Source organism: Saimiri boliviensis, chromosome 15, assembly GCF_048565385.1.
Source record: "Saimiri boliviensis isolate mSaiBol1 chromosome 15, mSaiBol1.pri, whole genome shotgun sequence".
In the NCBI taxonomy this organism is placed as follows: Eukaryota; Metazoa; Chordata; class Mammalia; order Primates; family Cebidae; genus Saimiri; species Saimiri boliviensis.
The window spans coordinates 90,072,806-90,352,913 of record NC_133463.1 but is presented as its reverse complement, the minus strand read 5'-3'; the positions used below and the strand labels follow the sequence as shown (position 1 = coordinate 90,352,913).

The 280,108-nt window shown below is 59.0% G+C and overlaps 2 protein-coding genes and 1 long non-coding RNA gene across 18 annotated transcripts in view; 1 reads left to right on the top strand and 2 right to left on the bottom strand.

Annotated features, from left to right (window-relative positions):
* The window catches only part of ADGRB1 (adhesion G protein-coupled receptor B1), a 95,947-nt gene extending 13,470 nt beyond the window's left edge, over positions 1-82,477 (bottom strand). For 2 of the 10 annotated variants that reach the window (XM_074387230.1, XM_074387232.1), the window contains exons 1-25: positions 81,856-82,477; positions 68,152-69,148; positions 57,504-57,668; positions 55,908-56,018; positions 55,326-55,490; positions 54,927-55,091; positions 54,419-54,583; positions 53,404-53,568; positions 53,087-53,188; positions 51,509-51,615; positions 51,159-51,353; positions 50,329-50,397; positions 49,593-49,701; positions 45,679-45,822; positions 45,075-45,150; positions 44,767-44,869; positions 43,441-43,484; positions 21,641-21,785; positions 12,990-13,093; positions 10,218-10,320; positions 9,071-9,221; positions 8,497-8,566; positions 6,989-7,055; positions 4,732-4,817; positions 2,767-2,865 (exon numbers count right to left, since the gene is read on the bottom strand). In XM_074387230.1, coding sequence (XP_074243331.1) covers positions 2,767-2,865; positions 4,732-4,817; positions 6,989-7,055; positions 8,497-8,566; positions 9,071-9,221; positions 10,218-10,320; positions 12,990-13,093; positions 21,641-21,785; positions 43,441-43,484; positions 44,767-44,869; positions 45,075-45,150; positions 45,679-45,822; positions 49,593-49,701; positions 50,329-50,397; positions 51,159-51,353; positions 51,509-51,615; positions 53,087-53,188; positions 53,404-53,568; positions 54,419-54,583; positions 54,927-55,091; positions 55,326-55,490; positions 55,908-56,018; positions 57,504-57,668; positions 68,152-68,929 — 3,488 coding nt within the window. In that variant the 5' untranslated portion in view covers positions 68,930-69,148; positions 81,856-82,477. Of the gene's footprint in view, positions 1-2,766; positions 2,866-4,731; positions 4,818-6,988; positions 7,056-8,496; positions 8,567-9,070; positions 9,222-10,217; positions 10,321-12,989; positions 13,094-21,640; positions 21,786-21,896; positions 22,066-43,440; positions 43,485-44,766; positions 44,870-45,074; positions 45,151-45,678; positions 45,823-49,592; positions 49,702-50,328; positions 50,398-51,158; positions 51,354-51,508; positions 51,616-53,086; positions 53,189-53,403; positions 53,569-54,418; positions 54,584-54,926; positions 55,092-55,325; positions 55,491-55,907; positions 56,019-57,503; positions 57,669-68,151; positions 69,149-81,855 lie in introns of those variants that run through there. The other 8 variants (XM_074387233.1, XM_039464574.2, XM_074387231.1 and 5 more) reach the window with 7 other exon arrangements.
* Positions 82,478-118,272: 35,795 nt separating this feature from the next.
* On the bottom strand, positions 118,273-121,483 carry LOC141581417 (uncharacterized). The gene is made up of 3 exons (XR_012514001.1): positions 119,825-121,483; positions 118,788-119,721; positions 118,273-118,658 (listed from the first exon to the last, which is right to left on the bottom strand). It is a non-coding gene; the product is annotated as an uncharacterized LOC141581417 (long non-coding RNA).
* Positions 121,484-121,860: 377 nt separating this feature from the next.
* On the top strand, positions 121,861-245,947 carry TSNARE1 (t-SNARE domain containing 1). 7 transcript variants are annotated; one of them, XM_074387227.1, is made up of 14 exons: positions 144,359-149,314; positions 169,870-169,996; positions 179,255-179,404; positions 180,596-181,102; positions 190,679-190,756; positions 191,541-191,610; positions 203,008-203,098; positions 205,963-206,037; positions 206,479-206,535; positions 221,571-221,729; positions 237,497-237,569; positions 238,546-238,718; positions 238,803-239,004; positions 243,757-245,947. In XM_074387227.1, exons 1-14 carry the CDS (start codon positions 149,162-149,164, stop codon positions 244,356-244,358), a joined length of 2,517 nt encoding a protein of 838 aa, XP_074243328.1. In that variant the 5' UTR covers positions 144,359-149,161; the 3' UTR covers positions 244,359-245,947. The 7 variants fall into 7 exon arrangements, 6 of the variants coding, with proteins under 6 accessions (XP_039320594.2, XP_074243328.1, XP_074243327.1 ...); XM_039464660.2 differs by lacking the exon at positions 144,359-149,314 and adding an exon at positions 121,861-121,927 and having other exon boundaries at positions 238,546-239,004; XR_012514195.1 differs by having other exon boundaries at positions 238,546-242,594; positions 243,757-243,839.
* Positions 245,948-280,108: the final 34,161 nt, after the last annotated feature.

The window sequence follows — 280,108 nt, the reverse complement described above, 5'->3', positions numbered from 1 at the left end:
TCCCTGGCCCTGGAGAGCCTGCCCGCTCCCCACCCCACAGCGCCTGGGAACTTAGGCAGCCGAGAGGCCTCCCTTGCGCACAACGGTGCCGCCCCCTCCCCGTCCAGGCTGCAGCAGCAGGCAGGTCCCCCAGCTGTCGCTCACTGCTGTGTCCCTGCACCTGGCACAGGGCCTGTGACCGCCATCAATGTTTACATAGCCAAGGAACGGCTGACACGGAGCAGGAGCCCTCGGCTTGGGCCTCAGTTTCCCCCATGGCGGTAAGCTGGAGGGTCTCTCCTCCCTTCCAAGGCAGGTTTTCTTTGAGCTGGGACCCTGGACTCCTCTCCTCACCCGGGTTCTGAGGGCGGAGGTGCAGAACTCCCGGCTCTCCCTCCCCATGAAGACACACTGCCCGCCTCAGTCACCACCACTGCTGCCCAAAAGGGTGCTGGGTCTCCAGGCCTGACATTTACAGCCCGATCTGCTGCGGCTGGCAGGTGGCCCAGGGCCTGGGGACCAGTCGATGACTCCCACAGCGCGGCTGCCTCTGCGGCTGGGAAATACTGCTGCAGGGAGCGGTGGGAAGGAACCAGAATGCCCGGGAGCCGCTGAGGGGAGGCCGGGGAGCACCCAGCTGCACGGCGCCTGCGCCCGCCTGGAGAGGCAGATGCCTGGGGGTGGGGGGAGAGGCTGAGTGACTCCCCAGGCAACATCCTCTGGTCCCCACTTCTCTCTGACGGAACGAGATGGGGCGTATCCCACAGCCCCCGTCCCATGCCTGGGGCGGCACCCCCTATCCCTGCTGTTGAGATAAAGAAAGGGCAATGCTAGCGCCAAGGAACTGGCACTTCCGGGGACCTGGCAGGCCAGTGTGGATGCTGCCCCCGATCCGGGCTCGCCCCTCTCACCCAGGCTAGCCTCTCCCCACCCGCATCTCACAGCGCCAGGGTCCACAGCCCTTTCTCCCACGGCTCCTAAAACTCTGGGCCCCTAGATCTTGGCTCAGGGAACAAAGCAGGAGGGGATGGGGTACGAGTCCGGGGATACAGCCCTCACCCTGGGCTGAGAGAGGCAGGGTATGGACAAGATGACCCCTTAGGCTGGGAACTCGAGGCCAACGGCCCCACCCACCTGAGCCCACAGCGCCCTGCCCTACACACAGTCCCTGAGGCTTCCCAAGGTCAGCAGAGCAGCCCCTGATCCTGAACCTGTCCTTCACTGTTTTCTTGGCCCTGGCTGCCTCCTGCTCTCAGGCACATATGCATACACAGACACACACACTCACCCATAAACACACTCCCACATACACATTGCTTACATGCACACACACACACACACTTGCACACGCCTGGCCATATATACACATACATATACACACATTCACACTTACAAAATACCAGATTGCACTCACACACAAATGCACACTCACACATACACCAAGTTCCACTCATACATGCATACATGCACACACACCAGGGTGCACTCACACACATGTGCACTCATGTACACACCAAATTCACACACACACACCAGGCTGCACTCACACACACATGCACACACCCACACACCAGGTCCCACTCATAAGCACGCACACACCAGGTTCCACTCACACACACAGCAGGGAGCACTCATACACATGCAGACACTTGTACACATACCAGGCTGCACTCACACATGCACACACACACACCAGGCTGCACTCACACACACTCTCACACACAGGTTGCAGTCACACACATGCACGCTTGCACACAGGCACCATCCAGGCACGTTCTCACACATGCACACACACTTGCACACTCTGGCATCAGAGGTGGCATCAGCAGCAGAGGACTCCACACTTGGTGCACTTCAGGGCACGCCCAAGGGGGTGCTGGGTGGCTGGATGCAGGGACACTAAAAGGCTGAAATGAAAGTGCTCTCACGTGGGCACACACGTACACACTTGGCCATGCTCTCTCCCACACGAATGCACACTCATGGACACACATATGCACACACCTGGTTACACACATGCATATGTGCCCACACACCTGGTGGCACATGCACAATCATGCTTTTACACCCCTGGCCATCTCCCACACAGATTGACACTCATGCACTCACATATGGACACACACACACGTGGTTACACTCACATGCATACATGCACACACACCCAGTGGCACACATGCACACACATGCACACCCGATCCTCTTTCCCACATGGATGCACACTCATGGACACACATATGGACACACACACCTGGCCATGCTCTCCCATGCGTGCTCACGTGCACTCACAGGGAGGGAGCCTTCCCATCAGGCAGGCCACGGCCAGTCTCCTCACCCCACCACAGAGCTGTGGGGGTGCCTGGGGCGCAGACCCCTGCCCAGGCATCAGCGGTCTGGGGCTACATGCCAGCAGCACCAGGGGTGGTGGTGGGGGTCCCGCTCCAGAACCAACAGACCGCAGCTTGCAGCCCACTACACACTAGGGCCCTGGAGGGCCAGGACTGACCACCGCTCCTTCCCAACTGCAGCCCGGCCACAGCTACACTCTGCCCGTGCCCAGGCCCGGCCCCATGCCCTGTACCCGCCGTGCCTAGTGCCACCAGGCCTAGAGCGGGCCTGCGGGGAGGAGGAGTTGGGGGCAGTGGGGGGGACGGGAGTGGCCTAGAAACCCAGAGTGGACAGCCGAAAAGGAAGAAACGAAAGATAAACATAAAACAAACAAAAGGTGACTGAGAGAGCGCAGAGCCCCAAGGGTGGGCCCAGGAGGGAAGTGGCAGCAGAGGCACTAACATGGCGTTACTGGTGGCATCGGAGGTGGCATCGGCGGCAGAGAGGACTCCACACTCGGCACACTTGAGGGCGCGCCCGAGGGGGTGCCCGGGTGGCTGACTGCAAGTGAAGTTAAGAGGCTGAAATGCAAGGAAGCGCTCTGCGCCGGGGGCCCGGGCGGGGGGCGGGGGGCGGGGCTGCTGTGCGAAGCCAGCTACTCCGGAGCCCAGCCTGACCCGGCAGGGATGGTCCTGAGGCCCTCAGCCGCCTCACCAAGTCAGGCCTGGGGTGTGGGCACTGTGGCGGGCAGAGCCATGGGCTGCACGTGGCAGGGGTGGGGGAAGGCAGCACCGGGTCCCTGTGCTGTGCTCAGCTGAGGGTGGACTCTGCCTCCATCCGCACAAAGCAGCAAACTTCCCAGAGGAAGGCCACTGTGTGTCTGCGAGGGAGCTGACCTGGGCAGGGCCCTCGTGCAGGTCCCCGTGGCATGTGTATGCCCCACACGTGTGCCCACGTGTGTGGGTGCGTGCACGCAGACCAGTGTACTTGCTGCCCCTCTACCCCCAGCCAGCCCCTCCCTGTGTAGGCAGCGAAACCTACAGGGTCACACAGGCAAGCCCGGGAGTGCTCCTGGGCGTGTGTGCCTCACGCAGCAGGCCCGCTGCACACACAGGCAGTGGGGGCAGAGTGCGGGCCGCCTGGGCTCGGCTCTAGCGTGTGGCCAAGCCCAGCTCCAGCAGCGACTCACCCTCCCTAAACCTCCATTTGCTCAGCAGTAAGAAGCGAATGTAACCACAGAACCTGCACAGTGCTATTCCAAGCAGCACACAAAACATCTGCACCAGGAAGCACGAGATCGAGGCTGCATCGTAAAAATGGTCAGGTCGAGGCAGGCGGCCTGCCGTGTGTACACCCCGAATACAGCCCTAGGGACCTCTTCGGAGTGTGACCGCCGTCTCCGGAGCAGTGTGGGACAGGTGGGGCAAGGTTGTAGAGAAGGCTGCTCCAGCCTCCACTTCCCAGGCCTGGAGACAAAGCGTCAGGACTCCCACCCTGAATGACAGACCCCAGGGCCACTGCATGCACTCAGGATTGAAGGCCAGCTCAGCTGGTTCCGAACCAGGACCAGAACCCACAGGCACCCAACGGGAAGGCTTCCTGAAGCTTCTTTCACTGAGGACAGCAGGAGGAGCCAGGAAGAGACAGGAACAGAGAGAGAGACAGAGACCGAGCATCCAAGCAAGACTGGGACAGAGGGGAGGGGCCACACAGACACCAGCTGGGGCTGGACAGCACAGAGCAGCAGGCAGAGGTGAGGAGCGGGGGCCGGAGGGAGCGGGAGGACAGAGCGGCTCGTCCACCCTAGTCAGCTCCCCACGCTCTGCAGCTTCCCCTCTGGGCCCAGGGCCCTGACCCTGAAAGGTGGGCACAGCCACACATCCCCAGCGCCTCTGCCCTGCCCAGCGACTGTGCTGAGAGCAGTCCCTGGGCTTGGACTCCCTGGAGGGAGGAGCATGTGCTCCACCTTTTGCCTGAACTGTCCTCCCCACGATGGAGGTCCCACAGGGACAGGGAGTCCCTGAATGGAGAGGCGACATCCTCCCCGCAGCCACACAGCAAGGCTTGTGGCGGGGGAGTGGGAGGCCAGAGACCCCAGCCCCAGCCTTGGGGGTGTCCTCCCGACACCCTGCAAGCCCGGCAGAGGCGGTGTCCCTGCACAATCAGTTTCACAGCTTCTGAGGGCTTTCCGGGTCCCAGCCTGCCCCAGGTCAGATGGAGACGCTGTGGCACAGTGAGACGCTGCGGCTGGCTGAGCCTGAGGGGCCTCTGCACTCGGCACCTGCGTGTCCCCACAGGTCTGGGATCCCTAGCCCTGCAGTCTCGGACTGGGTGTGGAGCGTCCTCCATCCCCCGGGAGCCTGGGGCTGGGTGGACTCTGGGTCTTGCGCTCCGGGGGTGTGGGGAGCTGCGTGGCCCCGGTCCTACCCTGCCCGCTCCTTCAGCTTCTTGTCCGTGATGCCATCTTTGGACACCAGCTTGTTGAACACCAGGATCCCAATGACCATGTTCACCTGCCAGGCAGAGAAAGGTGGGAGTGTGGGGTGGGGCCGCCGCAGGCCGAGGACTGACCTTGGCTGGACCGACACCGGCTACACTGACCACGACCCCCTACCTCACCCGGGGTCAACTCCCGTGCCTCCATCATAGGAACCCAGCACCCAGTGGGCGTCAGGTGACCTCCAGTCCAGCTGCCCACTGTGCAGAGCCCTCCCGCGTGTCACCGCACCGTCGGCCTCTCCGCTCTGGTCCTTGCATCCCTTCTACCAGGGGGCTCCCCACCCACAGGGACTGGAGACCCTTGCCAGCCTGCAGCTGGAACTAAGGAACACCCCAAATCCCGGCCCTCCCGGGGCCACACGCCTCCTGCCTCTGCTTTGGGCAGGCCGCCTCCTCTCCCTAGACTTCCTTCCTGATCTCCGCCTCTACTCCCATCAGACTAACTGCCCGCCCCGTAAGGGCCCTGGCCGGGCTCCTGCACCCAGGGGACTCTTCCTGGGCTCTAGCCTAAGTCTCCCATGCCTGCCGCTGTCCGGTCCAGGCTGCCACTCAAGACAACAGCTGCTCCCGGAGCACCTCCGGTAAGCTACTGGCCCTGAGCATCCTGGGGTCTCTCCGTCTCCTGGCCCTCTCTGCTGGGGGGAAGGAGGGGTCTCAGCTCATACTCCCCCACAGCCAGAGGGTCCCTGATCCTCCTCCTGCATTCCCACTCTGCAGACAGGACCCCGATGGGCAAGGCCTGAATTCCTCAGGCCCCGGTTCCAGCAGCTGGAGGCTGGAGACCTCAGGACTCCATGGACCCCTAGACCAGGCATCCCACGTCCAGAGGACCAGGGTGGTGGACGGTGTTGCTCCTGATCGCACACCCGACCTGCCTTCCACAATGGATGCAGAGTGCACGGACACCCACAGCCCCGGCCAGCCTGATGGGCTGCGGCCTCTTTCCCGGGCAGCCTAGTTTTCTGATGTGGCTGGAGCAGAGAAGAGAGCATGGGCACCGGCAATGGGACACTGCCTGCGGCAAGCTCTGTCCAGACTGCGCCACGTGGCCCAAGTACAGGAGGGGCCGCTGGGGTGCAGGTCCCACAGCCCTCAGGGTCAGCCGCCTTCCCGACACATCCTGGGGAGACAGGTATGGGGGTGGGGCTCCTGTCTCCGTCCCCTTTCCCCCAACCTCCATCCCCAGGTCCCTGGGGCACCGCCCTGTTGGCACTGAGCCCAGCCCTGGACAGGTACCGCACGCCTGCCCCTCCTGCGTCCCACCTGCAGGAAGGAGTAAAGGAGGTGGGTTCCACAGGCAGGATTGCGGGGAGGGGTCTGGGGCTGCCCAGGGATGGCACCCACTGCCCCTCCAGCCCTCACTAGGCTCCCCAACTGCTCTCTGCAGGGCTAGCTCTCCCTGCCACCAGCCTGTGCCCGAGTCCCACTAGGAGGCGTGTGGTCCTGCGGAGTCAGTCAAGCAGCAGGAGTGACCGGACATGGAGCGCCCCTCCTGGGGCGAGACAGGAGGGCAGGGAGGGTGGGTGTGAGCCCTGGAGCTCTGCCAGAGTAGAGGGGCAGGGGCTGGCTGAGCAGGCTCAGAGCTGGACCCCGTAGAGACCAGTGACCCCAGGCAGGTCCCTCAGGCTGCTGCAGCTCACCTGTGACCCGGGGACGGTGACCCTGCCTGCCACTTGCCACAGTCTTGCCTTCCTCCACAGGAAGGTGGGAGGAGAGCGGGAAGGAAAGTCCAAGGACCCACACAGGGAAGGTCCTCACTGGCACCCCCAAGGGGGGCAGGAAGCCCCAGCCTCACGTCTGGCGCTATGGGGCCGGACACCCACAACCCAGGCCCAGCCTACAGCTCCCGGCTACCTGCATCCGCCGTCTGTCCATCGTCCCCAGCTTCCTCCCACGACACTCACTCACCACACCTGTGTGGACCTCCTGGCAGGTACACAGCTGGTGCCCACTAATCAGGCCAGCTGAGACTCACAGGTGTGGAAGCTCACTCTCCTGGCCCAGGCCCTGCACTGCACGCCGAGCGCAGGTCAGAGTGGGGCTGTGGGCCCCCAGCCCCTGGTGATCAGGGCCCCCCTGAAGGGACGGGGGGTGCACGGCTCAGGGCAGGAGAGAGCACTGAGGCCAGGAGGCAGGTGGAGGGCCCAGCTGCGGTCACGGGCGGGGGGCCCGGGCAGGTCAGTACCAGCACGACGGCGGCGGCCGGTCCCACGAAGGCATAGAGCAGTCCCCCCTCCAGGGAGAGCCAGCAGCTGGGGAGGAGACAGGCCATCAGCGCCGCCCCGCGTGCAGAGGGGTGTGCAGAGGGGCGCGGCTGGCCTTCCAGGAGTGGGGAGGAGAGCTGGGCAGTGGCAGGACGAAACTGGCACTCATGAAGCGCCTTCTGCAGGGGCACGTCACACTGCTCGTCAGCCTCAGAGGCCTCAGGAGGTCCCAGGCAGCCACTGTCACCCCCAGTTTACAGATGGGGACCAGAGTGGGGGACCCACCTGCTTAGAGCCACACAGCAGGAGGACCAGGCTGGCAGGACAAAGGTCACCTGACTGGCCCTCCTTACCCTTCTCTTGGGGTCTCTGGCGGACCCTCCCTGACGTGACGCTCAAATACTGGGCTGGGTCCCGGGGCCCACAGCCTCAGGGCCTGCAGCCTCAGCACCTGGTTCTGCGCTCACACATCTGCCCTGGGCCCTCCCTGCCACCCACCCAGGCAGCAGCCCCGCATTCCCCAGCTCTCTGGACACCACCCATGGCGTCCACAGAAATCGCAAACCCAGTAAGGACAGTTCCCTCTACCCTGAGCAGCTAAGCCATGTTGTCTGTCAAACAAACTCCTCTTCGTCCTTCAGAACCCCACTTCTATGTCCCCATCCCCTCCTAATCACTCCCTGGTTCCAGCAGGCTAAGTATCTCCCTACCACCACTCTGACAGGGTGGTGCTCTAGGGCCCCGCCACAGCCTGTCCCCTGTCCCCGGGGCTCCACAGTGAGCCAGGCGGGCTCTGACGCTCCCACTGAGCCGGCATCCAACACTACCTCCTGCCTCTCGTTCACCCTCCCCCGCTTCCCTGCAGCCACTCCCTTCCCCCAAGCCTCGGCTCCCCTCCCCCACCCCAGTTCTTCTGCCCATCCCGAGCCCCAGACCCTCTCTCCCTACCTTGGCAACCATATTGCCTCTAGGATGACCCCAAACTTCCTGGCCTGTCACTTAAAGCACCAAGGACCTGGCCCAGTTGACCCTTCAGGGCCTGTGACTTCATCTGTGACATAAGCCCCCGACTCCTGCCCTGCCCGCCACAAGCCTGCTGCGGGGGTGTGCCCAGAGCTGTTGAATCTCAAACAGCCCTCCCTCTCACCAGCACTGTGCAGAGGTGGGCTCCCCACTGAGCAGACGGGGAAACTGAGGCTCAGAGTGGCCAATGGACCTGTCCAACTGACAGAGGAGAAGGTCCCGATGGCCCGACTTCTTTCAATGCTGCTGCCCACGGCTCACTGCCAGGGAGAAGCTGGCTGACCAATGGGGAGGGGCTGCCCAAAGGGGCTCAGCCAGCAGCCCCTGGGGCCCCACCCTCCCTGAGCCTCTGTGAGATGGTCAGCCCCACACAGGGGGACGACACAGCCGGCCCTTGCCTTCCAGGGAGGCGGAAGGCTCTGGGGGTCCATGTGGCCATCCACCACACCCCCAACCCCCGACTCACTAGTTCATGGTGCTGTACCCTTTGGCCTTGGTGAATCCCACGGAAATGGCCACAACCAGCGCAGGGAGCCCTGGAGAAGGAGCAGAGAAACAGCGTTGACGCCACCCAAGTCCCGGCCAGACTCCACCTTCTCCCAGCCCTGCCTTGGAGGCTGGGGGCCAGGCAGGCACTTCTGAAGCCAACAGAGGATGGGGCGGAGCAGGAGATGGGGCAGAAGGTGAACAAGGCGAGGGCCCTTGGAGCCGGGTGCCGGGTGGACCAATGGGCAGAGAACACACGGGGCGCCAGGCCCACGTGACTCGCAGAAAAACCAGGAATCGTCTTTCTGTGAATGTACGTCCCGAGCGGTGCACTGGACATACTTGTGCCAGAAACGTTTTCATTATGTAGACATGAAAGGGAACTGGGTGTCCCACGGAGAAATGAGGGCCCAGAGGGAGAAACCCACCCAAGCGGCTGCCGAGGCCCCAGGGGTCCGCAGGGGACGGGCAGAGGAGGGGCTGCCAGGGCAGAACAAGCAGCAGGGCCAGGAGGCAGGATGCCCGCCGGGAGGGTCGGGGAGACCGCCGCTCACCCCAGCCCAGACAGAGGAAGCGCTTGCGGATGAGGCGGTTCCGGAGGTGGCCCGTCACGGCCATGTAGGACTGCCAGGCCTCGGTCAGCACCCAGCAGAAGGAGGACAGGAAGAAGAAGTGCAAGAAGGCGGCCACCAGCGTGCACACCACCTGCGGGGGGCCAAGGGCGGGGCAGGCTGGGCAGGTGCTCCCTGGCTCCACGCCCGCCCCGACGGAGTGCCCATCTGCAGCTGGAGGCCCAGCACCCAGCACCCTGGCCGGGATCCGACCAGATCCCCAGGCAGAAGGCAATGCAGAGGTCCCCGCCCCGGCCCCTGCCCTGAGATGGGCTGCTGACCGTCTAAGCCCCCCTGGGACAAAGAGACCCTCCCTCCCCCGTCTTCCTGAGCAGCATTCACAGCCACGTCAAATGCTAAGCCAGGGGCCGTCTCAGAAGTCCAGGTACAGGAGGGGGTGAGCCCAAAGCCCAGGGAGGGCGTGTCATACCTCAAGGACACCCAGCAAGTCACAGACAACCTGACCCACCCCGCAACCCTGAGCTTTGCTGCAGCACGCACAGGCCCTGGGGCCAGGCCTCCTCTGTCTCACTGCAGGCCTTCTGGCTTGATCCTCTCCCCTACATTTTCAGGGTGGCCCCTTGAGGAAGCAGAGGCCCCCACCCAAAGGCCGCATCTGCCAGATTTAGTGGGAAGGGGAGTCTGGGGGGCGCAGGCAGGAGCCCACCGTGAGCTGTCAGCTTCAAGGCTGGTAAGGGTTGGGTAAGAGGGTGGACCGTGGGAGCCTCTGTCACCACAGTGTCATTTGTCTTTGGTGCCACTCCCTAGTCCTGAGGCAGCACGAGCTGAGGCCGAGTCCACCGCCCACAAGGGCCTGGGTGGGCTCATCCTGGAGGGCCCGTCCAGCAGAGACGCTGGGACACAAGCTGCCCTTCTCCGCCAGCTGGCCAGCCTCCCACAGGCCCCTGCAGCCACAGCAGAGGGCGGGCACTCCCTGCAGCTGGGGCAGCCTCCTCCTGCAACCTACCCCCCAATGCCCTCTGCCTGTCTGAGTTTCCCAGAGATCCTATGGCCCAGGCCCCTCCCAGGGTCCGTCCTCACTCCACCCGAGCGTCCTGGGAGGTGCACGGCAGGACGCCAGGCTCCCTACCTTGTTGCGGGTCTGGGTCTGCCCAATGAGGATGAGGGCATTGGACGAGATGATGGACAGGCAGAAGTTGATGAGGATGACAGACCGTTCTGAGCGAATATACCTGTGGGAGAGTGTGGGGGCCCAGGATCGCCACCCGACAGAACCCCGTCTGCAGACGCCCTGAGGTCCTGTGGCCGGCACCAAGGCCAGGGTCCCACCCCGCTTCCTGCAGTCATTGTCACCAACAGCACCACCACCACCATCACCATACGATCATTGCCACCGTCATCATTATGAATGCAACCTTCGCCACCCTCACAGTCACTGCCAACACCACCACCACCGCCATCACACAATCATGGCCACCATCACCATTACCAACACAACCATTACCACCATCACGATCACGACGACCACCACCACCACACCATCACCATCATTACCATCACCACACCACCATCATCACTCATGACCACCATCACCACTACCAACACAACCATCACCATCACAGTCACAATCACTAACACCACAACACCATCACCACCATCACCATCATGACACAATCATTACCATCACCACTAACAACACAACCACCACCACCACCAGACCATCAACACCATCGCAAGCACCACACCACAACCATCACACAATCACTACCACCATCACCAACACAACCATCACCACCATCACCACCATCACAATCACTACCACCAACACCACACCATCACCACCAACACCATCCCCACAATCACCAGCACCACCACCATCACTCCCATCACCACCATCATCACCATCACTATCAACACAATCACCAGCACCACCATGACCACCATCATCACCACAAACACCACCACCACCACCATCCTCATCACCACCATCACAACCACCACCACCATCACCACCACCAGTCACCATTACCATCAACATGACCACCAGCACCATCACCATTACCACTACCATCACCATGAACACCACCACCAGTCACCATCACCACCATCACTATCACCATCACCACGAACACCACCACCATCACCACCACCACCATCATCACCATCACTATCACCACAAACACCACCACCATCACCACCATCACTAACAACACAATCACCAGCACCATTACCATCATAATCAACACAACCACCAGCACCATTACCATTACCATCACCACAAACACCACCACCATCACCACCACCATCACCATCATCACTATCAACACAATCACCAGCACCATCACCATTACCACCATCATCACCACAAACACCACCACCACCATCACTATCAATACAATCACCAGCACCATCACCACCATCACCACAAACACCATCAACACTATCACCACCACCATCACCATCACCACCACTATCAGCACAACCACCAGCACCATCACCATTACCATCACCACAAATACCACCAGCACCACCACCATCACTGTCAACACAATCACCAGCACCATCACCACCATCACCACAAACACCAACACTATCACCACCACCATCACCATCACTATCACTATCAACACAACCACCAGCACCATCACCATACCATCACCATCACCACCATCACCACCACCACAATTACCATCACCATCATTATCAATATAATCACCAGCACCATCACCATCACCACCACCACCACCACCACCAGCAGCACCACCAGCAGCCCTTAGGGACTGAGGTCCACCCAGGTGGAGAGCAGAAGGCCCAGAGCTGAGCCTCAGGGGCTCTGACGTGGCCCTGATGTGCTGCATGACCTTGGGCAGGTCACGTTCTCTCTCTGGGCTCCCACTTCCTCATGGGGGACTGTAGAACTGTCCCTGCTGGCAGCTCCCGGGGCACAGGGATAGCCAGGAGAGCTCACCAAGGGGGATGCTTTGAAAATTGTAGGCAGAAATCCTCCTCAGAACTCAGCACATCAGAGGTGAGTTCAGAGCCCCTGAACCCCAATCCCCAGACGTTTTATGAAATTGAGGCCTCGGGGAAAGGCAGGCCCAGGAGAGAGGAAACGCCATGGTTCCCCTAGAGCCCGGTGGACGCTGTGCCCTCGGGCAGGACCACAACCCGGTCACTGTCTGCGGGAAAGCTGGGCCACCCTCCCCGCCAGCCACATCGACCTCTCGGTGCCCGACCTTGGGCAGCAGCCAAGCAGTCAGTTCCGATTATCGGCTGACATCGTGCTGCCTAGGGAGCTGGACCGTGTGTCCTCTGGACACGCTGGGAGTCCCCGCTCAGCCCCACGGGCAGTGACCTTGAGTTCTTGCTCCCTGTCCCACACCTGTACTCAGTGAGACAGGAGCAGGAATCAGGGAGATGGGACGAGTGCCTGGAGGCACACCCACACACTCACAGGCATCAGCGGCCTGCCCAGGCCACGGGGTGGCCCCAAACACCCGCCCAGCACACTCGGAACAGACAGCAGCTGAGCTCTGTGGCCCTGGGAAAGGGAGTTTAGGTGGGGAGTGAGCAGAGGCTCCGGGGACCTGCTGGTCTGAGGACAGACAGGGCAGTGAGGAAGTGCAGGCAGAGGGGGAGGGAACACAGGCTGGCATCGCCAGGGAACATGTTCAGGGAGGACAGTAGCACCCGGACCCGCCCCTGCATTTGGACATGGCCGAGTATGTGGGGCACCCTTGGAGGGGCCACAGCCCGGCTGCGTCTGTGATACAGGCGGAGGTGACTGGGAGGTGAGAACAAGGGAGGGAAGGGCACCCAGACCCCTCCCGTGACCTCAAGGGGAAGAGGTGTGGGTGACAGGTGCCAAGGCCGCCCATGCCCAGCACCTGGGGGCACCCACCTCCACACAGACACGTAGATGATGACCAGCATGAGCAGGGTGAGTGAGGACACGCCACAGCCCACGATGAGCGTCACGGACGGCAGGGTCGCCTTTTCCATGTTCTGTGAAAACCGGGGAAAGACCTTGGGGAGTGATGCGCCCCGCACGCCCACTCTGCAGACCTGAAGACTGAGGCCCGAGAGGCCTCAGCCCCCAGTCACACCCCCAGCGTCCAGCCCAGCCCCTCCTCCACCTCCTCCGCCCGCCCCCTGCAGAGGCCCCCAGCTCAGGCCCTCCAGAACTCCCTTTTGGGGCTGTGCCCTGTGAGGATGGGCCCTTCGCCCATGCCCCAGTCACACGCCAAGTCCGATGGCAGATGAGTCTTTGCCGCCATCATGCCACGAACCCCCACCACTTCCAGGCAGGCGCCACCCCCACACTGCAGATGGGGCCAGGGAGGTCCAGGCCCACCGGCTCGCACTGTCCTCTCGGGCCCAGGCTTTGAGACACCCGGGGCGGAGCAGCGGCTTTGGCTCCAGCCCACCCCCATCCGAGATGCCATCCAGCCAGGCGGACACCCCATGCCCACCCGTCCCCCACAGCTCCGACGCATCCCTGTCAGCTTCCTTGCACCAAAGCCCCCCTCCTCGGCACTGCAGGTACCTCTGTGTCCCTTCCACAGCCCCTCAGTCCCCTGCAGCTTCCAGGCCCAGCCGCCAGCCTACCACCAGTCACCGCCCCCACCTCTAGCCCTGCCCCCTGCAAACGCCTCTGCAGGTGCAGGGGAGGGACGGGGAGGGGTTTACCAGTGCACAGGAGGGCACCTCTGCCTGCTCAGAGGCCGAGAGTGTGGCAGCTGGGTGCCATCTGGATGCTGGGGTTCCTGAATAAAGTGGGCCCTTCCTCCTCACCACCTGGGAGGTACTTAGTTGAGGTGACTGCCCCTCCCTAGGGAGGGCCCCCACTCCTCCCTGACTCTTCTACCCTGGGCATCGTCTGAATGCCACACCTGGCTCTGCAAAGGCCACCAGGCTGGCCCTGACCCTGGCCAGCCTCCCTCTCTAGCCCCCGAGGCCTCCTTGGCCCCCTCAGGGCTCTTTCCTGGCGGTACCCCCAGAAGACCCTTCCCACTTCCCATGGCTGCGCCTCTGACCACGCGGCTCATCCCCTCCTCAAAAGGACCTGGTCCAGCGACAGACCCCCGCTTCCTGACCCCGTGCCCCACACAGCCCCGGCACGCCAGGCCTGAGGACGGACCGGAAGTCAAGTGGCTGAAGGGGCGTGCACGGCTGGGGAGGGGACTCAGGCTGGCATCACCTCTCTACGGATGAGTTCACCCTGAGCCACGGCGCAGCCCGTCACCCAAGTCGTGAGCCAGGCTGAACTGCCGTCCCGGGGCTCACAGGCACACAGCAGGCGGGGATATGCGTGTGGGGGCGTGAACAGAGGCCCCTGCACACAGAGCTTCAAGATGGCTCCAGGAATTCAGGAGAATGAGCCTGCAGTCCCTCTTCAGGCCCTTGAAAGGAGGCAGAGGTGATCGGCCAGCCAGGAAGGCGAGGCCTGGGGAGGAGGGGGTGCTTAGGGCACCCCCCACCCTGAAGCTGACGCCTTCCTGGACCCCACCCCAAGTCTGCTGACCCTGGCATGCTGCCCTGTCGCCTAAAGCCCCGGGCAGCCCTTCTTGCCCCTGTCCCCGTGTGCTCGGCATCCCGAGCCTGCCCGGTGGCCGTGCAGCCCCACCCACCCCAACCTGGGCCCCCTTTCCCCTCAGCCATGCCTGACGGCGGCGGTGCTCTGTGCTCTCACCAGCAACATAAGCTCCTGCGCCTGGACTGCTCTTCCCTGCACCGCCTCCTCCAGGCGGCCTCCCCTGCCTCCCAGGTCCTGCTGGTGTGCCCCCGATCCAGTTCAGAGCCCCTGCTGTCGTGGCTGCTATGCCCACGGCTGAGTGTCCTCCATGCCCCTGAGCCCCAGAGGGCCCCGCCCAGCAGGGATGCTCAGTCAACGTCACGAGCCAGTTGAATGAAGATGGGGAAGGCAGAATCCAGAAAAGCAAAGGAGCTGGTTCAGCGTTACCGGACGGCACCGCGGAGGGTCCCGCTCCAAAACAAACCGAGGTTTCCGGACGGTCAGCGTCATCGCCAGGCCTCCCGGCTCAGCCTCGCTGGCCTCTGCCCTGGCTGGGTAACCTCAGGGCCCCACCTGTCCCGGTCCTGTTCAGTGTGGGCTGCCTCGCTGCTACCTCCCGGGGCCACCCGCATCCTCCCACCCTCCTGGACCTGCCCGGCTCACAGCAGTCTGCACTTCGGCCTCCATGAAGCCGGCAGCGGCACCTGAATCAGAGTGTGCCAGTGCAGCCCTGGGGAGTGCCAGCCGAAGCCCCGGCCCGGTGAGGGCCTTGGCCATGGAGGATCCTCCACCCCCCATCCTCCCTTGCTCCTCCCGCCTCAGCTCCTCCCAACTCCACTCCAGGCCCAAATGAGGCCTGAAGTCACACACTTGAAGCTCTGTCCTAGGGGTGATGCAGGCCACAACCCTGACAACACAGACACACACACCCAGGGCCACACACACACCCCTGGGGCCCACACAGACACACACACCGGGGGCCACACGCGCAGGTACCTGGAGCCATACACACACACCCGGGGCCACACAGACACACTCGGGGCCACACAGACACACCCAGGGCCACACACACACAGCCCCAGGGCCACACACACACACACCCGGGGCCCACACACACACACCCGGGGCCACACACGCAGGCACCGGGGCCACACACACACACACGGGGCCACACAACACACTTGGGGCCACACAAACACACACACTCGGGGCCCACACAGACACACACCTGGGGCCCAGACACACACACCCGCGGACACACACACACACACACACACACACACACCCAGGGCCACACACACATACCCGGGGCCCACACAGACACACACACCCGGGGCCCACACACGCAGGCACCCGGGGCTACACAGACACACACACCCGGGGCCACACACACACACTTGGGGCCCACACAGACACACACACTGGGGCCCACACAGACACACACACCAGGGGCCACACGGACACACACACCTGGGGCCTCACACACACACCTGGGGCCCACACACGCAGGCACCCAGGGCCACACACACACACGGGCCCTCCCCCTACACACATGCACACACCCAGGGCCACACACACACACCTGGGGCCACACAGACACACACACCTGGGTCCCACACAGACACATACATCTGGGTCCCACACATGCAGGCACCCGGGGCCACACAGACACCCTTGGGGCCCACACAGACATACACACCCGGGGCCACACAGATACACACACCTGGGGCCCACACATGCAGGCATCCAGGGGCCACACAGACACACTTGGGGCCCAGACAGACATACACACCCGGGGCCACACAGTTGCACACACCAGGGCCCACACAGACGCGCACACCTGGGGCCCACACACACAGGCATCCAGGGGCCACACACACACTTGGGGCCCACACAGACATATACACCCAGGCCCCCCTACACACGCACAAACCTGGGGCCCACACAGACGCACACGCCCGGGGCCCACACGGACGCACACGCCCGGGGCCCACACGGACACACACACCCACGGCACAGATGCACACATGCAGGTCCCGCACAGACACACGACTGACACCCCCACACCTGGCACTCGCCTCCCGGGCCAGGCTGTCCTGCCTGAGCACGCCAGGTGCCACAGCTCCAGCTGTGCCTCCCCGGAACAAGGCTCACCTTCCCTTCGTGCACAGAAGCCCTGTCCGCCACCAGGCTTTCAAAAGCCGCTGCCTGCACGCAGGCCCCTCGAGCCACCCAGGTAGCCTTGCTCACCTCCACTGCCCACACTACGCTCTGGGCGCGCAAGCTGGGAACAGCGACACGGAGCCCCGTCGGAAAGCCTGCTCAGCACCTCTCCTGCCTGCCACAGCCTGGCGCTCAGGCCTCCCTCTAGTGGTCCTCTGGGATTGAAGTCCTATCGCAGTGCCCCTGCCAGCTCTCCCACCGCCCCCCTGACCCCTCCCCTCCCCGCCTGGCTCGTCAGCCCCTGGTAACTTCACCAGTGCAGAACTGAGGCCCAGGGCTAGGAGGCCAGCTGGATAGGGACAGGTGGGAGACAGGGTGACCCCGGTAAATGTTTCCAAGACACTGGGCTGGCCTGAGGCCGGCATGCCACGAAGGTCACAGGCGGCCGAGTAAGTGGCTCACGCCTGCTCCGAGGCTGGCTCGGGCCCAGGCCTCTGTGGCCATCTGCTTCCGCCTGCCCTCCTTAGGCCTGGCAGCCGAGAGCCCGCCAGCTCTCCCGCCGCCTGCCTGAACCCTCTCCTGCCCGCCTGGCTCATCAGCCACTCCCCACGGCCCTTGCTCAGCAGCTTCTGTTCCAGGCGACGGAGAAGGGACGGGCAGTGGCCCGGGCAGGCGCAGGGGTCCCAGAACTGCAGGCTCTACTAGGAGGGCTAGGCTGAGACCAGCCTCAGCTCACGCCGAGGGGAGGCAGAGCCAGGCTGGGCCCCTGCCGGAGACTGGTTCAAGACAGGCGCAGCCGCCCAGGCCCCCGCCCACGCCAGGCCCCTGCCCTGCACGCTCTCCCTGACCGTCAGGTGCCTGGCTCTCCTCTCGGGCGGAAGTTGCCACCTCACAGAGGCCCTCCCTGCACACTCGGTCTGAACCAGCCCTCGGCTCTCTGCCCCATCACCTTCACTTAACCCTCTCCAGGGTCCCGGCCGCTGCCCCCACCAGTGGCTTTTCCTGGTTGGTGACAGAGTGACTGCCAATTTCCACCCCACAAACTCCTGACTCCCAGTCTTCTCCTGAACACTGTATCCACCCTGTGCCCCCTAAGGACTCATTTCTACCCACAGCACCTTCGTCCCGTCACCACCCCAACACCATCTATGGCTCCCACATGCTCACAAAACTAATTCCCGACTCTAACCACAGACTAAGCCGTGAACCCGTCGTACACTGAATCCTGACCTGGATCACATCCCGAGCCCCAATTCCCATCACACCCTGGTCCCTGAACGCAGCCATGCACTAAACGCTGACCCAAGTACATTCTGACCCTGGATCTCAGCCATACTCTAAGTCCTGACACTGGTCACATCCTGAGCCCTGAGCCCAGTCACACCCTGAGCCTTGATCCCAGTCAGGCTGTGAGTGTTGCCCTTGTGCACACACTGAGCCCTGATTCTGGTCACATGCCGAACCCTGACCATGATCACACCCTGAGCCCTGACCCTGGTCACACACCGAGACCTGATCCTGGCTGCAAATGAACTCTGACCCTGGTCACAACCTTCTAACACAGTCTGAGGCACATCACAGCCGCAATACCGCCAACAACTGGCTTTTCAGACCCTTTACTACACCCCAGCCTGTGTCGAGTGCCATAAATACATCACCTAGTTCAGTCCCCACCACGCTGAGGCAGGTGGCATCATCCGCCTGACAGGTGTGACTCAGAGCGGTTACTCAACCTCCTGGCCGTCACAGGCCTGCAGCGGCAGAGCCGGCATCTGCACCAACACCCTGGCTCTAGGCCAGCGATGGAGGGGGCTCCTGGCTCTCACCTCCCCTCGTTCCACCACCCTGCCCGGATCTCATCCCACCCGGGATGCCTACAGACCAGCCTCTACCAGCACCTCAGGCCATCTGGTCAGCAGCCCCTGCAGCCCCTCGGAACCCCCAATGCCACAGCCTCTGCCCACTCTGACCAGAGTCCCCACACCCAGCATGTCCATCCAACCCTAGCCAGGCCGAGCTGGGCAGCAGCCCTCTGTCTCCCCGTCCAGCCCAGCTCACTGGGGTGCCTCCCCACTGGTCCGCTGGGCTAACGCTCGTCACTCTTGCTGGGACCCCGGGGCACCCAGGCCCACTGCTCTCCCCTCGCCTCCCAGCCTCCCCCCAGTCCACTCTGGCTGCTGGGCTCTGTGCCTCTCCTCGCCTGTGCCCGCTTCCTCCCCCTGCAGTGGCTGCGACTCACACCACAATGCTTGGCTGGTGAACTCCTGCACACCCCTCAGGACCCCACTCCAAACCCCGGCCCCACGCACACCTCCCCACACCACACTCAGGAGGGGAGGTGGCTGTGGCCACGCACCCAGAGCCCACCCAGAGCCCTCCTCATTCCCCCGGGCAGCTGTGGACCTGTGTGTGCCACACCCGCCTCCCACATCCGCCCCCGCACCCCAGCCCCAGGCCCTCGGAGGGACTGGCGTGGTGGACAAAGGAGCACGCCAGTGGCGGGCTGCACAACAGCAGTCTCCCTTCCCTCTCGGGCCCTCCCCGCAGCATCCAGGGCCAGCCCTTGCCGGGCAGGCAGAGGTGCTGCGGAAAGCAGAGGAAGACTCCAAGAGGCTCTGGGGCCAGCAAGCGCCTGCCAGAGGCTGCGCCCACCCTGGCTTCTTCCTGGGATGCTGGCTCTCAGCTCACACCCCTGCTGGTGCCCAGAGCCCAATCTGAGCCACAGGTGGTCTGACCTTGCAGTGGAGCCAACCACCCTCCCACCTCACAGATGAGGACACTGAGCGGCCCCTCGAGGTCCAGGCAGCCTGCCCTCGGCGCTGTGGCTCTGCGGACACTGGTAGCCCATGCCCCGGCCTCAATGCCCTGTCTGGGAGAGGGGAACAGGGCACCCACCATGCCTGCTGGCATCCTGCCCTGTCAACACCAGTGTGGGTGAGCTGAGCTAACTCTAGAACCCCCCCCCCCACTAAAAAGGTCCAGGACTGTGCATCTGGCTGCCTCCACCCCCGACTGCCACCCCGCAGAGCAGCCGCTTCCCCCGCTGGTGCACTGCGGCACGCAGGTGGGGGGCTCCTCCTGGGAACAGCCCCTCAGCATCCAGCTCCCCCCTGCCCCTCTCTGAACAAGTCCCCTCGGCCAGGCCCACTCTGGAGTTCAGTCTGGTGACCGACTGGGACGCCACCCGCCGGGACTGCCCCGTTCCGGCACTCTCTCTGCGTCATCCCTCTCCCTCCTCGCAGCCCCCCCCTCCTCGGGTAGTACAGGTCCCCTCCCTTTCACAGGTGGGGAAACTGAGGCTCAGAGAAGCTTAAGGTAGGGCCAGTCCAGGGTCACAGTGTGTCAGAGACAAACCTATGTCTCAACACCCCAACGCTGAACTGCTGCAGGCCTGACACTGGGCTGGGAGGAGGGGCAGAGGGGCACCCCCCCCCCGCACCCCGGGCTCTCTCCTGCCTAGGTACTCTTCCAGCACCCACAGGAAGAGCAGCACCCAGAGACCAGCGGCTGGGCCCTGTCCTGCCTGGTCCAGCCTTGAAGGGGCCCAGAAAGTCCACGCATCGAAAGCCACAATGTCCAAGGCCTTCTACACAGAAGGCCACCTCTTCCAGGGAGCCACTGGGATGGCTCTGCCAACTGCTGCCTGAGGGGCTCTGTCCACAGAACCAGCAACATCCAGAGCCCCGCCTGAGGGGACAGCCCAAGCAGGGGTGCACTGGGGCTGGGGGCCAGACACAAGACTCCTGCCCAGCCCACTCACCCAAGACCTTGAGCAAGGCTCTCTCTCCCTGGGCCTCAGTTTCCCTGCCTGTCAATGGAGGACTTTACTGGCAATGGCCTGGAAGGTTCTATCCAGCTCTGGCACTGTGGGAAACCCCAGCTGACAATATCACCTGCTCCCCCAGTGTCCAGACGACACAGCCGGGAGGCCGGAGGGTCCTCTAAGAGGCCAGACTACCTCCCACATGGACCCCAGGGTCCCACGAGGGCCAGGAATGCCACCTCCAACTCCCAGGAAGGCCAGGCCCCTCCAAGTGCCCCGTCCACCCCCGCTGCCCCCCAGGCTTCCCCTCAGGTCTGGGCAGAGGCACCGGGTGAGCCCCGGCCGAGGCCCCGTGCTTCTCAGGGGGCCGTCGTGGCCTGGTCCTGGGACCCGGCAAGGGGCTGTGGCCCACCTCAGGCCAGGTGTGCAGCTTGGCCGGCTGGAAGCAAGAGGGCCCACCTGCCCCAGCGGGCTGCGCCCAGCACCCAGGTGCCCTGCCAGCGGCTGGCCCTAGATGCCGTAGCCATAGAAACCAGCAGCCCCCACAAGAATCACAGAACAAAAAGGAGGCCCCGAGGTGCTGAGGCTTGTTGGGGGTGGGGGGGCGGATCTGGGCCAGGGCCCCTCCCTGGGGCCCCCAACACCGCCACGGACCAGGCTTTACTCGGGGTGGGTCGAAGGGCTCTGCCAAGGCGGCAGCTCCTCCTCTTCCCGCTCCCTGGCAGGCGGGAGGACCAGGGGAAGGGGTAGCCCCTCCACCGGCGACGCCTCCCCGCCCCCAGCTCAGGACCCAACCCAGTCTCCCCTCAGGCCCAGGCTCCTTCCGAGCTCCCGGGCCTCCAAGGCCAGGGGAGATGGGACCCATCCATCAGTCACTTTCCGGGGGTCCCGGCTCCTCCCAGGCCCGTCCCCAAGTCCACGCTGCCACCCGCTCGGCGCGCACCCACCCTCTCCAGAGGCTCAGGGACCCCGCCGGCCGGGCTAGGCCACGGCGGCTGCGGGGCGCAGCGACCCCTCCGGGACAGGACGGGTGCGCGCCCCCCCGCAGGCCCCGGCAGCCCCGCCCGCGCCCCCGCCCGCGCCCCTCCCGCCGGCCCGGCCGGGGTCTCACCGCGTCGGCGCTGAGCTGGGCTAAGATGGCGAAGGTGGAGAGCCGGTCACAGAGGCAGCGCGTCCGGAGGGCGTCGAGGGGCACCGTGCGGCAGCCGCGCCACGACCAGGGCCCGAGCTGCGGGGGGGCGGAGGAGGAGGAGGGTCTGGGGGCGGGCGGGACACGGGAGGGAGACAGGCGGAGCGTCAGCGGCGGCGGGGACGCGGGCGCTCCGGCCCCCGAGCGGCGGCTCCGCGCCCCGGCCCCGGCCCCGCACCTGCACCCGCGGCCGCGCGCCCGCCCGTCCGCCTGCCGCCGCCAGGCCCCGCGGCCCGGGCGCCCATGCCGCGCTCTGCGCCCGCCACCGCCGCCGCCGCCGAGAGCCGCGGAGCGCAGCCCGAGGGAGAGCCGGGCGGGGGCGCCGAGCGAGCGGGGGCGGGGCGGGGGGCGAGAGCTGGCCCGGGGCCCGGCAGCCGCCCGCCCGCGCCCCCGCCGCCCCCAGCGCCTCCCGGGCCCGCGCCCCCGGCCCGCGCTGGAGGGAGGGGCAGGCCCGCAGGGGCGCGTGGGCGCACGTGGAGCGGGGAGGGCGGGTGCGAGCCGGGTGTGGCCGGGGGGCGCGGGGCGGGCTCGGAGCGCGGCGAGGGGCCGCTCCGGAGCCGTCCGTCCCGCGGCCCAGGGCGCCGGCTGAGAGCTGGTGACCTTGGGCCCGCTCCATCCCCCGCCCCCACCTCCCCCGGGCCTCGTCACCCCTGCTGCCTGCAGCTCATCTCCTGGGACAGACTCGGCCTTCCCCGCAGGGAGGCCTGCCGCTGGAAACTTCCCTCTGCGGTCTGACCCAGCCGCCCGCTGACTACGGGCCGCCGCTGCCCCGGTTTCCATCTAAGCACGCATTTCAGCACAGGACTTGTAACTGGGCGCCAGGGACTGACCTGCCCTGCGAACCCCTCCTCCTCCTCTCCACCCCAGCCTCCTCCTGTTCTTCCTCCTCCTCCTCCTCCTCCTCCTCCTCCTCCTCCTCCTCCTCCTGCTGCTTTGGAGCCGAATTCCCCCACCTTTCGAGGCAGCCCTCCTGTCCGGAAGAAGCCACCGTGTCCCTCCTTCCCAGACCTGGCCCTGGAGCCAGGCCTGCCTTCCTCCCTGCTGGGGCTTGGCTGGCGGGAAGTGCCCAGGGGGTCCTCTCAGGGGCTGAGTCCCCAGCCCCACCCAGAGTCCTGGGCCTGCCTGGTGGAGGAGGAGGCCTCCTGAAGAGATGAGCCCCAAGAGCTTGCGGCGCAGCTCTGCAGCTGCGGAGCCCCAGCTGCTGGTCTCCCTCCTACTGTCAGCTGAAAAGCCCTCAGCCCTCCCTAAGTAGCTGCCACCCAGCCCCTAACCCCGGACTTCGGGAGAAAAGCCCAAGTGGAAGGTCTGCCTATGGTCTACCCTAGAGCCTTCATGCTGCTGTTTCACCCTATTCCCCACCCAGGGATGAGGGCGGCCAGGCGCCTTGCAGTCTTCAGCTCACCTCTTCCATCCCGCCCCCACTGTACCCACCGGGGCTGAGGCTGGGAGCCAGAAGGGGCCTGCCCCCTTGCCCTTTGGGCTGGCGCGCTCTCCAGCCTGCGGTCCCCAGAGGAGCCTGGAGATCCGCCCACACGCAGCCCTGACCGCGCTCAAAAAGCCTGGGCGAGCAGCCTCTGATCAGACATCTGGCTTTGAACTGTGCCTCGGCTGTGCCCTAGCTCTGTGACCTTGGAAAGCTACCTACACCACCTCTTGCTTCAGTCTCTTCATCTTTAAAATGGGGGTGGGGGCGTCCAGAGGGAAGCACTGGGTCCGCTCCGGACAGCGCTGAGCCGCACAAGGCCGGGTTCAGAGCACGCATGGGTGGGTCACCAGCGCCCACATCTGAGAGCCCAGAGCAGTTTCTACTGAATTAGGGATGTTGCTCAGTCTCCATCAGCAGCCGCACATCCTGAAATTCGGGTCCGGGGAGAAGGGACAAGCTGTGAGCGCCCGGGAGACCCCCGAGCATGCCCTTAGCGTCTGCTATTGTCTCTTGGGTCTTCTCTGCCTCCTGGAGGAGGACCTGGTCCCGTTTTGCAGAGAAGGCAAGTGCAGCGGAGATCACAGACGAGGCAGAGCCGGGAGGAGGCTGGGGAGCCGGCCTCAGGCTCTGCAGGGCTGGCTCTGGGCTGTGTCGCCTGGGAAGCCCCCTCCCCTTGCAAGTGCAGTGTGATTCCAGGTTCTTATTTCAGGGAGCCAGGGTTTAGAAAACCGAGGCTCACCTATCTCTGGGACCCTCGGAAAAAGGAGGCTGCAGAGGCATGTGGGAGTCCCGGAAGGGACCTGCATCGTCAGGCTCCTTGGCTCCAGAGGAGGCCTCTGCCTGAGCCTGCTGCCTCTGCCCATGTGAACCTCACAGGCTCCAAAGGGCAGCCACCCACCACGCGTACCCAGCCACTGGGATGACCGTCAGGGACGCAAGCTGCCCTGTGATGGCCCAGAAGTCACAGACCTTGGGTAGGGACCCCTTCAGCTTCTCCCTGAGCCAAGTGTAGATCCTGGTAACCACAGATAGAATCCAGGGCCCAGGCAGGCTCTGGGGCTATGGAGGGAACATGAAAGGGGGTGTGGGGTCCCTGAAGTCCTGGAGATCCAAGTGACACCCTAGATCCTATATGCTGGCCAGAAGGTTTTCCAAGGCCTTACTCAGGTGCCCCAGGCACACCCCACTCACCACCTGCCTCCATCCCCCACACTCTCCAGGGCAGAAGCCACTGTCCCCACACAGCAGAGGAACAGGTGGGACAGAAGCCTGAGACCCACCCCGGGCACAGAGCCACTAAGCCCTAGCTGGTGACCGTGCAGCAAGGGAGGCTCAGGTAACTCCCAGGAAACCTGCATTAGCTGAGCCTATTTCCTGGCTTAGGATAGGTCTCAGTCTCAGGACCTGCAGGTGAAGTAAAGGTTCCGATGTAGGCCCTGGGTGGGAGAGGAGCAAGCAGCCAGGCACATAAACACTGCAGTTCAGGCCCACTGCTGTCTTGCTGTGTGACCTTGGATAATCGCTGCCTCTGTGAGCCTCCCATCTCCCACCGAGAGGACCTATCTGCATGCCCGGGGGTGGGTGTGCAGCTGTGGTCTATGCCTGCCAGCCTCTGACCAGACACCAAGACGGCCAGCACAGCACAGGCCAGAGGGCACCCGAAAAGTCCTGCAGACGGCTTCTCTCTGTGCAGCTGGCACTGGGTTCCAGTCCCAGCTCTGCTTCTCACGGGCGCAGCGCTGCCTCAGCCCTCTGTTCTGAGCAGAGGGGCCCGGAACCGAGCTGCCCACCTGCCTGAGGGTTGCTGGGAGCTGGGCTGGCTAGGGCCAGCAGCCTGGCAGGTTCCCAGCTGCACTGGCCAGTCTGCAGGACGCCAGGCCTACAGCTGCCGGCTACTGCCTGGAAGCCAGCGCCCGGGCCCCAGGGCTCCCGCTGTGGGTGCTCATTTGCTTATCAGCTTCTGGGGGCAGAAAGAGAGAGGGGCTGCTGCCCACTCTGCTAAGAGTCAGGCCAGGGCCTGCCCCTACTGCCTTAGGCCATGGAGGGCCCAAGGAGGCACCTGCCCGTGGTCCAGAGACCCGGCTGGTCAGGCTGGCAGCTCTGGAAGCAGGCAGCTCCCGGCCATTCCGTAAGGGCCTGGATCCTGTGCTGGGGCTCACTGGGGCCTGCAGGCCTGCGATGCAGATGCCGGGGCCTCAGCCTCTCTACCTCCTCCAACGTCGTCCTGGCTCCACCGGCCTTGGCAACGTGTGTCGGGGAACAGACTCCCGACACGCAGCCCAGGGACAGGGACTCTCTCCTCGCCCTTCCCTGCACTTCCACGATAATGGCTTCTTCGCTGTGCTAAGAGCTTTCTGCCAGTTTATGATTTGATTTCTGCAGGGACCCTTAGGTCAGCTTTGTGGATAAAGAAACCAACGCTCAGAGAGGCAGCGATAGTCCAAAGCCTCACAGCAAGACAGTAGCAGGCCCAGAACCTGCTTTCATCCGCCTGGCTGCATGCGCCTCCCACCCACGGCCTACCATGACTGTCAGGGGCAACCTGAGACCCATCGCAAGCTGGGAAATAAACTCAGTCAATGCAGGTTTCCTTGGAGTGACCCGAGCCTCTCTTGCTGTGCTAGACCTCAGCCGAGGACTGGCCTTTAGCAGGACAGATAGGGGTTGGCCCTGACCTGAGACCCTCGTGGGCAGCTTAGATGCATGTCGGCTTGGGAAAGGTAGCAAAGCCTCAGACCTCCCTCTCAACAAAATCTCTAGGAAGCATTCTCTTGTACCAGATCCTGACTTACAACATTGGGATGTTCTGCAAGATGTCTGACTGAAATCCTTCCTGCTGCAGGGGACACTTTTCCCATCTCTGCAGACAGGCAAGTCTTCCCCTTCCCTGGCACACAGCAACCTCCCTGCACGTGGGAGACCTTTTGCCACCTCTCATCTAAGCTATAGAAACTTGGAATATCTGGGTCACAGAGCAAGGTCCCCTCCTGTGCCCAGGCCTGAGGAATCTGGGTCAGTCACACCTGCTCCCCACCCCCATGGGTCCCAGGGTGAGAGCAGGAGCTGGGGCAGTGACACCACCCAGGACCAGCCAAGCAGGGGCCTGGCTAGAGCAGGTCCTCTTCCTGCCCAAGAGGAGTGGGGACCTAGAGGGACCTGGGACCTTCAGATGGGAATCCCAGGGCAGGGCTGTGCCTTCCCGCTAGACAGGGCCCCACAACAAGTCCAGCCACTGCCCATCCCTCTGCAGACCACGAGTGACCACCACCATCGGGACTCTTCCCACTTGGCTCCTGCCCAGGTCACCAAGGACCTCCATGTCCAGAAACCCAAGGGGCAAGTTCCTGTTCTGTTTACTCCACCTTGGGGTGGCTGGTGCTCAGTCAGCACCCTGTTTGCACATGTGGCCCCGGGGGCACATTCTGGTGCAGGACAGTCCTGCAGGCACCCACAGCTGCAGAGCAGGGCAGGGCGCACAGCCAGGACACCCGTGCATCAATGAATGGGGAGGGCACGGCCAGCCCGCCATTGCTGACCTGGAGCCTTGGGTCCCCCCTTCCCCTTCCCCACCTCCTCCCGTCAGCTGCCCACCAACAAGTCACACCAGCCTTTATCTGAAAATGCTTGGAGAACCCCACAGGGCCCACACTCCACGGCCACCACTCATGCCCATGGCTACTGCGGCCACCGCCCCTTGCCCTGCTCCACTGGCCTCCCAGGGCATTGGTCACTTGAAATATGTCAGGCCACATGGCCCAGCTTAGCGCCCTGTAGCGCTTCCCTCTTCACTCACAGCAAAGGCCACAGTGCTCCCATGGCGCACAGGGACTGGCCCCAACCTCCCTGACCCAACCTCCCGACTCACCCCTTTGCCACAGTCCTGTCAGGAACCCCGGCTCCCAGCAGCCCCCTCCAAATCAGTGCAGCTCCCCGGCAGCCCCCAGCCCAGGGTGGATCCCCACCTCATGTCGCCCTGAGCACCAGTGCAGGGCCACAACCTTGTCCCCATGCCCCAGAGGAGGGTGGCTCAGCGAAGGCTTCCCCAGCTGGCTGGTGGGGAAGGGCCTGGGCCCAGCCCTGCTCGGAAAGTCCCCACAGATGCCTCCGCTGGGCCTGGGGCAGGTGGGAGGCCTTGGGAGAGCCCACCGTGGCTCCTCTGCTCTTGGGGCCCCTGCCCTGACCCCTCCCGGCAAGTGCCCGGACGATGCTCGTCCAGTCCCACCCGGCAGGGGTCCAGCAGCCAGGCTGATTCCCACCCTCCGAGCTCAGCTGCCTCCCCTGTGAAGCGCGCCCAGATCCTCACCCCGCACCTGTCCATGGGACGGCAGAGGCACGCTGCCTGCACAGGGCCCACAGGCTCATGGGACATCAGGGGACAGTGATGGGGCCTTGGCGTACAAGATCCCACCTACCCACCCACCCACCAAGCCAGAGCCTTCACTGCATTCACGATGCCTCCTGCCGGCCCACGAAGCAGGTGCTATTATGGGACTGTGCACCGTCGGGGTCCCCTCGGATTTGATGGGCTAATTCACACTCTAGTGTGAATGACTCACAGGGCGGCCTCCCACATAACAGAAAGCAGCCAGGAGTGGGCACAGCACACTGCAGTGGGGGAGCTCAGGCGCGGGCAGGGAGTGGAAATGCCGTCTCTGCAGGCAGGGGCTTCGGCTTCCAGGCCTGGCCCTCAGGACCCTTAACTGGCTGGCCCCCCCCAGCGCCACTGAAACCAACACGCAGCTCCGCCACACCTGGGGACGAGCCCCTCCGTCATGCTTCATCCAACAGGAGTGCCTGCCTCCCGCCTCTGCCTATTGACTTCTTGGCCATAGACGAAGACTGGCATTGTGTCCTCCTCCAGGAAGTCTACCTGGATAACCAGACTTCCTCCCTGCCCTTCCACGAGCTCCTGGGCATTGCTCCTGGCCCTCAGCCGGACCCTTCTCCGCTGCTGTGCTGGGCTCCCCTCCCTGTGTTCTGCCTTGCCCGGCAGCCAGAGCTCCCTGCGACCTTTATCTGAAAATGCATGGAGAGCCCCATAGTGCCCACATTCCACAGCCACCACCTGTGCCCCTGGCTGCTGCAGCAGCCTCCCTTGCCCTGGTGGCATAGGCCAGCCTGGCGGGAAACCCGGCAAGCACACGCCCTCTGTTGCCTCCAGGCCCCGGTTCTGGTTGGTCCCCTGGCCTCTGTGACTCAGCCCCTTCCTCCAGGGCTCCCCCAAGAAGCCTCCTTGACGCCCGCTCCATGCCCGGGCCCTGTCTGGCTTCTGGTCTGTGAGGATCTCCAGGGCAGGCCTGCATCAGCTCTGGCCCCTCCCAGCTTAGGGCCTGGAGCAATGCCTGGGATCCTGAGGGGACTCTGGTCACTGTGACCCACCGACCCTGGCGTTTGAACACCTGCTTGACCTGGGTTTTGCTGAACCCAGCTGCCAGACGATGCTGGAACCTGCTCAGGCCTGGCGCCCTGCCTGTGTGGCTGGCTCCTGGGCTTCTCCTGGAGATGCTCGGTCTGAGCCTTCCTCAGCACCAACAGGTCTGTGACCAGGGCCTCCAGGGCTTCTTGTGTTCCCTACGATGCAAGATGCCAGTCTCCTGGCTCCCACCTGGTGCCACCACACTGAGGCAGGGCTTCTGGCCAAGGGCCTTCCCTTGGGCTGGAAACCCAGCCCTCCCCAGCATCCAGCAGCTCTTCTCCTGATCTATTTACCCACCTTGGCAGAGGCAGAGAGGCCCCAGGCTGTCTGCAAGGCAGAATGGGCTCCTGAAGAGGGCAGAGTGCAAGCTGCCCAGCCTGGCAGAGAAGTGACCTGGCCCAGGAGGGCTGGGGTCCTGCGGGGCTGCTCAGCCTGCTGCCCCTCCGCAGTGGGAGGCTGGCACTCAGAAGCCTGCCCCGAGTCCTCTCCCCTCGTGCAGACCCGCCACTGCTGCAGCTGTAGCCCTGCTCTGCCTGGCCTGTCACCCACCCTTGCCAGTGGGGGCTGCTGCCCAGAACCCACACCCTCTTATGCTCCTGCCATTGGTGCCCAGTGAGCAGGTCAAAGGCCAGCACAGTCCCTCACTCTCTCAGCAAGTGCCTCCCTGGTCTGGCCTGTGCCAGGCCTTGTGCTGGGCACTGGGCACCCCCGCGAGCACTGCCCTGGCTCTGGCAGATCACAGACCTTGCCCTGACTACAGCCAGCCTAGCTGCATCTCCTCCCAGACCGTCGTGACCTCAGAAGCGCCGCCTTGGCTCTCCTGTTTCTCCCTGTTTCCTCGCCCACCGGGGCTGCTGTCTGCACGGCTGCTGGGCTCTGGCTCCTTAACTGTGTCACAGGTGGGACTTGCTTCCCTTGGGGGCCTTAAGCTGCAAATTCACCTAAGAGCTGGGCCTACCACCACCACCGCCACTTGTCACCACAGCCTCTACCCTCAGAGCTACCACTGAGGCCAATGACTATCAACACCATCTACAGTACAACCAGAACCACCGCTGCCATCCCCACCATCACCCCATTGTGTTATCAACACCATCATGACCACTGGCCCACCACCACTACCAACAATTCCATCAGCCATCATCACACCATAGTCATTACCTCCAGACAAGATCACCAGCATCACGCCATCAGCAATACTGTCACGACCGCCAACAGCAGCAACTCCTGCTCCATCATCATCAGTGACACAACCATTGCTACCACGCCTTCACCATCGATGACACCAGCACCGTAAATACCACTCTTTCTGCCACCACATCACAACCACCACCACTAGCATCCCCACCATCAGCACCAACACCATATGCTACCAACAATGCCATCCTCACTACCACCAGCCCCAGCATCACCATCTCACTATCACCACCATCACTACCCCTATCATCGCTACCACCCCCACCCCATCATCACTACCACCATCCCATCATCACCGTCACCACCACCATCATCAAAACCACACAATCATCACCACCCCCACCCCATCATCACCACCAGCCCATCATCACCACCACCACCCCATCATCACCACCACCACCCCATCATCAGCATCACCATCATCACCACCACCATCACCACCACCACCCCATCATCACCGACACCATCCCATCATCACCATCACCACCACCATCATCACTACCACCACCACCCCATCCTCAAAACCACACAATCATCACCACCCCCACCCCATCATCACTACCACCACCCCATCATCACCATCACCAGCCCATCATCACCATCACCACCATCATCACTACCACCACCACCATCACTACCACCACCCCATCATCAAAACCACACAATCGTCACCACCCCTATCCCATCATCACTACCACCACCCCATCATCACCATCACCAGCCCATCCTCACCATCACCACCACCATCATCACTACCACCACCACCACCATCACTACCACCACCCCCCATCATCAAAACCACACAATCACCACCACCACCCCATCATCACCACCACCACCACCCCATCATCACCATTGCCACCACCATCACCACCATCACCACCACCATCACCACCATCACCACCATCACCACCACCACATCATCATCACCACCCCATCATCATCATCACCACCACCATCACCACCACCCCATCATCACCACCAACACCCCATCATCACCATCACCACCCCATCATCACCACCAACACCCCACCATCACCACCCCATCATCAAACTCACACAGCCATCACCACCAACCACCCCATCATCCCCATCACCACCCAATCATCACCACCACCACCACCCCATCATCACCACCACCACCCCATCATAACCACCACCACCACCATCACTACCGCCACCCTATCATCACCACCACCAGCCCATCATCACCACCCCCACCCCATCATCACTACCACCACCCCATCATCACCATCACCACCACCATCATCACTACCAACACCACCCCATCATCAAAACCACACAATCATCACCACCACCACCCCATCATCAAAACCACAAAATCATCACCAACACCAGCCCATCATCACCACCACCACCCCATCATCACCATCACCACCACCACCACCACCCCATCATCACCACCACCCCATCATCAAACTCACACAACCACCACCACCCCATCATAAAAACCACAAAATCATCACCAACACCAGCCCATCATCACCACCACCACCCCATCATCACCATCACCACCCCATCATCACTATCATCACCCCATCATCACCACCACCACCACCATCACTACCACCAGCCATCATTACCATCACCAACCCATCATCACCATCACCACCCCATCATCACCATCACCAGCCCATCATCACCATCACCACCCCATCTTCACCATCACCAGTCCATCATCACCATCACCACCCCATCATCACCATCATCACCCCATCATCACCATCACCACCACCATCACTACCACCAGCCATCATCACCATAACCACCCCATCATCACCATCACCACACCATCATCATCACCACCCCATCGTCAAACACAACCATCACCACCAACCACCCCATCATCACCACCACCACCCCATCATCACCACCAGCCACCCCATCATTACCATCACTACCCCATCAACACCACCAGCCACCCCATCATCACCATCATCACCCCATCATCACCATCACCACCACCAGCCATCATCACCATCACCAGTCCATCATCACCATCACCAGCCCATTATCACCATCACCACCATCCCAACATCAAAACCACACAACCATCACTGCCACCACTCCCATCATCACTACCACCACCCCATCATCACCACCAACCACCACCATCATCACTACCACCACTACTATCATCACCACCCCCACCCCATCATCATCACCACCCCCCATCATCACCATCACCACCCCATCATCACCACCACTACCCCATCATCACCACCACCACTTCCATCATCACTACTACCACCACCATCACCACCACCACCCCATCATCACTACCACCACCCCATCACCACCACCACCACCACCACCCCATCATCAAAACCACCCAATCATCACCACCAACATCCCATCATCACCACCACCCCATCATCACCACCACCACCACTTCATCACCATCACCAGCCCACCATCACCACCACTAGCCCATCACCATCACCACCCCATCATCACCATCACCACCCCATCATCACTGTCACCACCCCATCATCACCGTCATCACCCCATCATCACCGTCACCATCACCATCACCACCACCAGCCATCATCACCACCACCAGCCATAATCACCATCACCAGCCCATCATCAAACTCACACAACCATCACCACCCCCACCCCATCATCACCATCATTGCCCCATCATCACCACCACCATCACTGCCACCAGCCGTCATCACCGTCGCCACTGCATCATAACCATCAGCACCCCATCATCACCATCACCACCACCACTCCCATCATCACCATCACCACCACCAGCCATCATCACCATCACCAGCCCATCATCACCATCACCACCACCCCAGTATCAAAACCACACAACCATCACCACCACCACTCCCATCATCACTACCACCACCCCATCATGATCACCACCACCATCATCACCATCACCCCATCATCACCATCACCACCACCATCATCACCATCACCACCACCACCATCATCACTATCACCACCACCCCATCATCAAAACCACACCATGACCACCACCACTGTCATCATCAAAACCAGTGATGGCTGCGTCACTACCATCACCACCACATTAATAACACACTCATTACCATCACTGACACCACAACCGTCGCCACTACTGTCCCTTTGCAGTCATCACAATTAGCACTGGTCACTCACGGTCACCAGCATCACCCCCACTATGAGCACGTTACCATGCTCTCATCACCCGCCCTGCCATTCGCCTCCTCAGAACCAGCCCCATGACTGTCCCTGGGACTGACCCCAGCCTGGTAACAACAGTCACCAGCATTCCACAGCAAGTGCTTATCCCATGCTCACCACGTCCAAGGCACAGTGCGAGCAAACCAGGCTAGCAGGAGAGACGGCCGCCACCGCCATTGCTGGCAACAGGTGAAGTCTGAACTCAGGCAGCCACACCATCGCCACTGCCCGTCACGCTTGACAGCCCTGCCCTCCAGGAATCTCCCTGCCGACCCAGCTCCCAAAGCTACAGTCACCTCTGGTGACCTCCAGGTCAATCCACCATCCCCCTGCTTCCAGGCACCTCTGCACCAAGGGCAAGAGAATGGATACTCGCAGCCACTGTGCCGTCCCCGCTCACAGGGAAGCGCTTCCTTTTGTCCACCCCTGTCCTGCCTTCCCACATCCTTGGGAATAGTCAAGTCGCCACCTCCCTTCCTGACCTCAGGGTAACTGAGTGGCCTGGGAAGGGGGGCTTTGATGAAGCCTTTCCTGCTGCCCTAGATGAGCCACTGTGCTCCTGGGTGAGGGACGGAGGGACACGGGCACTGAGGAGAGGAGGCTCACAGCCTCCCAGGCCCATCCCCACGGCCCGGACCCCTGCGGCCGTCCCTCTACCTGTCCTCACCCCCATGGGGCATGGCTGAGAGGGGCTCCCACGGTGGAGGAGTGGCTCGGCGGGGCAGGGGGGAGGGTGCGGAATACAAATGTCCAGCCTGCCTGTTCTAAACCGGAGCATGCCAGGCAGAGGCCATGAGACTGGCGTCTTGCATCGTGAGGAACATGAGAAGCCCTGGGGGCCTTGGTGGCAGACCTGTCGGTGCCGAGGAGGCTCAGACCCGGCAGCACAGTGAGAGGCACAGAAGCCAGCCCCACAGGCAGCGCATCAGGCCTAGGGCCCGCTGAGATGGCTGCTGGGAGCCATCTAGATGCCAAGGAGCCGGGTGGGCATTGAGGGGTCACTCCACGTGGGCCCAAACCCATAAGCCTGCTGTGACCCCATTCTCAGTGCCAGCTTCTGGTCAAGGTCTGGGCCCGTCTGGCTTGTCCAAGCTCCTGGCAGAAGGCCTGGCACTGAGCAGGCACCCAGGAGGTGGCAGCCCTCTCCTTGCACACCCCTGCCACCCCCACAATTCCACCTCTATCATCTCCAGGGCCAGAGAACTCACCCTGTCTGCTTCTAAAAAGCAGCATGGGACGCAGGCAAGGGGCCCCGGAGGCCTGAGCAGCCCTGTCTACCCCAGCCGCTCCCAAGCCCACTCCCACCAACAGAGGCAGCCTCTGGGCCTCTGGGGCTCCTGGGGCCTGGCTCCAGCTCCCTCTTAACAGCCGGCACGAGTTCGCTTCCTCTAGGAAGTCGACTCCCACAGCTGGCCCCGGATCCCAGCACGCAGGTGGCTGCAGCCCAAGTCTCCGGCCCCCAAAGATGGCACTCTGTTCAGTGCCTGCTTGCCATCCTCTGGGAAGCCATCCTGGACTTCCGGGGTAGGACAGGGCCCACCTGCTGCACAGCCCCACCCCCACTCCTTAACTCACAGTGGGCCCGCCTCACAGACACGGAGGCCAAGGCTGGAGGAGGTGAACCACCCCACGGCCACCCCGCAGTGAGGAGCATGCCGGCGCTGCAGCCCTGCCCCTCCCAACTGCCAAGCTACCCTGTGTGTGTGCTGGGCTGCCTGCAGTGGGCACTCCCAGCCCACTTGGCACAGCTGGGGTGGCTGGGAGACGGATGGCACTGCCCAGCAGGAATGGGCTGGGCAAAGGCCTGGCGGCCTGTGGCTGGGGCAGGCCCGGGAGCCACATCCAAGCTCCAAGAGGGAAAAGGAGATGGCCCCCGGGGAGACAGTGGCCCCAGGGGCCTGGCAAGCGGACTGGAGGCTCTGTTATGCCCACCGGTCCCCTCCTCCACTGCAGAAACCCATCCCAGCCATGCCTCACGGGGGCTGCCACAGGCCACGAATCAGGCACTTTCTCTAGAAGAAAAAGAACCGTGTAGGCAGGCAAGGCGCGGGCCAGGGCGGTGCAGCAGCCCTGGGTTCTCGCTGGTGGCTGGTGGCCTCCAGTTGCCCAGGAAGCGCCCTGGACCGGGAGGAGGGCAGAGGCTCTCACTGCAGCGGCCCTGCGTCTCCTGTCCCATTGCACAGTTCAGGAAGCTGAGACCTGGGTGTGCACAGCCAGTGTGGCCAGATCCAAGAATTCTGTGCTTGAGGGAGGGGCCACCCTGGCTGCCAACCCCCACTGTAAGACCTGCAGACCCCCAGCCCTCAGGACACAGGGGCCCAAGCAGGCACCCAGGGCAACTCACAGCCATGTCCTGGGTAGCCCGGCTCCAAACCTCCCTCCTCAGAGGGCCCCCTCCCCACATCTCACGGGGTCAGGAGCAGCGGACTTCCCAGGGCCAGGCATCCCTGGCAGTGGCCCAGTTGGGTATGCGGTGTATCACCCTGACAGTGAGCCCTTGCTGCTGGGGTCCGATCTGTTCAAGGAATGAGCGTGTGAGCCAGTGAAGGCGGATAGGGAGTGACCTGTTAAAATGGGGCAACACTCAGACTCCCCGAACAAACACCTCCTGAGGGCTGCTGTGGCTCCAGAGCCATGGCAGAGACCCAGGCCTGCCCTGGGCAGACAGAAGGCAAACACAGATCCCCGGACTCGCTGCAGATGGGGGCCACTGCCAGAAAGAAAGAGACAGGGTGGGGTCACAAGGCAGTGGGTGGAGGGGCCTGCAGCAGGTGGGGAAGAGGGCACAGGGCAGGAACAGACGGGCATCCCAGAGTTCCAGAGCAGACCCTGTGGGAGTAAGCGGGCCCGGGGAAGCTCAGCTGAGAGGCCCCTGGGCTAGGCAGAAGATGTGGGTCCACCCCAAGCTGTGGAGACCTTGGGTGGGCCCAAGGGTCTGTCCTGAACTAGGAGGAGGCTGGCCCACTCCAAGTTCAGGCCATGGGGGCTTGCCCACGGCTGTGACCTCAAGACCTGGTCCATTCCCTCCAGCTCTGAAAACTGCCATGAGCCCCTGCACTGGCGAGACCCTGAGCCCAGAAAGAACAGGCCCGTGCAGGCCTCTGCCAGCCCCTGCTGCCCCCACCCAAGGACCAAGCAAGAGGACCTTTAGAAAGGGGGCACTCGGGAAGGGACTGTGCAGGGCCCAGGGCTGCTGCAGGGGCAGAAGCTAAGCAGGGTGGGCTCACCTCTGAGAGTGGCAGCCCACCCCTTCCCCATGCCCAGCCCCCACCCAAGTCGGGGGAGGCACATCCTCCCTTCTCCCTCCTGCCTCCTCCCTCCTCCGTCATGGTGCAGATACTGAGGCTCTTCCCAGGCCACCAAAGAGGCCTCTGTGTTGGGTGCATCCCCTCCCCCTGCACCCCTCCCCCAGCCTCCTCTGCCCCCATCGGGAACCGGCCGGCGTGGGAGAGACTGAGCTGGGAACCTGCTGCTGACAGCGACCCGGGGACCCTGCCAAGTCTTCCTTCCGCTTCCCCCCCACTCTTGGCCTGCCCCCTCACTGGCCTCTCCAAGGAAACCAGGAAAGGGGTGGGCGAGGGAGAGGCTCTTAAAGGGACCAGGATGCTCACTTGGGCAGGGGCTCCAGGGAGGGGCCAGGGTCTGGGTCCCCAGCCAGGACAGCCGAGCCTGGCAGGGGCCCCACGGGAGGTGGGGCTGGAGGTCCACCCAGGCCAGACGGGAACAACCCACGAGGTGGCCCTGGGCCTGCCAGTGAGCACCCTGGGCCTCAGTCTCTTCAGTGGTCAAATCAGTGAATAAGGACGTGCAAGCCCAGAAAGCCTGTGTGCCACTGAGCAAGGCAGCTCTCGTGGTGCCTGGCCTGGGCTGAGCTTCAGGAACGGAGCCCAGCAAATGTCCCTGTCACACGTCTGTCCTCCTTACACACACACCTGCCAGGAGGGGACCATGTCCGGCAGAATAAGGGTTCTAGGAGCCCGCAAAGTAGGGACACTCCCAACCCAGTTGAACAGGAGCCTCCTGCAGGACTTCCCAGGACCTTTATGGTCAATACGGAACTGGGAGCACATGGAACTCTGCCCTTCCTAGAGCCGTGAGGATGGGCTGACTTCTGGCAGAACCTCCAAAAATGCCAGGGGAAAGTGGTAAGGGCTGGGCCTGACACTACCGTTCCTGCTCCAGGGCTCCACTGAACCACTTTTCAAGTGAAGATGGTGCATATCATCTGTCCACGTCCTGCTAACTCTGACGTTCACGCTCGGTGAAACTCTGGGTTATACACTTGTTTTAAGGGAGTTTTAAAAGACTGCAAGATATTTGCAACTTCTCATGTGTTAAACACCCCGGGAGCTGTCCTTTCAGGACTACAGAACCTAACTCCCAATGCCCATCCTTTCTCCACCCATCATTCACTCATCCACTCATATATCCAGCCACCCACGCACCCACCCATCCATGCCTCCATCCACACATCCAGTCACCCGCACACCCATCCACCCTCCACCCACCTATTCACCCATTCACCCATCTACCATCTACACATCCAGCCACACACCCACCCATCCATACCTCCATCCATACAGCCAGTCACGCACCCACCCACCCATCCACACATTCACCTATTCACCCATCTATTCATCTACAATTTACACATCCAGCCAGCCACTCATCCATCCATACCTCCATCCACACATCCATTCATTCATCCATGCACCCACCCACCTATTCACCCGTCCATCCATCTACCATCTGTACATCCAACCAGCCACCCAGCCACCCATCCACACCTCCAGCCACACATCCAATCATTCACACACTCACCTGCCCATCTGCCCGTTCACCTATTCACTCATCCACCTATCTACACATCTAGCCAGCCACCCACCCACCCACCTATCCATCCATCCACTCACCTGCCCATCCATCCATCCCATCCACCCATCCATCCATCCACTCACCCGCCCATCCACCCACCCGCCCATCCACCCACCCACCTATCCATCCACCTACTCATCCGCCCATCCACCTACCCACCTATCCATCCACCCACTCACCCACCCATCCACCTACCCACCGATCCATCCATCCACTCACTCACCCATCCACCTACCCACCGATCCATCCATCCACCTATCCACCCACCCACCCACTCATGCATTCATACACCCACCTATCTGCTCATCCATCCATCCATCACCCACTTCTCCCCAATATATGTCCAAGTCCTAAACCCCAGAACCTATGAATGTGATTTTATTTGGAAATACAGTATGGTTTTTGAAGATGTAATTGAGTTAGAGATCTTGACTGATACCACGCTGGGTTTAGGGTGGGCCACAGATCCATGATCGGTGTCCTTATAAGAAGAGGCAAGGACAGAGACACAGAAAATAGAAGGCCAGGAAAAGGCAGCAGCAGAGACTGGAATGACATCACCACAAGCCAAGGAACGCCAAGGACTGCCTGCAGCCACCAGAAGCTGGAGAGGCAAGGAAGACATCTTTCCAGAGTCTTCGGAAGGAGCACGGCCCTGCTAACACTTGGATTTCAAAATGCTGGCTTCCAGAACTGGGAGAGAATAGACTTCTGTTGTTTTAAACTACCCGGTTTGTGGTGATCTTGGCAGTGGGTTAGGGCGGCTCTGGGAAACGGATTCTCGATCCCTCTAGCCACCTCCCATCTTGTTTCTTCTCTCAGTCACCCATCCTTCCACCCGTCTCTGGCCTTCCACGCATGCTCTCACCCACAGTCCAGCCACCCGCCCTCTCACGCACCATCCAACACTGAACGCTCGCCCAGCCATACGACTGTTCTTCCGCTGCCTCCCCCTCACCCAGCAACCCACAACTGCACTCCTGGTGCATCTCTCTGGGAAACAGCCGGCTCCCACAGATTACCCACACCCCCGCTTGTCCACACTGCCTATCAAGAGCCCCCTCGCATATCCATTTCTGCATCTAGCCACGTAATCACTGCTTTGCTCGTGAGCCACTGTTGATCAGCACTGGGTCAGCATTCAATTCTAGGGGTACAGACATGGCTTTGACATAGCTGCCACTGTCCCCCACCCCCCCCCACTCTAGCAGAGACACATGTGGCAGAGGAATATGTGGGGGTAGACTACGGTAGGGGCAGTGTCTAAGGCTTGGAACATTTGAAAACTCTGCAAGCCCCCCACCCTGTTCCCCATTTTCCTCCCTAGGATCTCCAGGCCCCAGGCCCTCACAGCCACAAGCCAGGCTGGTGCGGGGGTGTGGGGGAGCAGGAGCCCCTGAGTCATGCTGCCAGGCCATCATTCAGGATGAGGTGACCCAGGGTGTCTGGGCCTGCGAGGGTGGGGTTTGGTTACAGATCTGGTTGCTGGGGTGCAGGGACACCAGGTGCTCCTAGGGCTCAGGGTTGACAGAGCAGGAGCAGATGTCTTGGGTGTGGGTGTTGAGCTATGGGTACAAGTGTGTGTGCACAACCCGGGCCAGGCAGGCAGGTGATCTGCGCTGCAGTGGAAGCCTGTGTGTCTTTCTAGGCTGAGCGGGTCACATGGCCAATTGCTGTATGTGGCTGGAAGAGGAGGCGGCCCTACAAGCATGTGACACACACCAAGTCATTCCAGCTAAGACACCAGAGCAGGGCTCAGTGTATGACTACAGTCAGGACTATGTGTGACTAGGAGCTGGGCTCAATATAAGAACTGGACCAAGGCTCAGGCTGTGACCAGGATCAGGGCTTAGTATGTGGCTAGGATCAGGGCTCAGCCTGTGACCAGGATCAGGGCTCAGTGTATGACTACAGTCAGGACTATGTGTGACTAGGAGCTGGGCTCAATATAAGAACTGGACCAAGGCTCAGGCTGTGACCAGGATCAGGGCTTAGTATGTGGCTAGGATCAGGGCTCAGCCTGTGACCAGGATCAGGGCTCAGTGTATGACTACAGTCGGGACTATGTGTGACTAGGATCTGGGCTCAATATAAGAATTGGACCAAGGCTCAGGCTGTGACCAGGATGAGGGCTTAGTACGTGACTAGGATCAGGGCTTGGACTGTGACCAGGATCAGGGCTCAGTGAGTGAGTAGGATTAGAATTCAGTGTGTCACCAGAGTAAAACCTTGGTTTGAGTTTGAGATCTGGGCTCTATATGTGACTAGAATCACAGTTCAGTTATGAACAATCATTATGGCTCTAAGAGTTCCCTGCTTTTCAGCTGATGGTGACTGATGGCTGTAACTCCCCTCCCCCTACAAACCACTGCATTCCCCACACACAGAACCCCTCCCCAGATGCATAGGACTCTTTCTTATCCAAGTACACAAGGACACAGGCCCACACCAGCCTGGACCCGACCCCCTGGTGCCCTGGTGGGAAGAGACCTGGGTCCCTGCCCATGGTCTCCACTTCAAGTCAGCTGGGAAACTCAGCTCCTCTGAGACAGTTCACAGGGACCGAGGTCAGCTCCAATCCCTCCCTGCCAGCCATGGCCCGTCCACCAGGGCTCCACACTGCCCAGTTCCAGAGCGGACAGCCTCAATCACTGCGCTATGCTTTCAGGGGGGACTGCAGGCGTCTCAGGGTCTCAGCTCTGCACGGGCCGCAGGTCCTGGGGCAGGGTCTGGGTAGAATCAAGGACCCAAGAGGCAACTCGGCACAGTGCTGCCAGGCACTGCTCAGGCCACACCAGCGCCACCTCCCGTCCTGTCCCGAAGCCCTGACCCCAGGCACCAAGACTTCAGCACTCAGCGCATGCAGCTGGAGACGGGGTGAGTGGAGTGCCTGGCATGACTGGATGGTCCTGGGCATTCCCCATACCTGTGACTTTTAGGGCCGATGGAGGCCATGTGGACAAGCACCCTGAGGACTTGACCACCATCCTGCTGCCTCTGCCTAAAAGCAGGCAGACGCTGGCCACACGGTCGGGGAGCCAAGGCTCCCAGGGCAAGGTCTGCCCAAGGCCACACAGCACGTCCTCCTTAGCCACAGCCTGCGCCCCCAGGGCAGTGTCCGTGTCCCGGCTCCCTGGTCAGTCCCCTCACAGCCTGCTGCCCTGAAGGACAAAGGGGATGCTTTCCTCACCGCATGTTCTCACTCACAGGCGGGTGCTGAACAATGAGAGCACATGGGCACAGGAAGGGGAGCATCACACCCTGGGGTCTGTCGGCGGGTGGCGGGCCAGGGGAGGCACAGCAGAGGGTGGGGAGGTTGGGGAGGGATAACACTGGGAGAAATGCCTGATGTAGGTGACAGGGGGATGGAGACAGCAAACCTCATGGCATGTGCGCACCTGTGTAACAATCCTGCAGCATCTGCACATGCACCCCGGAACTTACAGCACAAAAACAACAAAAAAGAAAAGCAATTGACTACGCAGGCTTCAGACAACCTGGGGACTAAGCGTGGGTGGAGCCGTCCACGCGAGGACGCTGGTCACTTTGGCATTTACGTTGGTAGAGAGGGAAGGCCCCCGAAGACCACCAGCAGCGGCTGGCTGAGTGGACCAGGGCGCTGCCCCCTGCCCCCAACAGAGCTGCAGCAGCCGGCGAACAGCCCGAAGGGAGGGTTTCTGCACTGTGGGCCTGTGCTGGCGGCAGGGCTGTGGCTTCAGCGGGTGAGATGGAAGCACCTGCAGCCCTGCACTTCCAACCCCTGAAAATGCAAAGCCAACGGGGGCTTTTTTCTTGCATTTTCTTTTTCCACCCTTACAAGAGCTAGAGAGCTGGGTTCCCAGGGCTGCAGGCCACTCAGCTCTCCCCAGCCCAGCTGCCAACCCCAGACCCAGGCAGGAAAGACAGCAGAGGCCTCTCTGTGGGATGCAGAGAAGGCAGGAGGCCCGGCGTGACCCTGCCATCCCACCTTGAGGCCTGCGCACTGCTGCTCCTTCCCCTGCGATGCTCGTCTCTAGATATCCATGTGCAGAGCCGAGCTGGCCAGGCCCCTGCCTGAAGCTCCCCTCCCCTGCGAGGCGTGCAAAGGCCCCTCCTCATCTGCCCCCAGCCCCTGCCAACCTCCCTTGCCAGCCCATGCATGGCCCACCATCACAACGCTGCTCCGTCTGTCCCTGTTCCCCGCGCCTCCTCACTGGGGAGAGGAGGCTGAGGGCTGGGACCTGTCAGAGGGCAGTGACCTCTGGAGGAAGGGGTGGGCAGCGGGCAGTGGCAGACTGATTAAAGAACAGGCGAACAGAGGAGTGGGAGGATGAGCAGTGGGTGCATGGCTGATGGGTGGTGGGCAAGGGTATAAAGAACAGGTGGGGGAAGGAGTGGGTGGATGGGTGGTGGGGGGAGGGTCATGACACCCAGGCCCCACTAACTGTCCTCCCCCTGCCTTGGCCCCCCCTGCGCCCGACTGCCTCTGCCCGCTCCTTCTGGCCAGCTCCCTACTCCATGTGCCCTCAGCCTCCCTGCCCTTGCTCTGGCTGCCTCCCCCTGAGCCGTCTGCCTCCCTCTCCCTGCCAGACAGCCTTGTTCTCCAATGCCAGCCCCTGGCAGAGCCTTCCCTTGCTCCCAGGACACACACTTGTCACTGCACTAACCACCACAGAAGGGACCATGGCCCATGCCACTGGCACCCTGGTGGCCACGCTGGCCACACATACTCAGCCAGGTATAGGGAGGCCTGAGGGGACCGGGGCTGAGGGAGCCAGAGGAGCACCCTTGGAGGAGATGGAGGTGAGTCCCAGACACCCAGCTCCCTGACCACACCCTCCCCAACGCACTGCCGTCCCTCAGGCTGGAGCCGCATGTCAGAACCCGGCTGCCATTGCCCCATCCATCTCCCATGTTCTGGCCTAGCTCAGCCACGGGCGCCGGCACTGCCGGGCCTTTACACAGACTCTTCCTCTGACTGGGTGGGGTTCTCATTGCTGCCTCTGCCTCGCGGTTCGGGAGGATGGCCCCACTCCGGCACACCTGCCAGGGCTCTGACATGGCACCGCACGGCCTGACTGCTCCATACACAACCTCACGTGGGGCATGGAACCTGCTTCATCTGCCCGCAGCTCCTTGGTCAGCCGGCACCCGACAAGTGCTTGGCCGGGAACTGGCGCAGGACACATGGCCAGTGAAGACCCCAGGCCACGCCCCCATCCCATGAGCCTGAAGTTCCAGCTCCACCCCAGGCTGTCCTGGTCTGCCATGGCGGCTCCCGCAGCCTCTCAGCGCTTGGCACCCACCTGCAGACCCGAATACCAGGATTTCCCCCTGCGGTGGGCATGGGGCTGGGGTGGGGTCAGGCCAGGCCGCCTGCCCATCACCGGGCCTGGGGTTGGACCTCCATGCCTGCTCCTCCTTGAACTGTGGACATCCCTGGGAGGGGGTGGGAGGCGGCCTGGTGGGCTCCAGAGCCAGACAGTGAGTGACAGGTGGTGACAGGGAGTCCCATGCGGGTACACAGACAGCTAGGGGCTTGGCAGTCGCAACCTAAAACTTGCGCCCCTCCCCCACTGGGTCAGCCTCCCACGAGCCCCACCCCTGACCCCCAAGTGAACTTACACATCCGTCTCATCCCACAGGATGCAGGTCTGGTTGGTGGTGCCCTGGGAGAGGCGGGAGAGGAGTCAGGGCCCTGACCGCCCAAACCAGCCCCGACCCTCGGGTCACCGTGGGACCCAGACACAGGTATGCCGCCAGGTGTGCTGCCTGTGAGCGTCCCTTAACAGACTGCGTTTTGCGAGGGGAAACTGAGTCAAGGGTGGAGATGGCAGTGGCCTAAGGTCACCTGGGCTTGGCTCAAGCCCCCACCACCCATGTGGCCTTGGGTAGCTCCTGGCCCCTCCCAGAGCCCAGGTCCCGTGGCCGGGCTGGGCCGAGTGGCTGAAGTCCCTCTCCCGGTATGAAGCAGGGTGATGGGAAGTGAGCAGGGGGCAGCCGGGCACCAGTGGCCTCCGTAAGCACCCTGCACTGTTCTGGCGTCCTGCTAGTGTTCCTGGGACACAGCCTTGCCAGGCATGCCGGGCGCCGGCACTGCCAAGATGGGTCTGTGATAGCAGCGAGGGGCCAGTGCTCCTGAGAGTGGTTCTCAGCGGCGGCCTGCTCCGAGAGCTGTGAGACTCAGTCCTCACCCAGCCCTCCTGCTCCCACTTGATGAGGGAGAGAACCATGGCACAGAGAGATTGAACAGCTCTCCCAAGGTCACACAGCTGGAAAGGACGGGGCTGGGTTCCCCCATGGCTTCCTACAGCCCTGGCCTGAAGACCTGGCACTGCCCGGTCCTGGTGTGGTAACCCAGGCAACACATGCCCTGGGGGCCCTGGCTCTCAGCCCCTCCTCCCCGGGGCCCGATGAAGAGCTCTGGAGAGCTGCAACTAGCAGAGCTGGGACCTGGCTGGGGCCACACAGCAGCGGTGACCTGACGGCCTGGGCTCCCTGCTGGGGAGTTTAGGGAGGATGCTGTCCTGCTGAAATCCCGGGCCCCTGCAGGCGAGGTCTGGCGTCCACCCTGGCGGTGCCGGCAGAGGGCGTACTTGCACCCCCAGCTTCTCGGTGGCCAGGCGTTAGGGGGCCAGGCGGCGTGGGACAGGCTCCCTTTCTCAGAAGGGGAACAACCAGACCAGTGGGGCTGGAGGGTGGAGCGGCTGTAGCCCAGGTGGGGATCCAGGCACAGACGGAGTTTCAGCACCAGGTCAACCTGCTGTGTGACCCTGGGCAAGTCACGCACCTCTGAGCCTGTTTCCCCCCTGCAATTCAGGGGTAAAAGCAGCTCTCGAAGGTTAGAGCTGTTCTGAGGAGGCCCCGGAGGCTCAGGGGCTGAGGGCTGGGACACGGTCTGTGCACACGCGTTTCTGCAGGCACCAGAGTGTGCACGCGGACGGCACTCACATTGTACATGTGGGCAAACTCAATCTCCAAGGGTGTGCGCAGGGAACGAGGCGGCGGCTTCACAGTCACGGAGATCACTTTGGAGTTCAGGACGGTGGTGTTCCTGCAAAAGCCAGGGCAGCAGGCCTCAGGGGAGGCCTCCTCACCCAGGCTCCTCCCGGCCCTTCCCTAGGTGCCCTGGAGGGTCCCTGCATGCCTCGCCACCCTCCCCACCCAGCCCATCGTCCACACTCCCCCAGGACCCCTGGCCTCCCCCTTCACCTCCTGGGCCGTGGTCTTGCCTACCCCACCTGCCCTGCACTGCCCACCTCTGCAGTGCCAGGAAGCTGCCCAGGTTCCGGTAGAGCACGGTGCCCACCACAAACACGGACGCTTCATCGGCCTCTGGAAGAAAGTGCACTGTCACCCCCGGCCTGCCGTCCCCACAGCCAGGGCGAGGCATGGCAGCCTGGCCTGGCTCCACTGTCGCTGCCTCTGCCATCCATCCTCAAGGTCATGTCCAGGGGGATGGCGAGGCCCACCCCACCCAAGAACACAGCGCTGCAGCCAGGGAGCTGGGGGGACAGCTTGAATCCCAGGTGGGAAGAGGGAGACCAGGCCGTTCCCTGGGGCATCCTGAGAGCTGCAGGCAGGCAGGACACGGCTCTCTTCCTAGGAACAGGGTCCTGGCCCTGTGACTCCCCGTCCCTCCCCGAATTGAGGTAGGTCATGCTGACTCCTCTGCCTGGGCCTCAGGGTTGAGCCGAAGGCCCTGGCCTCAGAGAGGGCAAGGAGGGCTTCCTGGAAAAGGGGACCCCCTGGGGAACCGCCCGACTCTGAGGCAGCAGCTGGACTCCAGAAGGGTGGCGACCGTCTGACTCTGGGACCCACATCTCCCATGAAGGCCCCTACCCCATTTCCAGGGCCCCTCACCTGCCAGCCCCGTGGAGAAGACGCTCTTGGACACAGTGACCCTGTCCTCTGGCACCTTGGCCCAGTCGCCCGTGGCCCGCCAGCCCTTCATGGGGAAGCTGATGTCAGTGGCTCCGCTGGCTGGGAGCTTATGGATGCTGAGGACTGCGGGCAGAGGGGCAAAGGGGTGAGAGAGAGAGGGAGGGAAGGAAAGTCACCAATGTGGCGGGGCCTCAGCGGCAGGAGTGGGGTGCAGGCTGGCAGTGCAGGGTGATGCCACAGGGTGCCCATGGCTCAGAGGGAGGCATGTGGGGGCCATCTGCCCCAGCGCCCAGAGTACAGACCCTAATTCCCTGCTCCCCGGGCCCTATGCAGGCTCCGCACTCCTGGGGTGAGCCTTGTCCCCAGACCCCAGTGAGGTCCAGGAGCAGGGACAGCAAGGAACACAAGGCAGGGGCCGGGCCGGGCCTGGTCCTGCTGAGCTGGAGCCTCGGTGATGGGCAGGGGGCCTGCCCCTCTCACCCTCCATGGCTCACAGGTGATCAAGGCAGAGTCTGGGGTCTGTCCTATGTCCGTGGAGGAATCCGCAGGGGCCAGGCACCGCCTCTGCACCCCCACTCCCTCCCAGGACAGGGGAGCCCAGCTGCCCACCGGTTCTGTGAGCTGATCCCACCTCCCCTCCCTCTGTAGAAGGCAAGCAGGGGCGGCCCTGCCTCAGGACTCAGACAGCAAAGGGCTGCACAGGCCGCCATGGAAGAGAGACCCAGCGTTCCCACCCACTCTGGGAAGGAAGGCGTTGGGGGTGCGGAAGGGCCCTGAGCTCAGGGTGGAGGGTCATGGGGATGAGGCAGCAGGTTTGGGGGCAACCGGATAGACAGTTTGAGGAAGTGCCACTGGGGTGGAAGCCACTGTCGGCAGGGACCCCCCGCTCTGGTGGGAACGTGGCCCTGGGGCCATGGCCTCAGCCCTCGAAGGTCCCACTGGAGCCTCAAGAAGGCAGCCCAAGATGGGGCAGGGCGGGCGGCGGCAGGAGCATCAGTAGGGTCAAATGCAGCGGGGACGTGGAGGGCCGAGCACAGGGGCTTGCGCTGCGGATGTCACTGGCAGCCCCAATGGAGGGCAGAGGGCATATGGACTGGGCGGGCACTTGGTGCGGAGTGGGGGGCGGCGCAGGAGGGACCAGCAGAGAACCCAGACAAAGGAAATGTGCCGGCCACCCATCCATGCCCCAGCGTCTGCCCCCATCCGCTAGCACAGCTTCCCAGCAGACACGCTGGAGCATGCGAAGGGGTGGGAGGCGGGACACAGGGTCACTGAGGGGCGGCGGAGAGCTGGCCACGAGCGCCAGTGTGGGCTGTGGCAGGTGTGCCCAGGTAAGGGGCAAGTTTCGAAATCTTTCATTGGAACAGGATGAAAAGTGGCAGAATTATTGAAATAATCGCAGTAAGTCATGTTGAGGCTTCTAGTTGAGACATTTCACCGTGGAAAAATCAGAACTTTGTCTTCTTTTTTCTTGTTAAAGAGGCAGCCTGTCACCCAGGTGGGAGTGCAGTGCTGCGACCGTGGCTCACTGCAGCCTCGACCTCCTGGGCTCAAGTGATCCTCCCGCCTCAGTTTCCCTAGTTGCAGGGGCTACAGGCTTACCACCATGCCTGGCTAATCGAAAGGAAAATTGCAGAGACAGGTTCTCACTGTGCTGCCCAGGCTGGTCTCAAACTCCTGAGCTCAAGCGATCCTCCTGCCTCGGCCTCCTAAATTGCTGGGATTACAGGCAGGAGCCACCGCGCCTGACTTCAGTCTTTAACGTCAAAGGTTAGTGCTAGTTAGCCTCCCAGGGACGTCACAGCAGACATGTCCACCTGTGTTGGACGTGGTGCAGTGGGACTTGGTGAAGCGCAATAGTCCGGCAGCTCTGTTTCCGGCAGCCACGTGTGAATGCCGCCGCGCACAGGCCTGGCCGCAGGGAAGCGAGGGCTGCTTTGTTTAAATGTCCTCGGACTGTGTCTGTTTTAGGCCTGGGGAGGGGGCGCCTCAGGAGTGCCGGGCGGCTTCTGACCAGATTAATACTGAAACGGTTATTTCCACTGGTGAAGCCACTGGGTCACCAACCCCGGCCATGGCAGATCTCTGGGTTTCAGGCTGGCTGGAGGGATCAGAGGTCAGGCCTTCGAAGTCTGTCTACACGCAGCCTCGATGTCACTGTGGCCCACGGCTCGCCGCTCGGGAGGGCTTATTTATTTCATCTGGTTCGTATAAAGAGGCGCGATGGGAAGCCAGTCTCGCTGGCTTCTGGTGCCTGACTCCCAGTGAGGAAGGGGTGTAGGGGTGGGGCCTGGGCAGAGCAGCAGGGTCCTGGGAGCGCGTGACTGGCCTGTACGGACCCACAGGGCGTCTGGGGCAGGCCGCAGCTCGAATGTGTCCTGTGAAAGTTCATGTGCTGGAAACTGAATCCCCAAATTCATCTGTTAACGGTACTTGGGGGTGGGGCCTTTGGGAGGTCATGAGTGTGGGCCCCCAGGATGGCTTTTGTGGCTTTATGGGAAGAGCTGTGTCTCACGCGCTGCCTCCACCGCACTGAGCTGTGGCAGGATGAGCGCTCACTGGGAGCTGGAGCTGTGACCTTGGACTTCCTGGCCTGCAGAACCTGTCATCTTTATGGATTACCCCTCAGTGACAGCCCTGGGAAACGCTATGAGACAGGGCTATGGAGCATGGAGGGTCACCGCGGTGCCCAGGGTTTGAAGTGTGTGCGGGCCACTCTGAGGCCCCAGGCCGTGCCGGGTGCTGCGGGAGCTGGCCACCAATTGTGTCGTGGCCAGCAGGGCTGAGAGCCCCATCCTACACCCACTCCCCATGCAGCCACACACACCCTCCCCTCTCCGGGCCTCTTGTATCTCACCCAGAATATGAGGCCAGGGAAGGAAGGGGGGCACCCTAGAGGGGTGATGCTGGGCCAGGACCCAAGGCCAGCCAGCCTGGAGCCACGCAGACGCCACCCACTGCTGACCTTCCACAGCACCTGGGCCTGAGTTTTCCCACCTGTGAGAGAAGGGCTGGCCCCACCAGCCTCAGAGGCGCACCCAGCTCTGACCTCCGGAATCCTGAGCTCTGAGGGCAGAAGGCAGTGCCAGGACTGAGGACCCCCAGCTTAGGAAACACGGGGATGTTTATCCAGCCCAGGGCAGCTCTGTGCCTGCTGCCACAAGGGCATGAGTGTACGCACTGGACAACGCCCCAGGGTGTGTGTGCTGCCACAGCTCAGCCGATCCTGGTCATATCACTAGAGGTTAAGCATCCTCACAGGGGAGGTGACACTCTCCCTCCTTGGTGTTCTGTGGATCACAGCTGGGGTCAGCACCCACTCCTGGGTCCTCCACTTCAAGGGAGTCTCTGATTAAGGCGGAGAAAGTTTAGGAAATGTGGCTTCTGAGAGGTATTTGAGGGCACTGTGGTGACAGTCATTAAATGGAATTCCTGTGCACATTGGTAACGACAGTCACCTTTCACCTGAGGTTCAGGCGCGCACTCGCCTCATCAGTCTCTACCTCCCCATGAGGTGGGCACCGTTCATCTCATTTTAGAAACGACGAAACTTACTCTACTGACACCACAGAGCTGGGTGGGGACTAGGCGCCCCGCCACGGCCCTGCTGAGGCGGAGACACGCAGCCCGACCTGGAGCGCGCCACAGGGAGGGCCCGGGGTGACAGGCAGGGAGAGCCCACCCCAGTGGGCTCCCGTGAGGCACTGGCTGGGGAACGGAGCTCCCAGGTCCGGTCCCCGCCCAGGCCACGTCGTCGCCCCTCAGGAGACTGAAAACCACCCATCTGAGAAGTCGGCCGGGAGGGCCCGCCGGGGCTGCCCGGTCACCCCCTCTCCACAGATGTGGACGCTGCAGAGCCAGGCGTGGGGGTGGCAGAGGGCGGGCAGGCTTACCCAGGTTGTCTGTCACCTGGTACGCGTCCCTCAAGTCCTTCATGCGGAAGCCAATGACGTCCACGAAGTCCTCCACCAGCCGGAACAGCTCCTTCGCGTTGGGGCCCGCCTGGGGGGCAGGGGGTGAGCAGCCCAGGGAGGAAGCCAGAGCTCGGTGAGCTGAGACCGGCCGCGCCGCCCCTCGGCCCCTGCCCCCTTCCCCTCCCCGTTCCTCCTTTTCTGATCGGCCATTCCCTAACATTTTGAGGAACCAGGGCTGGTGACCTCTGAGGACCCACTTTGGGGATGAGAACACAGATGCCCAGAGGGCCTGCTGTGCCCTGCCCATGGGGGGCTCAGGCTGGGGAGGGGCCTCTAGATACCCACAGCCCCCATGCTGGGTCCTGCCCGGGGACAGGAGTGGCGGCCGGCTGGAGGTCAGCCTGGGGCAGTGAGCACTGCCCGCTCCCTGCCATGAGGAAGGCTCCATGTCCCAGCCGCCTCGGCATGCCCATGTGCTCAGCTTTTTCCAGAACCTCCTCGCTGAGCCCCATGAAATGAACTGTCCTTAGACAAACGAGGAAGTGGACTGGGAACGCTGAGCTTCCTCAACACCGCCAGCACCAGCAAGAGGCCATCCTGGGATGTGAACCCAGAGCACCCAGCGGGGCCCCACCCCAGGCTGGCTGGAGACCAGGAACCGCCAGCTGCCTGCACCCCTCCTGAGGCTGCTGACCGTGGGGGCCCCAGGTCCTACCAGCTGGGCCTCCTCCCACTTTTCCCGGTTCTCCTCCGCCAGCAGGTTGCTAAGGATCTGGACAAAGTTCTGAAAAGAGGAGAAAGAAGGGCCCGTGACAATCACAGCTCAGTGACCAGGCTCAGGATTCAGTGTGTGAACAGGGTCAGGGCTCAGCCTGTGACCAGGCTCAGGGTTCAGTGTGTGACCAGGGTCAGGGCTCAGCCTGTGACCAGGGTCAGGGTTCAGTGTGATCAGGGTCAGGGTTCAGTGTGTGACCAGGGTCAGGGCTCAGTGTGACCAGGGTCAGGGCTCAGTGTGTGACCAGGATCAGGGCTCAGCATATGACCAGGGTCAGGGCTCAGTGTGTGACCAGGGTCAGGGCTCAGCGTATGACCAGGGTCAGGGCTCAGCATGTGACCAGGGTCAGGGCTCCATATGTGACCCGGGTCAGGGTTCAGTGTGACCAGGGTTAGGGCTCAGCATGTGACCAGGGTCAGGGCTCCATATGTGACCCGGGTCAGGGTTCAGTGTGACCAGGGTTAGGGCTCAGCATGTGACCAGGGTCAGGGCTCCATATGTGACCTGGGTCAGCGTTCAGTGTGACCAGGGTTAGGGCTCAGCATGTGACCAGGGTCAGTGTTCAGTGTGACCCGGGTCAGGGTTCAGTGTGTGACCACTGAGCTCTGACCCTAGTCAGTGTGTGATGTGAGATGAGGTCAGGGTTCAGCCTACGGCACGGGCTAAGGCCTGGGCTGTGGCCAGGGTTGGGGACCCGACTCTGGGGTCCAGGAGGGCTCTCCAGACACCTTCCTGACACCCTCTTCCAGGACCGCCCTCGGGGAGCCCACCTGTACGTCCCCAGGGGTGGGGCTGTAGTATGCCCTCCGGAAAATCTCTGTCATGTTCCTCAGGACGTCGATGGTGGACAGCAGGTCTCCGCTGTAGCTGGTCCCATCCTGGGAGATCTCCACCAGCGTCTGGATGACCTCCGAGACCCCTTCCCCCGGCAGCCCCCGCTGGGCCTTGGCCAGGTGCTCCCGGGTCTGGGGAAGACGCAGTGGGCATGTGCCTTCGTCTCTGTGGGACATGTCCAGGCAGCCACCCAGGACCTCCCACACCTAGGGCCCTCTGCAGGGTCCCAGCCCATGTGCCCGGGGTGGCTGGAGAGGGACTGGGGACCCCTGGCACTGGGCCTCACCATCATCTGGATGTTTCTGTAGTCGATGGACACACATCGGATATAGGTGGGGGGCTCCCAGTAGGCGATGCCTTCCTCGTCCAGCTCACAGCGTCGCAGGATGAGTCCTGGGGAGACCCCCCCTTCTCAGGTGGACACCCACTGACTGGCCCAGGAGTCCCACCCTCGGCCCTGGCAGCAGACCCTCTGGATGGACCCTCTGGCCCCCAGAAGCAGGGACTTGCCCATGGCCTCATGCCAAGAGCTGAGCCCGTGCAGGGACCTCGTGCTTTTCACACATTTTGAGCCGCTACTTGCCCCATGGACTCAGGACCTGGCGGGAGCTAAGCCTTCAGGGACCCCACTGCGTGGAGGTGGTGCTCTCGGCCAAGTGGGGGCTTCGGGGTTCAGCCATGGACTGCTTCGGAGCCCCTTCTAACCAACCTGGAGTCCTGGAGAGAGCAGGAACCCCGGCCCCTTGCCTGGCTGCATGCACAGGCTACAGGGGCCTCGGCCTGGCCCGGAGACACAGGGGCAGCCTTGGGGTGCCTCGGGCATTGAAGCGACAACAGCCTTAAACACGGCACACCCCGTGACGCAGAGCTCACTCCCAGGACATCAGAGAACGGGGACAGCTGAGCGTACACAGGGCGTCAACAGCTACCGGGAACCGTCGAGGCCCCGACACCAGATGAGAGTCGTGGGCCTGGATGCAGAACCCGGTTCAGAGGAGGCCAAAAACGAGCAGCACCAGGAGACCCAGCCGCACACGCGGGACGAAGGCCTGGGGGGCGCGCCACCGTGCCACGTGCACACGGGCGGGGCACTCTGTCTCTCAGCATTTGCAATCTGCTACCAAGAACACTCCCTGTTCTGTCATTGGGAGAGCGAGGGCCGAGCGGCAGCCTCAGCTGGCAACACGTGGTCCCCGTCGCCGACCCCACGCCTCCCCACCGCGGCTCCGAGCAGAGGAACCCCGGCGGCCCTCATCCCGCAGATGAGAACGCTGAGGCTCAGGGAGGTTGAGTCCACTTCTGAATGTCACACAGGGCAGAGCCAGAGTTTGAGCCTGGGCTCCCAACCTCCCTGCCTGCGGCCTGTCAGACATGAAACACCTGCACCCCTATTAACAGGAGGGGCGAAGAAGGCCGCCCCAGGACAGCCAGCCCCTTCCCCATGAGCCCGCCCCTAATGCAGGAGCCCCTTCCTCAGGAGCCCGCCTGCTTTCCCCATGCCCCCCAGGCACTCCCTGCTTAGGGCTGGCATCCAACAGAGCCCTCCTCTTCTTGCCCCTGCAGGCCCAGGGCACAGGCATTCACTTCCCTGTGCCTCAGTTTCCCAGCTGTAAGTGGTGGCGACTTCTTGGGCTGCTGAGGCTCCATGGACATCTTGCGTGAGGGCTGAGCACGGGGCCAGCCCCTAGTGAGTGAGTGCTCAGAACCGCGGCTGCAGAGCTCCCGCCCGGTGCCCCGGGCTTGCTGCCCCACTGCCCCGCGCCAGCACATGCAGGCCGTCTGGGCTCTGTGTCTGGGCTCAGCGTTGGCTTCACCATGAGGACAGGATGGGAGCCCCACATACCACGTGCTCTCCAGCCCTCACCTGTGGCGTTGCGGGGACACCGGACGGCAGCCACCTCTCCCGCTGGGGTCTCCTTCCAGATCACGGCACCAAAGTTGTCCTCATCACAGATCTCATGGGGCTCTGCCAAAGGGTGCAGCACAGGGGTTCAGGAAGGGGCACTGAGAGCCAGCAGCTGGCTCTGGAAGGCGCAGACCCGCAGGGTGCCTGGAGTGGGCATCACTGTGAGGACAGGATGGAAGCCCCCCCCATACACCATGCGGGTGACAACCGAGACCAAGCCAGCCTGACCACTGCCAGTCCTCCCCAGAGCCCAGCCCAGGCGGAAGGGGCCTCACCGGGACACCGCTGGGTGCCGCACTGCCGGTACTCATCATGGGGGCCCTGGCAGGCTGCTCCCCCGAAGAAGGGCCCGGAGCAGACACGCTCCCGTCGCTGGCTGCCGGCCCCACATGTGACGCTACAGCTGCCCCACGATGCCCAGGCCTGCCACCTGCCGTCCACTGCAGGGCACGGGCGACCAGGAGGGTGGGGTTCAGGAGCCACAGTGACACGGGGACACAGAGACAGGGGCCCACACAGAGCCGTGCGGCAGTGAGACGCAGGGACCCGGGGTGTGGGGCAGGAAGTCAGGAGAAGGGAAATTCAGACCAGGAGGGGAGAAACCCGCCATCAGCTGGATACAAAATAAAGCAAACACCCCACATGCAGCCGACCCCACCCCGCCATGTCCCATTGTGCACCCCACAACCCCACGGCCACCGCACACACCACTTCCCCCATGGACACCCAATTCCACTGTACACGTCACACCCATTTCCCTACGGACACTCAATTCCCACTATACCACACACTCCGCTTCCCCCACAGACACCCCAATTCCCACTGTGCACCCCACACTCTGCTTCCCCCACGGACACCCCAATTCCCACTGTGCAGCTCACACTCCCTTCCCTCACGGGCACCCCAGTTCCCACTGTGCACCCCACTGCCCCAAGGCTACCCACACTCCACTTCCCCACGGCTACCCCACACTCCACTTTCCCATGGACACTGCAATTCTACTGTGCACCCCACTACCCCATGGCCACCCACCCTCCACTTCCCCCACGGATACCCCAAGTCCCTCTATGCACCCCACTACCCCACAGCCACCCCACACTCCACTTTCTTCCATGGACACCCCACACTCTACTTCTCCCACGAACACCCAGAACCCACTGTGCACCCCATTCCCTTCTCAGTCACATGCCAGGGCCCACGGTCACTCCCACCCCACCGCAGGGCCTGTCTCCTCCCTAGAGGTTCCCGCTTGTGAGGTGCCCCCCGACCCCCGCCCGGCGCACCCCTGACCTGGGCACTGCTGCAGGAAGCAGTCTCGGGTCTCCACCCAGTGGCCCTGGCACTCAGCGCCCCCGTAGGAAGGCCCGTTGCACTCACGCGTGCGCTGCTGTCGGCCCTGGGAGCAGCTGGCGGAGCAGGTGCCCCAGCTCGACCACTCGTTCCAGCTTCCGTCCACTGCCCGGCCCGGGGGAGGAAGGAGACACGAGGTGGCGTGAACACCCAGGACCCCAGTGCCTGGCTCGGGATGTGGGTATGAGCACCCGGGGGGCTGCTGCCTCACACCCAGCCTGGGACATGGGTGTGAACACGCTGGGGGCCACCACCCACACCCAGCCTGGAATGTGGCTGGGAATGCCCCCAAGATCACACCTCAGCCTCCTTCCTGAATCCGGTCTGAGATTCCAACCTCTGAGCACCCTGAGCCCCCAAAGCTGGGCTCCTGGGCCTGGCCAGCGACCCGCTGTGACCTCCCCTTTCTTCCCTTCCTCCCTGCCCCTGCGCCCTCCCTCTCACCTACCAGGGCACAGGGCGATATTGCAGAACTTGGTTTGCTTCTCTGGGCCCTCACAGGGGTTGCCCCCAAACTGGGGGGGCCTGCAGGTGCGCGTGCGATCCCGAAAGCCACGGCCACAGGTGCTGGAGCAGAGGCTCCAGGGTGACCATTCATCCCAGGCACCATGCACTGCAGAGAGATGGAAAGCACTGCTGCCCTCTGCTGCCACCGCCCCTGCTGCCCCGGCCCCCCGCTGCCCCGGCCCCCCGCTGCCCCGGCCCCCCGCTGCCCCGGCCACCCGCTGCCCCGGCCCCCCGCTGCCCCGGCCGCCCGCTACCCCGGCCCCCCGCTGCCCCGGCCGCCCGCTGCCCCGGCCCCCCGCTGCCCCGGCCCCCCGCTGCCCCAGCCCAAGGCCCCACCCACCTGGGCACACGGCAGAGTTGTTGCACAGCCGCTGCTCGCGCAGGGGCCCGCTGCACTGCGTGCTGTAGGAGGAGGACACGCAGAAGCGCGTGCGGGTCTGCCAGCCCTCGCCACAGGTGCTGGAGCACACGCTCCACGGGGACCACTCCTCAGCTGCTGGGTCACCTGCAGGCCCCACTACAGTGTCACAGGCCTGCTGCCCATCGGGCCGCAGTCAGACCTCGGCCGGACCCCACAGCGGGAGGGCCGCCCTGCTGGGGAGCAGGCAGAGGGGCTGGGCAGAGGCCCCGGGCCTTCGAAGCAGGCTGATCTCAAGAACTGGCCATTTCCCCTATAAGGCTGGGAGCTCTAAGGGCCAGCTTGTGCCATCCCTGGGCCTCTGGGGTCTGGCCGGGGACAGGCCTCTTCACCTCACACCAGTTCCCCTAACGCCAGGCAGCCGGGAAACAAGAGTCCTGCACCTAAGGGGTTAGTCTAGTTACGGCACGTTATTCAACTCACTACTCCTAACTAGCGGTGGCTGTGAACTTACGGTGTTTTCCCAAAGCCCTAGTCCTGCCCAACCCCCTCCCGGCAGCTCACCGGTCTGGGGGGCCGGGAACCCGAAGTGCTGCAGCTCGTCACCCAGCTCCTCACGCCGCCGGGCATCTGTGGACCTCAGGGACTGGCTCCGCGAGCTGGTGCGCCCAGCGGCTGCAGGACGGGCTCAGGTCAGCGCAAGCGCAACGCTTTGCCCCCATCATCTCTCTCTGTGGCCACAGTGCTCTGAGCTCTCCAGCACTGGGCCACCTGGCCCCACTGGGCAGCTGCGAAGCCAGGGACCAGACCGCCCAGCATGGCACCAGTCCTCGTCTGGCCACCAGGGGTCCCTTCCTGTGGGTCCTGTCTCCCGTGCCCCGTGACCCCTTTCTCACTGCCTCCATCGCCCACAGACCAGCAGTCACCTGCAGAGCGGCTGCCCTCCCCGGCCTCGCACCCCAACAGCGCCCCTGCCTCCCTCCCGCAGCCCAGCCGATGCCCTGGGGCCCTCCCCAGGCTCCTGAGAGGAGCTCTTCTCCCCAGAAAAGTTCACCAAGGAAAAAGCAACCCAAATAATCACAGTCTCATGACAACGTGATTTAACTTTATGAAAACAGCCAAGAACATGCATGGAGCCATTAGAGAGCCTGGAAGCAGCACCCAGCTGGGGCAAGCAAACTGTCTTGACCAAGGCTCCAGAGCCGGCCCTCCGCATGCCCTCCCAAGACCCCAGTCCACAGACAGGAAGAAAACCCCACCTGGTCCCACGCAGCCCCACGCACCACACTCTTTGGGGTCCTAACCACTGCTCCTCTGGCTAGACCCCACCCCAACGGGCCAGTCCTGAGTTTCGGTCCCGCTTCTCAGAGCCCAGAGCCACCCTACTCCCTTTTCCTGCAGGCCCCGCCCCTCCCTGGTTTTGCCCCAAGCCCCGCCCAGGCCTTGCACCGCCCCTAGGCCCCTCCCTCCACCGGCCCCTTCCGCTCGAGGCCCCACCCCTACGAGGCCCGCCTCTCCAGGGCCCCTCCCCCGCCCGGCCCTCATAGGCCCTGACTCTACAGAGCTCCGCCCCCGCTCCTCCCACCCCCCCCGTAGGCCTCGTCCCCGCCCCTCCCTCGCAGGCCCCGCCTCTCCAGGGCTCTGGCCCGCCCCTCCCACCCAGGCCCCGCCCCTCCCTCCAGGCCCCGCCTCTCCAGGGCCCCTCCCCCGCTCCGCCCTCATAGGCCCTGACGCTACAGAGCTCCGCCCCCGCTCCCCCCAAGTAGGCCCCGTCCCCGCCCCTCCCTCCAGGCCCCGCCTCTCCAGGGCTCTGGCCCACCCCTCCCACCCAGGCCCCGCCCCTCCCTCCAGGCCCCGCCTCTCCAGGGCTCTGGCCCGCCCCGCCCTCCCAGGCCCCATCCCCGCCCCTCCCTCCAGGCCCCGCCTCTCCAGGGCTCTGGCCCGCCCCGCCCTCCCAGGCCCCATCCCCGCCCCTCCTTCCAGGCCCCGCCTCTCCAGGGCTCTGGCCCGCCCCGCCCTCCCAGGCCCCGCTCCGCCCCTCCCTCCAGGCCCCGCCTCTCCAGGGCTCTGGCCCGCCCCGCCCCTCCCTCCAGGCCCCGCCCCTCCCTCCAGGCCCCGCCTCTCCAGGCTCCGGCCCCGCCCCTCCCCGCCGGCACTCACGGCCGCAGGCTTCGCGGTTGCACTGGCGGCCCTCCTCCAGCACCCCCTCGCAGCTGCCGCCCTCCACGCCCTGCGCGGGCAGGCAGGTGCGCGTCCGCGTCTGCAGGCCTCCCCCGCAGTCTCGCGTGCATTCGCCCCACAGGGACCACAGCTTCCAGCCGCCTGCTGGGAAACCAGAGGGCAGGGATCAGGGCAGGGCAGGGGCTCGTGGCCTGGGCAGGGTAAGGGGTGGGGTGTGAAGCCGGCCAAGGCCTGCCCGGCCGGGGAGGGACCGCGGCGGCGAGGAAGGCCTGGCCGGGGAGGACCTGGGGGTCCGGAGTCTCCCCAGCTCCCGGGTTCCCTCTGGAGAGCTCAGGTCAGGCCTGAGCTGGAAGGGTCCCCGTGTGCCAGCTGCAGCCAGGCAGGTTTGCTGCCTGCATGAAGCAGGGGCGACCTCGCCCACCCCGGGGCTGCCTCACAGCACAGCATCCCGTAGAGGGGCGTGGCCGCCAGGGCTCCCGTTCCCCACGTGCCTGGAAGCCCTCCCCAGGCCCCATCCAGTTTCTGGCCAGGGCCCGCTCATCAGAGCCTGTTTCCACACGAGTTCAGTGGCGGGTCACCATCCTCATCACCAGGGCCAAGAATACTCTGGGCCGCCGGTAGTCCTGGAGCACTGGGTAGCGATGGAGGGGTGGCCTCTGTGCTCGAAGCAGGAGAGGGCCACGCAGTTCGTGAGCCAGAGGGGCGGCAGCGCTAGGAGGCCGGGAAGGAGCTGCCCTGTCCAGGCCTCCTGCCCAGCACTCTGGCCTCCACCTTCCGTCAGCAGATGCCTGGGCTCACGCACACTCAGTGCACCAGGGTCGGGTGACTTGGGAAGGGCGTGCAGCCCTCACCAAGGGCCTGCTCCTGGCCTGGCCAAAGTGGCGAGGAGACAGCTGACAGCCCCCACAAAGGGACCCACCATGGAGCCGGGGCCACTGCCCCATGGTGCCACTGGGGGGCACTGAGGATCTGGCCGCTCCACCCCGGGTACAGCAAGGGAGGCCCCAGGGGCAGCAATCAGGCTTACGGCAGGCCACTCTCACTCACCAGAGGGTCCCAGGGCCTCTCGGAGCCTCAGGGAAGGGGCCCCACCTCCCTTGGTGGAGTGTGGACTGCAGGCGCCCCACCCCCCACGATGGTCCAGGCTGTGACCTCCCTGGACTCACTCCCATCATTCGCAGCATGAGGATAGTAGCTGACCTCCCAGGATGGACCAGTGGGAAGGCAAGCAGCAAAAATGGATTTGGAGAGGACCGTGCGTGGGCATCGTCCTTTGGGTCAGAGTTGACTCCCGGGGCCCCACTTTGATTTTCAGCAAACTCAGTGTCCAGGTGACTCCTCCGGCTAGTCCATCCCCCTCATCCTCCCGGCAAGCTTCCCCACGCCTATGCCAGGAATGGCCAGCAGGGGGTGCCAGGGGCAAGGGGATGGGACGAAGGGGCGGGGCTTGACCCGCCACAGCTGCGAGCAGAGTGGGCGCCTCCATCTCCCTGCTGGGGTCCAGAGGGTAAGGGCGAGTCTTCCAGGCCCCACACCTGCTGCAGAGCCCTCTCCCTTCACTCACAGCCACCATCCCACAGGTCCCAGAGAGGAGAGCACCTGGCTGAGGGCGCACAGCAGCGGAGCTGCCTCCGGCACACAGTGCCTGGCCATGCGGCACAGTGGGTGTGGGGGACCGAGCACAGCCTCCAGGGCGCAGGGGCGGGACAGGGCGGCACCTGCCCACAGCACAGGAACAGGTGGTCCCTTTGTGCCTGCCCGGTCACATGCCCTAACTCAGAACAAGGAGAGGAACCGGGACTTGAACTGCCGGTCAGACTCCAAACTCCCCCCACCGCCAGACCAAGGCCTCCTGCCAGGACTGACTGACCGGGGCCCAGGTGCTCCGGGCCTCAGTGGTCTCACCTGCTGCAGGCATCCCACCCCCGATACTGGGGCAACGGTGCAGATGGTCCCTGAGGGGCGGGCCTGGCAGTGGATCGAGGTGGTGTGTCCCGGGGCGCCCCCTCACCGTCCCAGCCCAGCCCCCACGCGGAAGCCTGAGTGACGTGGAAACTGGTGGTGGGTGGGAGAGAGAGGGTGTCCAAGCCAGGCTCATCGGAGGATGCCACTTGGTTCCCATGGCAACTACTGCAGCGAGCAGCCTTTCAGGATAGACCCAGGTTAGGCCTCAGCTGCCAAAACACCCACTCATTTCAGGGCTGGTTACCTTGGTGACCCAGGTGGTGAGGATGTGGTAGGGGGAGAAGGGGTGGGGGCACATCAGGAGAGGCTGTGGAGGGGGAACGCTGGCCCAAGGGATGGACCACCCTGCCTCCGCAAGCCAAGCCCTGAACCTGCTCACAGACTGAGCCCTGACTTTGGACTCGAGCTGAGCCCTGATGCAGGTCACAAGCTGACCCTGGTCACATACTGAGCCTTGATCCTCAACACAGACTAACCTCTGATCCTGGGCAGAGGATTCCTGATCCCATCATGTACGGAGCAGCCACAGACTGATCCCCCATCTCGGCCATACTCTTGCTACTAATGAATACTAAGAAAATGGTAGCTGCTATTTTTATTCTTGTTTTGTTTTTGATGTGTGTCCCCTCACATAGCTGACACTCAGTAACTGTTTGTCCAGCGAGTGCATCAATACCAGAGAGGGAATTAGCCGGGATGGAGCCTGTGGGGTCTGCAGGGCAGGGCGCAGAGGTGTTCAAGCCACCCTTTGCTGGGTGGCCGCAGTGTGTCTGAGCTGGGTGGGCTGTGAGGGGCAGCAGAGGAGCAGTGAGCCGGGTGGGGGGTGGGCTGCCCCTCCAAGCCCGGAAAGAAGCTGCCTTTCTTCCGCCACTCAATGCCGGCTCTGTCTGGAAGCCTCATTTCCATCTCATTAAGGGCATGAATAGAGCCAATTAACGGCCCCAGGCAGCCTGGCCACCCAGGGGAGAGGGTGCTTGATGAGGGGCCTCCTGGTGTCCTTCCCACCCTGGCACCCCAGACTGAAGGCTGTGAGCTCCCCAGATCCCGCACCCCAAGTTGGCTAGGGTGGGGGCGCAGGCGGTGTCCCTCCCTCCAGCTGGGCCTCCCCAGCTTCCGGGCTCTCCTCTGGAGGGGAGCTGTGCACTTCCACCCGCCGCCAGCAGAGGTCTCCCGAGTCCGGCAGGTCGGGCAGCGCTGGGCCAGAGGGTCAGCTCTGCCATTCCCGCGCTGCTCTGCCAGGGCATCCCAGGCACCCACAGCATGCTCCTGGGACAACCCCACCCCAGCCCAGGCTCCAAGTTAGGGTCTGTCCTGGGGCACCCAGACTCCTCCTCTGAGACCCGGACCAGGCCCCCCTGCAGGGAGGCGGAAAGGAGGGCCCTGGAGGGCGGCTGGGGCTCCCTGTGGTCCAACTTAGCGCACCTGCTGCCAGCAGCTCTACAGGAGGGGCCCAAGGGCCGCCCCCTTCCTCTAGCCACAGAGGCGGGCACCAGTGGATCTCAGCATGGGGCTGAGAAGCCGAGCCCACCACCTGGCAGGCCACTTCCCAGGGGAGCCGAGAAGAGCGAGGAGCCTCCCCGAAACCTGTCAAGGCGCCATCTCCTTAACGCTCAGCGCGCGGGCCCTGCAAGCTGGCACTGCCCGGCTCTCAGGAGGGACGAGGCTCCCGGAGCCGTGTCCTGTTGCTTCCTTTTCTCAGCCAGGCAGGTGCTCCTGGTCTGAGAACGGTGCCCTGTTTACGAGGCTGAAGGCTCGGGGCGTGTCCCGGCTGCCCGGGCCGGACCCCGGCTGTGTGCTGACGCTCCACATCTCCTCTCATCTTTCTGGGAAGCGGAACCCAACACAGGCCCTGACTCTCAGCCTCTCCTGCAGTGGGGCAGGCGTGGGATGGTCCTGGCACAGAGCAGAGGAGGTGCCAGGCTGAGGGCATGGTGGGCCCAGCACATCATTCCTGTGGGGCCCATCCTGCCATCCCCATCTGAAATGGGTGTTGTCTACGATGGGGACTGAGGCCTTCTTGTTTTCTAGATTTTTCTAAATTGGCCCTTGTGCAAAAAGAGTGGCTCCCCTGTCCAAGCCAAAACACCCTGACAGTGGCGGCCTTGGCACCTTCCCAAGCCTCTCGGTGCTCCCCGTCACCCTGAGACTACCTGGAGTCCCAACCTCCACTCCAGTCCCGATTCCCCTGCAAATGCCAGCCCGGCTGTTGCCTTTCTGCCATGCTCATCCCACAGAGGTCTCCAGACGCCTCTTCCCAGGACTCCCAGGGCTCCTGGGGTTCCCAGGGTTGGGGCTGAGCCTGACTCTGTCTCCAAGAGCCTCGGGAGTGAGTGTGGGGTCACTGCACAGGTGGGCCTGTGCTAAGCCTGACTCGCCCAGGAAGGTAGGGCAAGGACAGGGAGGTCACCCAGCTCTGTGGCCGGTCACAGCCCCTTGGCCAGTGGCACAGCCTCCCGCCTCCCACACTCCACACCCCCGCAGGACCCAGGAGCCCAGCGGAATGTGTGGGTTCGCACTCCACAATCAGCTCTGGCCCAGCCTCCCATACCCACTCCCTGAGGGCACATGGAGGACACACACAGGGACACACACACACACACGGGCACACACACCAAGACACACAGGGACACACACCACACACAGGGACACACACACACAGGGACACACACACACCAAGACACACAGGCACACACACCACACACACCAGACACACACACACCAAGACACACAGGCACACACACCACACACACCACACAGACACACACGGACACACACACAGGCACACACACACAGGGACACAAGCACACACACCACACAGGGACACACACAGAGACACACACATGGATACACACACACAGGGACACACGGACACACACATAGTGACACATACACAGGGACACATAGGGACACACACAGAGGGACACACACAAGGACACAGGGACAGGGACACACACAGGGATACATACTGGGACATGCAGGAATACACAGGGACACACAGGGACATGCAGGGACACACAGTGACACAGGGACACACATAGGGACATGCAGGGACAGTGACACACAGGGATACAGGGACACGGGGACACGCAGGGATACACACAGGGACACACAGGGACACATAGGGACACACAGGGACATGCAAGGACACACACAGGGACACACAGACACACAGTGACATACAGGGACACACAGGGACATGCACGCAGGGACACACACACAGGGACACACACACAGGGACACACACAGGGACACGCAAGGACACACACATGGACACACACACTTGCTCCCAACCCCCAGGACGCTGCTTTTTCATTATCTTCCATGTCATTTCTGCAATAAAATTCTTTAATTAAAACATGAATATTTAAAACAACCCTTGAGAGAAATGGCCCCATCTCACCCAAGGCAGAGAAATGCAGAGGGAGGCAGAGATGAGGGCCGGAGAGAGCCGGGGAGAGCAGGGCCTGGCAGCCTGAGGGGCGGTGGGACGTGCGGCGGCGTGGGGAGGAGGGGAACAGTTGCTTGGCCTGAGGAGCGTTTGCAGAGTCTGACGCGTGACGTGGCCATGTGGCATTTGGACAGGCCGCGTGGGGGGCAGGGCTGAAAATGGGCCACGGGCTGGCCTGGGCCGCCTGCTTGCTCCCGCACTTGGCCATGCACTGCCTGCTAGGGACAGGGATGGATGGACAAGCCCGTCCCGGTGTCCCTGGGCCCACAGTGAGGGCATGAGGCTCCCTGGGCACATGGCTCAGCGGGCAGGATCTGGGGGTCGGGCCTGCCTCTGCTCAGCTGTGTGTCTTCTGAATGGTCACCTGCCTCTCTGGACCTCATGCCACCCCATCCTACACACACACACACACACACACACATGCACACACACTCACATACACTCACACATTCACATGTGCACACACACATGCACTCACATTCTCACACATGCACATGTACACACATTCACACATACATGCACACACCCACTCACATTCACACACGCACATGTGCACATTCACACACAAACGTGCATGCACACATGCGCACTCACATTCACACGCATTCACACATTCACATATGCACATGCATTCACACGTGCACTCACATTCAAGCGCAAGCATATGCATTCACACATGCACACACATTCACATACACGTGCACACACACATGCACTTACATTCACCCACATGCACGTACAAGCATGCATGTGCACACATTCACTTATGCACATGTGCACACATTCACACGTACACTAACATTCACACACCTGCAAACTCATGCACACATGCACATTCACACATCATGCACAATCACACATGCACTTTCACACACATGGGCACTCATGCATTCACACACATGCACTCATGCAGTTGCACCCACTCATTCACATGTGCACTCACATGCACACGTGCATTCACATGCACACACTCATTCACACATGCACACTCACATGCACACGTGCACACATTCACACACACACACATTCACACATGCACTCTGCACAGGTGCATTCACACACATGCACACACGCACTTGTATTCATACATGCACACACATGCAGAAGTGCACACATTCATACACGCATACACACTCATTCACACACATGCACACGTACACACATTGACACACACACTCATTCACACATGCGTGTGCGCACACATGCGCTCACATTCACACACACGCATGCACACGTGCTCATTCACATACATGCACGCGCACACACATGCACCCACATTCACACACATACATGCACACACGCACAGCTCTGAGCAGAGCTCGCAGCAGAAGGCCAGTGGTGCCACCCGGTGGCAGCGTTAAGTGGCTCTGCCGTCAGCCTGCCACTTACAAGCTGTGACCCTGGCCACTGCCTTAGCACACCTGTGCCTGGCTTTCTCCAGCAAGCATTGACGGAGTGCCTGCTGTGCCCCGGTACTGTTCTACATGCTGGGGGCATGTCAGGGAACCGGCAATGCCTGCTTTGTGCTGCCGGCGTCCTGGCATGAACAATCAGAAACGGACACAACAAATCAGGGGAATGACACAGTGTTGAGAGGTGAACACGTGTGCAGACACAGAGGCAGGATAAGGGGTCAGGGAGCGGGGCCGGAGCTGCTGCCACGTTACACAGGACGGTCGGGGTAGCCTGCATGGAAAGGTCGCATCTGCGTGAGGTTCGGACGGCGGGAACCCCGCGGGCCTCTGGGGAAGACTGTTCCTGGCAGGGGGATCAGCCATGCGGAGGCCCTGGGGCAGACGGGGCCTCCACGAGAGCTATCTCAAGGGCTGCTGAAATGCGCGTGCTGCCAGCACAAAATAAACACTCAATAAATGGTTATTTCTAGCTTGCTGTTGCTCCTGTGGTCCTGGAAGCATCAGGGCCTTCTGGGCACAGGGCATGGGCACTAGAGTCTGAACTGTCTCTGGGCATGGGTGACCACGTTCCACCCCATCCTGTGCAAGATGACAAGCTCCCTGCTTCACGTTGCCAGCAGCCGAGTCGAGGTGCGGCCCCTGCCCCACAGCCTTTACCTGTGTTCCCACAGAGTCGCTGCATGGAGCCCAGCCTCGATATGCATGTGGTGCTCACAGCACATGCATAATTACTGCACATCTGCGCACACACATGTACCAGGCACCCACACTTACATGGGGCCACACACACCACACATACGCATGAGCACATATGCAACACACATATGCCATGCATACATATACACATGCCACACTCACACACACACATGCATGAACACACACACACAACATACTTGCCTGAATGCACGTGTGAACACACATCTTCCCACTTCCTTCCAAGCGCCACTTCCAAACATGCCCTTTCTCAGAACCGCCGGCACCCCCAGAGCTGCTGGAACATCCCTGCCTCTCTCTCTGCTCCCTGAGCCCTCTGGAGTCCCCCCGCCTAAGAATACGACAGGATATCAATAGTTCTTCGTCAACAAGGCTTCTACTTAGAAACACTTCAGCCCAGTTCTCATTCCTCAGGGCAATCTAGGAAAGAAGGTATTTTTACTACTCCTGTTTGAAAGATGAGGGGATGAGAGAGCTGATAGAATTGGCCCAGGGACACACGGCGAGCTGGGTCAGGCTGGGATTTGAACCCAGGCCCCAGGGCTCTGCATATGTGGCTCACAAGCTATTTTCAAGCATCCGTTGCCCCATGCTGGCCCTGTGCTGGTGCTCCAGGTATCAGAGCTGCCCATTCATACGACACTGCCAGCTGGCTGCCTCACTGGCAGCTCACCCTCAGATCTCCAGCCCTTCTCCCCTGCAACCTCCAGCCCCACTCCGCCAACTCAGCTGACATTCTCATTCCTGGTGGGACACCTGGGAGGGGTTCCCTGCCCACGTCCACATCGCTCCATCAGAAAGTCGATCATCAGCGGCACCCCATGCCCTCCTCCTCCCTCCTGCTGCCGCTGCTGCATCCTGACCAGGCCAGCGGCAGCCCCTTCCGGAATCCTGCACCGGCCGCCAGCCCGTCCCAGGCTTCCCTCGGAGCTGACATCTGTTCCGCACTCACACCTCAATCATCTGGCCCTTCTGCCTAAAGCCCTGCTAAGGAAGGCCCTTGGGTTCCCAAGATAACATGAGATCTCCCACGGGAGGCCCGGCCACCTTACACCACAGGGTGCCCACGCTCAGTAGGTGCCCAGTGAGGAGTGAAGCGTGGCACTCCCCCCCACACCCATGTCACACGGTGCCCCAGCCTCTCCACGAGTCCCATGTGTCTGTCCCGCCAGCTCTTTCCAGCAGGCTCCACGCCGCTCCCAGCACTGTTGGGAATGGCAGGGCCGCTGCCCGCGATGCTGCTCATGAGCAGCTCTTCAGTGTTGGGAGTGATCTTGGGCTGGGCCTGATTCCCATCATATCCAATCGGAGGGAAACCCCCTGCAAGGGAGTTGGCATTCTGCCGAGGAAGGAACTGCGGCTCAGCGGGTGAAGTGACTGGGAGTGGCAGCGCGAGATGCGCCGCTGGGTGTGGCAGTGGCCACTGGGCAAGCCCTCCTGCAGCCTCCCACCTCCAAACCGCCAGCTGCCCACCTCTGCTCCCCGAACGGCCCTCCAGACTCTGCTTGGTTCTCTCCCAGTCCCCCTCAGACGCTCGTCCCTGCCAAACCATGGAAGCCATCCTTGCCAAGCCAGTGACCTCCACTCTGCCCGGTGGGAGTCTGGTCCTCAGCCCCTCCCATGCAGCTGCTGGTGGCCCCTGACGCAGCTGATGTGCCCACCTGTCCTGATACAGGACGACCACTTGGGTTCCCGGGCTCCCCACTGCCCAGGGGTGCTGCCTGCCTCCTCCTTGGGCCACTGGAGGAGTGGGCTGAACCTCACCCCTGTCCCTCCTGTCCCCTTGGCCTCTCTAGCCCTACTACTGGCCTCACAGAGGCTTCTCATCTGGGGCCCATGGCGCCAGGTCATGGGTAGAACCAGGCAGCAGCGTAACTGGCTTCCTTCGTGGCTCTGCGTGGCCTAGTTTATGCCTTTAAACGCAAAATTCTGAGGAGTCCATAGGTCTCACTGGCCCCAGAGTTCAAGGCCCCTGGACACCCCTGAGGGTCCCACTGCCCCAGGACGGCCCTCTGGCCTCGAGTAGCAGCCTGGCCTCGACCCCAAACACCTGATGTGTGCTATCAAGCCTCTGCCTGGCGCTGCAAACTCAAACCCTCCAATCCTCCCAGATGCTCCGACCAAAATCCTGGGCCTCCTCCTTCTTCTCACACGTCACCAGTCAGCAAGGGGTCTCCATGTCACAGGTGTGTACGGGACCCAGCTTCTGCAGAGGCCCGCTGCACCCCACAAGGTTCGACCCCGAGGAACCTGTTCCCAGGGAGGCTTCCTGTGTCATCAGCAGGAAAAGCCAGTGTCCCAGGGGCCGGCGGCCCCGCAGGACCAGTCCCTACCCCTCGGTGCTCACCGGGCACAAAGCCACTGCCCTCTTCCTGGCAAGAGGTTCCCACATCTCCCAGAGCTTTGAACAAGGTCCCTGGTCCCAGCGGCCTCCCTGACCTCCACATACAATGGCCGCCGCGGTGAGGGCTGGCCTGCCTGGTTCTTGTACCAGGCTCTCCTCCTGCCCGCTGCATGGCTGCTCGTGTCTTCTTGCCTGGAGCCTTCCTCCCTCCCTTAGGCAGCTCCCTGAGAGCAGGGCTCTCCCAGGTTTTCCCTGCTGTGACCCCAGCACCTGGAGTGTGCTACAGATGCAACCCGTCCACACAGACCGTACTCAGCCCGAAGCCTCATCTCCTGACCACATATCTAAAGAGCCCATCTGCCCACCTGTCCACACAGCCCAAGAGACTCCTGCAGCCCCCAGCCCCGGCCTCTGCAGCCTCCGGCCCATTAAAGTCCTGCCAGAGAGAAAGGGCGGGCGCTCTCCCAGCCAGGAGAATGACCCTTTCCCATCCTGGAGGAAATGAGGCCTCACTGTCCATTCTGTCCTTCAAAGCTCAGCAAGCACCCACTGCCCCGGCAGGCCCTGCACACCTGCAGGGATCCTCACTCTGTGCACAGGTGGATGGAGCAGGTGCCTCGGAGGGTGCCAGGCGCACACTCCCCGGACGGCGGTGCCGGCCAGAGCAGCCCCTCACCCACCTCCCCCATCCGCCCGCCCTCCCGGACCCCCCATCCGCAGGTCTCCCCACCAGGCACTCACCTGTGGTGCCGTGCCCACCCCGGTCCTGGGTCAGGCTGGTCAGACAGTTTTCAGGGCCACCGGCCACCGCATCTCTCAAGCAGACATCCCCGTTGGGGGCCAGGGGACCCGCGGCAGGGCCGCCCGCCTCGCCGCCCAGGCAGGCGCAGGGGGTCTGCATGATGCCGCAGGGGTGCGAGCTGTGGCTTCCGGCCAGACACGCGTCCAGCCAGCGGCACAGCATCTGGCAGGCGGCCCGGCTGGGGTTGCGGTTCCCCACCACCAGGTACTCCACGGAGAAGTCGTCGCCGGGGCCCGCCGGCGCCGCCCGGGGCCCGAGGTCGTGGTCCTGGGGCGGCTGCTGGCGCCGCATCTGCAGGAACTGCTTGCTGGCCTGCAGGAAGGCCAGGGGCGCCGAGGAGTCGCACAGCCGCAGCACGTCGTCGAAGCTCTCCACGCCCAGGTAGGTGCGCGTGGACTCGAGGAAGGAGTCGAACTGGTAGGTGCGGACGCGGCCGGGGCCGGCGCAGGGCACGGGCGCCTTGGCCACCTTCATGTAGAGCGTGTAGCGCCGCGGGTCCGGGTTGCGCAGCGTCCAGGAGCAGCGCGAGGCGTTGGCCGGGAACACCGCGGCCGCCGAGAAGTAGCCGAAGAACTTTCCCTGCACCAGCGTGGCGCACGGCTCGGGCACCGGCCCCGCGTCGGCTCCAGCGGCCGCCCGCGCACGGCGCCCCAGCAGCAGCAGCAGCAGCGGGGCGAGGATCCACACGGGGCCGGGGGCGGCGGCCTGGCCCCTCATCCTAGCTCGCGGGGCCGCCGGGGTTCCGCGGGCTGGGCAGGCAGGCGCGGGCCAGGCCTTGACATGCCAGGGTCCGGCGGTGGGCAGGGCCGGCCCGGCGGGGGCGGGGGTGTGGGGCAAGGGTGGGATGGGAGAGGGCCCCGCTTCCGGTCACAGAGAGGGCAGCAACGGCTTCTGAAGTTCAGGGCCCCGGTGCCTGCCTGTGTCCAGCAGCAGCAGCTGGAAGAGAAAGAGCGGGCGGTCAGAGCGAGCCCCTGGGGACACACAGGCTCTGCGCATGGGGGTGCGCTCTCTCAGGGGAGGCGGCTCAGCCTGCTCCCAGCGAGGGTAGGAGGACTTTGGGCCACAGACACAGGCCCTGGCACCATCCCAGGCACCTGCTCCGTCCACCTGTCTGCCTGCCACCCACCGGCAAGATCACCTGCAGGGCAGCGGCCTAGCTAGGGGAACTAGTGCCTCCACTTCCACCCAGCCCAGGCCTGAGCAGGGAGGGGCGGGCACTCCACCTGGGCCTCTCGGGGGGTGCCCTTTGGCCAGACAGCCTTGCGTAGCTCCCCAGGGGCCCTGGCCGCTCACCACGCTCTGCCGGGCTGCCCCTCTGAGAGCGGAGGGTGCAGCTCTCTCAGGCTTTCTCTCCTGCCGACCTTGGTCTCTCCTCTCTAACCTCCCTCCTTCCCGGGAACATTCTGCAAACCCTGTGGTGGGGAAGCGGCCCTGGAGAGCTCCGGGGAAAGTTCACTCCGCCATTACCCAGCCTCTTCTAAAGGCTTGGGGTGCAGGAAGGAAGGGCAGAGCCTCAACCGCAGCGGGACCTTTGTGGTGAGGTGGGGTTCAGATTTGGTGATCCCAAGACTGCCCTCTGCAGCCTCTGGCAGCATGTGCCCAGCTGGCACTCCTGGCAGGAAGCTCCCTTCTGGCCCTCCCGTGTGCCCCTTGGGCCCTAAAGCTCCAGGCAGAGGGTCTGGGGAGGGACAGCGGAGGGATGGAGCCACCAGGAGCCACCTCACCCCCGCCCTCCCTCTGCAAAGCGTTACTTCCCATCACAAATGACGGGAAAACAGGTGCAGAGAGAATCAGTGATTTACCCAGTCAGTGAGTGGGTGGGAGAACCCATATACGAACCCCAGGCTGCCCCCAAATTTGTGCCACCAGGAGACACCTCCCAGCTCCAGGGGAGGGCCCAGCTTGAGTGACTGTCCACTCACACCGGCGCAGGTGAGCAGAGGCACAGGGAAGGCCCCAGATCGGGAGCTGCCCTGGGCCCAGCAGGCACCCAGCTGGCTCCTCCTACCCACAGACCTCTGTCTCCCCACCACCCCCAAGGCCTCTGGCCAGGCTGCCCATCCCACCCAGCAGCCGAGCCAGAGGGGAGGGAGGGGAGTGGCAGGCAGTCCCCCTCCCCCAGGCCACCCGGCCTCCCGGTGCGGGTGCCTCCGCTCTGCTGACCGCCCAAATGCTGGTCGCCCGCCCACGGGACCCACCGCTTCCTGCTGCCCAGGCCCAGCTGGCCGGAGACACAAGGTCTGTCACTGCTCTGCAGTCCCCTCCCGGCGTCCTTCCTGCACAGCCTTGTAGGCAGAGCAGGGAGCTGGGCCCAGGCAGCCTCGAGGCCTGGCCCGGGCCTGGGCAGAGGCTCTGAGCCCAGAGGAACCGGGAGGCTGAGGCTGGACTCAGGTTGTGCCCCAGATTGCAGCGTGGGTCCGGACAAATCTTGTACCGCAGAGCCTCAGTTTCCCCATGTGTAAAGTGGGGTGGTGCCCCAGTGCTCACAACAAGATGTTAAGAGCTGGGTGGGGAATTGTAGCCGGGGGGTGCAGGAAGTGCTCCCCAAAGGAAGCTGGCTGGGGTTTCTGGATCCGGGGACAGACATGGCCCAGCCCACCCCTCTGTGGTCTCCTTCCTGACAAACATTCCAGGCTCCCAGGAAGGAAGTGTCTTTAAAAAGGGCAAACCTACAATGCCATCTTCCCATCCTGGCACCTCTGCAGCAGACCCAGGAAGATGCCGCCATGCCCCCTGCCTCCTGGAAGCCCTCCTCCAGTCCCGCCCCTAGACACGCTTGGCTGGGTGGGCTTGGACAAGGCATGGTAGAGCCAGGCCGTCCTGGGTGCCCCCCACAATCTCATGGAGCGGGAGCAGTGTGGGCAGGTCCCACAGCCAGGCCTCCCCAGCCTCACCTCACACTACAGTCTCAGGGTGAGCCCAGTCCTGGGTGAGTATCAGCATAGTCTGGCAGAGCCTGGCAGAGTGCCAGGCCCACCTGGTGCTGACCCCATGTGGCCTTGACCCCCTCCACAGGCCAGCCAGCTTCATTGCTCCATATGCCCCTCGAAGTGCCAAGGAGACCCCAGGCAATCCTGTTAGCTCTGACCCTGGGGTTCGTGTCACCCCCAAATTCACCACCTTCCCCCAGAGGAATTCTCACAGCTCAAGATGCCAGGGCCTGCCTCTCCCCTCCTCATCTCAGGCCCTGGCAGCTCCAGCCCACAGCCTTCCCAGGGCAGGGCAGGTTCTGGGGGCCTGCGGTGCCAGAAGGGGGCATAGGAGCCTGGGTGCACAAGCACCGGCTGCCGGGCACAGGGTCTTTAGGGCCTCGGTCATCCCATCTGGAAACGGGCACAGCCTGGCACCTGGAAGGGAAGCGCAGCTCATAAGCCCAGCTGGCCGTGACGGGGCTGGTGTCCACAGTGCTGTGTGGACGGTGCAGGCCGGGAGGGGTGTCCCAGGACAGGCTCCGGCTCACGAGAAAACACAGAGCAGCCCATCCCACGCTCACGGGGAGACAGGACGTGTGCCAGGCGCGCTGTTGCTGAGGCACCCTGTTACAGATCCATTTTACAGATGGGCACGCTGAGGTCCACAGAGGGGCCATGCCTCACTGGAGGCTCACAGTCGGTACCGGGCGCTGAGCCTGGATTCCAGCCCAGGCCTGCAGGTTGCCACATCCATGGTCTCTGCACAGCATGCCCTGGCACGGCCCCAGAGCAGGTGGACCAGGCCCTGTCCCTGCCACTGTCCCCAGGCCCTTGAGAGCTGAGCCGAGTGGAGGCCTCCTGGTGTCCCCCAGGGCCCTGGCATCACTGGTCACCCTAACTGTCTCCACACCTTGAGTCCTCTTAGGGGTGTGAGGTCCATCTGTAGGCAAGAGGTGGCAGAGGGGGTAAGAAGCAGGCTGGCGTCCCCATCAGAATGGCCACTTAGAAGGCCTACCCTGGCAGTGCTGGGGGCAGGCCCAGGCAGGCAGAGAGCTGGCCAAGGCTGGGGAGCACCCAGGGACCCCCTCCTCAGGCTCCTGTCCCCCCAGGCCAAGCCCAGGTCACAGGGCTGCAGTTTTGGCCGATAGTCTGGCTGAGACAGGGTGGGGCATGCAGGGGAGGCTACTGATCCTGCCTGGCCACCAGGGTGGCATCCTGGAGGGGGCAGCCCCTGAATGGCACCCTGAGGATGAGTGAGTCCCTCTGCCTGCCGGGGGCAGGGGCAGGCGGGTGTGGTGTCTGGGCCAGGAGGAGAGTCAGTTCAGACAGAGGGTCACAGGAGACTCCAGTGGGCACATGGGGACAGCCGGTGGCCCCTGCTGAGACAGGAGGGGAGAAGCAGATGTGCACATGTGTGTGTGCACAAGTGTGTCTGTGTGTGCCCAAGTGCATGTGTGTGCACACGTGTGCCTGTATGCATGTGAGTGTGCATATGTGAGCATAGACACACACTCACATGTGGCACGTTTATACAAGGCCACATGGCAGTGGGAGAGCCTGAGCTCTGAGCTGTGCTTGCTGGGATGTGAGGGCAGGCAGCGGGGGGCTGGGAGAGGGGGGCATGCCCCAGAGGGTGCATCTATCGGAAACCACAGTCACGGCCTCAGACAGAGGTCCAGGCCCGGGGCTGACAATGGCTCCGCCCTGGGGCAGCTGCTGTGGCGTCTGCAGAGTGCACCTGTGACCTCGGCTCCCCTGGGCTGCTTCACCCTCCTTCCCTCAGCCACACCAGCTCCCAGGTCCCCTCGGTGGGGATGATGCCTGGTGGCCCCAGGGGGTGGCCGAGACAAACTCCTAGCCCCTCAAAATCTATGCTCTATGCTTCTGTGGCAGGTGCCCTCATTTCCCAGCAGGCTTTGCAGCCTCATCCCCCCACAGGCCTGCTCCACGTGGCGGTCAAGGACCCTGAGGGTTGAGGCCTGATGACCCCTGAGCGCACCCCACGCCAGGCCTCCACTGTGAGGACAGAAACCTCCCAGCCTCCAGGCCACAGCTGACAGGGTGGGAGGGGCTCAGGGGCTGTGCCCCAGTGCCGGGGCCGGTCACTCCTGTCTTTAAGTGTTCACAATTTCATGGCAAACCTGTCATCAACTCTCTTGCAGAGAAGTGGACAACTGTCTTGGTCCCCAAACCACAGGCCACTTCTCCGCTCCCTGGTTTCCACATCCCAGCCTGGGTGCTGCAGCTCCCACTACCCACTGCCCCCCGTTTCACAAGAACAGTGACCAGTTAGCGGCAAAGCCCTCACAGGTTCCTGCCTTTCCCGTCAGCTTCTCCAGGGTCGAACTGCCCTTGTCACCAGGAAGTTCTTCCTGGTGTCTAGCCCCCATCCTTCCTGCCATAGAGGAGGCTGGCCAGCTTCTGTGAGGTGGCCTCAGGGCAAGGTGGGGAGTGCTGCTGGTCTCTGGGCAGAGGTGACAGGGTGAGGGCCTGGCTGGCAGACGGGGAACCCAGAGAGGTATCGCAGCAGAAGCCAGCCACACTGGGCTGGGGATGGAGAGCTGGGAGCTACGGTGAGGGACAGAGGGTACCGACATTCGCTACGCACTGACTGCAGGCCAGCAATGGGCCTGAGATGATACACGAGCCCTTCCTTCCATCTCAGGCTTCTGCCTGTGGCGTGACCCCCATTGAAGACACCTGCAGGCGAGAGGCACGGTGCCCGCCTCCCGCCGCCATCCCTCGCCCGTGCAGACTGCACACACACAGCCCACCCTGCCGCCAGGCCTGGGTTCCCATCACACCCTGCACCTCGGTTTCCCCACCATCCAACCCGGGGTGGCGGAGGCTGTCCAAAGCCCTTCTCTTGGGGGCACTGGGGCTTCTCCAAGAGGCTCGGCACCCCACGCCTGCTCCAGGGCCAGTCCACACCGGACAGACCCGACCCCGGGCTCAGGCCTCCAGCGTCCCTTCCCCGCCCACCCCAGGCCACCAATGGCATCCCCAGACACCAGCCACAAAAGGCACTCTGTTGTCTTGCCGGCCCTCTGAACAGTGCCCGCCTGTGTGTCCTGAGAAAAGGCTGCATGGGGGAGGGACGGGGTGGGCGCCCTCGGCACCGACTGCCCGGGGGCTGGGAGGCAGACGGCTGGCCTTCTCCGCTCGGTGCCCACGGCCCCCACTCAGGCAGCCTGGTCACCGGAAGCAGAGGCAGCACCATCCCCCGCCTGCGAGGTCCTGGCAGGACCCCTGACCTGGGCAGGACAACTTATCTGCATGTCTCAGGGGTTCAGAGCCGCAAGATTGGGGCCAGAGTGTGAGTAACTAGCCAAGGCAAGGAGGGGGTGCCGAGACAGCCTGCCCCCCGAGGGTGACCCCTGGCTGCCACCTGCCCTGCCCCAGCTTGTGCCAACCACATCCCCATGGGCCAACCTGCGGGGTGGCTAGGCCTGCCCTCGGGGAGACCAGGTCATACGCTGCCCACAGTGGATGTGGGCCGGGAATTTCCTCCTAAGGGTGGGCAGGGCTGCCCACAGAGTCGGATCCCCTGGGGTTAGACCCCCCAAGGGCATGGGAGTCCACCATGTTCACAGGGCCTGCCAGGCCCAGTCCCACCCACCTGCCTGGGCACACAGGGGCCCAAAGAATCTGGCCAGAGCCGCTGGCGGGGAGAGAAAGGCTCTTCTTACAGCGATCACTGCTGGGGCTGAGGCGGAGGAGCCCTGTGCTGTGCCAAGCTCTGCTCCGGCCGGCCCCACGCTCTGCCCTGGTACAGACCTTCATTCGACACCCCCGCCACTGGCAGAGGGCAGGGTGATCACAGCCTGCAGCTGCCCAGACCTGGATACAGGTCCGGAGGCACCGACCGACGGCTGGCGACTCCAGGGAAGGCCCGAGCTATTAGCTCTCATCCCGGAACACCCTGAGCCCATGCGGGTGGCCAGCTTTCGGGCAGCCGGTGGGCTCCAGGCCCCACTGCACCTGCCCTAGTCTGGGTTCCGGCATCCCAAGCCACCTGCAGGCCCTAAAGACGCTCCCTGTTTTGAAGCTCCTGGGCCTCTGTCCCCGCCCTGCTGCACCCAGGCACATCCCGGGGCAGGTCAAGGCCAGAGTGAGAAGGGCTACTTCGCACAGAAGGAGCCCCTGAGGGCAGGGCTGCCCAGCCAGGCGGTCTCCAGGTGCCCTCCGGGGACAGGCATGCACATGCATGGGCAGCAGCGGGAGCCCCCAGCAGCAGCATGGGGACCCGAGGAGGAGGCTGTACCCCGGGAGCAGGCCCCGACCCAGGCCTCCACCTCACCATGGTGGGCAGGCAGCTGTGTGGCAGTGGGGACGAACAGCTGCAGCCAGCGCCAGCTTCTAGGAGGAGCAAGACGGAGGGAGAGAGCAGTGTGTCCCGCAGGTGAGCAGCCGCAGCTGGAGGACCGGCGGGAGGACCCTGCACACATGTATGCGTGTGTGCCTGTGGTGAGCGCGAGTGGAAGGTGTGCAGGTGTGTGAGCAGTGTGTGTGTGTGTGGGGGGGAACAGTGTGTGTTCCCTCTGTGTGCACATGTGGCGTGTGTGTAAGGAAGTGTGTGCATGTGCAGGGTGTGTGCGTGTTCCTTTTGTGTGTGTGCAGGCACTGTTCCAGGGCATGTGTGCAGGCGTGTGAGAGCAACTGTGTGCAGAGTGAGCTGCCGGCATGCGGGTCTGCACACATCTTGCAGCTTTGCAAGAGGCAAAGCGGTCTCTGTGTGCATCTGGGTGCGCCGTGGTGGAGAGGAACGCTTCCTGGAAGAGCTGCCCGTGAGGTCTGGGTGGGGCACAGGGACAGGCCCTCTGGGGCGGGGGAACAGGGATGGGGTGCAGACTGCAGGGGCTGTTCCTTTTCTGGGGCTCTGAAATCCCATTTAAATGCATTCCTCTGGGGCAGCCATCACCCCGTGCTGGAAATGGGGCCCCGCCAAGATTTGCCTGGATGGCCCTACCACTCCCTGGCACTTCACAGGGGCCACCCTGGATGCTCGGGAACTCTCCAGGACAGGCAGGTAGGGCCCCCCACCCTCCTGTCACGGAGATGCCAGCGTAGCCTCAGAGAGGTGCTGGCTCAGAGTTGGCCTGCCAGCAGGCAGGAGTGCAATTGCAACCGTGAGCCGCCAGGGCCCGGGAGGGTGGGCCAGGATTCACGGTGTCAGCAGTGGGGTGCGGGCTTTGCAAGGCTCCCTCTCCGCCTGGCACCCAGGCCAGTGCCTGGCCAGCGCTATGTTCTCAGCCTCCTGGTCACTCCTCTGCGTTTCTCACTTCAAGGACCTCTCAACCCTGAATCTCAGTCAAGAATAGGCATCCCCAAAACTGGCCCAGGAATGAGCGAGGAGTGGGGGACAGGCACTGGGACACAGGGACTGCCTCATTTCGAGGTCCACAGGTCTGAGCCCCCAGTCATCCCTGGGTCCTCCTGACCTCAGCTGCACTGGGCCGGGACAGCTCAGTGGACTGGTGGGCTGCGGGGACCGGCCTGCTGCATGCTCCTCTCCCAGGAATGCAAGTGGCTAGGGTCTGACAGGAAGCTGCAGACGGGACTTCCCCCGTGCCCCTCCAGACCAAGCCCGAGAGGGATGCCTGAGACGCAGCAGAACGCCAGGAGCAGGAGGACCGCCGTGGGGGCCAGTGAAGGATTCAGGAGCCTAAGGTGGGGGCCGAGGCGACAGTGATCGTGCTGAGGGAGGTGCTGCTGAGGAGGGTGGGGTGGCAGGGGAGGGTGTATGGAGGTGGGGTCAGACATGAGTGACGGGCAGTGCAGTGCTGGTGGCAGGGTGCAGCTGAGGGGGCCTGGGAGGCAATGGTGGTGGGGGTGATGGGGTGCGGTGAGATGGGAGGGGGCAGTCGGGGTGCTGCTTTCAAAGTGAGGGAGCTGCAGCTGCCACTGAGCAGACTAGGCGCCGGAGGGCTGGGTGTGTGCATGTTCGTGAAACCCCTGCAGGGAAGAAGGAGGAGGGGCAAAGGTCCCCACGGGTCCGTCCAGGCAGGGCAGCCCTGGACAATAGAGCCAGTAACAGGGTGCAGGAAGCGAGGGGCCAGGGCTCTGTGGAGGAAGGAGGCTAGTCCTTTGACACTGATCCTGATTTTTGTTGCTTCTGCAATTAAGGGACATGAGTTAACATGGAAAAAGAAGAGAGAGGGAGGGTGGGGCATGAGTGGAGAAGTCCAGAGACCCTCCTCGGCAGCGTGTGCTCTGTCTGCAGGGCAGGGGAGATCCTCACCTTAACCCCGAAGGGCACAGATGAGGAAGGAGGCTGGGGTCTGATGAAGGTCACAGAGCGGAATGCAGGGCCAGCACCCCCTGGGTCCTCCTGCCAGTCCCTGTCTGCGAGGGGGCCTCCTGCCCACCCCTGGACATGGACATCCGGGCTGTGTCCCCCGGATCATGCAGCCTGTAGGTCTCAGCCGCCCCTCCTTCCCCTCTGCACGTGTGGACAGGTACACATCACAGGGCAGGTGCCACGTGCACCATGGTGCAGCTCCCGTGGTGCTTGTGCTGACCTGCGTCTTTGTGAACCCTCAACTGGGCACAAGTTTTCAGGTGGTGGCGCCCCAGCGTTTCATGTTTCTTGCCTTTGTGGGGACACGAGTGCCAGCTCTGGGTGTCTGCCCGCACCTCACAGTGGGTGTGTACTGGTCTCGGGTGGTGTCAGGGCTGGCTGCTGCCCGCGGTGATGGATGTGGTGTGCATCCGTGCAGTGCAGCGATGGGCACGGCAGCGGCACTCGGCAGGCTGTGCACTCAGCCTCCGGAAGGCCTGGGACCTGTGGCCCACAAGGGCACCTCATCTCTTTGGCATCCCCATCAGACCAAGCCACCAACCCTGCTCAAGACCCTCCTGTAGCTCCTGAAAGCAGCTCCCGGGATGTGGGCCAGCTCAGGTCTGTCCTCGACCCCTCTGCAGCCCCTGTCCTGCCTCCAGCCTCCTCCCACAACTGCACTAGGCCCTGCCCCAGGGCCTTTGCACAGCCGGCAATTCCTCTGCCTGGACCTCTGACCCCCTTCGTCACCCACGCACCTGCCGGTGCCGTTCCCTGGGACGCCTCCTGGGCGAGCTTCCCTTTTAGGCATCTGCAGGGCGCCTTCCTGCACTCCCTAGAGCCTCCCTGGCAGAGCTTGTCAGGGGTTTTCTCCTTTATGTTCCCGCCTTAACACTTGGGAGGGGATTGCCCGGGACCACGCCCTCCCCCTTGCCCACGGTCCTGCTCCCAGTGCGAGGGTGCGCACGTGAGCTGTCTAGTGAGTGCCACTTCCTGTGTGCACTTGGGCTGTCACGGGGGGATCCCTGGCCTGTGCGTGTTTACCCAGAAGTCACAGCTCTGCCGATGGCGCAGCTGCAGCCAGGGAGGCCAGAGGCTTCCAGAGGACAAAGGGAGGGCTTGGGCTGGCGGGCCCGGAGGAGTTACAATACCCCCCAGGTTAGGGGTCTTTGCCGGGAGTCCGGTGTTGGAGCTTTCCTACCAGGGGTCCATCCTGGCATATAGCGCGGACCCGGCGGCAGCCCCGAGCCAGGGCCGACGGTAATACGGAGTTTGAGGGAATCCTGCCACCCGGGGCCACGCACACATGTGCGATCTGCATGCCTGCACACACGTGCCCCAGCCTCCCGGACGGGCGCGCACGTGCATGCGCAGCGCACAGGGAACATGCACGCACACGCGCGCTCGCGCCAGCGCACCGCGCGCGGGGACGGGCCGGGCCGGCGAGGGGGGCTCTGGGCGAGACGCGAGGCGCGTCACGGGACCCGGCGGCGGGAGCGGACGGCGCGCGGGCAGGCGGGCGGGGGCGGCCGGGGCGGCCCAAGATGGGGCCGGAGCCGCGGGCCGGGCGCCGAGGAGACGGAAGGGGCGGGCAGGGCCGCGCGCGCGGTGCGGGCGCCCTCTCCCGGTAGTCAGCGGCAGCGCGCCGGCCCTCCGCCCTCCGCCCTCCGCCACTGCGGCCCCGCGCCGGCCGCCTGGGCCTGGAGCCCCGCGGCGCCCCGGGAGCACGGGCTCCGGGCCCCAAGACCCACTCCCGGACGCGGAGCCGGGCCAGCCAGGGGCGGAGGGTGCGGCGGGAGGCTGCGCGGACCCCGGGCGCTCGCTCGGCCCTGCCCGGGCCCTTCCCGCCCGGCCCCGCGGCTGTGTCCGCAGGCGCGGAAGGTTCGGGACGCGGGCCGCCCGGACGCCGCAGATCCAGCACGCTGCGGCCCCGGCACGCCGGATCTCGGGACGAGAGCGGAGGGTCGCGGCTGGAAGGGATCCGAGAGTAGAGCCGGCGCCCCCGTTTCACGGACGCGGCCGCCGAGGTCCTAGAGGGGCCGGAGCCTGTGCGCAAGGGAAGGGCCTTGGAGGGCGCCACAACTTGGCTGCGCCCCCTCCTTAGCCCAGGATCCGGAGAAGCGTGCCTGGCGCCGAGGCGACGGATCGCCCCCTCTCCGCCCCCGCGCGGGACCCCGGCAGGATCCAGCGCCCTTCCCTGGGATAGGAGGCGGCAAACTCCCGGCTGGATCCCCCAGCGCAGCGCTCGCCCGCGGAGCCGCGCGCCTCTCTGTCGCATCCCTGGGCTTCGGGGCCGGACCCTAGCCGCCCGGGCTCCCGGGCCAGCCTTCTGCCCCCCAGATCCAGGCGCAACAAGTCTGAAAGCAGCGCCGCGGAGCTGCTAGCGAGCCGAGAGGGAGGGCGTGGGGCGCCGGGCGCTCCGGGATCCCCGAACACGCGCAACGTCCCCTCCGGGGACCGGGCGCGGGCGACGGGCGCGCGGGACTGACTCGGAGGGCTGCCCGCACCCCCTTCCAAGGCCCCGACCGTGCGCGGACGGGGGCGCGCCCGGGAACCCCCGCCCCCTGCTTCGCCTGCTTGACCTTGCTGGGTACTCAAAGCCGGACCCGGCGGCACCCCGGCGTGCGGGCGCGGAGTTTCGCTGCCGCCCACGGGAGGCAGCGGCTCGACCTCCCTCGTTGCCTCCTCGGCAGCCGGGGTCGCAGAGAAATGGAAGGCATGAGGGCTCTAGGAGACGTGATAGCCGCCTCCCCAGACCCCACACACGGTACACCACCTCCCTGCCAGATACGAAAACGGACCCAGCTCCCGGTTCCCCCGCCTCCGCCTTCGCGGCCTCTGCTGTTCCCCGCCGCGGCTCTCGCTCCGAGGGGGCGTGTGTGTGTGTCTGGGGATGGGGAGAGCGCTGAGGGTCTCCTTGGGTTCCCGAGGTGGAGCCGGAGAGCCGACCTCCCAGCCCCTCGAAACACAAAGGCCAAGCGGTCCCCTGGGACGGGAGTGCAGGCCCCCTCCCCACCCACACGCCTTCCTGCCTTTCAAGTATTCCGGAGTAGCGGCCGGGAATCTGCGCCCCAGACCCGGAGGAAGAACGGGGAGGTCGCGGCGGGGGAAAAACGGGTGCTGAATGAGGGCTGGCTTAGGGCTCTTCGAGCCCCAGCCTGGGTGCCTGCGCTCCAAGAAACTTAGGAGCCCACGATAAAAGTGGAAAGGGGTAAGGTGCCCAGCGGCCTGGGGCTGGGGTGCCAGGCTAGGCACTCTCTCCAGGCTGCCGGGGAGTGGCCAAGCCGGAGCCGCCGCGGCCAGGAGGAGGGACCCGGGCTCGGAGCCGCAGCCTCCGACAAGCCCTCCCGGCCGCATCGCTTCGCTGCGATTCTCAGCTCCGCCGCCCCCTCCCGACGCCGGAGACGCTCTCTACCCTGCCCAGGGGGCCGCGGGGACCGGGGGAGGGGGCTCCTGGCCGGGTCCAGAGCCCCCCGGCCTCCCCAGGAGGAGGCGGGGGCCGTGCTGGTTCCTCGAGGCAGCTCTGCGCGGCTCCTAGCGCGGTGACGGCGGAGAGCGGGCGGCCTCTGCTCACCGGGGACGCGGACCCGGGCATGCTCGGCGCCCAGGAGTGCTCGGCGCTGGGAGCGGAGAGGGCAAAGGGCCGGCCCAAAGTTCAGAGCGGCTTATCCGCGCGGCCCGTCCGACCCAGTGGAAAGGTAGACACGGAGGGAAGAGCGAGGGCGTTCGCGTGGGGGTGGGGGGCGCAAAAATAGCCCTCCGCCCGAAGTGGGGGGGAGAGGACCTCCGGGAGTCTCCGCCAGCAGCGCCAGGTCTCCCGGCGAGGGCTTCTCCCGGCGAGGGCTTCCAGAAGGAGTCTGGGGGTTTCTCCTGCCTGCCCCGGGCTCCGTGCGTGGGGGGAGGACGCCTCGGGCCCCTACAATGTCTGTGGGGGGCTCTGGACGTGATTAGGAGGAGAGGGACACAGGCTCGGGGGGCTCTCCCGAGCTTGCCGGGTCTATTTGTGGCTGTTGGGGGCCACGGGGGCTCCCTTAGACCCCCGCCAGCGTCTGTGTGTGCGGGTGGGGGGGTGTTGTACAGCGGGAACGCCCTCCCCTGCCTGCCCTATGCATGTGATGAGGAGGGGTGCCAGGCCGTGTTGTGTGGATGGGGAGGAGGCGAGCAGCGCCGAGGAGCCTCTCCTGCGTCCAGGGTCGCCCCCTCCTCAGCCTGCCCAATGCGGGCGCGCGGGGACCTGCCACATCCCATCCCCGCAGCTGGAGGAGGTAGGGGCTGAGCGGGTAGGGGGTGGGGGTCCAAACTCCCGAGCTCTGAGCGCAGAACCTCGGAGCTGCGAAGCCCCAGACGGCGAAGTTAGGAAGTCCGGGCGCCCGCCCCTCCCCGGGCCCCCTTCCACCCTCGCTGCGCCCCCACCCGCCGCGCCCCCAGCCCCCCGCCGGAGCCTTCCTTACCTTCCCCAGCAGCAGCGGCCCCGCCGGCGAGGACTCGATCCGGCGAGTTGCAAATCCCCGCGAGCGCCTCGCGTCGCCCGCGGCCGAGCCGGGCGCCCGACCGGAGGGGGGGCTCCTCCAGCCGCCGCCGCCCCCGGCCGGCTCCGGGCCTCGCCGGGACGCCCCCTGGAGCGCACCCGCCGGCGCACGCAGGCCGCCTCCCCTTCCTTCCCGCTGCAGGAGCCCCCCGGGCGCCCGGAGGGTCCGGATGTCGACGCTGCGGACGACGCTGGGCGCGCGGGCCCGGGCCGAGCCAGGACGCGGCGCGGCCGCCTGTGCTCCGGGCTCACCGGCTCCGCGCTCGCTCCGCCGGGGCCGCCGCCAACGCCGCGCCCGCCGCCGCCGCTCCCTCTCCGGCCGCCGCCGCCGCCGCTCCGCTCCTCTCGCCTGCCCGGCTCTTCTCGCCTTTTTTCCCCTTCCTGAGGGGGGGGCGAGCCGAGCGAGCCGGGGGCGGGGCGGCGCGGGGAGGAGGAGGAGGAGGCCGAGGACGACGAGAAGGAGGAGGAGAGAGGCGAGAGCTGCTTCCCCCCACCCGGCTGCCGGCGCTCCCCAATCTCTCGCTCTCTGAAACTGGATCCCGAATCGGGAGCCAGAGACTGCATTACGGATTACATCAGGCTTTATAGAGCTTCCAGATCACACATTAGAGGGGGAGCGCGAGCGGGGGGCGGGGGCGCGGGGGGAGGGGAGCGAGATAAGGGGGGGCGGATAAATGCACACACGCGCGCACACCTAGGAGAGCCCGGCGCCTGCCCCGTGCAGCAGACAAGCCGAGAGTTGGGTCCCTGCTCTCGGCCTCCTCCAGGAGCAGGGGAGTGGCCCCACTGGCTGGCTGGATGACGGAGGGTGGACGGCAGGACGGACACAGATGAATGGAGGGAAGGAAGTTAGGGGCTGTGCCTAGGCAATGCAGGTGCGTGGGGGGATGGACGGTGGACGGATGAGGTAGGTGGGTGTAGATGGAAGTGGGGTGTACTGATGGCTGGACAGATGACTGGGGAGACTGGCTGAGGACGGGTGGGGTGGAAGGATGGAGGGAAGAGCCCCGCGAGGCTGGACAGGACAGGTGGGTAAGTGGATGGGCGGCACCTTGTGGAGGACTACTTGGCTAGGGGCTGTGCAGGCGCAAGGACCACGCATGGGTGGAGGTGAGAGCGGACTGGGTAGGGGACGGGCAGGAGAGAGCGTGGAGGCATACACTCCTGACCCCATCCAAGAAGGTCAGAGGGTGGGCGCCGGGCAGGGCCATTGCGCTGCTCAGGGGGGCTTGTCCGGTTCTTCCTTATGGGGACCTTGTGCTGAGACGCTGAGGGAGTGGCTGGGGAAAGAGCCAGGGGATGGATTTGAAGGTGAGGGCTAACCCACCACTGACCCTGGGCGGCTGTCCCCAGGCACTTCCTCCCAGCGTCACCATCCATTCTCCGTTGACATGGAGAACCTCCAGCCCCGTATGGGGTTTTGTTCTTCATCGACTGAGGGCGATGGCTTCTTCAGCTGCCTTGAATCGTCCGCCGCCCCTCTTCTGCTTCTAGGACCTCAGGCCAGGTACCCATAGGGAGCCTTCCCAGAAGGAAGCCAGGACGTTGGAGGGGTGACCGCGGGGCCCTTCTCCGCCGATGCTTCTGCCTCAGCCCCTTGCTCCCAGCTCACAGCTCGTGGTCCAGCCTGAGTGCAAGCCCCCAGTGTGGATGTCACGCACTCTGCACACGGAACCATCTCAGCAGGTCACGCGGCCGATGCCGCCCAGGCCCACCGTCTGGCCTGGCTGCTTCTCTCAGCCCATCAGACAGTCTCCACTGGGTACCACCACTGCCACCGCCCCTACTGAATGTCAGCACCCACCCCACCCTGGCCTCCCATGGCCCTCAGCAGCACAATCACCACCATAACACAGGTCAGCAGGGGAGGAGGAAACTCAAGCCCCCTGAACCCTTGGGCGTGGCATGCAGCTCGCCAGACACAGTGTCCATATCAGCCACCTCCACAAGGCCAACCTATGGCCAAGGCTCCTAGAGGTGTCCAGAGGGATTGCCCAGAAGGGGCCCAAAGACCCAGGCCACAGGGCAGTCGGAAGGGTGGGGCGGTCCCTTCCCAGTCCAACTTCTTGGGCAGCATCACACCTCCTTCTTCCTGGGGAAAAGGCCTTCTTCTCCAAGGCTTCGACAGTATTGTTGGCAAAAGGGCAGGGTGCCCGGGCTGCCTCTGAGGATCCCCTGCCAGGCGGCACCCCCTCCTCCGGGTCCTGGTGCCACTGGTCTGCCTCCTCTCCTTGCTGCACCAGCAGTCGCGGCCACCAGGGGGCGGCTGACGTCAGGCCAGGAGGCCGGCAGGCAGCTCTGAGTCAGGACTCAGCCTCCCTCGGTGGAGCCCCACTGGGAGGGTGGCAGCGATCCCGGTGCCTCCACTGGGGAATCCAGCCCAGGTTCCCAGGGCGATGCTGGGGCCCTCTCCGATGCAGCCTTCGAGGGCAAGGCGGGCTCTCCTCTAGGCCCAGCTTCTCCGCAGGCCCGTTCCTCTCCCTGCATGGCCCTTCTCCGCTTCCCTCCCTGATTCACCCCTTTTAAAAAGTCACCCTCTCAGCCCAGCTCCTGATCCAAGACCCAGAAGGTTCCACCTCCCACCCCCACCCCGGCCCAGCCCTCAGCGCTTCCCCAAGGAGGGAGAAGGTCCGCCGTCAGGAGTTGTGCCCACTGGGACCCAGCTCCCAGCTGGGGCCCGGCAGCAGCTCCGCTCACCCTGTTGGCACGCGGTGTCTGAACCGCTTTGAAGGTGTCTTCCAGCCCAGACACTCTGAGATTCCAGAACTCTAAACTGGCCACTGGCTTTCGGGAGCCTTGCCTCAGTGTACACCCTGAACTCGTTCCCCTCACCTGCTCACTCGACCCTCCCGCAGCACCGTGTCACGCCCAGATCAGCTTCCTTTTGGGGATCCATCCACAGCCTGAAGAACCCAGGGTGGGCCCAGCACCGGGAGGCGGGAACTGACAGTCCCTGCTAGGGACCACACCGGGCTGGACGCCAGACCCTAGAACCTCCTCATGCAGCCCAGAGGGACGGTGACCCAAGGCACATGTTCTCCACAGCCACAAACTGACCCCTCAGATGCTCAGCCGTGACTCTGACCCCGACACTGGGCTCATTGACCACTGACCTTGATCAGCTGAACCCTGATCCTGGTCACACACTGAGCTCGGTCACACACTGAGCCCTGATCCTGGTCACACACTGACCTTGGTCACACACCGAGCCCTGATCCTGTCACACACTGACCTTGGTCACACACTGAGCCCTGATCCTGGTCACACACTGACCTTGGTCACACACTGAGCCCTGATCCTGGTCACACACTGAGCTCGGTCACACACTGAGCCCTGATCCTGGTCACACACTGACCTTGGTCACACACTGAGCCCTGATCCTGGTCACACACTGACCTCGATCACACACTGAGCCCTGATCCTGGTCACACACTGAACTCGGTCACACACTGAGCCCTGATCCTGGTCACACACTGACCTTGGGTCACACACTGAGCCCTGATCCTGGTCACACACTGACCTTGGTCACCCATTGAGCCCTGATCCTGGTCACACACTGACCTTGGGTCACACACTGAGCCCTGATCCTGGTCACACACTGACCTTGGTCACCCACTGAGCCCTGATCCTGGTCACACACTGACCTTGGGTCACACACTGAACCCTGATCCTGGTCACACACTGACCTTGGTCACCCACTGAGCCCTGGTCCTGGTCACACACTGACCTTGGTCACCCACTGAGCCCTGGTCCTGGTCACACACTGACCTTGGTCACGCACTGAGCCCTGATCCTGTCACACACTGAGCTTGGTCACACACTGAGCCCTGGTCCTGGTCACACACTGACCTTGGTCACCCACTGAGCCCTGATCCTGGTCACACACTGACCTTGGTCTCACCCACTGAGCCCTGATCCTGGTCACACACTGACCTTGGTCACCCACTGAGCCCTGATCCTGGTCACACACTGACCTTGGTCTCACCCACTGAGCCCTGGTCCTGGTCACACACTGACCTTGGTCACGCACTGAGCCCTGATCCTGTCACACACTGAGCTTGGTCACACACTGAGCCCTGATCCTGTCACACACTGACCTTGGTCACCCACTGAGCCCTGGTCGTGGTCACACACTGACCTTGGTCACGCGCTGAGCCCTGATCCTGGTCACACACTGACCTTGGTCACATGCTGAGCCCTGATCCTGGTCACACACTGACCTTGGTCACCCACTGAGCCCTGGTCCTGGTCACACACTGACCTTGGTCACGCACTGAGCCCTGATCCTGTCACATACTGACCTTGGTCACACACTGAGCCCTGATCCTGGTCACACACTGACCTTGGTCACACGCTGAGCCCTGATCCTGGTCACACACTGACCTTGGCCACCCACTGAGCCCTGGTCCTGGTCACACACTGACCTTGGTCACGCACTGAGCCCTGATCCTGTCACATACTGACCTTGGTCACACACTGAGCCCTGATCCTGGTCACACACTGACCTTGGTCACCCACTGAGCCCTGATCCTGGTCACACACTGACCTTGGTCACACGCTGAGCCCTGATCCTGGTCACACACTGACCTCAATCACACACTGAGCCCTGATCCTGTCACATACTGAGTTCAGTCACACAAGAGCTTCCATCCTGGTACAGACTGAGCCCTGATCCCATGGTAATTTTACTCATGCAGAGGTTTGGTCCCAAGGTAAGTGTAGATGCTGAGGTGTCCTGATCAATGGGCAACAGAAATGGGGGTATGAGGCCTCGGAGTGGGGCAGCAGGAAGTATGCCTCAAAGTCCTGTATTTCCAGTCATTTCACATAGGCCACAGGGGAGCCAGGGCAGTCTAGAATGCAGCTCCCTGACTCCCATCCTGTGGTCCCCTCGAGCTGCCTGCAGGGACCCCCAGGGCAGAATAAGGGCTCTTTGTATTGCCAGTGCTTCCCACAACTGAGGTTGCATGCGGGTGCAGGAGGAAAGGGACCCCTGGTCCACTCCAGGCACTCAGTGAACTTTGCCAGCCAAAGGCTGAAGGGCCTCTGTGTGAGGATGACCAGCATGGTGAGTCACTAGCTGATTCATGTGCAGGGGAGTTAACTGTGGATGCAGCAGGTCCCAGCCTCCCAGTCAGGCCCCTCGGAGCCTTGCCTGCCACCATGCAGGCCCCCTGAGGCCCTGCCCGTGCCCAGCCTGTTCTGGTGCACTCCAGCCCCTCCCTGTGTCCCAGGGACACCCATTAGTCAGCAAAGGCAAACATGGCCAGGGCCCTCCCTGGTTCCTCTGCCCAGAGGCCTCAGCTCCTGCCCAGGCTTAGAGGAAGACAGCAGCTAGTCCCTCTGCCCAGGGCTCTGCACTCCAAAAGGGGGGTGGAGGCAAGGCACAAGATGGCTCCTGGGCAGATCCACAGCCAGCTTCGGTTCTGTGGCGTTCTGCAGTCCCTCTCTGGCCTCAGCCTGCACCCAGGCCAGGTAGGGCGGGGACCGTGGAGGTGACTTGTGGGGTGGTCTGCTCTCTAGCCATCCCAGTTCAGGGCCTGAGTCAGGGGGAAGAGCCACAAGGAGGTGGCCCCTGGCTGCCACCAGCCCAGGCTTCCAGAAAGACAAAGAGGACCCAGGGAGCCTGCCTTTCTTTCCCTTTCCCCATCTCCCATCCCCTTCCCCTTTTCCCCACCTCCCCCGGCCTCTGTCCTGGACTGCTCACCTCCGGACTGGGGCCAGCAAAGGCCAGAGAAGGCCCAGCCCTTATGCCTAGGCATCCGAGTCCAGAGCCAATCTCTGGATGCCTCTGTCCCTGGAACTGCCTATGATGGTGGCAGCATGTCTGTGCTGTCCAGCACGACCACCACTGGCCACAGTGGATACCAAGGGCATGAAATGTGGCTTGTGGACTGGGGCACTGAATTTTTAATTTGATTGACTTTAATCAATTTCCAGTTAGATAGCTACACGTGGCTGGTGGCTACTGTATCGGAGGGTGGTCGACCCAGCCGGTCTGGCCTCCACCCACGTCCTGAGGCTTCCTCCAAGGTGGGGTTCCCGGGCCAGGGGTGCCTGACACTCGTCACGGCCTGGACTCCAGCCAGTGCCCTCCCATGGCTCTGGGTCCTGCTGCCCAGGGCTCCTCCCCACACCAGGGACCCCGGGAACGCCTTGCAGGCAGTGGCTGGGTCCTGACCCCTCCCTGCTCCAGCTGTGAGCTTCAGACCCATGGCTCACTTTGCCTGGGCCTTCCCTGTTTTGCTTGGAAAGAGGCGGCAATGACAGGACCTACCTAGGCTGCCTTTCTCGCTGCTGAATGGTCCAGGCCTGGATCGGGTTCTTGCTCAGCAGCCGGCGGGTGCCTGCTCTCCCTGTGCGCTTCCCTGCCCAGGCCCACCCCCAGCTCCGCCTCTCCTCCTACGCTCACTCAGCCGGGCCGCTGCACTCCCTCTGGGTTGGCAGGTGTGCTGGGCACAGGTGGAGGCTTGACCTCATACACCTTGTCCCTCTTCTGCGCCGCACTTTGAGCTCCTCACCCCCCGCCGCCTCCAGTGCCACAGAACTGCCATTTCCCAGGGACCCACTGTGCATCCCCTTGTCCTAACCCCCTTCAGCCCTATGGGCCCACCTGGTACAACCCACCCCCAAGGGAAGTCTTTGCAAGCCTGCTGAGGGATGCCCCAGCCTCTGCTCCCCTGGAAGGGCAGGGAGCCAGCAGCCCCTCCAGATGCCAACCCATTCCAGCCCTCGCCCCAGCACTCAACCCTTCCTGTGCCTGCCCTCTGCCCTCCTGCTCCAGCCTCAGCCCAGGCACATCCTGAGTAAGGCTCCTCCAGGGCCCTGCTCAGAGGAGGTGGGAACTGATGGGACATTGTTGCCCCAAATCTCAGGACAGCTGCCTCCTCTCAGATTGAGGAAGCCATCTGGGGGACACAGGCCTGGAAAGGCTGGTGTTCCTGCAGCCCATACAGATGTCTGCTTCTTGTGGGGGCCCCAGGGGGATGGGTGCCAGGGCCTGGCTTGCCTCTCAAGGGTTCCCACAGGCTGGGGCGGGGGCAGAGGCAAGGCGGAAGGCGGAGGGCGGAGGGCGGAGGGCGGAGGGTGGAGGGCGGGTTGGGGTTAGTGGGAGCCGGCATCCAGGCCTGCTTTGTACTCTGCCAAGCGCCGCCTGGGACCATGGCTGCCCTACTGATGCTGGGCAGGGGCATTTCCCCATGCTCTCTGGGGAAGGTGCAGAGAGGTGTGGGTGCTGGCTCAGACCACACCACAGGCAGGTCTTGTCCTGGGCACCCAGACCCAGCACAGGCACCTGGGGAGGGAGGGAAGGAAAGGCATCTCTGCAGCACACTGCAGGGCACTCAGGGCCAAGCGTGCTGGGGCTTCCCTCACCCCGTCCCAGGCCCCTGGGAAGTTTGCAAGGCCCAGGGCTCTCTGGGCAAGGACCCCTTGCTGAGGGGCGAGGGGATGCCCAAGCTTCCTCCTGGCCCTGGCGCTGACACTGAGCCCTCAGCCTTCTCCCGAGGCCACGGCCAAGCTTACGTAACCCAAGTGGCCCAGCCCACTCTGCAGGTGCCGTCTCTGCCTGCCCTGTCCGCTCTCTGGGAGAGGAGGAGGAGGCAGGGCAAGGGGTATTTTCAGGCTATTTTCAACCACTCATTTTCACAGCTCTCCTTGTGAGAGCCAGGCGTGATTGGCGGATTTTCCTAACACCCTTGTGGGACTATGCAGAGACGCAGGTCAGGGAGAGACGAGGTGGCACCAGCCGGGCAGCCACTGGGGCTGCGGGCTCCCGAGGCAGGGCTCCCTGGGGGCCTTCGAGACCCCTGCAAACTGTGAACTGGCTGTGCATTCTCCTGACATTTCCTCAGCAGCTGTGCTGACCAAACTGTCTTCGCTTCCTGTCCCCATCTGCCCTCACGGCCGTTAGCAGAGGTGGCTCAGCATGGTCCCATTCCACAGAAGAACCCTGGCTCAGAGGGGTCATGTGTCTTGCTCAAGGTCATGCATGACCAAGGACCAGGACCACTGCAGGGCCCAAGTCATGGACTTATTCTTGGAGGAGAGTGACTGGGCAGATAGGGAAGAGGGGGAATGTTACCTGGGCCTGGGGAACGTAACCTCCTGGGCCGGAAACTGCACAAAACACTTTAGAGCACTGTTTCCAGTCCTCACAACATCCCGGCTGCGGCCTGACCCTCTTCTTAGAGAGCTCTGATACCTTGTCACCACCTGAGCACACATTAATCCTGATTCCTGATCGTTGACTGAGCCCTGACCCTGGACACATACTGGTCCTGATCCCTGACCACTGACTGAGCCTTGATCCCTAATCACTGACCAAACCTGACTCTGGGGACATATTGGTCCTGATCCCTGATCACAGACTGAGCCCTGACTCTGGGCACATATTGGTCCTGATCCCTGATCACTGACTGAACCCTGACTCTGGGCACATATTGGTCCTGATCCCTGATCACTGACTGAGCCCTGACTCTGACTCTGGGCACATACTGGTCCTGATCCCTGATCGCTGACTGAGCCCTGACTGAGCACATACTTGTCCTGATCCCTGATCACTGACTGAGCCCTGACTCTGAGCACATACTGGTCCTGATACCGGATCACAGACTGATCCCTGACTCTGGGAACATACTGGTCCTGATCCTTGATGACTGACTGAGCCCTGACTCTGGGCACATACTGGCCCTCATCCCTGATCATTGACTGAGCCCTGACTCTGGACACGTACTGGTCCTGATCCCTGATCACTGACTGAGTCCTTAGCCTCTGGATATGCTGGTCAAAGCCTGAGGATGGGCACCAACTGCCACTATTTACCCAGTATTTATCATGCCACTCTTTTAGGCTTGGCACCCTGCCCGCACCAGCAGGTCCTTCACCCCATCTGCATAGCCCTTGTTCCCAAAGCAGAGGCTGTGTGGACTTCAGGGCCTGTGCAGGCTACTGCCCCAGCTTCCCCGACAGGCTCCCGTCTGAGCTTAGTGAGCCGTAGGAATAGAGGGTGCCAAGCCAGCTCTGTGAGCTCTCAGTGGAGGGAGATTAAGCGTTTAATAAACACTGCAGTGAAAATCAATGCAATCAGAGAGATTGAAGCGCCAACAGGTGTGGAGGCTGCAGGTGGGGCTCGCCGGCTCTGCACTCTTACCTGCTCACACGCAGTGCACGATGGTGTGGACCGTGAGTCAGGGGGAGGCCGTGTTCTCTCCCAACCTGAGCTGCCTCAGGCCCACCACTCAACAGTATGCACTCCCCCAGAAGACACCCTGTGCCACACTCAGCACAGAGATCCTGGGCATCCGTAGGAGACCCTCGGCCCCTCTTGGGTGTCCACACCCCAGGCTCTGATGTCTGAGCCCCACCAGGGCTTCAGCAGTCACTGGGTGGGGTGACCAGTCTGGGCACCCCAGGACACAGCCAGCCTGGGAGTTGGGTGGACAGAGAACAGGAGACCCACAACCCTATGCTGGAGTGCTTCAGAGGAAGGCAACAGACCCATGGGGGCATGGGGTGCCATTCCGGGGTGGGGCCCGGGAGTCCTCGCAACCCTGAAGCCTGAGAGTGACCCAGGAGAGGGTGGGGTGGAGCCTGGGTCAGAAGACTGAAACCCCCTCCCTGAATTCCCTGAGCCTCCAAGGCAGTGTCCCACCCGGCTGGGCTGTGGTCATCTCCTGTCCACTGTGCCAGCAGGACCTCAGCGGAGGCGGTCCCGTGTCCTCACTGGGTCCCCTCATTGTATCAACAGTGCTGATGCTGAGGTGCAACTACACCAGAGCTGTCATCTGTCCCTCTTATAGAAAGGAGAGCCGAGGCTGGCCCTAGGGTCCCCAGCTGTAAGTGCTGGAGCCAGACCTTGAACTCTGCACCCACCCCCACCCGACCCCCGCCACCCCACCTGCCGCAGAGGGGCTTGCCAGCTCTGGGCATACGTTCACTGGGGAGGTGGTGCCTGATGAACCGCCTGTGATGTAAGACACCCACATCTAACCATGTGCTTAGCAGAGCCCAGGAAGCCTGGAGGCAGAGATGAGGCCCCCATGGTGAAGGAAGCTGAGGCTCTGGGTGGGGAGGTGACCTCCCTGAAGGTGCATAGCCGTGAGTGGAGAATCCTGGACATGAATCCAAGTCCCCATGACCCCGTGAACCCAGGGCATCCCTGCATGCTCTTCTGAATGTCAGAGAGGAAAGGCTTAAGCTCAGAGGCCCGGGGTGCCTTTTTCCCTTCCCAAGAAATGCAGAGGGAGGCGGTCTCAGGAGGAGCTCAGCTCCTTACATCACGGCGCCCGTGGGGCTCCATCCATCCTCCCCCTTTCCTCAGGTGGGTGGCACTGGGTGGCAAAATGGCTGCCAAGCTCCAGGCATCACATCTTCCCAGGGAGACCTCTAGCGCACGAAGGGAAGAAAGGAGGCGAAGGGCTTTCTGCCTGCAAGTCCCCCACTTCTCAGGGGTCACTGGGAAGAGCGCCAAGCCATCTCAGAGGCAGGTGTGGGGGGTCCCATGAGAACGGAGGTTATGAGTGAATTGTGCCCGCAAAGATTCATATGCTGAAGTCCCAATCCCTGTACCTAAGACTATGACCTTATTTTGAAATAGAGTTGAGGTGGGGTCACACTGGAGTAGGGTGAGCCCCAATACAATGCCGCAGTCTTTCTTTTTTCTTTTTGAGACTGGGTCTCACTGTGTTGCCCAGGCTGGAGTGCAATGGTGCAATCTCGGCTCACTGCAACCTTGACCTCTTGGCTTCAAGCAACCTCCTGGCTTAGCCCCTTAAGCAGCTGGGATCACAGGCACGTGCCACCACGCCTGGCTAATTTTTTGTAGAGAGAGGGTTTTGCTATGTTGGCCAGGCTGGTCTCAAACTCCTGGGCTCCAGCAATCTGCCCGCCTCAGCCTCCCAAAGGTCTGGGATTACAGGCGTGAACCACTACACCCAGCCAACTGTGACTCTGCAGAAAGAACATCATGTGGAGAGACAGAGAGGCCACACAGAGAGACGGACACTGAGGGAGGCCACAGAGAGGCAGATGCTCAGGGAGGCCACGCAGAGAGACACTCAGGGAGGCCACGTGGAAAGACAGACACTCAGGGAGGCCACGTGGAGAGATGGACACTCAGGCAGACACTCAGGGAGGCCACGCGGAGAGACTCAGGGAGGCCACACGGAGGGACAGATACTCAGGGAGGCCACGTGGAGAGACTCAGGGAGGCCACACGGAGGGACAGACACTCAGGGAGGCCACGTGGAAAGACAGACACTCAGGGAGGCCACACGGAGAGACAGACACTCAGGGAGGCCACGTGGAGAGACAGACACTCAGGGAGGCCACGTGGAGAGACAGACACTCAGGGAGGCCACGTGGAGAGACTCAGGGAGGCCACGTGGAGAGACTCAGGGAGGCCACGTGGAGAGACACACTCAGGGAGGCCAAGTGGGGAGACTCAGGGAGGTCACACGGAGGGACAGACACTCAGGGAGGCCACGTGGAGAGACAGACACTCAGGGAGGCCACGTGGAGAGACTCAGGGAGGCCACGTGGAGAGACAGACACTCAGGGAGGCCACGTGGAGATGGAGGCAGAGACTGAAATGATACATCTGAAGCCGTAGATCACAGAAGATTGCCAGCAACCTCCAGAAGTGAGAAGACAGGGAACACACCCTCCCCAGAGCCTCCAGAGAAGCCAACTCTACTGACACCTGGATCTTGGACTCGGCACCCCCGGAGCAGTGGGGATGAGTTTCTGAGCTTGCTACTTGTCTACAGCAGCCTTAGGAAAGAAGCCCAGGGAACAGGTCTCCCTGCACCGTCTTCCTCCTGCGTCTCATTGGTCAGAAGGGGATCACGTGCTCCAAGCTGACCAATCACGGGAAAGGGAACAGGGTTGCTTGTCTGGCTCAGATCAATCACGGTTCATCCCTTGGGTGGGGATCTCTGCTGGAAGAGTCAGCCAGGCTCAGGGGGCAATGGCATGCAGGCGACCCCCAAAGATCACCCACATGCCAGGAGACCAGGGCACCTTGAAACCCTTTTCCCTAGGAGACAAGGAGGTGCTTGTCAGAAGGGCAGGAATTGTCAAGGGTTCGGGTAGCTGGAAATGTGGCAGATTGGGCTTTTCAGAAATGACTTCAATGGTAGCTCCCATGATGCCGACCCTCGATCCAGGAAGGCTCTGCCTCTGCCCCCCTTGAATCTGGGTGGTCTTGGGACCGCGTGGCTGGAGGTGGCACTGCATGGTCTATGTTCTTTGGCTCCCATCTGGTCACTAGAGGACTCACTTTTGGAGTCCAGAGCTGCCGTGTAAAAGTCTGACCCCATTAAAATTAAAAACTGCTTTGCGAAAGACGCTGGCAGGAGAATCGAGAGAAGCCACGGGCTGGGAGAAAATATTCGGAAAAGACACACCCAATAGTAGTCATAATGAAAACATCCAAAGAACCCTTAGAACTAAACAATAAGAGAACAGACAGTCCAATTTAAAAATGGGCAGAAGATCGCAATAGATACCTCACCACAGACACAAGATAGCGCATAAGCACAAGAAACAGCATCCTCTATCACATGTCATCAGGGAAACGCAAATCAAAGCAACAACGAGGTGCCCCTGCGCACCTATTCAAATGGCCAAAACCTGAAGCACCACAGCGCCAGATGCTGGCGAGGATGTGGAGCCACGGGAGCTCCTGCTCACTGCTGCTGGGAGTGCAAGCCGAGACAGCCCCTGTGGAGGACAGCACAGCGGTCCCTCGCAAAATTAAACACACTCTTACCCTATAGTCCAGCAATCATGCGCCCTGCAGTTTACCCAAGTGAACTGAAGGGCAGGGTCCACAGGAACCCTTGCACGCGATGTTCGTAGCAGCCTTATTCATGGTTGCAACTACTTGGAAGCAACCACCATGGTCATCAGCAGGTGAGTGGCTGAGCCAACTGTGGTACATCCACGTATGGGAATACGAAGCGTTAAAAGAGCGAGCCGTCGAGACACGAGAACACATGGCGGCCATCTTCAACGCGTATGTCAAAGCCAAAGAAGCCACTCGGAAAAGGCTCTGGGCTGCCTGATGCCAGCTACATGACGTTCCAGAAAGCATAAGAGGACCATGGAGACAGCACAGAGGGGCTGTTGCTGGGGTGGGGGGCAGGGGCGCACAGGCAGACACAGGGGCCGTTAACGCAGCGAAGCTCATCTGCGTGCCACTGGAAAGGTGGATGCATGCACGCGCGTGGGTCAACGCCCGGAGAATGTGCGATACCAAGAATGAAGCCCACTGTGAGCTACGGACTTCAGTGACCGTATCGTACAAACAGCTCCGCAGTTGTAACAAAGGAGTCACACTAACGCAAGGTGTCAAACCTGGGGAAACGGGGTGGGGAGAGGGAGAGAGTATGTGGGAACTCCATGGTTTCAGATCAGCGATAAGCCTAACGCTGCTCTGAAAGGTAGCCTCTCGAACAAAGTGCTGCCCAGAGCTCACCATATTCGAGGAAGCCCAGGCCACTGGGAGCGGCCCCGGGTCCAGGTCCTGGTCACTGGCTGCCGCTGAGGTCCCACATGCGAGTCGTCCCCCAGGCCTGTTGGAAGTCCTGACCCACAACCTCCGTGAGTGCAGCAACGCTGTGCTCTCAAGCTGGAGGGCACGGGCGGACGTGCTGCAAGGTGGCACTGACTGGTGAAGAGGCCTCCGGTGGCCAGAGGGGAGCAGGAGGAGGGTGGGGCAGCCTTGGAAGCTGTGGGTGCCTGGCCGGGGAGTGCAGGCCTGGGAGTTCCCACAGGGTTTGAAGTAGACGGTGATGGTCAGCTCAACAATCCGACAGACTGCTCTGGACTGGGAGCAAAGCAGTGAGACCTGCTAGGAGGCAGGTGCGGGGCAGGGGTGGCTGCGGGTATTCTCAGCATGCACTGTGGGTATCTTCGGCGTGCACCATGGGTATCCTAGGCGTGCACCGTGGGTATCCTCAGCACGCACCCTGGGTATCCTCAGCATGCACCGTGGGTATCTTTGGGGTGCTTGGGACAGAGGTCTGGGCAGGGGTAGGGATTGAGGAAGCATCAGGGTAGGGGCATGAAGTCACCCTGAGACACAGTGTGCCCACGAAGGTGGAGGAGAGGAGGTGACACCACTCTGACCTCCTCTGTCTCCGGGCACAGGCCACTCTTATTTTCCAGTGCCCCTGGGCTTACATGAGGCCATGTGACTGGTCCCTGCTGGTGGAGTGTGGGGCCATGAAGGCTGAGCTTGCAGAAACTTCCCAACCTGCTCCAGGCACCCCCTGCTGCCTGGGGGCTGGTGGTTTTACAGATGAGGAGCCTGGGTCCTGCTGGCTGTGGGGCAGAGACCACCCTGCCACCCTGCCACCCTGCCACCACAACGACCCTGCTGAGTGACAGAAAGCATCTGTGCAGTCGACGCTGTGGCGTATCTGTGGTGTTATTACTCCAGCAGCCCCCGCCTGCATGCCCCAAACCTCACAGAAGATGAAACAAGAGAAAGCCTGGGGTATTTCAGGAGCAGGCAGAGAGGAACGTGGGTGCAAGAGTGCACATGCGAGTGTGTGTGAAAGGGCATGTGTGAGTGTGCAAGAACACACGTGTGTGCAAGAGGGTGCACGTGACTGAGTGCACATGAGTGTGAGTGCACATGTGTGTGTGCCTGATAGTGGTTGTGTGACCATGTGTGTGTGGGAGTGTGTGTTAGTGTGTAAGTGCACATCTGAGTGTGAGTGCACTTGAGTGTGCCTCATAGTGCATGTGTGTGTGTGAGTGCACATGGATGTGCGTGCCTGATAGTGCATGTGTGAGCGTGTTTGTGCACATGTGTGAGTGCACTGTGTGTGTGCCTGATGGTGCATGTCTGAGCATGTGTGAGTGCACGTGTAAGTGCATATATGTGTGTGTGAGCATGGATGTGTAATCATATGTGTGAATGCATTGTGTGTGCCTGATAGTGCCTGTGTGAGCGTGTGTGAGTGCACATATGTGTGTGTGAGCATGGATGTGTGAATGTGTGTGTGAGTGCACATTGTGTGAGCATGGATGTGTGTGTGTGAGTGCACATTGTGTGAGCATGGATGTGTGTGTGTGAGTGCACATTGTGTGAGCATGGATGTGTGTGTGTGAGTGTGTGTGTGAGTGCACATTGTGTGAGCATGGATGTGTGTGTGTGTGTGAGTGCACATTGTGTGAGCATGGATGTGTGTGTGTGAGTGTGTGTGAGTGCACATTGTGTGAGCATGGATGTGTGGGGGTGTGTGTGTGAGTGCACATTGTGTGAGCATGGATGTGTGTGTGTGTGTGTGAGTGCACATTGTGTGAGCATGGATGTGTAGGGGTGTGTGTGTGTGAGTGCACATTGTGTGAGCATGGATGTGTGGGGGTGTGTGTGTGTGAGTGCACGTAACCCCAAAGGATGTTACCCAGCTGTAGCTTGTGCTCCCCCAAGGAGGGAGCTGTGGCTGCCCGGCGCTCCTTCCTGAGAATCAGCCAACTGAGTCTTTCCTGGTGGTGGGCAGACGGTCAGTGCCGCATGAAGAGGAAAGGCAGGTCCCATGCTCCCTCCTGGGGGGGCTTCCACGTGGAGAGGGGAGAGCCTTGGGAACCAGCATCCTGAGATGTTTTCAGGGATTCCAAGGACAGTCCACTCCAGCTCCAGCACTGGGCGGCCATGGTGCCTGTGACACCCCTTACTTCCTCTCCATCTGAGGGTAATCTCTGCCCCTGCAAGCCAGGCAGGGCCCGGGGGCTGTCAGCATTTGACACCTCCATGGTGCTTAGTTCCCAGGTAACTTTCTTCTTTTAAACATTTCTGTAATATTTCCGCTACACTGAAGTGTATGGGGACAACATCACTGGCAGCCAGCCCGGCACCAGCTCTGATGCCGCTGAGCACGCGGCCATATTTGCCTCCAATCTCTTCTGGATTTAGGGGAATAAAGCCAAAGCCGTCTTCTGCCTGGCTTTCCCTGACCCACACACCTCCCCCTTCCTTCCGCTGCCATGGTGCCTCTGGCTCCCAAGCCTCTTTCTTCACCTCTCTCTTCCATAGGCATCCTTCAGATGGTGCACAGAGGGGCTCCACTGGTTCCTAAACTAATCGCACTCCCTGCAGTACTTAGTGTTTGTGCTCAGTGCTGTGTGTGAGGCTGATTTGCAATGAGGCCTGCAGCTCTGTCCCTCTGGCTCTCACACATGCCTCAGCCCTTCCAACCTCTCTTCTGGAAATAAACGTCATTCCCAGGATTTCAACTTCCCAGCTGTTCCGTGTAAGTGGGTGGTCACAGGTGAAACGCAGGGTGCAGGGCCCGGCCCGTGTCTGCCAGGCTTGCCTGCTGCGTCTCCCTAAAGCAAGCAACACAGGGGCCTCCTTGGGTACGTGGGGCACCACTCCCCAGGGTGCCTGTGCGGGAACAGAAGCGCTGGGCAGAGGGCACCTGCAGCCTGAGCTTTACTGGCGTGGGTCCTCTGTCCACAGGGCGTGAATCATGCTTGCCATGTTAGCCAGCCCTGCCTGGAGGTATGGATGGACATTCTGTTGTGGTTTGCATTTGTATTTCCTCTTGGGAGATATTCCATTGGCCGCAGAAATGGAGAGGGACAGGGACAGGGGCTGGAGAAAGAGGCTGGTAGGGCCTGTAGACCCCGAGGCCCACAGGCACTGGGAGTGGCAGGAGGACCCTGGGGCGGGGCTGGTGGGGCCTGGTCTCGTGCAAGTCCGGGTGCAAGGGTCATGTTAGGAGCATCACTCAGGGAAGCAACCATGGCCGGCAGGACAGACAGCCACGCTGAGGCCTAGAGCTTGTCTCTGCCCCGCTGCCTCCAGCCTCAAGCACCCTGGGACTTCCTGACGTTGAAAGCTTCCTTCTTACAAGACTCGTTTCTGAATCCCTAGAGCACCTCTCTCAGCCAGATGAGCTCTGAGTAAATGAATGACTGAAGGGATGGATGGATGGATGGATGGATGGATGGATGGATAGATGAATGGATGGATGGATGGATGGATGAATGGATGAATGGATAGATGAATGGATGGATGGAGGGATGGATGGATGGATAGATAGATGAATGGATGGATGGATGAATGGATGAATGGATAGATGAATGATGGATGGATGGATGAATGGATGGATGGATAGATGGGTGGAGGGATGGGTAGATGGATGGATGATGGATGGATGGATGGATGGATGGAAGGATGGGTGGATAGATGATAGGTAGATGGATGGATGGATGATTGGATGGGTAGATGGATGGACAGAGGGATGGATGGATGGAAGGATGGGTGGATGAATGGATAGATGGATGAATGGATAGATGGATGGATGGATAGATTGATGGATAGATGGATGGATGGATGGATGGATGAATGGATGGATGGACGGACAGATGGACGGATGGATGGATAGATGGACAGACCAATCATGGAAAGCTTTTCTGAGGAGGCAAGCAGTTGGCTGGTTTGAGGATGAAGTCTCTGGATGACCAGGGGACACAGGGATGGGCTCTTGACTCCCTGTCCTCTCAGCTCTCCTTGTCCCCAAGCAAGACAGGTGGCAGGCCAGGTGCAGCCCCTCACCCTTTGACTCTCACGTGTGGTGCTCTTGGTCAAGACTCTAAGTCAGGTCCAAGGATGGTGCTGCAGTGGGGCTGGGAAGGAGTGTCCCAACGGGAGGGATGCAGTCTCTGTGGAGGATGCACGTGGTGGCAGCAGTCCCTGGGTTGGCACAAAGGGTCTGCCTGATGACCAAGCCTAGCAAAGGGGAATCAGGAGCACGTTGGAAATATGCCCGGTGCAGCCCAGGATCCACACCGCGTGGCCTGCCAAGCTGTGAGATTTCTGCCCCCTGTGCAGCCTCAGGTGACTCCCCTTCCCCAGGTGTGCCCCGTGCTCCTCAGATGGAGCCTGGAGAGAGGAAGGCAGGTGAGACCAGAGTGCCTCAGGCTTTCCCCGCTGCCTGGTCTGAGGCCTGGCTCCCGGGCACACTGCCTCCAGCCATCTCTCTGCTCTGCCCGCCGGCAGGACAGCCTGGGAGTCGGGAAGCCTGGTGGCCCACGAGGTGACTCAGACGGAGATGCCTGCCGGTGAGTGCGGAACACTGCCTGCAGATTAAATTAGGCGCCTTGACATTAAAAATACATATTTATTTTAACTGGTTGGGGTGTTTGGAAGGAGATGAAAGGGAGGGGAGATGAAAAATTACAAATGAGATAATTAAGGAAGCAGAGAGGAGCGCGTGCCGAAATGGGAGCGAGGAGGGTGAATTGTGAATTCCCTGCGCCACACCAATTTCGTGGGTAGGAAAAAGGAGTTAGAAGCGAAGAGGAAAAAAATAAACAGGTAACAAAAACCCAGCCCGGCCAGCCCAAGCCGTTCCCATTAGTGTTCACTTAGGAAATTAGCAGAGGGGAAACGCTGGGGAGTGGAGTGGGCCCAGCCTCGGGGACTGCAGAGCCCGCTCAGCCCTGGGTGGCCGGGCCGTACAGCTTTGCCCCAGCGGCCCAGGGGGACCCAGAGGGTGGCTGGGGGAGCCTGGCCGGACTCCGGTACCGGTCCTGGCCGCTCACAGGTGCGAGCCTGGCCTGGCGACTTTGGCGGGACTGCTGCCCCGCAAGGTGGTGCTGGGCGTGTCTGATGAGGGTGCAACGGGTTGGCAGCTAGAGAGAGACGTCGGTGGGATGACGCTGTTTCCCGCGGTCCCAGTTTTGAGGCTTGACGGTGACAGAAAAGGACGTCTGTGGGGGCTACGGCTGCTGTGGAGGTGGCGCTAAAGCCGAGGGGGGTGGCATGCGGGTTGTCAGCAGGACAGTGATGATGCCGTGCTGACGGAGCGTGCCCGGGAAGACGGCGGGGGGGGCAGCAGGAGGGGTGGCCCTGGTGCTGGTGCTGGCAGGTGATGAGAGTCACAGAAGAGCTGTGGAAAGAGGGAGCGAGCGTCTTCCCCGAGGTAGGGCAGGCTCCAATCCCAGCTCCAACGCCGAAACGCCCCGGGCCGGTCCCCACAATCGTGGTCACGCGCGCACAGCCAGAATATCCCACGTGGGAAGAACCGAGGGCCTGGGGGTGGGAGGGAGGGAATGAGGCTTGCAGGCTCCGCGCTGAGGCAGGCTGGCAGTGACGCAGGTGGAGGTGGTGAGCGCCCGCAGGCGACGCAGGTAACGGTGGAGGAGGAGTCCCTCCACAGGGCTGGCTCGCCCGGGCCTGGCCAGAAGGCCTGCTGGATCCAGGCCCTGCCATTGCTGTGTCCACGATCCCTGGCCAGGGTCTGTAGGGGCCGGGGCAGGCCACCAAGCGTAGGACAAGGATGTGCCTGTATACACAGGGTGTGTGTATGTGTGTATGTGGGTGTGTATGTGTGTATGTGTGTGCATATGTACGTGTGTGTGTATGTGGGTGTGTATGTGTGTATGTGTGTATGTGTGTGCATATGTACATGTGTGTATGTGTGTGTATGTGGGTGTGCATGCATGTATGGGTGTGCATGTGTACGTGTGTGTATGTGTGTGTATGTGGGTGTATGTGGGTGTGTATGTATGTGTGTATGTGTGTGCATATGTACATGTGTGTATGTGTGTGTATGTGGGTGTGCATGTGTACGTGTGTGTATGTGCGTGGGTATGTATGTGTACGTGTGTATGTATGTGTACGTGTGTGTATGTCTGTGTGTGTATACGTACGTGTGTGTATGTGTGTGTATGTGTGTATGTGTGTGTGTGTGTGTAAGGAATGCAATCTCAGCACACACCCATGGACACGCCCTCCCTGCCATACCCATACCCCAGCCTGCACTCCTTCAGTGTCTGGAGTGCGTCAGGCAGGCGATGTGGGTCACCAACGGGGCCACGGCTTGTGTAACTCATCCCCCTGGGCTGACCTCCTTATGCCAGGGGCCGCTGGCGACCTGCTGGCCCCAGATTTAGAGGGCGTGAAGAACAGCAGCTCCCAAAACCCTGAAGAGGCGGGGAAGGCTATTTCCCCAAAAATAAAAGGAGAAGAAGATACAAGGCTGTGTTCTGCCCCTATTCCTGTCCCTGGCCATGAGGAATGGCAGTGCTTGGAGCTCGCTGATCTGAGATGTTTCACACCTTCCCTCCCTTCAACCACCACGCGCCCCCAAAGCATGGGGCCTCACCAGCGCCCATGGCAGCTACAGGGTCAGCACCAGGTTGGCTGACACAGACACTGGGATTGTGGGACAAAGGAGATCCGGGTTAGAGGGGAGGGGCTTGGCTCTGTGAGACTCCTGTGAAGCTGAGGTCCTGCTGGGCCCCAGAAAGGAGCCCCCTTCTCTCTCCCAGAGCAGAGATCCGAGCCTGCCGGCCACGTCGCCAGCACTCCCCTGGGATTCAGCCCCACCAGCCCCTCTACCCGCTACCCCCCAACTCCAGCTCTGAAGCCTCACGACCCACGGACACGGAAATCTCCCTGCCTGCCGCAGTCTCCCGACTTTGGTCAGAAGTCGAGACAGGGGTGAGAAGGAGAGGCCCGTCCTGCAGAGGGGGAAGGCGTGGTGCTGGGGTTGCCTGGGGACTGGTTCAGGTCCCACACAGCCGCGGGCATGGGCGCCCATAGCTGGATTCCCGACCTCTGCCCCCAGTCATAGCTAAACCCAAGGCTGCTGGGGGCCTCGCAAGCTGTGCCACAGATGGCCGAGGCAGGCACGGCCCTCTCTTGTGGCTTCAGCTGGTCTTCTTCAGGTCTGGCTGGACCCTGGCTCGCCCCACACCCCCCACACTTCTGTCTCCACTAAATCTGTATGAAGAGTAGGGCGTATTGGCGTGTGCCTGTATGTATACCCTCGTGTATATGTGTATGTACCAGGTGTATGCATGGGCGTGTACAGGTGTGTATACATACATTCATGCGTACGCTTGAAATGCAGCTATGTATACAGCATGCAGACATTGTGTGTACACACATGTGCACCCACTTGTATACACAGACACAAGCAAGGACACACCGTGTGTGCGCACGGACACGCCTAAGACCATGAGTGCATGTGCACACCTTGCCACGTGCACACAGTGTACACGCAGGTGCACAGTGCCTGTGATACACACACAAGGTGCAGGCATGGGCCCTGGCTGTAAACACACAAGGCACATACACCCCATGTGTCTATGTGCAAGTGTACGTGTGTGTGTGTGTGCTGTGTGCATGTGGTCAGAGGAGGGCGGCCTGGGAAATCTGGGAGTGTGGAAACACAGTGGGCAGGAAGGCCCAGGGTCCTGGGGCCACTGCCTGCTGGGGGTCCACGGGCTGGTCTCCGTGGTCTCCACACCCACTCACCCGCCCTTTCCTGACCAGCCAGCCCCCGGCAGCCTGACCTCACCCACCCTGCCCTGTCCAGCCAGCCCCCACCCCCAGCCCCCGGCAGCCTGACCTCACCCACACTGCCCTACCCAGCCAGCCCTCACCCCCAGCCCCCGGCAACCTGACCCCACCCACCCTGCCCTGCCCAGCCAGCCCCCACCCCCAGCCCCCGACAGCCTGACCCCATCCACACTGCCCTGCCCAGCCAGCCCCCACCCCCAGCCCCCGACAGCCTGACCCCACCCACACTGCCCTGCCCAGCCAGCCCCCACCCCCAGCCCCCGACAGCCTGACCCCACCCACACTGCCCTGCCCAGCCAGCCCCCACCCCCAGCCCCTGGCAACCTGACCCCACCCACACTGCCCTGCCCAGCCAGCCCCCCCAACCCCACCCACACTGCCACATCCTGCCCTCATTGCCTCGCCCCAGATCCTAAGAGCCACGGGCAATCGTTCTCACTCACTGGCCATGCAGGAGGCCGAAGCGTCATTTAATGAATTAACAGGTCCTCTGGGCAGCGGGGAGCAAGTTTTTAGCACAACCCAGTTTGACTGCTACACGGAAACAGTCAGCAGGCAGGTGCCTGAGCCCGGCCGCCCGGCCCAGAGTGCCTGTGGGTGCAAAGCCAGCTCCCTCCCTGGTCCCTCCCTCTCCCCCACCATGTAGGGCCTGCAGAGGACCTGAGGAGCATGGGTATAGGTTTCAGGCTCCCGCCCAGCACCCTGGCTGTCCTGGCCCCGGACTGCGCGGATGCAGGTGGCTGGTGGACAGTGTTGGTAAAGAACGAGTCTGAGGGCAGAGCTGGACTCTAGGAGGGTGACCACTGGCTTCAAGTGGCCCTGCATCCAAACCCAGCCCCTCCCGGACTCACCCCTGCCCTCTGGCTCAGTCTCTGATCCCTGTAAAGCGGGACAAGCATCCCCACCTGAGCATGTGCAGATAAGCGAGGTGCCATTCCAGGACCTGGCAGGGGCCAGTGGAGAGTAGGTGCTTAATAAACCCCAGATCCCATTCCTCATATACTGTGGAGAGCTTCCGGTCTTAGGGGAGGGTGGCCCTGCTCTCAGAGAGGCGGGCAGGGAAGACAGAGCAGAGTGGGAAGGCAGAAAGGTGGAGGCAGGGAGGAAAGCCGGTGTCAGGGGCGCTCAGGGCTAGCCGCTGAGTCTGCTGGGTCAGCATCACCGTCAATAATGTCTTCATGGTGACATCACAGCCTCTGCCCCAAATGCTCCCCTGAGGAATGTTCCTGAAGCTTGGCCATCCTTGGGTTCCAGTGAGTCTCTGGCTCTGAGCCCTTCATCTCAAACGATTAATAAAATTTAATTCACATGTGGAGTTCTGTGAGTTTATACATAGATTTTTTTTTGTAGAGATGGGGTCTTGCTGTGTTGCTCAGGCTGGTCTTGAACTCCTTCCAGTGATCTTCCGGCCTCGGTCTCCGACAGTGCTGGGATCGCAGGTGTGTACCCCGTGCCCAGCCTGTGTTTATGTGTAACCGTCAGCATAGTCAGGACACAGAACAGTTTCTTCCCGTACCCCGGGCCTCTGGCTCCCAGCTGGGCCTCACCCCGCCCCTGCCCCCTGCAACTGCGCACGTGTTCTCCGCTGCTGTAGACCTGCCTTTCTGAGAACACCTTGTGGATGGAGTCGCAGGTGGCCTCCTGTTGAGGATGGCTTCTCTCATCAGCATAACCATCAGCAACCACTGCGTTGTGGCACAGCCCAGAAGCGTGTCTCTGTGTCTGTTCATCGCTGAGCTCTACCTCTCCGTATTGGCATGGATCATAACTTGTTAATTTACTCACTTCTGCAAAGATTTGGGTACTTTCTGATTTGGGGCTATTACAAATAAAGGTGCTACGAACGTTTGTGTGCAGGTTTTTGTGAAAGTAAGTCTGCTCGACTTTGGTGAGCATCTCGCGTGAGATTTCTGGGCCCTGAGGCAAACGCACATCTAACTTGCTGAGAAACTACCAAACCATCTTCCAGAGTGGCTGAGCCATTTTGCGTTTCCATCATCATGTGACAGAGTTCCAGTTGCCTTGAGTACGGTCAGTATTTTTTTTTTTAATTTTAGCCATTCTATTTTTTTGTTTTGTTTTTTTTAAGATAGAGTCTTGCTCTGTTGCCCAGGCTGGAGTACAGTGGTATGATCTCCGCTCACTGCAATCTCCACCTCCTGGGTTCAAGCAATTCTCCTGCCTCAGCCTCTCGAGTAGCTGAGATTACAGGTGTGCACCACCATATCTGGCTAATTTTTGTATGTTTAGTAGAGACGGGTTTCTCCATGTTAGCCAGGCTGGTCTCAAACTCCTGACCTCAGGTGATCTGCCCACCTCGGCCTCTCAAAGTGCTGGGATTACAGGTGCACACCACTACTCCTGTATTTTAGCCATTCTAATAGATGTGGAATAGTATCTCCTTGTGGTTTGAATTTGTGTTTCCTTCATTAAGGAAATGAATTATTATTATTCCAATGATGTGGAATATCTTTTCGTGGGCTTATTTACCATCCAAGTATCCTCTTTCTTGAACTCTGTTGATGTCTTTTGCCCTTTTTCCCCCTTAACTTTTTGTTTCAAAATAATGATAGACTCACAGGAATTTGCAAAAATAGTACAGAAAGATAGTTCACTTAGTTTCACTTCATCTGCGAATGTCTGTATTTCACCTTTACTCCTGAAGGCTGTTCACTGGGTATAGAATTCCAGACTAGCTGGGCGCGGTGGCTCAAGCCTGTAATCCCAGCACTTTGGGAGGCCGAGGCGGGTGGATCACGAGGTCAAGAGATCGAGACCATCCTGGTCAACATGGTGAAACCCCGTCTCTACTAAAAATACAAAAAATTAGCTGGGCGTGGTGGTGCATGCCTGTAATCCCAGCTACGCGGGAGGCTGAGGCAGGAGAATTGCCTGAACCCAGGAGGTGGAGGTTGCGGTGAGCCGAGATCGCGCCATTGCACTCCAGCCTGGGTAACAAGAGCGAAACTCCGTCTCAAAAAAAAAAAAAAAAAAAAAAAGAATTCCAGACTATAGTCCTTTCCTTTCATCTCAAAAATTTTCCTCTGCTTCCATCTAGCCTCTGTGGTTTCTGATGAGACATCCAAAGCCATTTGGAGAATTTTTCCCTTTATAAATAATTCATTACTTTTCTTCTGCTTTCAAGATTTTTTTTTTCTTTGTCTTTAGTTTTTCCAAGATTGATTTGATGTGTCTGGGAATAAATCTCTTTGGATTTGTACTGGTTGGGGTTCACTGGTCTTTTGTGTCTGTAGGATTATGTTTTTACCAAAATTGAGAAGTTTGCAACCATTATTTCTTCAAATATTTCTTTCTGTGTTATACTCTTTTCTCCCCTCCCTGTGGGCCCTGATTGCATGAACGTTAGAGCTTTAATATCATTCTGCAGGTCCCACGGGTCTTTTACTCTGACTTTCTCCTGTGGTTCCCATTGGATACTTTCTATGGAGCCATGTTTATGCCCACCAATTTCTTCTGTCATCTCCACCCTGCTGTTGAGCTCGTAACGTTTCTGTTTTCCTTGGGCACTTTTCAGTTCCAATGTTTTCATTTGGTCCTTGTTTGTCTCCTCTCCGCCTCACTGAGCTTTTCTATGGTTCCATTTATTTCAAGAGTGTTTGCCTTTACTTGTTGGATCATTTTTATAATAGATGCTTTTAAGTCTTTGTGTGAATCCTAACAACTGTGCCATCTTGAGTTGGCTTCTGTTTATTGTTTTGTTGCAGGCAAAACACAAGTTGTAATTTTCCTGTCCTTCATCTGCCAAGTCATTTTGGATCGTATCCTGGAAAATTTGAATATTATTGTAGAAGGCCTTGGGTCTGGTCTAACTCCTGTGGAGATGGAGATAACTCTGGTTTCAGCAGGCAGCCTCCCCAGCTTCCTGGCTGCAAAGTCTTCTTCTCCTTCCACAGGCAGGAGCTGGACACAGGACTTTGTTTCTCCTGGGGCTTCTCTTGCCTCTAGGTCACTACAAACAAATGCTGTGGCCAGATCAGCCTCTGCCGTGCTCTACCACCCAGAAAGTCCTTTGGTCGGGACAGTGGTGAGGGCAGGGCAGACGTGCCCCAGGGGGGCTTCCACCCTCCATGAGACAGAGACTCAGAGAGGCTTCCAGACTCCAAGAGCCATGGTGAGGCTACCAGGGAAGGCAAGGTGAGAATGAGTCTCCATGGAGGGGAAGGGACAGCAAAGGGTCCCGGTGACACTGAGCATACCCCTGCCTCCAGGCCTAGCTCTGGGACTCAGGCCCAGGAGCCAGCAAGGTGTCCGTCCCGTGGCCTCCCCAGCCTAAAGAGCCTTCTCCACCTGCACATCACAGCTCCACGGTGCCTCCTCCTGCAGCGCCCCCCGGAGCCCCAGGGCCCCTGCTGCCCCTGCTGCCCCTGCTGTGCCTGCTGCTGCCCCTGGACCTGCCCCAGGCCCTCCTGACCTCTCAGCCCCCAACTTCCAGGTCTCCTCGACGCCATTCCAGCATGGCTCAGCTCCTTCTCTCCTTCACAGCCCCACTCTCACCTCCCAGGTGTGGCCACACCTCTGCCCAGCCACGGGATTTTGTGCTGTCCACACCCCCGCCCCAGGGCATCCCACCCCCACCCTGCAGGGAGAACATGAGGGCTGGCAGAGGCTGTGGCCCAGAAAAGCCAGGACCTGGGCTCTGAGCAGCCTGACCTGGGGTCTCGAGGTCTCTGGGGAGGCCTGGGCTGTCTACTGTGGGGCTCGGTCACTTTGCCCCTTCCAGCCTCAGTTTCCCCCTCTGTAAGATGAGGGGAGCCAGCACCACTGCATGGACTGCACTTTCCTGAGGACTCTGCCCAGCGTTGCAGGACGCAGTCACCCAACTCCCACCTCAGCGCCACGGCCACTTTGCCTGGCAGGGCAGGACACCCAGGTCCCCAAGGCAGAAAGAGGGTCACCAGGGAGGGGAACCTGGGGTCAGCAGGTCTGGCTGCAGGGCTTGAGTGGAGCTGCACCTCCCCTGGTTTATGCTAATGAAGTGACAAGTTCTCTATCAGGAGTATCAGGGGCTGATCAGGAGGGTACTGGGGTGCCTGCAGTGAGGCAGGGGACCCCAATGGCCAGCTGGCTCTGGCTTCTCTCCTGGGCCGCACAATTCTCTCGTTCAGTCACTCAACACAGTAGGAGCAGAGTCACACTCCTCCTGCTGGGGTGAGGGGCTGCCATAGAAGCAGAGGGGACAGGGGGCCCACCATGGTGCAGCCGACGCACCGGCCAAGCCCAGCCTGCTCTCCGTGCCCCTGCACTGTCCCCATCGCCCCCTCTGCCCTGCGCAGACCTGGTCTCCTGGGGCTTCTGGGGCTCCCACTCCACCCAGGGAGCCAAGGTAGCTCTGGCAACGGCCACATCCCCTCCTACATGGCTCCATCCCTCCTTCGGGCCTCCTACAGAGCCTCACCATGGGACCCTGGTCAGCTGATGGCCAGACGCTCCAGCCCTGCTTCCTGGAGCTGGGGTGACGGGCTGTGACGGCTCAAAGCACCTCTCAGCACTTGGCAGCCACTCTCCAATCTCCCTGTGGCTGGTGCGTCCTGAGTTGCCTCAAGGGGCCCAGGAAACCCTTTAGCTTCCAAGCAGGCCCCACTCCCCAGAGCTCGCCACAGCAGGGCCAGGGCCAGATCTCCGCTCAGAGGGAGCAGAGCCCAGGTCAAGCCTGCTCAAGCAACGGGGAACTAGGACCCCCGTGCATTCCCTGAAACAACTAGCCGCAGGTCTGGGTGGATCCAGCAGCTTGTATGTGGCGGATGGGGGTCCCGTCTTGCTCCCCAGCTCTCCAATGTGCTCCCACCTGCTGGCAGGCAAGCTGCTGGCACCTTCAGGACCCACACCCACCGATGCGGCAGCCCCAGCCAAAAGTGTCAGAAAAGGCTGAGAGTCCCTGACCTTGGGGACATCAGGAAGGGTCCACCCAATTCACACAGAATGGGGTCCCCATGGGAAAGGGCTTCTGCCTGGAGCAGACTCTGAGGTGGGCATTTGCCTGACAGACGCTTATTGGGGAAAGCTGGTAGGGGCATCTCCTGTGAGGAGGCAGATGGGGAGAATGGAGCAGGCACTGTGGTCTTGGGGCCTCAGCCAGCCCCATTAGGGCCCCTGGAGCTGGGATGGCCCTGCAGAGCTGTGCCAACCTGGGGCGAGGAGTCCAGGACTGCATCGGCCAGTCCTGGGGTTAGGCTGCCATGGCGGGCAGGGAGAAAGTTCCTTCCAGTTAAAGGCCACTCCCCACGAGGGACCCAGCTAGGAGCTGGCAGCGGCTGATGCTCAGCAGCGGGAGCAGGGTCTCCATGGAGGCCACTCCAAGTCCATGGCCGGCAGGGGACAAGCTTGGAGCCAGAAAGCAAGTGCTCCTGAGGCTTCTGCCAGCTGGGGCGGCTCTCAGCAGAGGTCTGAGTGGCTGCGCGTGGCTCCCTGTCCCACTGAAGCCTGAGACTCACGTGGGCTTGACTTACCACAGCTGAACTCGAAGCAAAAATAGAGGGCGGAATGCAGCCGGTGGAAGAGCCAGGCTCTTGGGAGGACCCGGGCGGGGGGAGCCCACACAGGGAGGACCACACACAGGGAGGACCACACACATCCCAGCATTAGCGCAGCCCGTGGCAGCGTGTAAAGCCCTCGCAGCAGCCCTGTGACGCACAGGGCCCCACGCCGTGGGATGCTGGAAGGGGACAGTTAAAGCCAGGGAGGTTCTCAGAGGAGGGCTGGAGGACAGATCCTGCCCAGGAGTCCAGGATCCTGGACATTCCTCCTACCTCGGGACCCTGCTGAACCTGATTCCGGCCACGCAGGCGGCCTGGGGACGGGAGGCAGAGGGTCGGCGCTGGGGGAGACCCTGCTCCAAGCTTGGTGGGTGCTGGCTACCAGCACAGGAGCACAGGGCTCCACTGATGCCCAGCTGGCCCGCCAGCTGTCCTGGGTCAGCCCCGTCTGGGGTCCTGGCCCCTGCCCCCTTACCCATCCCACCTAAGGCTCTGCACCGGCTGGGAGGCAGAGACCACGCTGCGGAGCACTGCAGTGACTCACGCGGCTCCTCCTCACTTTATTTTTATCTCCATCGAGCCCTATAAATACAGCAATGATCACCAAATACAGTCAATATTCCCAGCGCCTCCCGCCCCCGGTGCTGGCCCACCGTCACCCGGGGGAGGGCACTGAGCAGCCCACGCAGGGGCAGGGGCACTGGACGGAGGGGCGGTGGGTCCCCAGCTTCCCCCAGGGCAGACCGGCGCCCCTCGCCTGCATGGTCTGGGACCCCCTCTTTCTTCTCAGCTCTGGTGCCAAGCACAAATGGCGTCTTTTCTTCTGCTGGTGACTCCGATGTCCATTTTCCCATCTGAGATGGGAGCGAGACTCAGGGTGGGTGGCCGCGGTCGCTCCCAGTGTCTGCTCTGGGTGGGGCGTGGGCAGGGGCTTTGCTGGGTTTGGTAGCTGCCGCTCCCCAGCGCCTGGATGGAGGTCCTTGACACGCGTGTTTTGGGTGAGCGAAGGACGGAGCAAGTGCATGGATGATGGGACAGGACAGCCTTGCGTGCCCAGGATGAGGGGCTAGGCAGGGATGACGCCACAGTGCTCAGAGCACTCCTGCCTCTCACCTCCCGGCAGCCGCTGGACAAGACAGGAATGGTCCCTGCCCCTGTCACAGATGGAAGACCTCCCCACATCTGTCAAGGCATGGATGGAAGACGGGGCCTGGAGGCTGACCTCACAGGGTGGACAGGAGGTACCCAGGTGGGGCTTGGGGCTTGGAAAACCCCAAATCCCACACACATGGCCCCCAACCTGTGCCAGGATTCACAGACATAGGTACACATGGTTGGTCTCAAGAGCCCATTTCCTGGACAAGAAAGTGAGTCCCAGAGAGGTGGAGTGACTTGTTCAAGGTCACACAGCAAGGGAGAGCTGAGGGTTGATATCAGGCTTGCTGAGACTTTTGTCCACTCCCAGGGATGGATCTCCCTGTGCCTTCAGAAGCTGAGTCTCACCAGGGTGAGGCCAGGCTAGGGGACAGGCCACTGCCCAGCCACTCAGACAGGGTCAGGGCCCTCAGCTGCTGTCCTCCACCATTGTCCCTGGGGGTGTCCCCCTTTACCCCTACCCACTGGGTCCCCACAGCCTGAAGCCCTGCCCCGGACCCCTCTCTGTCCCATGAGCTCCACATACACTAGGGGAAGGAGGGGAGGAGGAGTCCTCCATGCCAGAGAATCATGGGGTCACACGGAGCTGCAGAGTCACCTCTCCTGAAGGCTGTCCCGCCGCCCACAGCCCCAGGAGGGCCCCTCCCCTCACCCCAGCCTCCTTAAACAGGTCCAGCCAGGAGCTGGTTCTTCCTTGATTGAAAAGGGGAGCTGCAGGCAGGTCCTTTCCTCTCCTCTGTGCATGTGAGGGAGTACATGCCTGTGTGTGAGAACATGTGTCTGCGTGTGAGGGTGTGCATGTGTGAGAACACGTGTCTGTGTGTGTGAGGGTGTGCATGTGTGAGAACACGTGTCTGTGTGTGTGAGGGTGTGCATGTGTGAGAACACGTGTCTGTGTGTGTGTGAGGGTGTGCATGTGTGAGAACACGTGTCTGTGTGTGTGAGGGTGTGCATGTGTGAGAACACGTGTCTGTGTGAGGGTTTGCATGTGTGAGAACACGTGTCTGTGTGTGTGAGGGTGTGCATGTGTGAGAACACGTGTCTGTGTGTGTGTGAGGGTGTGCATGTGTGAGAACACGTGTCTGTGTGTGCATGTGTGAGAACATGTGTGTCTGTGTATGTGCGTGTGTGAGAACATGTGTGTCTGTGAGGGTGTGCATGTGTGAGAACATGTATGTCTGCGTGTGACGGCGTGCATGTGTGAGAACACGTCTGTGTGTGAGGGTGTGCATGTGTGAGAACATGTGTGTGTGTGTGTGTGAGGGTGTCTGCATGTGTGTGCATTTCAGGTGTGAATGTGTGTGTGTGTGGGGGGGTGTCTGCATGTGTGTGCATTTCAGAAGTGTGTGAATGTGGTGTGCGTGTGTGTGGGTGTGGGTGTCTGTGTGTGCATTTCAGGAGTGTGTGAATGTGTGGCGTGAGTGTATGCATGTGTGTGGTGTGTGTGAATGTGTGTGGGTGTCTGCATGTATGTCTGCTTGCGTGTGCATTTCAGGAGTGTGAATGTGTGGTGTGTGTGCTTGCGGGGGCAGCGTGATGCGTTTGGGGAGGGAGCTCAGCGGGGTAAGAATCTCATATTACAGCTTTGCGAACACCCCAGGAGGCCATCGCACCGTGAGGTTTGGGGCGCATGCTCTGACAGCTTGGTAGGAGAGGCGGGGAGGAGGGAAGTCAGGGGTGGCAGTCGGGGAGGGGAGGTATCCTGTCCCTGGACGGCCAGATGGAGGCTGGGAGGAAGCCACAAGCCATGGGGTCTGAGGTTAGAGGAGGCTCCAAGGGCTGACTCTCTCCAGCCTCCAGGTCCCCCCAGCCCCACCCTCCCCTGCTGCCCTGCTGGAGCCGTGCCTGGCACTTTCCTGGCTGCCTCTCCCAGGAGCTTGGTCTGGGCTTCTCCCTGCTCCAGGCCAGGGCCCACCAGGCTTCACCTACAGGAAAACCGAGGCCCAGGGAGGCAGCAGGAGTGCCCCAGGCTGCCCTCGGCTCCACAGGGCAGTGCAGCGGGTTAGGTCTGCAGGGTTGAAGCCAGGCCCCAGCAGGGATGAGCATCGGGGCCCGGACTCCTAGGTGGGCAGGCAACAAAGACCCCCACAGCCGTGTTGCTTTTCTGAGGGGGACCACCTGGTTTGACCCCCCTGCCGGGAGACGAAGGGATGGTGCCGCACATTGAGAATCAGACCTGAAGCCAAAGCAGTTACTTTCCAGACGGGAAAAGGAAAAACAGTAAAACACCAGTGTTGCTCAGAGCTGTGCCCCTCTGGGCTGGGCTGGACCCGCCTGGGCACCCTCTCCCTTGGCCTCTTGGCACCACCGCTGACATCACCTGGGCATGGCCAGCCCTGCCAGGGGCTGGGTGTTTATCTAGGGTGGTGACTGCTCCTTCCTGGGCCTTTCCCCACATGACACAGGGAAGCTGCACTGGGTCTGCCCTGCTGATCTGTCTTCATGACAGCGGCGAGTTCTCTCCCTGTAACCCTGATGAAAACACAGGGAGAGGCCTGGGCGGTCAGGGCGGTTCCACCCAGAAATGCGTGCTGCCAGTGGGCTGGAGACGGATTCCATGGCCCCTGGTGCCCTGGGAGCTCCTGACATGCAGGCCAAGGAAGCACCCCGGTGAGATCCAGCTTCGATGACTTTTCTCTTGGCTTCCACAACCTCCCAGGGACCAGAGGTGCTTGTCTGTCCTGGGGCTGGGCACCTCCCAGCGCCACAGCCAGGCCCCATGGAGCCGGGGAGAGTGAAGGGGCACAGGTCCCGGCTCACAGGGAAGAATGCCTGGCCCTGCCTTGGCACCTCGTCTGCTCTTCAGAGGCCCTTTCTCAGCCAAGGGGCAGCTGGTTGAGAAAGGGACAATGGGGCTGCAGAGAGCGGTGGGGATCCCGAGGGCAGAGGAGAGGTTATCCTGATGATGGCAGGGCTCTGGCCCCTGGGATTTCCCCACAGTCCAGTGGGGAGGGCAGCGCACTGGCTGGGGAACCAGGAACTCAGTTCTGCCCCGAGGCCGGGTGGCTTTGGGGGCCACTTTCTCGCTCCGGGCCTCAGTTTCCTCCAGAATATTCCAGATGATCCCCAAGACCCCTTCCAGCTCAGCCACTTTATCATCCATTCACTGACCTTCTATCTAATTCATTCATCCAACAAGCACACAACGGAGAGCAGTCACAGCCAGGTGCCAGCAGGGAGGAGTTCCTCCGTTTGGGGACGGGCGGGGGGACAGCACGTTCATTGCGGTGCAGGCAGAAGGCAGGGCCTGTGGAGCTTGGAGGAAGCCCTGGAGCCAGGCTGAGGGCTCAGGCAGGCTTCGTGAGGCAGGCGGTAGAGGGTGTGCTGGCACAGCCTTAAAGGACAAGCGGGTCACCCTCCTGGCAGAGGCCCAGGCTGTGCCAACACAGGAGCTGGAGCCCAGTGTTCGGAGGAGAACCAGGAGCGCTGGCTGCCGTGGTCAGAGGCCTGGGATGCTGGGCTGGGGCGTGGATGTGAGCCGGGCATGACTTGTGACCCGGGAAGACCTCGAGCAGGAGTTTCCTGGGGAGACCAGGCATGTAAGCCAAGCAGAGAGGGGCGCTGCTGGGCAGGGCCTGGGGCCGGGCACACCCCAGCAACCTCGAGGACCCCTTCTGTTTCCATCAACAACCCAGGAGGTGCCCCCACCCGTGTTGCTTCCCGCCTACACGCAGCACTGTCGTGAGCTCTGGCAGCGTGCTCGTGGGGAGGGAGCTCCCGGAAGAGGAAAGTGTTGTGATTCTGTGAAACAAAACGCTCTTCTGACTTTGTACCTGAGTTCATTAGCATCTCATTACCGTGTTTCCCTGTGTGCCGCGGCCGGGGCTGTTCTGGGTTTCCGGGTGGGCACGGAGGCCAATTTCAGCACAGCTTCTGTGAGTGTAAGTACGTTTGTGGCCCTGTGTGAGCCCGTGGGACTGCGTTTGTGTGCGGATGAGAGGTGGGAGGCGAGGGAGGGAGGAGGTGTGGGCGGGTCACCACACGCCATGTCTGGAATAGGAGTTGGGGCAGAAAGTGATGCAGGAGGTGGATGTGGCCATATTCTCCAGCAGTCACGTTAGAGCCACACTGCTCCTGCCTGGCAAACTCCTACTCATCCTTCAGCACCCAGACCAAATGCTCCTTTTCTGGGAAACCTCTCCAACACCCTGGACAGAATGTAGTGTTTCCTCATATCACCTTCTAACAACAAACTCACTATCCAGCGGTGACCCCTTTGACCGGTCTGTCACCTCTTCCACCTCCAACATACCCGAGGGCGTCAGGCCGTGTTCTTAGCTCCCATGCCTGGCCTTGGTGCTTGGCGTCCACTCAAGATGTCAATGGCAAATGCTCACCCACACAGGCCCCAGGAGCTCGCATGTTCCAGGGCTTCCAGGCTTCCCCCGCACCGGCTCACTCAGGCCCCAGGTGGGCTGCACGGAGCTGGGAACTTTTTGGTGTGCATGGCACCCATGAGGAGGCTGAGGCTCCGGGCAGGTGTCTGCCACATGGTGGAGCCCGGGGTCAAACCATACTTCCTGCCTCCAGGCTGAAGGGGCTCCAGGGTTGGCTGGGAGGCTGGGACTTTTGGGGCTCAGCTGTAGGGAGCAGCGGAGCAGGGAGGAGGGAGAGGGGCCCTCTGTCCTTAAACAGACCCTCATCACCAACAGGATAATATGTGCTTTGCAGAGCAGCTCACAGGTGATCTGGTGGACAGCGTTAGCGAAATGTGTCCTGGCACGGGGCTTCTTCAGCTGCCGCCCCTCGAGGGAGGGCCTGGCTCACTCCCCAAAGAAGCTGCAGAGGCAGGGGTGGGAGGGACAGTGCTTGCCTGCAGCCCTGCCCGGTACTCACCAGGTCTCCCCCAGGGAAACCCAACGGTCAGGGCACAGCTTCTGCTCTTTCTGCCCCCAGCCTGGGGGATGGGGGCGTGTCCTGTCCCTCCACAGGCCCAGGGCTGCCCAGGGCAGCAGAGGTGGCCGCCTCTCCATCCCTGACACTCGAGTGATGCCCCCGCCATGTGCTCATCTTCCTCACCCATGCACCAGCTCCCGTCCCTCCCCACTCCATGATGGGATGAGGTCTCTCTCCTGCAACAAGATGGCCCTTCCTCAAATGCCCCACGTAGACGTGCAGAGCTCAGGAAGGGGAGGTGGAGGGCCTGCAGCGGGCGGCGACTTCGCCTCTGTCCTTTTCTGGTCATTCAACCCTTGTCCCCTCAAACTCGGTGACCCCCAAGACAAGAACGAGAGCCTTGGGCCCATTCCCTCCCTCCTGTGGCTCCGCTGCTGCCGGGTGACTCTGCCTCCTGGCCACGGGCAGATGCTCGGGGCAGGATGGCAGGGGGTGCTGCACCCACTCCCGTATGGGGTAGCCACGTGGCCCCTAGACAGCAAGAGAGGCCGGGAGTGTGGCTGTCAGGGGAAGAGGGGAGCATTCGGGGGCAGCTGCTGCCACGGTCACCATCGTGTTCATGCTCACCCTCTGATCGTGGGCACTCACATGTGGGGCCACGCCGTCAGCCTCTCGCACCTTTGTTTCCACTCTCCAATGACTCCTGATGGTTTCTAAGGTGTCCACCAAGAAGCCAGGTGGCAGGGTACACATCCATGATGCTCGCTGTCCCAAAGCATCCTGGTCTCATTCGGGTACCCGGTCTAACTCTAAACAGTGGACACACGAGAATCACACTGTAAAAGAAATGGCGAAAGACACCGTTTTCAAAGTTCCGTCCGAGGCTGGGCACCGTGGCTTACGCTGCAGTCCCAGCACTTTGGGAGGTCGAGGCAGGTGAATCACTTGAGTTCAGGAGTTGGAGACCAACCTGGGCAACATGGTGAAACCCTGTCTCAAATACAAAAAATACAAAATACAAAAACTGCGAGCATGCCCCTGCAGCCCCAGCTCCTAGGGAGGCTGAGGTGGGAGGATCGCTTGAGCCTGGGAGGTCGAGGCTGCAGTGAGCTGTGATTGCACCCCCGCACTCCAGCTGGGGGACACAGCAAGACCCTGTCTCAAAACAAAACAAAACAAAAAACAAAAAAGCCGAACAAAATAAAGTCCCTGGGCTCACCAGTGACTCTGCAGGGCTGTGACCTCCTGGCCGATACAGGCTGAGTGTGTGGAGAGGGGAGGTGCCAGGATGAGGAGGCAGAGATTGGGCCTGGGGTTAGGGGACATGGGCTGGGTTCAGAGTGGCTGGGGCTGGTCTTGGACCCTGTGTCTGCCCCTCCTCTGCTGGGTTCCTCCCTGTGAAATGAGGGGGCAGGAGATGGGGCGGCCAGCCCCCACAGCCCCGAGTAGCTGGAGAGGTCAAGACGTGCCCACAGCGGATGGTGGGACATGGGTGTTGCTGGCTCCTCTCTTGCCGTGGTACTCACAGCTCGCCCCTGGAAATGTACCCCTCAAGTCTCACCCGTTTTGCTCTCCTCACTGAGGGGCCTTCCCCCTGGGCTCCCCCACGCCCCGTCGCTCCCGCACGGCCTCGGCACAGGTTCCCTGAGCACACGTGTGGTGTGCAGGTTCCTGACCCCTGCCTGCCTGCCAGGTGGTACACAGGGCTGTGTCCTGATGCCGAGACTGCCGGGTAACGCCATCCTTCCCTCCTTACTCTGCGCAGGAGTCAAAAACAGCTCTTAGCCAAAACCACAGCCCCTGGGGTAGAGACACGACCTAGCTTCTCCTGCAGCTCCAAGTACCCAAGGGACCCAGCTGTGGCCAAGGGGGCTATAAGTGGAGGTGGTGGGCGCAGAATCCAGCAGCACCCATAAAAGTGTGGGTTGGGAGGTTGGGAAGAGTATGCCAACGTTTCCTCCCTTCTGGATGAAAGCAGGCATGATGGCTGGTGCTTCAGCAGCTGTCTTGTACCACGAGGCAGAAGGCCTATTTGGGGATTGACAGGGCAACCAGATTAAGGGGGCCTGGGGTCCTGATGATTGTGAGGCCACCTCCCCAGTCCTACAGCCTACCTGGACGTGAAAATACAACATGAAAAGCAACCATCTGAGACTTGGGTTTGTTCTGTCGTTAGCTACCAAATCAAACTGGACGGTATCCCCAGAACCTAGCATGCTGCTTGGCATGGAAGTAAGGGTTTGCTGGATGAGTGAGTGAGGAGACAGGCTTTGCAGATGGGATGGACTCTGGCTGGGAAGGAGGGCAGCTGTGGCCAGCAACAGGCCCAGCGGTGGCTGTGCGACCTGGGTGGACCAAGGCGTTGCAGTGCAGAGGCTCTTCCCGTCCCCTGGTCCCCACCTGCTGATCTCAGGCTCAGGGATGCCGGCGGGGGTCCGGCGGGGAGCGTTCCCAGGAAACGTGGCAACTCTCCTTCCTTGGACAATGCGTTAGCAAGAATAGCACTCTACACGCCCGTCCGCGGATTCTCTGTTCTTTTACTTCATTTTGCTTTTCGTCACTCCTGCTCACTGTTCATCACCTCAGGAGGCTGTTCCGCACGTCAGGCTGGAGTTGGTTTCTAAGAGACGGGTGTCGATGACGCAGACCGAGTCTTGGATGGTCTGACCCCTGCCACGTGCTGGGTCTGCGCCAGGCCCTTCCCAGAGACCCCCACGTGTTCCCCCATGACACTACCCTGGCGTGGGTGATGAGGGAATGGCTCACCACCCTCCCACATGCCCCACGCCCCTGGTTCTGCCAGCCCTTTACCAACCTCACTCTTGGGCAGACCTCATGAGTGCTCTGCCCTGCAGTCAGCTCCCACATTAGCGGCTTTGGTGAACGAGCCCAGAGAAAGGGTGCCTCAGGCTAAACATCACGCAGCAAGACAGGGCTTGGTTAGGTGTTAGGACCAAAGTTTCTTCTCCTCCCCATTTTTTATGTTTTAAGACGTGGTTGGAAGGCTGGGCTGCCTGGGGACATGTGGGAAAGACGCACCTGGGAGGGTGTCTCCTGTGCCCTCGCTCCTCACAAGCTCTTCCAGGCCATTTCTCAGGGCCTGTCCGCAAGGAGCCATTGCTGCTGGGGGCCAGGACGAAGCTAACAGAAGGATGTCCCACCCCCTGTGAGCTTAGGAGCCCGAATCAGCTACAACAGAAGTGGCACTGGCTTGAGTTACAGAAAACCTCATGAAATCAAATGAGGCAGCCCCGTAAAGGGAACGAGGGCTTGTTCTCCCGATGGTGATGAGTCTGACAGTGGCCTTGGGGCACCAAGGTGGCTGCTGGGACCCTGGCCCTTGCTGGCCACATGGTTGCTGTTCTTGGGACACCATGACCACATGCCAGGCTGGAGCAAGGAGAAAGGAAGGCCATCAGTGAGGGCGGCCACACCTGCCCCTTCCGAAGGGCCAGGAGGCTTCCTGTGTCTCCTGCAGTCATTCCCTGGGCAAACTGTATCACAGCAGGCTCCAGCTGCTGGCGAGGCTGGGTACACTGATGCCTTGAACAAAATTGGAGTTCTGTGTCCAAGGCACAAAGGAGGCCTGGGTGGCAGTGAGAGTGGGCGCTCCGGGGGGCCGCTGGGTGCCTGTGCGCTTTGCTGGAGCAAAAGCTGTGCCGTGAGCAGAGCGGGAGGTGCACACACCTTCTCCCGTCAGGGCAGGGCTGCAGTGGAGCTAGGGACGGTCCCGGAGCAGGTGATGCTGGAGCCGGGCTTCAGAGGGCAGAGAGGAAGGGTGGGAGGGCAGGGAAACTCACCAGAAATCCACAGGCGGACACTGAGCTGGAAATTCGGCTTAAGCCCTGAGAAGTCCCTGCTATTGTTCACAGAGGGAGTGTTTCTGGGGTTGGCTTCAGTGGGTGCTGCCTCAAGGTTCCTTCTGAAGGCCTTGGAACCACCCCAACCTTGCTGCCCACATTCCCTCCGGGACCTGGAATGGCAGATCCAATTTGGGGGGGGGGGTGCCAGCTGAGGACCAGGCAACCCCACCCCTTAGGTAACAGAACTCACTGTGCAGGGCCAATGCCACTTACTTATCCTGTTGGTCTCGCTGGTTGGCCAAGGGTGGGGCCAGAGCTCTTCCCCAGGATCCTGCCTCTCTGGAAGAGGGAGAGAGCCCAGAGCTGCCCAAGGTCATGTGATGACCTCTTCCAGGGAGAGGCAGAGATGCCGCAAGGGAGGGGAGCCCCGGCCCCAGCCCCAGGCCCTGGGAGGCTATTGGCTATTTCCCTTGGCTCTTCCCAATGACCCCTCAGCATCCTCCTTCCCCTCTCCATCCGCTCAGCCCGAGGGAGTGGGCTCCTGGATCTCCCACGGAGAGGTTCACCTTCTGTGACTTGCTGTGGGATACTCAGGCGGGCTCACCCGATCTTGGAGGAACCAACAGGTATGGAGCCCCTCCTCTGGAGGGCGCAGCCCACGACCATCCCCCCTGCAGTCTCCAGGCACAGAAACAGCCCCATATATGCCTCGTGTGGTCAAGAAAGCAGCTCTTGGAGGTGGTTCGAGGGGAAGGGGGCTTCACCCTCCCCTCGCTTTCACACCTGAGCACGGAGCTGTCAGAGGAGACTGAGTAAGGCAGTGGCCAGAGAGATGGTGCCAGCCACCGAAGGGAAGGTGGGCACCGTGCCAGGCACCCGGCATCCTCAGTCCGGATTGCCAGCTCTCCCACAGGCATTGGTCCCGTCGAACCTTCCCCTTCAAGTGGAAGTGGGGGTCATCAGTCACCGGCATCCTCCGTGGGCAGGAGCTGGCTTCCCTGCACTCCAGCTGACCTGGGAGAAGACTGAAGCCCATCCAGACCCTGGCTGGGTGGTGAGATAGGCACACGTCACTGCCTCCTGGGGCCAGGTGAGACTTAAGTGCACCAGAGCAAGCAGCCTGGGTGGGGCCAGGACAGGCCGGCCTGACCACATGCACGCTGGTGGGTGTGTGCCCCTCTTCCCTCCCACACGTGTGCACACACACATTTGTGCCATTTACTCCTGCTCCCATGCTCGAGCCTGGCACACACGTGTGCCAGCATACACACACTGTGCACTCTCAGGCACACACGTGCGCTGTATGCATACACAGTACCACGCCTTGTCCACGAGTACACTTTTGTGTTCCTGTGCACAGAACCCGTGTGCACACGCGCGCACAGTCCTGGGCTGCAGAGAACCCCAGCCAAGGGGGCAGTGGGGGACGGGGAGGGCACGCCTCTTCCCAGGAGCTCGGCAAGGCTCTTCTCGGGAGCCCAGGGCTGCCACCAGGGCTTCGCGTGGGTCTCACAGGCAGTGAGAGCAAGCGTCCTGGCGCGAGAGCGGCCGGGGAACCTCCACCGGCCGGAGAGAGGCGGCGGGCTCACCACGCCGGCTCTCCTGCCTTGGGTGTGGGTCTTGGTTCACTGCAGGGAAACAGGCTGAAAGCGGACCCTGGCGGCCCGCGGACACACACCCATGTCCCCAGGTTCCTCCCAGGTCGCTTCTCCAGTGGGTTATGGGGACAGTGCCCGCAGGCAGGTCCCCGCGGAAGGGGTCCCTAGGAGGGTCTCCTCCCGGGGGGGGGCTGCGACCTCGGGCAGAGGTCCCTCAGATGTCTCGACACTCAGTTTCCTCGTCGGTGACACTGGGCGTCCGGGGTCCCCTGGCACGGCCCCACGCGGAGCCCGCGCAGCCTGCCCTGGGGCCCCGCGGCCCGAGACCCGCAGGTGCCAGGCCCCCGGCCGAGACGCGCCGCCCGCGCAGCCCCGCAGGAACTCGAGCTTCTCGGAGCCCGTGCGAGGTCCGGGCTCGGCCTGGGCTGGGCGGAGCCCGCTCCCGAAGCGCCTCTGCGCCGGGCCTCCGCCCTCCGCGTGACCTCCATCCTCGTCGTCATCTCCGTGTGCAAAACGGGGAAACCGAGGCCCATCCCCAGGCAGGCTCGCGCGCGCACCCACAGAGGCCTCTTGGCCCAGCCGGCCGCCGTCCGCGCCGCTTCCGGCTCCGCGCGGGGACCTCTGGGGCGGGTAGTCCCCGCGAGCGTCCGGGCCCGGCGGCCATTGGCTGGTGCGGAAAAGGGCGCGCGCGCCGGCGGCGGGAGGGGCCGTCACGTGATGTTTGGGTGCCCGCCCCGCCGTGAGCGCACGGAGCGGCCCGCGAGCCACCGAGGCCCAGGTGAGGCGGCGGCGGCGCTGGGGCTGGGGCCTGGCTGGGGCCGGGCGTGGGCGGCGAGGGCGAGGCGGTTGCGGCCTGGCGAGGGGCCCGGGGCCCGGCGTGGGGCGCGACACAGCTGGAAGGGGTTCGCGGGAGGCCCGGCGGGGGGCGGGGCCGGGCCGGGTGTGGGGGCGCGAGGGGGCGGGGCCGCGCCGGGGGCGGATCCGAGGGGCGCCAGGGACCCGGAGCCGCAGCCCCCCAAGAGCGCCGCTTTTCGGGGGCCGGCCCGCGGGCGTGTGCGCCCCTCAGCGGGTCCTCGCGCGCCCTCCAGACCCCAGATCGGTGGGCTCTGGCCCGGGCGCCCGGTGCCTGCGCCTGGAGGTCAGCACCGTCCCGGGGACGCGCCAGCGCCTGCTGTTGGGTGCACGGATGGTGACCTGCCAGTCAACGAGCGGAGCCCGCCTTCCAGCCGGAGCTGGGGACCCCGCCCCTGGGTGCTTCCCCCTCCACGCCTTTCTGTCCTTTCTCCGAGTTGTAAGATGGTGCTTCCTGGGTACCGGGGATGGGGACATCCCCGCCAGGGGCTTTCAGATGATGCTGGTCCTGCTGTCCCCGCAGAAACTCTCCAGGGGCCTCGTGTTTGTCGTCTCAGGGCACACTTCTCCGGCTCTGGAAGCCCCGTCTGTGGTTCCCAGTGGGGTCGCCCCGAGGCAGGTGTGGCTGTTTACATTGACCTGAACGTGAAGGATTCCGGCCCTCCGTCCAGTGTTCATGTGTCAGACACTCAGTAGCCACACGTGGCTGGTGGCGGCTGTGTTGGTCAGCGCAGGTGGGGAGCACTGCCTACCACAGGAAGTTCTGTGAGCCATGTTGCTGCTCAAAATGGGCCTCGCCCGTGCGTCTCTGCGTCTCTGCCCCTCATCCCGCCAGGCGCCTTTGCAGCCACACCTGGCGCCCTTTCTCTCCTCCCCTGCACACTCGCCTTTAGCTCCTGGCGGCTCCTGGCTTGGCGGCAGCTTCACTGGCGGCGTGTCTCGGCTCACCTTTGTGACCACTCACCTTCCCACAGCGTTTCCTGTTGTGATTGTCACTCATCTGCTTGTTCTGTGTTATCTTTAGTGCCTGTGAGGCAGGGATGGGGACTGTTGCTTAGGATACCCCCCATGTGGACACAGTACTCTGTTAAGAACGCCGGCGTTGGTTGGAACTGGAGTGCTTCAGCTGACTGCGCCGCTGCCTTCACACGGTCCCACCTGATGTGTCACAGAGCCTCCGCAGAAAGCCGGTAGCGCAGTCGTTTGGACGAAGCGGTGCAGGGTCGTGAATGCAGGTGGCTATGGGAGGCCAGCAAATCCAAGAAGACTTCCTGAAGGAGTCGAGTTTTGGCTGGGTCACCTGTCTCTCTCCTCTGCTGGCCTGGCCCCATGAGCATCTGGCAGCCTGTGGCTGCTCTGACTCCATCCAGGAACCTTCCCTGGACACTCCTCCTGAGTCTGGCCCTCTGTAGGTGCTGGGTCAAGAGCCTAGACTCGGTCTAGGGGCTCATGGGCTCATGGGCAGCTAGGTGTCCCTAAGTCCCTTCCACAGCTCCTCGTGGCTTGCAGAGCGAGGTCCCGGGTTTGGCTCCTGCCGGTGGCTCCAGCCACATCTTCAGCCCCTGCTTCACGTCCCTGACGGTGCGGTCTTGTTTTCTGCACGCCATGTGGCTTTTCTCACCAGTGTGCCTGTCGACACGGAGCCTTCTGCTTGGTATGCCCTGGAACTCTGTGTTTTTCTCTCCTGTGTGCCTGCGAGCGCCTGTGGCGTGGACCTCTGTGGTGACACCCTTGCGTCCTGAGCGCCCAGCCCAGCACCTAGAGGAGAATGGGCACCCAGCAGGTTTTGATGAATTCATCAACTAGACCTGTAAGGCTTCGAGGAGAACATGGTGAGAAGAGCAGCTGCGGAAGTTCGCGATGCTGGAGCTTGAGACGGAAGCAGGGAGTCACCTTCCAGCTGGGGAGAAGGGACTTACCTCCACCGTGACTGCAGCGAGCCATTAGCAAAGGCATGGCGGTGTCTGCGCGTGATGACACTAATGATACTAGTCACAGCACTCGGGCGCCAGGTGACCAGCGACCCGTGTTCGTGACTCAGTTTACTCTCACTGTCACCCCGGGAGGAGGGCCTGTTATCCCTGTTTCCCAGATGAAGAGACTGAGGCACAGAATGGTGAACTTGCCGTGAGTTCCTCAGCTGTTGAGTTCTAGGGCTCCATTCATTTGGCGCAGACACATATTTCTTCTGAGGCTGTTGGGCATCTGGTCCCTCCGAATGGTGTTTGGGCCATATGAACAGTTGGCTAGGGGCTAGGCTTCCTCCTCCTCCTCATTTTTTTTTTTTTTTTTTTGAGATGAAATTTCACTCTTGTTGCCCAGGCTGGAGTGTAATGGTGCAGTCTCGGCTCACTGCAACCTCCACCTCCTGAGTTCAAGCGATTCTCCTGCCTCAGCCTCACAAGGAGCTGGGATTACAGGCATGCACCACTCCACCCAGCCAATTTTTAATATTTTAAGTAGAGATGGAGTTTTTCCACATTGGCCAGGCTGGTATTGAACTCCTGACCTTAAGGCGATCCACCCCCGTCGGCCTCCCAAAGTGCTGGGATTACAGGTGTTAGCCACCGTGCCCAGCCCTTTTTTTTTGGAGATAGGAGTGTCTCACTATGTTGCCCAATTTCCCAGGCTGGTCTTGAACTCCTGGCCTTAAGCCATTCTCCGGCTTCAGCCTCCCAAAGTGCTGGGATTCCCAGCATGAGTCACGGCGTCTGGCTCCAGGCTTTCTTTTTAATGCACACGGGCATCTCTGTGGCTGCTGGGTTTGTCTGGATAGCGTTACTTGCTGAAGGTAGATTTTGACCTTGTGGCCCAGTCCGGCTGTCAGTCACTGTGTTCTGCGCGCCGTCACCAATGACGGACTCTTGGGCATCCCTCCTCTGCTTCCTCTGTTTTCTGCTGAGAGGCTTGGCCCTGTCTAAACATTTGCTGCATCTGTGCATGGAGGAGTCGTGGCCCAAAGACTAAGGGCAAAAAAGAGCGAGCAGGGAGTCAGAGAGCGCGTGGCTGGTGCTGGCTCTCCAGAGGCGACAGCCGCTTGTTCAGTGTGGAATCTTATGTTTGGCCCCGCTCTCTGTTCCTGGGGTCTCCTCATCCTGTCCCTCTAGGGTGCATTGAGGCAGCTGGGGAAGATCATCCATCGTTCCTTCTGCACCCACGGTCCCCAGCGCCTTTCCACACCTCCCTGTCTGCCGCCCCACCCACGGGGATCTGTGTGTCTGAATGCCCATCCAGCTGTGGCCCAGGGTCTGGGGTCCAGTGAGCGCCTGGAGATTTGCCGAAGAAGTGAGGGGTAGTGACAGAGCTGCCTTTGACCTTGTGCTGTTCTTATTCCACCATGCTTCCTGTTAGTGCTATACTGTGGAGCCATCTAGAAGCTTCCATAGGAAGAGTTTTCGTGGTCCAAGTCCCGTGGCAAAGAAGAAGGGCCCTACCAGCAATGACAAGCCAGGTGTCCTGAGTAGGTTTCTGAAGATTCCTCATGGGCAGGGTGTCCTCACCCAGGGAGCGGAGTTGGGTGGTGTCTCCTGCAGGGGCCTTGCTTCAGGGTGTCCTGCCTGCCATCCAGGGCATCCTCCAAAGCCAGCTGCGTCTGTCCTGCCTGGCCTTATCCACTGTGAGATTCTCTTGTCACCCTGAGGCTTGCTGAGTCCAGGATGGGGGTGAAGGTGACTCTGTGTGGGCTTCAGATCCAGACTGTGCTGTACAGGGCCCTTCCTTGCTTGTCCCTGGGTAGGTCCTGTTAGGACTTGAACACACTTGGGGGCCATTACAGGCAAGAAGGACAGTCTGCTGGGGGTGCTGGCCCGGACAGGGTCATTGGCAGGTCCCAGTCCCAGCTCCAGCTGTCACAGCTGTTGTCCGAGACGCATGGTGTTCTGGGGGAATGTGCTCAGGCTGTGCTTGGGACGGACGCTGCGGTGAGCAGGTTCATGCTGTCCTGACCTTGCTCAGGACACTGCTGGGCAACTTACGGAGCAAGATCACAGCTGTGGGCAGTGAGGAGGCGGACAGGGGAACTCACTCAGCTGGGGGTACACTTTGGGAGGGCTGGGGTACGCTTTGGGAGGGCTGGGTGCGCTTTGGGAGGGCTGGGTGCGCTTTGTGAGGGCTGGGTGCGCTTTGGGAGGGCTGGGGTGCACTTTGGGAGGGCCGGGTGCGCTTTGGGAGGGCCGGGTGCGCTTTGGGAGGGCTGGGGTGCGCTTTGGGAGGGCTGGGGTGCGCTTTGGGAGGGCTGGGGGTGCGCTTTGGGAGGGCTAGGGTGCGCTTTGGGAGGGCTGGGGTGCGCTTTGGGAGGGCTGGGGGTGCGCTTTGGGAGGGCTGGGTGCGCTTTGGGAGGGCTGGGTGCGCTTTGGGAGGGCTGGGGTGCGCTTTGGGAGGGCTGGTGTTCTGATCAGGCTTCTGACCAGAGGCAGAAGTCAGAGGTCCTGCTCCCCGTTCTGCTGCCTGCCTGCCTGGCGGTCCTGCGCCGCTGCTCTCCAGGAGGGCCAGGCTGGAAGCAGCGTCACAAACATTCCCTGTGAGTTAGAGGATGTTATTAATCACGGCAGTCACCGCACTCGTAAAGCCCTAATCGTGTCCTTCTCTTCCATCTTGAGATGGCGTGCTGGAGCAGAGTGTGGCACAGGTTCGCAGGCTTGAAGGAAGCCATGTATGGAGTTAATATTTCTGGTGGAGAGGGGAGATGGGCAGAGCTCATGACTTGTTCCCGTAGGACTTGAGGCCACGAGGTCGGGGTCGCATGAGCCCCCTGGCGGCTGTGGTTGCCTGTGGATGGGGTCTAGGTGAACGAAGCTAGGGCTTTGGGGCTGTGTGTGCATGTGTGTGCGTGCGTGTGTGCGTGTCCTGAGCCTGACCCTGGCTGTCATCTCAGCGGTGCAGATGGAACGTGTGTGAAGGGAGGCTGGCATTGGCGGGTGGTAGTGAAGGAGTTGAGTGTGTGGTGTGGGGACGATGAGGGCAGTGTTCTGAGGGCATGGGGCATCCAGGCTCAGGTCAGAGAGCCCTGGACAGAGCGGGCCACCTTGCCCGCCCTCCGTCTGGACGCATGATCCATTCTGGCCAAGTATTTGGAAGGGGCATGTTTTAAAAACAGAAGCCCAGGGTCAGTCTCTCCAACATTAGAAAGAAACAGCAGCCTTCTTCCTGGGCCGGCTGCCCTCGGTACCAATGAGGAGCTGGGTTCGGTGCTGGGAGTCTCACCTCCTTCCCCCTGCTGCTTACTTGTGGGGAGACGCTGAAGAGCGTGGCGTGCTGGGAGTGGGTGCGGGAGGTGGAATTGCGCCTGGGGATGACAGCTGCTTCTGCGGCTTCCTGGTACCCGGACGTCTTCTCTGGTCCACGGCCTCCAGCCTGGGCCCCTGTGATCCTGCATCATGCCGAGGGTGGATCTGGCTGGCCACCCCCTGGCTAAAAGTCTTGCCGGCAGCTCCAGCCTCACTCTCACTTGGCATTTGCTTTCCAGCCCCTGGGAAACCTGCCGCGCTGACTTCTCAGGCTGCCCCCAGACTGGCCCTGGGTGTCTTTGCTGGGGCCGCCCTTCTGCCTGGAGTGGCCCCGGCCGGTGACCTACTGGGCTGTGTAAGTCTCTGCTCGGGGCCACCATCAGGAGTCAGCCCATCCGCTCATCCTGAGGGCCCAGTGGCTCCTGGGGAGGCGAGGCAGAGCGAGGGGTGCAGGCTTCGGGGAAGCGGCTCCGTGGGGCCCCCGCCGCGTTGTGCTGCGGTTGTTAGGGTCCTCCTCCAGGGCCAGGACCTTGTCCTTTCTGCCTGTGTGGCCCCAGCACAGGACAGTGCACATGTCGTGGACCGTCCGGGACGGGTAGGCACGTCTGCCCGGGGGTCTCTCGACCTGCAAGAGGGTCCCAATACCTGGAAGAGGGAGTGCGCCTGAGAAAATAATAAAGACAGAGAGAGAGAAAGCGAGGCGTCTGGAGGGCTGATAGGCTGTGCCTAAACAGCAAATTTTATTTTTCAAAGGCCAGGAATAAATACACTTTCTTGGCTTTGGTCTACGTCATAGTAAGAGGAATGTAAATGTATGCCTCACATGGCCTATACAATAGAGAAGTCAGATATGCAATCAATGGTTGTAAAAAGTAACAAAATTTTCTACAATCACAAAGTTTGTTTGCATCCAAACATCATTCACGAGACTTGTTTATATCCAAACATTATTCAGGAATCTCTGAGTCAGGAATCCAAGCCATCCCTTATGGTGGCATTTTTCTTTGCAAATATCAACAGTTAGACCATTATCTAGGGTACAAGGCAGTTAGGTAAGTAAAGGTTAAAACTTATTCTTAAAGTCATAAAAAGGTTAAAAGCAGGAACTGGTTGCTGGTAGGGGGTTACTCGGTCTAGCAGCAATGCATAATTTTAGGCCCAAACGATATTGTGGTTGATATTAGAAACTGATCATTCATCTTTCAGTTCCTGTATTTCTGGATAGCTCGACTGCCTCCAGTAGGAAACTGTGTTTGGGATCAAACTCACCGTATAGTGAGACTCACGCCTTTTAGGGGTCTCACACGGGAGTGTTCCCCACGTGCACACAGCGGGCACAAGATCGTGACGAGAGGAGCTGAGCCTCACCTTCAGGCTGCTCAGCCTCTGATGCACGGGCACCCCACCCCTCCAGGAGCAGAAAGAGGTGAGGGACAGGAACAGCAGATGCTCCTGCGGGCGGACAGGTCCTGAATTCCCAGAGCAGCCTCCAGGGTGACAGCATCACCCAGTCTTCCAGAAGGGAGGCCGGGTCACCTGCCCACATCTCTCCTCATGGAGACTTGGTTTCCAGGGCCCGGTACCCTTTGTGTACCCCCTCAGGGCGCAGGCGCAGCCTGGGGTGCGGCCAGCAGGGGAGCCTTGGCCGGGCACGCAGGGACACGGACGGGTGTGCCGGCGGCTGGGGTGTGAGGAGTGCTGCGGTGACCCTGTGGACCATCCCACAGCTCAGTGGCCTTGTGGCCCTGGTGGCCCTGGTTGGAGCAGGGAGGTGGGAGTCATTTTCTGTCCAACCCGAGAGGTGATGTAGTTTCCAAGCCCAGGAAGCAAACACAGAACAGAGCTGCAGGAGGGACCAGTCCTGCGGGGTCTGGCTGTAGAAAGTGTGGCCTGTTCTTCCCACACTGCCCCACGGGAAGCGGGCTGAGACTGTGGGGCGCTTCCGGGTGACGTGATCTGCTCCTTGGAGTCCCAGGGGCTCTAGTCTCCCTGCCGCCATCACCGTCCTCCCTTTACCCAGAGCAGCTCTGACGTGGTCTTCTGAGGATGATTGTGTTTAGAGAAAAGATTCTGTAGCTAGGAATAGTTCTAGAGCTGGTTTCACTGTGCAGTTTACAGATGGGGATTCAGAGGTCCGAGCTGTCCGGTCCACCCGCCCTGCTGCTGTGCGTGCCCCACACCCGGCTTCCTTCAGTCTTGCCCGATGGTCCGACGGGCAGGGCGCCTCCCACCTTTCTGCGTATCTGCCCCTGAAGCTGTTATCTTGACACCTTAATCCATGCAAGAGGGTCTGGAGGCCACTGGAGGCGGCAGGCATAAGTGTGGGGCCCACGGGCAGACCGCAGGCTTCTGCCTTAGCCAGGGTAGGAGGGCTCCCAGCCCAGCAGGGAGCGGAGTTGGGCAGCCGGCGTGGGCAGAGCGGTGAGTGGATGGGCGGAGAATGTAGCCGCGTAGGCAAGGTTTTGCTTTTGGAATGAAAATCCCCCAGGTTTTAGTAGCCTGAAGCCACAGAGGTGTGTGTCCGTTGGGGACTCACATTTCATTGGCCAGAAGGGACCACGCAGCTCTGACCACAAGAGGATGGGAAGTGCCCCATGCTCCCTGAGGGAGGAGAACTGGACGCCTCGGTGAGCAGCGTGAGCAGTGCCACACCAGCTGTGTAGCCGGCAGCTTGTGCTTCGGAACGGCCACCTTTGCTGCCCGGGCCTTCCCCTGGCTTTCCTCCTGGGACTCCCTGTCCGCATTAGGAGAGGGTGGACCGTCACGCTTCGCCTCCCTCTAGTCCTGATGCTCCAGAAGGTGGTGGTGGAGTGGACGGGCGGGTGCCCGGCGGAGCCAGGCTGGGAGAACATGGCCTCTGTTCTTTCACGTAGCACCCTCAGGTGTGGCGTTTGACATTTCAGGGCCTTTTGGCAAATTAAACTTTTTATTGTGGCCGTTGTAAATTCACAAACGGTTGTGAGAAATAATCTGCAGATCCTGAGCTCTTTTCACCCAGTGTCCCCAGTGGTGGCTTTGTGCAGAACCAGGACAACAGCACAGCCAGCAGACTGGCGGATGCGGCCGCCACGCCCGAGGCCGCCGTCACTGAGAGGAGCCCCGTGCTGGTGCCCGTTTGCAGCGATGCGTGCCTCGCTTCCGCCTCCAGCCCTCCGTGAACTCCTGGGAGCACCAGGCTGCTCTCTATCCCGTGTTGTCGTCACTTGAAGTGAGTTGTGCACGTGGAATCCTGCAGCGTGTGGCGTTGGGGACTGGCTTTATCCACTTGCCGTCATTCCCCAGACGGTCCTCACGGCTGCTGCAGGTGGCGGGAGTGGTTTCTGCCGTTGCTGAGGCCTCCACAGTGTGGGTGTCCCCCAGATTTTTCTCTGACCTTCTGCTTTAGTATTTCGAGTAGTTTAGACAGTTTGATGATGGAAGCATCCAGTTGCAACTGTCCCCATCCCTGTCCGGCCCAGCCCTCATCGCCACAGCGGCCCCTCCTGTGAGTGTCTTACACAGTCACGTGCACATAAGGACGTTTCGGTCAGCGGCGGATGGCATAGACGAGGGCAGACCTGTAAGATTGCCCTGGAGCTGACAAATGCCCGTCACCTAGCGCCGGCCTGGCAGCCATGATGCTGTAGTCCAACGCATTGCCCACGTGGGTGCAGTGACGCGGCTGTGAGCGGACGTGCTGCGCTGCCGGTCAGGGAGACGTTCAGCCCGTACAGTTATATGTGCTATGTAGGCCGGGCGCGGTGGCTCAAGCCTGTAATCCCAGCACTTTGGGAGGCCGACGCGGGTGGATCACGAGGTCGAGAGATCGAGACCATCCTGGTCAACAAGGTGAAACCCCGTCTCTACTAAAAACACAAAAAAAGTGAGCTGGGCATGGTGGCTCGTGCCTGTAATCCCAGCTACTCAGGAGGCTGAGGCAGGAGAGTTGCTTGAACCCAGGAGGTGGAGGTTGCGGTGAGCCGAGATCGCGCCATTGCACTCCAGCCTGGGTAACAAGAGCGAAACTCCGTCTCAAAAAAAAATAAATAAATAAAATACGTGCTGTGTAATATTTTATAATAAACGCTTATGTTACTGGCTTATATATTTACTATACTGTGCGTTTTATCATTGTTTTAGAGTGTACTCTACTTATTAAAAAAGAGTAGGTTGGGCACAGTGGCTCACGCCTGTAAATCTCAGTACTTTGGGAGGCCGGGGCGGGTGGATCACCTGAAGTCAGGAGTTTGAGACCAGCCTGACCAACATGGTGAAACCCTGTCTCCACTAAAAAAACAAAAATTAGCGGGGCGTAGTGGCACATACCTGTAATCCCAGCTACTCGGGAGGCTGAGGCAGGAGAATCACTTGAACCCGGGAGGCGGAGGTTGCAGTGACCTGAGATCATACCATTGTCCTCCAGCTTGGGCAACAAGAGCGAAACTGTCTCAAAAAAAAAAAAAAAAAAAAAAAAAAAGTTGACTGTGAAACAGCCTCAGGCAGGGCCTTCAGAGGGTATTGTCGTGGGATCCTTGGGGTGTTGCTTTGACAGCTGGCAAGCTCTGTGGCCAGCGGTGCCTCTTCCCTGAGTAGTGCTCACACTCACGGGGCTGTTCCACGCACTCAGCTGAGCAGGCTGTGCTACCACCCCAGATCCCACACCGGCCAAGGGCGAGGCAGGTGTGTGACAGCGGGGGGGTGTGGGTGAGCGGGCACTGGCCTGGCCGCTGTGCACAGCCGGGCACACTGGCTGCTGCAATGGGGCAGCTCCAGGCGTTGGCACAGGTGCTGGGTCCGGGCAGGGCCTGCGTCTGGACCAGACGTACTGCACACGGCTTCCCCTGCCCTGTGAGCACCTGGTCTGGATGAGCAGAATGTGGTGGTGCTGGAAGCTTGGAGACGCTGGGAACCACAGAGCCCCGAAGAGGGTGTCACAGGGCTGGCTGGAGGAGTTCCTTGCTCTGGGCTTCCTGGAGGGCTGCCGCTCTTCCCTCCTCCTTGTCACCTGCAATGTGGCACGTGGTAGGGAGGGGATGTGTTTCAGTTCTGTTTGTGTTACAGCTCTTTTAGTCATGCTACTCCGTGGGCCCCAAGTTCTTGTCCTGGGAGAATGAGGTTCACAGATAAGTGGTGGGTGAACAAGGCAGAGAGGAGCTTCCCTGAGTGGCAGAACAGCCCTCAGGAGAGCCGCAGTGGGTAGGTCCTTTCTGCAGGAGGCCGTCCTGATGAGCGTCTGGCCCTCGGTGGAGAGGACCCACGGGCAGCTCCTTCCCACAGCTGGTAGTCCTGACATCTGTGTGAGTCTGGCTGGGTCTGGAGTTTTTATGGGTTCAGAAGGGAGGAAGTGCATGCTGATGGTCCACGGGCGGCCATTGGTGGACCCGGAATAAGCACCATAAGTTCTCAATCCAGGCTGCAGACCTCACCTGGAACTGATGGCCCAGCCCGCAGGCTTCAGGCTGTCCCTGGCTGGAAGGCGGGGCTTCACTGGGGACCTTCCCCTTTCTGCACAGTAGGCTGTTCGCCTCCTGTCGCCATCAATCATGTCATCCATGGTGCCCAGGCTGTTTGCGAGGGGCACCTGCAGTCCTGTGCCAAGCCGTGTTCAGCTGCCCCGCGGCCTCCCTGCCATGCTTGTCGGCAGCCAAAGTCCCGAGGGGGCTGAGGTGGCTGGGGCTGGCATGTCAGCACCTCTGTGAGTGCACTCCCAGCTGCGTTGCTACAGAGCTCAGGCCTGGCTTCAACTTTGCTCCAAAATCGGAGCAGGCACCAGGAACCGGGAGAGGCCAGGCAGTAGGAATAGGCGCTTCCGAGCCTGCGGGGGCAGGGAGGCCTCCTGGGCCCCCAGGAGCGCAGGGTCGAAATGGGCTGTTCCTGGCTCTCGCCGGCTTGGTTGAGCGCCCAGCCCCGCTGCACGTCCCCTGCCGCAGCCGGCATCACCACAGCGGCGGCTCCAGGCAGGCCACCGCCACCATCAGAATGCAGAAGAAGACACTGTTATCCCAGAAGATGGTAGCTCCCCGTGGGTTATTGCCCCGAAGACTTCCCGTGGGACGAGGTGGAGTGGGAAGATGGTGACCCTGTGTAGGCAGGCCTAGGCTGGCGTGTGTGCGCGCATGTGCACGTGTGTGGGTGCGTGCGTGTGCGTGTGTGTATATGTATGTGTGTGTCTTAGTTTTTAACAAACAAGATTAAAAAGTTAAAAACAAATTAACAGGAGAAAGCTTATAGAGTAAATCTGTAAAGGAGGAAAAGCCTTTCGTGCAACTGTATAACGTTTGCATTTTAAGCTAAATGTTACTACAAAAGAGGCAAAAAGTTTAAAAACGTTTGAAAGTTTTAAAGTAAAGTTACAGTAAGCTAAGGTTAATTGATTACTGAAGAAAGGAAACCTTTTTTGTTTTTGAGACAGGGCTTCACTGTGACCCAGGCTGCAGTGCAGTGGTGCGGCCTCGACTTTCTGGGCTCAAGGGCTCCTCCTGCCTCAGCGCCCCAAGTAGCCGGGACTGTAGGCGCACACCACACCTGCTTATCAATTGACCGATTGCAGAGGCGGGATCCTGCCTTGTTGCCAAGGCTGGTGTTAAACTCCTGGCTTCAGGCAGTCCTCCTGCCTTGACCTCTCAGGATGTTGGAATTACAGGCATGAGCCTCCAAAACTTTAAAAAAAAATCGTGTTGCCCAAGTGTGCAGTGTCTGTTGTAAAGTCTCTGGTAGTGACAGTCATGTCCAGGCTTTCACAGTCACTCGTCACTCACTCACTCCCTGAGGTACCCATGAATCCTGCAGACAGCATTCATGGTAAGTGCCCTATACGGGTGTACCACTTAAAAACCCTCACAACTGTATTTCAGCTGCACCTTTTCTATGTTTAGAAACGTATAAATACGCCAGATCTTACCATTGTGTTACAGTTGCCCACAGCATTTAGTTCATTTACCTGCTGTCCCTGTGTGTGGCCTGGAACAGTAGGCTTTGCCACATGGCCGGGGTGTGTTTTGGGCTCCAGTATCTGGGTGTGTGTAGATAACGCTCTGTGATGCTCGCAGTGAAGAAATCGCCGATGGTTAAGCAAAGAATGACTGTCCTCCTAGAGCTTCGTTATGCATTCCAAGCAAACAGAAATGTGTCCTCTTTGCTTTTCCTTTCACAAGTCACCAGAGGACGCCTTCCCGCACCTTGGTCCGCCTTCCCTTGGTGAAGCGTTAATGTCAGTGCTGCGGAGATGTTTCGGAATCAGTCCAGGGTTGCCTTCATCTGTCTGACAGTCACAGAGTATTCCATGGTGTGCATATGCCCGGATCGATTTCACAGTCCCTCTGTGGGGGGACATTTAGGTGACTTTCGGTCCTTTCCTATGGCAGAATGGATGGCCTGGTCCGTGTGCTGTTTCGCGTGTTTAAGTGTGATATATGTGCAGGATGAATGCCCAGAACAAGTACTGGTTCAAAAGGTACACGCTTGTGTCATTTTGATGCACACTGCAGATTAGCCTCCAGAGAGGGGGTGTGGGTTCACCCACCCGTCCGTGGGAAGTTGGGCCTCTACACCCCATGCTGTGCAGGGTCTCTCGAGGGGAATCCTCCCGTGTGGGTGATGTTTTGTATCAACTGGCCAATCTCCTCCCTTCCTCCAGGCTCTGGTGACCCCCTTCTGCTTCCATGAGATCCGCTCTGTCAGCCTCCCTGTGGGAGTGAGAACGTGCAGTGTTTGTATCTCTGTGCCTGGCGTGTTTGCTCACCATCCCGTCTTCCGGGTTCATCTGTGTCGTCACAAAGGACAGGATTTCTTTCTTTCTAGGCTGGATAACATTCCGCTGTGTTCATGTGCCGCGCTTTCTCCATCCGTTCGTCTGGTGCTGGACGCAGGCTGATCCTCTGTCTTGGCTCTTGGGACTAGTGCTGCAGTGAACATGCGCGTGCGGGGCTCTTCACCGTCTGATCTCGTTTCCTTTGAGTCTGTTCCCGGTAGTGGGGTTGCTGAATTCGATGGTACTTCTCTGCTGAAGTTTTGGAGGCGCCTCCACACTGTTTTCCGTCAAGGTTGTACTGATTGGCATCCCGCCAGCGGGCTGCAGGGCTCCCTCTCCTCCACGTCTCCGCCAGCACTGACCATCTTCTGTCTCTGTGATGATCGCCGTTCTAAGGGGTGAGGTGGCGTCTCATTGGGTTTGAATCTGTATTTCTCTGGTGGTTAATGATGTTGAGTGCCAACTGTTTGGGAACTTGGTGTCTTTTTTCGTGGGGTTATTTATTTTCTTGCTATTGAGTTGTTGGAGTTCCTTATATACTGTATTTGGATGTTTACACCTGTCAGATGTCTGGATTGCCAACATTTCCGCCCCTCCATAGATTGTCTGTGTACCGTGTTGCTTGTTTCCTTGGCTGTGCAGAAGTTTCTTAATTTGATGTAACCCCGTTTGTCTATTTTCACTTTTATTAACTTTGCTTTTGGGGTCATATCCAAAAAGTCATTGCCCAGACTGACACTGTGGAGCCTTTCCTCTCTTTTTTTCTAGGAGTTTTACAGTTTCAGGTCTAAATGATGTCTTTAATCCATTTTGAGTTGATTCTTATATATGGTGTGAGTTGTGTCTACTGTTACTCTTCTGTACAGAGAGAAGCAGTTTTCCTAGCATTATTTATTGAGAGACTGTTCTTATTGTGAGTTCTTGGCACCACCACCACAAATGAGTGGATTTATTTCTGGGCTGTGTATCTTGTTTCATTAGTCTGTATGTCCGTTTTTATGTCATCACCATACTGTTTTGATTACTATAGCTTTGTGGTATGTTCTGAGTCAGGATTTCATTATTCCCCCAAATTTTATCTTTTTTATTGTTGTTTGAAGGAATATTATATGTCTGTGAATACTGTTATATACTAAATATTAACTTTGGGCCAGGCATGGCGGCTCATGCCTGTAATCCCGGCACTTTGGGAGGCTGGGGCAGGCAGATCACCTGAGGTCAGGAGTTTGAGACCAGCCTGGCCAACACAGTGAAACCCCGTCTCTACTAAAAATTAAAAAATTAGCCAGGCGTGGTGATACGTGCCTGTAATCCCAGCTACATAGGAGGCTGAGGCAGTAGAATCACTTGAACCTGGGAAGCAGAGGTAACAGTGAGCTGAGATCGCCCCACTGTACTTCAACCTGGGCGACAGAGTGAGATTCCATCTAAACAACAACAAAAAAATGGTTTTTTGCTAACTTACTGAATTCCTTTGTTGTTTTTTTTTTAGTTCATTACCTTGGGTTTTCCACGTATCCAGTCATATGAACTGCAAAGAGGAATGGTGAACCTTCTCCTTCCAATTTGATACTCTGGGTTCTTTCTCTTGCCTGTTTTTGTGGACTGGATGCTTCACGTGATGGTAGCTGGTGGTGGCTGTAGTAGCCATCTATTAGGAATGTCTCTGCTGTTACTCTGTTAAGCAGAGCATGGCTCTGGATTGAGAAAGGTGTGTTAATGAAGAACCCGCGCTTTCCATTTTATTTTGTGTTTTCTTTTTTAAGGCATGGTGGCGCGTGCCTGTAATCCCAGCTACTCGGGAGGCTGAGGCAGGAGAATTGCCTGAACCCAGGAGGCGGAGGTTGCGGTGAGCCGAGATCGTGCCATTGTACTCCAGCCTGGGTAACAAGAGCGAAACTCCGTCTCAAAAAAAAAAAAAAAAGTCAAGAATCATTACTAAATTTTGTCAGTTGCTTTTAAAAAAATCATCTATAGGGTGATCATATGATTTTTTTCTTAGACGTATTAATATAATGAATTACACAAATGAAGTTGCTTCATAATGAAAGATTCTTAAATTCCCTGATTGTGCTTCCCTCGGTCTGACACGTAGTTCACATAGCACTGAATCGCGGGATCTCCGGAGAGGGGTTGGGTTCCTCTGTGAAACTCTTGGGGCCTGGTGCTTTTTAGAAGAAAGTTCTTTTATGATTTCCTCTTTATTATTTTCCCTATGGAAATGATTCTGTTTAAACTTTTCTGGGATCGGTTTTGTAAATATTTTCCTAAACAATTATGATTTTCTTCCAGTTGTATTTGCTCATTTAGACGTGAGTGAAATGATCTCCTGTGACTCTTCCAATATCTTTGGCTTCTGGGGTTCTTTCCGTCTCAGTCCCTCCTCTTGTTTTTCTTGATTGGGCTAGTGAATAGTTCCCATTTTGTCGTGACTTTTCTTCGAAGATTCAGCTTTTGAATTTTTAAATTAATTGTCTTTATTTTTCTGCTTTTTAAATTCCCCGCTTCTTGCTACTAATTAATAATTATTAGCAAATTCTACTTTTCCTCATTGTATTTATCCTTTTTTCTACATGTCTGGTGTGAATGCCTGATTCATTTTTTTATCATTCTATTCACACTTCGTTTGTGTGAAGAGCTGATGTCCAGGTTCTGTTGAGACACAGTTTCCTCATCGTTTCTGTTCAGAAGTTCTGCCGTTTTGCTTTGTATTTTCTTTTTGGTTCGAGAGTTTTTCAGGAGCAAGTTCTAAGATTTCCAAGTAGCAAGTCTTTTGGTTTCCTGATTTTGTTGTTATTCTAGTTTTAGTCGCATTTTGGTGAGAGAACGTTCACTGCTCCCTCTTGAACTGTTGGGTTTCAGGAGGTTTGTAATGCTCCTGATTTGGAGTCAGTGTTCATCTCTCCTCCTCTCCTGGGCCTTGAAAAGAAGCTTGGGTTTGCGTTTTGGGTTACAGAGGTTTGATGTGTATATCAAGTGCTTTTACCACCTTAATTGTGTTACTTAGGTTGTGTGTAACCCCTACTTAGTTTTCATCTCTGGCTGTGTTGTGGACCGACGGGAGTGAGTTAACGTCTACCATTGATGTATTTCTGTCTGTTTCTCCCGGCTCCTGTGAATGTTGGCTGCTGCGTTCCTTGTTGCACAGCTGTTTATAACGATTACATTTTTATTCTGAAGTGCATGCATGAGCAACAAAGTGCCCTTCTTTCTCTCATTTCTCCTTGTCTGTAAGATCGTGACTAGTGCTTTCTTGAGTTTGGACCTGCTTGGCATACCTTTGCCCATTACAAAATTGTAACCATACTGAGTTATTTTAAATGTGTGTCTTACAACCACATGACGTTAGATTTTGCTTTGTGATTCAGTCACAGAATCTTCTTGCCTAGTGCAGTAAACTAACGTGCATTTATGGGTAGGCCGACTCCACTTGTCAGACCTCAGTCTGTCGTGCTACCTGTGTGCGTGCATCGTCAAGTCTTGTACTCTGTGGTCCGTTTTCTTTCCTTTTTAAACATTTTAAAAGAGTTCTTCTTATATTTAAGAGAGTCTATACTTTTGTCTCTATGTTATAGTATCTCACATAATTTGTAAATGCTTCTAGTACTCCGTGTTGAGAGGGATCATTTATTAAGTAGCTGCTGTGATAGGCAGAGTAACGTTCCCCCATTCACCCAGTTAGCCATGCCCTAATCCCTAACACCTGTGAGCCTGTCATGTTACATGGCAGAAGGGTCTTTGCAGATGTGATTGAAGGGTATGGATCTCAATGTAGATTGATTATCCTGAATTACCTGGGGAGGCTGAATGTAATTATCTGAGTCCTGAAAAGCAGAGAGCATTCTCCAGCAAGAAATGAGAGCTGTGTAGTGAAGGGGAATGTTAGAGAGGTCCCAAGAGTGAGGAGGATTTGCTGATCCCCAGATTCAAGGACTCCAGGGGCCGAGGGTGGGCCCCTGCCAGGAGGGAAACAGGGCATCAGTCCTGTAGCCACAGGAACCTGGATTCTTCCCGATATCCGAGTGACTTTCCCAGTCTCCACGTAGGAACATGGCCCAGCTGGACTTCTGACCTCAGAAGCTGTGAAAGAGCAAATTTGTCTGTTCTAAGGTGCTACATTTGCGGTGATTTGATGTGGCAGCAATTGGAAATTAGTACACCCGCTATGAGTAATCACAAAATCAATGGATTCTGTTTTCCTCCTCCCATCGCCGATTGTAGGTGACGGTAGTACCTTTCTCAGTGTTTGCCTTTGTACTGTTAAATCTTCCTGTATCTCTTACTGAGATGTCAGCTTTAAATGACATCCTGTGACTCCAGTTCTTACTAATGAGGTGAGGAGCTGATGGTTGTACCTCACTCCCCCTGGTCTCATTTCCCTTCCCAGGTGTCAGCTGAGTCATCACTCGTAGTCAGGTCCTGTCTGCATGCTGTTTCGTCACCGCAAGCTCACGTGTGCTTCAGGCTCATATCTACTGGTAAATAGAGTCATGGTTCATGCTCACTGACAGCGCTTTGGATGGCATTTCCTGCCAGCTTTTGATGGGCTAAGGTGTGTCTTGAAGGTGTTTTTTCAGAATGGTGGGTGGGGACAGTCCCCAAGGGCTGCATATTCAAAGCTGTGGCTTCTTGGCTTGTGGGACGGTTTGAATGTTGCTGAAACCCTTGGTTTGGCCTGCCGCGCTTTCAGATGTCACCTCATTGTCCTTCAACATCGAATGTAACCTGTGGCCCGGCTGGTTTTTCCTCCCTGTATATGTTATTCCCCAGCCTCCCTGCTCCTGTCCCTTCCCCTCCTCTGCCCTCCCCTCCTCCCTCCCTCCCTCCCTCCCTCCCTCTCCCTCCCTCCCTCCCTCCCTCCCTCTCCCTCCCTCCCTCCCTCTCTCTCTCTCTCTCTCCCCCCCTTTCTTTCTTTTCTCCTCCCTCTCTCGCCCTTCCTTCCTCTCTTCTTTCTTTTCTTTTCTCTTTCTTTTCTTTTCTTTCTCTCTCTCCTTCCTTCCTTCCCTTTGTCTCTCTCTTTCCTTCTTTCCCCTCTATCTTTGACTTCATTTCACTTTTCTTGTCTCTGTCATTTGTGATACTTTAAAAACTGGATTATTTGGTTGTTGTTGAGTTGTAGAAATTTCCCATATTGTGGTTGTAAATCCCTTAAAAGACACGTGACTTGCACGTGTTTTCTCCCAGGTTGTGAGTGGCCTTTGCACTCTGGATAGTGTCCTTTCATGTACAAAAGTTTTTAATTTTGGTAAAATCTCATCTATTTTTTTCTTTTCTTGTCTGTACTTTCGATGTCTGTCATAGCCAAGAAATCATTGCCAAATTCAATGTCATGCAGCATTTTCATTGTGTTTTCTTGTAAGAGGTTAATAATTTTAGTGTGTGTTTGAAGGTGAGGATCCAACTTCATTCTTTTGCATGGGGCTGTCCAGTCTTTCCAGCACCATTTGTTGGAAACATGATCCTCTTTCCATTGAATAGTCTTAGCACCTTCTTGGCAATCATGTGACCATATATACACCAGGGCTTATTTCGGGGCTCTTTATTCTAGTCTATGGGTCTGTAGATCTGATTTTATGCTCTGCCATACTGTTTTGATAACTGTAGCTTTGTAGCATGTTTTGAAATCAGGAAGAATGTACCTCCAAGGTTTTCTTTTTCAAGATTATTTTGGCCTTTGGGGTTTTATTTTTTCATTTTAGAATGCATTTTTTTTTTTTTTTTCTGGGCCAGCTCCTTATGTGAGTCCTCACTGCTCCCTTCTCAGAGAGGTAGGGAATGGGGATGTAGGGGATGCGGTTTTTTTTGTAGAGTCCCTGTTTTTCCCCTGCAGTCTTGCCATGGAGGCAGACTGCACAGGTGGCTCTCTTGGTGACTCTGCGTGTGGTCCCCACTGTGCTGCTTGGGCCTGTAGACTGTTCAGGAGGCTCCTGATGCCAGTCCTCCTCACCTGGCTCTGTTGCCGGTGGGGTGACAGCGAACGCGTCTGAGTTCCGAGTCAGTGGCCATGCTCAGGGAGCGCGTTTCTGCGGGTGCTGCCCTGCACCCCCTCCACCGCGCGTGCTGTTTGCCCCCTGCTGCGTGCGCCCTGCCTGCTCTCTCTGCCCTTGGTCATAGCCCTCACTCTGCTTAAGGGCCTGCAGATTGTATTTGTTTCCTGCCTTTTCTAAAGGTGAAACTTGGCTTTGTAAACTTTTTGTTAATTTGGTAGCATGTATGCAGGCATTCTCCTTGTTGTTTTAAGTTATTTCTAGAAGGAAATAGGAAAAAATATGCGACTGTTTGTAGCCGTACTTACACTCAAGGTCAGTTTCCTCACCTTGATAACCTTCTAGGGTTGTGAACATTGAAAAAGGAAACATGGTTCCAATGCCTCCTTTGGTGGCTGCACACAGTAGGCACTTAGCAAAGACGCGTCTGCACCCCTGCCCCCCTGCCAGGACAGTAGGGCCTCCAGCCCGCTGAGCTTGACCCCATGAGGCTTTAGTGGGTGTGGACTGGGCCGGTGGGGGTGGCTCAGGACCCGTGGCTCTCAGCACCACGGACAGCGCCTGGCCAGCTGTGCTTGGCGCCTCCCATAGAGGATGGCTGTCTGGCATTTGCTCTCTGTCCTGGGTGGTGCCTTGTCTCTGGGCCCTGAAGTGGCAGCATCCTATTCTCTGGCCACATGTCCTACCCAGCCTCTGTGCCCAGCCCTGGCCTGTCTTTCTCCAAGTCTCTCTCAGCTGCTGCCGTCCAGCCTGACCCTGGATTATTCTCCACGCACACTGACCCCCGGTCCTCCTGCCTCCCCTCCCTTAGGTCCTGTGGCCTCTGACTCCACTCCTGTTTCTGAGGCTCCCGTAGGAAAGCCACCTGCATGAAGGGGCTCTCCTTGGTTCCGGGCAGGGCTGGGGCCAGACTTTCCCTGTCCTGTGGTGGGTCCCTGTGCCCTTCTCCAGAGCTGATCCCACCTTCTCTTGAGGCCCTTCCCTGCCCCCGCTCTCCTTTTGCCCAGACCCTGCTCGGCTTCCAGCACAGTGGTGAGGAGCCCGAACCTCGGGTCCCCACCGCCTGCCGCCTGCTTCCTCCACCCTGGCGGAGGGCGGGGCCCACTCCATGGTTGACCTCCAATTCTGCCATCTGTGGAAGGACAGAAAAGTGCTTTCCACGCTGACCTGGGAGCTGACTGGAGTGATGACCACTGGCTCTAGACAGGCCCTGTTGAAGGAGCGGCTTTCCTCTGAGTGAAGTGTGCTCAAGTGCATGGGACCATGGTCCCTCCTCCTTATGGCCTGTAGGTGACAGCGGTGGTCCTGCTTCTCCTGGCCATGGTCGGACCTTCTCTCTGCCCTTGGTCCCTGCCTGAGGGCACAGAATGACTCCTGGGTTGCGTGCAGCTGTGCACAGGGGCGCTCCCTGCCCCATGCCTGCATGACTCAGGTGGTGGCATCTTGCTGTTTGCTGCTGTCATTCTGGGGAGAAGGGACTGGCGGGTGGTGCTGGCAGCTGGGCAGTGGGCAGAGCCCGGCCTCCCGGGGAATGGTAGAGGTTGGGGTGGAGGCGGGAGAAGGGGTGTGTGTTGCTGGCGTTCTGACCGCTCGTTTGCACTGTTAGCGATGGGCGCTTCTCCACGGCTGATTCCAGGCGCGGTCTCTGAGGTGCCTGGGGGTGCCTGGCTGGCATTATGCTTGATGTGGAGTTGAAGTTGCTATAACAACACTGATTCATGTAACTGCGGCTCCCCAGCTGGGCCCTCCTCCTCCTCCGGCTCTCTGTGGCACACACGGGCACTCGGGCTCACACATGCAACTTGGACGCACATGCGCGGGGCCCACCCCACACGGAGGCTGCACAGGGCTGATGTTGGCAGGGGTGCGTGGGCCTGGGCATGGCCAGGCCTCCCCCTCCCCGGTGCTGCGCTGCTGAGCATCTGGCTTGTGTGTGTGGGGGGTGTCAGGTACCCGTCAGAGGAGGAGGTGGCGGCCTGCTCACCGAGGGGAGGACTGGGCGCCGTGTGACAGTGGGTGTAGGCATGAGCGGTGGCCTTGAGTCAGTGTCTCCCACACGCAGAGTGAGCTGTGGCACCCGCGGTGCTGCCTGTTCTGATGCCGAGGTGAGCAGCGCCTGTCTTCTGCTCTCTTAGAGGCTGGCCCAGGACGCCGGGCTGCGGGGAGGCGACTGTGCTTGCCCAGCTCACCTGGGCTTGGGGACTTGCTTGCAGCCTGGAACCAGCACTCCCGCCAGAGGAAACCGGAAGACTCTGGTTTGCTCTGCAGGGCTCCTGGTTTAGGTGTGTGGGTGCTGGCTCCCCTGGGTGCTGCCCTTCTCCCGCTCCATGCCAGGCCCCTCAGCACTGCCGGGTGCCTGCCTCTGCTTCTGGGTCTCCTAGCAAGGGCGCCGAGCTCCAGGACATGCTCCTGTCTGTGCCACCGTTCCTGAGCCCACTCTGACCTCCACCCTTGTGCTTGGCAGGGGGCGCTGATAGGTTTTAGCAAGGGGCGGCCCCATGGTGTGCTGGAAGGGGGAGGCTGGAGGCTTCCTCACCACAGACAGGAGGGCCTGGGGCAGCTCACTTCCCTGGACACCTGCTACCCGGCCCTGGGGCTTAGCCGTTCTTCCTGGAGCGGGCAGGTGCTGGCCATGTGGAGGTGGCTGAGATGTGGCTTTGGGCTGCCCATGGCCTGCAGGGACGGGGCTAGGCAGATGCTGTGGAGACAGGAGTTTCCCCAGTGCTCTAGGAGTCAGGGGAGAAGGCCAGGCAGGATGCCCAGGGGGCAGCTTCTGGTGCTGATTCCGAAGGTGATCTGGAGCCCAGCAGTGGGGCCAGGGCAATGCCCTTACAGCCCTGATGGGCTGCTGAGGCCTGGGAAGCTGTGTCTGCTTTGAGTCTGCAGTGCTGGGACTGAGGCTGGAGCCAGGGACTGCGGGGGTGACGCTGCAAGGCCAGCTGTGAAGGCGCGTGTGCAGGAGCATGTGTGTGGGGGTGAGGGCGAGGAGGGAAGGGCATTGGAGGATTTCCTGGCATTTTCCCTCTTCATTATTTTTTAAAACGACTTTATCGCACCTTCCAAACAGCAGTACCCATTCCTTGTAGAAAGCTCAGACCACGCCTGTCAGCAGATAACGGTGGCAGCTGCTGTGGGCCGCCCCTCGTGGCCACTCAGACTTCCCTGAAGAACTTTCTCCTTCCAGTCTCTTCTGTTACAGGTATTTTACCAGACTTTAGCCTCCCCATGCAGCTTGTCTGCACGCTGCTGTTGCCCCCTGCGGGACGCGGGACTCTGCTGGGCAGGGGCTTGCAGCAGGGGTCTCTGCAGGGAGCCCACAGTCTGGCTGGGGAGCCCCGTGGAGGGGCTGCTTTGAGAAGTGGGGTGGCGCGGTTAGGTGAGGGCGGGTGGGGTGGGGTCAGGATGCAGCGTGACAGGGGCACGTCCCCTCAGGGTCTGTCCCCTCCGCCTTCCGTGCAGTTCCGCCAGCAGGAGGCTCCGTGAGGCTGTGAGCCTGTCCTGGCCTACAGAGCCCCTGGTGAGCATCCTGGCCGCACCCTCCCTGCTCTGGGGCCTCCCGATGCTGTGAGCCTGTCCTGGCCCACACAGCCCTGGTCCAGCTGTGCCATCCCTGCTCTGCGGCCTTTGGCTGCTGTGTTCGATGGTGCCTGGAAGGAGGAAGGGGCCGTCGGCCACGGGTGGGAGCCCGGGCTCTGCATCGCCGGTAGAGGGCAAGGCCAGCCTCCCCGGGGACGTGCCTCTGGCTCTCTGCTGGTTCTTTGGTCTGCACCTCTGTTCTCTCCTGTGGAGCTGCTGGGAGGAGGGAATGAGCTCGGTGCTTAGGACCGTGCCTGGCAGCATGGTGAGCACCAGAGGAGGCTTGGCCTCGATGTCCACCCACCTGCACACACTCATGTGGTTGTGATCTAGGGGCTCCTGGCGCAGTCAGCGGTGCTGAGTGTGTGGGACCCGTGGGTTCCCACCCTCTCCTCCAGCGTCACTTTCCTCCTCTGCTGGAGACAGTGGCACAGGAAGGCCCTTCAGACCCTGGGGAGAGGGGGATTGGATGCTTCTGTTTCCTTGGGGACCGCAGAGCCCTGCTTGGGACAAGCACCTGCTAAAGGCTGTAGGTTCAGCTACTTTTGGGTGGGGGTACTGGGGCATCCCCCTGCCCTGCCAGGCCTGCATCAGCAGCCTGGAGCCCTGGAGCAGGCGTCCCCAAACTATGGCCCGCGGGCTGCATGTGGCCCCCTGAGGCCATTTATCTGGCCCCCCGCCATACACTTCAGGAAGGGGCATCTCTTTCATTGTTGGTCAGTGAGGCGCACAGTATGTGGCGGCCCTCCAACGGTCTGAGGGACGGTGAACTGGCCCCCTGTATAAAAAGTTTGGGGACGTGTGCCCTGGAGCCTTGGAGGCGGCAGCAGCCACGGGCCCCTCCCGTGGAGCTGGAGCCCTGAGCTGGGGCCCTGCACCTGACCTGGGGGCTTGGGCGGAGCACTGGGGGCTGCGTCTATCTGGTGGGGACTTTTTTCTCTCTGGCGTTTCTGAGCATTTCCTGTAAATGACCTTGGACGACACGTGGCGCTCTGGGGCTGGCACCTCCCCGGCAGGCAGAGAAGGGCTTTCAAGGGTGTGGAAGTACTTGTGGCACTTCGAACCCTGAAAACTGAATTAGGAGACAGAGGTGTAGGGACACGTGGGCCTCCCAGCCCCTGCCCCCACTGTGTGTATCCCGCCCCCTTCCTGGCCACGTTTATTTTAGGGGTTGTGAAACCACTCGGTTTTCTCAGACAGGCACCTCTGGGCAAGCCTAGCTAATCGGCTTGCGGCTTGTCTCCCTGCCGGCCGGCCCCAGGCGTGAGCGCGCCACAGTGCAGTGCCAGGAGGACGAGCTCTGGGGGTGAGGAGAGGCAGCCACCGGGAGGCTCACCCAGGCGGGGTGCCCACTCCGTGGTGGCTGGTCTGTCGGTCCTGGCAGCGGCTGGCCCACTGAGGCATGCCCGCTGTACAGATGACAAGACAGGCGTGAGGCCGAATCTGCTGCCAGGGTGCTGACATGGGGTGGGAGGACGGTGCTGAGCTGCTGTAGGCTGGGTCCCCTGCTCTGAAGGTCCTCTGCAAAGGGCTGCTGCTGGCCTAGTCCCCCTGGGGCTGGCATGAGAGCTGCATGAGAGCTCCAGGGAGGGACCCAGTGCCCTGTGAGCCTGGCAGCCACAGAGTCTGGTGCTGGGAAGGGTGTCTGCCTGGGCCTTGGGTGGTGAAGGGTGGGCCACCGGGGCGGCAGAGGAGCTCGCACTCAGAGGCTGCAGTGGGACCAAGGGTGCCGGGCCTGTGGTGGGCTCTTGGCAACTCGCCCATGCACTCACGGGCTCCCTGCGGCCCACCAGGAGCAGCTCCTGAGGTCGTCTCCTGATTACCGCTGGGCAGTCCCTCATCTACCTCTGGCTCTGTGGCTTTGTGGGTTCTGAGCATTTCCTGTAAGTGACCTGGGACAACACGTGGTGCTTTGGGCCTGGCTTCTCACCCTGAGCAGGGAATTCAAGGCTCGTGCCTGCTGTCACGTCTGGGAGAACGTCACCTCGGCATTCAACAGATCTCCTTCTAGTCTTTCTGCTGCGTGTATGCACAGGTATTGCGGGTGTGTGGTTAACACACAGCAGGACACGCGGCTCCCCGGTGTTCTGTGTGGAGTTCTGACAGCTGCATTTGCCCGACCCATGAAGGTGCTCTAGGACATTTCCACCCCAAGAGGGTCCCTCGCGCCCCTGCCACACCTCTCAGTTCTGTCACTGACTCGAGTTTTGCCTGTTCTAGAATTTCCTGTAAATGGCATTGCGCAGCGTAACTCTGGCCTGGCTGCCTTTACCTCAGTGAACTGTGGGCGTGGCGTCTGCACCTTCCCCCTTGTGATGCTGGGCGGTGTTCCCGGGTGTGGACAGACCCCGGTGTGTCCCGTGTCCTGGCTGTTCGGGGTGATGGACCGAAGGCTGCTGTGACCGTGGTGTATGGGGTCTTGGGGCCGCGCGTTTCCAGCTGTCCTCTAGGTGCTGGGGGTGGCATGGCTGGGTTGGGGGCTGCTGCGTCTTCATCAGAAAGGGCCACGCAGCACACGCCGTGCGCGGTTTCTCGTGTGGGACGGCCTTTCACTTCGGCATCTTCTGAGCACTTACCCACATCGCTGAAGATGCGTGTTTAGACCCTATTTAGAGTTGCTGCATGTTATGTAAATGTGTAGCGTGGTTTACTTAGTTATTTATTACTGAGTCTTTAGGACATTTCCAGCTCCTTGTGTTCTGTTTACAGTGCTTCCAGTTCTGGTAGCTTCTGTCTACATTCCTCGGAGCGGAGCTCGGGGGGGTGCAGTGGAGGGGGTTCCCCTGCCTGATCGTTTTGCAGGGGCCTGTGCTGCTTCATACCCCACAAACTGGGCCTGAGGCTGGGGCCGCTGCGTGTCCCCAGCTCCCCGCCAGCACTAACCCCACGGCGGGCACTGGAGTCCTCTGGCCGAGGTCCGCCTTCCTGTGGCTCGGGCTGTTTCTCCCGCTGCTGGGGCCTGCCTCCTGCACACGTCGCTGACTTAGTTCATGTTCTGGTTGAATGTTTTTAAAAATGGATTTGCGTGAGGGCTTTGTTTATTAAGGATACGCTTCGCCATGTTTGTCGGGAATATGTTTTTGCTTTATCTTTTGCCTTTTAATTTTGCCTAGGTTGCATTTTAAATGGTAGAAGCTCTTTTTTAGTATGCTGCCACATCTGTTTTCGTGTGTGTGTGGGTAACGTTGCTTCTCTATTTGGTAGGTGTTTTCCGTGGGGTTGTCTTAATGTTTTACTCCTGATTTACATGTCAGTGATTTAACTCTTTCGTCCGTCTGGGCTGGATTTGGGGAAACTTGTGAGATGAGCTGGGTTATGTTTTGTCCCAGGTCACCTGTGGGTTTGTGGGACACTGGCCGAGGAGTGTCTGGGGAGGACATGAGTGGACGTGCTCCTGGAGGGATGGGCTCTGAGCGTGCTGCCCCGGCCCCTGTTGAGGGGGAGGTGCCAGGGTGGGCACAGCAGAGGGATGGGACAGGAGGGCGGGCCTGAGGTGCAGGGCTCTGCTGGCAGCTGCCCTCTGCTTCCCGTGTGACCTCAGGAGTGCTTCCCTCTCTCCCTGAGCCCAGCGCTCTCTGCTCTGCCTGGTTCTGCTGATCCTCCTGAAGCTGTTGGCCCTGGGGAAGGGCGAGGAAGGGCTGGCCTCTGTGCTGGGGTATCCAGTGGTGGCTCGACACCCCCTTCCCTTGCACTCCGGGGCCTGTGTCTGCCTCTCAGGCTTAGAGCGCCATGCCTGGGCCTGGGAGTCCCATGTCTGGCTGGGCCCTCCAGCTGGCCTTGTGTCTCTGCCGCTGCTTCTCCAGGGCATGGAGCCTGTCTTCAGTCCGTCAGGCTGCTCATCTGGCTGGTGATACACGTTCATTTCTCATTTCCCCGAAGGCTGAAAGCCTAAGGTCAGGGTGCCAGCAGGGTGGCTCTGGGGCCTTCTCCAGGCTGCAGGCTGCTGACGTCTCACATGTGGTAGAGAGGCGGCGGGAGCACTGGCTGGGGTCTGTCTGATACGGGCACGCATCCCATGGCCGAGGGCTCAGCCCTCATGGCATGCTCACCTCCTGGATTCCTCACCTCCTAGTGCCATCACGTCAGGGGCAGGATTTCAAAATGGGACTTTGCAGAGGACCGGAACGCTCGGACCATAGCAGGGCTCACTGGGCTCCAGGCTCACCCTTGTGGCGCTCCACTTCCCTGCAGGGCAAGCCCGGCTGCAAAACACGTCTGCCTGTGTGAGAGGCACCTCCGTCCCTCTCTCTCCTTCAGTAGCCCTGCAGGGTGCAAATTGCGCCCCCATTTTGGATTGTGTGGATAAACCCAGAGAGGTGGAGCCGCTCTGTCAAGGTTGCATGCAGGTCAAGGCAGAGTGGGCTGTGCCGTCTGCAGCTCCGCAGACTGCCGGGACAGGGTTCACCTTGCTTTATAGCAGCTGGTCCAGCTTGTGAAGTCTCCAGTCCAGGGGACCTCTGTTCTACCCGTGGACCTGGAGGGGCAGCCTGAGCGAGGAGGCCCTGCCTCCCACTTCTGCCCTCCTGATTTGGGGTTCTCTGGGCCCAGCCCACCCTCTTCCTCTCCTTGCACCCTGCAGGCGTCCACACATCTCTGTCAGTTGGAACCCCAGCCTGGGCCTGTGCTGGAAGCCGGAGCTCCTCATGGGAGCCAGCCAGGACGGGGGAGCAGGCTGCCTCTTGCTGCTAGGAAGCTGCGTCTCCTGGGCCTCCTTTGCCGTGACTGGGGTCTCTGTGCAGCGAGGCTGGCCCGGCAGCGGAGAGCTGCTGGCATCACAGGCACCATTTTCGTTTTCGGTGAGCCACTTGCTTTGCTGATTGAAGGGTCAGACCTCCGAGAGAGCATGCTGTGCGTGCTGTGGCGGGTTGGACGGCGGTCTTCGCCGGGAGGTGCTCTGAAGGCTGCCCAGCGGGCGGAGCTTTCTGGCAGCTGCTGCCAGGCCCGCTCTGCTGGCCCCTCAGAGCTGAGGAAGCTGGTACCTGGCCCCGGGGCCCATCCTGCCAGGGCTGCCCCATCCTCTGCCAGCCCAGCTTCCTTTCCTGCAGAGACTTAGGGACACCGCCACGCTGCTCTGAGCACCGTGTGTGGTGCTCCTCAGCTGCCACCCGCCCTCCCCGAGGGCACCGGTCCACTGCCGCTCTGTCCAGCACAGGCCCTGGGCGTGCGCCCCTGTCCTCATGGTTGCCGGGAGCAGCTGGGAGACTGCCTTGTTCTCATGAGCATCCAGAGGCAGATGTGTGGCTTGTCCCTTGCTGCACCCCAGTGCTGAGGACGGGAGCGGCACGTGGCAGGCTCGGAGCACACTGTGACCAGTGGGACCGCACCATGGGAGACCACTTTGGTTTGGGTACTGTGGTAGAGTACTGTGGTCAAGGTGTGGCGTCCCTACACTTAGGTCTTGTCTTTCCAGCAAGCGCGCCTCCTCCCTGGGGAAAGGGGACAGGAGTAACGGTGCTTGGGCACCTGCCTGGCCCTGGGTCCCCGGCGGGTTGTGTCCAACGTGGATTGGTTTGGTGGCAGCAGTCGGATGTGTGTGTGGGGTCTTCCCGGGGCAGCCCCAAGGCCAGTGCCCGTTCCCCAGAATGAGCGGAGCCCCTCCCTGCCCCCGGAGCCTTCTCAGAGTCTCTTTCTCCTTTTCAGATGGTCTTTGTTTCAGAAAACTCTCCAGGGGCCGTAATTCATGCATTTCCCACTTCCGAAGTGATTTGCCTGGAAGCCCAGTCCCCGTGAGTGAACTTTTTTTCTTTTTCTTTTGTTTTTCTGAGGGAACGTTTCGTTCTGATTCCCAGGGTGGAGTGCGGTGGTGCCTTCTCGGCTCACTGAAACTTCTGCTTCCCCGGGTTCGAGCGATTCTCCTGCCTCAGCCTCCCCGGTAGCTGGGATTACAGGCATCTGCCACCACACCTGGCTAACTTTTGTATTTTTAGTAGAGACAGGACAGGTTTCACCCTGTTGCCCAGGCTGGTATTGAACTCCTGACCTCAAGTGATCCACCCACCTCAGCCTCCCAAAGTTTTGGGGTGACAGGCGTGAGCCATGTCACCTGGCTGAGCTTTTGTCTTTGTTTTCCTGATTGACGCCTCCTGGAGACTTCCCCTTTGCTCCACACAGGAGTGTATTACCTGGAGCCTGGGGTGTTTCTTCTTGTTGATATTCTAATCCCACGGGGACACTGCTGGCTGTGCTCTGAGCCCTTCCTCCCCGGCTGTCCCTCTGCCTGCTCCCGCTGCCTGCCTCCCTCTCCTGTGTCTGTTCCCTTTCCTCCTCCTGGAGTGGGTAAAGCCGTCTTCTTGCATCCTGGAGGTCTGGGTCCTGCCCCCATGGGCGGCAGGCGGGTCTCTGGTAGGTTTCTGTGCCCAGCCCCTCCTTGCCTGACTCACTTTCTCTGGCCTGTGACCAGGTCCCTGTGTTGGAGGTGTGGGGGTAGAGGTGCCACAAAGAGCAGGGGCCAGAGTCCCTCTGCTGTGGGACAGGGGGTGGTCTCAGGGTCCCATGGAGCCGTGGGCCTGCCGGGCTTTCTTCCTGGAGGATGGTAGTGAGCCTTGATGTTGTTCTTGATGCCCACGTCCTGTTTTCTTGGGCAGGGGTGTAATGGTGGGAGTCTGGATCAGCCCTGCCATCCTGCTGCTGGCCTCCCAGGCGGGTGTTTTCCTCACCTCCTCTGCCAGCTGCCAGTCTGTGTGAGGCCCAGCCGGACCTTTGAGACTACCCAGCTGCCCTCTGAAGCTGGCAGCACGGCCTGGCCTGAGCCCACTCTGTGGCCCTAGCCCAGCTTGCACCCTGTGGCACCTTCAAGACCAGATGGTTTTTTTCCTAAGGAAGCTGCACCCAGCTCCAGCTCGGGCTCATGTACCTGCCGCCCCATCCTGCAAAGCCTCCCTTCCTCTCTGTCTTCTCATGACACCCAGAGACAGAGGGTGAGGGAGACACAGACACAGTCCAAGAGAGAAAGACCCACTCAGGGGTCTCAGCAGGCAGGCGACAGGGCGGGCTGGGGCAGGGTGGAGGGGCGGAGGGAGGGAGCGGAGCAAAGAAAAGCATCCAGAAGTCAGGGCAGGGCCGTGGCCAGGAGGACACAGGGGAGGCCGTGTGGAGGCTGCTGGAGAGGCAGCAGGGAAGGAGACAGCGTTGGCGGGGTGGCCTGCTCAGCACTGGCACCAGGTCCCTCCGCAGTGTGGGCTCAGCTCATCCTTTCATGGAGGAGGGGGCCACCCAGGCAGTATCCCCTTTGCCCCTGCTGCTCATGTGAGGGGCGAGGGAAGTCAGCGCCCCCTCTCTGCCCTGCAGCCTCTGTCTGGCCCTGGGGCCCGGTTTCTCTTCCCCATCCTTCCCAAGCCAGTGTGCCAGCCCTTAAAGAGGGGTCCATATGTGGCTGCTGTAAGGCTGTCGTTCATGGCTGCCATCAGTGTCCCAGCCCCTGCAGCTCTTCTCTCCTCCCTCCCCCTCATTCTTCACTTTTCTCTCATTCTTTCAACAAATGGTGTGGAGCTCCTCCCATTCTGTGGCCGGATGCTGGGTCCCTGGAGCTGAGGCTACAGCGAGCACGCCCAGGGCTCATCCTGCGTCTTCGTGTGGCGGAGCTGCCGGGGTCAGCCTCCCGTGGCCAGCCTCCCGTGGCGGGTCCTTCAGTCTGATCTCTCCCCTGAGGTCAGATCCTGTGTTCAGATCCTGTGCCCATCCCGTGCCTCCAGCGAGGCAGCTTCTGCAGGTTACTGTCTGCCAGGCAGCACTGAGAATCCACCCCTGCTCCTGCAGCCTCCGTCTCCGTGGTAGATGGCAACCCTGTGCTCCCACTTGCTTAGACCAGGGTCGCCTCACATTTCCTGGAAAGGGCCAGACTGTAAATATGTTGATGTTCGCAGGCTTTAGAGCGTCTGTTGCGGTACCCAGCTCCGCCCCAGGGTACAAAAGCAGCCCATACACAACGCATGGATGAATGGGCGTGGCTGCCTGCCAGTGAAGCTTTACTGCAGATGCCGGCAGAGCGCCTGTGGGCTGTTGTTTGCCAACCCTCGGCTTAGGCTTAAAACTTTGTATTCATACTCTTTTTATTTTAGAGTTGGGGTGTAGCTCACATATGCTGAGAGACACATATCTTAAGTATATAGCCTGACAAATGGTTATAGGTGTGTCCACCCCAGAACCACTGCCTTGAACCAGAAACAGAGTGTCTCCAACACCCACAGGGCACCTCTCCAGCCCAGGACCTCCTCGCAGGGGTGACTGAGTCTAGTAGCTATCATCGTTAATGAGTGTGGCCTGGTGGTTTTGTGATGTCAGGCTTATTGAAGTATGACGTATATACAGTAACATTGACTCTTTTAAGTGTGCAGTGAATTTGGATAAATTTATACAGTTGTGCAGCACCACCACCATCAAGGTAGAGGACCCTCCGCCACCCAGAGTGTCTTCTCCTGCCCCTCGCAGTTCATCACTCCCACTTCTAGACCCTGGCAGCTGCTGACCTGACTTTGGCTCCTGCAGGGCTTTTTTTTCCCTTTCATGGAAGAGTTTGTGTCTTTGGTATGACTTGTTTAAATGTTTGATGGAATTTACTCTGAAGCCTCTAGGCCTGGAGTTTCTGTGAATGGAAAGTTTTTTACCTACCAATTCAATGTATTTAACAGATACAAGACTGTTCAGCTTTGTGTCCTTCAAGGAATTTGCTGATTTCATCTGCGTTGTTGAATTTATGGGCGTAAAGCTGTTAGTCACATTCCCTCATTATTCTTTGACCATCTGTAGGATCTGTAGTGATGTCCTGATGTGCCTGTGAGAAACAACTTTGTCAACTGAAAGTGGAGTGTCCTTATGCAGTTCCTTTTGCTTTAGTCTGACATTTCCAGTCAAAATGCCGTTTTCCAAAGGTACTTAGGTCAGCAGCATTTGAAGATGTCACTCCGTTGTCTTCTGGCTCGTGTGGTTTCTGAGGGAAAGTCAGCTGTGATTCTTTTCTTCATTTCTTTGTGTGCAATTTGTATTTCTTGTTTGGCAGCTTCAGGATTTTGTAGTCTTTGGTTTTCATCAGGTTGAGTATGATATATCTATGTGTTTTTCCGTCTTCTTTTTTATTTAGTATTTATTTTGCTTAGTGTCCTCTGAGCTGGGTGGTGGTGTCGCTCTTGTTTTTGAGACAGGATGTCACTCTGTCACCCAGAGTGCGGGGGTGCTTGGCTCACTGTAATCTCAAACTTTAGGGCTCAAGTGATCCTCCTACCTCAGCCTGCCAGGTAGCTGGGCACATGTCATTGTGTCCAACACATTTTTTAATTCATTTTTCTGTAGAGATGGAGTCTCACTTTGTCACCCAGGCCAGTCTTGAACTTCTGGCCTCAAGTGATCTTCCTGCCTTGGCCTTCCAAAGTGCTGGGTTTACAGGTGTGGGCCACTGGGCCTGGCCTCTCTGAGCTTTTTGGGTCTGTGGGATGCTACTGTCTTAGTTTGTTCAGGCTGCTGTAACAGAATACCATAGGCAACAGAAATGTGTTTCTCACAGTTCTGAAGGCTGTAAGGTCAGCAGATTCAGTGTCCGTGATGGCCTGTGTCCTGGTTCATACACGGAGTTGTCTATCTGTGTCCTCACGTGCTGGAAGGGAGAAGGGTCTTTCCGGGGTCTTATTTACAAGGGCAGTGATCCAGTGAGAGCTCCCCTTCCATGATCTCATCACCTCCTAAAGGACCCTCCTCCCAACACTGTCATGTTAGGGGTTAGGATTCCAACCCTGGAAGACACGTTCCTTCTAGAGCAAATGCCTTTATTCTTTCCGGAGGATTCTCTGCCGTTGCTCTCTCCTCTTCACCGTCTGGGATTCCAGTGAGACGTTTGCTAGAACGTTCGAGAACGTCTGGTTGGTGCTGGTCTTTCGTTTCCCTTCTTCACGTGTCTCTGGGTGATTGCGGGCTCTCTGGCTCTTCCCCCCTGGCGCTGTTGAGCTGTGGACAAGCCCCCTCAGCTTCTCCATTCCCGCCTGGTGTTGCTAACGCTGCGTTTCCCTGCGACCCTCCGTTAGTTTCCATTTCCCTGTGGAGCTTCCCCGCTGCCTGTGAATTTTGCCCATCTTTTCTGCCAGGGCCTTTCACATGTAAGTCGTTTATTTTACATTCCCTGATGTTCTGACCTCTCCTGAGTCTGGCTCTGCTGATTGCCTTGTTACTTGACAGTGGTTTGCTCTCTCTGATGTTCTTGTGTGCACTTTTTGACTGATTTGATTGATTTTGACTTCAGATACAGACTGAGATAAGTAATATTTATGCTGAGAAATCGGCATGCCCCTTATGCCGGGCCATTTTTGTGGGGGTTGAGTCCACCTGGTCTGAGGTTGGCCTGGCTTCGGATTTTGTTGCTGCTGTTTTTACCCTCAGCGTATGACCCAGCTGCAGATTCCTCCAGAGTTACTTTGCGTTTAGGGTGGGGTGGGTGTTCCTGCCCTACCCCACGGTGCTGGCTTCCTCCTGTGCCCACGCTGTGGATGCAGAGGCGGTCTCTCCCCACGTTCTTGCCCGTCCTGCGGCAGTAGGATCCTCTCCTAGCTGTTGGGAGCCCGGGAGCTGTGGGGTTATCCTGTTGCAGGCTCGGTCTCAGGCAGGCCTGGTCTGGGGAGTGGGGCTTTTGCAGTGACCCTTCCCTCTCCCTGCAGCAGTCACACGGTGCTTGAATCCTCTGCTGGTCTTTAGGGGAGAGTGTTTTCTGCCTCTCCTGCACTCCTGCAGCGGGCCCAGGAAGGTGTCCTGCCCCTTTCCCAGGGACATAGTTTTTTGTTTTTGTTTTTTTTTGACAGACTTTCACTCTGTTGCCCAGGCTGGAATGCATAGCACAGTGTCGGTTCACTGTAACCTCCACCTCCCAAGTCCCAGCGATTCTCCTGCCCCAGCTTTCCGAGTAGCTGGGTTACAGGCATGTGCCATCACACCTGGCTAATTTTTGTATTTTTAGTAGAGACAGAGTTTCACCATGTTTGCCAGGCTGGTCTTGAACTCCTGAACTCAGGTGATCCACCCGCCTCCGCCTCCCAAAGTGCTGGGATTCCAGGCGTGAGCCACCACGTTTTGCCGTAAAGTGTGTTTTTACCCTTCCCTTAGCCGCTGTGGGTGTTCACAGATGGCCTGGGGCCACAGGGCTCAGTCCTTGCTGCTGTTAGCCCGTAGGCTTGGCCTTTGATTCCTCAGGGGAGAGGGGATTCCTGCTTTCAGCTGCAGGGCTTCCCGCCTGTGCGCTGGCTCCCGCACCCCAGGGGTCCTGCCTTGTCCTGGGCTAGGCTTTGTCTTGAGCTGCCGATGGGTCCATGGAGAAAGGCTTGTGAGTGGATGTGGCCGTAGGTGGCCGAGTTCTTCTTGCCTGCCTGTGTGTCCCCCGGGTCTCCCGTCCTCTCCCTCCCGTGGAGGCCAGTGCTCCCATGCTCTCCCCCGAGACTCCTGCTCCCTGGCCCCGATGCTTCCGGTGTCGGCTGAGTCCCGGGTGTGTAGCGTAGCCTTTCCTCGTTGGGTTAGGGCGGCACTCCTCCCAGCTTCGTCCCTCACGGGCAGAAGGGGAACTCTCCGAGCTGGTGTAAACTGCCTGGTGATGAGGCAGCTGGCACGCTCTTTTCGTATGTTTAAGCGCCAGTTTTACATCCTGTGTGTGTCAGTGTTCTGTTTGTGTGTTTCGCCCGTTCCGAGCTCTGTATGTTTAGGGTGATCCTAACGGTTCCAGGCGTCCCCAGACGTTTTACACAGGGGGCCAGTTCACTGTCCCTCAGACCGTTGGAGGGCCGCCACATACTGTGCTCCTCTCACTGACCACCAGTGAAAGAGGTGCCCCTTCCTGAAATGCGGCGGGGGGCCGATAAATGGCCTCAGGCGGCCGCATGCGGCCCGCGGGCCGTCGTTTGGGGACGCCTGTCCTAACCCTTTGCCTCTGGCGTGTGTTGCCCGTGTTTTCTCTCTGCTTGCCTGTCTTCTGCTTTGCTTAGGGTGGTGGTGTTTTTTTTCCATGCAGAAGTTTACAGTGTCTTGATTTTGAGTCCTACTTGGGAAACTTTTCCCTACGTCGAGGTTAAAGAGGAATTCTTTGTTTTGCATTTGCTTCCATTGTTTTATCATTTTTATATTGACCGTCACGGTCCATTATTATGTCAGGTATGAACCCATTTTTTCCCTGAATGACTAAGCATATGTCTCAGCACCGTTCATGAAAAAGTCCTTTGATTTGTGACGCCGCATTCATCATATACTAAATTTCCATATGTACGTGGGTCTATGTTTAGACTTTCTTCCTTACCCATTGGTCTATTTATACTTTCATGCACAGTTTTAATTTTAGAGGCTTTCTAGCATTTTTATAATAGCGATGGAATTCACATATCCTAAAGTTCACCCTTTTGAAGTATACAATTCAGTGAATTTTAGTCTATTTACAGTGTTGTACATTCATTACTATCAAATGCCGGAATATTTCCATCACCGTGAAAAGAAAGCCCACATATATTAGCAGTTGCTCCCCAGGCCCCCTCGCCCCACCTCGCACCCATCTATCTGCTTTCTGTTTCTGTGGATTTGCGTCTCGTGGACCGTGCGTGAAAGTGGAATCACACGTGTGGTCTTTTGTGTCTGGCTTCTTTCGCCTAGCACAATGCTTTCAAGATCCATCCCTATTGTAATGTGCGTGTATCAGGACTTCATTCTCCAGGATTTGGAAAGTCCGCAAGGGCGAGCCCTTTTTATTGAGTGCCTTCCCAGTTCTTCTTATGTCTCTGTTTCCCTATGCGAACGCCGTGCCCACTTGGCTGGCTCCGTAAAAACGCGTGTTGGTATTTTTATTGCGACAGGGAAGCTGACATCTTTATGATACAGTCATCCCATTCAAGAACAAGGGAAGTCTTTCTATTTGATCAGTTCTAGTTTTGTGAACTTTAACATACTTTAAAGTCCCCTTGTAGAGATTTTTCCCATTTCATGTTAAATTTATTCCTAGGTATTCTATATTCTTTGTTGCTTTGTAAATGGGTTTTTTTCCTACCGTGATAGCCTCAGACTGGTTTCTGTATATGTGAAGGCTGTGGATTTCTGTAAGTTAATTTTATATCCTGATTCTTTACCAAGTCTTTTGTTGTTCAGATTTTAACATTGTTTTGCTCGGGTTTTCCAGGTATACTGTCATATCGTTTACAAGGAGAGGAAATTTTGTTTCATTTCGTTTTTTTTTTTTTTTTTTTTTTTTTAATTTAAATGTCTTGCTGATCTCCTGTTTAGCTGCACTGGCTGACAGCATTGGAACGGTGCGTAGCAGGACTGGAGGCAGCCGGCCCCTTTGTTTTCTTCTTGCTCTTTGGGAATGGCTCCTCGTGCTTTTTCGTTACTAAATAAGATTCTTGTTTAGGATGGAAGGTTCTTTATTTTATCCTTCTAAGACAGCCTCTTGTGTTTTCATCAGGAGTGAGTGTTGAACTCGTGATGCTGTTTTGAGTCTGTGGAGAAGCTCACGAGCTTCTCGCCGCAGGTTAAGGTGGGGCAGGCGCTGATGAGTCTCCTCCTGCTGAGCTAGCCTTGCATTCCTGGGAAAAGCAAGCAGAGGGGGTTTTGGATGTTACTGATGAGTGTTTTATTTAGTGTTTTTGCATCAGTATTTATAACATATTCATTTATAAGGTTTTCATTTTCTTGTTTTTAGGGGAGGTTTATTAGGTTTTGGTGGCATGGTTATACATGCTTCATCAAAGCAATCAAATGTCCAGTGCCCTGGGACAGTTGGTGGCACCTTGGAAATGTTTGGCCACATTCCTCTGCAAAACCATGAGCTGCTGCAGCTGCACGATCTTGAGCGCTCCTGTCTGTGAACATGGCGGTCCCCTCACTCATTGACATGTTCTTAATTTCTCTTAGTAATTTTTGCAGCACCTTTTAAAATTGACTCCTATGATTAAAAAATAAAATTTCCTGTGAGTTTTTTATTTTATGTTTCATGTAGAACTTTGGGGCATAATTTTAGATTTGAGAAAAGTTGCCAGATTAACAGGAAGACTTGTTGTGTATGTTTTGCCCAAATTTCCCAAATGTTAACGTGTCCCTCGTTTGGTTTATTCTCTTCCCCCCCACCCCGTGTGTGTGTGTGTGTGTGTGTGTGTGTGTGTGTGCGTGCGCCTGTGTGTTTTTTCTCAGGACTGCTTGGTAGTGAGTTGCAGACGTGATGCTCCTTGATCCCCAAATACACAATGTGCGTAGCTGCAGCACAGTGATCAAGATCGGGACATTGACCCGGATACAGTAGCCCTGTCCATTCTAAAGGGCGTGTTCCTGTCCCGGGACAGACCTTGTGAACTGCGTTCTTTTTAGAAAAATGTTCTTGTGAGTAGCATGAAGTCCCAGGTCATGTGCTTGTCTCTTTAGCCGCCTTTTCTTTAGAATGGCGCTGCAGTCCGTCTGTCTCTGATGACACGGACGTTTTTGAAGATGGCCGGCGAGTTCTTCTTCTTGGTTTGGGTGTTTCTGAGGTTTCTCGGTCATCCGCTTTGGGCAGGAAGACCACAGAAGTGACGTCGTGCTTCTTCTCTGTGTCGTGTCGGGGTACATGGTGCTGGTTTGTCCCCGTGCTGGCGATGCTGGCTGAGATCACTTGACTAAGGCGATGCCTACCAGCCTTCTCTTATGTAAAGTTATTTGCTTAGATTTTCAATTTATAAGCATCTCAGGGAAGATCCTTTGAGATTATGTAAATATCCTGTTATTCATCAAACTTTTACCCGCTGGCTTTAACATCTGTTGGATATTCTTACCAGAATGAACGATCGTCATGATGGTCGCTGGTTCCACCATTCCTTCCGCTGTTATCAGCTGGCTTTCTACTCTAAAGAAGAGCTCTTCTTGTTTTTTTTTTTTTTAAATTTATTCATCGATAACAGTGTGGGCTCATGGATTTTTACTTTATTCAGTGAGTTATACAGTTCTTATCATTATTTATTTGCAGACTCAGGTTGTCCAGACTTGGCCAGCCTTTGCGAGCTGGTTCTCGTGTCGTTCTGAGACGCCCCACCTTTGTTTGAGCACTTCCTCTTTTGCAGGACAGCGTGCTCCACGCTCCAGACTCTCTTCTTTTACTTTCCGGGCTGTAGCCCTGGAATCCGCCATTTCTCTAAGGCATCTTAACATCTCTTACTTCCGTTGAGCGAAGCCTGGTATTTAGGAGGCAAGAGCTCGGTGCTGGGCGTGCCCGGTGCTATGGGGGTGTGTAGTGTCTCAGCTCTCTCAGTGGACAGAGCTAGGGAGTAGCTGTCTGTCATGTCCACACTCAGCTATGTAGATGAGTGTGCCTATGTGATTATATATACCCACACACATCTATATCTGTATTTCTCTGTGCATCTTAAAAACTATGAATTCACGCTGACTCCTCCAAGTTCTAATCGAGTACCACTGCTCGGTGAGCGACTGCGGGAGTGAGTGCGGTGGGGGGTGGGATGGCGAGGGCGTGCTCCCCTTCCTCTGTAGCTCATGGTACAGCGGGCAGAGCTGAGACCTTAGTGCCGGTGCAGGGAGGGCGTCAAGTGAGAGGTGGTCAGGGGAAGGCATTGCAGCCGTGGGGAGCCAGGTTCCTTACTGTAGATCTGCTCTGTCCCTGTGACCTTGATCAGTGATTTCGCCTCCCCGGTTTTGCTTTCTCATTTTAAAAATTGGGGTTTCAATTACGTGAGGGAATTCCTGGTACAGGTGACTCTTCGTCCTCACCTGGAGCTGTGCTGCCTGTCATCCTCCATCGTACCTTTTGACCCCTGGAGAGGTCCTTCCCATCTTCATGTGAGGCTGCGGTCTTGCGAGCAGGTGTGAAGACACAGGGCACCGCCTGCCAGGCAGCCCCGTCTCGAGTGAGGTCGTGGTCTTTGCCCTGAGATCTCTGGGTCGGTTGGCTTCAGAGCACCCTGAGGGGCACATTTATGGGCGGGTGCCGTTTTCATGGATTCTGTGGGCAGGGGGCATCGGTTGCAGCTTGAAGGCTTCTGTGGGGACTGGCACCCGGTGTGCCTGGCTCTCGGGGTGAGTGGCAGCCTGGGCAGCTCAGTATTCCCTGGCAACACCGTCTTCAGGCTGTGTTTCCTTGTTCCTGCAGGGACCAGTGGACCAAGAGGCCACCTTGAAAGGGCTCTGTGGCAGCTGCTGTTTGGGGGCTGGTGAGAAGCCTGGGATGACCTAGGGAATGGGTGCAGCAGAGCCAGGCCCATGGGTCTAGGGAGGGGCACAAGGCCCCTGTGCACCCTGAATGGAGCTTTAACCCCTACCTCTTCTCCCTCTCCTCCCTGGTTCCCGCTGAAAGGGCCACGTCTCCCCAGGCCACCTCCACCGGTGATGGATCCATACAACATTTTCTTACAGAGGGCGGGCCAGCAGCCTCTGCACTGAGCTGGAGGAACGAGGAACAGGACCCAGAGGCGCCCCTCCTCCTCACCAGGCCCCGCTGTTTCCTCTGGGCGGTGTGGTCTTGGGCTGGCTCTCCCTGCAGGGCCAGCCCTGGCAGATGCCAGCACCCAGGGAGCTTGGGCCCTTACACAGCCACAGGGGAGATGGCAGCAAGGTACTCTTCCTTGCTGGTGGCTTGGAGGCTGGCCTCTTTGAGCACAGCATGGTGGCTGTGGGCTTCTGGGGGACCAGGAACCCTTCCAGATATCTGTGTGTTACGGTGGGACCAGGGACTTGGAAGTGGGCTGTGAGCTCCGGCCCGGGACCTAAGAGCGGCTCACGTATTTCATCTCACTGGTCTTCGTCCCGCCCTCGGAGGTTTCCCTTCGTGGTCCCATTTTACAGATGAGGGAACAGCTTCAAGGGCTCAGACTTGCTGGGACACAGCAGGCCAGCGGTTGAGCTGGGACTGCCGGGTCTTCTGCTCTTGGGCTGGGACTGTGTTGCGGTGTGAATGTCCGAAGCTCATTGAAATCCAGTCACCATTGTATTAAGAGGTGGGACCTGTGAGAGGTGACTGGCTTGCGGTCACTACCGCGTCTGGGGTGGGCTCCTGGTGAGAGGACACGCAGGGCCCCACTTGCTCTCTGCCTCTCAGGCATGTGCGCTCTTCCACCGGAGGCCCTCGCCAGCCCAGCGTCCGCCATCTGGGACTGCTAGGCCCCTAGAGTCATGAGCCAAGGAAATCTCTTCTTTATAAACTCCCCCGTGTGTGGAGTTTGTTACAGCAGCAGAAAGGGGACTCAGGCTGTGTTTCTGCCTTACGCTGAATGCTTTGAGGGATTATCCAGAGAAGTCTAAAGAGGCTGTGAGTGTCCAGGGCAGGGAGGTGACTTACTGTTGTCAACATGGGTCTGTTGAGGGCGAATAAGGGAGTTGGCTAATTCATGGTGAGGACAGCTCCAGCGGCAAACCCTGAGGCCACAGCTCGAGGGGTCCTGGCTCTGTCTCTTCCTGCCTGGAAGTGGGATGTCAGACAGGCGCTGACTTTTCCTGGGACTGCCCCTTCCCGTACTGCTCTTGATTCCTGCCTGCGGAGAGGCTGTGTTAGGGGTGTGGTGGAAGCTGGGCGCACTGCGGGGGAGCGTAGCGTGGCCCTGGGGAGGTTCCTGTGGGCACGCGCTCTGCACAGCAAGCCCCCCGCTGCAGGCGATGGGGTGTCTCGTCCTCACTCTCCATCTCCTCTTGAACTTAGCAGTTTCATTTTGCCGTAGAAAATGGTTTTCCCCAAAGGGCAGGCTTTGGGGAGCAGAGATCTGCGTTGTGGGGTGCAGCCTGTCTGTCCTGTGCTGGGCCGTGGCCGAGGCCTCCCCACGGTCTGCAGCGGGCAGTGGGGGCTGGCTGCTGGTCTGGGCCTCCGATTCCTGTTGGCGGCGCCCCCGACCCGGTTGTGAACTGACAGTTGCCTCTGTCTTTTCCAGCGGTGGAGCTGGCCTGAGGCTCAGTTAGGGAATGTGAAGGCAGCTCGCAGCCTCTGTGCGAGGGCAAGCCCGAGCCTCCGCGCCCCCTGAGCAGGCTCAGCCCCACCCCCGTCACTGCGTTGTTCCCGGACAGGGGAGGCTGCGGCTGCGGAAGAGCCCACTCATGAGCAGCCCACCCGGGGCCAGAGCCTGCCCCAAGACTCACTCCCCTGCACGGGGTCCGCAGGTGGGCGCTGGGGAGGCCGCAGGTCGCCTGTGCCCTGGCCCCTGGTCCAGGTGTGTGCCCTGGCTCCTGGGGGGCAGCACTGCTTCCTGCCGTCACCTCTGGGGCTGTGTGTCCCCATGGGCAGCTCAGCCCTGGCTCGCCGGAGGCCTGTCCCTGCACCTGCATCCTCTAGCCCCAGCAGTCAGGGGCCTCCTGTGCCCTCACTGACTGGGCACGTCCAGCCGGCCACGTGAGTTGTTTCCTCCCCAACGGAGCGAGCATGATGCCGCTTTTCTACCCTTCCCCATCTGGAGCTCAGAATCCCTGAGAGCAGATCAGGTCTGTCCAGAGCTGCTGTGTCCCCACCCCGGTGCCCGGGTCAGAGGTCACAGAATGTGCATCCGAAGCTGAGGGAGGGGCTGCTGTGTGTTTACAGGTGAGGAAGCCCTGGAAGGCAGAGCTGATGCGCCCTGTGAGCAGCCCACCCCTGTGCGCGGCCGCTCTCTATCCAGGCTGAGGGGCCCAGCCTGGGGACCCTGTTCCCATCTGCCTGGGTGTTCTCGGCCTGTGTGGGGCCCAGCCCCCTGCCTCAGAGGCCCTGTCCGGGAGCCTGACTGAAGGGCTTGAGACCCATGCACTGGCCCCACAGCCCAGGAGTTGGGGGCCCAGCCCCAGAGTTGGGACTGGGAGCCCGGCCGGCAGTTGGTGTAGCCTGCTGCCTGGCCTCCCCTCCTCCTGGGCCTGGGCGCTTTGTCCTGGGGGCAGGCTGAGTTGCTGGGGTGGTGGCGTGCCTGACTGAGGTGGGCGTTTCCTGGCACCCCCACTTCCCCCGGCGCCCTGCAAACAGGATCTGGGCAGTGCAAGGACAGACGGCTCCCTTCAGTCTGGCAGGGGCCGGGGGCCCTGGGAAAAGCCGGCGCCAGCCTGAGGGGCACGAGGCCGGAGGGGCTGTGGCTGGCCTTGGCGGGCGCGGAAGCGGCTCGGTAGGAAGTCTCCTTGGGAGCCAGCGGGTCATTGTCCCTGACCTCCATCCCGCCTCATTCAGGCAGCCCTGGGACTTGGGCCATTCTTGGGCAAAACAGCCTGTCAGCTTCTGCCCACCCCTCTGGCCTGGCCTGGCTGCCAGCTTCCGCCCAACTGGGCCTCGATTGGCTTCTGTGGCCCTCGTCCAGTCCCCCAGGCGCATCTGGCGCAGCCATTGCCCTCTCTGCCCTTGCCACGCTCCCCTGAGGGGCTCCATGTCCTCCTCACGCCTCGTCTCTGTCCTCTGCCACCTCCCTTCCCGGCCGTACCCCTGGCTACCCAGCCCTCCCTCCTCTGAGCGCTGGCCCTGACTGGGTTCCCCTGCCCATGTGCAGTCCCTGATGCTGGCCTGCCTTCTCCTGGAGGCCTCGGGGGCGCCCCCGTGTCCTGAACTCAGCTGAGCGCTTTGGGAAGGCCTGGCTCCCTCTGGCTATGCTCAGGCCTTCGAGGCTGTGCCCCACAGTGCCCGGCTGCCTTCCTGGCTCCTGCACCACAGCCAGTCCCTGCCCCCAGCTCACTTCTGGGGGATTCTTGTGGTGTTCGGATAAAGTCCCACCGAGTGAGCCAGCATGCCTGGGCGGCTGACCCGTCCTCCTGGTAGGGCAGCCGTGCCAGCTGTGGTTGGCAGTGTGCTCCTGCTGGGACAGGAGTGGCATGCTGCGCCCAGGGGGTCTGACGCCTTCTGGGGCGTTCCATGCCCTGCACTGATGGCTGGCTGGCCCCAGACCTTAGTACCCTCCTCTTGTAAGGGGCTATAACCCCTGCCTCACTGCGTCGGGACGATCAGCACTGCTTACACAGCTGAGGACCATGGCCAGGCCTGCCGAGCAGGTGCAGGTGAGACAGATGGGCTCCGGGTGGCCTGGGGCCAGTCACATTCTCTCTTGGGGATTTCCCGAGCTCTCCTAAGAACAGAATGCATGAGAGCACCTCCTCGTGGACTTGTGTGGCATCCAGTGACGTGGGCAATGCTGAGCTCCCAAGGACACTGGCTCAGCAGCTGGACTTCTTGTTCTTTGCCCCCTCAGTGAAGAGTGGACAGATCCTGTGGGGACCCTCGGTTGGGGGCAGGAGACGGGGTTTCCGATTTGGCCTGCTGGGACATGCTGCATCAGGCAGGGCTGGGGTGACTCACTGGGCTGGGCCAGCACTGGGTGAGGACGGCTCCAGCAGGCCTGCAGCCTCCCCCAGGGCAGGAATAGGTGGGCATCTACGTCTCACGGAGCGTGGCACTGCTTGGCCTCGTGTGTGGTCAGCGTCGGGCTCAGAGGTCAGGTGTGGGCAGGAAGGTCAGGATGGGAGCCCCTGGCTGGCCTGGTGGGACGGCTGGGTTGAGAAGTGGGGTGTGAGCTGGCTGCAGGGTGGAGGAGCAGGAACAGCATGGGGGAAGCTGAGGCACAGCCTGTGTGAAGGCAAGGAGGTGGGAGGCAGCCTGGGTGCACCAGGCAGAGTCCCCAGAGAGCGAAGGCGTGGGGCGAGGGTGCAGCAAGAGCCGAGGCCGGAGCAGGACAGGGCCTGGCACGCAGAGACCTTGGGTGCCGGTGTGGGCACAGGGCCACTGTGGCTGGGGCAGGCCGGGGGTTGCGGTGGACACGGGAGGAACTGGACACAGTGGAAACGTGGGGCACCTGGGGGATTGGGGTTGGTACAGCTCAGGGCCCCGTGGCCCCACGTGGTCTCCCAGCCATGGGAGGGTTGCACCCACCGGATTGCAGGTGTCCCCAGGGGCCCAGAGTGGCTGGCTGGGTGGGCCCGTGAGTAGGCCGAAGATGTGCACTGCCATTTTGTGTTCCCAGACCAGCCTCCTCTGCCTGCGGTGACGCGGTGGCCCTGCCCGACGTTGGCCTTCCTCTGAGGCTGCTGAACAAACAGAGGTGTGTCATGCTCCTCTGTGCGGCGAAATGAGATTGTGAGTCCGCTCAGGTGGTCTCTTTGGCAGCGGTGGGGCCGCTCGTGGGTCTTCACTCTCCTCTGCGTGCCCGGCCAGAGCAGAGGGGAGTTGGGCAGCCTTCCTGGCCTCCCAGGGGCCCCAGCTCTGTCTCGGCCGGGCTCTTTCAGACTTGAATCCCTTCCCTCCTCCCACGAGTGCTCCTGCCTCTCCTGGGCCCTCATCAAGCTTCCTGTGCTCCCTGTCCTGAAACCCTGGGACCCCACTGCCCCCTGCAGTGATGGCTGGTGGCTGCTCCCTCCTCTCGTGGGGGCTCTGCCGTGGCTTCCGTGGCCTCTGGTTAACATCACCCCAGCTTGCCCCCATCTCCCATGTTGTCTGCGGAGCCCTCTTCTTTCTGCGTGCTGGCTCCTCCCACTGGGTGGTCTCATCCTTATGACTGTTCCTGCACAGTGGACTCTCCTTCTGCGTCCAGCCCTGCCTCCAGGGCTTTGGGTGTCTGCCTGCCTGTGGGAGGCCCTCTGGGCTCATCCCTGCACACGGCTCCCCTCACTTTCTGGTACGAGGAAGTCAGAGCACTGTCTGCTTGCCCTCTGGGCCAGAACTTGGGACTTGTCCTTGACTCTGTCTGGGTTCCGTGCCAGACCCTCCCTCCCTCCCTCCCCAGGTCCTGGCTCCTGCCGCTGCCTGCTCACTGCCCTGCCAGCCCCTCACGTGTCCCCAGCAGCCCGCTGTCCATCCTGAAGCAGAGGGGGGCCCCCCCAAACACAAGTCTTGTCAGGCCTGGCTGACCCCCTCAGTGCCTCACCATCGTTTTAGCAGATGGCAAGTAGTGCCCTGTGCTCAGGGTCCCTTGAGCCGCTTCCCTGGGACTGGTGGACCCCGACCTGGAGTTCCAGCACCCCTCCCAAGTTCTCCAAAAGCCTCTGCAGGAGCCCTCGCCCGGGAGTTAGTGCTGGCTCCTCTGTGGAAGTTCATGTCCTGGGGCCAGAACAGGCCTGCCCGCTGGCACAGTGGCACTGGGGCATGCGGGGTGTGTCTGTAGAACTGGGCCGTGTCCGGCATCAGCTGTACCTCCCTGGGCCACGTGGGACAAAGGTAGGTGCTCTGGGGCCACCGCCCAGGGATTCGAGGGGAGTCCTGGGTGCCCACCTGGCTCTTGTCTGCTGAAGGCACAACCCCCAGCAGCCCTCTTCTTGGTTTCCAGACACGTCTTTCCAGATGATGTTTCACTGCAGTCTTACAAATGCAGCTTTAATACTTTAAAATTGTACGTTCATGTAGTAGTTTAGAGAGTGAGTTAAATGAGTTGTGCAAAGTTAATTAAGAAAAACAGTCATCCCCAGCCACCCTCCATCCCCCTCCCCAGAGTCAACAGTGTCTGCATCTTCTAGTAGATTCTTTTGATACGTATCTTTTCTTTAAATAATAGGCCCGTATTGCTTCTGGATTTTTTTAACTGTTTCGGCATTATTTTTTGACTTGCAAGGTGAGGATTCAAGTCTCTCTGCACACACAAGTACCTGCTTGCTCACGGGTACACACAAGCACATACACACCCACGCAGGCGCACACTTACCCCCCACATATGTACACACATTCATGCACACGCACAAATGTATGCACACACACGCATACATGCACACACATGCACGCACACACACAAACACGTGCATGTGCACATGCATGCATACACACATGTACACGCCCACATGCATGCACACACGCACACATTTACACACACATGCACACGTGTACATCCACATGCCCACACACGTGCCCACACATGTATGCGCACACACAGGCACACACTCCCTGCCTCCCCCTCCTGGTGTAGCTAGTGTTGTCACACTCTCAAGTGCGCTGCTGGGATCAGCCTAGTGATCGGAAACCGGGATGATTTTCCGTCTCTGCCCAGCCTTTTGTTTTCCGTGGAATTTGTGACTGCCTTTGTTTGCCTGATGTTTTTTGTACTTCTCAGGAGCCCAGCCTGACGCTCCCCTCTAGCTCTCTCAGTCTCACACTCCTTCACAGTAGCGGTTCAGCCTTCATCTTCTTGAAGAAGTCTGTCTAGAACGTTCTGCTGGAGCCTTGTCAGCAGGCTGCCCTCCTTGCCTGGACACGGCTTTTGCCCTGGGTGCCCTTCAGCTGCCTCTGTTGCAGGCAGTCCAGGCCTTCCTCCCTCCTCAGATGGTTCCTGGTTTTCGGCGGAGCTCACCCTTGATACTTCCCCCGAGAAAGCATGCGTGGAGGGGCGGTCTGGGGGCCCCGGGTGTCAGAAATGGCCTCCTTGGTCCTCACACCGGTTCTCCTCCCAGCACTGGGGCTGTGGGGATCTCCCGGTCACTGTGCGTTTTGATGCTGGATGTGGGACTCGGCTGCCTGTCCAGGTGCCCTGAGGTCTTACGGGGCGTGAGTTTGAATGAGCTCCGGCCTGGGATCGGTGTGAATGCTGCTCCTGCTGATTCTCTTCCCCTGGCTTTCCTGCCCTTTCTGGAATTCCCTCACTCGGATGGAGGGGCGCCTGCTCAGGGCTGGTCCCTTCCTCTGCCCGCCCCCGCCCCTGCATGGCATCGTGCTCTGGTTTCTGGAGGCCCCCGCTCGGCCTGCCCCTCCTCTGGAGCCCTTTGCTGCTGCTCCCCACGTTGGCTTCTCGGTGCGCCTCCGTGTTCTCTGAAAGCCGCTTTCTTGGCGTCCTGTTCCCGTCCTGGGGCTGTTAATGCGGCCTTTATTATCTGGGCTCGTTCCTTTGAGGGCAGTAAAGCGAACACGGGTGCAGGAACCAGAGGCCTGGGTCTGAAACCTTCTCCACCACTTACCAGCTGGGTGGCCTTGGGCCAGTGACCTCACCTCTCTGTGCCTCAGTTTCCTCAGTAAAGATCATCGTGGCCCCAGCTTAGAGGCTTGTGGGGATGAGCTGTGTGCGGGGTAAAGCGCCTTCGTGGCTGTCGGCCGTGCCAAGCACTGGGAGCGTCAGCTGCTGTGCTGTTACGTGTCGAAGGCTCCTCTCTGACCGGACTGTAGGGCAGCGTCGCGTCCCCCGGAGGGGTTTTGTTTTGGAAAATGCGGTCATCGTTGACAAAAATGTCATCTGTGTTCACAGGAATGGCTTAGTTATTTCAAAATGAGTTCTTGCTGTTTTCAAAAGGCTCCGTTTGAGTGTCTAGTATGGTGGATGTTGGCAGGTGCAATCCGCAGCACTCAGAGCTGTGTGGGTCCCGGACTGTTCTGAGCGGGGCAGTGGGGCCCACTGGGTCGATGGTGTGCTGCTGCCACCCTGCTCTGGGGGGCTGGATGGGGCGGGTGGGCATCTTGCTGGAGGGAACGTGGGGCCACACGCCTCCCCCAGCCCCAGGGACTTGGGCTGCGCTCAGTGGGCGCGAGGCTCACTTTACTCTTAAACCTGCCTCCCCGCTTCAGGTGTTTGTGTGGGTGGAGTCCGTGCCACCCACACTGTTTAGAACTGAGTGTGGCCTGGCTGGCGGGCTCCGTAGTGACAGCATTAGGGTATAGGCCAGTCAGAAGCCATCCGCACGGGGACCCTGCACACACGGAGGGCACGCTGGCACTGTCTGAGCAGGAGCGCTCCCCTCTGTCCTCTGGTCACTTGCTCTGAGTCCCTGGAGCTGCAGCCCACAGAAGGAGAGGTTTGGGCAGGGTGCCCAGCTCCCCAGGCCAGGGATAGCCAGTGCCACGCCCAGGATGGCGCCAGTGCCGTGACTTATGTGTTGGGTGCTTACGGTTCGCCAGCCCTAATGTGTGTCCAGTCACCTCTCACAGCCGCCTGAGACGGGGTTCCTCTTCTTCCCCCTACCTCACAGATGAAGAAACTGAGGCCCAGAGAGGCCCCATGGCTTGTGCCCAGCTGTGCAGGTTGGATTCAGCCAAGGCAGAGCCCCCAGGCCTGACCCAGCCCTACTACCATGGGGTGCGGCTCAGGATGACGGAGCTGGAGATCTGGCAGGCTGTGTGAGCGCCACGTTCTCAGCCCAGCCCGGGCCCGGCTCATGTGGTGGATGCCATCCTGCCTGCGTGTCGGGGCACAGTGGGGGCCCAGTGCTCCCAGAAGCCAGCTGGGAGGCTGGCAGGGGGGCGGTTGGTTTTAAGAGCCCGCCAGAGGGCTCGCCTTCTGGGGGTCCCTGTTGGGGGGGGCTGGGGCATGCCGTCTTCAGGTTGTGTTTCTGTGTTCCCGTAGGGACCAGTGGACCAAGAGGTCACCTTGAAGGGACTCTGTGGGGGCTGCTCTTTGGGGGCTGGTGAGAAGCCTAGGGACTGCGTGCAGTGGAGCCAGGCTCCTGGGGCTGGGGCGGGCGGGAGGCCGCTGTGTCCCCTGAACCGGAGCTTTCATCCCTGTCTCTTCTCCCTCTCCCCTGGTTTTCCTGTTTCCTCCAGCTCGGTGCGGAGGCTGCTGGCCCTGGCGTCTGTAACAAGATGTCATACGGATCCATCGCCGGTGGAGGTGGCCTGGGGAGCCGTGGCCCTTTCGGGGGACCCTCAAGACAAGGCTATCAGCCCCTAGGTAATGATGGTAGCTGGCAGTGGGGTTTGGGGGGGCGGGTGGCAGTGGGTGGGGTCCTCACTGTGTCGCGCTGATGGCTGTAACCAGTTCTGTTCTTTTGAGAAAAGTTGCCTTTGTCCTAAGATGGGGAGTGATTGCAGGGTTCAGGCGATTCAGGCCCCTGGAAAGGAGCAGGAGGAGCTTGTGCCCCGTCTGCAGGCAGACCTGGGTGTCCCAGTTCATGCCGGGCATGGGGCTGGTGCTCAGAGCAGCAGGCTGCTGGCAGGTGGAGAATGGCTGAGGGGAGGGAGGACTCACCTGCCCTTCCTAATGGTGGTGTGGGACAGGCATTCTGTGCAGAGGGGAAACGCCCCTGGCTCTTAACCTCACCCCAGGGCTGTGTAGCTGGTGCAGGGCATAGCTGGTGTCTGTTTCTAGGTATTTCAGAGTACCGAGCCCCCGCCCTTCCCCTTCACCTCGTCCACCGCTGCCCTGCCGGCTGGCCCCACTTTGGTCCTTGTGGCACCTGAATGCCACGGTTGCCCCGCTCTCCCCTCTGCCGTCAGTGTGGCCCGCAGAACTGGCCCTTCACGAGGGCAGGCCCATTAGTGAGTCAGGGCAGCCGCCATGAGGGCTGTCTGGCGCGGGAATTAGAGTCAGGGCAGCCGCCGTGAGGGCTGTCTGGCGCGGGAAGAGGACCGCACTGGGGCTCCAGCTCTCTGCCTACATCTCTCCTCCCAGGGCCGGCCTCGGCTCAGCCAGCTGGGCAAGGGTCTTCCTCTGCCTGGGGCCCTTCGCTGCTGGGCTGTGAGTCTCCTCCCTCGCAGCTCTGCTTGGCTCTTGGCTGGGGCTGATCCCCAGGGCAGCCTGTTCCGGGAGTGAGGCTGGGTGAGGGGCCCTCGCTGGCTCCTTGGCGGCCCCCAGGGTCCTGGGTTTGTCTCCTCACCAGCCCTGCAGAGAGGGAGCAGCCTGTGCTCAAGAGGGCTGCGGGTGCCTGCCTCAGCCCTGCTGGGATAGGATCGCAGCGGAGGGGACATGGGTGCAGATGGCCACTGGTGACATCACCAAGTGCCCTCTCCTCGTCTTGCCGTCACCACTTAGCGCCTCGCAGGCCAGGTCCTCGGGGATGCCCCCATCCTTCCTGCCCACTGGGAGTGCTGCCCTGGCCTGGTCTCCTCCCGCCTCTGCCTCCGTTTTCTCCTTCCTGCCTGGACCATTGATGCGGTGTCCGCTGTGTGCCGGGAAGTATTGCGGGGGTCGGGCGGGAGGCAGAGAGACAAGTGAGTCCCGTGCCCTTAGGGGGTCCGTGTTCTCACTGGGGTGGTTCTGAGATCCTCATTCTTGTGCGTTAGGGAGGAAATGACTCAGGTTCTTGGACTGCTGGCCCAGAGTGGTGGGCTCCATGAACTAAGGAGGTGAGGGAGGGCCCTCGGGGAGGGCGTGCTTAGTAGAGAGGAGAGGAGGACCCTGGAGGAGGCAGGCCCTGGATGAATGAGAGGGTCCTGGGAGATGGGCCGGTGTGGATGGAGGGTCCTTCCGTGGGCCGAGGGAGCCTGCTCGGCCTTAGGCAGGGCACCGTGTCGGCTGCTTGATCTTTTTATGTTTAAAAATCTATTCCCAGGCATGCTAGGCAGACACGAGACTTAGTCTGTGTGTGTGTGTGTGTGTGTGTGTGTGTGCACGTGTGAGTGTGCATGTGTGCGTGGGGTGCAGATACAGGTTTGGATCTCACAGTTTTGAGATGGCGAGCCTGACCCCCAGGGCCCTGCTCCTGCCCCGGCCCCTTTCCTCCTTGCCCTGAACTGTCGCATCCGCTGTTTCTCGGTCGTTTTCTTGTGCGTCTGAAGGTCCCTGTGAGCCGTGCGGGTCTCACTTCCCCGGCTCGGACGACGTGTGCTGCTCTTCCGCGCCGTGCTGTGAGCGCCTCCACATGTGCGCGGCTGTGGCTCCTTTGTTCCTGCCCTGCATCGCGTCGGTGGTCCTGTGAGCACCCCGCGGCGTCCGCGCCTGTTCCGCGTCTCAGGGGTGCTGAGGCTGGCTCCCGTGTTGTCTCTCACAGCCTGTGCCCGTGCCAGGGCCTCCACAGGCCATGGGGTGGCGTTCCCGGGCCGGGCCACCTGCAGCCCAGTCAGTGCGGGCCCCGTCAGAGCCCTCCTTGTCCCACATGCTTGTCAGCACCCAGGGGTGTTGGACAGCGACATCTCACGGAACTGGTGGGTGTGGCTTGTCCTCTGGTCAGAAGGGATGTTTCTCTGATGATGATTGGGATAGATCACCATTTCCTGTTTTTGGGTGTTTGGGTCTTCCTGCCAGCGAGCACTTTTTGTCTGTTTTTCCCTTGGGTTTGTCTTGTGCTTACGGGTTTGCGGAGTTCCCTCCTGTGTCCTGGAGAGGAAAGCCTCGTCAGGTGGGTTTAAACAGCCGGGTCCAGGCCGGGCCGGCTTCCCCCGGGATGTGTGCTGTGAAGCAGAAGTTCCTAGCCGGGCTGGCCTTGGGTTTATCCATTACGCCCTCAGGGCTCGCGCTTTCTGTGACAAGATGATGGTGCTGTCATCTTTCACTTCTCTCTAAAGATTGAACAATTTGTTTTTTATGTTTACTTGACCTTTGATTTTTGTTTATGGTGTGAGGTGGGATGAGGGTGGAGGGGAAGCTCTAAAGTTGTTTTTTTCTGTTTGAAGAACAAATTGTATGAACTGTTTAATCCGCCTTTCTTCTGCAGACCTGCAGTGACAGCTCTGTGATAGTTAGTTTCCATCTGGGTTCTCTGGTCAAGTTTGCTATTCCTGTGCCAAAATCCACCTTAATTTCTGTAGCTTTACTATAACTCTCAGTATTTTTTAGAACAAATTACTCCTCTTTTTTTTCTACAGAAGTGTGTTGGGTGTGTTTGAATGTTTGATGTTGAGCATAAGGTTTAGGATGACCTGTCACACCCTGGAGTTTGGGGTTGCTGGCATCCCCGTGTCCACGTGGGAGAAGTGACTTCTTTATTGTTCTGAGCCTTCCAGTCCGTGAGCAAGCACCCATGTCTGTATATTTATGAAGTTTTCTTTAACGTCTTTCAATGAAGTCTTACAACTTTCTCTGTAAAGATCTTCCGTATCTTTTCTTAAATTCATTTCAACAAAGTAAGAAATCTTTTTTCCTGCTGTCGTAAGTGGGACCATTCTGAATAGGACATTTTCCAAGTGCTTCTTGCTGGTGTGTGCACGCAATTGGCTTTTTTAGTTGAGCCACCGTGGCAGACAGTGTGGCGAGTCCTCAAGGATCTAGAACTAGAAATATATTTGACCCAGCAATCCCGTTCCTGGGTATATGTCCAAAGGGTTATAAATCATTCTGTTATGAAGACACATGCACACGTGTGTTTATTATGGCACCATTCACAATAGTAAAGACTTGGAACCCACACAAATGCCCATCAGTGATAGACTGGATAAAGAAAATGTGGCACATATACACCATGGAATACTATACAGCCATAAAAAAGGACAGGGTCATGTCCTTTGCAGGAACATGGATGAAGCTGGAAATCATTCTAGTGAACTGTCACAAGAACAGAAACCCAAACACCGCATGCTCTCGCTCATAAGTAGGAGTTGAACGATGAGAGCACATGGATACAGGGAGGGGAGCATCACACACCAGGATCTGTTGGGGGCTGGGGGGCTAGTGGAGGGATAGCAGGGGCGTGGGAGGCTAGGGGAGGGATAACATTAGGAGAAATACCTAATGTAGGTGACGGGGTGATGGATGCAGCAAACCACCTTGGCATGTGTGTACGTGTGTAACACACCTGCACGTTCTGCACATGTCCCCCAGAACTCACAGTAGAATAATAAAAAAGAAAGTCCAGACGTTTGGTTTAATTTTTAAGTGTTTTATGTTTTAATTTTCTAAATGTGGAAACTTTTAAACACACCAAAGTAGGCACAGTCACGTCACAGCCCCTGGTGTCCCTTGGCTCCCCCACAGCTGCTCGTGGCCAGTTTGGCCGCACGTGTGCCCACGCTGCCCCCACCGTGTCATTCCGGAGTAAATCCTGGATAGTAGATCATGTCGTCTGCTGATATTTCTGCGTGTCCCTGAAAGAGAAGGGCTCCTTTTATGCATGACCAGATTTCCACCGTGACAGCTCGTTTTGGTCGCTGTACCCGCTCTGCAGTGAAGTGGCCGCCAGCCTCTGGGAGTATCTACTTCAGAGATGCTGTTTAACGCGGAGCCTCCTGAGACCCCGTGCTGCGGCCGACCCGTGCTCCTCCCGAGGCCGACCCGTGCTCCTCCGTGCGTGTGTCTTTGTCTCTGGGTTCCCTCTGTCTCCTTTTATTTCCCTCCAAGTGTATTTGTTGAAGAAACCAGGCTTTTCACGTGTGGTGTAATTGATTTTTGTGTACCGGTGTGTGTTGCTAAAGCCTTTTTATTAATTGTCGTGATTTGTCTGTGGAATCTTTTGAGCTTCCTCTGGAGCTGGTGGCGTCTATGCACAATGACAGAGTTTTTGCTTCTTTTCGAATGCTCTCACCCGTGATTGGTTTCTCATCCTGGCTGGAACCCCTCCTGCAGTGTTGAGTGCAGGTGGTGGTTTATTCATGGCGAGTTTGCGGAAGAACTGGATTGTGTATTTCTCGAATGTTTCTGGGATTTTGCTGTAAAACTCTGCGGCTATAGTGTTTTCCTTTGTGGAAAGGTTTTCTGACTACCAATTAATTCCTCTAGTTATAAAACGTTACTCAAGCTTTCTGTTTCTTCTTGGGTCAGTTTTGTTAAGTCGTGTTTTTCTGGAAATTTGTTTTATCTAAATGTCCAACTTACTGAAGTGAAATTGTACACAACAGCCTTTCACTATCAGTTGTGACACTGGGACACTCTCACCTGATGATGAAGAGGCAGATGCAGAAACCTGCCTGCCCTGCTCCCGGCCCTGTCCACCTGCCTGCTCTGGTCCCGGCCCTTCCCACCCTGCCTACCTTGACCCTGGCCCTTCCCGCCCTGCCTGCCCTGGTCCTTGCTCTGTCTGCCCTGCACTGTCCACCCATCCTGCCTGTCTTGGGCTCAGCCCTGCCCGCCCTCCTTCTCATGAGCTTTGCAAGGTCAGGGTCAGGTCATACAGGTGGATGCCTCAACACGAGTGAAGCACGGGCAGGACTGCCGGGGGCCCGTGGGGGCTGCTGCTTCTCTCACAGCAACGGCGTCTGAACCACGTCCCGGTTCTCATTCCTGATCTTCTGTATTTGTGCCTTCTCTGTTTGCTTTTATAGTCAGTATCGACAGAGTCCGGCAGTTGGGCTGGTCTCTGCAGAGACGCGGCTCCTGGCTTTCTGGACCCCTTCTGTGCGTGCCGGTTTTAAACTGTGATTGATTTCTGTTCATGGTTTCATCATTTCCCTCCTTTCTTTGGGTTGATGCTGTTTTATTTTCTGACTCCCAGATTGAATGTTTACCATATTCATGTTTAATATTCAGCTTTTGTTAATTTTTAATAAAAGCATTTGAAATTAGAAATTTCCCAAGAAACTTCTTTAGTTGAATATCAGATATTTTGAAATATATAGTATTTTAAATTTCTGTTCAGTTCTAAATATCTTTAACTTTCCATTGTGATTTTTGTTTAGGAATGACTTAGAAGTTTACGCCATCATTTGCAAACATGCTTTTCTTGCCGGTTGTGTTTTTAAAGTGATTTCAAACCTGATTTCACGTCTGTCAGAAAAGCACCAGTGCTGTCTGGGTTTGCTGGAAATCGTCAAGGCTGCGGCCGGGGCTGCTTCTGGGGTGTGGGTGTGAGCTGGGCTCAGCCACTCCTTCGCTCCCCTCAGCTCTCGGCCCTCCGTGTGGGTGGGGCCTTCGAGGACCCTCTGAGCTGGGCGAGACCTTCCAGGGGGACAGTGGGGCCCAGATGAAGTCCCCGTCGGTGTAGCGTCAGCTGTGTTCGCCCAGTCCCTGCTGCGTGCTGAGGTCCCCCACCCTGACTGTGCGGCGCTGAGGTCCCCCCACCCTGACTGTGCGGCTCTGAGGTCCCCCCACCCTGACTGTGCGGCGCTGAGGTCCCCCCACCCTGACTGTGCGGCTCTGAGGTCCCCCCACCCTGACTGTGCGGCGCTGAGGTCCCCCACCCTGACTGTGCGGCGCTGAGGTCCCCCCACCCTGACTGTGCGGCGCTGAGGTCCCCCCACCCTGACTGTGCGGCACTGAGGTCCCCCCACCCTGACTGTGCGGCACTGAGGTCCCCCCACCCTGACTGTGCGGCGCTGAGGTCCCCCCACCCTGACTGTGCGGCGCTGAGGTCCCCCCACCCTGACTGTGCGGCACTGAGGTCCCCCCACCCTGACTGTGCGGCACCTTTGGGCCCTCGATTCATCGTAACTTCCTCTGGACAAGGGCAGCAAAAAGCCAACTAGTGAGTGTCAACTTGCAAAGAACTCACATACATGGAAGAAAGCTCCCACACTCCATGCAGATGGGCCGGCTCTGTGCACCGCTGGCAGGTGTGGACGCCTCATCGGCGCACCGGCAGGGCTTAGCTGCACAGTGACCTGGGAGGGAAAGAAAGTGTCCAGACCCAGCCTGGGCAGGAGCAGGGTCCACGGGAGGGTGGGCGTGGGGCGCCGGGAGCAGCCAGCTTCCGGGCACCTGGGAGTGTTCCCTCTCTCAGCCCAGCCACGCTTCTTCCTGGACGCTGTCTTAGGAGAGAGAGACACAGGTGGAAGTGTTCACCGTGTGTGGTTTGTGCACGTGCTGACACAGACATACTGCAAGTACCTGGCTGTGAGGGAATGCGGTGCGGGCGTGGAAATCACGCTGTCAGGACCCGAGTGACCTGCGTGCGTGCTGCTGCTTGTGGGAACGTGGCACATGGAAGAAGGGAAGCCACACACAGCGTTTGACTGTATAAGACACCCTCCCACCCCCAGTGCTAACAATGATTATCCTGGATGTTGTGGTCTTTATTTTTTTATTTATAACTGTCTGCATTTACATGTTTTCTGTAATTTGTGTATATTATTCAAAAGCAAACAGTGCATGTCCCAGGCCTGTCCCCACCAGGTTCTAGGTTCAGGTGGCTCAGGTGGGTGGACCGTACTGGCCCCTCAAGGGCCATGGGGAACAGTGTGGAATAACGTGGTGCAGTGGGCAGGACCTGGTTGGGCTGAGCGGATGCAACGTGGCACGGTGGTGGTGTATTCTTGAGTGACAGCGGGGTCCGTGGTCTCTCTGGGGGCCTGGGGAGGGGCTGGGAAGGGGCCTGTGGGACCCCATTTCTGGGCAGAGGCTGAGCTCAGTCACTGAGTGGATCCCTGGATCCTCTCACAGGCCATTGTTCAGGGTTTCTGGCCTGGAGAGCATGTCTCTGCAGAGAGTGTGGTGCGGGTGCCTGGGGAGAGGGGCCTGCTGGAGGCTCAGGTCATCAAACGCTGAGAGACGTCTGTGAGTAGCGGCCCCTCCGGGCCTGGCCAGGGCCTCTGTCGGGTGCCTGGTTTACCCGGGGCACGCACTGTCTCTCTCCAGGCGGCAGCAGTTCCCTGAGAGTTTTCACATCTCTGGAACCAAGATGTGCCTTAGTTCTGGGGAAAACCAGGCGGCGCCCCCAGAGAGTTGTCTTCTGACTCTGATCCGATCTGGGCTGCAGTTCTCTGCCCTGCAGAAACCTCCACCCTGAAATGAGCCGGGCAGCTGCCTTCCCGTCCTTCCGCGGGCTTCTCCCTTCCCCATCAGGCCCAGAGCTGGAGGGTGAGTGAGCCACAGTCCAGGACAGTGAGCTGGGCACTGAAGGCCCTTCCCCGAGTCTGTGTGGCCACAGGCCTGTCTCTGCCTGTGTGGTTCGGGCAGCGCTGTCGGGGGCAGAAGGATGGACCAGGGGCCTTTGGGATGCCTCCCACCCCTGGGGAGTTCCGTGAGAACCTATGGGGCAGTGCTTCCCTCCCTGTCACGCTGGGCGGCAGGGCCCCCTAGAGGGACATGGAGTGGGAGCTGACCAGGGCGGCCTCCAGGGTCACTTCTGTAGGGTTGCAGGAAGGGCCTTTACGAGAGCTGCTGCCTCAGGCGCGTGGCTCCGGAGTGCAGCCGTGGGGCCCACTGTGCGGACCTGGCCCTGGAGGCTGCGGGTGTGGTGGGAGAGCACTTCCCGGCCTGGGGGCTGCGGGCGTGGTGGGAGAGTGCTTTCAAACCAGCAGTGTCCTGAGACCTACCAGGATGGTCCCGGGAGAACAGGCTGCAGCAGGCGTGTGGGGTCCAGCTTTGGAGGTATCAGCCTGGTGCTCACTGTGTCTCTGACTCTGGGGTGCCCCGGATGGAAAGGCACATCTTGGTTCCTGAGATGAGAAGATGCTTTTATCAGGTGCATCTGAAGATCAATGAATTTCAGTGAAATGAGTCCAGAAATGTTTTGTCAACAAATAGAAATAATAATGAGAGAAAATTACAATGTGTTCTGTGGGGGACCCAAACCCGGGTTGGGGCTGGGAGCCAGGCGAGGTGGAGCTCATGTCTCGGCCTCTGCACAGCCGGGTGGGGACAAGCAGCCTGGCTTTGCTTTTCATCTCGCATATGCTATGGAATGGCAGATTCTTTTGTTTTGGTTTGGTTTTTTTGAGACAGAGTCTTGCTCTGTCGCCCAGGCCGAAGTGCAGTGGCCTGATCTCGGCTCACTGAAACCTCCGCCTCCCAGGTTCAAGCAGTTTTCCACCTCAGCCTCCCAAGTAGCTCGGACTATAGGCGCCCGCCACAACGCCTGGCTAATTTTTTAACATTTTAGTAGAGACAGGGTTTCACCATCTTGGCCAGGCTGGTCTTGAACTCCTGACCTCATGATTCACTTGCCTCAGTCTCCCAAAGTGCTGGCATTACAGGCCTGAGCCACTGTGCCCGGCCGGAATGGCACTTGTATAAAATGCGGTAGAATGACTGCGAGCGTGGGGGGTGCAGCGGTTTTGAATTGCCGTAAACAATGCTGGAGCCTACCATTTTCTACTTTGTGGCTGACTGGGAATGGCTGTCCAGGGTTTAATCTGTGGCTACCCCTGCAGGCCCTGGCCCAGGGGTTGCATTCTAGTTGGCAGTCACCTTTCAGAACTGGCTGAGACAAAAATCTGGAACACCTAAAGTTCTGAACTCCTTGCTGGCATTTAGCAGAGGATACAGCAGGCAGGGAGGGCTTCCCGGAGGAGGAGTCCTGAGTAGAGCATCTCAGGTCCTGGGTGCCTGCTGTGTGTTGGGGGGCCTGGCGCTGCCAGGAGTGCCCTGAGCTGAGTAATGGTGACTGTCCCTTGCTGTCCATAGAGTGCGCTAGATGTTGGACCGAATATGGAATCCGTCATTTCCCCTGCCCGTCGCCAGAGAGCAAGCTGCAGAACCCCTGCTCGGGGAAGGACAGGGAAGGAGATCTGGGGCCGGCGGGCATACCCGTTGTCCTGAGGGCCAGGAAGCAAGGTACTTCACTCAGATGCTGGGTCTCGGGGGTCCTGGGGAGGCGGCTTTAGAGATGCAGGTGCTGAGGAGGGTGGGGTCAGCAGGTGGGAGCTGCAGGGAGGAGGCTGGGGCTGGGGGCTGGGGACCTGCATCCGCTGTCCCCCATCAGGCCTCCCCCTGAGGAGGGCCGAGGGTGCAGCCGGCCCAGACAGGCCGCAGGATGGAAGCCGCATGGCGGCCAGAGCTGGCCCGCCCTGTAGGCTCAGGACCGAACAGGGGTGCTCCTGCCGGGGGCTCTGGACCTGCCACGTGGCCCCTCACCCCCAAGCCCAACCGTCCTTGTGCAGTGGGCTGGGGAGGGGTGGCAGGGTGCTTGGGGTGTTTGGGGAGGAACAGGTGCAGTGGCCTCTGTGGGTGTCTTGGTGGGCGTGCCTCCTGATGAAGAGGCCCCCTCCGGGTGCTTCTGGGATGCCAGGCCCCGGGGAGATGCCTGCTCTTGAGTGCTCCTCCCATGGGGCTCAGACCTGTACCAGGGAGCCTGTGGTGTTGGGCACTGTCCCTGCCTCCAGGAAGCTGGTCCTGCTAATGACAACGCTCGCATGTGAGCAAAGACACAGAGACCCTGCCACTGTTGCTAGCGTGGCGCTGTTCCCCCGTGGGGTGGAGGGCTGTGGAGGTATGGGATGGCAGGGGGGTGAGGCTGCTGACCAGGCCACCGCATCCCGACCGGCCTCGGCCCAAGTTGGGGAGGGGAAGCCGAGGCTGGCGCTCAGGGGGCTCTCAGTCGTGCTGTGGGCAGGCAGGAGCCTTCTGGCACGCCAGCCGGCAAGGCCGTCCACAGGTGGGGGCCGACCGCAGGAGCAGCACAGCCCAGGGCCGACGGCAGGAGACCCTGGAGAGGGCCCGAGGCTGCAACCTGGCTTGCCTGGCTCCCGCACCCCTATGGTGGCTACAGGGGCAGGCAGGGCTAGGGGTGTGTTGTCTTGGAGACGGGGCACTGTGACCCAGAAGCTACGTGCTTGCCGACGGCACCCAGTGAGGCCGTGTCAGCGTTAGGGGATCTTGAGCCCTGGTGTCTGGACACCCAGCAGGGAAGGGTGGTGGCCAGGACCGCCCCGAAGCAGAAACCAAAGATGAGGTGCCCTAGGGAGCTGCTGCCACAGCCCCCGTGGGCCCAGGGCCTTAAACATCCGCCTTGTGGTGCCTTTTCAGGGCCTGGGGTCGCCCCCGAAGACAGCCGGATGCCAGAGCCCACCTCATCACCTGCCACCGGCCCAAGGAGGGACCTGGCAGCTGGGCCCCGTGGCCGGATGGGGGGGCCCGGCGCTACCCGGGCCAAGAAGAGGAAGCCCAACTTCTGCCCGCAGGAGACCGAGGTGCTGGTGTCCAAGGTGAGCAAGCACCACCAGCTGCTGTTCGGCACGGGGCTGCTGAGGGCCGAGCCCACGCGCAGGTACCGCGTGTGGAGCCGCATCCTGCAGGCCGTGAACGCGCTGGGCTACTGCCGCCGCGACGTGGTGGACCTGAAGCACAAGTGGCGGGACCTGCGCGCCGCGGTGCGGCGCAAGCTGGGCGACCTCCGGAAGGCGGCCCACAGCCCCGGCCCGGGCTCCGGCAAGCCCCAGGCGCTGGCCCTCACGCCCGTGGAGCAGGTGGTGGCCAAGACCTTCTCCTGCCAGGCCCTGGCCTCTGAGGGCTTCAGGCTGGAGCCGCGCAGAGGTGAGTGCCGCTCTGTCCAGCGGGAGGGTGGGGCCCGTGTGGCCCTGCTTCTCCCTGCACGGGGCCTTCCTCTCCCGCTCTCCTCCTCCTCCTCCACCCTCCACTTCCCGCCGCCACCAGTCTCATCTGGAATGTTCTTGGTCATTCGTCCTCTGCCCTGGGCGCTCTTTCCTCGTCCACCCACCTGCCCGTCGTGCGTTCGGTCAGCATGCATTCCGGACGCAGGGAGCAGCAGTCATCGTGTCTCAGTTTGTCCCCCTGCTCGGCGCCGGACTTGGGCTCTTGCTCACCCCTCCTAGAGCAGAGTGGGACGGAGCGGGCAGACAGGAGCGATGGAGCTCCCTGCTCACCGTCACCCAGTCAGACCCTGGACCGTGGCCATAGTGAGAAGGGCATGGGCTGTTGCTGCCTGGGGTAGACGCACGCCGAGAATCTGAGAATCCGGTGCTTCTAGCCGTGCCAACGCTGACCACGGCCACGCGTGCTGCTGTGCCTCCTGCTGAGTCCTGCGCTACTCATGAAAGAAAAAGCTGCTGTGACTTACTAAACTGGTTTTCTGACCTGAGGTTCGGTGCTGTGGTTTGAAACCTGCTGCTCAGTTACTGTTTTCAACACCCAGAAGAGGCCACCCGTGGTGTCAGGGTGGGCAGGTTGAGACCCGGGAGGCAGCGTCTGCTCAGAGCTGCAGCAGGCCTTCTGCAGACCCCGAGGCCGCGGCTCTGGCAGAGACCCTTTTCCTAGGGAGAGCCCTGCTCCGTCGGTGCCTGGTGGCTCAGGAAGGTCCGCAGAGGTCAGTGCGGGCCCAGCGTGTGAGCTCCTGGTGTGGTAAGGCCAGACAGATGCCGGGCAGGTGTGCCGGGCAGGTGTGCCGGGTGCACTGAGGCCTCTGGACTGCTGCATGGGGCTGTGCTGCCAGAGCCGGAAGAGGAGGGCGGCAGCCTGGTTCCCATGCTGGATTCCCGCTGTGGGTCGTGAGGTCTCCATCCTGCTGTGGAAGCTGCCTGGATAGGTGACGCCCTGGGACGGGATGGGTCCCTAGAGCACGGGGCTGCAGCCTCTCGCTCGGCCCCAGGATGAGGTCGCAGGCAGTGGCAGTCCTGGCACCCAGCCAGCTGGCCTTGCTGCCGGAGCATGCTCCAGTTTGACTGTTTGAGCTTCAGGGGGTCTTTGCGCGACAGCACTTCCTCTTGGCACAGTTGGGGGCCGTGGGGCAGCCCCTTTCTGGCCGTCAGTGGGATCGCCAGCCCCAAGGCCCCTTCTTGCTCTGTGTGAGGACAGGTGCTCTGCTCTCTGCCTCAGGCCTCAGCCGCACCCCTGAGGTCAGACCGTATTTGTAGGCGCTGGCAGGGACTGGGTCTGGGGCAGCACAGAGCACAGCGGTCACGGGCTGCGGGGCGCTTGCCTCTTCTTCTAAGTGACGAAGCCCTCCTGCTCTCACAGGGTTTGGGGGTTTCCTGGTGCCATCAGGGCCGGGCACTGAGCGAGCCTGTGGCTGTGCGGAGCACCGGGTAATTAATGGGATGATTAGGAAGCGGCGAAGTGAGAGGCACAGCTGTGGCCCTTCACAGAAGGCCTGGGCCGCAGGATGGCTCCGTGCAGCCTGCTGGACAGCAAGTGACACTGTTGGGGTGACCTCGCTGTGTGGACGAGTAGGAGGTGGCCCAGGGGAGGTGGCGGGGTGGCTTCACATCCTCTTCTACCTCTTGTGTCCCAGCCTGTGTCCAGCGCCTCTGGCCCCAGCCTTCTGTCCCAGATGCGCCCCAGGAGTGCGGTCTGCTTGGAGTTGGAGGGTGGGCTCCGGCCCCCAGGGACACTGTGGTGGCCAGCCTGCTTCCCCACCAGGGCTCTCCCGGGACATGCCCGCAGCCCCGAGCGGCCTCCCCGCCACTGCCTGTGTCTTACTCCTCTCCATGCTCTCAAGGACAAGCCTTCATTTCCTGTGAACAGGAGTCCCTTTGCCCTTGCCTTGGCAGGAGATGTGGGCCTGGATTGTTACTGCGCAGAAGACCGCCTGGCCAAGCCTTGGGGGGCGGGTGCAGGGAGGCTGCGGAGGGGGTGCTTGAGGACACTCTCAGTGTCCTTGTCCTCTGCCAGTCCCCGCTGTGCCACTCGAACCCCGTCCATGTCGGAGTGTGCACCTGAGAGGGTGGAGCCGCGTGCAGACACGTGGGCGGCGCGGGGCCGGGGCAGAGCTGGGGGGGTGTTTTGTGAGTACCTTCTCCGACTCAGGCAGGCTCTGAAGTTTGGCCTTGAGGGACGTTTCTCGAATTGCTTACCTCGTCTTTGAGTTTGAATTAGGGTCCCCAAAGTATATTAAGAACTTAAAAAGCCAGCATGTGCTAACCCTTCTCTGACAGCAGCCCCATGCTGGGTTGCGGCGTCTCCTCTGGGCACGTGGTGTCGTCCGTGGAGGGTGAGGTCCGAGCAGCCTGCAGGCCCTGCCTGTGTGTGAGCTGGGTCATGCAGCCCTGGGGGCTCTGAGGCAAAGGGCTAGAGAGGTCCTTTGAGATCCAGGCACAAACCGGCCCAGCCCTGCCTTTCCCAGCTCTGGGGCCTTTGGTGAATGCCACAACCTGATTTTATTTCTTTATTGAGATAATAGTCAGATGTCAAAGTTTGTTATTTCACCCTTTTAAAGTCTATGACCTGGTGATGTTAGCGCCCAGCCCAGCCTCAGCCCCAGCCCTTAGCTTCACCCCGTAGCCTTACCCCAACCCCACTCCTGGCCTTACCCCACCCAGCCTCATACCCAACCCTACGCTCAACTCCCTGTCCCACCACCAGCCCAGCCCAGCCTCAGTCCCAGCCCCATCCCTACCCCTACCCCCAGCCCCAGCCGAGGCCCAACCCTACCTCTGCCCCTACCCCCAGCCCAGCCCAGCCTCAGTCCCAGCCCCATCCCTACCCCTACCCCCAGCCCCAGCCCAGCCCCAACCCAGCCCCAGCCCTACGTCTGACCCTACCCCCAGCCCCAGCCCAGCCCAGTCCAGCCCAGCCCAGTTAAGCCCAACCCATCCCTGTCTAGTCCAGCCTAGCCCAGCCCAGCCTAGCCCAGCCCAATCTAGCCCAGCCCAGCCCAGCCCAGTCTAGCCCAGCCCAGTCTAGCCCAGCCCAGCCCTAGTCTAGCCCCAGCCCAGTCCCAGGCCCAGCCCCAGTGCAGCCCCAGCTCAGCCCTCATCCCCACCCTTCCCCATGGCTTGCTTTGCCTTCATAGATCAGATGTCTCTGTCTCAGTCACGGAGCCAGGCAGCATATACTCTTCCGCCTTCCTCAGCCCGGTGTGTGCCGTGCGAGTGGGGAGGCGGTGGGCATGCCTTTGGACGTACCACAGTCTGTTTCCGCGCATCAGTGGATGCTTTTGTGTCCTCCAGCTTTTGGCTGTTAGGAGCAAGGGGGCTGTGAGCATTTCTGTAGGATCTCTGTGTGGACAAATGTTTCCATTTTGTCGTTGGGGGATTCTTAACTACAAGTTGAATTGCTGGCCATCGGGCTGGTGTGGCTTTTAAAGAGATGCCCGAGCTGTTTTCTAAGGTAGCTGTGCTGCGTCAAGTCCCCCAGCAGCAGGGGGAGCTGAGCTTGCTGTGCTGCGTCAAGTCCCCCAGCAGCAGGGGAGAACTGAGCTTGCTGTGCTGTGTTAAGTCCCCCAGCAGCAGGGGAGAACTGAGCTTGCTGTGCTGTGTTAAGTCCCCCAGCAGCAGGGGAGAACTGAGCTTGCTGTGCTGTGTTAAGTCCCCCAGTAGCAGGGGAGAACTGAGCTTGCTGTGCTGTGTTAAGTCCCCCAGTAGCAGGGGAGAACTGAGCTTGCTGTGCTGCGTCAAGTCCCCCAGCAGCAGGGGAGAACTGAGCTTGCTGTGCTGTGTTAAGTCCCCCAGCAGCAGGGGAGAACTGAGCTTGTTGTGCTGTGTTAAGTCCCCCAGCAGCAGGGGGAGCTGAGCTTGCTGGGTGCCCTTGCCAGCCCTGGAGGTCGCCATTTTCAGTGTAGCCACTCTGGGTGGTGCTGTGGTTTGGACATTTGTCCCATCCAAACATCCTGTTGAAATTGGATCCAGTGTTGGAGGTGGGGCCTACTGGGAGGTGTGTGTGAGTCATGGGGGCAGGGGCAGATGCCTCATGAATAGGTGAATGCCCTCCCTTATGGGTAAGTGAGTTGTCCTGGCCAGTTCTCATCAGAGCTGGTGGGTGGACGGAGTCCAGCGCCTCCCTGCTGCTTGCTTCCATTCTTGCTGTGACTTCTGCGCACTCAGCTCCCTACACTCTCCACCGGGAGTGGAACTAGCCAGAGGCCCTCACCCAGTGCCCAATCTTGAACTTGTCCAGCTGTCAGAATTGTGAGCCCCATAGATCCTTTTCCTTTGGAACTTTCCCAGCCTCAGGGATTCCTTTAGAGCAACACACAGTGGCTGAGGACAGGTGGTGTGCAGTGCGATGACACTGCTCAGAGATATTTAATCTGTGGTGTGCAGTCGGGTGCTGGTGGTGAGAGTTTTCACCTGCGGTGTGCAGTGGGGTGCTGGCGGTGAGAGTTTTCATGTGCGGTGTGCACTGGGGTGCTGGTGGTGAGTTTTCATCTGCAGTGTGCACCGGGGTGTTGGTGGTGAGAGTTTTCACCTGCGGTGTGCACTGGGGTGCTGGTGGTGAGAGTTTTCACCTGCGGTGTGCACTGGGGTGCTAGTGGTGAGAGTTTTCACCTGCGGTGTGCAGTGGGGTGTTGGTGGTGAGAGTTTTCACCTGCGGTGTGCAGTGGGGTGCTGGCGGTGAGAGTTTTCATCTGCGGTGTGCACTGGGGTGTTGTGGTGAGAGTTTTCACCTGCGGTGTGCACTGGGGTGTTGGTGGTGAGAGTTTTCATCTGCGGTGTGCAGTGGGGTGTTGGTGGTGAGAGTTTTCATCTGCGGTGTGCACTGGGGTGCTGGTGGTGAGAGTTTTCATCTGTGGTGTGCACTGGGGTGCTGGTGGTGAGAGTTTTCATCTGTGGTGTGCACTGGGGTGTTGGTGGTGAGAGTTTTCATCTGTGGTGTGCAGTGGGGTGTTGGTGAGAGTTTTCATCTGTGGTGTGCAGTGGGGTGTTGGTGGTGAGAGTTTTCATCTGTGGTGTGCAGTGGGTTGTTGTGGTGAGAGTTTTCATCTGCGGTGTGCACTGGGGTGTTGGTGGTGAGAGTTTTCATCTGCGATGTGCACTGGGGTGCTGGTGGTGAGAGTTTTCATCTGTGGTGTGCAGTGGGGTGCTGGTGGTGAGAGTTTTCATCTGTGGTGTGCACTGGGGTGTTGGTGGTGAGAGTTTTCACCTGTGGTGTTCAATGGGGTGCTGGTGGTGAGAGTTTTCATCTGTGGTGGGCACTGGGGTGTTGGTGGTGAGAGTTTTCATCTGTGGTGTGCGCTGGGGTGCTGGCGGTGAGAGTTTTCATCTGCGTGTTTCTTGCCATGTGCTTATTGGCTATTTGCATATCTTCTTTTGTGTAGTGTCTATTTGCATTAATTGCTCATTTTATGTTGCGTGTTCTTACTATATTATGAGCTCACTTACTTGGCAGACAAGGACTTTGTCAGGTGTCTGTATTGTGATTATTTTCTCTTACATTGTGGCTTGTCTTCTAATTTTCTTAGCTGTGTTATTTGAACGCCAAAGTTTTACTGTTCAATGGGAAATTTTTCTTTTGTGGTTTTGCTTTTTGTATATCAATGAATAAATCTTTCCCTACTGCAAGATTGCAAAGAATTTTCCTCCTGTTTTATTTTTAGAAGTCCTATACTCTAGCTTATACACATAGGTCCATGATCCATGTTGAGTTAGTATTTATGTTTTGTCAGCTTTGAGTTGATGTTCAATAGATACCCACATGTTGTAGCACCACTGATTGAAAAGACTGTGTTTTCTCCATTGAATTACTTTGGTACTTTTGTCTAAAATCAGTTGACTTTGTGTTCATGTGGAATACTGATTTGTTTCTGTGGATTTGTATGTCTCTGCCCATGCTGATGCCACACTATCCTGCAGTGAGCTGGGAAGATTTCTTCCTCTTCTGTCTTCTGAAATAGTTCGTGTAGAATTGGTATTACTCTTCCTACAGATATGTGGTAGAGTTCACCAGTGATGCTATCTGAGCTTGGAGTTTTGTTGTGGGAAGATTTTCATCTACAGATTCTCTTCCTTTAATGCTGCAGTGCTATCCATGCTGTCTGTTTCTTCTCAGGTGAGCTTTGATTGTTTTCTATTTTTCAAGGAACTCATCCTCTGAGTTGTGAAATTAATTAGCATGAAGCTACTCCTGCACAGGAATGCAATTCTGGGTCCCATGCCTGCCCCTTCAGTGTGCTTTCAACATGTTAAGCACCATGCGTTACTCATTACACGTGATGACACCGGCACATAGGTATGGATTTTGCTTTCACAAACTGTAGTGTTTTAAACAAATGAAAGCATCTCTTTTTTATTTACATGCTGGCATTCTTCAATTCTTCGTGTAGATCCAGGCTTCTTGCTGTTACTTTCAGCCTAACTAGCTGCTTCTAGCATTTGCTGTACTTTACACCTGGTTGGAACTGATGCTTTTCATTTTTGCTTCTCGAAATCTGCCCCTGGTTTTGAAATGTATTTCCAGTGGGTATAGAATTCTAGCTGCAACTTTTTCCTTCCAGCACTTTAAAGACATCCTTCCATTGACTTTCAGCTTCCAGTTTCTGATGAAAGAGTCAAGTCCTTCTCATGTTTCTTCTTCCTCATGAAATGTGCAGTTTTTCCTCTGGGCCGCTTTTAGGGTTTCTTTATCACTGATTTTCTGCAGTTTGCCTATAATGCAATTGGATTTAAAATATATATATATTTATTCTGCTTGCGGATTGGTGAACTTCGTGAATCTCTGAGTTCGTTTCACAAAATATGGACGCTTGTGGTCGTGATTTCGGCGGTTCTGTGAGTCTGTTTTGTTTTTGCTTCCTGCTGCGGCCCCTCTCCCTGTGTGTACCTCTTACTGGCCTGCGACCTTGGGCGGGTTGTGTGACCTTGAGTGGGTTGTGTGACCTTGAGCGGGTCCCCTGCCTGTCTGAGAACAGGGAGAGTGACGCAGGGCGCTGGTATGAGTTCCTGTGCTCCTGCCAGAGCGTGTTCCATGTTAGAAGGAAAACTTCAGCGGAATTAAATTTAAAGGAGTTTAATCAAGGGATGAACGATTTGTGAATCAGGCAGCCTCCCGAGCCAGAGCAGGCTCAGAGACTCCAGCGCAGCCATGGGTAGAAGAAGATTGTGATAGAAACAGTAAAGTGACATACAGACAGTGGAAGTGAGGCCCGGAAACAGCTCGATTCCAGCTCGGTGTTTGCCGGTTCAAACACGGTTCCAACAGTTGGCTGCGTTAGATTAGCCAAAACTTAGTGACTGGCGCAAGCGAAGGCCGTGGTCCGTTCACACTGCCACGTGCTACAGTTGAAGCTGCACGGGGAACCCTTTAGGCTGAACGGAAGATGTGTAAGGAGCACCTTTGGGCTAAACTTGATTTAACCCATTATCACTCTCACCGTTTCACTGATGCAACTGACGTCCTGACTTGACCTTGCTAGGGCTGGGCCATGTGACATCGAGGGGCGGTGGGTGCTGGGTGAAGGGATGGGGAGGCATTCCTCAGGCCTCCCTCCTGGAGGCTGTCTGGAAGTTTCTTCTTTCTCCAGGCCTCGCTGAGTGTGGCTGCTGGACCCGGAGGCCTAGGCCTGGGGCAGGGCAGAGGTGGCCAGATGGAAAGTATGTAGAGGCCGAGACTTGGCCCTGTGAGCCGGGGGGCCCCAGAGCAGCCATGACAGGCCTGTGTACTCCCAGACGGGGTGCCAGGGTCAGCCCTGCGCTGGCCAGGCAGCTCAGTGACCCCGAGCAGACCTGGGCTGGGGCCTCGCCCTGGTGGAACACCACATGTCCAGTCAGGTGTCCATTCATGCTGGGACACCTCAGGCTGCCCAGCCAGGGTTAGTGTTGGGAGGGTCCCCGTGGCACCCTTAGCGTTTTCTAGCCCTCACTCCTGTTTGTAGACCTCAAACCATGTTCTTTTACTCCTAAACTTTAATATGGAAAATTCTAAACACCCAGAGAAAGTCGAAAGCACTGTCCAGACCCGCGCAGCCGGCACCTGCACGCAGGCCTGGAGTCTGGCTGCCCGGACTAGCTGCACCTTCCGTGCCCTCACCTGCCCGCGTTTCAGAGCGAACTGGCCCCCGGCGCTTCCTCCCGACGGCTAGTTGACTGGCCGTGCATTTTTCTTTCAAGGTGACATGTATGTGCAGTGAGCTGCACAGCTCCTAAGTGTGCCTTTCTGGGCGTTGTGACAGAATCTGTAACCCGCAGCTCTGTCCAGGCACAGGGCAGCCCCCCAGGAGCGTCCGTCCTGCCCTGCCCAGCTCCCCAGCCTGCCCAGAGTCCCCGGGCATTGCCTTGCTGGTTCTGGCCCTTCGTCCCTTTGGCGCTGATGTCTCAGCGATGTTTCTGAGATTCCCCGTGTCGCGTGCCTGCAGTTCCCTTGCACACAGGCCCCGTGTGACTGTCCTTTCCCGCGTGTCTCCTGGACAGCAGCCCTCTCTCTGGGTGCGGGCTGGTAGGAATCAATCTGCTGGGAGTGGGAGTGCTCTTCAGGAGCTTCTCTGGGTGTGCGCTCCTCCTCTGTAACCCCGAGGGCTGCTGGCCGGAGGGCGGGCACGGCGAGTGTTTTGATGTGGTTTGGTGCGTGCTCTGCTCCTCTGTGTAAATGTCCAAGATGCCAGCTGCAGGGTGGGCAGACAGCAAGGGTGTGCAGCCTGCAGACCCTTCCCGTGGTGGGCGTGCTGTTTATCCTCACCATGCAGCGGGCGAGCGAACCATCGCCGCAACCTCACGAGGACTTGCTGTCCCCATAATGTTCTGTGAGTTTTTAAAAACAGATAGAATTCAGTCACTGAGAATTCAGCCAGTTAACCGCCTTAAAGCATGCAGTTCAGTGCCAGAATATTCAGCATTCTATAATCACCACCACCTTTTAATGCTAAAACGTTTTCATCAGCCCCAGAAGGAACCCCGTCCCCATCAGCAGTCACACTCATCCTCCCCCCAACCCCTGCTGTGGCACTGTCCTCGGATTGGTCTGTTCCGACACTGTGGAGGGGTGGGACTGTGCAGCCTGTGGCCTCTCCTCGCTGGCTGTCATCTCCGTGTGTGCCGCGCTCGGGGCTTACCTGCACCGCGCAGGAACCAGCGTTCTGTTTCCAGTGCTGAGCTGCCCACGTGGAGCCTGACCTTGTAGTGTCTGTTGTTGCCTCATCAGTGGGGCTGTGCTTTGACTCTTAGTGATTCCACCCTGAGCCTCTGGCACACGCGCCAGCTGCTGGGGTATACGGGAGCTCAGGGTGCGGCGTTTCTGAGGGACCACCCGCTGCCTTCCAGCTTGTGGGTACTGTGAAGGCAGGTGTCCAGCCTTGACCCCAAGGTGGCCGAGCCGTGAAGGCAGGGAATGGGGCTCAGGGCCACTCTGTCGCCTCTCGGCTCCCTACCCCTGGGGACTGCCCAGAGTGGTCAGCAGAGCTGGGCCGGAAGGCTTCACCCTCAGCCTGTGTTTCTCTCCTCCCAGCCACCCAGGCCGATCCACGAGACCTTCAGGAGCTGTTTCAGGAGACGTCGGCCAACGTCTTCCAAATCAACTTCAGTGGTGAGTCTTCATCTGGCCCGGGCCTGCGCCCTCTGCCCAGGTGCCTGGACCACCAGAGACATTGGAGGCCAGGGTGCTGGTGGGCAGCTTCCCCCCTCAGGCCCTCCTGCAGTGCAGTCCTGGGTTTCTCCCGTGGGAAGGAGCCAGGGCTGGGTCAAGCCTGGGTGCCGTTCCAGCTGGCTGCTCCTGCCCGCTGGCCCCTGCCCGCTACCCCCTACCTGCTACCTCCTGCCCGCTGCCCCCTGCCCCCTGCCCGCTGCCCCCTGCCTGCCACCCCCTGTCCCCTGCTGGCTCCTCTCCCGACCCTACTATGCCCCTTCTTGAAGTCTTGTGTGTGCTCTGGATGGAGCCCAGGGGAGGAAGGAGCATCCTAGGGCCCCTCAAACTTGGAGACCAGAGGTCACTGAGGCTGAGAGCAGGGATGAAAGCCACACCCAAGATGGCCAGGGGAGGGGCAAGGGTGGGGTGAGGGGAGCAGGGTGGAGAGAAGCTGTCCCCAGAACCAGGGCAAGCCTGCTAGAGGCAGCTCCTCAGAGCCCCTGAGCTGCACGTGGACCTGAGTATCTGTTTCAGGCCAGCTGGGGAGGGGTCCTGGCTGGCATGGCCTCCTGCTGAGGGCAGTGCGGGTCCTGGCCTCCAGGCCACTCAGGTGGTCCGCCCTGGCTCAGGCACTGGTCCTCGGGCTCTCCTCACCGTGCCTGGGCTGTGGTGGGCCACCCATGGGAGTAGCAGGGGCAAGGAGGCTCCTTCTGACCCTCATGCCTGTCCCTCTTCTCTCGGGCAGTGACCTCTTTGGAGCAGAGCCTTCGGTCCCTAGGGACACCGAGTGACACGCAGGAGCTTCGGGACAGCCTGTGAGTGTGTGGTCCGGCATCTCTGCCCTGGGCGTGGTGCACACTGGGTGCAGGGTGGGAGTGTGGTCCTGTGCACACAGGCTTTGTCCACACAGCTGCCTGGCCACAGCCGCCTGGGCACACGTGTGCACATACACAAATGCACCTGCAGAGAAGCCTGGTCAGGGCTGTGAACCTGGGACTGGGCCCTCGGCCTGCAGGTTCCCTCGACAGGGTACAGGTGTGCCTGCCCCGACGCAGAAGCCAGGTGCACCTGTGCATGCCCCGGACAGACACACACATGCGTGTGCTAAGGTGGGGGGTTCCTGCCTGCTGGCACACGCCCTGCCCTGCCAGCATGCTCCAAATGTGTCTTTGCCACATCTGAAGGCTCCCTGTTGGGGCCTGCACATCTGGGGACATAGGCGGTGACACAGATGTGCCATTTACAGCCATGGGCTAGGTTGGAGTGGGGCATCTGGTCTTGCATCTGCCCTTTCAGGGAGCTGAGCCTTGGTGGGGGTCCCACCGAACTTTCCTTGACGGGTGCCCAGCAGCCTGCCCTGGGTCCGGCTGGTCTGGGATGGGCAGAGGCACCTCAGGTGCTGTCTGCTAAGCCTGAGCCCGGGCTGGGCTGGGGAGGGAAAGGAGCATCTGCCCCAGGTGGGGTCAGTGTGGCACTCGGGTCTGAGGGGACACTGGCAGTCTATACCTTTGACCCCCAGCTGGCCCCCACTGCACTCGCTGGCCCATCCCCCGCCGCCCTGCAGCCAGCAGGAGGGCCACGGCCCCAAGGACCCCAGCCAGCCCCGGGTGCACTGCTTGCTTGGGGTTGTTGTCCTCGGGCTCCTCTGTGCAGAACTGGGGGCCACACCAGTCCGCACCTGAAAGGGCCAGAGCTGAGGAGGCTGGGAGGGTGACGGCTCCCAGCACGGTGGAGGTGGAGGGTGCTCTGTTCAGAACACAGCGCCCTCCCGCAACAGGCTCACGCACCAGCTGCGGAGCACGCTTTGCAGAGGCTCAGGGCAATTCTATTCTTAGCCTTTTTTAAAGGAAACTTACTGTTTCCTGATGTGACAGTGATGTAGGCTCGTGCCAGGGAATTTGGACACACAGAATCCCTGGGGAGCCGTGGTTAGCATGTCAGCGTTCCCTGCCAGCGGTCCCCACACCCACACACATCCACAGGGTCACAGCCTAGCGACGGACTCTGGACCTGCCAGTCACACTGGGCTCTGGGGTTCCTGGGCACAGGAAGCGTGCGTCCTCTCGGAGGGCACCGTCAGTGCACAGAGCCGAGTGACTCGCGTGTGGGTTGCGTCTGGGGCTCTCCTGTCTCTTCAGTGTGCTGAGCAGTTCCCAGTGCAGCTGTTGCACTTAGGTCTTTGTGCCCCTGCATGGCTCCTGGGTTAGGTCACAGGGCCAGGAGGGACGGGCACTTCAGGACCCTGGTCCTCACGTGCATATCCTGGGCTGCCCAGCCTGCTTAGCAGAAGTCCGATACTGCCCGCTCTGGGCGCTCCCGGCGTGGAGTAGGAGACTGCCCTGATCTCAGGATTGGGTGTCCCGGCGCCTCGGCCCTCCCGCTGGCTGACCTCAGCGCTCATGTCCGGAAACCCTTGCCTTAGTGCTTTTCTGACCCTCCCGCGTGGCCAGCTGCAGGCCTAGCCTGCTTATCATGGCTTCCAGAGACTTCTGTGGCCCCTCAGATGCTCCTGTATCATGGGCCATTAACATTTAAAAATAACTCTTGAGACCAACAGAGTTGCCAGTTCTGTATTTCCTCCACATTGATGAAGTCGCCAGTGAAGGACATTTAAGGAATATGCCTTCGTCCATGGCAGCCATCGCTTGATGAGGGAGGAGGCTCTCCAGCCCTGCAGCGCAGGCGGGGCCCAGTCTCAGGAGGGGGTTGGTCCTTTCTCCGAAATCATGTTCCACTTCAGAAAAGCCTCGCCAGGTGGGACCCATGTCCCTGTTGTCACACAAGGCCAGCGTGGCCAAGTTGTTTCTGTCACCTGTGTGCAGACCCTGCCCAGACCTCCCTGTCACAGACCCACAGATTGGAGTGCAGTGGCCGCATTACGATCCTATGGAGGGGCTCAATGGCAGCTTGGCTCACGCCCTGCCGTCTGGGCTCTGTTCCCTTCCATCCTGGGGGCCGTCCCGCTCTGGAGATGGCGTGTGGGCCAGCGCACCCCTGCTGTGTGGCACAGAGGGCCCGCTTCCCTGGGTTTGGGGCTTGTCCCGTGGGCCGCGCTCTCTGATCTGCCGAGGCATGCAGTGATGCCTCCCGCTCACTTCCCGGTTGTGGGGAGGTGTAGGATGGGTGGCCCCGATGGGGGTGCATGGGACGTGGCTGCTGAGGGTCTGCTGGCCCACCGCCCCACATGGGGTGATGGGGGTGAGCTAGGCTGCTGCTCTGCCTGAGAGGTGCTCTCTCCTTCCCGGCCCAGGATTTACATGTCAGAATCAGTAGCAGAAGGGCTCAAGGAGCCTTGGATGGCGATCATCCAGCAGCGAGGGCCTGGGCTTGGCAGCTCTTTCAGGGGCTTAGTCCTTACAGCCCCGCCTCCTGCAGAGACAGCTACAGGGCGGGACAGGACCATGAGCCATGTGCCCAGCTCGTCCCATCCCACATGATGGAAGGCAAGCCCCTGTGGCACACAGGTGGCCAGCAGGGTGTGAAGAGCTGAGCTCTTGGCCTGCCTGATGGAGGGCTCTGTGAGGGTCAGAGAGGGCTCACAGCACCCTCCATAGGTAAGGCCAGACACATTCGCCAGCTGGTACCAAACTGCACCCCTCCGTCCTGCTGTGAGAATGTACCCATTCACCAGCTTGTACAGAAGCACGCCCCTCTGTTCTGCTGTGAGGACGGACCTGTTCACCAGCTGGTACAGAACCACGCCCCTCTGTCCCGCTGTGAGGACAGACCCGTTCACCAGCTGGTACAGAACTGCGCCCCTCTGTCCCGCTGTGAGGACGGACCCGTTCACCAGCTGGTACAGAACTGCGCCCCTCTGTCCTGCTGTGAGGACGGACCCGTTCACCAGCTGGTATAGAACCGCGCCTCTCAGTCCCACTGTGAGGATCGACCCATTCTCCAGCTGGTACAGAACCGTGCCCCTCTGTCCCGCTGTGAGGATGGACCCATTCACCAGCTGGTGGGCCTTTGGGTGGCTTCATTTTGACCACAATGAATAAAGTTGTGGTGAATGTTTGTGTGTAGGTGTTTGCGTGGGCATAGGTTTTCACCCGTCTTGGGTGTAGGTGTTTGCGTGGGCGTAGGTTTTCACCCGTCTTGGGTGTAGGTGTTTGCGTGCGTGTAGGTTTTCACTTGTCTTGGGTGTAGGTGTTTGCGTGGGTGTAGGTTTTCACCCGTCTTGGGTGTAGGTGTTCGCGTAGGTGTAGGTTTTCACCCGTCTTGGGTGTAGGTGTTCGTGTGGGTGTAGGTTTTCACCCATCTTGGGTGTAGGTGTTCGTGTGGGTGTAGGTTTTCACCCGTCTTGGGTGTAGGTGTTCGCGTGGGCGTAGGTTTTCACTTGTCTTGGGTGTAGGTGTTCGCGTGCGCGTAGGTTTTCACCCGTCTTGGGTGTAGGTGTTTGTGTGGGCGTAGGTTTTCACTTGTCTTGGGTGTAGGTGTTTGGGCGTAGGTTTTCACTTGTCTTGGGTGTAGGTGTTTGTGTGGGCGTAGGTTTTCACCCGTCTTGGGTGTAGGTGTTTGTGTGGGCGTAGGTTTTCACTTGTCTTGGGTGTAGGTGTTTGTGTGGGCATAGGTTTTCACCCGTCTTGGGTGTAGGTGTTTGCATGTGCATAGGTTTTCACCCGTCTTGGGTGTAGGTGTTTGTGTGGGCGTAGGTTTTCACTTGTCTTGGGTGTAGGTGTTCGTGTGGGCGTAGGTTTTCACCCGTCTTGGGTGTAGCTGTTTGCATGTGCGTAGGTTTTCACCCGTCTTGGGTGTAGGTGTTTGTGTGGGCGTAGGTTTTCACTTGTCTTGGGTGTAGGTGTTCGTGTGGGCGTAGGTTTTCACCCGTCTTGGGTGTAGGTGTTTGCATGTGCGTAGGTTTTCACCCGTCTTGGGTGTAGGTGTTTGCGTGGGCGTAGATTTTCACTTGTCTTGGGTGTAGGTGTTCGCGTGGGCATAGGTTTTCACTTGTCTTGGGTGTAGGTGTTTGCGTGCGCATAGGTTTTCACCCGTCTTGGGTGTAGGTGTTTGTGTGGGTGTAGATTTTCACCCGTCTTGGGTGTAGGTGTTTGCATGGGCGTAGGTTTTCCCCCGTCTTAGGTGTAGGTGTTTGCGTGGGTGTAGGTTTTCCCCCGTCTTGGGTGTAGGTGTTTGCGTGGGTGTAGGTTTTTACCCGTCTTGGGTGTAGGTGTTTGCGTGTGCGTAGGTTTTCACTTGTCTTGGGTGTAGGTGTTTGGATGTGCGTAGGTTTTTACCCGTCTTGGGTGTAGGTGTTTGCGTGGGTGTAGGTTTTCCCCCGTCTTGGGTGTAGGTGTTTGCGTGCGCGTAGGTTTTCACTTGTCTTGGGTGTAGGTGTTTGCGTGCGCGTAGGTTTTCACCCGTCTTGGGTGTAGGTGTTTGCGTGGGCGTAGGTTTTCACCCGTCTTGGGTGTAGGTGTTTGCGTGCGCGTAGGTTTTCACTTGTCTTGGGTGTAGGTGTTTGCGTGCGTGTAGGTTTTCCCCCATCTTGGGTGTAGGTGTTTGCGTGCACGTAGGTTTTCACTTGTCTTGGGTGTAGGTGTTTGTGTGGGCGTAGGTTTTCACCCATCTTGGGTGTAGGTGTTTGCGTGGGCATAGGTTTTCACTTGTCTTGGGTGTAGGTGTTTGTGTGGGCGTAGGTTTTCCCCCATCTTGGGTGTAGGTGTTTGCGTGCATGTAGGTTTTCACTTGTCTTGTGTGTAGGTGTTTGCATGTGCGTAGGTTTTTACCCGTCTTGGGTGTAGGTGTTTGCGTGGGTGTAGGTTTTCCCCCGTCTTGGGTGTAGGTGTTTGCGTGTGTGTAGGTTTTCACTTGTCTTGGGTGTAGGTGTTTGCATGTGCGTAGGTTTTTACCCGTCTTGGGTGTAGGTGTTTGTGTGGGTGTAGGTTTTTACTCGTCTTAGGTGTAGGTGTTTGCGTGGGCATAGGTTTTCACCCATCTTGGGTGTAGGTGTTTGCGTGGGCGTAGGTTTTCACCCGTCTTGGGTGTAGGTGTTTGCGTGCGCGTAGGTTTTCACTTGTCTTGGGTGTAGGTGTTTGTGTGGGCGTAGGTTTTCACTTGTCTTGGGTGTAGGTGTTTGTGTGGGTATAGGTTTTCCCCCATCTTGGGTGTAGGTGTTTGCGTGCGCGTAGGTTTTCACTTGTCTTGGGTGTAGGTGTTTGCGTGGGCGTAGGTTTTCCCCCATCTTGGGTGTAGGTGTTTGCGTGGGCGTAGGTTTTCACTTGTCTTGGGTGTAGGTGTTTGTGTGGGCGTAGGTTTTCACCCATCTTGGGTGTAGGTGTTTGTTTGGGCGTAGGTTTTCACCCGTCTTGGGTGTAGGTGTTTGCGTGGGCATACGTTTTCACCTGTCTTGGGTGTAGGTGTTTGTGTGGGCATACGTTTTCACCCGTCTTGGGTGTAGGTGTTTGTGTGGGCGTAGGTTTTCACCCGTCTTGGGGGTATCCCCAGGAGTGGACTTGCTGGGTTATATGATGGCTCTTTAACCCTTTGAGGAACTGCCAGACTTTTCCAAAGTGGCTGCCCCATTTGACGCCTCCGCCAGTAGTGTTGGAAGGTTCCAGCTTCCCTGCCTCACTGCCAGCACTTGTTGTTATCTGTCTTTTGGATGCTGGCCATCCTGGTGGGTGCAAAGTGGGGTCTTGTGGTAATATGATTGGCATTTTCCTAGTACTTGATGGCGTCAAGCATCTTTTCATGTGCCTGTTGGCTGTTTGTCTATCTTCTTGGAAGAAATGTCTATTCAGATCCTTTTCCCATGTCCTAATCAGGTATTTTTCTTTTTACCGTTGAATTGATTCCTTCTAGAAGTTTCTGCGCAGTTGTGCTCTCCTGGGCCCTTGCCTTCACTGGTGCTGGTTCCTCATCCATTTGGCTCCAGCCTCTTTTCCTCTTTGAACTCCTCCCCTTCCCTTGGTGGTATTGCATGTCCCACAGCTTGGAATCCCTCCTCAGTAGGGACTCAGAACCCCAGGTGTCCCTCCAGCCCTGCTGCCTTCTCGCTCACTGACTTAGGGTCCTTCTGGACTGACCTGGGGTCTCCCTGGCCAAGAAAGAGATTGGGCTGCCCTAGCCCCACTTCTGCCCACTCCAGCTCACCAGCTCCGGCCTGCAGGTGTTTTTGTGACTGAGGGCCTGCGTACTTGTCTGTAAAACATAGGTGGTCATGAGAGTCAGTGACCAGGTGTGGTATATGTAGGACATGAGGTGCCTCTAAATGACATCTTAAATAATGACAGGCAAACAGGGGAGCCTCCGTGCTCAGGTCGGTTCAGGGACAGCAGACTCAGGCGTGAGGGGAAGTGGGCCTCAGATGACACCCCTGCTAGGCAGGCATCACAGCTGCCTCAGTCACCTGACCGCTGGCAGCGATGGCACCACCTGGCTGGCAGCTGTGCAGGCCTTGCACAGGAGTGCTAAGAGAGGGGTGCTTGGGTCGGGTTCCCCAGTCCCCGTAGTCACCTACCTCACCTTTCAGCAAAACCATGCAGAGCTGGCTTTGTGGGGATACGTGGGCTAGTAAAGTAGTCACGGGGACATGTGGGCTTTGTAAAGTGGTCGTGGGGATGCGTGGACTTTGTGAAGTGGCCGTGGGGATGCGTGGACTTTGTAAAGTGGCCGTGGGGATGCGTGGGCTTTGTAAAGTGGCCGTGGGGATGCGTGGGCTTTGTAAAGTGGCCGTGGGGATGCGTGGGCTTTATAAAGTGGCCGTGGGGATGCGTGGGCTTTGTAAAGTGGCCGTGGGGATGCGTGGGCTTTGTAAAGTGGCCGTGGGGATGCGTGGGCTTTGTAAAGTGGCCGTGGGGATGCGTGGGCTTTGTAAAGTGGCCGTGGGGATGCGTGGGCTTTGTAAAGTGGCCGTGGGGATGCGTGGGCTTTGTAAAGTGGCCGTGGGGATGCGTGGGCTTTGTAAAGTGGCCGTGGGGATGCGTGGGCTTTGTAAAGTGGCCGTGGGGATGCGTGGGCTTTGTAAAGTGGCCGTGGGGATGCGTGGGCTTTGTAAAGTGGCCGTGGGGATGGGTGGGCTTTGTAAAGTGTTCGTGGGGATACGTGGGCTTTGTAAAATGCCTTGCTGGTCCTCAGTTGCTCTGTTGCCCTGGCTGAGGCACCCCGGCCTTCCGGGCAGTGTCTAGCCTCAGAGTGGAGTCATCATTTCCCGGGGGAGCCTTCTCCAGTGGGACCCACGCTTGGCCTTGCTGCCCCACTGCCCCCCGACAGGGCCTCCCTGTGCCAGCAGGGGTCTGAAAGTGCCTCTTTAGGATGTCTCATACTTTGGCTAGAGGCAGCATTCCAGAGAGTCCCCGATGGCTCACTGTCCACCATGGAGACCAAGGCCACCAACTGTCCCACCCCTCTCCCGCCCCATGCCACTGCGTTCAGCCAACTGCCCCAGTGCTGCCCAAGCAGACCTCCTCTCACACTCTTCTGTAATTCAGTATACACTTCAGAGTCAGCTTGTCAATTATTAATTCTTTTAAAAAAGCCTGCTGTAATTTTTAGGGAGTACCTTGAATCTGTAGGTAAATTAAAGGAGAACTGCATTCATAACAGTATCATCGTCCAACCCACGGATGTGTTCAGGCCGGCCTTTCTCGGATCTGTGCTCTTTTCCTCTTGGTGGCTGCAACTCCACGTAAATACAGGTGACTTCCATGTACGTCCTTGAATCCTGTGACCTGCATAGATGCCCTCACTGATTAGTTCCGGGGGCTTCTTCGTAGATTTCTCCGGATTTTCTATATGGATGCACATGTGTCTGTGACTGAAGATACTTTTTCTTCTTCATTTTCAATCTTTATGCTTCTTAGTTCTTTCCCCCTTATTCCAAGGCAAACCTCCACAAAGAGGAGTAAAAGTGGCTAAAGCACACACGCTTGCCCCTTGCCCGTCCTACAGGGAGGCGTTCCGTCTTTCGCCGTGAGTATACTAGGTGTTAGTTTGGTTTTTTTTTTATTTAACAGGTGCTCTGTATTGGGTTGAGGAAGTCCCCTTCTTTTTTCTAGTTTCCTTAGTTTTAGTCTAAAATGATTGTTGAATTTTGTCATATGCTTTTTCTGCATAATTCCTTAACATGTTTTTTTCCTTTTTAAATTTGCTCTGTTGATATGAGGATCACACTCATTGATATTTGAATGTTGAACGAAGCTTAGATCCCCTAGGTAAGCTCCTGGTCATGGTGTTGTATACCTTTCACATATTGTTGAATTCATTTTTCTAAAATTGTTCCGAAGATTTCTGCTGCTGGGTGAGTGATACGTAGGCTCTTTCCTTTAGATTTTCTACTTGGGTTTTGTCATCAGGGTAACATGGGCCTCATACAGTGTGTGTCTCTTCTCTGTTTTCTAGGGGATTACACGATACTGATACTGAAGCCTGCTGTGGCTGTGTATTTGCAGCAGTGTTTTTAAGTGCAAATTGAATTCCTGCCATACATACAGAGCTATTTAGGTTTTCTATTTCTTTTTGAGTCAGTTTTGATATAATTCATGACTTAAGGAATTTTTCTGTTTAATCTTATGGGCCTGATGTGATCTGTATTTCTCTATGTTCTTTTAATGTTGGATCTGTAGTCAGGTTCACTGTTTCATTTTTACCTTGGTAATTTGCATATGTGGTTTTTTTCCCTCCTGACCTGTCTTGGGAGAGCTGTGTAATTCTGTAAATGCTTTTTGATTCTATTGGTTCTATTGGTTATTGATCTGTTTGCTACTTTATGAAGTATCGAACTTACCTTTATTATCTCTGTTCTACTTTCTTTGTGTTTAATTTGCTGGCTTCTTTAGGTGAACTTTCTGGACGTTGATTTTATTCTTTTTTTCTAGTATCAGAATTTAAAGCGACAGTTCCCTCGTAAGTGCTGTTTTAGCTGCGTCCCTTGGCTTTGTGTGTGTTTTAAAGTGCGTTGTCTACTTGTTTGAGGTGGGAGGTACTGTGGGTACCGTGGCTGTGAGTGGGGGTGTCTGCCGGGCCTTTCTTTGGAACGACGAGCATTGGGGAAGGCTCTCCCCGTGCCCTTCCTTGACTGGGGGCTCATTCCTCACTCCCTTTATCACTTGCTGGGTTTTCTGCTTGGCAGCCTCCTGTTCCCACGACAGACTTGGCAGGGTCATCTGAAGGCTGGGGGGTTGCCAGGTCGGGTGAGGAGGCCTCAGTCGCTTTGATCCTGCACGGTGCTAACAGTTTGTGAGGGAGACGGAGATGAGATGAGCTCCTGACCCGCCACGCACAGGAAGCGGCTGGCTTGGTTCCAGCACTCAGGGCTCTGTGAGGGTGTTTAGCAGGGGCGTGAGGGAGAGCCCCTGACACCGTGACAGTCTAGAGGAGGGAAGGGTCAGAGAGGAGCGGGGAAGAGTGTGGGGCCGTGGCCTGCCTGGCCCTCCCTGGGAAGCGGTGTGGGCAGGTGCAGGGGGCGTTACCCCACGGTGGCAGCGTGACCACAAACACACTCCTGGGTCAGCAGCCAGGGCTGGGTGGTCCGTACCCGGCCTAGAATGAACGAAGGCAAGGATTTGTCCAGCTTTTCCAAGAGCAGCCGCGAGGCCTGTGGGCCGGGAGTCAAGTGGACACCGGCGCCGTGGGCCGCCCGTGAGGGCTTGGAGCAGCGCTAGAGGGGCGCTGGCTGTGACCGGAATGAAAGGTGGAACCGCTGGTGAGCGGTGAGGTTTGGAGTGGCTGGATCGGAACTTTCTCTAGCAGGAGAGTGGGCTGGGGACAGGAGGCTGTGGGCAGCCCAGGGCGAGGGGGAGGCCCTCGGGAGCAGGGGTGAGGGGCACGCTGCTTCCGAGTCCTCGCAGTGTTAGGCCAGTGGTTGGCTGAAGAGGCGTGTTTGGGGGCGGGAGGCACTGCAGGCTCTCCAGAGCCTCCGACCAGTCCTGGAGGAGGCGGCCCGCCCAAGTCCACGGGGAGGGAGGCTCCTGTCCCTGAGGTTCCACGCAGGCTGTGGCAACCTCGTGGCTCCTCGCCCTCCTTGGCCCACACCCTCTCTAGCCTGCTGGCGCCTGTTCTGGGGGCACTCCTACTCCTCTGCGTGCCACAGGCTCTGCCCGCCCAGGGTGGGTATCAGGAGGTGGGCCCCGCTCCTGTAGGCTTGGCCGCCTGTGGTGGCACCAGGCTCACTCCGACCTGTTGGCCCCGAGGCTGGCTTGGAGCAGGCCCTGGGTGATGCCTGAGGGGCTCTCAGGCCGTTTGGGCTGAACCTGGAGGGGTCACCGAGGCTCCCCAGTTTCTGCCAGGCCAGGGTGCTCCTGCACTTGGGGTGTGTGCCTGCAGCCGGGCTGGGTACGGTTGCCCTGGTGCCTCCCTGTCCAGGGATGGGGGTGGCGAACCCCAACTGGGAGACAGCTGCTCTTCCCATGTGCTTTCAAGGGCAGGCCTGGAACTGCAGCCCGGGACTGGCCTGGCCTCCTTGCATCTCACTGGGCCTGGGTGTGGGAACCGTCTCAGCCGGGGCCCTGCAGGTGTGTGCGGGGGTGCTGAGGGCCGCTGGCCTCCCTGGGCCGTCGTACTGTTGCCTTCCCAAGGAGAGCTGACCCCAGAGGGGCCTCTCTGCAGGGCAGGCTTGTGGCCGGGCACCTCTCTGTGGGCATTTGGGGGTGGCTGCGGCATGGGGGCAAGGTAGTCCTGGCAGTGGCTGATGGCTGAGACCCACCTGCCACTGCCATGGCTGCCTGGACCACCCACTCTAGCCAGAGCTTACCTGCTCTTCCCCTGTCTCTTCCCCTGCCCCACACCCGCCGGCCTTTCTGCCCTCCCTGTCTCCTGCTGGGTGTCTGCTGTCCCTCCCTGTCCTGGCTTCGGGCTCCCTCCTCCTCCTCTGTGGGAGTCACTGCTCTCGTCTCTGTCCCTTCTCTCTCGGAGCCTCTGCCTCTTCCTCTGTCTCTCTGCTGCCCTTGCCCTGCTCTTGTTTTTCCCCCTCTGCTGTTTTCTGTGTCTCTTGGCCCGCTCTCCATCTGTCTGTCCGTCTATCCCTGTCTCCCTGACTCTACTCATGCGTCCCTCCCTGCTGCGCCCTCCTGGGCCCTTGTCCTCCCCTACCTCCCTCCCCTGCCTCCCTCCCCTGCCTCCCTCCCCTGCCTCCCTCCCCTGCCTCCCTCCCCTGCCTCCCTCCCCTGCCTCCCTCCCCTGCCTCTCCCCCCTGCCTCCCTCCCCTGCCTCCCTCCCCTGCCTCTGCCCCCTGCCTCCCTCCCCTGCCTCCCTCCCGGCCCCTTCTCTGCCCCCAGGCACACGGCGCAGCAGGAGACTAACAAGACCATCGCAGCCAGTGCCGGCTCCGTGAAGCAGATGGCCGAGCTGCTGCCCAGCTCCTGCCCGGTATGTCCCCAGGGTCTGGGGCTGGGAGAGAGGGAAGCACGGACCCCTGTGCCTGTGGTGGGGTCGGGGACGTCACACGAGGCAGGATGCAGGGAGGCTGAGGTGCGCGGGTGGACACAGCTGGCCTAGCTCTGTCCTGATGTGGCTCCGTGGCTCAGAGCCTGTGTGGCTCCGTGGCTCAGAGCCTGTGTGGCTCCGTGGCTCAGAGCCTGTGTGGCTCCGTGGCTCAGAGCCTGTGTGGCTCTTTCAGGTGGGAGCGGGTGTGTCTGCCCGGGCTCCTGCTCTCCTTGGCTTATGCGGTGGTGGGACAGGAGTGCCCCAGATCTTCCAGGCCGGACCTTACTGGAGGCTGATGGCCGGCCGTCATGTGTTTCACCATCCTCTCCCCGGCCCTGCGTCCCCTCTGCCTGCATCCGCCATTCACAGCCCCTGCGCGTACCCCTCCCCACCCCCTGCCTACCCTCACACCTTGCCAGACACATGGGCCTCAGGCCAGATACATGACCATGGCAGTGGGCACCACCACACCCACCATCACAGCCACCACCACCGTCTGGCTCAGCTGCCGAGACCACACTCTCGTCCCCACCCTGTCCCTGGTTTTTTTTTTTTTTTTTTTTTTTTGAGACGGAGTCTAGCTCTGTCTTCCAGGCTGGAGTACAGTGGTGCAATCTCAGCTCACTGCAACTTCTGCCTCCGGGGTTCAAGTGATTCTGTCGGCCTCCTGAGTAGCTGGGATTACAGGATCCTGTCACCATGCCCAACTGCTTTTGTATTTTTAGTAGAGATGGAGTTTCACCATGTTGCCCAGGCTGGTCTCAAACTCCTGACCTCAAGTGATCTGCCTGCCTCGGCCTCCCAAATTGCTGGGATTACAGGCCTAAGCCACTGCGCCTGACCCTGTCCCCACTTCCATCCCTCCCCACACCCTCTGCGCCACCACACCAGGTCAGCACCCAGTCGTTGAAGGTTGGAGGGTGCTTGTCATAAAAGATGAAAGGCTGCTGGACCCTAAGGTTTTACGGGGCCAGAGTCAGCAAGCTGTAGCCGCTGGCCTGCACCCGCTTCATGGCCTCAGCAGGGCTGGGGTTGCAAGGTCCGGCCAGCGGCAGAGCCGGCAGCATGGACCAGCCCGTCCTGCGGGGGAACGCATGCCGCCCTCCCTGGGGAAACACGCGTGACGTGGCCAGTGCTGCTTTGGGTGCTTTTGGTCAGCAGTGAGAAGGGGCGGAGAGCTAGGCAGGGCGCCGTGTGGCGGGACTGGAAGACCGCGTGCCCCCACGCAGGAGCACGCACAGTGTGTGGTTCTGTTTGTGTGGAACGGCCAGGAAATGCGAATCTCTGTTGACCAAAAGTAGATGAGTGGTGGCCGAGGCTGGGAGCAGGAGTTGGTTTTGGGGCACCTGCAGATAGGCAGGGCCCTCCCTGGGGTGATGGGGAAGTTCTAAAACCGGGTTGTGGGGACGACCGGACGGCCGGAATGACTGAACGCTACACTTCGGGCGCCCGAGTTTTATCGGGTTAAATTATACTGTAATGCAACGTTCACTTAGCAAAGTAGAACTGGTTCAAAAGTTAGTTAAACTAAAAAGCCGTGTTGCAGACGCAGCAGCCCCCATCCGGTGACAGGGTGGCCGGAGTCTCCCTCAAGTCGGACGACAGGAGCACGGGGAGCTTCGTGCTGAGCAGCCTGGAGCCTCTCTGTGTGCGGGTCACTCCTCCTAGCCCTGGCTGCCCTGCGGGGGCCGCTTTACAGGGACTGGATGCTGCCCTGGCCTGTGCCCTCAGGCAGTGGTGCCAGCAGCATCACAACCGGCACCGATGCCCGTGTCTGACCTCTTCCTCTGTAGCTTTGTTCTTCGTTTTCTGAGTCAGGTGTGCCTGAGTCACTGTTCATTCATTTATTCATCCCTGCAAGAATACTGCACTTACGTGAGGCGCAGAGGGAGGCCCCCGATGGCCGCGGGTTGCGATTCTGAGAGGTGTTTCCGTGTCGTCAGAGCAGGGTCAGGTGGTCTGCACAGGCCGCTTCCTGGTCGAGCGGATGGTTCCTTCATGCGGCTCGGTGGTGCTGTCAGTGCCTACCGCATCTTCGACTTTGTGGGCCGTGGACCTTTGTTGAGGCCCTTCAATCGTGGGACGAGGTCAAGGCCGTGATAGGCTGTCCCCAGTGCTCCTTGGCCATCAGAGGTTGACCCCAGGCCAGCCCACCTGAGACTTGGCTCTCTGGAGTCCTCTGATCGCCATTGGGTGGGGCTGGAAGGAAGCTTGGGTTCCTTGGTGCTCCTGCTGGTGGGCGATGCCCACGGTGAGCCAGAGCTGTGGGGCTGGCCCCAGGGCTGTTTGTCTAGCCTCACCCTGGCTCAGGGCTTCCCCAGCTCCCGCTCTGGAGCAGGTGCCTGGTGGGTGCTGAGGTGCAGTGGTGAACGTCCCAGCAGGAAGGAACTGGGGTTGGTAGAACCCTGGAGGCGAGATACTGGGAAGGATAGTTCTGGTGGTGGTCTCACCACCTGTGTGACCACAGACAAGCCACTGGGGACTGAGGGCTTTGGTGTCCTGCGCTGTGGAAGAGGGTCACAGTGCTTCTCATGGAGTGGGGTGTGGGGCCAGGTTTGCGTGCCTTGTGTAGCTCCTGGCTCTGGCACGTGGTGCTGACCCCCGAGCTGGATTTTGTGGTGATGGTGTCCCTGGATACCTGGGTGAGCCTGTCGAGACACTAGTGACATGGGGGCAAGAGGTTGATGGCGCACCCCATTCTGAGTGTGGGAAGGTGGGACGTGGGTACAGGACAAGGTGTGGGTGGTGGGGCCGCTGGGGCGGGGCAAAGCCTCCCATGCCGCGCAAGCCACGCCCTCTCTCTGCAGCAGGAGCGCCCTCAGCTGGACCAGCTGAAAGCCCAGCTCTCGGATGCCATTCAGCGCTATGGAGTGGTGCAGAAGGTGAGGTGCAGGGGGCGGGGCCTGCAGGCCAGGTGGGGCAGGCCTCCGTTGCCGGAGCACCCTGGCAGCTGTCTCGTCCCTGGGTGGGCCTGGGGCAGCCCCCTCCCCAAAGGCAGGATCCAGACTGTGCATCAGGGCACGTGTCCTAGAGGACACTTACCTTCAAGAGCCGCCCCACAGCAGCTCTGAGGAGGCAGGAAGAACAGGTCTCACCCTGTTCTGACAGGTGAGGACACAGGCCCAGAGAGCCCCCATGCCTGGGCAGAGGCCGTCCAGTGACTCACTAACAGAGCTCAGCCCGGCCCGGCCCCGGCCCTCTCCTGGGAGTGGAGGAAGTGGCCTGAGGTGCCATCGCCCCGAGCCCTGCACTCGTCTGACTGTTTCGTCTTCCCTCCCTGCCTTTTTTGCCCTTTCTTTCTTCTCTTGTACTTTTTTCAACAGAAAATTGCAGAAAAGTCCAGAGCACTGCTTCCTATGGCTCAGAGGGGCAGCAAACAGGTGAGTGCCGAGGGCTGACCATGGTCAGGGCTGTTGGGGGAAAGCCCGGGGTCCACTGCCATGTGTGCCCGTGGAAGAATGGGAAGGGCCAAGGGCAGGGCCTCACCTGAGGGCGCCCTGATGCACAGCCCTGAGAACACGGGCATCTTAACCTTTGCGCTCCGGCACAGTGCCTGGTGAGGACTCACCTCCCAAGGGATGACTGACGGCTCCACGTGCCAGGCAGGACTCACTGCTCAGACCAGCCCTCCTGCTGACAGGCACTGTAAAACCTAGTTAAAACCCATGCACATGTGGCTGGGTGCAGTGGCTCACACCTGTAATCTCAGCCCTTTGGGAGGCTGAGGCAGGTGGATCACCTGAGGTCAGGAGTTCGAGACCAGCCTGGTCAACATGGACAAACCCCGTCTCTACTAAAAATATAAAAATTAGCTGGGCACGGTGGCGAGCACCTGCAGTCCCAGCTAGTTGGGAGGCTGAGGCAGGAGAATCGCTTGAAATCCGGGAGGTGGAGATTCCAGTGAGCCAAGATTGTGCCACTGCACTCCAGTCTCACTCAGTGACAGAGTGAGACTCTGTCTCAAAACAAACAGAAAGAAAACACATGCACATACATGCAGAAACATGCACACATAGATGAACACGGACACACAGAGACACACAGATCCGGCATGAGGGAGGCGTGGGAACAGCTGGGAGCCAGGCCCGGAGAGGCACGCGTTCCCGGGTAACTCAGGCTCACCATCACTTCCTTCTCACCCCAGGACGTTTGCCAGCTTGCGTCCAAGCTTATCGAGACTGAACAGTGGTGGTGGCTTATAGCTTTAGTGGTCTTACTGGGCTAGAGAGACAAAAGTTGGAGTTGAGGCCCCTTAGGAGTAAAACCCTGGAGCACACGGGGATTGCAGCCCTCAGTCTGCTTTCCCTGTGAGGCAGGCTTTTGCTGATCCGTAGTCACTGGTGTGTGTGTGATGTGAGAGCCCAGCAAGTCAGCCAGCAAGCACTTTACAAGAAAAGCTGAACAGAAGTGGGTACCCTCAGAGAACTAAGAAGACGAAAGTCGGATTTGAAGGCCCACCCAGGAGGAGGGGCTCTTGCAAACACAAGTTCCAGTTGAGACGATGAGAGATGGAGGTAAACCAGAAATAGACCAGCCATGACCACCAAAACCTAAAGCGTAGCCTGGAGGCATGTCTGCGCTGTCTGTCTGGAGACAGGACGGTTCTGTCATCTGGAATCTCTGTGGTTTTTCATACAGTGTCTGAGATTTAAGCCCAAGTCATTAGGCATCACAGGTAACAGGATCCAATTACTAAAGGAGAGACAGTAAGTAGAAACCAACCAACAGGCCATGCAAATATTGAGACAGTTGGTTAAACACTCAACTTAAAATAACTACAGGGTGAGCACCCCTAATTTAAAAACCCAAAATCCAAAAGGCTCCAAAATCTGAAACTTCTTGAGTGCCAGCATGATGCACAGAGGAAATGCTCATTGGAACATTTAGGTTTTGGAGTTTTGATGAGGAATGTGCATCCAGTAAATACCATGTAGAGACTCCAAAATCTGAAAAAAAAAGTCAGCAATTTGAAAAAAAGTTCAAAATCTGAAACACTTCTGCTCCCAAGCATTTTGGATGAGGGACACTCAACCTGATTTATGAATATGTGAAAGAAAATAGTAAATGGTATAGATTTTTTTTTTTTTGAGCAGTCTTGCTCTATGGCCAGACTAGAGTGCAGTGGCACCATCTTGGCTCACTGCAGCCTCCACCTCCCAGGTGCAAGCAATTCTCGTGCCTCAGCCTCCCAAGTAGCTGGGACAACAGGTGCTGGCCACCGTGCCCAGCTAGTTTTTGTATTCTTAGTGGAGACAGGGTTTTACCATGTTGGCCAGGATGCCCCCAGTCTCTTGACCTCTTGATCCACCTGCCTGGGCCTCCCAAAGTGCCGGGATTGCAGGTGTGAGCCACTGCGCTCGGCCAATGGTATAGACTTTTACAGGGAACTTAAATTTTATTTTAAAAAGGGAATTCCAGTGTAGAGTAATATCATAACTAAAATTAAGAGTTCAGTAGGTGAGCTACATCTCCATGTAGACAAAGCAGAAAAAAGGATTAGTGAATTAGAAGGCAGGGGATAAGAAAACTTATGTTAATATACAAAAGAAAAAATGATTAAAAAGTCTGAAGAATATAGTTAAGAGTCCTAGATGAACAGGAGAGAGAGAAAATGGTCAAAAACAACATTTGAAGAGGTAATGGTTGAGTTTTCCAAAGCTGTCCAAATGCTTCAAGTCACAGATTCAAGAAGCTCTATGAATAGATAAATTTCTCCTTTTAAAAAACCACCCTTGGCCAGGCACAGTGGCTCATGCCTATAAGCCCAACACTTTGGGAGGCTGAGGCCGGTGGATTATGTGAGCTCAGGCATTTGAGACCAGCCTGACCAATATGGTGAAACCCCGTCTCTACTAAAAATACAAAAATTAGCTGAGTGTGGTGGTGGGTGCTTATAATCCCAGCTACTTGGGAGGCCTAGGCATGAAAGTCACTAGAACCAGGGAGGCAGATGTTGCAGTGAGCCAAAATCACTCTATGGCACTCCAGCCTGAGTGACAGAGTGAGACTCTATGTCAAAACAAAAAACAAATAACCACCCTTGGTCATAGCATAATAAAAAATTTAAAACCAAAGCCAAAAATAAAATCTTAGAAAAGCAGATTGAAACTAGGAAAACATGTTAAGAGCACATTAAAGTCAGAGAAAAAAGTCACATGATTTTTAAAGGAACGAGACCGACACCTGACTTCTTAGAAGAAACGATGGAATCCAGAAGGCAGTGGAAGCGCATCTTCAAAGCACACGAGACCAATAACCGGTCTCCAGCTGCACCCTGGGGAAGGCGTGCCTCAGAAGTAAAGGTAAAGTGAAAACAGTTCCACCCGCTCCCGGTGGAAAAGCAGCGACCTCGGAAGCACAGTCCTGCTGCACGGAGGAAGGGAGGCTGGGAGCCGTGGACGCGGCCACGCCCGGGTGGACGTCGACGGTGGAGTGGTGATGATGACGACTCCCACAGATACGGCCCGGTGTGTGCCGGCGACGACGCAGATACGGCCCGGTGTGTACCGGCGACGACGCAGATACGGCCCGGTGTGTGCCGGCGACGACGCAGATACGGCCCGGTGTGTGCCGGCGACGACGCAGATACGGCCCGGTGTGTGCTGGTGCTGGTGACACTGGCCCAGAAGACAGAGGGGAGGCGGACGGTGTTAAAGTGCTGGGATGTCCTCGCATCATCTGAGAAGTCACAAACAAATGGAAGGCAGACTGGGCAAGCCGCGGATGTGTGCTGCGTGAGCTAGGGACATGTGCAACCGCTAGCAGACACCCAGTAGGCAAGTTAGCAAAGCCAAAAGAATCGGCTCTTTGGAAGGACTGTTAAACCCCTACAAGATTAATCAAGATACAGTGAGAAAATACAGATTGCCAGTATCAGAATGAAAATGGATAGATCATTACCAATCCTACACATTAAAAAAAACTGTAGAGACGTTATAAACATCAATAAATTTGACAACTTTAAGGAAATTTTTTTTTAGAAAACTATAGGTTACCGAGAAGTACAGAAAATCTGGGATGCTTAATATTAATTTTAAAAATTAAATCCATAATTAAATATTCCACAAAGAAAACTCTAGACCCAGATAGCTGTGTGGGTGAATTCATTCCCATATTTGAGCAGTAGATAGCAGCAGTTGACACACACTGTTACAGAGAATATGGCAGGAAGTACACCCCGCCATGCCTCATGAGGCCAGCAGTACCTTGATTCCAGATTCTTAGGAGGATCCCAGGAAGGAAAATACCATGCCAGTCTTCCTTATGAACACAGAAACAAAAATCCTGACCTAAATACTAACAACGTAAATCTAGCCATATGTAGCAGGGTGATACATCATTATAAAGTGGGATTGATTGTAGGGATTCAGGGTTGATTTGCATTCTGGATCTGGGGATGATTCACCACATAATATAGAATAAGTGAGGAAATCTGTACAGATTGTTTCAGCAGGTACAGAAAAGCACTTGATAAAATGCAACACTCAAGGAGGCTAAGAAACTCTTAGCAAACTAGGAATAGATGGGAATGCCTTCAGTCTCCCAAAAGGTACCTTCAAAACCCTGTGGTTCACGTCACGCCCACCAAGGAGATGTTAACCCTGCAGCTCACATCATGCTCACTGAGACGTTCACGTCTTTCCTGCTAAGATAAAGGATTAAACTGAGGCGTCCAGTACTATTGCTCTGTTCCCCATGTGCCAGAAGCTGTATCCCATGCAGTATGGCATGAAAGGGAAAAGGAGCAGGATTGAGAAGAAGAAACTGTGTTTGTAGGCAGCGTGATTCTGTCCGTGGAAAACCCGAAAGCATCTGCAGCGCGCTGTCAGAATTTACCAGGGACCGTGGCGGACTCCTGGAACCAGGTCAGGAGACAGGATTCATGTGTGCTGGCAAAAGAGAGTTTGGAAAGGAGGTTTTAAAGCTGTTATAATAAATGTATTATAATAAATTTCCTCAGAAAGTTCTGTGAAGAGCTGTTTTAGGCCTCTGCATTCAACACGACCACATGACTGAGAGAAATGACAGATGTAAGCCATGGCGAGGGTGCCATGTTGACGGAGATGCCAGCTCTCACCCACTGGGCCTGTGGGCTCAATGCAATCCCAGTGCAGTTCCAGCAGGTTTACAGTGTGGGTGTGTGTGCATGCATGCGTGTGTGTGTGTGTGTGTGTGTGTGTGTGTGTGTGAACTGTCAAGCTAATTCCAAAATGTATACGGAAATAATGGAAGACCCGAAATAGTGAAGACAATTTTGAAGAAGAACAGAAGGGATGTGTACTATCAGGTATTGGAACACGCTGTAAAGCACAGAAATGAAAACAGTGTGGTGTTTGTGTGAGGCTACTAGACACACCAGCCCGTGGGACAGTGGAGACGGGACACAGAGCATGCGTACGTGGCGGCTGGGTTTGTGGCCGAGGCGGACCGCCCTGCCACAGGAGGTGGGTGATTTATTCTAGGCTTCATGTGGATCACTAGCATGTTTGAACTGGGAAAAAAGACCCTTCACAAATGTCAGCTCACCCTGTGCAGAAAGCACTTCCAGCTGGACCACAGGCCCACTTGTGGAAGGTCAGACGGTCACCGTGGGAGTCTCCCTTGACATCTTCACAGTGGGCAAACGTTTCTCACACAGACACACAAGTGCCAGCTGCAAAGAAGATCAATAAACTTGACTTTGTTAAAATTATACCCCCGGAAGAGAGTGCAGCCCACAGCATGAGGGAGGGCATTTGCACAACACGTGTGAAAAGGACTTACATCCGTAATATGGAACGATATCTTACAAACCGACCAGGAAAAGGCAGACACCTGTTTAAAAACAATAAAAGGGCAGCACCCTGACGCAGGCACATCACAGAAGAGGCTTCCAGCTGGCTTATAAACCTGTGAACATGTACTTAGCAACATGAGTTATCAGAAAAATGGAAAAGAAACCCATGATAAGGTATCGCCACACACCACACCCACACACACAACTAGAGAAAACACGCGTGGAAAGCCCTGCAGAAGCCGGGCGTGGGCCTGCGTGTGGACAGCTGCCCTCTCTTGCACGGCCGATGGGGTGCACTCCTGCGCCAGCACTTCGGAACGCTGTTCGAGAACGTCTGTGGCTTCCAGTCTTCTTACCTAGGATTTTGTAGTTCTGCCCAACAGAAATGCACATTCCGTGGGCCCTTCGTATCCGTGGGTTTCACATCCTTGGATTCCATCAATCACAGACTGAACTTATTTTTAAAACGTGGCAGCTGTTCTGAACACGTACAGCCTCCTCTTTTCTTGTCATCATTCCTGAAACAATGCACTAGAACAACTATGCTATTTACTACACAGCATTTACATCATGTTAAATATTACAGGCAAGCTAGCGGTGGTTGAAATACATGGGAGGATGTGCGTAGGTCGTATGGAAATACCAACTCATTTTATATCAGGCACTTGCAGGTCCACGGATTCTGGTATCTGTGGGAGTCCTTGGCCACTCCCCCATGGAGACTGGGACAACTGTGTGTATTGACAGAAGTCACATGAGAGAATGCTCGTAGCAGCACTGACCCCATGTGTGGCACAGCCTGGAACTCTGCCCAGTCTGCACCAGCATGGCTGAATTCATGCCACAAGGCACTCTGCAGCAGCCAAAAGAGTGACCCGTGGCCACCAGTGACACCTCGGACATAACGCTGAGTCCAAGCTGACTTCATGCCACGGGGGACTCCACAGTCACCAAAAAGAAAAGAGTGAACTGTGGCCACCATGCCCACCAGCGACACCTCAGACAACGCTGAATCCAAGAAGCCTAAAAACCAAGGGTATAGAGTGTGGGATTCCATTTCTGTAGCGTTCAGAACCAGGCCCCACTGATGGACAGTGTTAGAAGTCAGAACGGGGTTCCCCTCTGCTGGAGGCCCGGGGTGACAGGTGCTGGAGGGAGGCCTCTGGGGTCCTGGCCGGCGGCCTGCGTCTTGGCTGGCACGTGCTGCCTCTTTAAGCAGTCATAGAGCTGTACTCTGTACCTGGGCCTTGAAACGTAGACGCGTTGCCTTTTGGTAGAATTTTCTTTTAAAAAGGTGGGGAGTGGCCAGTAGTGTTTTCCGAGAAATGACAAAAGGTTAGATTATTTCTAGGAATTTGCAAACTGTAAATGATGAGATGATATGCAGCCCTGTTCCACAGAAGGGCTGATGCCAAGTCGACACTGGCCTGACGGCAGGGGACTTGGGGGCTGCTAATGGCAGGCCGGACAGCCCTGGAAGGGACCAGGGGCACTTGCTGCCTTCCCTGCCTCCCGCCTGTCTGCCCTGGGTGTGGGCATGAGCTACTCAGCCCGTCTGGAGTTGGTGATCCTGGCTGTGGTCAGAAGCAGTTTTCAGCTGGGTTGAGGGTCAGTCTCAGACCCAGCTTGGGCTCAGCCAGTGAGCGGCATCCTGGTTCCTGGGGCAGCGCCAGGGAACAGCCCCACTGGCAGGTCACGCTCCATCTCTGTGCTGCCATGGGCCACCTCAGCCTACATTTCCACCAGAACTGTGTCCCCAGGCTGCAGAAGTGAAGACATGCTTCACTCTCGCAGGCTGGCTGCAAATTCCCTAGACATGACTCCCTGTCTGGGGCACAGGGCCGGGGATCACCCGTTGTCTCTGGGTCCAGTTTCCTTTGATTTAATGTGGGGCTGGGGGAAGCGCTGCCACAGTCGTGTCCATCCTGATAGTCTGGGCTTTGCCTCCAGAATCTCTGCCAACTAATAAGTAGTCAGCTGCCACTTGGAGGAAACAGTGAACTGCCTGGGGCTCCCGAAGACTGCGCAGCTCCCGTGTGAGCACCCCTCGCCCTGGCCCCTGCCCTCCTCCGGCCAGAGTGCGCGAGAAGGTGGTCTGCTTCCCAGAGCCTCGGAGAGCCCTGGGCACCGGCTCGGGTCTCTGCCACCCGCCTGCGTTCTGAATGCCCGGCAGAGCTGTGTCTTCTCACGGGAAACCATGTGCCCCCTGTCTCCGGCACTCACGTTAGAGCATGTGTCTGTGCCCTACATGTCGGAACAGGGACCCAGGCCCCGAGCCCTGTAGGGAGCAGAAAGCCGCCTTTGTCCGTCTGCCTCTCGCGCTGGAAGACTATCACAGGGCCGTCTCCTCTGCGCTGGCCCCAGCACCTTGCCAGCAAATCCCTGATCCCAGCCTCAGAACTCGAGACCCAAATTGGGCCTTTGTGAGGAGAACAAAGGAGCGCTTTGTGAGCCTTTCAGGAGGAGGGCTGCGGGGGCACCCGGGCATCGCAGCCATCTCTTCCTCCCCTGGCTTTTGTCCTGCAGCGCTGGGGAGAGGGGCACCAGGCCCCCGGTCCTCTCGGCTGTGGAGCTGAGGGAGGCGGAGCGCCTGCAGGATCTCCTTGTCCTGAAGCCCAACCTGGCTGCCTTCCTGGGCGTCCACACAGAGCCCTGTCCGCACCCCCTCCCACCCCTGCACCCTCTCTGTCCTGAGCTTCCTCCTTTTTCACGTGTATGAGGTGGCAGCAGTCCCAAGGCACAGATCCGTGGCAGGTCTCCATGGGTGCCTAGCACCCTCAGCCCGCAGCTCATCGTGGGCGTTCGCTGAAACTCCCAAGTCCAGGAAAGTTGCGCAGAACACCCCATGGTGCTTCTCCACCCGGTGTCTCAGTCGTCCGTTAGCCGGCGGAGTGAGGTGGGCGCCTGCCGCGCTCTGCAGACATGAGGGTTCAGACCGATCGGGCGAAGCTTGAGGGGCATGGACCATGGGCTGTGAGTGACACTGCTCCCATTCTCCAGATGAGGACAGGGGAGCTCACAGAATGTGCGTGGCACGCCTGGGCCCTCACAGCGGGCACCGGTGCCGGGGCCGGAACCTGAGCCCAGGCTCCCCGCAGGCGCCCCGGAACCAAGGAGGGGGCTGGAGCCGCAGGGAAGAGGCAGTCGGGGTTGCCGGGCCTGGCGCGAGGCCAGCGCCTCCTGGCTCCCACCGCCAGGCACTGCTCACTTCCTCCCACCCACTCCGGGAAGGGGAGGTGATAATTAGCACCTTGGACGTGTGGCGCTTGTCAACAGATTTTTTTAGAGCTTTTATTTTATGTTCATCTATCCACGTATTTATTTATTTAAAGGCCTCTGCTAGCTTCTGTGTCAGGGCTGTGTGGGAAGAAGTTGGGAAGGAGAAGCCGGCTAGTGCAGCCTCACCGTCCCACCTGCGGGACCTGGACAAGCTGCCCCTTTAGACGAGGGTGGCCATGACCACCCTGGAGGGGACTGAGGAAATGGGAGAAAGGAAGTAGCACCCAGCCTCGTGCCGTGTTCTTCCAGGGGTGGCGGGTGCCGTGGCTGTTGGCCCCGTTGTCACCAGCCTCGTGCCGTGTTCCTCCAGGGGTGGCTGGTGCCGTGGCTGTGGGTCCCATGTCACCAGCCTCGTGCCACATCCCTCCAGGGGTGGCTGGTGCCATGGCTATTGGCCCCGTTGTCACCAGCCTCGTTAAGTGTCCCTCTGGGGTGGCGGGTGCCGAGGCTGTGGGTCTCGTCACCAACCTTGTGCCATGTTCCTCCAGGCGTGGCTGGTGCCGTGGCTGTGGGTCCCATGTCACCAGCCTCGTGCCACGTCCCTCCAGAGGTGGCTGGTGCCGTGGCTGTTGGCCCCGTTGTCACCAGCCTCATGCCACGTCCCTCCAGGTGTGGCCAATGCTGTGGCTGTGGGTTCCGTTGTCACCAGCCTCTTGCTGTGTCCCTCTAGGGATGGCCGATTGGCCCTGTTGTCACCAGTTGTCTCAGAGCTGTGGGGCCTAGTGAGGAGCCCCCCAACCCTGTCCTGGAGGCAGCCGCACCAGCACACAACCCTCTTAGCTTTGTGCCTGCCTGGGGTGGCTTCTGCCAGAAACGCAATGCAAGTGCTTGTTTGTGGATCCAATCCACCGGTTCGGTGCCTGGCTGGAGTCCATCTGTCCGTACTCGGTTGTCACCTGTCTGTCTGCTCCAGCCCCAGTGCCTGGCATAGGGTGGGCACCAATGTCCCCCATGGGTATTCCTGGAAAGAAAATTGTGCTAGACAGGGTGGAGCCCTCTGCCTCCCGTGTGGTGTCTGGGGTTTTCCTTTCCATGGTCAAGGTGCAGTCTTCTCCCCACCTTGGCCTCAGGAGGTAGGGGCACCTCACCGGGCCTTGGACACAAACGTGGCCCAGCCTGGTGGGGGGGGGGGTTGGGAGCAGCACCTGCTGGGGAGCCAGGCGGGACCAGTGACTGCTCCAGAGGGGTGAGGCTCGCCGGGGAGCCTCCCCAGGAGTGCTCACAGCCCTTCCGCTGGCGTAGGGATTTTGTGTGTGCCCACCCTGAGCTGCAGGGCATGGTGAGGTGGCTTTCAGTTCAGGAAAGGGCAGAAGATAAGCAGGTTGCAGCCTCCTTGCAGGGCAACCAAGGTTATCATCCCCCGAGTTGGCAGAGCAGGTCCTATGAGCCAATGCCAGGCTACCTAGCAGCCTCTGCCCCAGATGCCCACACACACAGGAGGGGCACAGCAAGAGGTTGGTGTGAGTGGGATGGGTTGGCTGGCAGCTGTGTCCCCACTGCCTCTGTGCCTAGCGCTGACAGAGTAGCCCACGGTGCCTTGCCTCTTGGTCTGCGTGGCTGGCTGCTCTTGGTGGACAGTGCTGTCCCTAGGCATGGTGGCCAGCAGGGTCCAGTGGGGAGGGAAGAGGCAGGGAGGCTGCCTACACCCCGGGTTCAGCCTGGATGCCCACTCCCACACATTGCACCCAGATCTCATGCCTAGGACGACACCTAGGACAGGCCCTGTGCCCTCAGAGTCTGGGACCCGGCAAAGCTGTCCTCATTGCCTGAGGGCGCTGATGAGCAGCGGTGCCAAGCTGGCCAGGACCCTGTGCTTAGTGGGGCCTTTCCCAGACCCAGGAGGAGACACTGATTGTGCCCTCCACAGAGGACTGGGGGAGACAGTCCAGGGTCCATGGAGATGGGGGTGGGGACAGGCAAGGGACGGGGCCTGTGGCTGAGTCCCAGGCTCCATTGTGAGCTGAGTGACCTCCATCCTGAGAGTCCTGTCCCACAGGGGCTCCTATTGAGGCCCACACACTGTGCCTCCTGCCCCAATGCCGCAGAAGGCCCTGAGGCATGGGGCCTGGCACAGCCCCGCCAGACACATGGTGATGTCCACTGGGCCAAGACCAGTGGCCGGGTGAGTCAGCTGGAAGAGCACCTATCTGGGCAGGGAGGGCAGTGCTAGGATTTGTATCAGGGGGCGTGTGTAGGCATAGCATGGGTGAAGCTGGACCTGGGGCGGGGCCGAGGCCATCATGGGTCTGCTCTTGAGGGCCACAGGAGGCCACAGCCTGGCCAGGTTTGCTGAATTGCACCTTCGCTGGAGAGTGGCTTAGGCAGCTGTGAACTTCCTGAGTCTCCTGGATGGTGGGTGGAGGATCGTGATGGTGTCCAGGGGCATGAGGAACAAGTAATTGTAGCAGTGGCCAACGTGGCATCAGTGGGCCTGGAACACGTGGCACCGTTCGTGGTCAGCTGTCCCCATGATTGCTGTCTTGTCCTTGTGCTCGCCCAACCTTGCTGCGTGTCTGAGAGCAAGTGCTGCTGCAGACCCCCACGGGCTCGCCCCTGCTTCATCGAGCACAGCTCCAGCCCCCTCGCAGTCACACCCCACGGGCTCGCCCCTGCTTCATCGAGCACAGCTCCAGCCCCCTCGCAGTCACACCCCACGGGCTCGCCCCTGCTTCATTGAGCACAGCCCCAGCCCCCTCGCAGTCACACCCCCATGGGCTTGCCCCTGCTTCATTGAGCACAGCTCCAGCCCCCTTGCAGTCACACCCCCATGGGCTCGCCCCTGCTCGCGCAAGTCTAGCCCCTCGCCTTGCCTCAGTGTCTTCGGCCGTTGTGGGGGCCCCGGCTCCTCCCTGCAGGGCTTTTGGGAAGATCGGGGACACAGCTGAGTGGAGCAGGTGCTGGTGGTGAGGTCGGGCCTGGCCAGGCCACTGCCCCCGTCCTCTGCTCTGCCTGTTCTAGGTGCCTTTTCCCTCTCACATACACGGCGTCACATGGTCACACCTCCCACAACCACCCAGGCACTTGCAGTCACATGCGCACAACCACATGCACCCTCCTAAGGTGAGGGCAGCCCTGCTGGCATGGGCAGGGCAGGTGGAGGGCGCTCGTGGTCGCCTCCTGGTGGGAGGGGAGGAAGGGCCGTGGCGCGGGATGGCCATGGTCTGTTGTCTCCAGTTCAGTAGGGATGTGGGCAGCTGGAGGTGGTGGCTGCAGCAGGGACCCTTCCTGCCTCCTCCCTGTCGTGCTCTCTGCTGGGTACTCCCAGGCTCCTACACCCCAACTTGGGGCCTGACGCGGAGGACCGATGGTGCCGAGGACTGATATCTGCAGTCTTTGCCACTTAACTGGTACCTGGGAGGCCCAGATTGAGGCCCAGGGATGGGCTCACAGCCACAGAAGGCCCCACCTAAGACCCAGATAGTCCCCTCAGGGAGCCGATGGGGATAAGTGAAGGGAAGAACACCATTTTGTCGCATTTTAGTATGTAGCAACTAAATTAACAAGAAATGAAAACAAATTCCAAAAACCCCTCAGGCTTGCTTCCCGAGGCTGGCATGGGAGGGCGGGTTCCTGTGGATTCCTGCAGGTTTGTGTGGGTTCCTGTGGGTTTCCGTGGGTTCCTGCAGGTTCATGTGGGTTCTTGTGGGTTCCCATGGGTTCCTGCGGGTCCATGTGGGTTCCCGAGGGTTCCTGTGGGTCCGTGTGGGTTCCCAAGGATTCATGTGGGCTCCCATGGGTTCCTATGGGTTCCTGCAGGTTTGTGTGGGTTCCCATGGGTTCCTGCGGGTTCATGTGGGTTCCTGTGGTTCCCATGGGTTTCTGTGGGTTCTGTGGGTTCCCGTGGGTTCATGTGGGTTTCTGTGGGTTCCTCTGGTTCCCGTGGGTTCCTGCGGGTTCCCGTGGGTTCATGTGGGTTCCTGCTGGTTCCTGTGGGTTCCTGTGGGTTCCTGTGGTTCCCATGGGTTTTTGTGGGTTCCCGTGGGTTCATGTGGGTTCCTGTGGGTTCCTGCGGGTTCCTGTAGTTCCCATGGGTTTTTGTGGGTTCCCGTGGGTTCCTGTGGGTTCCCGTGGGTTCATGTGGGTTCCTGTGGTTCCCATGGGTTTTTGTGGGTTCCCTTGGGTTCATGTGGGTTCCTGTGGTTCCTGTGGGTTCCCGTGGGTTCATGTGGGTTCCTGTGGTTCCCATGGGTTTTTGTGGGTTCCCGTGTGTTCATGTGGGTTCCCGTGTGTTCATGTGGGTTCCTGCGGGTTCATGTGGGTTCCTGTGGTTCCCATGGGTTTTTGTGGGTTCCCGTGGGTTCATGTGGGTTCCTGTGGTTCCCATGGGTTTTTGTGGGTTCCCTTGGGTTCATGTGGGTTCCTGTGGTTCCTGTGGGTTCCTGTGGTTCCCATGGGTTTTTGTGGGTTCATGTGGGTTCCTGTGGTTCCCATGGGTTCCTGTGGGTTCCCATGGGTTCATGTGGGTTCCTGTGGTTCCCAATGGTTCCTGTGGGTGCCCGTGGGTTCATGTGGGTTCCTGTGGGTTCATGCGGGTTCCTGCGGGTGCATCTGTGCCCTGCCTGCAGTCCACCTCATCTCTGAGCCCCGGGCTTCAGCCTGACACCGGCTCTAACTGGCTTCTTGATGGGGCCTTCAGTGGGCTCACGGCCCCCAAAGTAAGGAGATAGAATTTGTGTTTATGTGCATAGGGGCATTTTTCTGGGGATTCACAAAGGGGCCTGTGACCCCCAAAAGCTGGGAACACAAAGTAGACTGTGCGCTCTCTGGGATTGGGGCCACGTTTTGCTCTTGTGTCCTCCATCTGGCCAAAGACAGGGTGGCTCTGGTGGCTTGGTGTGGGGACCCTAGGGCTCACAAGTTCTTGCAGACTGGCCTGGGATAGCCAGAGAGTGGGGCATGTGCCTAAAGGCAGGGACTGGAGTCCACTCTCCTGTGACCCTGGCCCACTGCTCTCAGCAGCCCCAGCTCCCCTCCTGCCCCCACAGCGTGCTTGGCGTGGCTGGGAACTCAGAACCCCCAAACTCCCAGAGGCATCTCATCTTGAGACATAACAGGGTGGCCTGCTTGGAGCCATGGGAAGACTTGGGCCTGAGGTGTGGTGGTAATGGGGGTTTCAGTGGTAATGGGGTGTCAGTGGTGGTAACAGGGGTGTCAGTGGTGGTAATGGAGGGTGTCAGTGGTAATCGGGGTGTCAGTGGTGGTAATGGGGGTATCAGTGGTAATGGGGGTGTCAGTGGTAATGTGGGGTGTCGGTGGTAATGGGGGTGTCGGTGGTAATGGGGGTGTCAGTGGTGGTAATGGAGGGTGTCAGTGGTAATGGGGGTGTCAGTGGTAATGGGGGTGTCAGTGGTGGTAATGGGGGTGTCAGTAGTAATGGGAGTGTCAGTGGTAATGGGGGTGTCAGTGGTGATAATGGGGGGTGTCGGTGGTAATGGGAGTGTCTGGTAACGGGGGTGTCAGTGGTAATGGGGGTACCAGTGGTGGTAATGGGGGTGTCAGTGGTAATGGGGGTGTCAGTGGTGGTAATGGGGGTGTCAGTGGTAATGGGGGTGTCAGTGGTGGTAATGGAGGTGTCAGTGGTAATGGGAGTGTCAGTGGTAATGGGGGTGTCAGTGGTAATGGGGGTGTCAGTGGTGGTAATGGGAGTGTCTGGTAACGGGGGTGTCAGTGGTAATGGGGGTACCAGTGGTGGTAATGGGGGTGTCAGTGGTGGTAATGGGGGTGTCAGTGGTAATGGGGGTGTCAGTGGTGATAATGGGGGTGTCATTGGTGGTAATGGGGGTGTCACTGGTAATGGGGGTGTCAGTGATAATGTCAGTGGTAATGGGGATGTCAGTGGTGGTAATGGGGGTATGAGTGGTGGTAATGGCAGTGTCAGTGGTAATGGGGGTATCAGTGGTAATGGGGATGTCGGTGGTAATGGGGGTGTCAGTGGTAATAGGGGTGTCAGTGGTAATGGGGGTATCAGTGGTGGTAATGGGGGTGTCAGTGGTGGTAATGGGGGTGTCAGTGGTAATGGTAATGGAAGTGTCAGTGGTAATGAGGGTGTCGGTGGTAATGGGGGTGTCAGTGGTGGTAATGGGGGTGTCAGTGGTAATGGGGGTATCAGTGGTGGTAATGGGGGTGTCAGTGGTAATGGGGGTATCGGTGGTAATGGGGGTGTCGGTGGTAATGGTATCAGTGGTGATAATGGGGGTGTCAGTGGTAATGGTGTCAGTGGTGATAATGGGGGTGTCAGTGGTAATGGGGGTGTCAGTGGTGGTAATGGAGGGTGTCAGTGGTAATGGGGGTGTCCGTGGTGGTAATGGGGGTGTCAGTGGTAATGGGAGTGCCAGTGCTAATGAGGTCTGTCATTGGCAGAGTCCCCAGGCCCCGTTTGCCGAGCTGTCTGATGATGAGAAGATCTTTAATGGCAGTGACAATGTGTGGCAGGGCCAGGAGCAGGCGCTGCTCCCGGACATCACTGAGGAGGACCTGGAGGCCATCCGGCTGCGGGAGGAGGCCATCCTGCAGATGGAGGTGAGGCCGGCGCGCGCAAGCATGCTCGCTCTCCATGCTGCACCCGCGGAGGCTGGGGCCCTGCTGCACCATTGCTTGCCCTTGGTCTGGAGGGGCTGGAACCAGGCCCCCATGGCCTTGACCATGCTGACCACCTCTCTCTGGCCTTTGGGTCCAGTCAGGGAGAGATGGGAATCTGGGAGACCCATCCTCATGCCCTCCTTCCTGGGCTCCCCTTAATAGGGCATGACCCTCTGGCGACAGGCCGGGGCCTATGCTGGGGTGGCGTCTCGGTCACTGTGGCCATTTCCTTTGCTGCGTGGATAGACTTCCAGGAGGCTGTTTAGCTCCAGTGAAGATGATTTGGCTCTTAATGCAGTTCCCAGTAAATTTTTTCTGAAAGCTAGAATAAATTGCTCAGAGCTGAACCTGCAATTTGATGGTGCTAGCAGCAGGGGGTGGGGTGAGCCGTCGGGGTGCAACTGCAGAGTGTGGGCACTGGGTGCTGCTTATTCTTCGTTTCTTTAAAGTTTTCCTGTGTATGATACCGGCTGCCAAACGTGTCTCTAGACCAGGCATCCCAAACTACGGCCCGCGGGCCGCATGCGACTCCCTGAGGCCATTTATCCGGCCCCCCACCGCACTTCGGGAAGGGGCACCTCTTTCACTGGTGGTCAGTGAGAGGAGCACAGTATGTGGCGGCCCTCCAACAGACTGAGGGACAGTGAACTGGTCCCCTGTGTAAAAAGTTTGGGGACGCCTGCTCTAGACCATGGTTAATCTCCTTGAGACAGTTGCTGAAACAAAGTATCCCAAGAGGTACACGAGTCCAGGCAGGTGTGTGTGTGAGTCCATGTGTGTGTGCATGCATGTGTGTGTGCATATGTGAGTGCATGTGTGTGAATGCATGTGAGTGCATGTGTGTGCATCAGTGTGTGTGGGCATGTGTGAGTGCATGTGTGAGTACATGTGTGTGCATGAGTGTGTGGGCATGTGAGTACATGTGTGCATGTGTGTGAGCATGTATGTGCATGTGTGTGAGTGCATGTGTGCATGAGTGGGCATGTGTGTGCATGAGTGTGAGTGCATGTGAGTGAATGTGTTGGCCTATGTGAGTGCATGTGTTAGTGCATGTGTGAGTGCACGTGTGCATGTGTGAGTGCATGTGTGCATGAGTGTGTGGTATGTGTGAGTGCATGTGTGTTCATGAGTGCATGTGTGAGTGCATGTGTGCATGAGTGCATGTGGGCATGTGTGTGTGTGCACGAGTGCATGTGTGAGTACGTGTGTGCATGTGACTGCGTGCATGCATGTGTGAGTACATGGGTGAGTGCATGTTTGGGTATGTGTGAGTGCCTGTGTGTGCATGTGTGAGTGCATGTGAGTGTGTGTGTGCATGTGTGCACGCACGTGTGAGCGAGCTGCTTCTCCCTTGAGTACTGAGTGCACTTAGAACACAGGAGTCAGGCAGCGTGGTGGGGACACGCTCTGTTGGCAGTCGTACGTGAGCCTTTGTGTGTGACCCTCAACGTCCTTCCCTTCTTCTGGCCCCATCTGCAGAGGGTGCTAGGGCCTGCCCACTCTAAAGCTCCCAGGGGCTGGGTTTACAGAACAAATGTCTGCTAAGAGCCGATTCTTCTAGAAAAGCAGAGGCTTGCTAGAAAGTCAGCTAAGTGATTGGCTTAGGACCTGTGGCCGGCTCTGCTCTCCCAGGGAGCAGGCCTTGCACCCTTGAAGGAAGGGGATATGCACAGTGCTGGGGCCCAGCCCACTTCTCCCTTGCCCCTTCCTTCCCTGGCCGCCACCTCTGTGCCTCTGCTGTGGCACCCCTTACGTTGGCCTGGTGGAGGAGTGCCCATTTCTTGAGGCCTGCGTTCAGGGCCCTGCCACCTCTGTGAGGTGTCCTCCCCTTTGCCCTTTCTCGTCCTCGAGCTCCCCAGAGAGGAAGGCACCAGCTCTGGGCCTGTGGCTTCTGTCGGGCTGGATGAGCCCTTTGCTCTTGCTGAGATGCTCCAGAGAACCACCTGAAGCAGAGAAGGTTTCCATCCTCTCTGCTGACATGGTGAGGCTCACTGTTCCTAGAGAAGCAGAGAAACGGGAGCCCAGAAGCTCCTCCAGGAGTGCCAGCCTGAAGCCTTCATGTCCAGAGAGGCAGACGGACCTCCTTCCCCTTAGCGCCAGAACTGAGATCCCCCTGGGAAGGTCCCGTCACAGCCCAGTGGGCAGCCAGGCTCAGCCGTCCCGTGCGGGGCAGAGTGGCGTGCGGAGAGGGGAGGCTGCTTGTTGATTGAGTCCGAGGGGTGGAGGCTGCTCACAGAAGCTCCTCCTGCCAAAGGCCCCAAACCCCCCCGACATGGGGCTTTGGGCGTGAGGTGGTGGAAGAGGGTGGCACACAGGGGAGGCGGGGCTCCTGCGCAGCAGCAGAGCTGGCCCACCTCCAGCCTCCTGGCAGCTAACTCAGCAGCGTCCATGGAACGGGTCTTGGGATTCTGGTGTGGCGCCTTCACTTGAGGGCTGGTTTCTCCTTGTCCTGGCTGGGAGTCCTGTTCCCAGGGCCTGTGAGGGCTCGTGCTGGTGCAGCCACCCCGGAACAGGGTTCAGAGGAGTGGAGGCTTGGGCCGGCTGCCCCCCCCGCCACGGTCCTCTGTGTGAGGGCCTGGCCATCTGGCATCCTAGCCCCAGGTTTCCTCTGGCGCTCTGTGTGGCGAGTGTGGGCGAGTAGCGGCCTTTTCTGGGGCAAGGGCGCCCCACGTGGAAGCCACTGCAGTTGTCAGTGGAGAGATGGGGGGCCTGGGTCTGGGCAGGAGGGGGCCAGGGCTCTGAGCCGAGAGATGGAGGGGCCGGTTCAGGGCAGGAGAGGGGCCGGGGCTCTGGGCTGAACCGAATTCACTCAAGGGCCTGGGCCTGCGTCCAGACCAGAGGAACTGGGTGGGTTGGGCTTTGCCTGTGGCCCTTGGGATCCCTCACAGCTCAGCACTGTGCTGAAGACAGTAGCAGGGGGACTAGAAGGGGGACTGAATAGGCAGGCTTCACGGCCAGCCTGGCCCTCCCAGCCTCAGTTTCCTTGTCTGCAGCTGGGGGTGACTCAGAGGATGTGGAGCCTCGTGGCAGCAAACAGCAGGTCCGGGACGGAGGGTGGCGGGGTGGTTCTTGGAAGGCACCTGCACTGAGCGCGCCCCACACCGCAGCCCTCCCTCCCTTTGGACTCTGCAAATGGGAAAAACAAAACCCAAATTGTCATTAGCCTTCGGGAGGCCCTCCCCCGGGTCTGCAGTGGCTCTGTGACAGTGGCTCCCGTGTGACGGTTGAGAGGCTGAGACGAAGCGGAGGCCCCACGTCCCAGGCCCTGCCCGGTTGGCAGCTCTGGAGCCATCTTTGCAGCCCGAATAGGGCGGTGGGTGGGCAACGGGGTTTGTGGGACTGTATTACGCACCTCGGCTGGCTGCAGCCCGTTCCTCTGGAAGCCAGGACTTCCCCTCCCCTCATCTCCCCTCCCATAGTCCCTGGGGACTTTGGAATTTGCAAGATTGTATAGGTTTAGAAGTCTCCCAAGGAGATTTGAGGTCTGAGAGACCACCCTGCATGGCCAGCCCTCAAGGACTTCCTAGGTGGATAGTGGGGGTGTGAACATGCGGGGCACCTGAGGCCCGGGCGGGAACCAGTGTCAGCAGTGGGCCAGCGTCAGCCAGTTCCCAGGCACCGCCCTCCTTGTTCTGGGTTTCCTCAGCATCTGGGGCTGCTGTCGGGCAGGGTGTGGGTCGGGGCGGTGTTGGGGGCTCCTGTCCGCTGGGACTGTTGGCCCCGCCAGCCTCCCTTTCCTTTGTCCTCCTCCCCAGCATCGTCCTTGGGACAAAATACAGGCCCAACTGGGGACATGCTGTCCTGGCTTTGGGCCCATGCCCACTCACTGGCTGGGTGACCCTGAACCTTGATTGGTCTTGGTCGTTTCATCTGTGAAGTGGGCAGGTGAAGGGATGTCCTGTCCTCAGGGACTTGCCAGCTTGGAGAGCCCATATGGCCATAGGCAGAGTGTAGTGGGCCCTGTGGGAGGTGGTGGGCCCTCAGAGGACCCTCGGGGTGCCGTATGGCTGGCTCAGGAGGCTCGCGGGTGACTGGGCAGGAGACAGTGGAGACCGGACCGGCCTCAGGTCTGGGCAGTGACCTTGGCGCTGTGGCCCTCCCAGGCCTGGTGCAGTTGGATTCTGAGTGAGAGTGTCCTGCCCCTCCTGGAGAGGCTATTGGGGCCGCTGAGACCCACCCTGAGGACCCCTGCTGGCTTCCCTGTGCCCCTGAGCACCCCCCAATCTGAGCACTGAGACCCACCCTGAAGACCCCTGCTGGCTTCCCTGTGCCCCTGAGTACCCCCCCCCACCCCGATCTGAGCACCGAGACCCACCCTGAGGACCCCTGCTGGCTTCCCTGTGCCCCTGAGCACACCCCGATCTGAGCATTGCTGCTTCCATGGTGTTTGTTTCCATTGCTGCTTCCTCCCCACTCTCCTCAGGGAGACCCTCCCCACCGTGCCCAACTGCCCTGTTTCCCTGCCTACTGCTTCCCAAGGGGGCCTCTGGTAAGTCCCTGCCCCAACAGACGGTAAGCAGCCCTCACCTCCCATCCCCAGAGCCTGGAGTAGTGGGCTCCGCACAACTTGCTGGAACTTACAGAACAAGAATGTCAAACTGGCCAGTGCCCCCGGAGACAGTGACTGCCCTTCCCCCACTGTGGCCCCCCTCTCACCACAGTGACCACCACCTTCCCCCACAATGACCACCCTCCCTGACAATGACCACCCCTCCCCCATGAGTGACACCTCCCTCCCCCATGACAGTGACCTCCTCCCTCCTCCACAGTTACCACCGCCTTCCCCATGACAGTGGCTACCCTCCTCTCCCACAGCAACCATCCCCCTCTCCCATGAGTGACCACCTCCATTTCCCGTGACAGTGACTGTCCCCTCCCCCGTGAGTGACCTTCCCCTCCCATGACAGTGACCGCCCTCTCCCCCGTGAGTGACCTCCCCCTCCCATGGCACTGGGCACCCCCTCCCTGATGATAGCATGCCTTCCCCCAGTGCTAGGCCTGTGCTGAGCCCTCAGTGTCGGCCTCCAGGGTGGCCTCAGGTGCCACAGGTAGTGTCATTTACGTGCACAAGGCGTCCTGCAGAGCCACGCTGCAGGGCTGTGTGGGAGGTGCAGGGAGAGGCTGGGCCAGCCCCGGAACATTCCCAGCCCGAGTCTGGGCGATGGCCGGCCCCCAGGCCATGTTTCTCTTTACTAGTTTCTGCTGGGCGCCTTTCTTTTTCTGTCCGTGTGAGAACAGACTTGATAAATACGCTACCGTTTATCCCAGTGCAAGAGAGAAGCCACCCAGGCTCCGGTGGAGGGTGAGGGCTGCCGGCGAGGGAGAGCCTGCTCCCTGCGGGTTCCGTGGCTGCTCAGTCTGCAGTGCGGCCGTCCTTGGCCTGCGTGGGGCCCTGGCCCTCTCCATGGTGCCGGGAGTCTCCGCCAGACAGGCCCTGCTCCAGCTGCGTACACAGGGGTGTGAAGGGGCAGAGCGGCCACCCGAGAGTGAGCAGGGCCCGGGATGGCTCAGTGCACAAGCTCCCTCCAGGGAGGACGCCAGGCCCACTTCCCAGTGCGAGAGTCCTCGGGGCTGGAACCCAGGCAGTCTGACCCCAACCCGAGTGCCGTCTGTCTCTAGAGGGTGCGGGGCCTGCAGCCCTGGCATTTGCGCCTTTGGCCTGGGGCTGCCCGCCATCTCCCAAGTGAGGTTCGTCGTGGGAGAAGTAGCGCCTGTCACCTGTGGGAGCTGAGTCTGCATATGGGTTGCTCAGATGGGAGGCGGCTCGAGGGGTCCCGGAGCGTTGCCTGTCGCCCTCCTTGCCTGAGCTGAGGTCCCCTGTCTCTGGCCTTCCAGCCTTGGGTGTTCCCTGGTGCTGGTCCCGGGCTAGAGCTCCGGACTCCCAGGATTCCGGCTGTTGGGTATCCATGTGCTGAGGGGGCCGGCAGCCTCCTGGCCAGTGGCCCTGTCTGGGTGGAGGAGAAGATGGAGTGTGAGCTTTAATTGTGTTTGAGCAGCAGCACAAGCCCGGGCGTGGGCGTGGAGGCGCCCGGGCATCCAGTTAGGTCGCGCCCAGGCGCACCGCTCAACCCCGCAGTGGCAGCTCCCTGCAGGCTGCCCGCTGCCCTGGGCTGTCCGCCTGTCCAGCCAGGCCCTCCAAGCGCCCGCAGCTCTGCTGATCCGTGTGGACCCTGCTGACTGGCCCCACCTCCTCTTGGCCTTGGCCTGGAGAGAGCCGGCTTCCAGGACAGCTGCTTCTGTCCTCTGCACTGAGCCGTGGGACTCCCAGGGGAGGCAGGGTGCCCATGGCTGCACAGCAAGGCCTCCAGTTGCCGCCAGGAGCGCCAGCCAGAACCATGCCCGGAGTCCTGGCTGGCGCTGTCTTGCCGGTCCTCCCGGGTCGCTCTCTGAGCCCTGGTGTCCAGCCCCTGCCAGGTGGTTGGGAAGGGGAAGGCCCTTGAGGTAGTGTCTGCAAGGTGCTGTGCCAGCCAGGAGTCCCTGTGACCCTGTGGGTGAGGGCGTGAAGGGAGAGGGACAGCCCGCAGTTTGGTATTGGGGGCCCTTGCTGTTGCCCCGGGCGCGAGCGAGGTGGTCCCCGGGTGCCAGCAAGGTGGTCCCCGGGTGCCACCAAGGTGAGACCTGGCTCACCTCCGCAGGCCCAGCCCTCCAGTTCTGCCGGGGGCTCTCCACACCCTGTTGGCCTTCGCCGCTTCTCCCCTGCAGTGCCCTTCCGCACGCCTCCTTCTGCCTTCCCTCTGGGCACCCTGCGTCCTCTCAGGTCCCCAGGGGTTCCGGCCTGGCAGACCCTGGAGCAGTTCGCTCTTTCCTCCTGGCCTTGGACTCCCTTACTCCCGCTCTTTGTTTCCCCTGGGTGGGCCGCCCCGCCCCTGTCCCTGCACCCCCAGGTGGGGCCTAGGTCATCTTTTTTATTTGGCTAAGTTGGGGAATAGGGTGGCACTAAGGGGAAGCTTGCCCAGTGCCAAGGCTGGGCAAGTGCGGCCCTCCTTTCCTACCCCTACTGCAGTCCCCCTTCCTGCCTGCTGAGGCCCCCGTGGGGCTAAAATGCATCCCCCCTAGTGTGTGGGCAGATGTGCCAGGCCAGAGCCAACAGGTGGCATCTGGACGCCAATAGCATCCAGTTAGCAGGACATGATCCTCGATCCGAGGTGACCAGTGCTGTCCGGCTGCCAGGCTGGTGGGAGAGATGACAGCCAGGTCTCCGGGAGGCTTCCTTGTCCCCTGCGGAGGGGAGCTGGCAGGCTCAGGTGTCTTCTAGCCAGGGAGAAGTAGGAGCTGGTCCAGGATCCTGGGCCCAGCCACAGCTGCACTGCTGGGCCGTGTGACCCTGAGCAGGTCTCTCCTGGAGTCTCAGTTTACTTATCTGTAAAAAGGGCACAGTGACACCAGCCTTTGCTGGCCACAGGGTGAAAGTGCCACGGTGGAGTTTAACTGCGGCAAGAACTCAGGCCTGGGAAGAACCCGGGCTGGGAGGTGTGGCCGTCGCTGTCCACCTTCCCCACGGCCACCCTCCTGCCACGCTGGGGACCAACACCTGCCCCTCCCTCCTTCCAGCCTCCCGGCCCTCCCCCTTGGGAATGCGGCCAGGCTCCAGAGTGAGCAGGTGAACCCTGGGCTTTGATGTTGGCTCAGCAGCTCACTCCACTAAGGGGTTGGCCTCGAACTGCTGCCAGCCGGGGTGTCGTGCCCCTGAGCCCAAATGAGTACAGCTGTGGGTGCTGCCGATGGCCTGCGGCGTGGCTGCTCCAGGGAGGGACTTGCTGTGTCTTGCAGCCCCCTAAGGAAGGAGAGGACTCGAGCCTCGGAAGTGCCAGGCTCCTGGGCCTTCTTCACATGGGGTCCTGGGGCTTCCTGGGGCAGAAAAGGCGAGCAGTGTGCTGACACGTGGCCCCCCTCACGCTGTGTGCCGGGTGTGCGGGAGGCGGAGCCTTGCCGCCCGGTGAAGAGCCCCCGGCTGACGGGTGCGCTTCCGTGTTGTGTAGGGCTGTGGGTCTGTACTGGCGAGCAGCTGGTGAGGTGTGTTCTGCCTGCCTTGGTCTGGAATGGGGCTGGGAACTGGCTCTCCGGGCCTGTGAGGGGCCCTCGGCAGGTCCCGTGCAGCCAGGAGCCGGACTCCATGCTCAGGGTGCTCTGGGGCTTAGGGGGCGTCCTGAGGGCCCAGGACAGTCTTCCTGTGGTCTGTGTCATGTCGTTCTTTCTGTGTCCTCACTCCACTTATGATCTTGACCTTGACCTTGCTTCTCATTCCATGGAGAAACAGAGCTCTTAGAAGAGTGTGTCCGCAGCCTCTCGGGGCCCGGCCTGCCCCTCTCCAGGGGCACCGGTGGGCTGTTTGCACCACAGCTAGCCTGTGGCTCCTGTCCAGCCGCTCCCCCACCCCCACACGCCCGTGCGCTCTCACGTTCCCCTCTCCGATTCTGCCCATCACAGGCACATTGCAGTCATGCCCACCTTCCAAAGCTCCCATGAAAACAGGTGCTGCCCTGGCCACCCGTCACTGGCTCTGGTACTCCTGCACTCCTCCCTGGCCCTCGCCTTGCTTCCAGATGCTGGGGGCCAGAACGTCCCCCCCGCAAAGCTGAGACTGTCCCCCCTGCCCAGCAGCCTGGAGAGTGAGGGTGGAGTCTCTCGTGTGCCCACATCTCGTGTTGGCTGTTTGCCGGAATGTGGGCTGGGCTCTGGGCTGGAGCTCCACGCTTGGCCTCTCCTGTGGCCTGGCTTCTTCCCAGTGCAGGGGCTGGGCCCTGGAGGACGCTGCCCAGCCTCAGAAGCCCTACAGCATCCCTTCTCACACTCTGCTGGAAGAAGGTTGGGAGTGGGGGCGTGCATTGCTGTGACCCTCCATGGGAGAGGCAGCTGCCCTCACTCCCATTGGACTGCTCTCTCCCTCACTCCCCACCCAGACGCCTCACAGTTCCCTGGGTAGGCCTGGCCACCCCTGCTCCTGGTTCCTGTTGCCTGAGGCCCAGAGCACCCTCCTCCCAATGCCTGAGCCGCTGGCTCCCTTCCGTCTGCAGGCCCTGACTCCTGGGGTGCGCTCTCCCTGCAGCCGTCCCTGTGCTCGCCTCACACGCTGTTGGGTTCTCTTGTAAGGATTTCTCTCTTGCCACCGGAACGTAAGCCCCGTGGAGGCAGCGGCGTGGTCACGGCTGCGTTCGCAGCAGCTCACAGGCCTGACGCTGCCTGGCACCTGGCCGATTGCTGCATGGACAAATGGGGGGGTGTCGGTGCTAGGTGGGGTGGGTGCAGGAGGGCTGGGCCGGGGGCTGGCCGCTTCTATCCTGGGACCCCATGAAGGATGTGTGTTTAACGAAGGACTCTGATGCCATGATTTATGCGCATCTCAGCCCACACCAGGGCTCTGTGAGAGCTGCACTCCTACGTTCTGATGTCAGAGATGACGGTGGCTTGGAGCAGGCCCATCACTTGTCCAGGGTCACACAGCTCACCCGCCGCGGAGCTGGGATTTGAGCCCAGGTGCCCAACTCCAGCACGAGACTGTCCTCGCCGTGACCTCTGAGAGCCGACGCTCGCTTGGCCTTTCTGAGATGAGGGTGGTGGGATTCCTCTCCGACGTCACCCGCAGGTCCAGAGCCAGGCACAGAAAGAGCCAGAGCCCCAGGAACCAGTGACTTAACCCTCAACTGGACGCCTGTCCTGAGCAGTGGGCGGCGGGCAGCAATGGCCTCCCTGGGCTGGAGGGGTCGAAGGGAACAGGCCCGTGCCAGGCTCACCGGGGCACCGGTCCAGAGCTGACCACCTGCTTCCCACCGACTCTGCCCACCTGCCCCTCCGTGTCTGCTCTGCGCTCCCCTCTCCAAGGCCATGTCACCTGCTGGAGCTCCTGAGCAGGCGTCATCTGACCCAGGTACAGAGCTCGGAGCACGCCAGCTGCTCTGTTGCCATGGCTACCAGGCGGGCCTGGGAGGGTGGAGGATGGGACGTGGAGATGGCCCAGGCGGGGCCCCGAGGCCCCAGGTGGAGCCCAGCAGGCCTACCGTGTGGTCGGCACTGCACTGACCGGGCTGACCTCTGGCTGTAAGCGAGTGAGTGGATACACGCGTGCGGCGTGGTGACTGCATTAACTGGAATCGTCGTCTTTGAAGGTGGGTGGTTGCCAAGATCCTAATTATAAGAGATGGTGTGATAGAGAAACGCAGTGATGTTTCCTCATCATTCTGGAAGGGAACTCACGGGCACACACCCCGGTTTTATTATGTCGCGTGCAAGGTGCTCTTCCCGTGGCGCCAGTGAAAAAGAGAAAGAAAATTCCCTGAGAGCTTTTAATGAGTTCTGGTTTTAGAAGCAGTCTGAACAATAATTGCACGATTTAACCGTCTACTGAGGTGAGGTGTTCCTTGGTCTCTCCTCGCTCTCCTGCTGTCTGGCTGCCATGCCAGGGGATTGCCTGCCTGTCCCCTGAGAATAGCCCCTTGGGCAGGCCCCAGCTCCCTTATCCTGTCTTTGGCCTCTCTGTCGCCCTAGGACTGAGGACTGGACTTCTCTCTGGAACTTGGCTCCCACCTAGGCCCTGGGGGAGCCCAGGTCTCTGGCAAGTCCCGCAGATGTGCCTGGGAGTGGAGCTGCACCTGCCCTGGGCATCCCCTTCAGGAGCCAAGGCCTGCCCACAGGGCCTGGGGGGACCCACCCTGCCAGCTGCCTGCCCGACTGGCCCTCATCTGCCTCTGGGGGTGGAGGCCCTCTCTGGACCCATCCTTGGGATCCGCCCACACCGTCAGCGACAGGCTCAGCTGCAGGTCCCAGCCCTCTGCTCCCCTCCGGCTCTGATGCGGCCACAGGGCACACTCAGCCCTTTATTCATCCACTGGTTCTGAGACCAGCACTGGGCCAGGATGAAGGAGACGCTCCAGCAAGTCCCGGCCCCTCCGGTGATGTGTAAGGAAGAGGCACAAAGGCAGGCAGTGCCTCCGGCTCCCCTCCTGTCACCACGCTCCTACACAGAGGGCTGGGGACTGCCCAGTGGGAGGGGCCCATCCCTTAGCATCTGGCACCTCTAGGGTGGGCTTCAGGGCGCACCTGGCCCCATCCTTCCGGCGGGCCTGAGGTGGCATAGCGGTGTACATAGCCAGAGTGGCTGATGTGAGGATCTGGGTTTCTGGGGCTGCCTGTGCCCTGAGCAGCCTCTTGCTTGGTTCTGTGAGATCCTGGCACTGTCGACAGGAGAGGTAGTGGAGCCCCTGGCCTCCAGCGGTGGCGTCGGACTGGGGAGCAGGGAGGAGCCCCAGGGTCACCACCCAGGTTCATTGTCCTTTCCCTTCTGTACAGAGTGCTCCCCGAGGACCCGGGCCAGCGGGCCCTGCCCGGGGCCTGTGGGAAGTAGTTCTCTGTGCTGAGCCATTTTCCAGAAAACGAGGGTCAGGGGTTTCTTACCTATGGCTGCTGGCCTGGAACCGGAGACTCAGATCCCGGGGCTCGAGCTTCTGTTCAAGCTTTGCTTCCTGCTTAGTTCGAGGTGAAGTGTTAACTCATCAGTGGTGCCTTGGCCGGGGGTGGGGGTGCCTCTGAGTGCGCCTGGCCGGCGGGCAGCTGACCCCTCTGCTGGGAGGTGGGACCAGCTGGTGTTTGAGTGCCAGGCATCTTAAAGAGAGGGGCGCCTAAAATGAGGACGTGCAGGCTTCGCACCAACGTTGGCTTCTAAGAGGTGGAGTGGGAGGCTCTCTGCATGTGGCCCTGTGGCGCTGGCAGCCCTGCCAGCCCAGCCTTTGGAATTTGGGGTGCCTGAGCCCATGGTGCTTGGGGCCGTGGTCCCCTCTTACAGGAGGCACAGCCCAGTGCCTTCTTGCAGAAAGCCGTGGAGTCTCTGTGTGTCCCCTGCCCTGGCTGTGATGCAAGTTAGCATTCTGTTAAGCTCACCCCAGCGGACAGTCACCACTGTTCCCTGCTGCTTGTCTCTGCTGAGTCCAGCAAGGAGTGGCCGAGAGCGTCTGCGGCAGCCCCAGGCAGCGAGCGCGCTCCGCACTCCCTCCTCTGTCTGCGGCCCTGACATGTTGCAGGGGAGGTTGGTGGGGATCGCAGGTGGCCCCACCATTACTGGCTCCTGGCAGCCCCAGCACTGACTAACTACAAAACCCTTCCGCCCAGGACGACCCGGGGCCCTGGAGCAGCGAGCCCTCTGTGAAGCTGGGCAGCAGCACAGTGAGTGTCGGCGTGTCATGGAAAATCACTTCGGCCATTGTGTCTCTGGGGGGCTGCCCCCAAAGCCCGCAACGCAGGCCATCTGTGCCCTGTGGGCACCACAGGGACTTTGCCTGACTTGGGAACACCATGTCCCAGCTCGCGCTTTTGGGGTTATAGAAGTTGACTCCGGTGTCAGCGGGGAATACCCAGTGCAGGGGCCATGTGTGCTCGGAGGTGTGCCTGGAACACTGAGGCTGAGCCTCGGGGACTCACAGCTGCCCCTCTTTCACCCTGCCCCAGCAGCTGTCACAGGTCCCTGAAAGGCACTGGACTCTGGGCCTTGCTCAGCCACAGCCCTCCCTGGCATCTCACCAAAGCCGCATCCCCACAGGCTGGGCACGGGCTCAGAGCCATGCTTCCGCTCAGGGGCACAGCAGCACCATGCCAGTGCAGCCCCTCTCTTCTGCTCATGCGAAGCAGATTGACTGGTGCACACACGGGGCCCATCCCATGCCAGTGGTTGCAGCACAGGATGTCCTCAAGGGCGGCCCCTACTCCCTGTACTGTCCCTGAGGTCTGGCGGGGGTCCTGGGTTCCACGTCCTGGAGGGAGGCCCTGGGTGCCGCCCCACACTGGTGGTGGTAGTGACCTGGGTTGGAGTCTGCCTAAATGTGGGTTGGATGCAGATTCCAGCATTTTCCAGCTGTGTGTCCTTGGACACACTAACCCTCTCAGTAACTCAGTTTCTGTCTTTCCTGTCAAATGGGGCAGTAACAGGTGAGTCACAGGCTGCATGGGGAGATGCGTTCTGCCTGTGAAGCCCTTAAGGGCCCCTGCAAGTCCCTGAGGCCATGAGCCACCAAGACCAGGCCCAGGTGCACCAGGCCTGGGTGTGCTCCGTGGCCAGGGTCGAAGTTGTGGTGGTGTGGTCATGCCTGGCTTTTGACAGCGTCAGGTCTGTAACTGGGGAGCCTGTGGAGGAGGTGACCCGCCTGGCTGAGCCATGCCTCACAACCTTGCTGTCTGTCTTGGTCTCTTGAGACCGTGACCTCCCTCCCACAGAAGGTGGTGGTGACCAGGAGACCAGGACCTGATCTGGGCCGACCCGCACCCATCCTTTCATTTGCTGCTGCCCCCGTTGCCATGCCGCAGATGCACACCTAACTGTGACCTCGGTCCCACCCTCTCACTACCTTCCCAGCCACGGTCCGGTTCCCACAGTCGCCGCCCCTGTATCACAGTTAAGCCCGGTAATTGAATTGCAGTTGATGGTACATGTCAGTTTAAGATCGTGCTAAGTGCTTCATTTCCCAGAACAGTCTGAAACAGAAGATGAATTCTCTTGCAACATTTTGCAGTGGGGTGAAATGACCCTCATGGAAATCAGTCCCAGCTCTGGAATGAGCTGCTGACTGGACGGGCGTGCCAGGGCAGGGGTCACAGCAGGCCTGAAGGAGCTTCCCCTGGACTGGGCTGGAACCCAGCCATGTGCCAGGCGCTCTGTGAGAAGGGTTGGTTTTGTTTGGGTGATGAGTGAGCAAACCTGGCTTGAGGTGACCGGGCTTGCCCAGGCCCATGCAGCTGGCCAGTGGAGGAGCCATCCCGGGTGCAGCGTGGCAGTCAGGGAAGGAGCGGGCATCTGGCCCTGGGCAGGCGCCTGAGTTCAACTCTTCCCCTTTCTGAGAGGCCCTGGAGGTCACGGGATTGCTTGAGCCCCCGCTCCCTGCTCTGTCAGATGGGTGCTAGGATGCCCCTGGGTGGGTGCAGGTGTGACGGGTACGGTATGTGCCCTGCCTTAGGCATGGCACAGGTGTGTGCTCTGAGCACGCTGTGGCCACATCCCTGAGGATCATCAGGGCCACTGGATGGCAAAAGGAGTTAGGGTAAAGATAGACAGCACGGAAGACGCAAGAGGCCAGCACAATATGCCAGGTCCTCCTGGGCCGCGTTTCTGTTCCTTTCCCTGTTTTCTGGCTTCATAGCCACTCAGTCCTTAGATAGCAGTGGAGCCACCATCCACGTAGCCACTCATTGACCCACCCACCCCCCTGTCCATCATCCGTCCACATGTTGTTCATTCACTCTTTCATCCTTTCACCCGCCCACCTATCCATCCATCCATCCATCCATCCATCCACCCATCCACCCACCTACCCACTCACCCACCCATCTGCCCAACTACTCACCCACCTATCCATCCATCATCCACCCACCCATCTTTCCAACTACCCACCCACCTATCCATCCATCATCCATCCACTCACTCACCCACCCACCTTTCCACCCATCCACCCATTCATCCATCCATCTTTCCAACTACCCACCCATCCATCCACCCACCCACCCATCTGTCCAACTACCCATCCATCCATCCATCCATCCACCCACCTATCCATCCACCCACCCACTCACCCATCTGTCCAACTACCCATCCATCCATCCACCCAGCCACCCATCTACCCACCCATCTCTCCCAACTACCCGTCTGTCTATCCATCCGTCCATCCACCCTCCTACCCACCCACCCATTTATCTACCAACCCATCTGTCCATCCAACTACGCATCCATCCATCTATTCATCCATCTACCTGCCCACCCATCCACCCATTCATTCATTAACCCACCCACCCATCTGTCCAGATATCCACCCATCCATCTATCCACTCATCTGTCCAACTACCTATCCATCTACCCACATCCATCTACCTATCCACCCACTCATCCATCTACATAGCCCTCTGTCCAACCACCTGTCTGTCTACCCATCCACCCAACCACCCATCCATCTACCCACCTATTCATTCATTTATCTATCCATCCACCCACCCACCCATTTATCCATCTACCCACCAATCCATCACCCACCCATCTATCAATACACCCATCCATCCATCTAGCCATCTATCCATTTACCCACCCCCCATGTATCCATCCACCCCCACACGTATTCACCCACCCCCCCATCCACCCATTCACAATTCCATTTGTCAACCCACCTATCTACCCATCTATCAGTCATCCTCCCATCTACCCATCCACCCTTTTGTCCACTCCACTGAACCTGTTTCTCCCTCTATTCTTTAGGGTTTGCTGGGCAGTGCTGCTGCACAGAGAGGGGAAGGTAGACCCTTCTGTCCGGGAGTCCCCAGGCAAGTGGGATGGGGTATCTGCCTTCGACATTCGCTGCTCTCCTGCAGTCAGGCCTTTACAGTGCTGAGGGTGCTGTCCTACACTAGACTACAAATCCTAGGGGAAGGCTCCGGGGCCTCTGTACCCAAGGAAGCAGCTCTCAGCCCCTGGGACACCTGGGGAGCTTGGGGCTTGGCCTGAGAGTCAGGAGACGGAGAACTCAGATCCCTGCTCTGTCTCTGACTTTTGGGGTGACCCCAGGCTTGCCCCGGGCCCTTTCTGGGCCCAGCCATACCTCTGTCACAGGAAGTGGCCAGACCAGCTGGTTCCTGATTCTGCAGGTGCTTCCTGGGCCTGCCCCAGCCTCGATGGGCACTCTCAGGTGCCCTGGGCATCTGCCCCACAGCCCTGCTCCTGACGTGGCTCTGTCTTGTTTCCACAGAGCAACTTGCTGGATGTGAATCAGATCATCAAGGACTTGGCCTCCATGGTGTCGGAGCAAGGAGAAGCTGTTGGTGGGTACCCTCCCCAGCCTCAGGCCACCTGCTGCCCTGAGGGCCTGTCCGCCAGCCCCTGGCCCTCACCCCTTCCCCTAAGTGTGCCTGCTACTGCCAGGAGCCCTGGCTCTCAAGCCAGGGGGGGGCAGGGGCTCCCAACTCTGGCTGGGTGTCTCTTTTCCTCAGTTGAGGAAGAGCCAGTCTGCCCCTGGTGCCCACAGGCCTTTGGTTAAAGCACTCAGCTGCCCACCAGGACCCTCAGGCCCTGCCCCACCCACCCACTCTCCCTCCATGCCATGGGCAAGCTGTGGCCTCACCTTGGACCTGTGCTGAGAACAGCCTCCCGGGCCCTCCTGCTCTGACGACTGGCAGTAGGTCCAGAGACCCTCAGGCAGCTGGCTGGGTGAGACCCTCGAGCACCTCCTGGGTGCTTGCCTCTCAGTCCCCTGGGAGCCTGGGCTTCCAGCTTCTCTGTGGCTGCAGACAGTGCTCCCTCACCGCCTCCTGTCCCCAGGACCCCTCCTGTCTCCTCGTCCTCCCTCATTCTCCCCACTGGCAGCTTCCAGCGGTGGCTGAAGCTGTTTCTGCCCCTGGCCAGCTGTCTCGGGCTGGGATGTGCTGACTGTGTGGAGGGGTTCGTCCTCTGTAGGTACCTACCAGTCCTGGTGACGGATGGACCGGGAGGGGCACTCCTGCCAGCAGTTCAGGGAAGGGAGCAGTCGTGGGGAGGGGACAAACCAGGGCTGACCCGCCACATGTGATCAGGGCTCCAGGGAGGGCAGAGGGCACCTGCCAGGTGGACAGGCGGGAGGCCCAGAGAGTAGCTGAGACACAGGGGCCTTGCTATCGGGGATGCCGGCTGCCTGTGTGGGGCGCCGACGCGAGGCCTGGCCGCTGTGCTCGGACACGGGGCTGCGATGACCAGGACCCCAAGCCTGGCGGTGCTGCTCTCCCCGAGATCTCTGCCCCCGCTCAGCCTCTGGTGTCTTTCCAGGGTCCAGCGGCAGCACCGCTACGTGCCGGCAGAGCTGCAGCCCCGAGCCAGCCGTGGCCCTGCGGTCGGGTGCTGGGATGGGCCCCACGCCCCCACGGCCGGGCCCCCACTCCCGGACCAAGACGCGCAAGCCCAACTTCAGCCCACAGGAGACGGAGGTGCTGGTGCAGAGGGTGAGGCGCCACTACCCGCTGCTGTTCGGGACCCTGAGGGGCACGCCCACCCGGAAGCACCGCGTGTGGAACCGCATCTTGCAGGCGGTGAATGCGCTGGGCTACTGTCGCCGAGACCTGGGCGACCTCAAGCACAAGTGGCGGGACCTGCGGGGCGCTGTGCGCAAGAAGCTGGCGGAGGGCGCTGTGCCCGGCCTCATCCTCACGCCTGTGGAGCGCGTAGTGGCAGAGACCTTTTCCACCCACGGTCCCCAAGGCCAGGGCCAGGCCACAGAGCCCCTGCCAAGTAAGTGGGCCCTCCCCACAGCCCGCCCCAGGACCACCCTGCCACAGGGTGAGCAGGGCTGGCGAGGGGGCTGCGAGCCTCCTGCACCAGCTCCCGAGAGGGACATCCTCCCAGGGGGACCCAGAAGCCTGTGGAGATGGCCTGCCATCCTCCTGCCCCTCTCGTCTTTTAGGGCCAGGGACGGGTCTGCCTGCCTGGGGAGTGCAGGGGCTGCGGCTCCCGCCTGGATCCTAGCTCTGGGTCTGCCCAGCATTGCCAGGCATTGTGGCACCAAGGGGCTCGACTGTAGACGCCACCTTAAGCCGTGCCCACCAGGTGTCCAGATGGGACGCCGGGGCCCAGTTCCATGTCACTGTAGCAAGTGAGCGCCACGATGGGGAGGGAGTCACAGGTGGTCGCTGGGACCAGTGCCTAGTGAGGAGAAGAGGGCAGAGCTCCCCAGTGCGCAGCAGCAGCAGCAGCGGGTGCCACCCAGGGTGCCCTGGTGCCCTTCAAGCCCCCACCTCAGCCTCTGGTGTTCCCACCTGTTGTCATGTGGCCTGACCTTTCTATCCACACACGGCCCTCCTCTCCCGAGTGCAGTCAAGAGGTGGACACAGCTGTCCTTAGGCAGCCAGGTCTTCTATACCAGCGGGTCCCCCACAGGGAGAACACCCCATTTTCCTGTGCAGGGCCGCAGGGTCCAGCTGGCCACAGGGTCTGAAGACAGGCTTTTTGGGAGGAAGGAGGGCTTCCCTCTGCTCTCCCCCAGCCCCAGAGCCCCAGGCGGAGGGGGGGGTGCTGCCAGGAGAAAGCAAGGCCAGCCCGCAGGTGGGAAGCGCCTCAGCCCGGATGCGCCTCCAGCCGGCTGACCCTTGCCGTGGCCCCCAGGGAGCAGGAGGTGACTTGCCCTGTTCCTTGGTCACTATTGAGCAGCTTTGGCAGAGCCAGGGAGGAGCCTGGGCCCCAGCTGGGCTCCTTCCCCCACTAATGCTGTGCCTCGCTCTGGCGTGCGGCGGCTTCCCCCTCCTTCTGCTGGCTCGTCCCTCTGGGCACGCAGCCCCCCGGGACACACTGTGCCCCACTCCGAGCCCACGGGCCCACTCCAGGGACCACTGACACTAGGTGTTTCTCTGCTCGGCTGGGCCTCGTCTGTGCTCGCAGCTGCCCCTGGCTCCGAGGGCGACGCTGGCTCCGCCCCTCCTCCCCGCCGCCCCCGCCCCTCCTCCCGCTGCCTCTGCCCCTCCTCCCTCTGCGTCTCCCGTCCTCCTCAAGACACCGCTCCAGGAGCTCCTTCGCCATCCTCCACACGTGGTGGCCCACGCTTCAAAGCACAGCGCTGCTGGACTCTCGCCTTCCTAGGAGCTGCTGGAAGGGCTTTGGGGGCGAAGCCCCAGAAGCAGGACCAGCTTCGTCTTGAGGGCCGCAGAGTGGGCAGAAGGACTCAGCCTCATGGGACAGGCAGGGGCTGGCCTCAAACGCCCCTTCTGGTGGCCATGGCAGAATTGGAGCCTGGGCCAGCCTCAGCTGCTCCTGCTCATGGCAGTGCACAAGGCTGGGACCCATGGGGAGAGTGAGCTGGGCTGGCTGAGAGGTGCCACCAAGCCTGTGGCTGGCCTTGGACAAGGGACCTGGCTGTGGGTCTTGGGCGATGGGCCTCGGCACTTGGCCTCTTGATGGGCCTTAGGGATGAGCCTGGTGGGTGGGCCGCTTCATGGGGTGGGGCTGGAGGAGGACCCGTGCAGGCCAGGAGTGACTGTATCCACCTCCAGGGAGGCCACACACTCCTGCAGGGCAGGGCCTTGCAGCTCAGGGTTCTACGGGCAGAGGCAGGCCTGGTTTGGGGGGTGCTTCAGGGCAAGGGTGGACCTGCGGTGAGGGGCTGAGAGAGAGGGGTCCAGCACGGGTGGAACTGGTGTGGCCTGGGCATTCAGCCCTTTTCCGCAAGTCCCCGCTCTGGAAGCTGCGAGAACTCAGGTTTGCCCACCTTGCGGTTCCCTGCCCTAGACTGAGACCCAACCTCGACTTCTGAGCCCTGATGGAGCAGCCCCACCAGGGTCTGGCGCAGTCGGGGAGAGGGTCCTTGCGGCCTTCCTGCTCCACCTCCCGTGCCGGCTGCTGGCATACGGCGTGGTGTCCATCCTAGGTCTGGGGACTGTGGAGGGCACTTTGTGGTTGGGGCAAGTGGGCGGCTCAGAGGGAGCAAGAAGAAAGCTCGGGCCTTTGTTTTCTTGAAATGAGACTTGGAGCCGCCTTGAGGACCAGCCACTCACTGGGCCTTGTTGCTGACTTGCAGTCACCCCAGGAGGACCTGACAGGTCAGGCTGGCTGGGGGCCACGGCCCAGCTGGGATGGAGGCCCGGCCACCATCCTCCCGTCACCGTCTCTTCCCACTATGGCCGGGTGCTCCTAGCTAGCCCTGACGGGCAGAGATGACCATGCAGAGCCTGTTACTCAAGGAGTAACCAGGGGCCAGGCAGGCTGGACGTTCAGTCCCGCAAGGTGAGGGTGGCATGGGCCACCGTGGGAGCGCAGAAGACGCCCTGGGCCATCAGGGGCTGGGACAGAGGAGCGGGGGCAGTGCTGGCAGATGGGACAGTACGATAAGTGTGAGGCTGGCAGATGGGACAGTACGATAAGTGTGAGGTCGGCTGCGGGAGCAGCCAGGTGAGCAGGCGCGATGAAGGGGAGCCGCGTCCTGGGAAATCATGGCTGTGGCTGCAGAGCGTCCTCACTGCTTCACGGGTGTGAGAGGAAGAGGGGGGCCGCAGCCAGAGCCATGCAGGGACTCCAGTGGGTGGAGACGGAGGGGAAAGGCCAGGGCCGCCTTGGGCCTCCACTGGAGGCCCGGTGCAGGCACCCCTGCGGGGGGAGTGTGTGGTAATGGGGAGGCTGGGCCCCTCCCCCTCTCTCTGTCAGGGGCCATTAGACTCAGAAGGTCGGGGTCACCAAGGGTCCGCCCCTGTTGACAGCTGGTGAAAGCCAGGCTGGGAGACTTGGCAGAGGCTGTGCCAAGGTCATCGCAGGATCAGGGCAGAGGCAGGGCTGGGGCTGGGTCTCCTGGCACCAGCTCCAGGCTCTTCGGCCTCAGCCCCCCGGCCACCATCTCCTAGCCACTGAGCGCAGCTAGGCCCAGGGGCCTCCAGGAAGCGGAAGGTGGAGGCTCTGGTGGCGGGCAGCAGACTCGCCAGAAACTCAGGGCCACAGCACGCAGAGGACCTCATCCCAAGAGGAAAGCCACCAGCTGGCAAGATGACCCCTCCCAAGCACCCGGGGACCACCTGGTCAGAAGCAGCACCCATGCCTGGGGCGGCAGGAGGATGATGGGACAGTGAGGAAGAGGAGGAGGAGGAAGAGGAAGAGGAGGAGGAAGAAAAAGGAGGAGGAGGAAGATGAGAAAGAGGAGGAGGAAGAGCAGGAAGAAGAGGAAGAGGAGAACGAGGAAGAGGAGGAGGAACGAGGAAGAGGAGGAGGAAGAGCAGGAGGAGGAGGAGGAAAGGAAGGTGGTGGCAGCTGGGCCAACCACCTGTGCAGTGGATACCCTGCCACGTTCCCAGTGAGCCTGTGGCCTCAGTCCCCGCAGAACAGGCACCGCCTACACTGCAGAGGAGGTGGGCAGGGCTTAGTCACCTCTGTATAGACCGTCCTGCTCCTGCCGGCGAGGGGGCCCCCCCACGGAGTGTCAGGGAGGGACATGCGTTGCCCATCCTCCATGCCCAGGGAACTGGAAGGGTCAGAGATCCCACACTTAGAGACTCTGAAGCCTTGCCTTTCATACGCAGCCTGGGAATCGGAGGCCTGCCGAAGAGGTGTTTTCCAGGGTCACACAGCTGTTGAGACCAAGCAGAGCTGGCCTCGGAGCCCACGTCTGCCGAGTCTCGGGTTCAGCTCTCCCTGTTGCCCTAGGGGAGCTTAATCCTCTCATCTTCCCAGGGACATCACTTGGGTGGATGGGTGCCTGCTGGACAAAGGGATGGCCAGATGGATGATTGGAAGGATGGATGCACGTGTGAGCGGATGGAAGGATGAGGTGTAGACGGGCGGGTGGCTGGGTGGATGGGAGGATGAGGTGTAGACGGGCGGGTGGCTGGGTGGATGGGAGGATGAGGTGTAGACGGGCGGGTGGCTGGGTGGATGGGAGGATGAGGTGTAGATGGGCGGGTGGCTGGGTGGATGGGAGGATGAGGTGTAGACGGGCGGGTGGCTGGGTGGATGGGAGGATGAGGTGTAGACGGGCGGGTGGCTGGGTGGATGGAAGGATGAGGTGTAGACGGGCGGGTACACAGAGACTGCATGGATAAGTGGGGGAGTAGTCTGATGGATGGATGAACAGAAGGAAGAAGAGGATGGAAGGGGGATGGCTGGCCAGGGGCGAACACAGCGGCGGACAGGTAGGTGAGTGGCTGAAGCGGCATGTGTGTGTGGAGGAATAAACACAGGGGTGGCAGATGGCAGTTAGAGCTGTGGGCAGCGGGCTGACCACAGGGCAGTCGGTGGAGGATGAACACAGGGAATGCTGTGTTGGCTGGGTGTGCGGGCCACTTGGACAGGCCGTGACTTCAGTCCCAGCCCTACTAGAGGAAATGTGCCCATCTCTGGGTCTTTTTCCTCATCTCTCAAATGGGCACAGCTCCCACTGCAGAGGGGCGTCATGAGACCCAAACAACTCCAGGTTCAGAGGCCTCCCATGGGCACGCTCCCTGCGCCTCCCTCACGTCCTGGATCACTGGGTCTTAGACGTGCCGCTGACCTTTCCCTCTTTCTCTCTGTTAGCCGACGAGGACGAGGCCCCCAGCTGCTTGTGGCTGCCCCTGGGGAGCCTGGAAGGGCCCAGCCCGCCTGAACCTGACCCCCTGGACTCACGAGGCGTCTTCCACGCACCCACCTCTTCACCCTCCCCACCCGCTTCCCCAGCCTCCACCCCAGGAGCAGCCACACTCACAGGGTCCTTCCAGCCCCCCCCACCCTCCTCAGAGCCAGCACCGCCCTTGCCCTCCGGGAGGACCCCAGGGGCAGCACCTGAACCTTCGGTGTTTGAGCAGCGGCTGCTGGACTCGCAGCGGCGGCAGGGTGCCCTGCTCTCCTCCTGGGCCCAGCAGCAGAGCGCACTCATGGCCCAGCAGAGCCTGCTGCTGCAGCAGCTGGCCGAGCAGAGCCAGCGTCTGGCCGATGGTGTCGAGGCCCTCCACCGGACCCTCGAGAGGCTGGTGGGAGCGCATCCCACCGGGGAAGCCTCACCCTCACTCCGGGACGGTGGCCCTGCTGGTGGAGTGGCCCAGGGGCCTGCCAGAGACTCCCAGGACAGCCCCCAGGGTGCCCACGTGGGGCTCGAGGTCTTCTCAGGGATGATCCTGAAGGTAGAGGAGGAAGTATAGGGCTGGTCAGGGGTGCCGGCAGAGCCAGAGGGTGGGGGCAGGGTCTCCAGTCTTACCCCTGCTGAGGCCAGGCAGGGGAGAGATGGCAGTGACTGGGTCTCCAGGGCACTGGGACGGCTTGAGTCCAGGAGATGGGAAGGACGAGAGGACATGGCTGTGTACCTGTGGTGCCACACCCTTGGCGTTGCCTGTGGAGCGTGGTGACCTGCGGGGAAGGGCTGCGGAGAGCCGACCTGTGGGGCCCAGCAGGCCAGGTCTACTCAGGGACTGTGCTTTGGAGGCTCCACCCCGTGTGGCCGTGGCTGTGAACTCTGCAGCCCAGCGCCCCTGCCAGCAGCCGGTGGCAGAGCCTGGGAAGATGTACTCGGGGGCCCCTGGGCACCGGAGCTCTGGAAAGGGGGCTTGGCCAGGCCCTAAGGTCCCGATTGTGACCTGGCTTGACTCCCGAAGGTCCCTGTCCCCTTTATGGGCGTTTACACTTGGAGGGCCAGGCTCCTACGCCCTACCTGCTTCTGGCCCAGGGGAACCACAGCTCGTGAGCTTGGAATAATTTCTCTCCAATTTTCTCTCTCTGTATATATATGCCATATATTATTTGGTGCTGTATGGGGCTGGGATGACGTTTTGTACCTGCAGACTTTTCTTGCAAAAAGTATTTTTTTACATAAGCATAAAATAACAAAGCAGGTGGCTGTGCAGCTGCTGGCAAGCACGGGAGCTGGAGCCTGCTCCTCGGGCCTGGGGCGCCGCTGCTTTCAGCCGCCCTGCAGGGGCCCCAGCACTTCCTGCGTCTTCAGACCCTTCTTCCTCTGTAACCTCCTCTGACTCCTGGGAGATCCCTCGGCGGGGCTGCCCTGTCTCCGGTCCCTGCACAGCAGGGCACAGTCTGCAGTCCCCCAGCCTGGGCAGCTGTTGGGGGCAGCAGGAGCGGGAGGTGGGGCCCGCCCGGGCCTTGACTGGTCTGGGACCTCCAGCGTCTTCCTCTGCCGGCCTCTGCCTGGCTCCCGTGGCCCAAAGCCTGTCCCAGGAGCGAGATGCTGACAGGCTGTCCTGAGCAGGAGGCATGCTGATCCGGGGAAGCTCCAGCACAGCCCAGAGTCAAGACTGCAGCATCCCTGAGAGCAGGAAGAGGGGCCTCTTCCTCGTTTGGTGTTTTCCTCTGGGGCCAGCATCGTGCCAGTAACTTTCGTCTGTGGAAGAACCCAAGGCATAGCCACACGTGCAGCCGGTCTCCCTCCAGGCTCCTGACTCTGAGTGCACAGCTGCCGCTGCTGGTTCTGGGTGGGGCCTCCACTCTGATGCTTCCACCTCGGAAAAGCCGGCCTTCCATCCTGCAAAACCAGGTGACCTTAGTGCCACCACCTCCAAGAAGCCTCTTTAGATCTTCATTCTGGGTTCTTGTCCACTGAAAATACCCACCATAGGCCAGGCACACTGGCTCATGTCTGTGATCACAGCACTTTGAGAGGTTGAGGCAGGAAGGCGGCTTGAGGCCAGGAGTTTAGACCAGCCTGGGCAACACAGCAAAACCTCACCTCTACAAAAATAAAGCTCAATAAATAAAGGTGCCCTGCACGGCTAACAGTGGCCCTGTACGGCGTGTGTGTTTTCTGTCGTGTGTTACAGTCTACTCTGGTTTTGGCTGAGCCCTGGTCCTGGTCACATACTGTTGGAAACCGATGCTCCATGCCACAAAGAAAAATCAGCACTGAGACAAAGGATGCCTTAGCAGGCAATTTTTGCTTCCTGGACCGCAGGAAGGCTGCCCTCATTGGCCATCTTAGCACGAGAATACAACAAACAAAGGAAAACAGACACAGTTATTCCTTATGCATTGGGGTCCTCACTGCTGTGTCTGATCTCCACTGGCTGGAGCCAGACCTCACCATCTAAATTAAAACCCGATTGGCTAACAACTTGAAACTTTTCTAAACAGGTAAAAGCAGTGGAGAGCTGGGACATGCCTGTGAGCACGTCCAGCACCGATATCCTGGTTAAAGTACAAGGACGTAGAATGTGCTACGTGCCTGTAAGCATGGCATGTCTAACAGCTACATAGGATAGGGCTCAACAAAGAGTTATTAGCACACTTATGATTTATTCTTTAACAAGAAAGGAAACTTTAAAGAGGAATTTTTCTGCTTTCTACATATGCTGAACCCCAATCCTCACCCCACACTGTCCTGACCGCAGTGGCACATTGAGCCCTGACCCTGGTCCTGCACTGTGTCCTGACCCCGTTACGCATTGAGCACTGATCCTGGCCACCGACTCAGCCCTGATTCTGATCACACGCTTAGCCTGGTCCTAGTTACACGCTAAGTTGTGACCCCAGCCCTGGCCCTGGTCAGTCCAGACGTCTGGGAGTATCCCCTGGGCTGAGCCTTTACTAAATGCTGAGGATACAGAAGCAGCGAAGGCAGCCTGGGGGCCTCTCCTCCCAGAGTTTAGCGTGTGCTGCAGAAAATGCATAGTAAGCAAGTCAATACATACTTGACAAAATTTATTTTGTGTAAGTTAAAAATCGGTATAACTGCATTTGGTAGGAAACAGAATAGTGTGTCTTAGAGCAGATGGGCATCATGGCTCCTCCATCACTGACATCAACGACCTGGAGTTGGCAAGGCAGGGCCACAGTCCTCCGAGGTCCAGGCGTCTTTCTGCTCCCTTCTCTGCTGTGGTCCTCACGGCCCAGGACGGCTGCAGGACTCCCCCCATCACACTTGGGTTCCAGGTAGTCGGGTGTGGGGAAGGACGGCTGCAGGACTCTCCCATCACACTCCCTTGAAGGAGACCTCTGCGTGCATCTCAGCCCATCGCCTGGGAGTTAGTTGGATGCCCACCTTTAGTTGCAATAGAAGCTGGAAAGCAAAACCCAAATGGGGATTTTGTTACCAAACAGAAGGGGCTGGATGTTGGGGTAGGCAGCGGGCAGTCTGCCAAGCTGGGGCGTTGACGGGGCTGGGACATCACAGTCTGGAGTGTCACAGGCCTCCCTGCAGGAGGGACAGCAGAGGCCTCCAAGGCGATGTGGCAGTCATCACTGCAGCCAGCGAGGGGCAGGAAGAGCTAGAAGGACCCCAGGCGGAGAAGACCAAGGGCCTATTGGGGAAGCGCCAACTCTGCCTCCGCTCTGTGAATGAGGAGCAGGGACTCCAGAGCTTAGGGTCCGAATGGGCAAGTCCTGGTCCGTCTCTGCACAGTACATGCCCTTTGCGCTCTAGGCCAGTTTGCCGAGAGGTGGTCAGATGCCAAGAGGCCAGGGAGGAGCATAACCAGGAGAGCAGAGAGGCATCATGGAGTGAGGCTCCGTCGTCCAGCGGGTGCGTGGAATGGCAGGCGGCACACGGAGGGCAGAGGCCGTGCCTGGCCTCAAGAGCAAGGGCATTTCTGGATGAAAGGAGAGCCAGGAGTGTTGCCCTCAGACCTGGGCGTGGAAACCCCTTCTCTTGGGTGGGGGCAGGGGTGGCCTCAGGTCTCCCAGGAAGGAGACTGCGGTCTCAGCTTAAACAGTAGCCATTCAGGATCAGCACTTTTGGCAAAGGAACGTTCTTAGCAGGTGTGTGAGACGGAGGCAACCAGGAAGACCCTGAGGTTGCTGACCTGCCCAGATGGGATTTCACTGTGATTCACGTCCACACTGCTCACCTTGGGGCCTGGGCTTCCTGTACTTCCCTCTGCCAGGCAGCCCAAACGTTTCCCATGAGTGATTAGGAGGATGGTGGGTCTGTGATGAGAAATATGATGTGGCATTGTGATGGAGCTTGCCTGCAGGGCTTTCCAAAACATGTTTCAGAAAGGATGCCAGAGAGTGGCTGGGATGGTTTCTGTCAGAGCTAGAGAGCCCAGGTCCCATCACTGGGTCCCCCACTTTACAGACACACTGAGAGCCCAGGGTGCTGGTGGAGCTGTAGGGTCCTGTCCGGGTCACAGAGTGCTAGAGGCAGGCCTTGAACCAGGCGTCTGGATTCCAAGTTCACGCCCCTTTCCTATGCCGCGTGCATTCCAGGTGAGTGAGGACAGTTTTCAGGTGCCTCATCCATCTGGCTCTAATGAGCCCGGCCAGCTTGCCTGCCCTGCAGGATCTCAGAAAATGAGGAAGTTTCTGCGGATACGCTCCTGGGGAATGGTGGACCGGACAGTCAGAAGGGCTGTCCCATGATACAACTTAACCTGGAAGACGCCGTGGTCTTAGATGTTTTGCTGGCTTTAGGGATGAGCCGGTAGCTGAGGTCTTGCCCCTCTCTCCATCTCCCCTCCCCAGTCTAACGTGCCAGTGTGGGAAGTTAAGGAAAGCTGGGCTTGCCCTGAGCCCCAGTAAGCACCAGGTCTACCTGTGGATCCAGGGTCCAAGCAGAAGGTTCTGGAGAAAAGATCCCTCGTCAGGCCTTTGGTGTACCCACAGCAGCAGCAGAAGAATCTCTTGGGCCTCCAGTTGGAAATCACTTGGTCTGTAATGGGGCAGGCTGTTGAGGGAGAACCAGGAGGAGGAAGAACAAGAGCAAAAACACCAAGTTTAGACCCCAAAAGACTCCAGCTTTCGGATTAACCAGGCACGTGATGTGATTTCTGTGAAATATTTTTTAAAATAAAAAGATGAATCATAAAAATGAGCAATAAGGTTCTAAAAAGTGATTAAGCCGATCTGTGAAAGATCAGTGTGGCCTTTAGAAATGGAAAACTTTCTGGATGGGTTAAGCAACATACTGGACATAGATGACGTTAGTAATAGCAAACTTGAAGATTTCTAAAGAAATAATAATATTGCAGAGAAAGGTAAGAAAATAGAAACTATGACAGAGATTAAGGGATGGGGAGAGTAGAACCAGAGATACGTACGTCGTCTTGGAGTCCCAGAAGAGGAGGAGCAGTGAAGTGGAGAAAAGACACCGTTGATGTGACCTGTGATTCCACGGACCCAGGAGGCACTAGCCTGCTGAGCGCATAAATGAAAAGAAATCCCTTCCGGGATAATCATGAGGAACTGTGGAACAGCACAGAGAGAGGGAAAGCCTTTCGAGCAGTTTCAAAGAAAGGAGAACTGATGAGTTTTGCTGCCAGCTCACTTTACATCAGCAGCAGAAGAAGCCAGGAAATGGTAATATCTACAAAGCATCGAGAGAAAGTCAGTGTCAACTTAGAATTCTGCAGCCGACAAGACTAAACAATAAAGGTGAAATACAGACAGTCTGTACACACAAAGACTTTGAGAGCTGGCCACCTGTAGACCTTCATGAAAGGGGTTTCCAAGAGATGGACTTCCAGGTGAAGGACTGGAATCCCAGAAAGAGTATCTGTAATGCAGGAAGACGAGTGAGCCAAGAAATTTGTAAATATGTGAGTAAATCCAAATACTCATTAAGATTTTAAAAAGTCCGTAATTACTAGAATGTCTAACTTGTGGAACTGAATTTTTATAAAGGATGGAACTACCGGACGATGATAGTATATTAATTGGAAAGAACTGTTCAAATATTCTGAGCTCCTGGTATTATTTGCAGGGAAGTTAAACATTGATTAATATGTTAGCCTGTGCTAATAACTGCACATCATAAAAAAGCTCAAGGGTTCCTTCATCAAAGCTGGAAACTCCTGCTCTGCAAGAGATCCCGTTAAGGTTATGAAAGAGAAGCCAGTGACTAGTAGATTATATTTGCAAATCCCATATCTGATAAAGGATGTATCCGGAATATATAAAAAGGTCTCTAATTTCCACGGAAAGAAAACAGTTCTATCAGAAAATGCACAAAAATTTGATCAGACACTCACCAAAAAGGATATATGGGTGGCAAGTGAGCACATGAAAAGATGTCCCTCAGCAGCAGCCGTCAGGAAGGTGCCCACTAAACCCACACCGCCGTGCCACCGTGTGCCCCCTAAAGTGACTAAGAGGTACAGGGATATGGAGAAATGACTCACTCCTGCAGTGCTGGTGGGAATGTAAAATGTTACAGCCACTCTGAAAAACAGTTGTAGTTTCTTTAAAATGTAAACATTACACTTCCTATACAGCCCAACAGTTTCACTCCTGGGCGTTTATCCTAGAGAGAGAAAAACTCATGTTTACACAAAAACTTACACACAAATGCTCGTCGTATCTTTTCTTTCTATATATTTTATTGCATCATCGTATCTTTATTTGCAGTACCCCCTAAGTGGAGAAGCCCAGGTGTGCCTTTCCGTGTGGTGAGCGGGTAACCAGACTGCCACAGCCACACAGTAGACCTCTGCCCAGGAACACAAGGAACCCACTCGGAAATGCCAGCAGCTCGGATAGTTCTCATGGGTGTCGTGCTTGGTGAAAAGGCCAGTCTCAAAAAGGCCGTGCTTTGTGACTCCATCTCTGTAACATGGCAAAGGCTGAAGGAGAGCCTTGGGGTGATGGGACAGTTTTGTATGTTGAACGTGGTGCTGGTGACATGAATCTACTACATACGTGATAAAATTTCATAGAGCTATACACATAAAAAAACCAAGTAGAAAGTAAATAAGAAACTTAAGGCTAAGGTAACCTAAAACAAGACTATTAGAACATAGAACTTCCAAGCCAGTAAAAATGTCATAAGAAAACGATTGAATTAAAAACTTTGTTGAATAAAAAGGGGAAAGGGGAAGAAGCCCAATAAAAAGAAAAGCAGACGCAAATAATACAGAAGAAAAATTCAGGACAGGTCGGGAGCAGAAAGAAGCATTTGGAACTGTCCAGTGAGCAAAATAAATGCGGACAGATTACAGGAGCTCATCAGAGCTAAGGACTGTCAGGTTGGAGGAAAACATCACACCTTTGCTGTAGACAAGAGAGACATTACAGCGTAAGGCCACGGGGCACTGGAAGGAAAGGTGTGAAGATTTGCAAGTCAGAAGCTGTGCAAAACAGAGCTTCAGAAGCCGTGTTAATTTTAGACCAAATGGACTTTAAGACAAAATGTATATATTAAGGATATGCTGAAATCACTCGAGAATAGGTCCAGGTCATGAGGAGAATGAAAAATCTTAAATGCTTATACACTTAATAAAATACATAAAGCAAAAGTGGGTAGAATTACAGGGGGAAATGGATGAGTCCATCAGGCCAGTTGTTTTAGATTGATGGGGAGCATCAGCAAGAAACAAAAATTTGACAGGGGTGCTGAACTGCACGGTTCTTACAGAACCCCGTGCCACAGAAACAGAGGCCACTCATTTCTGAACTGCACGGTGCTTACGGAACCCCGTGCCACAGAAACAGAGGGCACTCATTTCTGAACTGCACGGACGCTTACGGAACCCTGCGCCACAGAAACAGAGGGCACTCATTTTCTCAGGTGCACCTGGAACATTTCCCGATTTTGACCATGGACTAGGTCATAAAGCAAGAGTGAAAACATTTCAGAAGATCGGTAATGCATATGCCACTTCAATTAGAAAATGCAGTTAGGAAAACGCAATCATTAGATATTGGTGGCCAAAAATAAAGAAAAAGGTCACTGTGTGTTTGGAAATTTTAAAGGTCACTGTGTGTTTTGGAAATTTTAAAACAGTTCTACATAACTCAGAGGTCAAAGAAGAAATCATTAAGGACTGTGTAAATTAATTGCTAGGTACAAAGACATGACTGGATAATAATGAAGATACTGCATGTCAAGATTTGTGGGAAACTTCAATGAAACTTAGTGGCCTTCAATGCTTATACTACTAAAGAAAGCCGAAAATTAAAATAGACATTAAAAAGTCTTTTTTTTAAAGTAAAAGAACAAGAGAATGAACCCAAAGAAATAGAAGGAAGAACCTTTTAAAGATGGGAACAGAGTTAACCTTAACCTGTTAAAGTTTTTTTTCTTTTTCTTTTTTTTTTTTTTTTGAGACGGAGTTTCGCTCTTGTCACCCAGGCTGGAGTGCAATGGCGCGATCTCGGCTCACCGCAACCTCCGCCTCCTGGGTTCAGGCAATTCTCCTGCCTCAGTCTCCTGAGTAGCTGGGATTACAGGCACGCGCCACCATGCCCAGCTAATTTTTTGTATTTTTAGTAGAGATGGGGGTTTCACCATGTTGACCAGGATGGTCTCGATCTCTTGACCTCGTGATCCACCCGCCTCGGCCTCCCAAAGTGCTGGGATGACAGGCTTGAGCCACCGCGCCCGGTCAACCTGTTAAAGTTTTAATGGAAGGCTCTACAAAGCCCAAAGGCAGTTCTTAGGAAAGGCCGTTAAGATAGAAAACTGCTAGCAAGAGTAGTCCAGGGAAGAAACAGCAGACATTTCAAAATAACCAGAGGAGTCCATGAATAATGTGAGGCCAACGCATGGGAAACTTAGCTAGAAAACAGACAGATTCCTGGAGAAGACCAATTTACCAGCATCCACTCAAGACTGGAGAGCCTCAGTCATTCTTTAGCGAAACTGAATCAGGAGGAAAAATCTGTCCACGAAACCCAGGTGATTTTTAAAGTGTGTTCTACCCAACTTTCAAGGAAGGAATCCAATCTTATGCAAACCTTTCAAGGAAAAAAGAGGGGAAATTCCTCAGTGTATAGTGTGAGGAAGAAGCATGTGAGGAGGGGTCGTTAGAGGCCAGTCCACCCCTTGAACTAAATAAACTGTGTTGGTCCTAAAGAAAACGCCAGCAAACTGCAGCCGGAAGTGCTTTGAGACACGGCACCCTCGCCAGGTCGGGTTTATGCTGGAAGTGGATGTGACATTACTTACTTATCCATTTAACCAACAGGAAACCTATACATAGAATTCACCCCACCGCAAAAGAAGAAATAAGAAAAAGCATATGATTGCCATTTCCAGATGTCTTGAGAAAGTATTTGATGCAATTGAATACCCATTCATTTAAAAACGTATCAAAATAAAAAGACAATAATTTTCTTAACTGACCAAGATTATCTACCACAACCTCCACAGCAAACACGGTGAAGTGTGAGGAGCCCTACTTTAAAAACAGAAAGTGGAGGGTGCTAGCTGGCTCAGTTAGGAACTGCAGTCATGTGTAAAGACTGGAAAAGGGGATGAAGAACTCATGGACAAATGCGTAGAACTGATGAGAGAGTTTGTGAGGTGGCGTGTCTAAAGTCCAGGTGTTATTACAATCAAATGCATTTCCATACATCGTGTGTTAGTCCATTGTGGATTTGCTGTAAAGAAATACCTGCGACTGGGTATTTATAAAGAAAAGAGATATGATTGGCTCACGGTTGTGCAGGCTGTAAGGAAGCAGTGGCTTCTGCTTCTGGGGAGGCCTCAGGAAACTTACAGTCATGGCAGAGGGCGAAGGGGAAGCAGGTGCCACACACTGTTAAACAGCCAGGTCTCATGAGAACTCGCTGTCGCCGTGAGCACTGGGGGATGGCGTTAAACCATGAGAAACTGTCCCCATGATCCCGTCACCTCCTGCCAGGGAATTACAGCTGAATGTGAGATTTGGGCAGGCACACACATCCAAACCATATTAATAAGTCAGCTGCACTTAAAAACACCATGTATAACACCCACAAAACACCATGTATAAAATAACCAAATAAAAGGACAATATTTGTGGATAAAATTGTAAAGCTTTATTGCAAGACATTTAAAATAAATGGACACATGCGCGCATGCACACGCGCGCGCGCGCACACACACACACACACACACGCCATGTTCATGAATAGAAAGAGCTGGCTTTGTAAAGCTGTCAGTTCCCAAATCTATGGGCTCAACCCAATTCCAATCAAAATTCCGATAGTGTTTTCAATGAATTTGGCAAGCTGTTTATAACGTTTCTGAGCAAATGAAGGGCTGAAAATGGCCGTGCCACCTGGAACAAGAAGGACGAGGTAGAGAGACTCCCTTCTACCACGGGGTCCCTGCAAGCCTGAAGGGGCCTTCAGTGCCCGGCTGCGGGGGGGGGGGGCTTGCCTTCTTACCATGAGCAGGTGGGCGTGGGCAGCTGGCTGGGGGGCCCACTAGCCAGCCCCCCTTCATGAGCCTGTGAGAGTGACACCAGCCGAGAGCTGGTAGGGCTGGGAGAAGGCTGGCCCCACCGTGGGGTGGAAGGGGTGGCTGTCGGGGAGATGTCCCAACAGCCCATGGCCCGTGCCAACCCTGGGCAACTGTGGCCAGCAGGACTTTCCCAAGCATCAGCCCTGCTGCCCAGGTTGGACTTGGCTGGAATCTGGCACCGTGACTTGTGCTCTCAGGGCAGGGCCGAAGGGCAGACGTGCAGCGTGTTGGCGGAGGCTCTGCTGGGTACAGCGAGTGCAGCCTCAGATCCTCGGTGCCATGGCCCGTGTGCCGAAACTCATGGTTTGGCAGGAAGACCGGGAAAACACTATTGTTAAAGGTGGTCCTCCCTCCTGCCTCCCTCCTCCCTCCTCCCTCCTCCCTCCTCCCTTCCTCCCTCCTCCCTCCTCCCTCCCCCTTCCTCCCTCTTCCCTTCCTCTTTCCTCCCTCCTTTTTCCCTTTCTCTCTCCTCCTTCCCTCTTCCCTTCCTCCTCCCTCCTCCCTCTTCCCTCCTCCCTCCTCCCTCCTCCCTCCTCCCTCCTCCCTCCTCCCTCTCCTCCCTCCTGTTTTCCTCCTCCCTCCCTCCTCCCTCCCTCCCTCCTCCCTCCCTCTCTCCTTCATCCCTCCTTCCCTCCCTCCTCCCTTCCTCCTCCCTGGCCAGCACACCGGCCATGGAGGGCTGCGTCCCTTGAGGGTGGGCCCCAGCCCCGCCCCCAGCACCCCTCACTTGCTCGTCGGGTCCTCAACTTTCCGACTCGGTTCTCCTTCCTCGCCCTCCCTCCTTCCTTTCTCTCTCTGTCTATCTCTAAACAGTTGCGCTTCTGTGGCTCTCAGGCTCTGAGCTAGTTGTCCCGAGGTCACGATTTGACTTTCTGCCCTGTAAAATTAGGGGCTTGCACTAGGGTCAGATGTTACGCACTTTTTTCAGGCGCCTTCCAGGTGGCAGGCCCTGAGTTCAGGGCTGTGGAGACCTGAGGAAGGAGTTAGCCATTGGCTCTGGAGAATCAAGGGAGGCTTCCTGGAGGAAGAGGCACTTAACTGTGCCTGGAAGCCAGACCCAAGCAGAGGCGGGTTGGGGGTGTGCAGAGGGTGCGTCCTGGGCCTCTGCAGCTTGAGGGCACCCGGGCAGGTGGGGCCAGGTTGGGAAGGTGCCCCAGGCTTGAACCACCGTCCTGTTCCTGAAGGCCAAGTTTCCTCGCACAGCAGCCTTCAGGGTCTGCTGCAAGCGTCCTCGAGGTGCCGGGGGAACGTGTGCCACCAAGTCCCCTTCCAGAACCCCTTCGGTGCATTCTTAGCAACTCCGTATTTTAATCCTGAGGGCTGGGAGCGGCCACCTCGCGTGCAGGAAGCAGCAGAAGGCCAGGGGAAGGGGCCTGCCCGGCCCTGCGCTGGGAGCCACGGAGGGCTGCGTGTGGGGGAGGCGGGCCTGTGTTGGGGCGGAGGCTGCCTTTTAATTTGGAGGCTGAGCAGGTTAAATAAACAGCAATTGGATTTTATCGAGGCCTGAGCTGACTGCAATATCCCCGGGTACAGGGAACACTGGAGAATCTCATTTTCGTGATCAGATTGTTATAGATTCTTCCCCCGGTCTGCAGCGAAATGGAAATGTGAATTGTGCTTTCAGGCACTATAAAGGACAGCCGGTAGGGACACGGCGGGCAGGGAGGGCGACCCGGCCTCAACTCAGCCGCTCAGGCCTGGGGCCGCAGAAGCCTTGCGCTTCCTGTCTCCAGAGGCTGTGGCCCTGCCCACTTGGCCAGTCCTTCTCCGGGAGAATGCGGAGCAGAAAAATAACTCCAGGCAAAGATTTAAATCAATCTGCTGTGGTTAATAAATACCAGGCTCGCAGCAGTGGGAGGGGTAGAGAAAGCAGCCAGGGAGGTGCAGGTGCCAGCGCCCTTCTGCCCTGAGGCCCCACCCTCGGACAGCGTGCCCATCCTCCCCACCTCACCCTGGAGCCTCCTTGGCGACTCTGGAGCAACTTCAGAGTCAGACAGGCCTGAGCTCAAGGCGGGCTGTGCTGGGCTTCTGCTGTAGCTTGACTGTGGCTGGGAGTGTCTCGCCTAAGCTCGCTGGGGGGTGCATGGCGGTGGGAGCAGGGCCCCGGGCAGGCTGGACCCACACAGACCATGGACACCCCTCTGTTCTGGCGCCATACCCTGCATCTGGGGCTCTTCCAGACTCTGAGCTGGGTGGGTTCTGGGGTCTCTGAGGTAAGCAACAGAAAGGCATCAGTTCCGGCCAGGCACAGTGGCTCATTCCTATAATCCCAGCACCTTGGGAGGCTAAGGTGGATGGAACGCTTGAGGTCCGGAGTTTGAGACCAGCCTGGCCAACATGACAAAACTCTGTCTTTACTAAAAATAAAAATTAAAAAAATAATAATAAAAAAAGGGAAACTCTGTCTCTACTAAAACTACAAAAAAAAATGAGGCAGGTATGATATGGTGGTACACGCCTGTGATCCCAGCTACTTGGGTGGCCGAGGCATAAGAATGGCTTGAACCCAGGAGGCAGAGGCTGCAGTGAGTCGAGATTGTGCCACTGCACTCCAGCCTGGGCAACAGAATGAGACTGTCTCAAAAAAAAAGGCAGGAGTTCTTCAGCTGACTGGGTCCTGAGGAAAGGCAGAAGGCCTGGTGGGCAGAAGAGACTTGTCCAGGGTACAGGAAGCTCTCGCTGAGCGCCAGCTCTCAGCCTAGGTGTGCACTCCGGACAGCAGTGGGCGGGCACGTGCATGTACATGTGCGTGTGTGCGTCCGTGTATGCGTGCGTCTGTGTGTGTGCGTGTCCGTGTATGTGCATTCGTGTGCGTGTCCGTGTGCGTGCATCCATGTGTGCGTGCGTCGTGTGTGTGCATGCGTGTGTGTGCACGTCTGTGTGTGCATCCATGTGTGTGTGCATCCGTGTGTGTGCGGGTGTGTGTGCGTCCGTGTGTGTGTCTGTGTGTCCATGTGTGCATCCGTGTGTGTGTGCGTCCGTGTGTGTGCATCTGTGTGCATGCATCCATCTGTGTGTGCGTGCATCCATGTGTGTGTCCGTGTGTGTGCATCCATGTGTGCGTGCATCCATGTGTGTGCATGTGTGCGTGTGTCCATGTGTGCGTGCGTCCGTATGTGCGTGCATCCGTGTGTGTGTGCGTCCGTGTGTGTGCGTCCATGTGTGTGTGTCCGTGTGTGCATGCGTCCGTGTGTGCGTGCGTTGGTGTGTGTGCGTCCGTGTGTGTGTGCGTCCGTGTGTGCATTCGTGTGTGTCAGTGTGTGCTTGCGTCCGTGTGTGTGTGCATCTGTGTGCATTCCTGTATATGAGCGCTGTGTATGCACTTGTGTACTGTGTGTGCACACAGGCATGTGTGTGTGCATGCAGCGTGTGTACATGTGTATCCATGTGTGCCTTCGCGTGTGCCTCTGTGCACAGGCATGTTGCATGCAGGTGTGTACATGTGTGTGCATGTGCATGGGTGTTGTGTGTGCATGTGTGAGCCCCAGTGTGTGTGCATGTGTGTGTAAGCACAGGGGTGTGTGTGTGTGTGTGTGACCTTGGCTGTTGTGTCTGTGAGAGAGCATGGGTGTTGTGTGCATATGCGTGTTTGAGCCCTTGTGTGTGTAAGCACAGGTGTGTGTGTGTGTGAGCTTGGCTGTTGTGTCTGTGAGAGAGCATGGGTGTTGTGTGCATACGCGTGTTTGAGCCCTTGTGTGTGTAAGCACAGGTGTGTGTGTGTGTGTGAGCTTGGCTGTTGTGTCTGTGAGAGAGCATGGGTGTTGTGTGCATATGCGTGTTTGAGCCCTTATGCCCACCCATGGGGCAGTGGGTGGGAGCACCTCACTCCGAGTGGGCAGAAAGGGCTTCTCCAGGAGGGGGCTGGATCTCCATGAAGTGGTAAGTGACTGACAGGGTTGTCCTGGCCAGGGTGGGCAGAGGAAGAGCAGCACCCCCAGAGCAAGACCTCCCACCCTGGGTCCATCAGGGGAGTCTTCAGAGAGACCTGAGACCCTGCTCATCAGGCCCCTGGAGTTGTCACCTGGGAGGCCAACTTCAAGCACCTTCCCAAACAGCTTTCTCCCAGCCTGTCTGCCTGGACCCCTGCAGTGGCAGGGGAGCTGCCCAGTGTCCTGGAGCCAGGCAGCTGCCGGGGAGGCAAGGGGAGCAGTGGGCGGAAGGTGGTAGCCTGCAGGGGAGGAGGCTCCCAGAGGCTCCTGGCTGGGCGAGCCAGCTGCCCAGGGCGAGGGGGGCTCCAGGAGGCAGCGCCTGGCATTGTGTCTAGCACAGATGTTCTGGCTGTCCATGGCCAGCTGTCCAGTGTGCTCCGGGCATGGGGGGAGCTCCTGCCCTGCCAGGGCCCCTCCTGGACGCTGGCCCTGCAGAGGCCCCTGTTCTGAACAATTTTTGTATGCTCAGCTGGGAGGGCCTGGGAGGCTGCAGTCAGGGAGAGGAGGTTCCCCGTCCAAGGTCACCCCTGAAATGGGAGCTGTGCTGAAATTGGAGACTTGCCTCCCTTGGAGAGAGGTGATGAGGGACACACCCCATGTCACGTTGTCTGTGTCTGTGGTGACTGGGGGATGGGCACGTGTGCGTGGGAAGGTCCCTTTCAAGGCAGAACAAAGCAGTTTGAAAGTGGTGGGGAATTGCGACTCCTTTTCAGCAGCTGTATGCAAATGACATGCAAATGAGCCTGTTTTCCCTCCAGTACCTGTGGCTCAGAGCAACCGTGTTCCCCAGGACCCCTGAGACAGCCCCCGACCCTGGTCCTCATTCACCAGGAAGAGCCCCTGTTTCAGAAATTGTGCTGAGTAGCAGTGGCTGCCACTGTTTGCTTAACAAATGCGGACTGTCCCGGAGTCAGGCAGAACCAGGTTCTAATCCCAGCTCTCCCAGTGATGAGTTGTGTGAAACCTCGAGCACATTGCTTAATCTCTGCCCCTCATTGCCTGCTCCTGTAAAATATAATGGGAACGCCTCCAGATTGCCTGTGAAAGCACGTGGCACAGTTACTTCTGATGATTGTGGTGGTGATTGTGATGATGGTGATGGTGATGGTGGTGATGGTGATGATAGTGGTGGTGATCATGGTGATGGTGATCATGGTGATGATGGTGATGGTGATGATAGTGGTGGTGATCATGGTGATGGTGATCATGGTGATGATGATGGTCATGGTGATGGTGATGATAGTGATGATAGTGGTGGTGATCATGGTGATGATGATGGTGATGGTGATGGTGATGATGGTGATGGTGATGGTGATGATGGTGATGGTGATCATGGTGATGATGGTGACGGTGGTGGTGATGGTGATGGTGATGATAGTGGTGGTGATGATGGTGATGGTGATCATGGTGATGATGGTGATGGTGATGGTGATGATGATGGTGATGGTGATGATGGTGATGGTGATGATAGTGGTGGTGATCACAGTGATGGTGATGATGGTGATAATGATGGTGATGGTGATGATGATGATGGTGGTGGTGATGATAATGATGGTGGTTGGTGCTGGTGGTAATGGTGGTGGTGGTGGTGATAGCCATGATGGTGGTGATGGTGATGGTGGTGGTGGTGATGCTGGTGATGGTGGTAATGATGATGGTGGTTGGTGCTGGTAGTAATGGTGGTGATGCTGGTGATGGTGGTTGGTGCTGCTGGTAATGGTGGTGGTGGTGGCACTTGGCATTGGTAGGTATTAGGGTGATGGTGTCGAGTCCTCCATACTAGGCACTGCATAGGGCACTGGGAGAATGGGATAAAGAAATTGACCTCTGTCTTTGGGTGCTGAGTTCTTACTGAAAGGCTCACGGGGCTGGGAACAGAGTCCTCACCTGCCTCACTCCCCTTCAGCCACTGGGGCCTTGCTCCCTTTGGCTCCTGCTGTTCTCAGTTACGTGACAGGGACCTGCTTCTCCAGCTGACCTCAAGATCCTTGAGGGTGGCACAAGTCTGTCCCTCCAAACTACCCAGGCAGCCTGTACTAGGCTGGGCTCAAAGTGAGTGTCCAGGACCTGCCAGAGGGCCTGGCCCAGGGGAGTGGCAGCCAGGCGAGGGCATGGGGTGCAGCGTCAGCACCAGAGCCCAGGTACAGCCCCGCCCCTGCAAAAGGCTCTCCTCCCCACGGCCCTTCTCATCCCAGCAGCCGCCTGTGGCAGTGTCTTGTGTTGTCCTTGTTCTGCGGATGAGACTGAAACTGGGGAGGGGCTGGGACTTGCCTCTGCCATGCAGCTGGCAGGCGGTGGGGCCAGGGTTCGAGTCCAGGCCTCTCTGACACCCCTCTTCCCCGTACACCCGAACACCTCTCCCACAGCCAGCACGGTGGGGGTGGGAGAGGAATCGAGGCAGCCTGTTCTGCCAGGGGGGCTGGAGGGAGGGGGAGGAGCCAGAGAAGGGGCTGCTCAGGGAAGGACATCAGAGGTGAAGCAAGACGGGTCCTAGGGGAACCCCTGCAGCTGCTGTGCAGGGAGGGGCTGCTTGAAGGCGCTTGGCTTTCTGGGAACTCAGGAAGCGTTTCTGTTCGTCTGCGGGCTCCAGGTGGTTTGGAGTGTTGGCCAGGTGGGCCTGGGTCCTTTATCTGGGCTGGTGGATGGGATGTCTTCTGCAGGCAGCAACAGCAGGCAACAGGGAGAGGCTGGGGCACAGGGCGGGCCTCCGTGCCAGGAAGGGTGGCCCCACGGGGCACTGGGGAAGCCAGCTGCAGTCTCCGACTCCTGGAAGCCACAGCAGATCTCAGTTGGCTGTATCCTGCCTCCCGCTAACAGATATAGATCAGTTTCATTAAAAAGCCTCAACACGCTGCCAGCCTTCCACCCGGCCGGGCCCCCAGGGCCAGAGCCCACGGCTCTCTGGTGCCTTCTGCCAAGAAGAAGGTGGAAGGAGGCACAGGGCATTTTATTGCTCTCTAAATGAAAAGCCAAGAATATCTCTGCGTGGAATCGATTTCTGTCTTCTGGAAAAGGCTTGGCGTCTTCTCTCAGCCCTGCTGCCGTCCTGGGCCAGTCTCGGGTCTGGCGGGATATGGAGGGACTGGGGGGCAGCCCTGGGCGGGGGACCTGAGGGCTCCACCTCCCACCTCCCTCATCCACTGTCCTGTTCCGGCTCGGGGGTCCATGAGGGTGGCAACACACAGCCAGGCTCCTGGCGAAAGCCTGGTCCCCATTCCCACTGATCCTCTGAGGGCCCTGTGGGAGGGGTCCTCACTGCTATTGGGGGATGAAGTGATGGAGATTCAGGAAGGTCGCTCATCCTGCCTAAGGCATTGCCAGGAAGTTGGTGATGTCAGGGCAGAGTGGCCTCCGGGCAGGGGCAAACAGCTCTCCCTGCCGTGGGTCCCCGCCCAGAACGGCCACTGGGGCTAGAGACTGGGGGGCAACTGCACCCTCAGGGTGGCCAACAGGAAGGCTCATACCCGAACCTTGTCTGTGCCTTTCCCGGACGGGGCCCAGTGTCCCCATGCAGATGTAGCACACACGCTGGTCGGTGCCTCGCCCGTGGCCCGTGCTTGGGGGGTGACCCCAGCGGCTCTGCTTCTGCAGGCACTGCCATCACCACTGTTGTGAATCCGCTGCTACTGGCCCTCCTCCCACACCCCGTGTGCCTGCCTGGGTTGTGCCAGCTTGTCTACCTCCACACCCCCTCCTGTGGCCGAGCCCAGTCCCCTCGCCAGGCTGCCCATCCGATCTCCACCCCAGGTACTGTGCCGGGAGAGGGCAAGTCCAGCCTGCAGACAGGCCTGGGGAGGGCATGTGGAGGGCACGTGGGCAGGGCAGGGCAGAGGTCGGGCTTGTGCCCTGCTTCGAGCATCCCCACACCCGGGCCAGAGTGGACAGAGAGCAGGCGTGTTTGTGCTTTGACTCTGCGGAGCCTCAGACCTGTCCCACAAGGGCAGCGGGCCGGGAGCAGCGTCCCATTGTGCAGATGAAATGGCTGAGGGCGGGGAAGGAGGACCTGCCAAGCCTACAGGGGAGCCGGGATGGGGGCTCGGGGCTGAGGTCACTGTGCTATCAGCACCGCCAGGAAAGGAGCAGAGCTTGGGAGTGCCCTGGCCTTGTCTGTGCCTGGGTCCTGGCTTTGTTGCTCGTTTGCTGTGTGACTGTTGACAAATTGTGTTGTCTCTGAGCCTTTTGTTTCTTGTCTGGAGCTTTGGGAGGATTGAGCGACGCCACTCGGTAGCTCCTGCCGGGCACCGGGCACCGGGCACCGGGCACAGCTTCTTCCCGAGCATCGTTGACAGCAGCACCACCTCAGGCCCCAGGGCAGGACGGGGTCTCAGTCCGCAGCGCCGGGAAAGAGAGGCTCTGAGAGGTTCTGAGGGTTCTGAGGCTTGGCGTGAGACACAGCGGTGGGTGGCACAGCCAGGACAGAGCCAGTGCCCTGGTGCGGGATCAGCCCTCCCTCCTCCCCCACAGCCTCTGCTTCATGAACGAGGGCCTGCTCAGGAAGATGGAGCAGCCGTCTGTTTACCTCTTGACAGCAGAAAGGGAAAACAACAAATTAAACCAAACAAACCGCCCAGACATCAAACAAGCTCTCTCTCAAAGTGCGTGCTCTGCAGATCGAGAATGTGGGCGGCGGGCTGCGTGGCACCCGGGCCCTGCCAGGAGGCACGCAGTGGAGGCTGCGGAAGCTCCTCTCACCAGCTGGGCCCCGTCTGCAGGCAGGAACACGACCAGGGCCTGACGGGTGCTCTCAGGAGACAGAAGGGGCCGGTGCAGTGCCCCTCGGACAGACAGGTGCCTGCTGCGCCCTGACTGGGAGGACCACCCCTGCCTGAGCTGCTCACCCGCCCGCTGCTCACGGGAGGCGTCCGGCGCCACAGGAGGGGCGTGAGCGGCTCAGGGCCACGCTCTGCGGCCCTTCTTCTCAACTTCCCACAGAAGCAGAAGCAGGAGGAAGCAAGTCTCTTTTCTTGATTGTGGCTTTTGGGGGGTTTAGTTTCCCCCTTCTCAGCCCTAGCTGACAGGAACTCCAAGCTCTGACAGGGCCTGAGCCAGCAGCATGTGTGCCCGGCCAGACGGCGGTGTGCAGGGGCTGGGACCTGGGGACCGAGAATCTGGCGGAGGCGGCAGGGGCCCGTGGGGAGAGCCTGGATCTGATCCCAAGTGCCGAGGGCTTGAACCCCTCACTCGCCTGCCTGAGGACCCTGTGCCTCAGCATAGAGCCCTCCGGCTGGCGGGCTGCGCTCGGCTCTGAGTCCAGCACCACGGGCAGCTCCCACAACAGCCCTCTGCCTCCTGGCCTCAGGCCCGGGGCAGCGGTGATTCACCCTCTTTCCTCTCCGAGAGGCACGGGCAGGGCAAGGCCGGCCCCTGGTCCTCGGCTCTGTGTCTGCTGGGGGCAGCCTGCCTGCGGACCGTGTCCATCTTCACTGCAGCTCCTCGGAGCAGTGGCCCTGACTACAGGTCAGGGGAGTGGGGACGGCGGCCTCAGGGTCAGATGACCGTGTGTCCTGTGCTCCCTCCGCGTGGCCTCCCCATGTCTGCAAGCGCCTGGGGGCCGGGATTCCAGGCTCCCCGGCGCCTGGTCCCCCAGCTGCTGCTCCAGGTGAGTCCAGCGAGGGCTCATTAACGCTGCTGTCAACAAGACAGATGAAAACACAAGCACAGAAGGAAAACAAGAGCCGCTTTGGGTGTCTGTGATCAGGCCCATAAACGGCTCCCGATGCCTCGCCCAGGAGCCCGGGACGCCGGCGGCTCCGTTCCCTCTCCCGTGGCCCGGCCCCCATGCCGCTGCCTGGAAAGGGATCCGGGGATTATGCAAGAGCGGGGATTGTGTCTTGGCAGCCACCGCTCCAGCCTCGCACCGCCCGGTGAGGAGCTCTGACTCGCTCCTGCTCCAGGGGAGGAGGCCTCATTAGAGCGCCGATTTTAGCCTGGTGAAGAGCTCCCCCATGCCCCCCAAATTTGCATTTTTCCCTCAAAATGCTCTTGCCGCTGGCAGGAGAATGGCTGTGAAAATCCGAGGAGCACGTGGCTGGAAGTGTGAGTGGCTGCTCTCCGATGTCGGTGGCTCGGGGCCTGCCTGGATCCGTGACTCCAGCTGTGCCTCCCGTGGTGCCCTCCGGAGGTGGGCGTGCGGGGCCCGGAGAGGTCTCTGGAGCTGCCCAGGGCCACTCCTGGCGCTCAGAGCTCTCCGCAGCCAGCTGTCCGCCCAGGTGATTGAGCTGCAGTCACCACCGCCCCCAGGTCACGGTATGATTGGTGCTCGAGCCGTGCGGCCACCGCGGGCTGTGGCTGTGCTGCTGCGCTTCCCACTCGGGGACCCTGTCAGGGCGGCTCTCTTGAAGGCACCCCGGGCTCTGGGTAGAGAGGAAGGGGGAGGAGGAGCGCCGCGGTGGCCCTAAAGGTTTCTGCTTGGAAACAGTAAATCTCACGGCTGCTCCACTGCGTGGACCAGAGCATTTCTCAGGAGCCGTCCCGCCGCCAGCAGCCCAGGGTGTGAGGGAGAGGCAGCGGGGGAAGGCAGCGCAGGCCTGTGGGCGATTTCCCAAGCCTCTGTGTCCTCGAAGCCACTGCTCTGGTCTCAGTCCCGTCCTCTCCGTTTCAGCTCCCGTCCTCCTTCCCTCCTCAGGGATCTTGGGAATCGCCACCCCCTCCCTCCTTCCAGGTCGCTGTCCCCCTTCCGAGTAGCCGTCTCCTCCTGGGTCAGGGCTGAGCGCCAGGTCCACCTCCCACACATGCTGCCCTCACAGCCTTCCTGGCGGCCCTTCCTGTCTCCTGGCTGGCTGCCCAGCCCACCCTCTGCCCACAGCGCTCCTCCAAGGAGAGACGCTGCCTGGCGAAGGCCTGGGTCCGCTCCCTTTTGCCCACCAGATGATGTCTCCCGGTTTGCAGAGCACACCTGGGCTTCCGGTCTTCAGCCCCTTCCTCATGTTATAAATCCGGCTCAAGCCAATGGCAGAGTCATAGCATGGCCCTGTGAGGAAGGGCACCGGGCACCTGCTGTGCGCAGCCTGGCGGGGCCAGTGTCTGCCTCAGTTTACTGCCTGTGGGGGAGGTATCGCTACCAATGGGGACTCAGGCTTTGCACGGCGGATGTCCCGCCCAAGGCCACAGGGCTGGCTCCCTCCAGAGGCGTGGTGCTTCTAGAAGGGGAGGAGGCGTAGGTAGTGCGCACCCGGCCCTGTGAGCGAGGCCCTCAGCTGCCCCCCGCTCCCGGGAACCGCCCGTGGCTGGCGGAAGCTTGCGGCCGAGTGATGCAGTGGAGGCCAGCCTCTGTGCCTCCGTTTGTGCCGCCCCCACCACGTGGAGCCCCCCTGGGCCAGGCTCAGGGCAGACACCGTCTGAGCCCAGGATTCCCTGCTTTCCCTCCCTCCAGGCTTCCCAGGAGTTCCACCGCCAGGACCCACAGGCCCAGATCCCAGCCCAGGTTTGCTCCTAGCGAGTCCACTCTTGGCACCACAAATCCTGGCTTTGAGACCATCTGCAGCACCAGGAACCTGCTGCGTCTGGAGCTGGCTCCACAGGCGGCATTTGGGAAGCAGTTTCTTTGGTCTGGGGCTGCGTTTCCAGCCCGGGAGCCAGACAGAGATCAGTGATCCCAGAGCATCTTTCTGAGCCTGCGAGCTGTAAGGCTGGTTGCCTCGCCGGGAGTTCGGACACGCCCATCTCCCGCCCTGCTTGAAAATTAGAATACGTCAATCATTTAGCTCCGCCTTGGAAATCCCCTCTGCACTCAGCACTAAGCCCGCTCATAGGAAGTCCCACCTCCCACTCACAGGAAGTCCCACCTCCCCACCAATAGCAGCTCCCGCTGTCCACATCCTGTCTCCCCAAATCCAATCAAACGCCTTCACTCCCTATAAAACCCCACTCCTGAGCGGAAGCAGCGGGACTTCTCGGGCCCCTCTTCCCGGGAATGTGGCACCTCGCCTGGGAGCTGCAATAAGTCGGAATTGGCGTCTTAATTTTCTTGTGCTGGCCTCAGTCTCCTCGTTTTTTACTCTGCTCCTGTCTTCAAGGAATGAACTTTACAAGTGGTGCCGAAACCCGGGAGGGAGTTGTAGGACCCCTCCTGGGGGAAACTGACTCCTCCACCGGAAGCCGGACCAGGGAACCCCTCCATGGCCAGGTAAGACTCCTTACCCACGGCCTCTCCCGCCGCCGGCCTCGTGGACTCCCTGCTCGCTATGGCGGCTGCGTCAGGGACGCCTCCTCGTCTCTCACTGTGGGCCCGGGGCCCTGGTCTCCTTTTGCCGTGGGCCGGGGGCCCCGGTCTCGTCTCGGGGGCCTGAGTGTAGAGGAGACGTCCCTACTCGCTTGTCTTCTCCCCGTGAGGGGATTCCGGGGGTCAGGAATTCGAGGGAGACGTGCCCATCTTCCTGAACCCGCTCCGGTGTTCGGTAGGGCAGTCCGGGACGCCTTCCGAACATCTCCGCAGCAGCGGCCCAGGTTTGGGTATTCAGAAGCCCTGTTTGTAAACCCAAGCCCTGCCTAACAGCAGGGCCAGATCTCCGGCTCACTAAAACGTCTGTCTCAGATTCTCAGATTGGCCCTTTTTGCCATATAAGCTCTCCTTAATTAAGTAACTCTGTTTTCTTTTTTCCTCCTCTTCTTCTTCTGAGGTCTCGGTCTCTCTCTCTCTCTCTCTCTCTCTCTCTCTCTCTCTCTCTCTGTTACCATTGTTACAGCCTGTAGGCTCTCTCGGCCACCCCTTCTCCCTCCCCCTAACACCCCTGGGAAAGGAGTGCTGCCTGTGCTGAGTACAAGACCTTCCCATATTGGGTTCTAACCCCTTACTACCCCACGAGAGTGAACCATGGGCAATCAGAAGTCCCACCCGGACCCTAAATCGCCATTAGGATGCCTAGTCCAAAAGCTACCCAAGCTAGGTCTCTCTGTTAAAAAGAAAAGGTTGCTTTTCCTCTCCACCGTGGCCTGGCCACAATATCCCCTAGACAACCAGTCTCAGTGGCCTCCAGAGGGCACGCTCAACTTTAAGGTCCTGACAGACCTAGACAACTTTTGCCAAAAGAATAGTAAATGGTCTAGAGGTTCCCTACATGCAGGCTTTCTGGTACCTTCGTCCCCAGCCTGCCTTCTGTTCCTCTTGTACCATCTCCCAGGTTCTCTCTGCTATGGGTCAGCCAGCAGCCCCAGCCTCAGGTGCAACACCAGGGCAGAAGTAAAATCCTCCCTTTACATGCCTCCAGGAGGATACTTTTGGTGTAATGGAACCCTAACCAAATAGCCCTCCCCGCCATCTCCTGGGGGTTGCCCAGCCCTGCCTTCACAGGGGTGGGGGGCTACAAGTTGCTGCTTTGCCCTCCCAGGGCTGGCCACTGAGGACGGGCCCTGGGTGTCCTTGGTAAGTCCTTTGGGACCCATATGGGGCAGGGACAGGGGAACCCTAAGAGTGGGCGACTCTACTGCTGGGAAGTCAGGGCTTTAGGGCTATGCTCTGCTCTGCGGTGTCTTCGGATGATTGGAATTGTGGAATTAGCATGTTTGAATCTTAGAGCTGTGGAATTGTAGAGAAGGTTACCTGTGAGGATTAGAGGTAACGTTTGTACACACCCCTAGCTCATCTCAGTATTATCATTTTATGAGCTTTTCCTGATCTATCGTTAGGCAGCTATACAAGGTTGTGTGTGACGTGTGTTTAGGATAGAAGAATAATGATATGTAATGAGTATCCGTGACCCGCCTGGACCTACAGGACCACTGCTTGCTCCTGGAAGCAGCCCTGCCCCACTGCACCCTTGCCCTCACCCCAGCGTAATCTTGTCCCCAAATTGGGTGTCTGCTACTCCATTGCTCTTATATAGTCTTAAATGGTTTTGTGCTATTTTATGCAGGCAACGTCAGTAAAATGTATTCACTGCTAAACAATGTATTGTTTGGTTTTGCTTATTTTTTAGCTCATAAAAACTGAGCCATGCTATTAGTATTCTTCCGAGACTGGCCTTTCTTCAGCCAGCTTTGTTTTGAAGATTCGTCCATGTGCCTATGCATAGCTGCGGTTCCTGATGGTCACGGATGCAGAAGATGACATCACGTGACCACGTCGTCATTTATATCCATTCTCCTCTCAGTGGATGTGCAGAGCGTTTCCCATTTTTGGTGGAAACCCCGCACAGCTCTGAGCGTGCTTGTGTGGCTGGTGCTCGGGTCAGGGTGTCTCCAGCCCTCCACTCAAGTGTGATCCCTGGGTCTCAGGAGCGCCAGTGCTCTTCCCCTCTGTTGGCTGACACCGAGCTGCTTTCCAGCCACGTGTGAGTGCGTTTTTGCCCGCAATTGACGAGCTCCTCTCACCCTGCTCACTGGCTGTTTTGTATCTGATGTTGTCAGACTCCTCGATTTTGCCAATCGGCTGGGTATAAAATGGGACCTAATCGTGGTCTCAGTTTGCATTTCCCGATGACTAATGAGGCTGCAATTTTTCGTGTGTTTATATTTGTGTTTTGTTCACTTTGAAAAGTCTGTTCATGCCTCTTGCCCATTTTCAAAATAGGATTTTTTTTCATGGTAATGATGGTGGAATGTCTGCACACACGTGCGTGGGTTCTGACCTCCACGCCAACACTCTTTGCATCTACATGTGTTGGAAATGTCCTCTCTGGCCGATGCCTCCCCCGTGCATGCAGGAAGGCCCCTGGCCGGTTTGCCCGGCACCCCCTGTGGGTGGCAGGTTCTGTGTGAGCCTTCTTTCTGCTCTGGGGGCCTCCGTGAGCGTCTCTCTCCCTGTGTCCCCATGCACGTAGTGACTACTCTTCTGTACGAAATGATGAGGCCTGGCTGGGCTGGCCTCGACCTCCCAGGTCAGTTCTAGGAGTGTCTTGGGGACGACGTTGGCCGTCCGTCTTCCATACACATTTTAGAATCACCTTGTCAAGTTCCACAGATAACCCCATTGGCATTCTTACTTGCATTGCATTTGTTGGAAATAAATGTTGGTGCTGCAAAGAAAAATCAGCACTGAGGCAAAGGATCTTTCAGCAACGCAATTTTTCCTTCCTGGGCTGCAGGAAGGGTACTCTTGCTAGCCATTGTGCCACAAGAGTACAGTGAACAAAGGAAAACAGACACATTTATCTCATGCATTGGGGGTTGTCCTTACTGCTGTGTCTGATCTCCGTTGGCTGGAGTCAGTCCTCACAATCTAAACTAAAACCTGATTGGCTAACAACTTAAAACTTTTCTAAACAGGTAAAGGCAATGGAGAGCAGGGACATGCCTGTGAGCACATCCAGCACAGATATCCTGGTTAAAGTACAAGGACACAGAGTGTACTACATGCCTGTAAGCGTGGCAGGTCTAACAGCTACGTAGGATAGGGCTTAACAAATAGTTATTAGCACACTTAACCATTTATCCTTTAACAAGAAAGAAAACTTTAAAAAGGGACTTTTCTACTTCCCACAGCATGGATTCTGTGGATCAGTGTGGTCAATCCTATCTTCAAATGGTGAGTCTTCTTATCTGTGAACATGGTGTATCATCACCCTGTTTACTAACGCCCTCTTTAATGTTTGAAAATACATTTAAGTGATGATCTTCTCTGTGTCTATCATTTTTTGACTTATTCCTAAACACATACTTTGTTTGTTTCTACAAATGATGCCTCATTTTAAAACCACATTTTCTAATTGGATGTGGCCGACATATAGAAATGTGTGTTTGATTTTTGTAAACTAAATGTATGGTCAGCCAAGTGTTAATTTCTCATTATCTCTAATAATTTGCCCAAGAGTGTTTCGGGTTTCCTGTGATGCTAATTCTGCTATTACCGATCATGACAGTTTTATGTCTTCCCTCTGTGTCCTGATCCCTCTAAGTTCTTGTTCTTGTTGTTTTCCTGGGGGCTGGAGCCCGATTCAGGGTGGACTAGGCATGAGGGCGGTCACCCTTCTTGTGCTCCTAATTTCAAAATAAACCCTTCCAACACTGCCCCATTATGAATATTAATCTCAAGTTTATTGTAGATACTCTATATGAGATTACCAGAAGCTCACTAAGGGTTTCCTAAGAGGTTTTTGTTGTCGTTGCTACTCCTGGTTGGGTTGTGTGGGAAGTAGAAAAGTTCCTCTTCAAAGTTTCCTTTCTTTTTAAAGAAGAATAATAAATGTTAGAATTGATAGTCTCTTTTAAAGACTAACTTTCTTCAAGGCCATCTTGCTTTTTGCTCGTGACTCTTTGTTAAGCCCTATCCTGTGTAGCTGTTAGATACAAAGGAATAAGTACATTCTATGTCCTTGTGCTTTAACCAAGATATTTTTGCTAGACATGCTCACAGGCACGTAGCACATTCGATGTCCTTGTACTTTCACCAAGATACTTACGTTACTACTTTTCTAAGTCCTTTCACAAGCAACTTCCTGTTCCTCCCTTATTTAGACTTCCCTTTTCTTTTTGTTCTCCATTGCTTTTACCTGTTTAGAAAAGTTCTAAGTTGCTAACCAGTCGCATTTTAGTTTAGATTGTGAAGTATAGCTCCAACCAATGCAGATCAGACACAGCAGTAAGGACAACCCCAAATGAGTGAGGGATAAATATGTCTGCTTTTCCTTTGTTCATTGTACTCTCATGGCAAGATGGCTAGTGAGAGTACCTTTTCTGCAGAAAGTATAGTTGCCTTGCTGAGATGTCCTTTGTCTCAGTGCTGATTTTTCTTTGCAGTACTGAGCATCTGTTCCCAGCACATTGGGTGATCAATTTCATCAAATTCTTTTTTTTTTCTTTTTTGCATTTATTGAGATAATTACTTAGTTTCTCTCCTCTGGTCTGGTGAACGACATGTACAGATTTCTAACATTAACAATTGCCCTTTTATTTCAACGGTAAACTCAACTTGACCAGAGCCTATAAGAATAAAAGCAACAGCAATCCACATTCCCTGACAGATGAACCCCGTGTGATAATACTTCATTCGGGGTTCCTGAATCTCCACCGGCCCCTATGTTTCTCCACTTCTCCTGATCTTATCTGATTTTGATATCAATGTTATATCGGTCTCATAGAATGCACTAGGGATTATTCCCTCCTTTTTTTATATTTTTAAATTAATAAATGCCAAATTATATATCTTTATGGTATACAACTTGATGTTTTGCCATGTGTATTATTGTGGAATAATTAAATCAAGCAAATTCACATACCCATCCCTTCACATACTTACTTTGTGATGAGAACATTTACACTATGTTCTCTTAGCAGTGTTTAAGTATACTGTACATTATTGTTAACTGCAGTCACTGTGCTGTACAGTGGAGCTCCAGAACATATTACTCTTGTGTGATTGCAAGGTTGTACCCTGTTACCCAGATCTCTCCACGCCCCCTCCTCCTCCTCCCCCAGACCCCGGTAGGCACCATTCCACTCTCTGCTTCTGTGTGCAGGCTTTTGTAGATTTTACGAGTGAGTGAGATAATGCAGCATTTGTCTTTCTGTGCCTGGCCTACTTCACTGCAGCACGGTGTCTTCCAGGTGCTTCCACGCTGCCAGCAATGGTGGGATTTCCTTCTTTAAAAAGCTGGATCGTATTTCATGATGTATATGCACCACACTTTGTGTATCCGTCTGTCGATGGACACTCAGGCAGGTTCCACGTCCTGGCTTTGTGACTAGTGTTGCAGTTAACGTGGAGTGAGGATGTCCCCTTTGACGTCTGGTTTCATTTCCTCTGGATATATACCCAGTAGTGGGGCTGTTGGAACATATGCTAGCTCTAGTTTTAATGTTTTAAGGAACCTCCGTGCTGTTCTCCATGATGGCTGTACTCGTTGACATTCCCGTCAACAGTGTATAAAGTTTCCCTTTCCACACCGTCACTAACATTTATCTTACATGTTCGTGTGTATGTATATAGAAAAGCCGTTCTAACAAGTGTGAGGTGATACCTCATTTTGGTTTTAATTTGCACTTTCCCAATGAATAGTGTTGCTGAGCACCTTGTCATGTATCTGTTAGCTTTTTTTTTTTTTTTTTTTTTTGAGACAGAGTTGCTAGTTGTCCAGGCTAAAGTGCAATGGCACCATCTCAGCTCACTGTAACCTCCACCTCCTGGGTTCAAGCAATTCTCCTGCCTCAGCCTCCTGAGTAGCTGGGATTACAGGTGCCATCCACCACGTCTGGCTAATTTTTTGTATTTTTAGTAGAGAAGGGGTTTCACCATGTTAGCCAGGCTGGTCTTGAACTCCTGACCTCAGGTGATCCACCCGCCTCGGTCTCCCAAAGTGCTGGGATTACGGTGTGAACCACTGTGCTGGGTCCTGTTAGCTTTTCGTATGTCTCTTTCAAGAAATTTCTATTTGGGTCCTCTGCCCATTTTAAAAATCAGGTTATTTGTTTCCCTGCCATTGAGTTGTTTGGGTTCCTCATATGTTTTGAATTTTAACCGCTTACCAGGTGTATGGTTTGCAAAATGTTCTCCCATTCTGCGGGGTATCTCTTCACTCTGTCAGCTGTTCCCTTTGCTGTACAGAAGCTTTATAGTTTGGTGCAATCCCTTTGGTTTATTTTTGCTTTTGTTGCTCATGCTGTTGGAGTCATAGCTAAGAAATCTTTGCCAAGATCAGTGTTAAAATGACCCCTATGTTTCCTTCTAGTAGTTTTATGGTTTTATGTCTCCCATTTAAGTCTTCCATCCATTTGGAGTTGGTTTTTTTATATGGTATGAGATGGGGATCCATTTTTATTCTTCTGTGTGTGGATATCCGGTCTTCCCAGAACCGCTTACTGAAGAGGTGTCATGTCCCCATGAGGTATTCCTGACAACTTTGCCAAAGATGAGTTGACTGCAAATGCGTGGGTTTATTTCTGGGCTTTCTCTTCTGTTTCACTGGTCTATACGTCTGTTTTTGTGCCCTGAAGCTGCTGTTTTGGTTACCATAGCTTTGTGAATTTTGGGATTATTTAATGTGACCTCTCCAGCTTTCATCTGTTTGCTTAGGATTGCTTTGGCTATTTGAGGTCTTCTATGGTTTCATACAAATTTTAGAATTTTTTTCTATTTCTGTGAAAAATGTTGGAATTTTGCTAGGATTGTGTTCGATCCGTATATTACCTTGCACAGTATAGACGTTGTAACAGTATAAATTCTTCCAGTCCATGAACACAGTATATCTTTCCATTTATTTGTGTCTTCTTCCATTTCTTCATTAAGGTTTTATAATTTTCTTTATGCGTCTCTTTCACCTTTTCCTTATATGTATTCTGAAAAAGTTTGTTATCCTATTGTAAATGTGGCTGTTTCCTTGACTTCTTTTGTGGATAGTTCATTGTTAGCATATAGAGATGATGCTGATTTTTGTATGTTGATTTCGTATCCTGCAACTTCACTGAATTTGTTTGTTACTTGTGACAGTTTTTGTGTGGCATCTTTAGGGTTTTCTGTTGCTAAGACCATGTCGTCTGCAGAGAGACACTTTAACTTCTTCCTTTCTAAATTGGATGCCTTTTGGTTTAACTTTGTCTTACCTAATTCTGCACGTGGGGATTTCCAGGGCTGTGTGGAACAGACGTGATGAGAGCAGCACCCTTGCCTTGCTCCTGATCTTGGAAGAAAAGTTTTTCCCTCTGAAGTTGGATGCTTGGCCCATGAGGTTTCAGTATTTCTTGTTTTCTAACATAAGTATCTAGAGTCTATAAAATCTCCTTGAAAGGCCTGTTATACTGCACTCTGTTTTGATACGTAATATTTTCATTATTGTTCAGTTTAGAAACGGTATATGTCTATTCTCCTTTTTCTTTGACCCATCACTTAAGGAGATTATAACATTTCTGAATGCATGGGGATTTTTAATTTCCTCCTTTTTATTATCTTCTAACAACTGCATTTTGCGCAGAGAATTTCTTTTCTGTCCAACACTGGTTCCTTGAAATTTGTCAAGACTTGCTTTATAGCCTAGAACTTCCCATCTCTGTGACTATTCCATTTGTGCCTGAAAGGAATGTGCTTTCTTTAATTAGTGCATGGAAGGTTTATTAGTGCCCCTCAAATCGAGCTTGCTAACTTTGTGGTTCAGATCTTCTGTATTTCTTTCTCTTTCTGGTCTGTGTGACCTGTCACAAATCGAGAAGAATATGTTGAAATCTCCCACCCCACTGGCGGATTCAGAAATGTCTCCCAATAGGTCGACAGCGGTGTGCTGTGTGCATTCTGTGGCTGTGTTGTTAAGGTTGTATACAAGTTTTGAATGTATCGTCTTGGCGAAGTGAACCTTTCAGCATTATAAAGTAACCTTGCTGATCCCACATCATGCCTTTTACCTTAAAACCACTTTGTCTGCTCTTAACAGGACTATCCCAGTTTTCTTTTGATTAATGTTTCCATGATCTGTTTTCCTGTTATTTTCCCGTTTTCAGTATTTCTATGCCTCTGTGCTTTTGATACGCCTCTTGTAAATAGCAGATAGCTGGATTTAACGAAATCCCATGTGACAACCCCTGTCTTTCATTGGTGGGTTTAATCCATTATTGATATATTGGGACTTGTTCCTCCCTTCTTACTTTTTGATCCGTATTTATCTTGATGTCGGAAAGCTGCTTTATTTTTTATTGCTAGAGTTTTAAACTTTTTACTTTGAAAACATTTCAAATGTAGATAACAGCCACAGAATTAGGACACCGAGCCCGGCCGCCTTTGGTCATACCACCGTTGTTAATGCGTTCTCCTCAGCACCCAGCGAGGGGCGTCCAGGAGGGCCGAGCCTTCTCTCCTGCACACCCTCAGAAGTGCCGCGCTGGCGCTAAGCACGTATGTGACGTTACTCATTAATCGCAGGCCCCACTCGAGTTTTCCGGATTACCCCAGTGACGCTCCTTGTTACGTCCAGGATAGAATTCACTTGCGCTTGGTGCATTCACTTTTCATGTCTCTTGAATCATTGGAGTTTTAAATTATTCATTTTCTTCTTATTTTATTTTTAAAAGTCTTCTTCTGTACTTTATTTCAGTCGTGTATTTGTTTCCCTTGAAGTTTTGCCAGGTCATTCTACTGAAATGAAGTCTCAAGTTAGACGTCCTCATAACCCCTTCTCGAATAATGCGTGGGCCTTGAAATGCCTCGGCTCTGATCACTCCCTTCTAACTCACACGCTATGGTTGCCCGTTATTGTTAGTTCACGCTCTCCAGGTCTGGCTCGGCTCTTATCCGAGGGGCTTTAAGGCTCCTCCTGGAAAGGATGTGGCTGCCCCTGGCCACACTTTTCTGCAGAAAGGAGGGGCGTCGGCCCTGGGAAACCTGCCTGGCTAAGGGTTGGCCGCTGACTGCAGCGGAGCTCAGTGGGACCTTGAAAGTTTTCCGGCTGTGCCAAGCTTCTGATGAGCCCCGGAACTTTCTCTCCCATAGGCCTTCACCCAGAACGGTTCCTGGGGGCCTTCCCTGCCTGCCCCCTGGCCCCCACATCTCTTCTGGGCAGCTTTTTTCTAATCTGCTGCCCCCCCCCCACCACCACGTCCCATCCCTAGTCTCAGGCCCCTGGCCTTAGGCTTCTGACTGCCTAAAAAGCTTCCGGCTCATAACCGTGGGCTCTTCCCTCCCTGCCTTCAGATTTGGACTCAGAAGTCACCTTGGCAGTGACGCCTTTGCCGACCAGCTCCAACTCAGGGTCCCCTGCCCACTTTCTTCCTCATCACAGCCGCTGGGTGAGCTTCCTCCACACCTGCTTCCAGTGTCAGAGCCAGGGGCGGGGTCTTTGTTTCCCCCCCTGTCTTCCCCAGCGTCTAGGACAGCCCCCCCCCCCCCACAGGCTGTTAATATGCACCGGTTCATTAACTAATGGATATGGAACGTGAGGAGAGGGATGGGCGGACAGGTGTGGGTGTCAGCTCTGCTCAGGGAGGGGGTTCTGCAGAGACAGGGATGGGCTCACCTGTGTGGAGGTGGGTCTGGGACAGACCGGTGTCTTTGGGGATTTCTTAATGTTTGCGTTCATTCATTCATGTATTCAGCCTCCAGTGTGAGGAGGTCTGGGGCCATGGGGATCACCCCGGGGCTTCAGTCACAGAAACAGGGGAGGGGGGCCAGCTTGGGGGGATTTCTTATGCGTGACGAGCCCAGAAATTTGCTTGGCACAGGGGAGACTTAGTGAAGATAGGAGGGTGGGGGTGGTTAGGCCACCTGGGGGGACAGTCCCAGCCCTGGGCTCAGCCCTGGCCAGGCTCTTCCTGCCCCATCTGCCCCTGCTGGGCTCCCTACCTCCTGCCTCCCTCTGCCCCGCCCTGAACCTGCTCTGCTCTGACTGCTGCCTGTGGCCTGTGTCTCAGGGGCGGACCCGAGGGGCAGAAGGCTCTTTAAAAGGCTTCCCTCTTTGCGTTTCTGCCTTCAAGAGGGAAGCTCACCCTAACAACAGTGAAACCGAAAGGAAGTGCCCCAGGATCCCACCGCCGGAGGAAAGGTCTGCTGACTGGGGAGACTGAAGCCCTAAGTGGGCAGAGCCACGTGGCCACGAGGCAGGGCTGTGGCTGGAGCCCGGGCTGCCGAGTCCTTGCCCTGAAGCTCCAGCATCCCACACAGCCTGGGGCTAGCTAGGAAGAGGCCAGCTCGTCTCCCCTGGGGCCCAGAAGCACCCCCTGCACCGACCTCGCCAGGTGAAGCCCCCCCTGCATGCCCACCTCCTCCTGTCACACCAGGCACCTGAGCCTGTCCACCCCCTGCCCTGCATGAAGCCCACTCCGAGAGACAGGACTCCAGTGTCCCAGGCCAGACCTTGGCAGGCCTGGCACAGAGGAAGCGCTCTGGGCAGCTTTCCCTCCGGACCATGGGAGCCAATGCCATGTGCTTTCCGCTGCCCCTGTCCGGGCCTCAGTGAGTACCCAAGCCCCTGTGCCTCAGGACACAGCATTCCCGAGATCCAAGGCCTAATTCTGTAATTTTCCCCAGCAGAATGCGCCCATTTCAATAATTACAGCATTTGTAATCCACTTAGAAAACATGGTATTTTTGACGTGAACACTTAAGAAACAATCGGCTCCACACCCATCTATCCAAATGGCTCCAATTTTGAATAATTCTTTTGAAATGGAGTCTAAATATATACAAATAGATGTTTCTGAAATGTCATGTGTTCTGAATGCATTTGCATGGGAAGCAGATCCTGAGGAATGGGGGGCCAGGGTGCGGGGGGTCAGGAGGAAGGGACTGCTGGTAGGGGTGGGGGTGGAGGGGCAGAGGGTGGAGCAAAGCAGGTGGAGACCAGGAGGCCTTGTGGCCCAAGGAGGGCGCTGGGGCCTGCGATAGACGTCCAGCGTCCAGGCGCCTGCCGGCACCCCCGTAGATGTGCTGGGTGAGTCGTGACCTTCTCTGGGGCTTGTGCTGCCCTGGACCATGGGCACTGGCACCTAGGACCCTGGGTGTGGGCAGATTCCCCTTGGTCCCCCCCAGCCTCAAGCCTGTGCCCGAATGCCTGCCCTCCCTGTGGGCTGTGCTGCTATTTCTCCTGCCCCCTGTGCCTGTGAATTCCTTTCTGTGTGCTCTGCTTCCATTCTTTTTGTTGGGGGCACTCCTCAGCCATCCGGGGTCCCCAGTTTTCTGCTTATATTTAGACTGGGGCATTGACACGCTGGTGGGAAGGTGTTGTGGGGGATGAGGGAGCTTCAGGAGGTGGAGCCGGGGTGAGGACGGTGTGTGGGGATGAGGGGGATTCAGGAGGTGGAGCCGAGGTGAGGACGGTGTGTGGGGATGAGGGGGATTCAGGAGGTGGAGCCGGGGTGAGGACGGGGTGTGGGGATGAGGGGGATTCAGGAGGTGGAGCCGGGGTGAGGACGGTGTGTGGGGATGAGGGAGCTTCAGGAGGTGGAGCCGGGGTGAGGACGGTGTGTGGGGATGAGGGGGATTCAGGAGGTGGAGCCGGGGTGAGGACGGTGTGTGGGGATGAGGGGGATTCAGGAGGTGGAGCCGAGGTGAGGACGGTGTGTGGGGGATGAGGGGGATTCAGGAGGTGGAGCCCGGGCGAGGTTAGCAGCTCTGCTCTGCTCTGCCGGGCATGGGCCCTCCCCAGATATGTAACCCTCTCCAGGCCCTGGGGCCTGGGGATGCACCTCGGACCTTCATGTCCTCGTGTTAATGGATGAGGGAGCAGGTGGATGGCGTGCCTAGGTGTGTACCCCACCTGACGGACAGCACGTCCCTCCTTCCTCATCTGGACTGGGAGCTGCAGAGGCTGGAGGGACTGCCCTGGTCACAAAGCAGGGCTGGACTGCTTACTGGACGTCATCTACAGAGCCCTCATGGAGCCTTCCCTGAACCTGTGGTGGGTTCATGAAGGCACCACGGGACCATGCCCGTGTTTGGGGTCGTAGAGGCATCAGGGGACTGTCCCCGAACCCGTGTTTGGGGTCGTGGAGCCATCTTGGAGCCTCCCCCGGCCCCCATGATTGGGGTCACTAGTTTTCCGCTCTCTCTTCTTGGTGGACATGTCTTCACTGAGCACTTGCCGCGTTCGGGGGGCTCGGGTGGCCACAGCTCATCTGCCTCCCACAGCTCCAGTGGGGAAGGAGGTAAGCCTTGAGCTGGGAGGGTGCAGGGCTCGGTTCTGTGCAGGGGACGCCAGGGGCTCTGGGCCCATAGTGACTCGGTGTGACTTTCAGCATCTGGGAGGGCATTCTAGAGGTGGCGAGGCTGAAGATGGTGGTGAAGAGCCAGCAGGTGGAGGGAGGAGCCCTTTCCTCGTCTCCGCAGGGAGCAAGCTGCCTCCCCAAACTGTAACTCAGGCACTGGTTCCCGTGGGGGCGGGGCAGAGCAGACCGGGAGGGGCTCGGCCTCCTGAGGAGGCAAGGCTGTGTCCGGGGGCCTGGTGGTCAGCCCTGTCGGCACAATGAGTTAATTGAACAGGAGCACACCGGCCGCTCCTGTCCCATTGCTGAGGCGGCGTCAGCTGTGATCCCATGAGCAGGGAGGTCTCCCAGGGTGGCATCCTGGCACCTCGCAGCCCTCTTTCCCTTCCTCCACCAACACTGAGGCAGGGCAGACCCGTGCCCCGGGCAGGTCTCAAGGCTTGAAGAAGATGAGGCTGGCCTTCACCAGCACGGAGAGTGGGGGCTCTCAGCGGCTCCTCAGCCTTGACCGCCTCCCGTCCCGCATCCAGCAGCCCCTGCTTGGGTCCTGAGCCTTCCCCTATGTTAAAGGGGCCTGAGCACCCGGAACGCTGTGCGGGCTCTCTGGGCTTCACGGGCCTGTCCTGCGCGTCCTCTGGACACAGTGGTATTTACCAGGAAGATTCATCTCTCCTCGTTAAGGCAGGTCTCTCTGCGCTCTACCCAGGTCATGAACCTGGTCAGAACATTTTCACTGGAGAGCCAGGAAGGTCAGCCCGATGAGTGGGGGCTGTGTACATGGGTGGCTGTCCCCTCCCCAGCCTGGGGAGATGGCTTCTCATCCTCAGGGTGGCTGCCTGGGTGCCTGCTGGAGTGAGGAGGGATTGGGGCTGCCGTGAGCCCCAGGTCAAGGGCTGCCCCGAAGGAGCTCGGTCCCTTGGGCAGGGTCTCCTTCATGGTCTCCTTCACGGTCGTTGCTGGGCCACAGCAGCCGGTGTGGAGCTTGGGGTCAGGGAGAGGGGAACTGGACAAGTCCGTGGCTGCAGAGCCCTCATCAAAGGCCTGCTCCGCCTCTGCCATCTGCCTCAGCCCCAATATCTGGCACCCCTGGGCCCTGCCTGTCATCACCTGCGTCCGCCTCTTCCCTTGAAGTTGGTGTCCAGAGACAGAACAGTGGCTTGGTGTGGGTAGAGGAGGCTGCTGAGGGGCCGGGCTGGGCAGCAGCTGGCCAGAGCTGCCGAAGGTCCCCGAGGGTCCTTCCCCTCTCCTTCTTCCCCAGCTGCTCCCTTGGGCTCCTCTGGGGCACATCCTTTGCTACACCCAGGTC

Coding starts and splice junctions, on each gene's coding strand:
- TSNARE1 (XM_074387225.1), top strand. CDS start 149,162: ATGGGAGCCAGCCAGGACGGGGGAGCAGGCTGCCTCTTGCTGCTAGGA. Junction 179,405..180,595: donor CCTGAGGGCCAGGAAGCAAG/GTACTTCACTCA, acceptor GTGCCTTTTCAG/GGCCTGGGGTCGCCCCCGAA. Junction 191,611..203,007: donor CAGGAGCTTCGGGACAGCCT/GTGAGTGTGTGG, acceptor CTCTGCCCCCAG/GCACACGGCGCAGCAGGAGA.